The sequence below is a fragment of the Dermochelys coriacea genome, chromosome 24 (genome assembly GCF_009764565.3).
Source record: "Dermochelys coriacea isolate rDerCor1 chromosome 24, rDerCor1.pri.v4, whole genome shotgun sequence".
Lineage (NCBI taxonomy): Eukaryota > Metazoa > Chordata > Testudines > Dermochelyidae > Dermochelys > Dermochelys coriacea.
In genome coordinates this window covers 3,457,703-3,737,806 of record NC_050091.1, presented here as the reverse complement: position 1 = coordinate 3,737,806, position 280,104 = coordinate 3,457,703, and the positions used below count along the sequence as shown (strand labels likewise).

The 280,104-nt window shown below is 54.9% G+C and overlaps 6 protein-coding genes across 35 annotated transcripts in view; 5 read left to right on the top strand and 1 right to left on the bottom strand.

The window, feature by feature from the left end:
- LOC119848055 (death-associated protein kinase 2-like) overlaps window positions 1-1,374 on the top strand; it is a 30,619-nt gene extending 29,245 nt beyond the window's left edge. For all 13 annotated transcript variants that reach the window (XM_043501743.1, XM_043501742.1, XM_043501749.1 and 10 more), the window contains one exon: window positions 231-1,374. In XM_043501743.1, coding sequence (XP_043357678.1) covers window positions 231-311 — 81 coding nt within the window. In that variant the 3' untranslated portion in view covers window positions 312-1,374. The remainder of the gene's footprint in view (window positions 1-230) is intronic.
- Window positions 1,375-1,511: 137 nt separating this feature from the next.
- Window positions 1,512-40,055, top strand: INSRR (insulin receptor related receptor). The gene is given in 27 exon segments (XM_043502274.1): window positions 1,512-4,258; window positions 13,634-14,185; window positions 19,417-19,729; window positions 20,715-20,857; window positions 21,785-21,929; window positions 23,412-23,626; window positions 24,786-24,863; window positions 24,866-24,911; window positions 25,671-25,909; window positions 26,441-26,601; window positions 26,604-26,634; window positions 26,967-27,019; window positions 27,021-27,163; window positions 28,121-28,163; window positions 28,545-28,612; window positions 28,614-28,726; window positions 29,394-29,530; window positions 30,607-30,649; window positions 30,652-30,768; window positions 31,581-31,689; window positions 33,672-33,742; window positions 34,508-34,737; window positions 36,007-36,117; window positions 37,070-37,229; window positions 37,776-37,905; window positions 38,927-39,061; window positions 39,694-40,055. Coding segments are annotated over 27 exon segments (4,026 nt in total). The 5' UTR covers window positions 1,512-4,143; the 3' UTR covers window positions 40,019-40,055.
- A 10,525-nt stretch (window positions 40,056-50,580) lies between these two features.
- Window positions 50,581-79,851, top strand: NTRK1 (neurotrophic receptor tyrosine kinase 1). The gene is made up of 17 exons (XM_038382847.2): window positions 50,581-50,783; window positions 60,305-60,379; window positions 60,955-61,026; window positions 63,148-63,216; window positions 64,179-64,333; window positions 65,414-65,562; window positions 66,752-66,878; window positions 68,100-68,429; window positions 69,319-69,336; window positions 70,039-70,097; window positions 70,821-70,923; window positions 71,914-72,060; window positions 72,792-72,922; window positions 73,714-73,886; window positions 75,854-76,094; window positions 77,754-77,912; window positions 79,191-79,851. Exons 1-17 carry the CDS (start codon window positions 50,581-50,583, stop codon window positions 79,374-79,376), a joined length of 2,397 nt encoding a protein of 798 aa, XP_038238775.2. The 3' UTR covers window positions 79,377-79,851.
- A 37,733-nt stretch (window positions 79,852-117,584) lies between these two features.
- Window positions 117,585-174,305, top strand: PEAR1 (platelet endothelial aggregation receptor 1). Of its 3 annotated transcripts, XM_043502011.1 has the most exons (24): window positions 117,586-118,220; window positions 151,415-151,510; window positions 152,733-152,837; window positions 153,395-153,495; window positions 154,824-154,916; window positions 156,818-157,064; window positions 157,271-157,394; window positions 157,950-158,086; window positions 161,932-162,144; window positions 162,664-162,838; window positions 163,169-163,289; window positions 163,946-164,109; window positions 164,774-164,876; window positions 165,878-166,024; window positions 166,704-166,832; window positions 167,206-167,334; window positions 167,402-167,530; window positions 168,277-168,405; window positions 168,560-168,775; window positions 169,071-169,183; window positions 170,337-170,457; window positions 171,234-171,296; window positions 171,988-172,191; window positions 172,658-174,305. In XM_043502011.1, the coding sequence occupies exons 2-24, from the start codon at window positions 151,416-151,418 to the stop codon at window positions 172,816-172,818; spliced, it is 3,219 nt and encodes a 1,072-aa protein (XP_043357946.1). In that variant the 5' UTR covers window positions 117,586-118,220; window position 151,415; the 3' UTR covers window positions 172,819-174,305. The 3 variants fall into 3 exon arrangements, with proteins under 3 accessions (XP_038238980.1, XP_038238982.1, XP_043357946.1); XM_038383052.2 differs by lacking the exon at window positions 167,402-167,530 and having other exon boundaries at window positions 117,585-118,220; XM_038383054.2 differs by lacking the exons at window positions 167,402-167,530; window positions 168,277-168,405 and having other exon boundaries at window positions 117,585-118,220.
- A 1,582-nt stretch (window positions 174,306-175,887) lies between these two features.
- On the top strand, window positions 175,888-187,264 carry LRRC71 (leucine rich repeat containing 71). 6 transcript variants are annotated; one of them, XM_043501859.1, is made up of 16 exons: window positions 175,888-176,025; window positions 176,966-177,087; window positions 177,545-177,667; window positions 178,989-179,129; window positions 179,649-179,724; window positions 180,228-180,302; window positions 180,743-180,811; window positions 181,276-181,435; window positions 182,001-182,084; window positions 183,146-183,235; window positions 183,620-183,733; window positions 184,285-184,399; window positions 184,680-184,768; window positions 185,478-185,586; window positions 186,117-186,238; window positions 187,007-187,264. In XM_043501859.1, exons 2-16 carry the CDS (start codon window positions 176,985-176,987, stop codon window positions 187,247-187,249), a joined length of 1,713 nt encoding a protein of 570 aa, XP_043357794.1. In that variant the 5' UTR covers window positions 175,888-176,025; window positions 176,966-176,984; the 3' UTR covers window positions 187,250-187,264. The 6 variants fall into 6 exon arrangements, with proteins under 6 accessions (XP_043357794.1, XP_038238983.1, XP_043357795.1 ...); XM_038383055.2 differs by lacking the exon at window positions 187,007-187,264 and adding an exon at window positions 186,428-186,707; XM_043501860.1 differs by lacking the exon at window positions 178,989-179,129.
- Window positions 187,265-187,628: 364 nt separating this feature from the next.
- On the bottom strand, window positions 187,629-269,429 carry ARHGEF11 (Rho guanine nucleotide exchange factor 11). Of its 11 annotated transcripts, XM_038382857.2 has the most exons (42): window positions 267,687-269,429; window positions 229,935-229,967; window positions 228,222-228,313; window positions 224,448-224,546; window positions 222,657-222,706; window positions 222,491-222,548; window positions 220,646-220,824; window positions 220,383-220,454; window positions 219,699-219,818; window positions 219,091-219,145; window positions 217,613-217,689; window positions 216,251-216,388; window positions 215,583-215,657; window positions 214,697-214,798; window positions 213,903-214,001; window positions 213,226-213,268; window positions 212,001-212,097; window positions 211,737-211,859; window positions 211,063-211,086; window positions 209,134-209,278; window positions 207,724-207,823; window positions 206,265-206,294; window positions 203,861-203,987; window positions 203,524-203,703; window positions 202,600-202,647; window positions 201,959-202,146; window positions 201,570-201,716; window positions 200,442-200,521; window positions 199,866-199,991; window positions 199,609-199,726; window positions 199,002-199,180; window positions 198,805-198,880; window positions 198,071-198,238; window positions 197,768-197,855; window positions 197,268-197,375; window positions 196,579-196,661; window positions 195,964-196,227; window positions 195,083-195,457; window positions 194,292-194,384; window positions 192,481-192,746; window positions 191,867-192,052; window positions 187,629-188,898 (listed from the first exon to the last, which is right to left on the bottom strand). In XM_038382857.2, the coding sequence occupies exons 1-42, from the start codon at window positions 267,719-267,721 to the stop codon at window positions 188,743-188,745; spliced, it is 4,902 nt and encodes a 1,633-aa protein (XP_038238785.1). In that variant the 5' UTR covers window positions 267,722-269,429; the 3' UTR covers window positions 187,629-188,742. The 11 variants fall into 11 exon arrangements, with proteins under 11 accessions (XP_038238785.1, XP_038238790.1, XP_038238788.1 ...); XM_038382862.2 differs by lacking the exon at window positions 206,265-206,294 and having other exon boundaries at window positions 207,724-207,820; XM_038382860.2 differs by lacking the exon at window positions 229,935-229,967.
- Window positions 269,430-280,104: the final 10,675 nt, after the last annotated feature.

Here is a 280,104-nt window from a genome sequence, read left to right as displayed (position 1 = left end):
GGGGCAGCCAGGGCAGGGCCGTGTGTGTGTGTGTGTGTGTGTGTGTGTGCGCATGCGCACCAGGGGGCCCATGTGTGTGCGTATGCATGGGGGATCTGGGTGTGCACGGGGGGGGTCTGTGTGCATGGGAGCCTGGGTGTGCACCTGTATGTAGGGGTGTACACTTATATCATGTGCCCTCCATCCTATCCCCCTCTCTGACCCTCTCTGGTGCTCCCCCCATTTTCCAGCGTGGCTGCGAGAGTGACCAGGAGGGCGAGACCACCCACGCGGTGACACTGCTGCGCCGGCGGAGAAGCAGCTGCTCTTGAGACCTGGCCCCCCAACCACAGACTCCAGCATGCTCCCGCCCCCTCCCCACCCTCTGCATCAGCTGGGGAGGGGCAGTTGCATCCCCCAGAGGTGGGAAAGGGGGGATCCGTGCTCACGACCCTGTGAGATCAGACACCCCGGCAGCTGGGCTCCATCCACCGAGACCCGAACAGCGGGAAGGGGCATTGACTTTGGTCGGGGGAGTGGGAGGCGGCTGGAAATGGGATCCTGCCTCTTCACCCCTGCCCCATGCTCCTCTCTAGCCAGATGCCTGAGGACTGGGAGTGAGCTGTGGATGGAGCTGGTGAAAAGGGAACACGTGTCAGTGGGTGAAGCTCGGCCGCTGCCCGCAGCACCTTGGCACCTGGTTATCGTGTCTGTAGGGCGAGGTATTGGGGGATGAGAGAAGAGATCCCTGCTATTGACTCTTTCATTATCCCTCCCTTATTCAAACAGAGCCCTCCCACCTCCCCACCATTAGGGCCTTTCAGGGTGCATTTTCTGCACCCCTCTTATGCTTTCCAATAGGGAACCCCCCCATGTGGCTGTTCTGTCTGGCACTCGTGGGGTTAATTGGAACCTTTCCCCCACCCCCCCGCATTCTGCTCACTTTCAGATGGTGTGTTCTGGAACTCATGGGGTTAATCCAACTGTACCCCCCCCCCGCCCCGCACTTGCCCTAAAGCACTAGGGGCTCTGTTTATTCCAGCCCTCGTGGGGTTAATATGAGTCTCTTTCCCTCCCTTGCACCTCACTTCCCCTCCCCACTCCACTCCGCCTGCTGACCCCCAGCAATACGCTGGGCGGGGATGGATGGCGGCTCTGCATGTGCGAACGGCTGCCATGTGGTGCCGGATGTCTTTACCCAGCTGTTGAGGGGCAACAGGAAGCCAGGTGGGTGCCCCTTCCCCAGCACCCCACAAACCCTTGCATGCTGGCCTAAGGTGCATGGCAGGCCAGACCCCCTCCCTCCCTGCCAGCTATCCAGGGATGATCTGCCCAGGTCATTTTTCCCCCCTGCCTGGTTATTTTTAAAGAAATAAACATGCCAAGCGTCTCCCCTCTGGCTCCTGCCTGCTCTGGGGGCCTTTGCAATGCGGGTCTGACTCCCAAGGGGCAGCCGGCTCAGGAACCAGCCTGGCCTACCCACGCTCCACAGCCGTGGCTCGAATCATCCAAGCAGAACCGGCTCCGCTCCCTGGGTGGCGCTAGAGCTCAGCTCATGGCACTGGGCATCTCCCCAGCTGGATCTCTCAGGCAGGTTGGTAACTGGGCCCTCCAGGGTGCTGGCCCTGCACTTGGTGCTGTTGAGGACCGAGCCCCACCGCTCTCCCCGCCCTTGGGCGCTGGCGGGCTAATGGCCTGTCTGTCCCTGTCAGGGTAGGAAGGAGTAGCGGTCAGACAACACCTGGCCAGGGCGTGTCCCTTAAAGGGACGTAACAGGTGCTGACTAAGCACCCTGAAGGCAGGGACAGTCGATGCTTTCTGGTCAAGGTCCAGACTCCCGCGACCACGGGAACAATAGGGAGGATAAGAGGCAGACCGGCTTTGGCGCCTATAGCCTCCCCCTGCCTTACAGGGACAGCTGGGGGAGATGAAACCAAACTGTTGGCTGGGGAGCAGCGAACTGGTGCAGGTGAGCGCTCTGCCCTCACAGGAACATGTGCAGAACTAGAAGGGGGACGGGGATGCAGACAGGAGCTGGCTGTGAGCCGCTGACGAAGGTAGCGGCCACCGTTGCCAAGCCGTATTCAGGGTGGCCGCTCAGGTTTCTGATTGACTGCGCAGCCCCCAGCGCAATGGGCACTGCTCCTATAAGGCAAAATAATCTCAGAGGGGCCTTGGGAATTTAGAGCATATGAGTGCAGCACTTTGCTCATGCCAAGGGGTTTTAAACCCCCCCTCCCCTCCATCCCCACTTTCTTCATCACCCGTGGCAAATCTGCAACCTGCAGGACCGGAGCGCACAGGGGTGTGGATCTGCCTGGTCTCACCTGGGAGAAAGGTGACAGCTGGAAAAGCCCATTCCATGAAACCGCTGACTCAGAAAAGCAGTTGAGTTTGCCAGAAACCCCAGGTTACTACGCTCAAGGAGAAGGGCAGGCGTGGGAGCTGATTAGTGGTGGTTTGTTTCGTTAAGCTGAAAGCCAGAGTCCCTATCTGTGCGGATCAAATGTGCCCCCCGCAACGAAAATTTGCTGCCAGGTATTTACTGCCCATGCCATTAAAAGTGCCTTTAACAAAAGAGAGGTCAAAGCTGGGTCTGTGGTACAGTTCCCCTGCTTGATCCATCCTGGAGGGATTCTCCACCGCAGCCCTGATCCACCGTGAGGCTGCGGGAATATGTTACTCCACTGTGGCTAAATTCCACAGCTTGGGTGCAAAGAGTTCACCCCAAATGCAGCAGGCACCCACTAGGCCAGCTTTTCTACGACTCCACTGCCCTTCCAGAACCCCTGCCCCAGCCTGACATCTCACTGTACCCCCACACTGCATCCCAGAAAGAAGGGGATGGGGGTAAGTGCTGCATTGCAAAGGGCCTGTCACCTCTGCTGCTTAGGAAGGGGACAAGGAGGCAGGAAGGAGCCATTGCTCCTGATCAGGTGGCTGCTCTTCCAAGAGGTGAGGGGAGAGGGGCTAGTCTAGCTGGCTGGGGCAGGAGAAGATCTGGCCCTTACAGGCCCTGCTAGGGTCTAATACAACAGGAGTGGTTCAAAGGACCCCTGGTCCAGTTGCACCAAGCTGTTTGATGGTTGTGTGGGCTATTTAGCTGAGACTCTCTGCATGTACTTTCACCTAGGAGAGGGGGATTCTCTGCAAGAAGTTTGAAACGAGAGGCAGAAAAAAAATCCCATTTGGCTTGAAAGTTTCCCCTGAAATTTTGTGATTTTTGAAAAAACATCCAGTGGCCTCTCTGCAATTGTGCCCACCCCTCTGATGCCTGGGCGCTGATCCATAATGAAAGGTCACACCACGTTCCCCCCAGCAACAGCTCCCCAATCCTCCACCTACTATCATGAAGCTCATGTTACAGCTGGGGAAACTGAGGCCCAGAGACTTGCCGGGGGGTCGTGCAGTTGATGGGTAGCGGAACTGAGGCTGTTGATTCCCGGCTGCAACCCCCGCCTCGCAGTTAGCTGGAGCATTTGGGGGAATCTCTCTTGCCTGGTCAATCTCTGGCTCCTTATTTCCCAAACAAGCTCCCCCCTCCCCGTCCCTTGCTCAACCCCATCTCGGTTCAGTTTTCAGGCTAAATATTTTGAATGTAGCAATCGAAAACAAAAGTGAAGCTGGCCCAAGGCCCCTCCCGCCTGCTCGGAGCCTGGCAGCTCCCCCCATGCCATCACCCTGCCTGCAACCCAGCCAGAGCAGCGGTGGAAGGAGGCAGGGCCCCTAGGAGAAGGTGGGACTGCTTTGGCCCTGCCCCTGGGCTGGAGTTTCACCTGGCTGCACTTGGGGAGGGCAGGAGGCAGCTTCGCCTGACTGTCGGCGCCCAGGTGTGCTGCCAGGTGCACGCTCAGGGCCTGGCTCCTCGCCCAGTTCTATGCATGGAGCATGGACATTGGGGAGCCCGGAAGCCGGGGGCTTTCTCCTCGGAGCCTGGACTGAGGTGGATCGAGGCCGATTGCGGTGGAGGCCAAGGAGTGGCACTGTCCCTGCCGGTCCCCTGGGAATGAAGTGGGAGGCGCTGGGGTCCCTCTGTTCCCAAGCTCCGCAGTCTGTGTGGCGCCTGCTTCCCGCCTCATAAGAGGAGCTGCCGGGGGCGAAGGGCGTGAGGGCGCATTCTGCCTTGCTTTGGAGAACGGCCGGGGGATTTTCTGTTTATGGACCATGGGGGTGAAGAAGGAGACAGCAGCATCGTTGTCCCTCTGCCACCTGCTGCTCGGGATAGCTTTGCTGGTGCTCAGCCTCATCCCGCTTGTGCCCGCGCTGGCCACCACCGGCAGTAAGTTTCCCCAGCCTGACTAGCAGGCCTTGAAAGTCCGCTCCTGGGTTGCCGAGAGAGGCGAGACTGGCTGGCGGGGGGTGCGCAGCCTCAGCAGAGTCTCTCCCGGTGGAGGCTGTGCGGGATGGGATGGGTGGGTGACCCAGAGGTGAGGGTTAAGACAGCGGGCTGGGACTGCAGATGCGGGGGCTAGTGGATGCAGCACGAGGCTGGTGGCCAAGAGATTCTGGCTCCTGTTCTCGGATCTGCACCTAGCCTGCTCCATGACCTTGGGCAAGTCACATAAGAGTGGCTGTGCTGGGTCAGTCCAATGGTCCATCTAGCCACTAGCCTGTCTCAGGTGCTTCAGAGGGAATGAACAGAACAGGGCAATTAGCGAGTGATCCATCCCCTGTCGTCTGGTCCCAGCTTCTGGCGGTCTGAGGTTTAGGGACACCCAGAGCATGGGGCTGCGTCCCTGACTGTCTTGGCTAATAGCCATTGATGGACCTATCCTCCAGGTACTTATCTAATTCTTTTTTGAACCCAGTTATGCTCCAGACCTTCACATCATCCCCTGACAATGAGTTCCATAGGTTGTGTATGTTGGGTGAAGAAGTACTTCCTTCTGTTTGTTTTTAAAGCTGCTGCCTAGTAATTTCATCGGGTGACTCCAAGTTCTTGTGTTAGGAGAAGGGGTGACTGTTTTCCATCTGACGTGTGTCTTTTGAGGTTGTAAGCTTTCCTGGAGGAAGGATGGCCTCTTGCTATGTGTACGGGCCAGACCCAGCACAACAGGGCTCTAATTCTAGGTGTGACTGTAATACAAATAGCAAAATAATAATGGGACTCAGGAGAGTGGGGGCCAGTTCCCAGTTCTGCCCCTGACTCTGTGTGACCTTGGGTAAGTCACTCTGTTGCTCCGTGCCTCAGTTTCCCCATCTGTAAAGTGGGGACAACCATTGTCCACTTGCTGGTCTCTACTGGGATTGTGAACTCTCAGGGGCAGGGACCATCTCTAGCAATTGTGTCTGTACAACCTCTAATATAATGGGGCCTTCAGGTCAGCACAGTGATTTGGATCTGGGACTCAGGATCGAAAGATGTGTGACCTGCTACAGCCTGAGCTAAAAGAACCCCTGCTGCAGCCAGCTCATCACACTCCCTCTGTGGTCCAGCCACCACTAGGAGGGATCAAAGTGGCCCATTGACTGGGTGTGAGCTACATTATCCCAAAACCACAGGGCTTTCTGCACCTTCCTTTGAAGGAGCTTGTGCTGGGCACAATAGGAGACGGGATACCAGGGTAGATGGGCTCCCTGCTCTGAAACAGCTTAGTAATTTCCAGGGTCCTTTGTTGCTAAACACACTGGACTTTCCCTATCAATAAATGCTGATTCCCTCATTTTTCAGGGTAAGGCTGGAGAGGGCAATGGAACAAAGTGTCCCTGAGAAACTGGCCATTTGACTTCAAAACACAGAGACCTCCAGGCTCTGGAGAAAAAAGGAACAAGCAGGAGCTTTTTGGGCAGGGTTGGGGGCGGGTAGCTGCTTATTTGGTTTCTTGATGGGCTTTTGACTAGTGCTGAGAAGTTGACCCTGTGGGGTGGGGATAACAGGAGTTCAGGCAATAAATAATCCAGATTTGCAGAGAGTCATGGAAAGAGACGTGAAAGTGGAAAATTGTAGCTAAGGGGGCTGGAGGAATTAAAACAAATACATCAGCGGGGCTGTGATCAAAGGCAATCATTTAACCCCTGCTCTTCACGCTAAGCCCGAGGCAATGAAATGGCTTGTGAAGTGAGGCTGCTCAGAGAAAATCCAAAAATGTCCCATGGAGATGTGGGGAGCAAGCGGGTATGGGAATGGCTATTTCTGGGCATAGGGACTGGAAAGAGAAGCCAATGCAATCCGGGAAAGACCCCTGAGCTCTACTATAGTGTAGCCTGTGGGCTGAGATCAGGGGAGTGGGAATCTAGACACCTGGCTTCTAGGTCCGGCTTTTCTGTGCCCTCCCTGGCAAGTCCCGTCCCCTCCCAGTGCCTCAGTTTTCTGTGTAATGGGAATAATGATGATAATGGGGAATGATACTGACCCATCTTGCAGCGGGGGAGGTTGAACTAATAATGAGTGTGTGGGAAGCCCTTTGAGAGCCTCAGGGGGATAGGTGTGGAGCAGGAATAAGCAGTGTTATTGTGAAGGATGTGTGTGTGTGTCACTAGCCCAGAGAGGATGCTATGTCGGAGCAGTAGCCTAGGAACACGGAATGCAGTGCTGGGGGCTGCTGGGTAATAGGGAACGTGGCTTTTGGGGCTGGGGCTTTTTATAACCTACATATTTATTGGGAGCCCTTCTACCTAAAAGGCCAGTGCCCGAGTCGAGAGCACGGCTGGTGTGACTATTGGAAAGATGCCGGTGCCCCGCCCGGAGGAACGCCACTTCTCTTGCGACCCTGCACGGGAGCTGTGTTTTTTCCCAACTCCAGCCCCACGGGAAAGGTGCTGGGTTCTGAGCATCTCTCCCCAGGTCCTCTGCCCCCTGGGTGGGAGGTGAGGAGGCAGGATCGGGGCCTTAGAGGAGTGAATCAGGCATGGCTGCATGTGCTGCCTTTCCAGCTGGCTGTGGTTTGCGGCAGGGGGGAGCAAGGCGGGGATGGCTGGGGGGGCATCTGGCCTCACCGGTGCAGAGGGGTGTGGGAATTTCGGCCATTCACGTCAAGAGGCCCAGGATCTCACCTTTGGGGCTCGACCTGCTCTGAGCAGCTGGCTGGTGCTGGTGTGAACAGACCTGCTGCAGCGCAGTAAACAGGGAGAGCGTCTGATGGAATCGCTCCTGATTTATGTCAGTGTAAACAGGAGGAGACTTGGACCCTGTTGGGCCGTATGGATTAGTCAGTGGAGCTGGGGATCTGACCCATTGACTCCAGCTGGGGATCTGGCCATTTGATTTTGTGGCTTGATAAAGCACTGTGTGATCTGGGTGACCCTTAGGGGAAAAAAAAGATGGACCAAAATCCTGCATCTCAGCACTGGCTCCAGATCCAAACTTCTCTTGGCATGTGCCCTGCATTCATTACCCTGAGACGGACCACTGTAAAAGGCCCGATAGAAACCCTGGATGGGAAGTAGCCCCAGTTTGGGGGTTTGAAACCCCATCTTTCCCACAGTGTCTAGGCTACTATAAGAATGGCTTAAAGGTCGATCAAGCCCAGTATCCTGTCTTTTGACCGTGGCCAATCCCAGGTGCTTCAGATAGGATGAACAGAACAGGTAAACATTAAGTGAGCCATCCCCTGTTGCTCATATATAATAAAGATTATTATAATTGATATCCTGACAGCCCTAGCTGAGATCACTGCCCATTGCGCTTGGGGTTGTACGTTTCCACTGTCAGAGATATTCCCTGCCCTGAAGAGAGTATAGTCTAAAAGCCCAGACAGCCAAAGGAATGATTGTCCTCTGGAGTTACGTGTGGGGAAACTGAAGGTCTGATTCTCTATCGCTCTGCATTTTGTGGAGCCTGCTTTGCTAACTCTGTACACAGCTGTAGGATAACGGGCAGTTTTAGAGACTAGGCATACAGGGAGTTAGGAGCATAGTAAGGAATTGAATCTAGATCTCTTGACTCTTCAGCCAGCATTTTAACTGCTAGATTGCCCTGGCCCCTCTTTAGTGTCAAGCTATAACATTCCCTCTGGAGTTTCGGTTCAGGCTCCGTCTCTAATGTCCTTGGCGAGTTTCACAGCGATACGATAGAGACGTGGGTTACTCTGGGAGTTAGTTCGGTGACCCTGGAACATTTATATGCCATTCTACTAATGCGATTCCCTGTGGGATGGTGTTGGGTGGGAGTTCCTGGAACGGAGATGCAATCAGCGGCACTATTGCAGTCACCTGGCCCTAATTTACAGTATATAAAAATATCTGGTGCTCACAACCTTCGGGGACAATTCACCTGCTGCTTGGCACGTGCTGTCTGGATTTATAGTCCGGGAATAAAAGGACCTGAAACCCCTTTGTATTTACAAACAGAGAGGAATCAGATAGAAGCACCTGGCATCTCCTTTCAAAGCTGCGCAGGACACAACTTGTGTTGGTGGGTTAAAAAGCAAAGTGTCAATTAAAAGAAAAAAGGAAATTTAGTCAAAATACAATTTGCTGGCTGGCAAGTGGGGCGGAGGGGACAATTCGAGCATCTCACCTGCCCTGGCAGAGGGCAAGGGGGTTAATGAATGACCACAGTAATAACAGAGCTGCAATTGAAAAGCGTGTTTGCTCTAAACAGAGCTGGGAGGTGGGAAAACTACTGGCTGTGACATTCGCCACCGGTGATGCCCGCTGAAGTCGGCTGGCGGAGTGCCCGAAGTGCAAGGCAGAAATAGCCCGGCGCTGCAAAATGGGGCAAAGGTGAAAAGAAATGTGATCTCCGGCAGCTTTGCTCCATTGCTCCGCACCTCGGGTTGGCGCCTCCACCTGTGCAAACTGGGCTCAGCAATGCCACCCGACCAGCGCACGGGCTCAGCGCCTCCGCTGGCGTGAATGGCCAAAGCTCCATTGCGGCACTGCTTATTTCCACTGGAGCAGGCCTGGAAGGTTTTTGCACAGGTGCAAATAACATCCCGATATGCAAAGCGAGAGGGAGAAACAAAGAACCATCAGCCAGGAGGCGGCTCCCTTCCAGGAGCTGACAGAGCATGGGACTTGGGGCATGCACGGGAAATAAAGCCCTTCTTAAGTTGTTGCAAAATTCCCAACTCCCTGAGCCATCCTCTTCCCCGAACGGCTCCCTGGCGAAGCTTCGGCTGCTGCTACTTCCCCCTGGAAGAGTTCCTGTTTAGAGTTGAAGCCAAGTTCACTGTGTTTGATTTTTGGTGTTGACAGTAAATTTTGTGCTGGAAAGCAGGCTGCCCTAAAAACTGTTCTCTTGATCATAACTCGGCCTCAGGTTTCACTTGCGGTGTGAACGGGGAGCAGCTTAGGCTTCTGCGGCCAGAAGGGTGCTCGAGGAGTTTGACCTGAGTAACTCAGGAGGGACCGGTTGGCCATGGGGACGACGTAGCCCATCATGCAGTGCTGTCTCCTGACAGCCCCCCAGCCATTGCTACTGCCCCCACAGCTTGGGTCTTGATGGAGCATTGCATGCTGGGAGGTGTGGTCTTCATATGCCCCCGCGGCTCTGTCAAGCTGGCGACCCAGCACTGGGCAGCAGGTCACTTGCGCTGGGAGGCTGAGTGGCTCCATGCCAAGCTGCAGGGTGGGAAGACACGGTGGGTGGCATGCAGCTCCCTGCCCGCTGGCCTCTAATATCAGACCCTCGGAGAATTTCCTGGCCAGCCGTCGGACATGCTTAGGGGCCTGCAGAGTTGGACGTTGGCCTGTTCTGAGCAGGAGAGACTTCAGGCAGTTTCTTCCAGCAAAGGAACATTTACGGGAGACGCCAGTATTACAGTCAGGTAGGGCTTAGGGGGCCCCCAGCTCCGATCCCGGGGCCAGTCCTTGCTAGCAACTGGGTTCAGTCCTTTATGTCCACGGGCAACTGCCAGGCTGGTGTCTACAGGCATCTCAGCCAGGGGGAGGAGGGTAGGCTATTGTACAAGAACCAATGACCTCTGCTATTGGCACCTAGCGCCCTCAGTCATCTATTTTCCCCTCTGAGCAGACAGGGCGATGGTGCTGAAGACCCTGTTGAAAGACACAGTAAACAGAGTGGGCCTCCATGCAGGTCTCAGAAGGACACGGGGAAGTTGTCTGGAATAACTGTGGCGGGCTAGCTCCCTGGTGGACACTAGTTGGGAATAAATGTACTTCTGGTTTGTTTGGTTTTGTTGCTATTCAATCTTTTTAATGTACATAATTCTCATAATCCATAAATGTCCTAATGTGCTAACCTGACCTTAACATACTTCAAACATATGACTCTATATAATGTGAATGGTTAGACTCTAAATAAATCATTTGCACTGAACAGTTTGCAGACCAGCAAAACCTGTTCCTAAAAATCGTATTCTGTTTTACCCTTGTTTTATGTAAAAGGGCCCTGCTGGTTTATCAGTGGTGCTGGAGGCCAGCGTTTAAAGTTAATCCCAATTTGTGATTTTAATAGATTTTTTTTTTAAAGTCACAAGCACAGAGCAGGCTCCAAAATCAGAGCACTACAATAGGACATTGAGGCTCCAGCCGAGACCAGAGTCCTGTTGCGCTAGGGGCTGTACATAGCAAGACAAAACAGAAGTATTGTCCTAACAGGGAACTGAGGCACCAAGAACCTAACCCAGGTTTGTGCAGGGGGAGTTGAGGTAGAGCTGGGAGTTGAATTGAGGATTGCATGATGTCCTGCTCAGGGCTTTATCTCTAAGACCATCCTTCCTCTGATTGCTTGGGAAATGTGTATATAAAACCATCTGGCAACAAATCAGAAATACCTATGTGGGACAGAAAGTGCATGTTCTCTGGGCATGAGGTGTTTGTGTTTGTGTGTGTCCTGGTGTCACACACACCTATTTAGCAATGCTGGCTTGGAAGAGGAGGGTTAATGAGAATAACCTTTCAGGAGGTTACCTAACCCCCTCGGTAAATATCAGCCAGGGGAGAGAGATTAGAGGTGCTTGGGGATGAGACAGTCAGATGCCAGGGAGCTAGGATGGTTGCTACCAGCCAGATGAGGCAGTTTCCAGCCTGTACGGTTGGAGCAGCGTGCTAACTAAAGATGGAGCTGCGCTGTGAAAGACAGGTCATCGCGGGTGCTGGAACTAGGGGGGCTGCCACACCCCCTGGCTGGAAGTGGTTTCCATCATATGCAGGGTTTACAGTTTGGTTCAGTGGCTCTCAGCACCCCCACTGTACACATTGTTCCAACGCCCCTGCAGATTGGGTGGTTTGTATGTGGAGTAGAACCAACTGAAATGTTTCCACTACATTTTTTTCCTGATGGAAAAATCTCAGATTTTCTTTGGGTGGGTGGTGTGAAAACTGACTTTTTTCCATTGGGAAATGTCTTCTTTTTTTTTTTTCCAATGGAAGTTTTGATTATTCCCACGGGGAGATTTTGAAACGAAACAAAAGGAAAATGCTCATTTGGTTTAGATTCAAGATGACTCGTTTTTTGCCAATGCTGGAATGAAAGGACCATTTTAAAAAAAAAATATGACTCAAATTTTAATTGGAATCAAACTGAAAAGAAAAAGTTTTCTTTCAAAATTTCCTGGGGAAAAATTTCATTTTCATTTCAAAAATTTCCCTGGGGGCAGGGACAGGGTGGGGGAAATAAACCAAAGCACTTTTTCACTCTGATCCAACATGGAGCTTTGGTTCTGCCCATTGTACAGATATAGGCCACCACCATAAAATTCAGACCTTTATTTCAAACCACTCCCACCTATCTCCAAAATTCAGGTGGTTTTGGACCTGGGCCTTTGGTTCAGCATAGTGAATATCACCATATTGCTCTTTATCAGTAGATCGCAAAGTGTTTTGCAATAGAGGTCAGTACCATTATCCCCATTTGACAGGTGGGGAAACTGAGGCAGAGAGGGTGACTTGTCTAAAATCATCCAGCATTAGAGTTGGGAATAGAATCCAGGTCTCCAGTGTCCTAGCTGGGTGCTTTAACCACTGATCCACACTGTCTTATATGTTACCACCATGCTGTGCAGCCATATTTTACGACCATCTGCATCCATCAAGGTTTGGGTGGAGGGAAATGTGGGGCTGGATTATAGAGGTGTGCCAACAGCAGACTGTAGGGAGGAAGGTTGGTCTTTGGTTAGAGCACTGGTCTAAGGCCCAGGAGAGCTGAGTTCCGCTCCTTTTGCCACCGGCTGCTTGGCTGATCTTGGGCAAATCACTTAATATGGGTGTTCCCCCATTTGTAACCTAGAGATAATCACCCTTCCTTTGCCTGTCTTGTATCTTTAGACTGTAAACTCTCTGAGGACAGGAATGTCCCGTATGACACATATGCACAGCACCTTGCACAATGGGGCTCTGGTCTTGGTGGATCGGAACCCCATGGGGCTGGATCATCTACATGCTACCGCGATACAAAGAGGAGGGAGCTGGTGCACAAATCTCCCACTGTCCAGGGGGTTTGCGCTCATCTTGACTTGGCTGGAGCTCCCAACGCACCTCGGCCTGCAGAGGAAATGCATAGGGGTCATCTCTCTCCCTGGGAGTCTGTCCTTCTGGCTGATCCAGCTGCCATCACATGTGGACATGGTTCCCCTGGGCAGGAGTGTCCCAGTGTGTGCTAGGGTGGCCCAGTCCCTCTCTCCCTGCAGGCTTGTCTGCCTGAAGGAAAGTTACGAAGGGCACCTGCCTTTGGTCGCTGGGATTTTCCATCCCTCCCTCCCAGAGGTACCAACCCTTCCCCACTGTGTGGAGTGCTAGGTGAGGCAATCAGTGGAAGCCCAACAGAAGCTGGAAACTTCCATTGAGAGACTATGGGGAAGTAACTAACAGGCAACACATCTAATCTAGCAACCTATTAAGAATCAATGTAGATGTTCAACCCTGGGCTCTCTAATACGGGTCAGCTGCCTTGAGTCCCCCAAACCCTGGGCTTACATTGCAGTGTAGACATACCCTCTGCCACCTTGTGTATCTATCTGTCTCCTTTTCCGTTGCCATGCCTATCTATCTATCTAACTTTATCTGTCTCCATTTGTATGTATGTATCTATATACACATCTATCTATCCATCATTCTCATTGCGACTACATTCAGTTATTTGCTGGGTTGAACTAAATTGATTTTAAAATGGTCCCTGTTCTGCTTTCCTAGCACACATCAGAGTGCTGCATAGTGGAGAGAAAAACAGAATTTCCATCCCGTTATTTTGGGATTTTGACTGGTTTCTTTTCATGCTGAATCAGGACAAAAAGTCAAAATATCAAAACTTTGTAGAAAAGAGAGTTCTGTTCATTTGTAAATGTCTAAATGTTTTCTTTTGGGTCAACATGAATTGCTATGGCCACCAGAGCCACTGCAGTGCTTCATGGATGCTGTAGTTCTGCGCCCTTCATGCCCTTATGTTCCTTTATGGGTCCTGCTCCCTAGCCGTACTGCATCTCCCATGACACACTGTGGCAATTCAGCCACAGTTGGAAACTGTGGTACATCATGGGAGATGTAGTCCCATGGGACATCATGGGAGATGTATCAGGGAGCAGTGTCCCTTGGGGAGAATGGAAGCATGAGAGACCTAGAACTACATCTCCCATGTGGCACTGCAGTGGCTCAGAAGGACGTAGTAACTATCGTTGACCCAACCTGAAATGAAAGGGTGAGAAGCTGGGTCTAAGTGAGCAGGGAATTGAAGGCAGGTTCCCCAAAATCTAGGCCAAGGCCCTAACCACTGGGCTGGCTAGGAGGGCTCATGCCTTGTGTTACTCTCTTCCAGTCTGCGGCAGCATGGACATCCGCAATGATGTCTCCCAGCTGCAGAAGCTGGAGAACTGCACCATCATTGAGGGCAACCTGCAGATCCTCCTCATGTTCACCACTGCCGCCGAGGACTTCCGCGGCCTCAGTTTCCCCCGCCTCATCATGATCACCGAGTACCTGCTCCTCTTCCGAGTTTACGGGCTGGAGAGCCTGCGTGACCTCTTCCCCAACCTGTCCGTGATCCGGGGCACCAGCCTTTTCTTCAACTATGCCCTGGTCATCTTCGAGATGCCCCACCTTAGGGACATTGGCCTGCACAGCCTGACCGATATCCTGCGGGGCTTGGTGCGCATTGAGCGCAACCAGGAGCTCTGCCACATCTCCACCATCGACTGGGGGCTGCTCCTGCTTGACTCGGTGGAGAACAACTACATTGTGGGCAACAAGCAGGTGGAAGAGTGTGCCGATGTGTGCCCAGGCATCCTGGACGTGGAGAAGCCCTGTGTCCAAACCAGCGTCAGTGGGCAGCTGGAGTACCGCTGCTGGACATCCAGCTACTGCCAGAAAGGTAGGTATCCCCCCTGCTCTAGCTCTGAGATGCTTGTCAGGCTTTCATTCATAGTATAGGAGAGAAACTGAGCTTGTCTACACACAGTAGTTGTGCTGTTTTAACTACATCAGTGTAGTTAAAATGGTACAAACACCCCTTGGGCCATGTCCACCCTACAGAGCCTATGCCCCATGGGTAGATTCAGCGTTAGCTAACAGAATGGGTTTTTCTGCTAGTGTAGGAACATCACCTCCCCAGACAGTGTTAGCTACGCAGACCAAAAGGCTTGCCTGTCTGCAAAGCTGCATTTAGGGGGTTTTTCGACAGAGCTACATCACTGGGGTGGGCATGTTTTTTCACACCCCGATCGGTGTAAATTGTAAGTGTAGACCTGGCTGTCATGTGGATTATCCAGGTATGAAGGTGCTTACATGCAGTTTATAGCTATTCCTGTTGAGGAAGGGAAATAAACTACCCTAGTCACCTTTATCCTGGTATAACTGTGTTCATTCTAAGGGTTGTGCTGGTATAACTAGATCAGTAAAAAATCACACCTCTAACTGACACAGTGATACCAGGACAAAATCTGCGTGTAGAGGGTGAGGGTGTAGTGCAGCCTCAAGATTTTATTTGCAAGAATTCAGTATAGCCATTGAGTGCCAAAGTCAGACGTAGGCTGTGCCTGTCATCCCAGGGGCACTCAATGAAATTAAAAGGCAACAACTATAAAACTGATCCCAGGAAATGCTGCACAAAGTGTAATTAGCCTGTGGAACTCACTGCTACTAGATGTTATCAAGGCTGAGAGCTTAGCAGGATTCAGAAAAGGGACTGGACATTTGCACATGGTTAATGGATGTTTTCATGGTTATACGAGAGAGGATAAAAATGCACAAGGGATGTAAACCATCATGTTAGCCAATTGCTAACTGAGAGGGTTAAGAAGAAAAATTCCCATGTGAACAGGTTCTACCTATGTTGTCCATTATGGGGTTTCTTGGACCTTCAAGCATCTGGTGCTGGCCACTGGGAAAGACAGGATACAGGGTTAGATGGACCCTAGTCTTAAAATCTAGGAATTGCTAGACCACTATGAGCATCTAGTTTGACTTCTGCATAACATAGGCCATAGACCTTCACCCAGTGATTCCTGCATCAATGAGCCTCTTTACACATCCTGCACTGACCATACCTTCATGCATTCTGTTGATGTGACAGCTTTTAAAGGACATCTATTTTTAGAAAACGGTTAGTTTGTTTATTTAAATTTCACTGACACTATTGTTGATAATCCTTTCAGCATGTGTCATCTGCTGACCACCTGAGTTGACAGGTGGCAGGATCGGGGGAACAAATAAATAAGAGTCACTGAGATAAGTAGGGAAGATGGCATGCCAGCGTTTAGTGGATTAGCTTTGGGGAGCAGCTCACAGAAGTGCCCTGCTCTGACACAGTTTGCAGAAACAGAGAGGGAAAAGTATTAACTTTTAGCTTCAAATGACTGTTTTTAGATCAAGGGGCAAAACCAATGGCAAGAAAGAACAAAAGTAAAGTCTCTCTGGGGAGAGCATAGAGTGTGTGTGTCTCATTGGGTAACAAGCTGCAGCCACTTCCAGAACAGAATAGCTGCTGCTTAGAAATTTTAAAGGGGCGGTACACAGAAAACAAAAAGCATCGCAATTTCGTAGCTGCACTGTATACCTTAAACACGTATTTCCAGGTGGTCTAACCTGCCCATAATCACTCCACCATCTACCTTGCTCCTAACCCACCTCTCCCCTCTCTGGCCCCTTCCATTTGAATGAACCATCAGCATCTAATGACCTGGGCTGGGCCTAGAGGTGAGATTTTTCCCTTTCTCATAGCTAAGCTGCCCCCTCTCCCCCACTGAAGTGTTAAACTAGACAAGGACTCATGTCACAGAATTTGGGCCTGGACTTCGAACAATCCAAAATTTGAATCCAGGATTTGGGTTTTGGCACATTATAAATGTGTGTGTGTGTGTGTGTGTGTGTGTGTGTGGTGGTGGTGGTGGTGGTGGTGGTGCGGGGCGGAGTGAATCACTGGTAAAATGTGGATCCAGATTCAATTCCGGATCCCGGTTCTGAGGTTGAATACCTGTCGAAATTCTGATTAGGGTTTGAGGTACACGAGGATTCAGTTTTTCCATGGAGCCTAGGGTAGCTGAAAGTCAATGGGCATTAGAAACCTAAGGGAGTTAGGTGCCTATGAAAAACATCCCAACCTATAATGACCTAGCAGGTCCGGTTTAACCAGCTGGCTTGAGTCAGACAGAGCAGGGACGCTATCTGCCCTGATCCTTTTCTTGGGTGCTGCCTACACTGGAGGTCTCTATACACCAGTGGAGCTGCCCTGGTACATAGCGGCACTGATCCCCACTTGAGATCCCCTGCCTGGTGTTGCGGCTGTAGCTTGTCCCTCTTTGAAACCCAGTAGACAGACCCTGAGACTACCCGTGAAATCCCTGTGACAAGGGGCTGTCGGATGGCTGCTGCGGACTAGCAGACAAAGCGCCACATCTCCACGCAGCCGGGGCGCTTCTCGGCGGGCGCACAATGGGGAGTAATAGGATCTGCTTTGTATCATCCTGTTGAGAAGAGGTCAGCTCCCAGCTGCCGTGTTTCCCCAGCCGTGGGGTAAATATGGGACCCCCCCCCCGGGCTCGTTTGCTGTAAACAGGAGGCCTCGTAATGAAATATACACTGTACACACAGATCCTTATCAGCCCTGTAACCTCCTGCGGCTGCTGCATCCCGGGGACAGGGCTGCACCTCCAGCTGCCCCGTTCCCACTGCAGGCCTCACCAGGGAACTGCTGGGCTCAGCTCGGTGTAGGGATTGCCGTACCGGCTTGGAGTGATCAGTTTATCCATCCATCCGTCCATCCATCCATCGCCCCGCATACCCATCCATCTATTCTTCTCTCTCCCCTCCATCCATCCCCATACACACCCCTCCATTCATCCATTCCCCCACCCCACCATCCCTCCCTCAATCCATCCATCCCCACATGCCCCATCCAGCCATCCATCCCCCTCTCTCTTCCTTCAGTCCTTCCTATATGCAGCCCTCTATTCACCCCCCCACAAACCCATCCATCCCTTCCTTCTTTCCCTCCCATACACATCCCTCCATCCGTCCTCATACGAACCCCTCCATCTGTCCATCCCCATGCAAACCCTTCCTTCCTTCTCATGTGCATCCCTCCATCCATCCATCCCTCAATCCCCCCCACACCTCTCCATTCATCCATCCCCAGCGACAACTCTTTATTCATCTGTCCCCATGAACCCCCCCACCCCGCAACCCCATCACTCAAGTATCTGCTGCTTTAAAAATTGAGTCCCCTGTGATACCTTTGGCCAACCACACCCTGTAGCCATCCCTCCTTGTGCCCAGGTTGGGAAGCTTGGGTGTTTCATCCAAACCCAGCGACGCCTTGTTTTAGTGGCACAAAAGTAATGGCTTGAGCCAGGCGTGACTAGCCCTGTTTTCCAGATGGGGGAGACTGAGGCGGGGAGAGGGCAAAATGACTTGCCCAGGACCCACTCAGTGGGAGAGCAGAGACTAGAACCCAGGCCCCACCTGGCATCGATATGAGAGCGCTGCGCCCCTGCGGGGTTTGAACCCACATGCGTCCAGCAGCTCCAGCACTTGACCTCCCTAAGGGTATACAGCGTTCCAATGGCGACCTACTCCTACCTGACCATAGCAGCAAAGTCTCCCTCCGTCTGTCTCGTTCTCTTTTCCTGGCCCTCCCACCCCCGCCATATCCAGCACCAGCCGATTTGCATAACCGCCCAGCTGTGGCTTTTCCGACAGGCGAACGTCCCTTTTTCTTTTAGATCCAAATTTCCCCTTTGTCCCAGTTTGACCCCAGTGGTGCTTTTCCACTCTGGATTGCAGATAACTCGCTGGCCCTTCCGAGACACTGAGTAATCGTCTAAATGAGACGACAGAAAAGTTGGCCACTGGAGGAAGTTGTTCCCTTGGAAACAGAGCTTTAGAGCACACATGGCACCTTTCATGAAAGGCAAAGGCCCTTGTCCGATAGGCTCTTTGCCTCAGTTTCCCTATGTGATTTGCTTGTGAAGTTGGTGGCTAGGGCAGGTTGAAAATTTTGCATCAAAACTTTTTCAGTGAAAAATTGGGCTTTCAACTACAGTTTTTTGTTGTGGTCTGCTTCTGGTGGAAATTTTTAATTTTTAATTGACAAACCGAACACACAAAACCAGACATTTCAGTGGGAAATCGAAATATTTTGGCCAAGAATAAAATATTTTTGGCTGAAAATCTAAATATTTTGCTGCAGTGGCACCTCATGGGAGTTGTAGTTTGTGTGCCTTGTGCCCCAATTCTCCTCTATGGGCTGGGCACTCCAGGTGGACTTCATCTCCCATGATGCACTGCAGTCATGCTGCTACCATGATGCACTGCTTTGCCTCATTAAAAGGGAGCATCATGGGAGATGTAGTCTGCCCAGGAAGACTGGCCTAGGGAGGGAAATGGGAGCTACTGCCAGCCATCCTTAGGGGGCAGCCATGTAGCGAGAGGAATTCGTCCCCATGGAATGGATGCTGTGAGGCACCCAGTGGAAGGAAACTGGGGTTGGGGTGAGGACTGGATTGAGACATGTCATGGCCCCGCCCTGCGCTGTGGTTCTGCCCCCTTTGGAGTGGCAGGGGAATCTCCTGTCTTCTGCAGCAGGGCCCCCCCACTACTGACCCCAGCAGCTAGGTGAGAATGAGGGGAGGGGCAGGCCTGCTGCACTCCTCCTCTCCTGTCCCACACAGACCCCCTTGCTGAGGTGGGTTTGGCAGGGCCCGTCAGAGCAGAGGGGCTTGGAGCTAGTGCTCTATTGAAAGGAAAGGGGCAGCTCCACCCCCTCACAGTTACTGGCTCAGGCTCTCTGCAGACTCAGGCAAGCGTCTCAGTGTCAGTGGCACTCGAGCAACGGGTCTCAGGCTCTCTGCATAGTCAGGGCAGCGTCGTCACACTGGTTACACAACCTACACTCTGGTCCCATTTTTGAGCTGCCCTCGGAAGGACGAAGGCTACAAATTTGTTGTCTGTGAAGGCTGAGGTTGTGACGTGATCTCACGGCTCCAGGGGCCGGGCACAGACCCAGGGCACTGGGACCTTGATCCGGCTCTCGTGGGGAGGGGAGGCCCGCGGGGGCGGGGGGAGAAATGGACTAGCCTCTAGTCGCTCTCTGTCTCGTGACCCCAGTGTGCCCCTGTGGAGGCAGAGTCGCGTGCACCGCCGCCGGGGAATGCTGCCACCCCGAGTGCTTGGGAGGCTGCAATCGGCCGTGGGACAGCAGGGCCTGCGTGGCCTGCCGCCACTTCCACTTCAACGGGCACTGCCTGACCTCCTGCCCAGCCCGCACCTACCGGTACGAGGGCTGGCGCTGTGTGACAGCCGAGTACTGCGCCAGCCTGCGCAAGGTGTCCGAGAACCCCCGCGAGGCCTCTGAGTTCGTCATCCACCACGAGAGGTGCCTGTCCGAGTGCCCCTCGGGGTACACACGCAATGACAGCAGGTGAGCGGCTCTCCCTGGGGGCTGGGGCCGAGCTGTGCCCCCCCAACCCCTGCAGCCCTGCATCCTGCCTGCCCCTGCAGTGACCCCCCCACATCCCACCTGCAGTGATCCCCCCCTGCATCCCACCTGGCTCCACAGTGACCCCCCATACCCTGCAGTGACCCCTCCTGCATCCCGCCTGCTCCCGCACTGATCCCCCCTTGCATCCCACCTGGCTCCAAAGTAACCCCCCATCACCCACAATGACCCCCCTGCATCCCACCTGGCTCCAGTGACCCCCCCATCCCTCGCAGTGACCCCCATCACCCACAGTGACCCCCCTGCATCCCACCTGGCTCCACAGTGACCCCCCATACCTGCAGTGACCCTCCTGCATCCCGCCTGCCCCGCAGTGATCCCCCCTGCATCCCACCTGGCTCCACAGTGACCTCCCATACCCTGCAGTGACCCCTCCTGCATTCTGCCTGCCCCCGCAGTGACCCTCTATCCCCTGCAGTGACCCTCCCGCCTGCTCCGGCTGTGACCCCTGCATCCCACCTGCCACTGCAGCTTTCCCCTACCGCCGCAGTGACCCCCCCGCATCCCACCTGTCCCCGCAGTGACCCCCATCCTCCCCGGTGACCTCCCCGCATCCCGCCTGTCCCCGCAGTGCCCCTCCATCCTCCTCAGTGACCTGCATCCTGCATGCCCACGCAGTGATCCCCTTGCATCCTGCCTGCACCTGCACCTGCAGTGACCCCCATGCCCTGCAGTGACCCCACCTGCCTGCCCCCATAGTGACCCCTCATCCCCCACAGTGATCCCCCCACATCCCGCCTGCCCCCGCTGTGATCCCATATGCCCGGCAGTGACCCCCCCTGCATCCCACCTGTCCCCGCAGTGGCGTTCCCTACATGGAATTGCATGGGGGGTGCTCAGGGCAATGGGGCACTAACAAATCTGCCCCTGCCTCTCTCCCCCTCCTGTTCCTTCCTTTCCTCCCCAGCATCTTCTGCCACAAGTGCGAGGGGCTGTGCCCCAAAGAGTGCAAGGTGGGCACCAAGACCATCGATTCGACCCGCGCGGCGCAGGAGCTGGCCGGCTGCACCTACGTCGAGGGCAACCTGATCGTTAACATCCGCAGGGGCTGTGAGTGTTTGCCCCCCATCTCCCCACGCAAGATGTGCCAGCCTGCACGCAAACACCCCCACCCACCTCGAACCTCCTTCTCCTCCCCCATGTGTTAGTGCACGGCTGTGAGAAGCACCAGCCAGGTTTCCAAATCTATCCTAATGACAGGTTTCAGAGTAGCAGCCGTGTTAGTCTGTATTCGCAAAAAGAAAAGGAGTACTTGTGGCACCTTAGAGACTAACAAATTTATTTGAGCATAAGCTTTCGTGAGCTACAGCTCACTTCATGCATCCAGTGAAGTGAGCTGTAGCTCATGAAAGCTTATGCTCAAATAAATTTGTTAGTCTCTAAGGTGCCACAAGTACTCCTTTTCTTTTTGCAAATCTATCCTGCCATTCAGTATCCGACCCACCGCATCTCCAGTTGTGGGGTAGCCGGGTGGCTCGGGGGTGACTGGGCAGGCTCTGGGGACCCGTTCCCTACAGGACTCCTTTAGATCCAGCCTTCGACCACCAGCTGATGCCCGGGTCCCACCCCACTTCCCAGCACATCCATCCCACCAAGAAATGCCCCTCTGACCACTAGCTGTAGCCTCCGCAGGGGGGCCAAGGGGCAGGCGCTGGGTCGGTGGAGGAACTGGGAACAGAACTCAGGATGCTCGGCACACCAGCCCGTGCTCCCTCCTTTGCAGTCCTACGAACGGACCAGACCTGGTAATGGGGCTGGTTTGTGAATTGCCCGCCACGGCCCAAGTGCGGGGCTGGTATCGGGGTGGTTGACGCCTGCTGGTGGGGGCATAGATGTCTGTGATAGGCACCCCAGGTTTGTGTGCGTGTCCCATTCAGCCCCCTCTCCTCCCAGCCTCTCCATCTGGCCTTTGAGGTAGGGAATCTCCATTGGCCGCCGCCCGTTCCTTAGGGGCTCTTTCTCCCTGTGCCCTTCCAGATAACCTGGCCTCGGAGCTGCAGAGCAGTCTGGGACTCATTGAGACCATCACAGGCTTCTTGAAGATCAAGCACTCCTTCGCCCTCGTCTCCTTGTCCTTCTTCAAGAACCTCAAGCTCATCCGGGGGGACTCCATGGTGGACGGGTGAGAGGCCTGGGTGATGATGCCTCCAGCCAGGGTGTAGTCACTGGTCCTATCTCAACCCCTTCAGCCACTCACATGGTCAGGGTCAGGATCATGCCCCTCATTTTGCAGACAGGGGAAACTTAGGCAAAAAGAGGGTAGAGGCGACTTGCCTAGGGTTGCACAGCAAGTCAGTGGCAGAGCTAGGAAAAGACTCAGCAGTTCTGACACCCAGCCTTTGTCCTATCACATTGCCTCATGAAAAGAAATAATCAATAGTTGATGCTGAGATGTTCTCGCTTGCAAAGCCCAGCCAGACATCAATCTTTTACCAGATGCTCAACATAACTTTGCTTGTGGCTACTGGGCCAGGCCCCTGTAGAGAAACCTCGGCGAAGCAAAAAGTACTGGGGAAATAGATCTGCAGGCATCCCAGGCTGCAGAACCAACAGAGGCTGTCTTCATGTCATACCGCCTGGGTTTTTGGATACCTCCCTTGCAGCTGCCCTTCCAGTCATGGGCTGCTGTTGCCATGGGGACGGAGGGGAAAGCTGCCTGCATTCCTCCCCAGAGGTGGCCGCATTCCCATGCTGGGTGAGCGAGCGCTGTGCAGTGTCACGGTGCACGGTGTCAGCTGCTCTGCTCCACCCGAGAGTGACTTTATTGCAACAATATGTTCCTTGCAATCGGTTTCTCCACTTTGCTTTGGCCTGTTTGGCTACTAATAAATAACCCTTAGCACTTCTACAGAGCTTTTCATCCATTGGACTCACGTGCATGGTGGATTCCCGGTCCAGCTGGGCTTCCAATGCCTCCCACGTCTGGTGGTCTCCATCCCACCACTGGCGCCAGTCCCATTGCGTCTCCAGCTATGCGGTAGAAGCCCCTTCCTCTTGCATAGCAGAGGGCAGGACATGTAATGTTAGGGAAGCAGCTACAGAGCCTTGCCCAGGGCACTAGGAGATCCCTTGCTTGGACAACGTGGCTTGCATTCATGTCTAGCATGGAGGGGTGAGAAAGAGAGAGATCTTGGTTTGTGAGAGATGTGTGAGAGATCTCGGCAGATGTGTGTGTGTGTGGCTTTGTGTCATGTGTTCATGTGCTTCTATGCTAGGAGACCTCCACATGTGTGTGTGCACGGATGCACGTTTGTGTGAGCATGTGTGTCTGGTTTAGGGGTGCTGTGTGTGTGGGTGCTGAAGCTTGTCAGAGAGCTCTGTGTGTGTATGTGTGTGGGAGTGTGCGTCATCTGTCTGTATGTCCGTTCAATTCTGTGGGCTGTGAGTGCACCTTTGGGTGTGTGTGTTCACGTGTGAATCTGTCTCGTGTGGGTGTGAGAGAGCTGAGTGTGTGTTTGGGTGTGCGTGCACACTTCTGTGTGTGTGTATGCATCTGTCTCGTGGGTGTGATAGAGAGCTGTGTGCATCTGGGCATGTGTGCACACTTCTGGGTGTGTGTTTGAACCCACCCCATGGTTCCAGCTGCCTCTCCCTTCGCCATCAGGAATTACACCCTCTACGTCCTGGACAACCAGAACCTGCAGCAGCTCTGGGACTGGAGCCACCACGCGCTCTCCATCCCCGTGGGGAAGGTGTACTTCGCGTTCAACCCCAAGCTGTGCCTGTCCGAGATCTACCGCATGGAGGAGGTGACGGGCACCAAGGGCCGGCAGAACAAGGCCGAGATCAATCCCCGCACCAATGGGGACAGAGCTTCCTGTGAGTCACGGGGGGCCTGGCTGGGGCTCGTAACACCCCTGCAGCCCTGGGAGCAGGGAGGGAGCAGGCAAGTCCAACAGCGTCTGCTGGGGTGGCTGCTGAGAGCCCCGTGCTGCCATCTGGGGGGCCTGGAGCCACCGGGCAGCCAGGTACCTCCAGCCCCTGGCTGTTGCAGAGAGACTTTAAGGGATGGGCTCAGAGAAGAGCCACCCCTCCCCTTCAGTAAACCCTAATTGGAGGCTTCGGGGGCGATTGGGTGGATGCCTGTCTTAGAACCAGACCAGCACACCCATGGATGACATGAGTTGGGTGGGTCTCAGTGTCCCCCCAGCTCCTCTCTCCTTGGCAGCCTCAGCAGAGAGGCCTCTGCAGGCTCCCACCCCTCTGGGTACCCCCACCCCTGAGTCCCCCAAGCATTCTCCAGAAGTGACCAGCCCGTCCCCTGATCCACTGGACGTTCCCAAACCCTCTGCTCCCAAGGCACCGTACACACCAACTTCCCCGTTACGCCTCAGACCACAGCCCCGCTTAACGCCCAGCGCTACGCCGTGTTTCAAGTACAAACAAGAAGAAGTTGATTTAACAAAGGACCGTGCGTCAAGGGGTAGCAAGCTGCACTGCTGGGAACAAAGGGTTACATGGCAAACAAAATCATAACCTGCGTCCTAGAGCCCCGTCTTCGTTTACAAGACACTGCCTGGCCCCCCAAAGGGTAGCTCGCCCCAAAGCCTTTCCAGCGTCTCCCAGCCGGGGCCGTCGCAGTCAGTGGGAGCCTTTCCCACTGCTGCTCTGGGCTTTGGGGCAGACCCTAGCGGGGGCTGCGATCGCCCCTGTAAGCGGGCAGCACAGAACTGTTGGGAAACTCCCTGGGCCTCACGCCCCATAGCCTCTCCCCAGACTCCACGCACCACAGCCCCCCTTCCGGAGCTCTCCCTTCCGGCCCCATTCCCTGCAGCTCCCCACCCCCAAGTTCCCCTCAGGCCTCCTCCCCAACCCACTCCGCTCCCCGAGCTTCCCTCAGGCCCCGTTTCCCTCCCCCCCCCGCAGCTCCCCTCAGGCCCTGTTCCCTGCAGTCTCCCTGAGCGACCCGCAGCCCCCGCAAGCTTTTCTGAGGCCCTATTCCACACAGCCCCCCGCATGCTCTCTGCTTCCATCGCAGGCAAGACCCAGACTCTGCGCTTCGTTTCCAACATCACCGAGTCCGACCGCATCTTCCTGAAGTGGGAGCGCTACCGGCCCCCGAGTACGGTGATCTGCTCTGCTTCATCGTCTACTACAGGGAATCGTAAGTGTCCCCCCTCCCCCCGGCCACCCAGCTCCTGGCCATGCTGCGCCCCCTTAGCATGTGCCACACCGCCCCCTCATGTGGCTGGAAGCCAAGCGGGTAACAACCTACTACTGCCGCCGGTGAGTGACATGACTCCTTTAGCTCAAGTGCTGCAGTGCTGACGGTTCGGGTCCTGCCAAGGACCCGGGCCAGCAGCTGATGCATTGGCAGACTTGGCTCTTCCGTGATATCCCTTGGGATTTCGGGGAGGTTGGGAGGGGGTGGACAGTCTCAGGGGCAGCTCACTTAGGGCTAAGCTGCTGACTTTCTGGCTGCGCAAATTGGAGCCTTGCTTTGCATGTTCGGGGCTGGGAAACATGGCTCTGCTTTGGGCTAGCTCAGCTAGCTCAGGGGACAGAGTTCTAGTTTGGGTCAATCCAGTCCACCTCCTCCCCGCTTCTTTGTGTGTGGTTCCAGACTGCTGTGTAGCATTGCTGTGAGGCTGTAAACAGCTGCCGCACTCCACCCCAGAGGTGGCTGCATGCATTTCAGAGGCAGGGGAAGTAATTCCTGCAAGGGGCCACAATAGCTAGTGGCATAAGGAGGCAGGGTTCCACTCCACCCATCTGGTGTGTAACTGCACCCTGAGCTGCTTGGTGCTTCAGGAATGTCCCTAATCATTAGGAAACTCAGCGGGCGTGTGGGAGAGGAGAGGGGCTGGGTTCACAGAGGCGGCCTGTGCACTGACCCCTGGGGACGGCGTATCTTCCGGGCCAGGCCCTTTCAGAACGTGACCGAGTACATGGGGCAGGATGCCTGCGGGGCCAACAGCTGGAACGTCGTTGACGTGGAGCTGCCGCTGAACAACGACCAGGATCCGGGGGTGGCCCTGCTGAACCTCAAGCCCTGGACACAGTATGCCATCTTCATCCGCGCCATCACCCTGACCACGGCCGAGGAGGGGCGCAACTATGGGGCGCTGAGTGAGGTGGTGTACGTCCGCACCATGCCAGCAGGTAGGAGGGTGGCCATGGGGGGGCAGGGGGGTGGCATTGGAGTGGGCTGCCGCTTAGAAAACATGCACAGCTCTTCTAGGGGCTGGTGGATAGCGAGGGTAACAGCCTGCTACTGCTACCAGCTAACAGAGCTGCTCCTTTCGCTTAACAGGGAGAGGCCTGTGCTTTGGTGCTGATGATCCTGGATTTGAATCCCCTGTGAATAGCCCCATAGCCTGGAATAGCTACTAGAGCACTTTACAAACATGGCCTCCCCCACCTTAAAGGGGGCTTATTTCCCTGCCAGGGCCCGAGCAGGCTCCTCTGCCAGGAGTGGGGGTGCTGAGATGGACCCTGCCCAGCAGGATCCAGTCCCAGGGGTGCCACGGTGGTTGCGGGGAGGTCAGTGCAGGCGGCTCCATAACAGACGGGTGCAAAGTGTGTTGTGCGGTGTGTGTGTGTGGAACCGGGAGAGGGGAGCAGGGGGGCTCCACCATCCCTACCCCGCCACACACAGCCTGGATCCAGCCCGGATCTTGGGGCTTAATGCAGCTGTTTCTGCAATGCCGGTGTCCAGCCCCACGTGCCCAGGGACGTCCTACTCCATGTCTAACCTCCTCTCCCACATCATTGTGCGCTGGAAGCCGCCCAGCCAGCGCAACGGGAACATCACCTACTACCTGGTGCTGTGGCAGCACGTTGGCCGAGGACCCTGGAGCTCTACGTCAATGACTATTGCCACAAAGGTAAGGCCTGAGGCCGGGGAGAGGGGCTACTGCCAAGCCACAGGCTGAGAGCAGTGGCGGGGAGGTGCCCTGGAGGTAGATCAGAGCCGGGGAGCTCTGTCTTGGGGAGCTGGACCCTCGGTTAGCGCCCCATGGCGAGGGAGCTGAAAGGCTGGGATGTGGGCCATGCCGCATGGAACGGCCGCGCCCCCTGGGGCCTCGGCAGCTGTTTCCCTTTGGGCTCCCTGGGCTGGAGCTGACACCCCGCTGGGAGGGCGTCCGGGGCGGTGCAGGAGGGGCTGTGTCTCACCCCCTGCTCCTGGCCCCACTCTCTCTCTCTCTCTGCCCCCCAGGCCTCAAACTGCCCACCAGCAGTGCGGACACCCGCTTCAACATGGACGACAGCGGGGGGGCCCGAGCTGGAGCAGGACACGGAGGAGCGGTGCTGCCCGTGCCACCGGGATGGCGGGCAGCTGCAGATGGAGGGCGAGGCTGTCTCCTTCCAGAAGAAGTTTGAGAACTTCCTACACAATTCCATCATCATCCCCAGGTACCTGGGCGGGGCTTAGTGGAGGGGAGGTTCCAGGGGCGGGGCTTAGTGGGGGGAGGAGGTTCCAGGGGCGGGGCTTATTTGCAGGAGGGGATTCCAGAGGGCAGGGCCTAGCTGGGGGGAGAGGGGATTCACTCTCCATCCCTGCAGTGCCATATTCATAGCCACCTACCGGGGGATGACTCAGCCAGAGGTGGGGGATTCCCTGCCCAGCCTCTCCACTCCATCTCATCTCCACATGCTGCAGGGTAAGGCTTAGCCAGGTTTCAGGAACAAGGGGGACTGCTGACCCATAGCAGCAGCTCCATCATCATCCACATGGCCTGGGGGCGGGTGGCTTAGTTAGGGCATGGGGGATCCCTTCCCAATCTTGCCGGGAAAGACAGGGACAGGAAGGGAAGTGTGGGCTGGTGATTAGAGCAAGGGACTTCTGGGATCTACTCCTGTGTCTGTGGGAGGAGTGGTGTCTGGTGGTTCCAGCATTCAGGACTCCTGGGTTCTCTCCCTAGCTCTGGGAGGGAGTGCCATCCAGCGGCTGGAGCAGAGGGGCTGGGAGTCAGGACTCCTAGGTTCTATCCTTGCTATAGTCCTGGTACAAACTTGCATTGTGACCTGGGCCATTCCCTTTTGCCTCTCCGTGCCTCAGTTTCCCATGTGTAAATGTGGATGATGATGGACAGGGGCTCCTGGGATGAGGTTTGTTTAGCTGATGTTTGCAAAGGGCTTTGCTGATCTCCTGTGCTGACCCTGGGCCCCAGGGTGGGGTTTGCAGCGATATTCCCAACCAGGTAAATTTGACCCTGTTTGTTAAGAGTACTTTTCCTCCACTCTGATTTTTAGGTCTAGGGTTTTGGCCAGCCAGAGGGAGTCACTCCTTTGCCTCTGGGGTCCATGCCTTCCTGACTCGGGTTCGGCACTGTCCACTAACTAGTCCCCTTTTCATTTGTGTCTTGGCAGACCCCCTTGGAAGGTGACGTCTGTCAAAAAAAACATCTCAGAGGTAAGTGAGACTCAATACATCATTGACACATACAGGATAGGGTTAAGAACAGCTGTGAAGAGAACCCAGGAGTCCTGACTCCCAGCCCCCTGCTTTAACCAACTAGGACCCCTCTTCCCCTTCTAGAGCAGGGAATAGAGCCAGGAGTCCTGATTTCACAGACCCACTCTGCTCTAACTCACTGGTCGCCACTCCGCCCCAGAGCCATGGCTAGTCCTGCCTCCCTGCTCTAACCACTAGACCTTACTCCCCACTTCTCTTCGCAGGACTCGGAAGAGTGGCGCAGAGAGAACTCTTGGCCGTGACCACCTCTGCCACCCCCTCTCCAACGCCTTCTCTCTGGATGTCCCCCAGGGAAGCCGCCCCCGCTGAACCGCACAGGTGCTGCACCCCAAAGCCCAAACAGATTTCCGGATCTTTGAGGACAAAGTGGTGCGGGACTGACGGTCATCTCCAGTGGCGTCACTTCACCGAGTACCGCATCGACATCCACGCCTGCAACCATGCCGCCCACACGTAGCTGCGCGCGGCCACTTTGTCTTTGCCCGGAACTATGCCTGAGAGTATGTACTGGCCCGAGGGACGGGGGGACACAGGAACCCTCCATCTTGTGCTAGCGGGGACTGAGGCAGAGCAAGGCATGGCCACTCCCCTCTCTGGACACTTGCTTGAGATCCAGGCTTCCAGGATACCACAAGTTCAATGAGTTTCCTGGTCTTAACCCAGAACCCCTGGGGATCGCAGTTTGGATCCACCAGCCTGATCTCAAGTGTGGCCCAGGGATGGGGTGGCTGGGGGGCTGCGGGTCGGGATTGAGGGGCACTGACAGAGTTGTGGGTCTAGGTTTACTTGGTTCTGCCACAGGATCTGGTGCCCTTCTCAAGGCCCCTTCCAACCCAGGATTTCTGTGATTCTATGGGGGTCCCAGAGCTGAGGTAGCAGGGCGAGCAGTGGATCAGAGGGCAGGGCATGGAGCAGTGTGTTTGCTGGGTTAGCGCATTTCAGCCTGGCCCAGCCCCTCCACTCCCCACCTGCTGCGGGCCCCTGTTGGGGTGAACTGGGAGCTCTCTGCTTTTCTCTTCTTTGTTCTGGTGGGTTTGGTGGCGAGGCGGGGGGCCAGGGCTGAGCTGCACTGGGGACCCGCACACACTGCAGCGCTTAGATGCCCCCATCCCACACTGCTCCCTGTGCTGAGCGAACCTCTTGGCCTCTCCTGCTTTGCTCCTCTAGTGGAAGCGGATAACATCCCCGGCAACATCACCTGGGAGCCGGCCAGCAAGAACAGCGTCTTGCTGCGCTGGCAGGAACCCAAGAACCCCAACGGGCTCATCCTCAAATACGAGATCAAGTACAGCCGGGAAAACGAGGTGACAAGACCAGTTCCCCCTGTCCCCCCGAGCCTGCTTGGCCCATGGCACCTGCCTGCCCTGCCCCGGGATAGGAGCCCCCGCCCACACCAGCACTCATGGCATGTTCCTGTCCTCGCCACAGCCTGCTGTGGGTGCTGCTCCCGTAGCCCCAGCCACAGCGACATGTGCAAGGCAGCTCTGGGGGTGCCCGGTTTGAGCCCTGGGGCTGGCTAAGCTGGCAGCCGGTGTCTGGGCACAGCCCAGCCATGGCTCAGTTCCAGCCCATCCTCTGGCTAGCGGCTCTGTCACTGGCGTGTGCTGGGTGTCTCCAGAGCTGAGTAGAGAAGGGCAGTGTGGTGTGAAGTAGTGGACTAGGCCCTCAGCAAGGGCTCAGGACACCTGGGTTCCATTCAGGGCAACTGCACTTGCATGGCCCCACAGTGCTCCAGCAAGGGCTCCCACTTCAGGCTCCCAGCTGTGGCCTCTCTTGGCTGGAGACCCGCGTCTCTTTCCCTCCTGAGCATTTCTGGGCCGCAGAGTCCCCTGTCTATCTTGCGATATTGTCTGCAAGAGACAGACAGCCGGAGACAGCCTGCTCCATGTCTCTCCTCATGCACAGTGCCCGGCGTCCTCGCCGCCCGTCAGCTGCCACCCGGCCCTTTCTTAGCAAGCGCGTTTACCTGTAAGGGGAAAGCATTACAAAGCAAACATTTAAAGATCCTAGCCGCACGCTAACCAGCTCACCCCCACGCCTCTCCCTTCCGGTGGAGTTACAGACAGACCCACAGGAATACAGAAACATTTGCCTTTTTAATACAAGGCACCCATCAAACACTTAAACCCTGCGTGGGACTCAGGACACCTGGGTTCTTTCCTTTCTACCCTTGTGCAAGTCCCTCGCCCTCCCTGAACTTTCTCCCTCTCCTCCCAACGGTTTCTTTTCAGCCTGTGAGCTCTCGGAGGCAGGCCTGGGCCCTGCTCTAGGTGCTATTGTAATACACCTAAAAATAAACCCAGGGCTGTTCAGCACAGATGTCCTGGCGACTGGCCCCGAGTCCACAGGAACATCCATGTCTCTCTCCCCATCCCAGGAGGTCCCGACCGTGGTGTGTGTCTCTCGCCACCGCTACGCCAAATACGGGGTGTCCACCTTGCCCTCCTACAGCCGGGGAATTACTCTGCCAAGGTCCGGGCCACCTCGCTGGCCGGGAACGGGTCGTGGACTGGACTCATCAAATTTTACATCCTTGGCCCGGGTATGTATCTGGGGTGTTGCAGTTCCACTCTAACCAGCAGGGGGCTGGCTGGGGAGGGAGCTCCCAATGGGGAGCGGTGCAGTGCGGAGCTGGGGATGGGGGGAAATTGCTGGCTACTCCTCTCCCTAGACTCTGCTGCCCGAGGGGCAGGGGGTAGGCCTGCTGGCGTGGGAGAGCCACAGTCCGTATGGAAGCCCTGCCTGTGCAGGAGACCACAGTTCCTTCCCGTCACAGGTGGATTAAGAACATAAGAATGGCCAGACTGGGTCAGACCAAAGGACCATCTAGCCCAGTGTCCTGTCTTCTGACAGCAGCCAATGCCAGGTGCCCCAGGGAATGAACGGAACAAGTCATCATCAAGGGATCCATCCCCTGTTGCCCGTTCCCAGCTTCTGGCAACAGAGGCTAGGGACACTATCCCTGCCCATCCTGGCTAATAGCCATTGATGGATCTATCCTCCATGAACTTATCTAGTTCTTTTTTGAACCCTGTTCTAGTCTTGGCCTTCACAACATCCTCTGGCAAGGAGTTCCACAGGTTGACTGTGCTTTGGGTGAATAAATACTTCCTTTTGTTTGTTTTTAAACCTGCTGCCTATTCATTTCATTGGGTGACCCCTAGTCCTTGTGTGAGGAGAAGGAGTAAATAACACTTCCTGATTTACTTTCGCCACACCAGTCATGGCCCCTGGCGTAGGAGAGGGCCCACTGGGCCATGCTCTCTGTGCCCACGTCCCAGCAGGAGAGGGGTAGCTCTGATGCTAGCGTCTCAATGATGGGCATGTTTATTCCTCCCCTTCTTCCCCATGCAGCCGAGGAGGAGTCCGGCGGCTTCTACGTGCTGCTGACCGTCATGCCCATCGTTCTCATGGTGGTGATCAGCTGCCTGGTTGTCTTAGTCTTCTTCTACTATAAGAGAAGGTAGGTAATGCTGCTTGGTGTGGGGGAAGGCTGGGAGTGTGGGACCCCACTGGCTCTGGGCTTGGAGCCAGTCATCTCCAGGACCTGGCTATGGAATCTCATTGGCTGTTGCCACTTCTCTGGTTCTAAGTCCCAGGGAGGAGCAGCGCAAAGGAGCCGGGACCCAGCCAGGAGAGATTCCCCCACCCAGTGTCATCCCACCCCCGGGTGCAGGGGGGGACATGGCTGGAAGGGGCTGCGCCCCAGCTGTGGGATGCTCCTTTGTATTTAGGGCAGATCCTGAGTCCCTTAGGCTGGCTCAGGATTCAGGGGGCACAAAGCCACCTCTATTCCCATCTCCTGCCAGGCTGGGCCTCCAGACAGGGGATGCCCGGCAAGACCTGAGTCTCTGTTTCCAGCGTGTGGCGAATACTTGCCAGCATTTTGCACAGCGGCCTGCAGTGAGGTTTCTTGAGCTGTCCAGGGGAAGATGTTCCATTCCCAGGAATACAGGAAGAGCAAATGGAACCCCCCCCACCCCACACACACACCCCTTCATCCCCCTGCCCAAGTGCAGGACCGGAGGCACTGGGATTCCAGGGCCCCAGTGTTTGAAAACCTTATGGTCATGTCTAGGACTAGGGTAATATGCCTGGAAACAGGCTTTGTTCTGTGCTTCAAAAGCTGCCAGAACCTAACCAGACCAGCTGTGTATCCAGTAACTCAGCCTGGTGTGTTGTGTATATTCACTAAATAACAATGGCTCTTTACAGATGAGGTCAAATTTGCTTAAAAGACATGGGGTTTTTTGGGGGGGTGACGGGAATTGGGGGAGATGGCAGCAGACAGAGGACCAGAATTAGAGGACCCCGTTTGCAATCATTGGCTTTCACTCTTCCCCCGTTTCCCCACCTGCCTCAGCAGTGATTCCCCCCTCCAAATCTTTCATGCACCCAAGGCCCGGGAGTACGTGACAGCAACTCTCAGATCCCAGCCCAGATAGGGCGCCATCTCCCTCAAGTTTATTTGCTTGCCCGAGTCAGAACAGGAAAACACCAGCTGCTGAGCCTTAGATTGCATCAGTTTTCAGAAAATAACCACCCTGCAGATTCAGAGGAACCCTCAGCCATCCAGACACGGCTGGCATGGCCCCTGTCATGGCTGGTGGGAGTGGACAGCAGCCTGGCTTGAATAGGCCAGGCTGCTCCATGCTTGTGCTGCAAACCAGAGGCATCTCTGCCTGTGAATGGGAGAGCTGAGATCTGGGTATGTATTTTGATGGCCCTGGGTCTCTATGTAGCCCAAAGGGGCCAGATCCCTTCCTGTCTTTGGTCCTGATTCTTATCTACACAAAGGCCCCTGCAGTGTAAAAGGGGTATCAAGTATCACTGACTCCTGCTTCCAGAGCCCTGTGTGCTACTAAAACGGGGCATGCAGTGACCTTGGTGTCAATGAGAATTGGGATCTTCTGGCTGCATTTTGACTGGATTTGAATTTTCAGTGTTTGCATTTTCCCTGGTAGCTGCAACTTCCCCTTCTGAACTTGCAGGAGCGTTTTACAAACTGCTCCGAAATTCAGTCCTGTTGGAACACAGGCCTGGCACCTGCTGGGGTTCCTTGCATCTTGAACAGGGCCTTCTGGTGCCTGGAAGGACCAGATCCCCCTTGTGCAGTCACTTGCACCAGTGCATCACCTTCTGGATGTTGTAGCTCTGTATACCGTCGCTGCCCTGTGGTAAACGACCATGCCAGGCACAAAACAATGGATAATCGGCTCCTTCTGCACATCCGCTGAGAACAGTAGCTCCAGAATTGCCGGCCCTGGGCCATATCTTAAGAGGTGCAGAGCTGCCGGGGCTTGGGGTGTGGATGAGTTATGGCAGGCCCCCGTTGTGCTGGGGAATTCTCCAGGAGCTTGCTTGGCTTGGAATGACTTGCTGCCTTCGCTGGACATTGTTGGAGTGCGGCACTTATTTTTGTCCTGCTTTTTCCCCCCCTCATAGGAACAATGACGGATACCCCAGCGGCACGCTCTATGCTTCGGTCAATCCAGAATACTTCAGCACCTCGGACAGTACGTACGGTGCTCTCCAGAGAGGTGCTGGGATGTGGGCAGCTTCCAAGCAATAGCCATTACTGGTTTCAGCTTCGAGGGGCCACTAAATGATACAGCCACTTTATGGATGGGGGAAATTGAGGCACAGAAAGGAATAGGGTCGCAGGAATAGAAATAGGCAGTTTATGTCAGTGCTGCCCCTCCTGTGTTTGAACTACTGGACCCCGGGGCCTTGCTTAATCTCTCAGCACAAGATAGGAGTCTTATTGTCAAGGCCTCTGAGGCTGCGTCTTTGGCCCCAATCCTGCACTTGGATGCATTCTTGGAGTAGCTAGAGCCAGGCTGTAATGAGTCCGCTCCACAGAGGTGCTGAGCACCTGCTGCTCCTAGCCATTTTGGTGGCAGCTGTGGGTGGCCAGGATCAGGCTGTCAGTGAGTCACTCCCACCGCAGGACACATGGCTGGGTAGCTGTACATATAGGGTTCCCGTGGGCATGTGAATGTAGCCTTTTAAACCACCAGCCATTTTTCTTGTCTCAGAGTCACCTATAGGGTTAATCCCATCCCCATAACCATTAGCTTGGCCCGTGCAGAAAAACCCCACACTGGGGGGCCCAGCCAGGATAGAACCTGCAGCACTAACAGATCGAGCTAAAGGAGCAGCTCCCTCAGCTTGTAGCAGTAGTAGACTTTGATTTTCTTCTGTGGCTCAGCCACTAGAGGGAGCCATGAAGCTCCCTGTGGTAGCATTGGCATAATCCTGGCCTGTGTCTTCCTTGTCAGTGTACATCCCGGATGAGTGGGAGGTGTCGCGGGATAAGATCACTGTGATCCGGGAGCTCGGGCAGGGATCCTTTGGGATGGTCTATGAAGGGATTGCCCAGGGCATTGAGAAAGAGGACGAAGAGACGAAGGTGGCCTTGAAGACTGTCAACGAGCTGGCCACCATGAGGGAGCGGATTGAATTCCTGAATGAGGCCTCGGTCATGAAGGCGTTTAAGTGTCACCACGTGGTATGTGTGGATCCGGTGGGGAGGAGACAGGGGGATGGATTCTAACAAGGGCTGGTCGTGGTAGGGTCTCTATCTCAGACCAAGACTGGATGCCTTTCTACAGGACATGCGCTAGCTCAGTCATAAGCTATGGACTTGGTGTAGGAATCACTGGGTGAGGGTCTCTGACCTGTGCTAAGCAGGAGATCAGATGATCAGAATGGAACCTATTAATTAAAAATATTGTGGCCATTTTTGGACTCTTTCCCTGTTGGCTTTTGTTTTTCTTTCATCAAAATTTAACGTTTTGAAATCTTGAAAGGAATTTGACCAGCTCCTTGAAAAACGGGAGAATTCCCTGAAATGGTGTCTCACATCTTCCCCCTCAAAATTAAAATTTTCAAGCAAAATGTTTACATGAAATTTGAAAAATTTGGACCAGCTCCCATTTTAGCTTAATGTGAGAGTTGGGTGAGAAATATACTTTTCCACCTGTGAAAAATGTTAACTCAAATGAAACAGTTTCGGTTGAAGATTTTCTTGAATTTTCCCCCTTTCTTTTAGGTTTTCATCAAAAAGCCCAAAACTGAAAAGTTTCAGCTGAAAACAGGAAAATTTATGATTTTCAAGGTTTTTTTTTTAATGAAAACCTGAAAAATTTAGTTGAAAATAGACATTTTCCTGCAGAAATTTCTATTTAAACAAAAAAAAAGCCATTTTCTCTTGATTATGGAATATTTTCAACCAACTCCACTCTCCCATTTAGCTCCCATCCCAGACAGACCCCATCACTTTCCTTACGGGAGCTTTGGTGGAGCTAATGTTTGTTTGCCATGCCCAGCCAGATCACTGGGCCATCTCTTTGGCTGCCTTATCTGCTGATATATCCGGCCAGACCATTTAGCTTGATATCCTGACTCTTGTCCTTGTGGAACAAAGCAGTCGTCCATCCAATGGGGGTCCTGCCCCACAAGACAGCCCAATGGTCTATCCAATCAGGTATCCAGCCCCACAGAATAGCCCCAGGGTTTGTCCAGTCAGGGGTCTTGCTCCACAAGACAAACCAGGGGCCCATGTGCTCCACTATTGCACCAGCTGCTGTATGAGAACAGATTCTTGGCCCATCTAGTTCGGTAACAGGTCTGCTGCCGAACGGGACCAGAGCAGCGATCTGGCTAGCATCAGATCTTGCCTCCTGCCCAGACAGGATCAGACCAGTGGCCCCTCTAGTCTGGTTGCCCTTCCCTGCTTTGGAGCTGCTTTTCTTTTCCTGTCTGGCCTTGGCCGTAGGTCCGTCTCCTCGGTGTGGTGTCCCAGGGCCAGCCAGCCCTGGTCATTATGGAGCTGATGACCCGAGGGGACTTGAAGAGTTACCTCCGCTCTCTCAGACCGGACGCAGAGGTGGGTAGCTCGCTGGGGCCGGGCCATGTGCTGTTCGGCTGCCCGGGGCCTGGAAGGCAGGAGCCGGCCGGGGCGGGAGGAGATGAGACCCAAACTCAGGCTGACGCCCTGTCTCTCCTGGGAAGTGGCCAGTCAGTTTATTGATGGGTGGGGAGGGAATGTTAGGGCAGGAGGAAGGTGCTTATTCTCCGGGAACTGAGGGGGTTTGTCTGGGTGGAGCTGACATCCCTGGCTACAGATGTTCTGCATGCACAGAGCAGGGACTGCCTGCGTAGCCACAGGGGAAGGTTCCCCTCTTTGCCACTGGTCAGAGCCCCCCAGGCCTGATATGGAGGGGCCACGTCCAGATTCCATGGCCCACTGATTCTCTGTCATCATCCGTCCCTATACTGTCTGTCTGTACATCTGTCCATCCATCCCTATATACTCTATATCTATATCCGTCCATTCATCCCTATATACTCTATATCTATATGCCTCCATCCATCCCCATACTGTCCATTCGTCCATCCATCCCTACACATTCTGTATGTCTATCTATGTCCCTATCTGTCCCACTGCCAACCTCCTTAGCTATCCCGTAGGTGATTTAGAATTAGCTTGGAAGAAGATACGCCCCACATTTGGGAGAGGGGATTGGAAGCTCTCTGGGGCAGGGAACATCTCTTTGCGCTGTGTTTGTTCAGCATCTCGCACCACAGGGGCCTGTGCCATGACTGGCTGCTCACCACGCCCACAGTACAGATAATACAAAAATAATTTAGGTCCCAGCTAGGTTGGGTCTCCCGAGCCCATGAAATTCAGACATGGAACTGTCAGGACTCTGGTCCCACGGTTCCATCCACAGAAAGTGTCCACGGATGTTGATGGAGGGACTTGTGTACCTACCCCTGGGCCTGCCCCTCAGTAGCCACATGCCCTTCATCCCCCTCCATTTTGATGTGTCACTCAGAACAACCCTGGCCTGCCCCCCCCGTCACTCAAGGACATGATCCAGATGGCAGGGGAGATTGCCGACGGCATGGCCTACCTCAACGCCAAGAAATTTGTGCACCGGGACCTCGCTGCCCGCAACTGCATGGTGTCGGAGGACTTCACGGTGAAGATTGGAGGTGGGTGATGGACATCTCAGTCCCAGGCTGGCCTGGACTCTATCAGCCCCCGCTGACCTTGCAGGATCAGCCCCTCACTTTATAAACTCCTGTGCAGGTGGACATTGCATATAAATTTTTCTGGCCCAAAAGGCTTGGAGTCAGGCCATCACTGAGCAGTGTCCACCTCTGCTTCGGGCCACTTGGCACCTGGCTTGCAAAGGGGCTGTGTCCCACTGGAGATGTGGGTGAACGCTCAGCGTTTCTGAGCATCAGCCCCTGTGTTGTTGGTTTCTCCTCCATGCATAGAAGACAGAGCTTTTTCTGTGCTCAGCACACAGGACAAGGGGCTTGGACTCTTGGGTTCTTTTTCTAGCATGACTGCTGACTTGGGCAAGTTGCAAAATGGAGCAGGCTGTTGGGGTGTCAGTCCCCTGTCTCCTCATGCCACAGGGGTGGAAGGCACCATGTAGACACCAGTGTTACTAGCAGAGAGCTCAGCGCTAACCAGGATGGATGGTCCTGGTGAGTGACCTCTTTTCTCCTTGGCTCCTCCTTCCTTGAAAGATTTCGGCATGACCAGAGACATCTACGAGACGGATTATTACCGGAAAGGAGGCAAGGGGCTGCTTCCTGTCCGCTGGATGTCCCCAGAAGCCCTGAAGGACGGGATCTTCAACACCCACTCTGACGTCTGGTAGGTGTTCGAGGACCATCGGGACTGATTTGGCCTGTCCAGTATCCCGCTCCCAACAGCAGTGTCATGGAGTCCCCGGGCGATGCTCTGGAACTGCTCCACACGAAGCCAGGCAGGACTCTGGGGAAGTCTCCTTTCTGTGAGCAGCCTGTCTGCAGGACACACAGCTCACCCAGCTTCCACCTTCCTGGGTCTGACCTCAGAGCGTTCAGCATCCTTTGCCCCTCCATGCACTTCCCACAGCGAGTCCACCCAGGCGGGGCTCGGGGGAAGCCAGAGGATCCTGCACCCCAACTTCACAGTCAGACGTGACTCTCAGCCAGCCACTAAAACAGAAGGTTTATTAAATGACAGGAACACGGTCTAACACAGAGCTTGTAGGTATAGAGAACAGGACCCCTCAGCTGGGTCCATTTTGAGGGACAGTGAGCCAGACAACCACATCTGCACTTCACTCCATGTCCCCAGCCAGCCCCAAACTGAAACCCTCTCCAGCCCCTCCTCCTCTGGGCTTTGTCCCTTTCCCCGGGCCAGGAGTTCACCTGATTCCTTTGTTCTCCAACCCCTTGAGCTCTCACCTTGCAGGGGGGAAGGGCCCAGGCCATCAGTGGCCAGGAAACAGGGTGTCGGCCATTCTCTGTGTCCAGACTCCTGCATGCAGCTGCCCTCTAGGGCTCTGCAACAATCATACACCCTTCTCCCACCACCTAGAGACTTAAGAACTGCCTAGGGGAAACTGAGGCACCCCCACACTATTCAGAGGAAACATTAACAACGGTCCCGCTTCGTCACAAGCAGACAGTACCTGATGCATCGGAGGAAGATGAGATCCTCCCATAATGCACCTGGCTGACTGAGCAATGCTGGATGGGACATCATAATGATGTGACCAGCATATGAGGGCTCTGGTTTGGTGATTTCTGGTGAGGGTGCGGGGAACCCCGCCTCAATGGGTACGCTCTTGCTGCAGCTCTCGGGTGGAGGCGGGAGGCTGATCCGAGCTGTCCCTGTGTCCTGGCAGGTCGTTTGGGGTGGTGCTCTGGGAAATCGCCACGCTGGCCGAACAGCCCTACCAGGGCTTGTCCAACGAGCAGGTGCTGCGCTTTGTGATGGACAATGGCATCCTGGAGAGGCCTGAGAACTGCCCGGAGAAACTGTAAGTCACTCCCATGCCCCTGAACTCCCTGCCTAGGGAAGGAGGCCAGGGAAGAGCCCCCCTCCATGGATGCGTCTGTGTCTGGGGGGCCTTGGCTCAGTTTCCCCTGCCCGTCCTACCCTGGGCTTTAAGCGTAAGGATGGGGTCCAGACATCATTCCACTCCGTCTGGGTCTAACACCGGTGGCCAGCTCACGTGAATAGTGCCCATCACCATCACCACTAGCCTAGATGGTGACCTTCCCAGGAGTCTCTAGATAAGACCCAAAGCCGGGGGAGAGCACAGTACTGTGGGCCTCAATTGGCTTCGCCCTGCTCAGTGGAGAACATGAGCCAGGCCTGGCCATGCTTCCTAGCAGGACGGACGCCGCCAGCACAGGCTGGTCCCCCAGCCAGCAGCCTCAGCAGAGGGGCCAAGGGCTGAATGGGAGACCCAGCTCGCCCCTGGGGCACTCCTGCAGGGGACACAGGCAGGGCAGTGTGTGGGGACTATTCTGGGGGTGGATGTCCTTAGCCCCTAGGGCACTAAGTCGGGTTCCTGTCCCCGGCTTGAATGCCGGGCGAGGAAGGGCTGCTCCTCCAGCTGGCTGGATCCAACTGAAACCCATCTGCCTCCTTTCTCCCTCCCCACAGCCACGAGCTGATGAGCTGGTGCTGGCAGCAGAACCCCCGCCAGCGCCCCTGCTTCACCCAGCTACTGGAGAGCATCAAGGACGACATGAACCCCAGCTTCCGCAACCTCTCCTTCTTCTACAGCGCTGGGAACAAGCGCCGGGGCTCCTGCCAGCCCTCGGATGTGGAGATGGACAACCTGCTGGAGGAGGAGCCGCCCTCCACCCTGGCTGCCCTACACCTCCCTCTTGCCACCAACGACTGCCCCGGGCCTGCCCTCGCCCCACAGAAAGACCAGAGCTATCCCAGGAACTGCTGTCACTTGAATGGGGCGCCGTGCCTCTGAGAGCCGGGGAGCTCCAGGCCATGGCTACTTCCAAAGCCTTCATTGCAAACAAGACCCCGTAGCTATTATCTGTTCCATAAGGACCATGTAATGGACCGTCTGGTTCCACCACTGACCTCCCTGGAGGTCCAGGTTCCCAGGGATCCCCAGCACTGATACCCCTTCCATTCATCGCAGCACTGGGATTGGATCTGATCCGCATGAGCAGCTGGTTGTCATCCCTCCTAGCGGGGGAAAGGCCCCCAACTGCACCCTAGGAGTCCATTTGGGTCCCCTGCCTCCTGGATGCCAGGGCTTCTCGCAGGCTTTGAGAGGGATGGCAGAGCGAGAAGCTGATTAACGATTTGGGGGAGATGGTGACTGGGCCTTTGAATTGCAGCCGAGAGTGTCTGGGCAAAGGGGAAACCCGGGGCGCTCCACAAGCACAGAGCCTGCTCCGTCAGCAACGCTTTTGATGGATGCCTAAACCGGACACTCCTGTCGCTGACGGGCAAAGCCATTGGGGCGAGCAATGTACTGAGACAGCTCCTTGGCTAGAAAACAATGTCCCACTTCTTGGGGCCCAGACAGCAGAGTGCTGGGCTGTTCCCTGGACACGGGGGTCTTTTCCCCTTCGGTGGGAAATGCAGGCAAGCGGTTGCTCTTGTGGGGTGTGTGGGGCATGCGGAGCCTCACCTCTTGTCCTTTGTTTTTTTCTCTTGGTTCTCGTTCGAGTTGTTCGGGGGTGGGGGGTTGAAGGCACTTGGGGATGTTTTCTCCCCTTCCGGCCAAGGCACAGACAGATCCTTAGCTGGGTGAAATTGTCGCTGCCCCGCTGCACTCAACAATTCCAGCTGGGGAGGTAGGGCGGGGGGGGGGGGGGTGCTGGGCGCTCCAGGTCTCTACCAGCTCCATGGCTGCTGGCTGCTGGGAGCGGTGGCCTCTGGCTTGGAGCCGGCGATGGCTGGAGGTGGATCCCTGAGACTTGGGCAAGGCTGAGGGTGTGCGGCCTGGCATGCTCAGACACTAACGATGCTTCCAGTCCCCGGGACGCACACACCGAGCCAGGCCTCAGCCGGCGTAACCGGACACAGCTCCGTCACCTTCAGGGCAGCCACGGCATTTTCCACCGGCTGGGGGGGCTCCCAACGGTGACCTGTTTGCTGTCAAATCCCTCCTTCCTTTTTGCCAGGGGAGGAGAAGTTGCATCTTCTGGCTCCCAAGGATGCACGTTCGTTCTCCGGGCTGGTCCTAGATGGGGGTTGGAGGCACTCTCAGTCTTATCCCGAGGTGTCTTTCTGAAACCCACCTCGGGACGGTCTATGTTGCAGCCAAGCTCTAGCGAAGGTCAGTAGCTGCTGGCTCCCCCAGATAGAGATCTGCATGGGCAGCAGTGTCCTCTGGGCTGATGGGGGTCGGCAGGCAGATGGGCTGAAAGCCTCCAGATGTTGTTGTTCTTATTTATTATCTGTTGTGAGTGGCGCCTGGGAGCCCCAGTCACGGCCCAGGACCCCATGGTGCTAGGTGCTGTACAAACACACACCAAAAAGATGGTCCCTGCCCTCCGAAGCAGGAAATTTAGATGGCTAGAGGAAATTTTTCCTCTCCAGGCTGCTGATGAGGGGTAAGATTTTCCCAGTCCCACTGAGTCCATTCCCCTTGGAGGCCGGTAGTGCAGGGACTTTAAGGATGGGAAGGGAAAGGATCCTTGGACCACCCTAGTGCGAAGCAATTCCTCTCCCTCCTTGTCCAATCCTTGTGCTTGGTTGCTGGAAGTCACCCCTACTGCCACCCAGGTCCATGGGAGTTTTGCCTGTGGGATGGCTGGGAGGACTAGCCCCTGAGGTTCAGATGTTCAAGTCCTTCATTCCCCTAATCTCCCCCCCCCCCAATAACCTGTCTCACCAGTCCTAAGGTGTTTGTTGCTTTTCACCAACCTCCCTCCACGCTCCTTGACATCTTTTTTGTATCAAGGAGATGAAAACTCGGCCCCTTGTCCTGGCTGGCTACCTGCCAGTGCCAGCTAACTGGGGCTCTGTTCCCCTGGGGACATCAGCGAGGGCTTTGCACAGGATATGGGCAGTATCATTCCTGGTTTCAGCATGAGTCCCATGAGATTTGGTGTTTCTCCTAAAACTCCAGCTGCTGGAGTCATATGATGATGTGAGAATCTCAGGTTTAATTTTTTTTTAAAAAAGAAGTTTCTGTCTCTCATGGTTGTGAAGAAAATCTTGGAAACTTGACCCCTAAAGGCTCAGAAAGCAGATGGCAAAGGAAAAGAACCCAAGATTGATTTAAAAAAAATCTCATGATTCCCAAGCCAGCCTCAGTAATTTTTGGGGCCTCCCTCATGCTGTCTGAACTCCTGAAGTGGGGGTGTTGTGCCACAGGGCTGGGAAGTCGGACGCTCATTTTGCCATGAAAACTTCACTGCTGAGAGGTTTGAGGTTTCTCCAGCCATTGTATTTCATGCCATGAAAGTGTTTGTTAATGACAGAGCCTTCCTCCACAGCGGTCCCTGTTGCTGAATAATCTCCAGTCCCCCGATAGTGGTTCCACTACCCTCTTTCAGATCCCCGGTGGGAGATCTGCGAGGACAGAGGTTTACTGATCCTTTTTTTTTTTTAAACATACAAAGATGATTTTTCCCCCCCTCTTTTTGTTTCCTGGAGGGAAAGGAAAAAGAAGAAAATGGAAGGTTTTAAACCTGTGTTGGGGTAATGTGGCTGCGGGCGGAAAAGCCCCAGCCGAAGCTGGAGTGAAAGCAGGATTGGTCTGGTGAAGATTTGAAGCTGAGTGGTTATGGAACGCCGAACATCTCCCTAGCCCTTTTCATCAGTAGATCTCAAAGCTCTTTACAAAGGAGGGGGCAGCCCCATTAGCCCCATTGTACAGATGGGGAAACTGAGGCACGGGGAGGCCAAAGGTCACCCAGCAGAGCCAGGAATTGAGCCCTGATCTCCTGCCCCCTCCATCCGCTTGGCGGCACCGCTTAAAATCTTCAAGCGCTGGGCCAAGCCATGTTCTCAGTGACACACCTGCAAACTCAGTGACTTTGGTGGGCGTGGCCACAACACGTTTGGTGTGTTATTTGTTGGAGCTGGCTTCTACAAGGGACTTCGGAGAAGCCACTGCAGCAACTACACAGAGAAATCCAAATAAAGGAGATTGTAAAGCTCCATGGTTTCTTTTAGTCATTGCTCACGCGCATCTGGGCGCCATTGGTGGCAACTTGGTTCCTGCCATTTAGCCGGCCCCCAGCAGGGCTCGAGCGAGGGTCCATTGACAGTGTTCTGTTGAAAGTATGTGTGGAGCTCGTTTGCCAGGCGTTGTTTTAGCCAGCCTAGGACATAAAGCCAGGGACGCTCCAGGATTAAAAGCAGCCGGCTCTCCAGCTTGAGCTACTGGCTCTGTAGCTGGGGCTCTGACAGTCCCATATCTGTGGATGGGGCAGGAGTGTGTGTAACACATGCTGGCCAGTGGGTTACATAAGCGGTGGTAGTAGGTTGTTATCCTCTGTATGGACTAGCTGCTGAAGTTTGCAGTGACATACACCATTGTTTTGCTGATACAGACTAACTCGGCTACCATTCTGAAAGCTGTCAACGTTCAAGCAGGTTCCTTGGGTTTTATATTCAGAGCCTGGGGTCAAAGCCAGATTGGTTTGTTGACTGGACTGATGCTGTGACTGGCTCTGATGGGTGACAATCAAAACACACAACGGGTTGGGAACCGACACAAAGTGACAAGCCAGGGGCGTTGAGGCCTCGGTTATCAGCACCACAATCTTCACTGGGGTAACCTACAGTGTGTGTGTTGTGCTCTACCAGCTGGCCTGCTCGAGGAGGACAGTCTACTACTGCTGCCAGCGAGGTGCATCGCTCCTTTAGCTCAAGAGTTAGAGAACTGTGTGTGGGTACCACAGGTTGTCTGGAAACCCAGCCCTGCTGTTGGAAGAGGAGAGAGAGGGAGCGAGCCGAGCCGAACACCGTCCCTGAGCATTAATCCCTTGGGCCCAGTTCACCAGAGGGACAGGGAGGATAAGGGATCTACTATGGGTTGTGGCAGAGAGCTGTGGTGATGCTAGGCAGAAGCAGATGAAGCAATTGCTTAGGGTCCCAGGCAGCTCCAGGGGTGGGGTGGGGGGGCCGATTTAGTGTTACCCCCAAAACGCTGTTCATTTGATTTAACACAGCCTTTTTAACCGGTGGGGCAGCATGCGCTGTCTTGCTCTGGTTTGTGGAAATAGTGCAATTAGTATTTTTAGGGGATGAGTGAGACATAATATGGGGGGGCAAAATATTCCTGTTTAGGGCCCCCAGTGGGCTAGCACCGCCTCTGGCAGCACGTTGGGTTCGCAGAGCTGGGCAAGTCAGGGACTGCAACACTTGGATTCCTTCACTGCCCCCCCCCCAGCTTCCAGCCCTCGTCCACCACTCTCAGCCCATTGCCAGACCTCGCCTGAGTCCCCCCTGGTATGGGGGGGGCGTGTGATGGAAACCGAGATGGGACCACGGAGAAGAGAGATGGGAGTGCATGGCCTGCAAGCCGCAGAGTGCGTGAGACACAGACATGCAGTGACTGAGCACAGCCTGGGACCAGCACCGGATGCATCCCCAGGCCTCTGATCAGCTCTCTGGGTAGTAGCTTAGCTGGGGCTAAATTGGTTTCATGCTGGCTCTAGAGATCAGCTCCTGGACATGAGGCAACCAGCTCCCTCTTGGGGCTCCAGCCCCGCATGGCAAAGTCAGAGCCACAAGAGGCTGCAGTGTTGTCCATGGACCCTGCCTTGAACCTGGCATCAGGCTTCGTTTTCCAGGGAGGGAAGGACAAAGACAAATTGAACCAACTCTACTGGAAATATCCCTCGCTGCCTACGAAAAGCCTCCAGCCTCTGGCAGGGCTTGAACGGGGGAACTTCTGCACCAGAGCACAGACCTCTGGGCCATTGTGGAGCAACTCCGGCAGCTAGCAGCAGTAGTAGGCTGTTATCGCCTAGCCAGCAGGCCAGTCAGCAAAGGAGGCCATGATGCACTCAGCGAATGGGTTATGGTAGCAGAGCGTGAGATTTTTGCAGATGCTAATCTGGCCCTGAAATTGAACGTTGGGAGAAGGTCCAGCCACCTCCAGGCAGAGCGAGGATGGGAGCAAAGGATGTGGGTGGCACGGCGTTCGCTCTGGGATAGTCCGCCAAGCAGAAAACAGTGATCAGCGTCTCCCCCAGCAGCATGGTCCCCAGTAGCAGGCCGGGCGGATGTCCCCTGCCCCACTGCTGGGTTAAGGTTTGGGTGGCACTTGGGAGTTGCCAGGCTCTGCGGGCCAAACCCTGATCCCCACCCGCAGTCCACTGTAACCCCAGTGCCTCCAAAAGCTGGTGGATCTGCACAGCCATGGACCCGCCCCAGCCCTGACCTAGCTCCCCAACTCCCTGCAGCTGCTGTGCCCCATTGCCCCAGCAGTGACCTAGCTCCCAGCACAGAAAGGCAGCTGCCTCTGGGGTGGGGCATGGCAGCTGTTTACCAGCCGTGCAGTGGCGCTTTAGGACAGGAAGTGAAGAATGCTGTATCCGTTTGAAAAGGGAGCAATGGGATGCTTTTTGAGCTGCGGAGGAGTCAAGTCTGGGTTTGGCAAAGCCACGGGGAGGGTGTGAAACAGGAGGCCAGACCCATTGGCTGTTCAAAGCCTCCTTCATGGAGGGGCAGGGGCGGATGTGTCCCAGAGGGTCTCCAGGACGGAGTAGTACTTGTCTGGGCCCAGGTGATGGCAGAGAAGCAGTTAGCTGGACCCTGAGAGCTCAATTAGCTACCTCGGCACACCTGGGGAGTGGGTGGGGGGTGGCTGCTTCTTTGTCAAGAGAGGGGGAAGCCATGGAGGAGGGGGAAGCTTCTGCAGGCCCCTTCTGAGAGGGGAGAGGCAGCTGGATCAGGAAGGATGGAGCCGGAGGGCCTGAAACCAGCAGAAGTGAGAGAGGCCAGGGGGTTTGGTGGCTCTGTTAGCTTTGGGGGGCTGCCCCTTTGCGTTAATGCTGGGGGTGGGTATGGTGTCCAGGGACACAGTTAAAGCCAGCAGGTTGCATGTAGTAAGGTGTCTTCCCAGGGCATTGGTGCAGCAGGAGCAGGCTCTGACATGGGGCTGAGTATTTTCAGATGACCCCAGGCACTAGGGCAGGGCTGGGCAGCCCTGGGCGTGGTGCCCCCTATGGGGCAGTGGGAAAGTTTTGCCCTTAGGGCAGAGGCACATTGGCTGGGTGGCAGGGGTGGGCAGTGACCAGTGCAAAGCTCCTACTGGCCCCATGTGGCTGCAGGGATGTGGGCATGGAGGCAGAGTAAGGGGCCATGATGGGGCCCTGGTGGCCGGCAGGCACTGGGCCAGGCAGAGAGGGCTGGGTGGTTTGTTAACTCTGAAACTTAATGGGGTTTTTCATAAGTGTCAGCGCCGGAAGCTGTTTCAGGCCAATCATCTTGGCATAAACGTGGGGACAGGGTGACAGTGGGAGGAGCCTGGGATGGGTGGGTGGAGCATCTGACAGAGAGAGAAAATTACTAGGGCTGTTGAAGGGGGGGAGCGGGACACATACTGTTCACTGAAGGCCAGAACTCGGCCCTCTGATGGATCCAAGGGTCTGGGTGCAATGCCAGTAGCCAGCTAGGGCTCAAGGTCACACAGTCAGGCTTGGAACGGAACCCAGGTGTCCTTCCTCCCAGTCCCTTTCTCCAGCTACTAAGCCACTTTCCCCTCTCAGAGCTGTGAATGGAACCCAGGAGTCCTGACTAGCCCAGCTGGTCACCATGAGTGTCTGAAAAGCCTGCGCTCTTCCTCCGTAGCAGTGCCCAGGGCAGCACGAGGAGAGCCAAGCTGTCGCAGAGGGACCAGCCATGTCTGCAGGCCCCCGCCCAGGTTAGTGGCTGAGCTGGGGCTGGATGCCGGCTCGACTCCTCACCCTGCTGCCCTGGGGGTCACAGAGGTGCTCTGCACCTGCATGCCCCGGGGTGGGGGGGCAGAGCTGCCAGACTGGGCCCTTTTGGCACAGGGCAGCCCCAGGCCAGCCTCCCACCTCCCCCTGCACTGGCTGGCACGGCAGGCTGGGAGCGTGTGTGCAGGGATTGCCTGGCTTAAAGGCAGGGAGGAGCCTGCATCTCCCCAGCAGGACCCCCTCCTGGGATGCAGTGTAACTGATGCCCTGGCGCTGCCCCCTGGATGGAAGCTGCCATGCCTTGGAAGAGACATAAAACCCCTCCCCTGGCCCCCTGGGCATTGCATCCCAGCACTTTCTGCGGCACAGCGAGCCCGGTGTTTTGGGTAAATGCCAGTGTGAGGAGTTGACACTGTGATTCCCTTCAGTCCCCTCTACAGCACTGTCAGGATGCAGGGTCCTCCTCCACCTGCTGCCCTAAATGGCTGGGCAGCATTGCTGGGAGATGGTAATCAGCTGCCACCTTCCATGCCAGAGGGGGCTGCCCCTCAGTGGTGGATGGACTGATTTCTCTGTGCATTGCAAAGATGTCTAATCTCTGCCTCAACATGGGGCCTCCAGTAGACCCTGGTACCGAACCTGGTACCACAGTCCCTGGCGGCGCGCACCCAGGGCACCACGGCTCAGCGAGTGGAGAACTGCAGCAGAACTGCTGTCCGTGGATGGACCGAGCTGCCTGTCCCGTCCCATGAGGGGAAAGAACATGTGCCAGTAGCCAGGGTGCTGGAATGCCAGTTAGGAGACCCCCTCCTGCCTCAGTTTCCCAAGCTGTACAATGGGGGCAGTGATATGCAACCACTTCTGTGCAGGGCTGGGCTCTAGACCTGGCTTGCAGGGGGCCTTGAGCTCACCACTCAGAGATTTGACATTCCAAATGGCATGAGCGCAGGTGGGTGAAGGCAGCCGGTTCCCAAGCTTAGTAGCCGGTCGATAATTTGCAGAGGTGGGTTGGGGGTGCGACTGTGTGCTCAGCATGCTCAAGGCCCCTACTGTGTGGGCTGGGGAGGCCGGGACTCTCAGCGAAAGTCCCAGCTGGCTGCATTTCATCCCCTTAGAGATCAGTGACAGAGAAATTACCCATGAACCCGTATGGCCCTGCAGGAGCAGAGGGCTGGGATCTCATTGCCCTGGGGGAAAGGACAGGTAGGCCTACCCACTAGACTAGACCACCCTGCTTTCCCCAAGCTGGGCACAGAACCCAGGAGTCCTGATTCCTTCCTGTCTTTAGCCACCCACCGCTTACTCTTTGTAAGCACCGTCCCCTCTGCCGCAGGGGTGCCTCGCTTCCCCTTTCGGCTCGGTGTGGGGCTGCCCTGGGGTGGCTGGGAGCCTGGCTGGGAATCCTGGGCATTTCCATGACAGGGCAGGGGTGGGGGGAGTCAGCTCATGATCTTTGAACACTTGGGGGTGGCCACAGGGGGGGACCCTCAAATCCAGAGATGCTTTGAGGGAGGAAACGCCCAGTTTGGGTGACCTAACAGCCTTAACTCTGCCCCATGGCAGACCCTCTCCATCCCTTACTGGCATACCACGAATGAAGCCGCATGGGAATGACGCCTCTGGGGAGTACGAGGGGAGGCGGTGCTGCCTAGTGGCGACAGCAGTGGCCTGGTAGCGGGGAGACCTGCGTTCTATTCCCAGCTCTGGCCCGCTGGGTGACCTCCGTGCCTCAGTTTCCCCATCCGTAAAACGGCCTCCCTCCGTCGAGCACTTTGAGATCCACCAATGAGTCGTGCCAGGGCCGGTTATTAATGGGCGCGCTTTACTGGAATTCTCCCTCAGCGAGGGATTCATCTTTTTTTATCAGGCAATAACACGATCTGAGACGCAGGCGGGCCCTGCCCGCTTCCTCCCGCTCCCACTTCCAAGAAGGTGGGAAGGGCGGAGAGAGGCTCTCACAGGCTCCCGAAGGACGGGAGGGAGGAAGAGACGCACAGACCCGGGAGTCGCTTCTCTAAAATGCAGCCACTTCTGGTGCGCAGCCGGAAGACGCTGGGTGTGCGGGGCGGGGCGGGCTGCAAGGCCCCTCCTCAGCCCTGTTCCTTGAGTACCGGAGAAACCGCCCGCTGCCTGCGCCCCCGGCGGGCTGGGGATCAAGGGGAGGGATTTGCAGAAACCCCTTTTTCATCCAGGGGTCCCCAGGCTCGGCCATGCCTATGTGAAGTGAAGGGGGGAATCCAGAGTCTTTGTGTGGCGGTGTGATGGGGGGGAGCTGTAGGGAGGGGGTGTATGATTGTGCAGGGAGTGTGTGTGTGTGGGGGGGGCGTGTTCCAGGAGGGGCGTGTGTGTCATGTATGTGAAACTCGTGGATTGCATCTGTGTTGCGCAAGTTGTGGGTGGGGGGCTCGTGTTGTGAGTGGGGGGGGGATACAGGTGTGTGTTGGGGTGAGGGGACAGCCCCCCCCCGCCCCACGGGGGCCAGGGGGTTATGGGCCGTGTCGGGGTCACTGATCTCTAAGGCCGGAGGCGCTGCCAGCTGGGGCTTGTCTGTCAGCTGAGGAAAGGCTCCGGGGGGGGCCGTGACCCCCCTGAACCCCCTGGCTCTAGGGCAGGGCCAGGGCCTGGGGCTGAGCCCGACCCAGCACCAGGAGGGCAGGAGGGTCTCCGGGGTCGGGGCAGGCGCCCCACGCGTGTTAGCTGAGGACTTCCAGGGAACCTGACTCACGGGCCGCCTCCCGCGCCCACGGCGTGCCAGGTTCCTGGAAATCCCGCCCCACCCCGGCTGCAACGCAACGGGGGATCCTGGGGACCCAACCCGAGCCCCGGAGCCGCCTGCCCCACCACCGATGCCCCCTGCTATTCCAGGCCCAGGCTGCCACCCCCCTCTGCCATCACCCCTCAGCCCTGACCCGCTGCCCCTCCCCTGCTAGCCCAGCCCTGGGCTCCCCCCCAGCTCTGCCAGTGCCCCTCACTCCCGACCCGCAGCCTGCTGCTAGCCCAGCCCCGGGATCTCCCCTAGCTCAGCTGATACCCCTCAATACTGACCCTCAGCCCCCTCCCCCCCTGCTATCCCCTCCTGGGCTCCCCCTCTCTACAGCTCTGCCGGTGCCCCTCACTCCCGACCCGCAGCCTGCTGCTAGCCCAGCCCCGGGATCTCCCCTAGCTCAGCTGATACCCCTCAATACTGACCCTCAGCCCCCTCCCCCCCTGCTATCCCCTCCTGGGCTCCCCCTCTCTACAGCTCTGCCGGTGCCCCTCACTCCCGACCCGCAGCCCCTCCTAGCCCAGCCCTGGGATCCCCCCAGCTCTGCCGGTGCCCCTCACTCCCGACCCGCAGCCCCCCTTCCTCTCCCACCCTTGGCTGTCCGGCCGGGTTGCAGATCGGGCTGTTTGACGCTGGCTCCTGGCCGATCCCGTCTCTTCTGCGCCATCCCCCCTCTCCCCGGACCGGTGCCCCCCCCGGGGGGTTTGCAGGGCCAGCGCCGGGCTCCCTGGCCAGCCCTCAGCCTCCACCGCCCGGCGGCTCTCGGGGGGCGTGTTGGGGAGACGCAGGCTCCGCCCCGCCCAGCCCGGTCCTGCCTCGGCCTTTAAGCCGGGCGCCCCCCCCCCCGCACACACGCTCCCAGCCGCTGCCTGGCGAGGTGGGGAGCGAGAGGCGCTGGGCAGCGCGATGCCGGGTGCCCGCAGGATGCCCCCGGCTCCGGGCTGCTGCCCCGCCTGGCTGCTGCTGGCCTGGCTGCTCCTGGCCCTGGGCTGGGCGGCCCCCTGCCCCGGGGCGTGCAGGTGTTACGGGGCCACCTCGCTCCAGTGCCTGGAGCCCAGCCGCGTCCGCGGGCTGGGCGAGCTGGTGGGGACGGAGAACTTCACCGAAGTGTGAGTGGGGCGGGAGCGGGAGCTGGCAGCGCCCCCCCAGTGACCGCGGTGGGGAGGGGGCAGGAGCTGGCAGCGCCTCCCCCCCGAGTGGCAGGGTGGGGTGGTGGTGGTGGAAGATGCCAGCACCCCCCCGCCCCCGGTGACTGCGGTGGGGCCAGTGTGGGGGAGTCATAACTCGTGGGGGGCACCTTGGCAGGTGGATGTGGGGCATGCTGCTGTTGTGGAGGGGCGGGGAGGTGGTATCGGGGTCAGGGACCCAGGAGATCGGGGTGCGGGGAACAGGGATGTTTTTGGAGATGGGACATTAGGGGGGTGTTATGTGGGGGAGGCTCAGAGACGTAAAGGGTGGAGACCCCCAATCCAACCCCCAGGGCTCCCCCCAGCTGGCCATAAGTGGGTGCCCAGGGCTCTGAACTGTCTTGCTCCAGGCTGGGTGCTGGGGGGATGGATGGGCGACAGACCCCATGTGTAGCCTGTGCCAGCCCCAGCTAGGATCAGAGCAGACTGGGGAGACCCCACTCCCTGGGACCAGGTGGGAAACTGCTCTCCTTCTCAGGTACCCTAGCTGCACCCCTGTCCATCCCATGCAGGTTCAGGCCCCCCGTGCAGGGGTGCATTTAGAGCAGCCCCTGTGCTGAGGCATGGGGCAGCCAGCCCCACAGCCTGGCACAGCCCAGATGGGGGAGGGGAGCCAGGAGTGCTGTGGGTGGGTAGGACAATGCCCTGGCTGGCTCTGTGGGTGTGGCAATGGGGCTGTGATGCTGCCCCCTACACAGGCTGCCCCACAGAAGGGAGAAGCAGGGGCTGGGGAACAGGGGTCCAGCCCCGGCCCCAGGTGCTCTTTGCAGACCGTATGGGCATTACGGGGGGACAGGAGCCCAGCGTGGGCTTTGCATCGGGCTCTCCCTGCCCAGTTCGCTGGGGGTGGGGGGGGCAGGGGGAGCCCGATCCTCCCTCTGGTGCGGGATGCCACCGGCTCAGGCCAGCTGTGCTTTGTGCCCAATGATGCCTGGGGCCCTTGGCAAACAGAGTGTGGGGCAGAGGGCTGGGTAGGGGCAGGGTGAGCACCGGACACAGGTATTTCTGTGGGGAGCAGAGTGTTCTCAATTTTAGATCTGCCCCCGAAGTGCGGGATGGGGCTGGTTACTGCCCAGCTAGTCCGGCTGTTACAATATGGATCATCCCATGCCTACAGTCCCCCTTCTCCATGACACCACCTGGACCTTATTGGTTGCCCGCAAGCTACTTCCCCCCCACATTAGAGTCTCGCAAGACCCCTCCCCACCCCCATTTCCCTACAGGGGGGATCATGAGGAGAAGCTGCTCTCTGGGAGAAGTGTATTGGCTGTACTAGGTAGGGTGTAATGGGTTGGGTTTGTGTGTCTGTGTGTGTGTGGGGAGGGGGCTGGGAGCCAGGACTCCTGGGTCCTGTCCCTGGCTCTGGGAGGGGAGCAGGAACTAGTGGGTTGGGGGGGAGGGGCTGGAAGCCAGGACTCCTGGGTCCTGTCCCTGGCTCTGGAAGGGGAGCAGAGTCTGGTCACAGCAGGGCGCCGGGAGACCTGGGTTCCATTCCTGGCATGGGGAAGGAGTGGGGGCTGGGGGTTAGTGTAGACCACGGGGCAGCAGGACTCCTGGGTTCGGTTCCTGGCTCTGACCCTCCCTTGCTGTGTCATCTTGGGCTGCTCCCCTCCCCGCCCCACTGGTTCCTGCCTGTGAATGGGGCTGGCCCTGCCCTGCTGGGGCGATCCTTCCTGAGAGCGGCTGTGGCCTCCAGCTACTGACTGTCTCTGTGAGAAGCCCCTGCCACCCCTGGCTGATGCTGTAGCATGCATGGCCTGTCATCCTCTTTCCTCCCCCATGTCTGCTCCCCTCACCCCCATGGCAGGGTGGGGGCTGTGCTCCTGGGAGGGGCCCCCCGGCCCTGCATGAACAGGAGGCACTAGGCTTGATCCCCATCCGATGTAAATGGGTCTCGTTCCAGGGGAGTCAGCGGAGCCAGGGCCCCAGCCACAGTCAGTCCCTGCGACCTGCTGAGGATCAGGGCAGCTCTTGCTTTAGGCCTGTGCTGCTGTATCAGGCGGGATTCCCGGCTTTGGGGCCAATTGTTACTCGCCCCCAATCCCCTAGTGCACTGAGGAGCCAGGCGGTCAGACCCTCCCACGCTGGGCGTTTGCCGCAGGGCCCTGGAGGCAGCCCTGGGGCTCTGTCTACACTGGGCTCTGGCAGGCTTCAGTGGCTCTGCCGAGGCTGCTTCCAGTTTGTTCTGAGCAGCCTGGGATGAGGCGGGAGACAGAATTCCCTTGTGCTTAAAGCCCATGACTAGGCGCCAAAAGAGCCGGGTGGTGCTGGCAGTTCAACCACTGTGGGGCCTTGCAGAAGGTCCTGCCCTTCTCCTGCCTCAGTTTCCCAGTCTGTACAGTGGGAAGGATGCTGACCCTAGCTTGGGGGGCGGGCGCTGCTGGCGTGAATGGGTTAACCGTCTGCATTGGGTGCTGAAGGGCGGGTGTCAGAGGGTAGCTTTGTGGCAGGGAGTTGGACGGGGACCCGCCAAACTCACTGCGGCCCGGAGATGCTGGGACACAAGCTTTTTCCACAGTGCCGCATGGAGAACATGCGGGTTCATTTCCAGTTTGCTGGCCCAGCTGGAAATCAGGCCCTGGTATTCACCCTGCTTGTGCACATCCATGGGCGTTCGACCAATGCATCCATTTCCCCCGGGTGGCTCTGGCATCCTTCCCCACCCTAGCTGAGCTCCGTGCTCTACTGGACCTATCCAGCCCCCAGGAGAGCCGTGGACCCTGCGTTTATCTGCGCTTTGTCCAATCCTGCCACAGGGGGGCGTACATCAGCACAGCTTCTGGGGCAGACCCACGGGCGGCTGGTTGGGCCGTCCTGCTCCGAGTGCCAATGCCATGTGCCTGTGCATGGCTGGGGGTGGCTGGGGCAAGCCTGCATGGCTCCCGGGGGCTGTGGTGGGGGTTGAGAAACCTGGTTTGTGGAGCATCGTATAGTTTGCAGCCGCTGACCTCTGGGCTCAGTTCGTTGCATTTCCTTTGTGTTCCCCTTCACAAAGAGCCTGGCTGGAACCATGCAATGCAGCGGTCCTGGGGCCCTGTCGTGCCACTGGGGGTCAGTTTCAGGTGGGACTCCTGCCTGCAAATCCACACCCCGACATCCCCCCCCAGTTCTCGCTTGCCCTAGAAGGGTCCGGTCTCCCCCAGACGTTCCTGCTCCCAGCCCAGCTCCCACCCCCAGCGCTCCCAGGGTTCCGTCTGGCTCTGATCCTGGCCTGTGCTCCAGCCCTGCTCCTGCGTGGGGTGGAGGGCCCCAGCCCCCATCCTGCAAAGCACTTATGCGCCTGCTTCAATTTAAGCTCTTGGGAAGAAGCCCCATGGAAATCAAGTGGCCTGTCCCCATGCTGACAGCTAAGTGTGGCGCTGGACCTGAGCCAGAGCACTGGGCACTGCACGGAGGAGAGATTTACCCGCTGCTGGGGTGGGCAGCGGGTCCTGGCAGTGCCAGCGATGGGGCACTTTGGATGCCAGCTCAGTGAAGGTTTAGTGAGGAAAGGGCCAATCCGCTGTGGTGTGTGGTATGGGAGTGAGGCTAGAAAGGGGTGAGGGCGTGGAGTGGCATTTAAATTCTGATCACTGGGCCGTGGTCAGAATAGACCTTGATCCTTTTATGGGTCATTTATTGATCAGAAACAAATTCCCATCATAACAAACGCTAATTATTACGGCCATGCTAGGGGTACCTTAGCTAAGTGACTTAGGAACCTAAACCCCATTTTCAAAAGGCCTGGATCGTCAAAGCTATGTCTACACCTGTGGTTCTCAACCAGGGATATACGTACCCCTGGGGCTACACAGAGGTCTACCAGGGGGTACATCAACTCCTCTAGATCTTTGCCTAGTTTTACAACAGGCTACATAAAAAGCCCTAGCGAAGTCAGTACCAACGAACATTTCAGTCCATAGAGCAGTATAAACAAGTCACTGTCTGTATGAAATGTAAGTACAAGATTTATATTCCGATTGATTTATCTTACAATTACATGGTCAACATGAGAAAGTCAGCAATTTGTCAGTACCAATGAGATGTGACATTGTTGTGTTTTTATGTCTGATTTTGTAAGCAAGTCGCTTTTAAGTGAGGTGAGATCTGGGGGTACGCAGGACAAATCAGCCTCCTGAAAGGGGGACGGTTGTCTGAGGTTTTGAAAATGTTTCTCTGTTTCTTCACGAAAGATTTCCCCCCCCCCGGATCCCTGTACCAGGCTCCCTGGGTCATTAGTTTTCCGTCCCCCTCGGCTATACCAGGCCCTGGAGAGTGGAATGGGCCCAGCATGGGAGCTGGGCCCAGACCCCTTCCCCACAGGGCGATGCTTTTAGTTCAGCCCCCATCGGCTTGATTCGATCTCAGGGGCTGGAGTTAGCGGAGGAAAGAGGGGGCCTTTCTGAGGGCAGTGACCCGCAGCTGGGTCTCAGGGCTCATGTGAGACAGCCAGGAACCAGGCTGCAGCCCGCGGGGAGTGGCACTGCTTACTGGGCCGGCAGGACCATGAGATAGCTAGGGCAGCGATGACAGGATTTAGTGCAGCTTTTGCACCTGCTGGAGGGCGGGTCTCAGCCTCATTGATTGTTTAGATCAGAGCAAGGCCCAAAGGGCAAAAAACCCTCAGGTCTCCCGTTCTCTGGGTCTCCTCTTTCTTTCCCCTTCGCTGCTCCAGCCAGGGTTTGCAGCAGGGCCGTGTGTGGGGCTCGCCCGACGTTCAGCGACTCTGTGCAGGGAGCGGGGCGGGCAGCGATTTTTGTAACCATGCGACGTCACCTGACTCGGGGTGCAGGGGAAACACTTCGGTCGGGAAATGGAAATAACAAGCCAGTAACTAGAGTCACTCTTGAAGGTAAAGCTCCCCCGGGCGGGGAGTGGAATCCAGCCCCGGGAACAGCCTCCAGTGGCTTCCACCCATCAATCTCAAAGCACAGGAAAAGTTGTGACATGGCCCCCTATTTTACAGCTGGGGAAACTGAGGCACGGAGAGGTGAACACTCAGGAATAGGACCCAGGCATCCTGAGCCCCACACCAGCACCTCTGGCCCGCCCCGGTGGGAAGATGGCTGAGTGCCGAGGCCTGATAGCTCCGCGGCTGGGGACGGATGCCGGGAGCTTCGCGCAGGTCGCTGTGGAGATGGCAGTGCCGCAGGGCGATGACATAAAGCAGCAGGAGAGTGGGTGATAATGATGAAATAAGGCCCCTTGATGGCCAAAGGGAGCTGGGGCTGTAAATCAGGCCCAGCAGCTCTCAGCTCCTGCCGCTGTGGGGGAGGTGTGTGTGGGGCGGCGGGGGGGGAGGCCATTGCCCTGTGCTGATGACCCAGCAGCAGCCTGGCTGTAGGAGGCTGAATTTAGGGCTGGAGTGGCTGCGTGCTGGGGGCTCGGATGGGGGATGAGCTGAGGATGGGAGCTTAGTTCTCAGTGACACCCAGGCTCCCTAGGCTGCTCCGACAGCGTAAAGAGCCCTTAAAGGAAGGGGAAAACAGTCCCCTGGGAATCCGGCCCAGCACAAGTGGCCTCCCGGCCAGGGTGAACCTGGCATAAGGGCTCTGCATACCCCCCAGCCCCTGGCAGAGGGGGTGGATTGGGGCCATGGCTGCAGCGCACTGCACTCTGTGGGTATTCTCTGCCCCCCTGGGGCCATGAGGAGCAGAGTGAGAGTTAGAGCAGCCTAGAGGCTGCTCCGAGTGACTCCAGGGGCCTGGCAGGGCCCAGAATACGTGGTGCACAAAAGTGGGTCAAGCGCGAGTTTCCTGCTCTACCTGCTCCCTGAGGTTTGTAAATGTGAGTTGGAGGAGCCCAGGGCTGGGGTAGCAGGGGACTGCAGGTCGGGATCGAGAGGCACTGGCAGAGCTTGGCCCCTGCCCCATTACGCTGTGTCTAGCCGGTGCTCTCAGCCGCTCCCTGTGTTCCATGGATGTAGCATGTGTCAAGTAACACCAAGTGTCAGCCTGTGGGCCTGACCTGGAGCCCTGGAGTGGGGTTCATAAGGGGGACACAGCGCTGCCCCCTAGGCCAATCTGCCCATCCCCGAGACTGCCCTTCCTCTGGCACCTCTCTTAACAGGCACGCGTGTTTAGCCCCCACCCGCTCGGCGGGAACCTGTCGGTTCTCCCCTGTACCATCGGGAAGGGGTCCCGGCAGAGCGATGGGGGCTGAAGTCACCCCCCTGGGGGCAGTGGCGATTGCTGGTCTGTGCCCCTTCAATTTCCCGGGGGCTGGTGTGGGGCACAGATAGGCAGGAGGAATAATCTGTAGCCCTTGTGCTGATGTGGCAGTGCACTGGCTGGGGTCTGACTGTCTGTGCATGCGCCACTGCCCCCCTGCTGGCTAGAATCAGCACTGCTCCCCTGTGTGTCATTGTCTCTGTAATGCTAAGAGCTGAAGGGGATTCTCCTTCCGCTCAGACGTGGACTTCTGGGAGCCCAGCCCGCGCTGCAGGCATGATGTGCAGCTGGCTGGCTGGGATTTGCTGCAGTGTGCCAGCTACTGTTTGCCAGTGCTGCATGGCTGGCTGGTTGCTGGGCTCCCGTGCCCCCGGGTACAGTGCAGGGAAGCAGACTGCTGGAACAGGGGCTGACTGATCAAGGGGGATGGGATTGAAGGGGGTTCAGTGCCAGCGATAGGTGCTCTGGAGAGCGAACCCCTCTTTTCATCCTTGTAACACGGAGGCCCTGAACCCTGATCCAGGACATAGCTACGGCAATGGGCCCAGGGGATGGTGGGGGGCCCTGAGCCAACCTGACCTTGTTGCCGGTGCACATATGCTATGAGTTTGTGGAGGGGTCTCAGCTGCAATCAGATTCTCCAAACCAGGGAACATGACACGCCATGGAGTGGGGGATCCCTCCAGCATAGGGGATGAGCCCCATGGACAGAGGAAGAGGGAGGGGAGCTCTCCCTGCTTGTGGATACCCCGAGGCCTCTGGTACTGTTTTCCGTCCTCTTGACATGCTGAAGGGGGAGTTGTTTAGGGGACCCCAGGGATGGGGGGAACAGCTGGAAAAGCTGGGTTTGACCCCGAATCGCCCAAGATCATAAAGCACAGCAGGTGAGACATGTCTCACCATCCATCCCATGCCCCTACACCCATCCATCGCTGTCCTAGCTGGGGCCAGTGGGCTTAAAGGGACCCTGCCCCTAGGGATCCATTGCACTGTCCCATCTTCGTCACTCTCTGGGCGTCCCCCCTTCCCCTTCATCACTGGTGCAAGGGGCCCCGATCCTGCCAGGTGCTCCTGGGCCTGATTCGCCATCACCTATCAGGGTCACTGCAAGTGGGTGACGTGACCGTGTGAGGGGTGGGGCAGGGCCAGGTGCTGGGGGGATCTGGCAGGTTGGCCCAGGGGGACGGGGCTGGTTTTGATGGGGGTTTGTACCGGGGTCTCTACCTGCGGGCAGGATGCGGCTTGTGGGATCAGGGCTGGAGCTGGTGAAATGTGCTGTGGACTCTAACGGGGGGGGCGGGGTTCTGTATTGGGGCAGCCTGTGCTCTGAGCCCAATTGGACACTTGGCCATTAATTTCAACGGGGGAAGGATCGGGGCCTTAAGATGCATTGGAAACTCATCTCTTCCCCCCTCCTCCTGAATCAACCCTTTTTCCCCCCCTTCCCCCGATACCCCTAGAAATTGCTATGCCCCCCCTCCCGGGGTCACTAAGGTCAATGGTGTCTTTTAAGTTTGCCTCCTGCCTCAGTTGTCTCCAGCTGATTCCCACGGGGGCCGGGCCTTGCAGCTCCCATCTGGGTCACGGCTGCTGAGCCCCCTCTGAGGATCGGGCCCCATGGGGCTCCCCAGAAACAGCCACCCCCAAAATTCGGTCCTGAATACGAGTGGGAAGTGGGGAAGGGGCGGGGGAGGTCAAGGAGGTGCAGTAATAAAAGCAGCCTCCAGGGGGCTCCTGGAATTTGCTTAAGGGGATTGAGTGGAGGGGCCCAAGGCTGGAGCAGCTGGGGCGGGGGGCTGCAGATCGGGGTTGAGGGGCTATGGCAGAGCTGCAGGGGTCAGGGTTGAGGGGTGTCCTTAGCCCTGCGGGGGGGGGAAGGGAGGGGAGACCCAGGCTGGGCTAGCAGGGCGTTCTATGGACCAGGACTGCAGCATTGGCTAAGCTGAGCAGTGTCTGGCATCAGCCGGGACCCTCCGGCTCTGGCTTGCGTGAGCAGCCCGGGTCTGATCTCTGGCTGTCCCGCGGGAGCCGGTTTGGGGTTAATCAGAAGTGTGTCTGCTTCGGTCCAGCTGCCAGGCGCCATGGGTTGGCTGGTGCGTCCAGCCGCGCGTTGGACTCAGGAGACTGGGGCTCCAAGCCTGGTTCTGACCCTGCTCCCTGTGTGACCTGGGGCCGACTGTCCACAGAGCGCAGCATGAAAATCCTGCTGTACACCCCCAGCGGGGCAGGCTCCAAGCACTTCACCGTGTCTGAGCAGCATTGACCAGGGCAAGGGCCCTGATCTTGACTTGTATCATACAATCTGGCCTGAAGGGGAGCTGAGCCCTGGGAAATCAATCCCTGAGCATGGGCGCTGAGAGCACCTGTCTATCTGGCCTTTAATCGTGGCGTGCCTCAGTTTCCCCATCTATAAAGTGCAGCTAATGATCCTTCCCTGCCTGCAGATACATTCATTTCCCCCTTTTAATAACAATCCCTAGCTCTTTGCAAAGGAAGTCAGTGTCATTATCACCACTGTACAGGTGGGGAAACTGAGGCACAGAGGAGGGAAGTGACTTGCCCAAGGTCACCCGGGAGCAGAGCCGGAAACAGAACTGAAGTCTCTCGAGTCACAGTCCTGTGCACTATCCACTAGGCCATGCTGCCTCGAGGCCCTGGGGGCTGCAGTGAAAGCAGGGGGGCTGCGTAGGCCACTAGACAGGGTGCGCCCCAGAGTGAGGGCTCAGCGGCTCTTTGCAGCGGCGACTCCAGATGGGGCCGCCTGGCGCAGGAGTCCCTGAGATGTCGGCTTTCACTGTGCACCTACGGCTCCGTTGACAGCATCTCTTCCTGGCCCCCTCCCTTGGGCTCTCTGCCAACGCCACCCCACGGCCCTGGCAGCCCAGTGAGCCACAGCCCCATTGCCCTGGGGATAATGGCAAAGGGGGGATAGAGCTTTGGAGTGGGGTGGGATGGGGAAGAGGGATGAGACCCTCCAGCCGGCGCAACAGCCCCCTTGTTCTGAGCAGAAACTTGCTTTAAAAAGTCGTTTGCTTCCCTCGGAATTTGACAGCCTGCCCCACCTGAGCATCCCACGAACCCCCTGTCTCCCTTCCCATCGCCCCTTGCCTCCTAGACCAAGCACTAAAACCTCCCCCTTCCCCAATCTCTCAGCCCTGGCGCCCCCTCAGGACAGGGCAGGATTGGAGCCAGCTGATGCTCAACCCGGTGCGGGGAGAGATCCTGGCTTTGCGGGGCAGGGGGAAGGCCCTGGGGGACTGACGGGCCCCACGCCGGGTTGTGTCTCCCCTGCAGGGTTATCGAGAACCAGAAGGACATGACGAGCTTGACTCAGGCTGACACCAAGTCCCTGCGGGAGCTGAAGAACCTGTGAGTAGCCCCAGCCTTACACGTGCATGGGGGGGAGGTAGATGGGGGGCATGCAAAGGGTGTATAATGGGGGGCAAAAGCCCACTTCAACTGAGGGAACCCCTGGGATGGGGCTTAAGGTAGCTTTAACTCTCCCCTTTGCACTCCCCAGACTTTGGTGTCACATAGAGCAGCCTTCAGGTTGCTCTAACCTGTGCTGGGCTGCCTGGGGGAATCAGAGAACCTGGCAGGGGATGCCCGGCGGGGGTGGGGGGGCATATTCACACCCACACAGGGACAGTGCAGGCAAGGCATTGCGGGGAGTGGGAGTTGGGCTGCAGCTCAGAAGAAAAGCTACTGAGCCCTGTTCCCTTGAAGCTGGGTGCGTGGGCGCGCGCGCACGGACCCGAAACCCCGCGCACACAACAATTTGCACAGAAGCAATTTTTTGCACACTCAACCTGTCAAAAATTAGAGGGAACATTGCTGCTGGGCCAAGTTCAGCCCTGGCGTAACCATGCGGGCGCGAGGGTTGCTGTTGGCGTCGGCCCTCAGCACCTGGAAATTCGCGGTGTCTCTTTGCTCTTCCCTTCCAGCACCATCGCTGCCTCCGGGCTGCGGTACATCGCCACAGACGCTTTCCGCGCCAACCCCAAGCTGACCCATTTGTGAGTAGCGCCCCCTGCAGGGCCCTTGTTGCGTCGCTCCGTGCCACCCCATGGGGCCTGCTTTTTCCCCATTGAAGCGGGACTTTGTCTTTTCAGTGCAATGGGCAACCTATAGCTGTATTGAGATGAGGCCCTGATGCGCCCGGCGCTGTACATAGGTGTCCTGAAAGACAGTCCTCACACTGAAGTGCTTGCGGTTGAAAGAGATAAAAGGTGGGAGGAGAAACTGAGGCACAAAGAGAAGATCTGACTTGCCCAAGGTCACCCCAGCAGGCTAGTGGCAGAGCTGGGACTAGAACCCAGGTCTCAGAAATCTTGGATTGTGCCCTCCCGAATGGGCCAGGTCACCATGTTAGCCAGCCCCTGGCTTCACCAGCTGATACACATCTATCTATCTATCTATCCGTCCATCAGTTTCAGGCACCGGCTAACTCCTACCCCTGCTGGGTGGCTTTGTTTCCCCCTGCCTAGAGGCCAGGGGGATTGATTGGGCACAGCTGTCTCTCCGACTGAAATCGAAGTGAGCAGCAGAACTCGATCCCTCGGCAGCTGGGGCACGGGATGTGGGGAGCGGAGCCTTGGTGGAGGGGTGGGGGTGTGACATGGGCCGCAGGGCCTTGCTGCTGAGTGAGAAATCATCGATCTGAGCAGGAGGGAGGCCTGTTCCCAGCGCACCCCGTGGGAAAGCCGCACTGCCCCCAAGCGACTGCGTTGGGGCGGGAGTCCCTGTCCCCCGCCCATGTGCATGCAGCAACCCCCTGGCCTGCCCCCATTCCCAGGACAGGTGTCTCTCTTGCCTGCTCTCCAGGGATCGGCATCACTCCTCATCCCTCCATCCCTTCCCACCTCCCCCGGGAAGGCGTCCCCTCCCTCCGGGTGTTTATAGCTATTTTGATCCTGCCCTTGGATTGAAGGGGGTAGATCAATAACACGAGGCTGAGGCAGGGCGGGGGGTAGAATGGGGGTGTCGGCCGCAGTGCGGGGGGCTCCCCCCTGATCCCAAGGGGGTTAACTTGACGGGGAGGACGGACACGTTCTCTCCCCCAACACATGATGGAGGGGCCCTGATTCACCCTTCTCCACCCACCAGGCCCAGTTTTGGGGGACAGCAAATGCTTTGATCCTATAAGCACCTCTCAGGTGCCCCCAGATCCGAAAGGCAGCGCTTTCCATTCCCCAGTCAAAGTGACTGTGCCCAGTATAGGGGCCTGGGTTGACCAAAGTATTTAGGTGCTTAGGAATGCAGAGGGGCAACTTGGGGGGATTTACAAACAAGCCTAAGTGAGTTAGACACCTGAGTACCTTCTTCAAACATCTTTTTGGCCTGATAGCCACAAAATGCACCACAACGGGTAGGCAGCCGGTGAGCTGGGGCCGCTCACGGCCCGTCATGGTGCCCTGCCTTGTCTGCTGGTTTCCTTGTGCTCTGTCTCTCCCCACCACCCTCTCTCGTTTCTTATCAACTCTTTGAATCAGGCACCCTGTCTTCACTGTGTGTCTGTACAGCGCCTTGCGCCACGGGGCCCTGCTCCATGACTGGGGCTCTCCGGCGCTTCTACAGGCCCTGCCCTGAAGAGCTGACGATCTGGGCAGGGTGGCACCAGGGATGATCATTTGGACCAGTTGGGCTCAAAGGTAACCCAGGCAAATTAGGGCAGAGAGAAAGGGTGGGGACCTGCATTCAGCCTCTAACTCCCCGGGTGACCTTGGCCAAGGTCACTTAGTGTCTCTGGGCCTCAGTTTCCCTCCTGCCCTTGGGGGGGATAAATATCACCTCAATTGTGCGAAGCATAGCCACTGTGGTTATAGGGCCCTGTTGTAGGTGGGTAGGGCTGAGCCCCTGCCTGAGAGCCCGGAGGTTGTGGAATTGTCTCCGCCGAGGGCAGGGTGGGGGATATTTCTCACCAGGCTGGGGGAAGGGAATGGCCCAGTCAGGGTGGACGGGGTCTTTCCAACCTCCCATGAGCTGTCGTGCGCTCCGTGGGAGCTGGAGGGCGCTTTCCACTGGGCAGGCTTGGGCCAGTTCATCGCAGCCCGGGGAGGAGCGTGGCTTTCTCCACTTCACAGTGGGAGGGGGGCCCAGGACCACAGCTCAGTGGGGGTCTCTCTTCCTGCCGGCAGGAACCTCTCCTCCAACTACCTGCAGTCGCTCTCCTGGCGGACGTTCCACCCCCTGGCCCTGCAGGAACTGTAAGTAAACCCAGACGGGGCCTTTCCCCAAACTGTCGCCTGCCAGGGCAACACTCAGAGCCTGGTGCCCCAGGGTTGCTGCACCGGAATCACTCCGGATTGACACCAGCTGGAGGATCGAGCCCCTCCCCAAAGGTGGGGCCATTGTCATGGGTGGGCCAACCCCAGAAATGGTGTATGCAGGTACCACCTGCTAACAACTGCTCTGGATCTGTCCTTCCTTCCCCAAGCATAGGGACAGGGAGATCTGGGGGTGTCGGTGAGTTAGTGAATGCGCCGGGACTCTGTTCAACCCTCTGAATCCACAGACCTGTTTCTGTTTAAATGCCGGGGTGCTGCGCTCTTCTAAATCTGCTCCAGAACTCTGATAGAAACCTCTTTCCAGTTCAGTTCTAGACTCGTGTTCTAGGAGCAGGTTTCCATGTCTGGTCAAGAGCTCAACTAGAAACCCTTTCCTAATTCAGTCCTAGCCTGCTGTTCCAAGAGCCCATTTCCAGCTCGGTTCTAGACCTCTTCTAGGAACCTCTTTCCAGTTCAGTTCTGGACTCGTGTTCTAGGGGCCAGGTTCTAGATCTGCTCTAGAAGACCATGACCGAGCGGGTTCTATGTTAGGTGAAGGGAACGCTCTTGCCCCTTGAACCGTTCCACTCGTTCTAGACCAGGGAGTCTCTTCCTGGGTTTGACAGCCCTGTGTTGGCCCATTGGCTGAATGTTTTGAGGGTCCCTGCCTCTGCCGGCTCTGCCTGTTCTGGAGCCTAATGAGCTCAGTTCCCATTGTACCCTCTCGATCCCAGATTGCCTGGGACCAGTAGTCCAGGGATGGGGTCGGCTCAGGGGTGAGAGCTTTGTTGCCCCGCCAAAGTCCAGCAGGACCCAAATTTCCCCCAGCTCTGACACAGAGCCCTTAGCACCCCACTCCCTCATTCCACCTGACCAACCTCCTGTCCTTCTCCCCCGCCCAGGGTCCTCGTGGGGAACCCCTTCCTGTGCTCGTGTGGGATCCGCTGGCTGCAGCTGTGGCAGGGGAGCAGCCGGGCCGACTTGGGGAACCAGTCCCTGAGCTGCTGGCTGGAGAGAGAGGAAATCCCCCTGGAGGACCTACACATCAAGGGCTGCGGTAGGTCTCCTCCGGGAGAAATGGAGCAGGGTGGGGCTGGGTGTGTGAGCGGGGCAGGCTGCTGTGCAGGGGAACACGCAGCCTCTTGTGCCCTGGCTGTGCCCCATGCGCACCCCACTTGGGGTCTGCTGTGCCTCATGCTGATTCTGTACCATGTTTGCAGTAGGGTAAATCTGGAGACAATGGGGTGATACTGGGGCACAGGTGTGTGTGGGGGGCTGCAGGGTGTTTCCGTGGGGTGGTATTGGGAGGCAGCAGGACCTTCTCATGGGGTGGTACTGGGGGGGCAGCAGGGCGTTCCCATCGGGCAGTGCCGGGGGGCAGCAGGGCATTCCCCTGGGGCAGTACTGGGGGAGGCAGCAGGCAGAATCCACGTGGGTTCAGCATTGGCTTGGATGGGTGAACAGGGAGAGCAGAGAAAAAGGAAGCTGAAGGACAGTGGGGGAGGGCCTGGCTTAGGATCCGCCCCCCCACCAGACTCCTGGCATGGCTGAGACACCTGTGGGTGCTGTCTCCCCATGATGCCCAGTGATCAGAGGCACGGGCATCACAGCCAGGAGGTGTCTCAGCCCGTGTGGTGCCAGCTGACTCCGGCCGAGGATCCAACCTGCTCTCCCTTCTTGCCTGTCTAACTGCCTGCTGATGGTGCTTCTCCTCCCCACCCAGGGCCCTGATCTCGTCAGGGGTCCCAGAAGCGAGGGGAAATCAAACGACCTCCTGGGGTCATGGAGAGTGAGTCGAGTTTCCACAGAGACCAGGCCCCAGGGTTCCCTCTGGAGCCCACTGTGGTGCTTTGGGGTTTGTTAATTCAAGGCACCCCATGAAGCCCCTGAGCTTCGGCGCCCATGTGAGCACTGCATGGGCACCCCCACAGTGCGGGCTGAACCCACAGGGTTCTGTCCCAGCGGGTACCAGACTCAGTGACACCCGGGCTGGATTCTCCAAAGGTCTGGCTGGGATCGGTTCCTGGGTCCTTCCAGTCTCTGGCCGTTGGCTTTCCCTGGCCCCTCTCCCCCGCAAGGCAGCGCCTGGGGGTCAGAGCAGAGCCAATGTTTCGTTCTCCTCCCCTCTCTTTGGCAGACCCGCCAGAGATCTGGATTGAGTACCAGGGCGTGCCAGTGCAGCAGGGCGAGAGCGTGAACCTAACATGCCACTTCACGGGCGAGCCGCAGGCACACGGGCGCTGGATCGTCCCCGATGTGGGACCCGAGCCCCCCGTCATCACCAAGGCAAAGACAATACAGTCGCTATGGTTTGGAGCTCAGAGGGACAACGGCTGGCCCCAGGTCCCCACTGAGGCTGGTTGAAAACTTTCTGTCAAAACTGTCCATGGCCCAGGGAAAATTGTGATTTCCCCCCCCCCCATCTAAAATTTCCAATTCTAGGGAGAAAATTTAAAAAAGGAAAAAAAACCCCACATTTTTCAAGGAAGAAAGTTGCACTTAAAAAATGTCCACCACTCGTGGCCCCAGAGACCTGGGGCACCCTACGGAGACTCTTTGGGAGGCTTGAAGTTGAGCCCCATTTAAATTTAGCTCCCTGCTCGCCAGCTCTCTGTGTGTTGTCGGACAGAACTGCTCCTTCACTGCAGCAGCACGATCCAGTGGCTAGAAGCCACGTCCCCAGCAAACCAGTGCGGTGTAGTGGCAGGTACCTGGGCTGCAGAGCCTTGCACTGATTGACTTCTAATCTTGGCCCTGCCAGTGGACTATATGACTGCTCTGTGCCTCAGTTTCCCTCATGGGGGATTGTTATCCTTTGTTAATGAAGGATTCCTTAGCTGGGTGGTGCCTGCTAAGTACTGTAGGGCCTCAGTATTTTGAATGCCAACCACCCCCACCCTCAAACTGCCTCTCCGCAAATATTGAACAGCAGGGATCATGTGAGGTGAGCTCCTATGGTACATTTCTGCTTAGAAGGGTGCCAAGCACTTAAGACACTGGGGTCTGACTCCGTGCCTTTGGGAGCTAGCACACCACAAATAACAGTTATAGGGCCAGTATAACAGTAGCACACAGTGACCCAGATCAGGGCCCTCTTGCGCCAGGTGCTGTCCTGAGCCCCAGGCCAATTCTCCAACCACTAGACCCTGCTGCCTTGTCCTTTTTATGAGTGAGGACAGGCCATGGGGTGTTTAGTACAAGCGACTGGCCTAAATCCTGCAGAAAGAGGGATATTTGCACCCAGTTCACTTGTGCTGCCCTTGCCCTCTGCAGGCTGGTGTCAGAATAACACGGCAGCATGTCCAAGTCCCTACACTGGTGGCAGCAAGTGGAGATTCTCCCATAGTTCAGGCTTTTCCCTGTCAGGCATGAGCTTTTGAATGGCCCTTCCATGCAGGGGGCTGCAGATCAGAGTGCGTCATGGCGCTGGTGTCATAGCAGGCTGAGTGCGCGCTCTCTCTCTCTGTCCCCGCAGAAGTCTGACTCAGAAATCACCCTGCAGATCTTCAACGTCTCCTCCGGCTTTAACCGAAAAGACATCACCTGCTGGGCTGAGAACGAGGCAGGCCCCAGCGAGGAAGCTGTGCAGCTGAATGTCACTTGTAAGCGGCATGCAGATCTGACTGGGCAGCTGGAGGCAGGGTTTACAAGAGCGAGGACTGCCCAGTGGCTAGGGAGACCTGGGTTCAAGTCTGTACTCTGCCACAGACTCCCGGAGTGACCTTGGGCGAGTCACTTAGGGTCTGTCAGCACTGCAGCCTGTGGAGACGTACCTGAGGTCGTTTGGATCTAGCTAGCTCCAGGAACGTTGGCTATGAAGCTGTCATGGCCTCTCAGCCATTGTTGTTCGATATGGTTAAATCAAAGCTTCGTCCTTCGTCGCTCTGTGCCTCAGTTTCCCATGTTTGATATGGAGCTGATAGCTCTGCCTTGCAGGGGTGCTGTCTGGATAAGTACAACCCAGATCAGGGAGGGGCTCAGATGCGACAATGGTGGTTGAGCCTAAGAGCGAGACATTTGCCCTGTTCTCTGCTGAGAAGCCAGTTTTCCCAGCAGCCAGGTCAGTTTCTGGGGCTCTGTCCCGAGAGCAACGGGGCCAAGGGGGCTCGGACTCAGCAGCTTTTTCCTTCCAAGCCTCCATGCCACTGCACGAGGTGCACATAGATTGCAAGGCAGAAGCTGTAAACTCCGGCTGAGGCTTTTAGCATTGCCTACGGCATCGGGATGTGTCTAAATCCCTTAGGCGGCTTTGAAAATCTCCAAGAGTGTGTGTGTGTGTGTCTGTCTACACACGCGCCACACTTTTGTGGCTACCTACAGTGGATGTAAGAGATCAGGGGGCAGGAGAGGGCTCCTTTAGCTTAAGTGCTAGTGGTTTGTGCTTTGGAGCTGTAGGTCACAGGTTCTAATCCTTGGCGGTAGGGGGGCCATCTGGTTGCTTCCTGCAGAGACTCTGCATCTGCATTGCAGCTGCAAGCGAGCCTCACAGCCTAGGCAGGTGGTCTTGTGCTAGCAAGGCTCAGGCTAGTGCACTAAAATTAGCCAGCTGGATGTTCTAGCCCCAGCTCAAGAGGGCTTGGGCACCCAAGCTGGAATATCTATGCTGCTACTTTTAGCATGCGAGCTCGAGCCCCCTCTAGCACCAGACTGGGAGGGTCATTCCCAGCGGCAGTGTAGACGATCTCTAAGGGGAGCTCCCCTTTAGGAATCTGTAACCCCGGCTGCCCAGCGGGTGTGTGGTTGGGTTAGTGACTGTGCCCACTGCCTTTGGGCCCTGGGCCAAAGTGCCGGTCTGAGGCCCTGTTTATCGTCTCTCCTCGCAGTCCCCGCCGTGATCCTGGACCTGCAGGAAGCCATTCCCCAGCACTACTGGTGCATCCCTTTCTCGGTGGACGGCAACCCGCCCCCAGCCCTCCGGTGGCTGTTCAACGGCTCCGCCCTGGTGGAAGGGCAGTACATCCACACCAAGATTGTGGAGTACGAGCACAACTCCACCGTGGCGCATGGCTGCCTGCAGCTAAACCGGCCCACGCACGTCAACAATGGGAACTACACCCTGCTGGCCCGCAACCTGCTGGGCGCCGACGCCCGCACCGTCCCGGGACGCTTCATGGACAACCCCTTCAGCTTCAACCCCGAGGAGCCGATTGTTGGTACAGCTCCCCTTCTCCACCCCGGGTCCTAATAACCCTGCTGGGCTGGGAACAGAGCCTTCCCCCACCACCATGGGGCCCACCCTAGGGTGAGCACTAAGGATGGGGAGGAATTGCTTAGGGCGGATAGCTAGCAGGAACAGATTTCTGGCTCCGTCGCTGCCCTGCCCTGCCCTGTGACCTCAGGCAAGTCTCTGCTCTGTGCCACAGTTTCCCCTCCTACCCATTTCAGACCATGTCTGTGTCGTGCCCGGCACGACGGGGCCCTGATCTCCTCCATGCTCTAGCAATGCCCCTAATAATAATACTCGATTACGGGATTGCTCTTGCCCTCCACAAGGCTCCATAAAAGATCTTGTAGGTTATTCATCGAGATGGGTCAAGACTGAAGATAGAGGGGCCAAATCTGGCACCTCTCTGGAGCAGCCAATAGCACTGGAGTCATGTGGATGTGAAATGCCACTGCTGCCCCCCAGTACTCACTTCGCACCAATGAGTCCATGAGGGGCAGGGCAGCCTTGGGATTGGAGCGCTATGTCCGACTCCCCCCCCCCACTCTGCTTCCGGGCTGGGGCATGATTCAGCTGGGGTCTGGGTGTGTCTGAGTCTTCTCCTGCTCACACTGGTTTTACACCAGAGTCGCTCCATTGGGCGTCACTCCAGATTTACACCAGAGTGGAAGGACATTCAGGCCCTGGGTTTGGGCTGAACAAAAAGTCAGCAGAGGGTTACTCTGATGCAGATTGGATTCTGGCTGAGGGGCTGCTGGTGCTGGGTTTGGTTGCTTAGGGCAGAGGGTGGGGTGGCCAAGGCAGGGGTCCTGGGAACTGGTGCTGATGCTGTACAGAGAGTAACAATACTTTTCCTCCCCGTTTGCCTGCTGCCGCAGTGTCCCTGCCTCCGGTGGGTGAGTATTTCCTAGGGGGCAGCTGCTTCTCTTTGTCCAAGGCGCCTGAGCAGCTCCATCCACCCTGGGCATTGGGAGCCCCAGAACCCGACACACCCCAGAAGGGCTGCATCCCGCCTACCTGCTCTAGACCCTTCCCTTTGCCCCATTACCAACCCCTCTTTCAGTAGGAGAAGCCGGAGGATCTGTGGTGTGAGAGGCTGAATTAATTCAACCAGGACCTTGGGTAGCTTGTCCTCCATGCCAGGGCTGCCTTCCAGTGAAACTGACAGGATCTTTAGGGCATAACCTGTTGGGGGGGGGGGTTTACCTGGATGCACCTGGGAGGTTCTGCAGCAGCCAGGTGCATGGAGGGGTGTGTGGCTAGTGCCATCTCCCGTCCTGGCACTGGCTGGCCCTGTGATCTGGCTCCGTGGTTCAAGTGGAAGCAGGCATCTTGCAGATCATCCTCCAGCACTGCACAGGAGAGAGGATGGGCCTTTGGGGTGTTCTGTGGGGCCCATACCCCGTATCCCTGCCCCCTGAAAGGGGTGCTTGACATCTGAACCCCCAGATTTTGCAACTAGCCCCACTCCAAACCCCAGACTCATCACTGCTACCCCAAAATAAAACCCTGGAAGCTTTGAGATCCAGCCCTGAATTCTGCAGTTTGCTTCTGTCTCTCAGACTGAGCTAACACTGCTGCCTTTCTCCCTGCTGCAGGCAAGGGGAACAGCACGCTGGACGGGCCGGTGGAAACGTCAGAGGAGCATACGTTTGGGGTGAGCCTTGGGAAAGCGGATTTGGGGGACGGGGGCAGGACAGGGGTCACCAAGAATATTCCTGCCTTTGTTGCAGCGTGAGGACGGGGCACACATCACCGTATGGTCTGTTCCACCTTTCTGGAAGAAGCTCACTGCCCTTGGCAAACATGAACCAATAAAGCCCCCTATGAGGTGGGTCAGTATCATTACCCCCACTTCACAGGTGGGGAAACTGAGGCACAGAGAGACAAGACCCAGGACTCCTGGGTTCTCTTCTGACCTCCGCTATCAATACCTTGGATGATCTTGAGCAAGTCACTTCCCCTCTCCATGCCTCAGTTTCCCATCTGAGAAATGGGGGCTGTGACATTGACTCACCTTCCAGGTGGCTTGTGGGGCTTAGTTAATAACGATCAAGGGCTCTGAGGCCCTCAGGTGGCAGCTGCAGAGGCAGGGCAGGGCAGAGGACTTCAGTGGCTTATGCCATGTGGCATGTTCTCCGCCCTGCTGGTGGCCATAATGATTTTGCATCAGAGAAGAGCCTCGACCAAAGCCCTGGATCCAACCTCCCCTGAGGTGGATGCGGGGGGCCCATAAATGGCAGCTGGGCCTTTACCTCTGCGATGGGCCAGTTTGTGCCCCAGGATCCCAGCCCTTGGGCACCAGGAGTCTGGGTCCAAAGCCAAGCCCGGATTGCTCTCTGGCCCCGTGGACTGAGCTGTGTCTCCTCCCTCTCTCCAGGTCTCTGTGGCAGTGGCGCTGGCTGTCTTCGCCTGCCTCTTCCTCTCCATCATGCTGATAGTGCTCAACAAATGCGGACGGCATTCCAAGTTCGGCATTAACCGTAAGTCCGCGTGGCCGCTGCAACCCCCTCCTCCTGGCCCAGCGAACATCAGGGCTGGAGGTACAGGCCTCTGCTGCTTGAGCTGAAGGAGTAACTCCGCGAAGTGGTAGCAGCAGTAGGCTGTTATCCCCTAAGTGGGTCGGCCACAGGGCCCTTACTGAGCTTGTTACCACACCAAGCACCGGGCTGTGTGGTGCGTGTACCATGTCCCTGTAAGTGAGGGTGTTGGATTCTCAGACCAAATCCGGGTTCTTGCTAGGCGAGCCGAGATCCCTTCCCGTGGGCCCCTCTATGCAGCTCAGGCCCCACAGCACAGATTTGGTCCCGCTCGTCTTAGTGTGAGTCGGGCCAGGTCCTCAACTAGGGTAATCAAGAGCAAACCCAGGGGAGCCCCGTCTACACTAGGTGTTGCAACAGCCGAGGCTGCTTTAACCCATGCCCGGAACAGCGCTGGGAGCATGGCCTTCCCCTGTTACTCCTTGCACTGGGGCCAGGATAAATTCCTCTGCAGGGGCTAAAATGGGGTCAGAGGCTGCCACGGAGTGACCCTCACTCACTTTGCAGAGGGCTCCCCAAAGATAGGCTCGGGGGACCCAAGGAGAGACCGGCTGGGAGGGTTTTCACCTTCCCCTGGGCTGGAGCCAGGCAGGCACCCCCACCTGCAACCCCAGGGCACCCGGGCATTGATGGGCAACTGCTTTCAGCAGCTCAGGAGGAGCGGGATTTTAGCACCCCAGTGCCTGGCCCTCCCCACCCCTGTCTGTGCCCCGTTGTCCTTGGAGCCATCAGATCTCTCGGCCCTGCTGCTGGATCTTTGATGAAGATGCCTGCGGGGGTGGGGAGAGCAGGGACAGCCCCCTTGGTAATTACTGCAAAGCTACCTGCTCTGCTCACTGCTCCCCGCTGTCAGCCCCGCAGCGCTGGCAGGGGGTGAGGGCAGATAGACCAGGGGGCTGCTGGAGCCTGACATCTCTCCCCTATCCCACGCAGGGGCGGCCGTGCTGGCCCAGGACGACGACCTGGCCATGTCCTTGCACTTCATGAACCTGAGCAGCAGCCCCCAGTCCTCAGCTGAGAGCAAGCTGGAGGGGCTGAAAACCAACGTCATTGAGAACCCGCAGTACTTCTGCGACACTTGTAAGGGCCAAGGGTAGGGTGGGGGGGGTAGGGTGGGTCCGGAGGGGCAGGGTGGGTTCCAGGGAGGATTAAGGGAGGACTGGGGGGCTACCAGAGGGTTTAGGAGGGGCAGGGTGGGTCCCAGGGGTAGAGGGGCTGGAAAGGATGTGGGTACCCAGGGGTGTAAATGGGTGCAGTGACGCGGGATCACTGGCACTCCCTGCCCCGTGCGTGGGGCCCCTCTGGGTTCTTAACAGGGGAAAGGTGCACACACGCCCACGCACGCACGTCCAGCCTCTGGTTGGCCATGGGTCGGGGTGTTGACAGGGAGTCCTGGACTGGCTGTGTGGAGAAAAAGCAAAGGAAGGGGGCAGGGGAATCTAGGGGTTCAGAGCTGCTCCCTCCCACCTGGATCCCTTGGCCCCTCCCACCTGGACCTCCTTCTTGGCCCCTCCAATTCTCCTAACCAGATCCTCACTACTCTCCCTGGAAGAGCCTCAGACCCCACCCCACCTCTCATGCAGCCAGATCCCTCTGACTTCTCTCCTCCTTCTCCTGACTGGAGCCTCCAGCTCCCCCTTTTTCCAAATTCAACCCTCCCCCAGCCTGCCCTGCCTCCCTGGCCCTCTTTCCCTTCCGGATCCCTGCCCCTGAGAGACAGCCGCTCCCCGCCCAGCTCCGCACCTCCCCTATGTGGGGTGTGTGGGTGCTGGGGTGGGGGGGACGCTTAGCTCAGCCCTTGCTCTTTGCAGGCGTCCATCACATCAAGCGGAGGGACATCGTGCTGAAGTGGGAGCTGGGGGAAGGGGCCTTCGGGAAGGTCTTCCTGGCTGAGTGCTACAACCTCATCCCCGGGCAGGAGAAGATGCTTGTGGCCGTCAAGGTAAACCCGTCCCCTCCTCCAAGGGAAACCTTCACTGGGGTGGGGGGGATCCCAGGACCCGCCTGGCGGCTTCACGGATGTCAACGTGCTGCAGGCGCCAGCCACTCACGACAGGCAGGGTGGGGCTAGAACCCAGATCCGCCTGAGCTACGGGAGAATCCCCATTCACGGTCAGCAGTATAGGCCATATGACACACTTTTGAGGAGTTCTGATTCCATCCAGTGGGGGCACTGGTAAGTGTATAGCCGCATGCCAATATATTGAATGGGGGCCCAGTCTAGACCCCTTCGGAGATCAGATCCAAACTCGCCCTGGTGGTTCTAGCTCTGGGTGAGACCCAAATGGGCCCGGGTTCTTTCCTAGCTGTGATGGAGACACAGTCTCACATGAACGGTGACTGGCCCACTCAAGCCTCCTGGCAGTTAGAAGGGATGGAGTCAGAGGCAGCTCTCTGAGTGCTGCAGTACCGCAGCACATGAAATCAGGGCCCCGTTGAGCCAGGCGCTGCACGGACACAGAGTAAGAGACAGTCCCTGCCCCACTGAGATCAGGGCCCCGTTGTGCCAGGTGCTGCCCGGACTCCAGGGGAGAGAAAGTCCCTGCCCTGCAGTGTTTACAGTCTAACTAGGCAGGTTTATTCCCCATGTCGCACCTGGGGACTGGGGCCCAGAGAGATGAAATGACTTGCCCAGGGTCAGCAGCAGCAGGAAGCCCCGTCACCTCCATGCCCCTGGGGACCCCAGCCCCGGTGCTCACCCTGCCCTCTCTGAGCCCGTCTCCCTGCCTGCAGGCCCTGAAGGAAGCGACGGAGAGCGCCCGGCTGGATTTCCAGCGGGAAGCAGAGCTGCTGACGGTGCTGCAGCATGAGCACATTGTCCGGTTCTATGGGGTGTGCACAGACGGCGAACCCCTCATCATGGTCTTCGAATACATGAAACACGGAGACCTCAACCGCTTCCTCAGGTGGGGCCCGGCCGGCAGCCAGCACGGGGCAGCGGACGGGGTGGCTTTGGGCTGCTTCCTCCCCCGGCGTAGATTAGAGCAGCCAGTGGGGCTGCTCTAACTTCCCTCCAGTCTGAGGTACCATCCAGCAGCCCAGAATAGCCAGAGCACGGTGTCCTTCAGCTGCTCCCCCAGCACACCCCTCCCCATCCTTGGCCCTCTCTGGCATGGCCCCTGCATGCAGGGTGGCGCCCCAAAAGTCTGTTGTGCCAGCCCCACATGCAGTGAACAAGATGCCCCGCCGTGCTCCAACACCACAGGGTGGCCGAGGAGTGAAGGGTCAGTTGTGAGAGGTGGTTTTCACCCAGGATTCAGGAATTGCTCGGGTGGGGCGACCCAGGTTGCAAGGGGGAAGGATCTTGCACCCAGTGTGGGGAGAGAAGCTGGGGCAAGAGCGCGGAGAGACATGGCCCATTGGTTCAGCTGAGATGCAGATGGGGGGATATATGGAGCCTGAAATGAGTTGGGGGCTGGAGGTTTGGGAGGGTGGATGTGGGGGGAGCCAGGATGCGGAGCAGCCGTGGAGAATGGGAGTGGCAAGGTGACAGGAGGCAGAAGCCAGGGAGGGGCGGGGAGGCCAAAGTGGGGGGACAGCCCTGACAGTCCGCCATGGGGTGGGGAACACACGTCCCATCCGCCCTTTAAATAATATACTGTCACCCCCCCTCCACACACACACACACACACACACACACACACACACACACACACACACACACCTTGATCCTCACAAGGGCTCTTCGTTGTCTCCCCTTGAAGCCCAGCTCCCCTTCCCCTGAAGCGTTAGGGGGCTGATTGGTGACCCCCAGGGGCCGGGGTGCCAAGTACAGCATCACAACACACGCAAGTCGGCCTGTACCACACACGCACTCCACACTCGGAGACACGCCGAGCGACACACCGACACAGCCCACACTTCTCCAGGCTCCCACCGAGCCCTGCCTGGCCCGTGACTCGGGATTTATTCGCCCCATTATGGCGGTCCCTGCCTTGGATTCCCCCCGCCCCCCTGCTCCATTACCGCGGCAGCTCAGACAGCGGGCCCTGCTAATGCGGCCTCCTTGCAATATTGATTAGATTAGCTGTCTGAGAGGCTGAAATAGAGGGAGATTGGCCATCAGCTGGAATAAGCAGAGACTTTTCGATTGGCCCCCGAGGTATTGGCACTAGATGGGGCACTGCCAGCGGCATCGCTTAGCGTCCGCGGGATGAGCTCTGAGACCTGCCTTTGATGATTATTGTTATGGGACTTGGCATTAATGGTTCTGCTTCCCCGGAGCCACGCGGGCCTGTCCCCGACCTCCTTGCCCAGGCTGTCAGCAGCACTTGGCATCAAACGAGCCCCGTTAGTGCGGGTACCTGGCTGGGAGAGGGAGAAAGTATCCCCCATGCCCCGCCCTCCCCCACCCCGCTGGCTGGGTCTGCACCTCAGACCCCAGCCCCGCAGGCTTGGAGGGGCAGGGAGCTGGGCTAGCCCCACATCCTCACACACCCAAACACCCCCCCCACCCAAACACACACCCCATAACCCCCTCACCCATACACACCCTCACATGGATACATTCATAGACACACCAATACACACATCAACACACAGACACGCCCTCAAGCTTACACACGCTCCACACCTGCCCTCGGGAAGGAATTTCCCCCCCAGGTCATATTGGCAGGATTCTTGGGGGGGGTCCCCTTTCTCTGCCGTGTAGTGCGTGGATCACCTGCTGGGATCACCTGGGCATGTCCCTTCTCGTCAGCTCCCTGCTGGTGCCCGGGCCTCGGGAATTGGTGGCACCTCGGTCTGGCCGCACCCAGGCCCGCTTGCACTTCCGCCGTGGCCTAGGGTGATCCAGAGTCAGACTCTGAAGAGTCGGGTCGGTTCCGGTCCACTTGAGCCTGGCCTCACTGCAGCCCGCCCTTGTCCTGCCCAGGTCCCATGGGCCAGATGCCAAGATCCTGGATAATGGGAATGGCCAGTCTTTCGGGCAGCTGACCCTGAGCCAGATGTTGCAGATCGCCACCCAGATCGCCTCGGGTATGGTCTACCTGGCCTCGCTCCACTTCGTCCACCGCGACTTGGCCACGCGCAACTGTCTGGTGGGCCGCAGCCTGGTGGTGAAGATCGGGGACTTCGGCATGTCCCGGGACATCTACAGCACGGACTACTACCGGGTGAGCTCCCGGGGCGGGGCAAGGGCATGATTCTGCTGTCACGCCTGCCCAGGGCCCAATCCACAGCCTCGCGGAGTCAATCAGGGCCTTTCCGTTGGCGCTAGTGGGCTCAGCAGGAGTGGATGCTACCGGCCTGGGCTGGCACAGTGCTCTCAGAGAGCTTGGCTCATGCTGTGTCTGTCCCTCCCTTGACTAGGGTGGCCATGTCCCTGGTCTCCAAACTCCTACCCCTGTCGCAGCCTCCCAGTGTCTCCTCTGCCCCCCCACCCCGGCGCCTGTCAGGTTTGGGGGTCAAGGCTCAGGCCTCAACACTTGGGAGAAAACGCAAGTTGCCTCGTAACTCACTGTCAATGTCTGTGTCTCATCCCCCCACTGACACTTAGGGGATAACAGCCTACTGCTGCTGCCAGCTAGTGGAGCTCAGGGGCTGGTCCATATAGAGGATAACAACCTACAATTACTGCCAGCTAATGGAGTTCAGTGGCTGGTCTGTATAGATGACAGCCTAATGCTGCCAGCTAATGGAATTCAGTGGCTGGGCCATATAAAGGATAACAGCCTACTACTGCTGCCAGCTATCAGAGTTACTCTGATAGAAATCTGTGTTTTGTAGGTCCTGTGTTTGAACCCCGTTAGGGATCCCATCAGCCAATTCTTTGCCCACCATTTCCCAAGCACCCCTCTGCCCAGGTCCGTGAGGCTGCGTTCAGTGCTAGTGGAGGGCTAACTCCTCCTATGCTTCGTTAACTAGAGACAGCGCTTCCCTCGAAGACCCCAGCCCACTCTCCCCCGTTGCTCGAAAGCGCAGTGTCAGTCGCTGGCTGCCCCGGGGTAACCAATGCACGGGAAGAGTGAGGCTTCTTGGAGCAAACGCATCGCAAGCCATGTGCCCGGCCGGCTGGAGGAGAGACCCATCCATCTCCATCTCCTCGAGAGCTCTGCTCGGATCGGCCTCTGGGGCAGGCAGGCGGCTCCGAAGGGCCTCTTCCAATTTTCCCTTTTAGCTCCTGCCCCACCTCAGTCCCCTATGCATATTTAATAGGGCCTGCGATGGAAAAGGGAGCACAGAGCACTTAGCGATTGGAAAGGCGGCGCTGCCAGGCGGGGGGGAGGGGCCCCCGATGGGCTGCTGTGAAAGGATTAATAAAAGGAGAGAGAGAGAGAGATGGTACAAAAGGAGCCCCTTTCTGGGCCCTATTCTGTTCTGCTGGTGTAAATCAGGAGTGACTCTGGTCTCACACTGGTGTGAGCAAATGGAGAATCCAGCCCCGCCCCTTTCATCTCTTTCCTCTCTCTTTTTTTCTTTCCGTCCTGCTCCTTCCCTCTTCTTGATTGGTTTTTTCTTTTCTTTCTTTTCCCACTTTTTCCTTCTTTTACATTCTTCCTTCTCCTTCTTTCCTCTTTTTCATTCTTTCTCTCAACTTTTCTCTTTAATTTTCTGTCTCTCAAACCTTTTTCTTTCTCATCTCGTTCTCTCTCATCTTTCTTTGGCTTTTTCAAATGACTTCCTTCCATCTCTTTCTTTTCTCTCTCTCTCTCTTTTTTTTTTCTTTTTCTCTCTCTTTCTTTCTTTCTGTTTTGCTGCCTGCTGCAATATCCTGGCTCCGCCCGTCTCCCCACCCCTCTGGCTAACCCATCCTCCCCTGGTCTCTCTGGCAGGTGGGCGGACGCACCATGCTGCCCATCCGCTGGATGCCCCCGGAGAGCATCCTCTACAGGAAGTTCACCGCTGAAAGCGACATCTGGAGCTTTGGGGTGGTTCTCTGGGAGATCTTCACCTATGGGAAGCAGCCCTGGTACCAGCTGTCCAACACTGAGGTGAAGGGTGGCTCAGTGAGCGTGGGGTGGGTGGCAGCACCCTGGCTGGGGTCAGGGAGAATGGCTGGGTTAGTTCCAGGGAGCAGGGTCTTTGAGCTGCTGGTTCTCTGATGGCCAAGAAGTCAGCTAGGGGGAAAGGAGATGGGCTAAGAAATAAGGGGGGACCCCATCGAGGACCCCATCCCCCATGGCTTAAAGCAGGAAGCCCATAGCCTGCTGTCCCTCGTGTGGTAGTGCAGTCTAGAGGTTACAGCCGGGAACTGGGAATTGTGACTCTTGGGCTCTGTCGACAGCTCTGGGAGGAGGCGGAACGGGAGTCAGGATGCCTGGGTTCTGTTGTGCAGTCTGGGGGCCTGAGGAAGGGACTGGGGATCAGGACTCCAGGGTCCTATCCCCAGCTCTTCCACTGGCTTGTGTGTCCTCAGCTTCTGTCCCCTGCGTCCATCGGGGCTAAGAACCCTTGCCAAGTGGGGATCAGTTTGCAGGATCTTCACACGACAAGATACCAGGGAATATGGGCAAACTATTCCACCTCTAACATGGCCCTGCCGGTCTGGCTCTCCGGGATGGCTCAGACTGAGCGGAGAGGGGCCAGCCTGGCTCTGGGGCTTACGGGAGTGGGGATTCGAGGGGGGCAATATTTCAGTTCCCTGAAGCATGAAAGATCTGATTCAATTTGCCGGCCCGGGGTGAAACCTGACCTGCCCCTAACGAACTCACTGCGTGGCCTAAGAGCTTCCTTGCCCATCCCTTGGTCTAATGTTCCCCAGAGCAGATGGGGAGTCCCTGGGAGCGGACTGATGGTTCTTTCTCTCCCTTCTGCTGAGCCCAGGAGGATTCTGGGGGCGGGAGCCCGGTGTGCAAGGGAGATTGTCACAATGTCTCTTGGTTTCGTGTTGATGACACCGATCACCTCAGGACGGCAAAGCACTCCAGTCTGTTGGCCTCAGTGGATAGATCCCTTGGCCCACAGATCAGAACAGCTAAGGGCCGGTTGTAATTGGACAGGGAGTGGGTCATCGCCAATTTATAGATGGGGAAACCAAGGCACAGAGCGGCGAAGTGACAAGGGACTCTGCAGCAGAGCTGAGAAAGGACCTGGGAGTCCTGACTCCTTCCTGTGCCTTGCCCCCAGCACCGTCCTGTGCCCCCAGTGGGAATGGTATAGCTAAGCTCAGTTCTGGGCAGAGAGAGCACGTTGGCCCTGTCCTTCGCTCAGGGCAAGTCGTTGCGGGGTTGAAACCCAGACACTTCATCTCCTCTTCCGCTTCTCCGCAGGCCATCGAGTGCATCACGCAGGGTCGGGAGCTGGAGCGGCCCCGAACCTGCCCCTCGGAGGTGTACGACATAATGCAGGGCTGCTGGCAGCGGGAACCCCAGCAGCGGCAGAACATTAAGGAGATTCACAGCCGGCTCCAGGCCCTGGTCAAGGCCCCTCCAGTCTACCTGGACGTCCTGGGCTAAGGACAGGGATAGAGAGGGGGAAGGAAACCGGCTCTTCCTTCGGGACGACCCCACTGGGATCCTCCTCCCACCTCCTCGCCTGCCCCTCGCCCCATCGACGCCATGGCCAGCGTCCCACCCCCATCCTGGGGACAGAGGTGGTGGGACCACAGAGAGGTTCCCTGCCTCTGGCCTTGGCGGTGCTGTTCCCTCGGGCAAGGGCGTCAGGATGGGACTGGGTTCCCAAAGACCCTGTCAACGTCACACGAAAATTGCTCCCTTCGGCCTCCCTCCAGCTCCGGCTGGTGCCTCAGGCCGCTGCCTGTTGCCCCCCGAGAGCGGTTGTGGGAGGGCACGCAGGGCCCTCAATTCAGCCTCAGCCTCCCCAGAAGCCTCCTCACCCGCCAAAGACAGACGGACAGATGGATGCTAAAGGGCCTGATGGAGGACACCCTCCACCTCAGCGGGTGGGGGGCCCCTGCCCCGTGTCTCTTCCTACAGCAGACTCCACCCGGGCACTGCGACGCTCCTTCCGCTCCCTGCTAGGTGACGCGGACGCATCAGTTATTAGTTACCCGCTGGCCAAAGGACTGATGCCAGCTATGTCTATTTCAGGGGGAGGATGCTTCATGGGCCCAGACCCCCCCAGGTTTGGGGGAAGGCCAGCGGGAGGGATGGGGAAGTGCTGTTGAATGGTACGAACGTGTTTAACGCTATTTATCACTATACATGCTAGCTCTTCACTGTACTGGCTTATCTGGGGTGGGGTGGGGGGAGTGGGGCCAAGTCCTGGGGCTAATTGATTGTAAGTAACGGGACGTTTGTCCGCCGCAGGGCTGGCTGTGAAATCCCTTCGCAGCTTTTGGGCCTGGAACTCGTTTGCTGAGGCTGCGTTAACGACACCCACCTCTGAGCATCCAGACGTCCACACCGCAATCCTGGGCTGTGATTGCGGCTCACCATGATCTAGCCGGCTCCGGGACAGAGAGCAGCGAAGCCCAAGCAGCACCGGCTTGAGCGTGAGCTGTACCGGCCTGCCCGGGACCCTGGGGGATTACTCGAGTGGGGCAGACACTTGCCCATGCTGGGGCTGTCCTGACTTCACAGCTCTGGTACCCGCACTAGCTAGATTATGTCGCATCCCATGATTGCAGTGTGTAGCCACACCCTGAGTGTCAGACCCACTGTTGCCTGGCCCGTGGGAGCAGATCCTCCCCTGGTGTAAATCTGCATCGCTCCAGGCCATGCCGATTTGTACCAGCTGAGGATCTGGCACCGGGAATCTTGAGGCCTCAGGTCCTGCTTGGTGATTGTGGGCCGGGGCTAGGAAGTTCATCTGGCCAGCTGCTAATGGGAGGAGTTGGAAAGGTGAGGCAGGGAGCTAGCATGTGGCTGTCCAGGCAGCCAGTCACTCCCTCCCGACCTAGGCTCTTTGTTCGCTGAGGGCTGAACAGGCCTTGGAGACAGAGCTCCTTCCTCCCAATGTGGCTGGGGAGAGACGCAGTGCCGGGGGTGTCAGAGTAGCAGCCGTGTTAGTCTGTATCCACAAAAAGAAAAAGAGGACTTGTGGCACCTTAGAGACTAACAAATTTATTTGAGCATAAGCTTTCGTGAGCTAATGCATCCGATGAAGTGAGCTGTAGCTCACGAAAGCTTATGCTTAAATAAATTTGTTAGTCTCTAAGGTGCTACGAGTCCTCCTTTTCTTTTAGTGCGAGGGGTGGTAACTAAGGACTCCGGTCTCTAGGGCTCTGCAGGGTCGAGCTGCAGAGGCTCTGAGTTAAATGCTCTGCTGGCAGGAGTTCAGGGGTGTTACCGCAAGGAAGGTCCCGGGCAAAGGGGATTTGTGGGGCAGGGAAAGATGGGGCAGGTCCCAAGAGCAAGCGGAGGACTAACGTCAATCGATGCACCGTGCAGATGTGGTCAGCTGGGCTGTGTCTCTAAAGTCACGCTCTAGCTTAGCCCCAGTTTAGCTCCACACAGGAGCCACTGGGCAGTCCGCCCCAACTTGAGCCCAGACGGGGGTCACCATGGTTCTCTGAAACTGATGGGGCCTGATTATGTTCCCTCACCCCCATGGAATCTGGAGTGACTCGACTGAAGTTGCTGGGCCTGATTCTATTTACACTGAGGCCCCTTTTTGCTGCTCTGGCAGTGTAAAGGGGCTTTAGCTGTGGCATAAGTTGGGCATAAATTATTATTCTGTGTTTGTATTCTGATAATACCTAGAACCCCAGTCATGGGTTAGGACCCCGCTGTGCTTGACCACTGCTGTGAGGGCTTGTCTACACTTGAAAGTTAATTCAGATTAAAGCAGGGTGTGAATGTAAAGTGCTGTCGCAATTCCGGAATAACTCTGGGTGTAGACAAGCCCATCACAGTTCCATCCGCTTTATGGTCCCTTTACATTGCCAAAGCAGTGTCTGCCCCTGCCTCCCTCCTCCTCCTGACACCGGTTAATTAAACTGGTTTAGTTAAAAGTGGTGCAAAGTGCTGTGTGGATGCTTATTCAGGTGTGAAGGCACCTTGTATCGCTTTAGTTTAAGCCTGTTGCCAAATGACTAACTAAAGTGCAATAAACCTGATTTATATCAAAATGGAGGGAGGGGGAAAGAGAGTTGCACCAGTTTAACTAAATCAATTTAAATTCAAACCTTAAGGGCTTATCTTCCTGGGGACACTCAGGAAAATTAATCCATATTAACATTTAACGTGGGTTAGTTAAGCCACATTCATTTCCTTATTCGGAATAAAAATTTCACCTTAATTCATGGTTTCTCCTAAATTAAACCAAATTAAGGCCACTTTCATTCTGAATGAGTGTGTCCACACAGGGGCTTAATGCAGTTTAACTAATCCACTTTAAAGTCACACCTGTAGTCAATTCCAATTAACTTGCCCATGTGTCCCAGAGAGGCAAACCCTTAGGTTAAACAGGTGGAACTTTGCCCTGGAGCCAAAACCTTTGTCACAAGGGAATTTTATGCTGCTGTAAGTGAGAACAGGATCCTACGAATCTAGAAACTGCCTTCTGGATCTCTGGCTTTCTCGGTGTTCCTATCTCTTTAGCGCTGTTTCTGCCCTTGGCAGGGCTCTGGATAGCAGACATGTCTTTCTGAGCACTAAGTCAACTCTGTGAAGGAAAATAATAAGGAATAAAATCTCCTGTCCATTTCACTCAAACTCCAGGCAATGGATGGAGCGGGAGTTATTGCGTCTGCTGTTCCTTTACCGCGGGGGCTAGTCCAGCGCCGGGCTTCATTGGAAAATGATTCTCTTTCCTCCCTAACAGGATTATCCCGCTGCCTCCCTCCTTCTCCGCTCTCTCCTTCACCCTCTGCCACGGCTTTTCAGTCAGCCAGCACAGGGATGCGTACCCCGCCCCAGCACCCGGCGCAGATCTGCCAGGGGTGGGTCACGTTGGGCCATGTTGCCAAACGCACCCGGGCCCTGTCTGCTATGCAGTGCCTTCACGAGGAGAGATGGGTTTAAGGAGAAATCAGAGCATCTTGGGACACAGGAAGAAGGGAAAACACCCGTGTGCTAAGAGAGGAAGGAGTGCCTAGTGGGTAGAGTGCGGCTCAATTCCTGACTCTGCCGCAGGCTCTTGGTGTGACCGTGGGTTTGTCTATGTGGAGAGCTGTTCTGGAGCAGCTAGTCCTGATTAACCCCGTGGGGGCTGGGGATGACATCCTCTTATTCCAGTATGCAAGTGCCTTGTTCCGAATTGGCTTAATCCTTCTTAGAAGTGAATTAAGAGCATTCAGAATAAGGACATCCACGCACTGTTAACTAGGAGAGTTAATCTGTTTTAAATTCACGCCCTATCTTACCCCCCACTAACTTTCGTGCATAGTCAAACTCCGTGTCTATGCCAAAAACAGGGTTGTTGGGTTTTTTTTATCTTGCTATACAATTTTAGTGGAGACAAGTCTAGCAGTTTTTACTGCAACCGTAGCAATGCGATACCTCCCTGGCCTGGCTGTGATCTCGCCTTGCTACACCGCCATAAAATCCGTAGAGCCATGTCACCACTAGGAGTTTGCAGAGAGAGAGCGAACGCCCTCGGAAAACACGGCCTGGGTCTCTCTGTGCATCAGTTTCACGCAGCGGGGGTGAGCAGACAAACGACACTTAAGATTGTGAGGTGCGCTGCTGCTCCAGGCATGGGGTGGGGAGGTAGATAGACAGGAGCTTTGCTCTCTTGCAGGGGAATTTAAGCACTTCTGGATCTGTGATTGCTGTTCTGGCAGGGCGTAAAGGCTCTGTTCACGGCTTGGGGCAGCGGCCCGCTGAGCGTCATAGCCGCAGAAAGCACAGACATTGGGCTTGCCCCAGAGAGCTGAGATCTCCGGCTGCTTTCCTGTAGCTCAAACGTTGCCATTTGGAAGGAGGAACCTTAGCTGCTGGCTGCCAACAGCCAAATAAAGGGAAAGGGATCCTTCCAGTGGGGTGCTAGCTGCAGGAATGGGGGCTCCCGGGTTCCCAGCTCCTGCCACTCACCATGGGTAAGTCACTTCCCTGCTCCGTGCCTCAGTTTCCCCATCTGCAAAGCAGGATAATGACACGTTCCTTTATAATGTGCTGAACATAATGGGGGACAGGGGGAGAAGGGTCAGGATGGGATCCGCCCCTTGAACAGGCTGCCAGCTGCACGTACGATCTCCCCAGCCCTCCTTCTGCCTGGACGTTGCCCCACCACAGGGTGTTACCATGGCCTTGGCTGTATCTGGTACGTGGGCCACCCCGTGCCACCAGAGCAGCAAGAACTGTTGAGAGCTGGGGGGAAACCATCTGAGACATTAATCTCAAGACAACTGCTGAGCTAGCCCTTGGGCTCAGAGGTTTCTTCTACCCCTTGGGGGCCCAGCCCCCAGAAGGTTCCAGTGACCGGGGTCACTGCCCCAGCGTCCCTCTGGGCTGGTTCTCCGAGGCTGCAGAAAAGCTGATCCGTGATCAGCCATGGCCTGCTCTGCCCTGGGACAGGCGGGGGTAACCCCTGGGGAGTGTGTGTGGGACAGGCCCCATTGTGAGCCCGAGCCGCGGAGGATGGACAGCTCCAGCGGGTTGGGTGTTCAGTGCATGCTGTTCGCTCCAGCGGACCCTGGTGTGTTGGCCAAGGGGGTGGCCATCACATAGGCACCAGTCCACCGGTGCCATGAATGTGTCTCCTTTGACAACTGCCCATTGGATGTAACTGCAGGGCTCTTAGCAGTGGGTGTTTGCAATGTAACAGCACCTCGCGTGCCCCCCCCCCCTCCCAGGCCGGACGCAGCAAGAGACAGTCCCTGCCCTGAAGAGTTCACAGGCGAATAGGCAGCTCTGCCACTGACTTCTTGGATGACCATAGGCAAGTCATTTATTTCTCTGGACCTAGGTTCCCCATTTCCTCTGTCTTGTCTGTTGAGTCTGAATTCTCCAGCCCAGGAAATCTCTTTCACTAGGTGTTTATACAGTGCCTGGCACAATGGGCCCCAGATTGCAGCTGTGTGGCAAAGGCTAATAACCGTCCACTCCCCACCCCCCTGGGGTGACTCAGAAGCACCTGCAGTGCGTGTGATCATAAAGGCTTGGGATGTGTTCCCTTGGCTTCCAGCCCCTCTCCCCTCCCTTCGTTTCCAATAAAAACACCTTCACTTCACAAGGCTGCTAATGTCGTTACTTGCAATTGATGCGCGTCATGCTGGTTTGCAGGCTTGCTTTGTTGCGCCGGCCCCAGTCATCTCGCAGAGCCCTCTTGCAGAGGGGCACGCGGCCAGGGCCAGCTGTCAGCGGCATTCGGTTTTACTTTACTCTGCAACCTGAAAGGAGGCCCAGCCAGCAAGAACACATGTGTACCTTCATCGAATCAAACGCCTTATCGTATCCCCGGCAGCATCCCCATAATCACATCTGCGGGGTAATGCTGGCGCTAGCCTGCTGCCTTGCTAATGTTCGGGCCCTGGATGTGACTGTAATGGAGGTGAATTGATTTCATCTGGGCAATTAGTGACTGCAGCCTTGGTCACTGCAGGTACTTTGTTACCCACTGTGACCTAAGATAAGAAATGGGGACTGCAGCCTTGGCACGGTCAGGACAGTGGCTTCAGGCACTGAACCATGGCTTGAACTTTTCCAGATCTGGGGGTTTACGGGTGGGGAAACTGAGGCACAGAGCCAGAAGCAGGGGTTTGGCCACACTCACCCAGCAAAGTGAGCGGCAAAGCCAAGAATTGGACCTAGGGCTGGTGGTACGCACCCCTTTTGATGCTACCATGAGCCAGCAGTAAATGTAAACGGCAAAGCTTATACTAAGGCAGGACTAAATTCCTGGTCTCCTGACCCCAAAACCGGTGCCTGGCCCACTCAGCCACCCCATTCGAGCCTTGTCCTGGGGCACAAGAACAAGGGGCCCTGCTATGCAATTAAAAGTGGCCAATTCAAAGCTGCTAAAAGGAAATACCTTTTTCACACAAAGCGTGCTTAGCCTGTGGAACTCCCAGCCACCTGAAGTTGTTGAAGCTTAGCAAGACCCAAAGAGTGGCTTGGCCATTTCTGTGGATCACAAGCATAGCCAGTGCTGTACAGTGGGTGCTAACAAAAAAATCAGCTGGGCTATTAAACCTCCTACTTCAATGTTTACCTGCTCCCTGACTATTAGAAACCAGAATGGGACCTCGTGGTGTGGGTGGATTACTCCACAGATGCTATGCAGGGTTCTTATGCCATCACAGGAGCAGCTGGTGCTGGCTACTGTCAAAGCTGGGATCTTTGGCTAGCTGGGGCTGGGGCCTGAGCCACTCTGGCAAGCCCTATGAGCCCCTTTGGCATGCAAACAGGGCAACACGTATCTGACACCTCCCCGCCCAGTGTGGGAACAGGGCATTTCAGCTCGCTGGGGCGGTTAGCGTGCGCTGCGCAGTAAGGAAAGAGTTAATCTGCTTGCGCTGAACTTTCTCACAGGAGGAGTGCCTGCGTTTAATTACTCCCTTGGCTGCAGCTGAGCCATAAAACTCAGCTCAGGCCTGGCCACTTCTGGTCAATAAAGGGGGGGTGGGCAGGGGCTTAAAGCCAGCAGGCTGCCCAAATTCCAGTTGTGGCTAATTCCCTTCTGCCTGTCTTTATAAATGCCCCCCCTCTGCAGTTTGGACTGGCTCAACTGCATGTCCCACCTGGATTGTTGCTGCCTGGCTGTGAAATAGCTGCTGCACTCCACCCCCGAGCTTGCTGCATTTCCGTGCCGGGTGAGCGATCCCTGTGCAGTGTTGCTGTGTGCTGTCAAACAGCAGCCACGTTCCGCCTCAGGGGAAGCTGCATTTCAGTTGCCAGGGTGAGATCTTCAGCTGCTATAAATCAGCTCCATTCCACTGGCACCAAGTGAGCAGGGCCAGTTTACAGCAGGCCTGGGCTCCAAGCCTGAGCATTTCAGTTCCAGTTCCCAGACCTACAAGTGTCCCCAACCAGTGAGCTGGAAACAGTCTTGATTTATTGCGGCTCAGTGCCCTGCTCTGCTGGAGGAGCCAGGTCTGCCCTATGTCTCACGGGTCATTGGTGGTGTAACACCCTGAAATCCAGGCGACCTGACCCCGCGTAACCTGACAGATAATGCTTAACGGCATTGGATTGGAACCAGTGCCCCTTTGAGGGGAAGGGCCTTCTACAGCCCCTCTGAACCAGCTAGGCTAACCAAATAGCAAGTGTCAAAAATTGACACAGGAGGTGGTGGGTAATAGGTGGCTATGTGAGAAAAAGACTCAAAAATCGGGACTGTCCCTATAAAATCAGGACAGCTGGTCACCCTAGAACCAGCCAGCCCCCTCGTGTCCCTGTGCTCTGTGTGTCCACACACGTGGGGGTGGTGCTGGTGCTGAATCCAGTTCGCTCCCTTAGCCCCAGCCGTCTGTACCTAGTTTGCGGCACAAACGTAGCGCAGCCGGGTGCTGTTTACTGCCTGGAGAGAACATCCTGGAAACTAGACCTGTCCCCAGTGCCCTTCGCCATGTCAGCTGCTCTCAGCTGGTCTCCCCCAGGCTCGTGGCGCTGAAATCAATCTTTAATCCATTAGCCCCCACTGCCTGCTCTGCTTGGCAAATAGTCACCGGGAAGCCGTGTGGAAAAGATGCCCCAGCCAGGCCTCCTTCGGAGTCGGAGCACCCATGGAAGGACAGCTGACGTGGAATGCGGGGAGACAAAAAGGATCGGGGGGCTGTGGTGGGCAATGAAGAGGAGTTAAGTGGGAAATAAAAAACTACAGCAGCCCCCTCGGGAAGTGGGAGCTGACGCGTCGTGGGAGGCGGGTGCGGGGGACAAGATAGTGCAGGGATCTGCCTGGGGAGACAGAGAGCTGGGAGATGAAATGGACGCCGAGGCAGTGGCCCGGCAGGCTGAGATTCAGGCCCAGAGCGAAAGCAGAGAGGTGAGGCAGAAATGGCTGGGGTAGCCCAGGCGGGAGGAGCTGCCTTGTGAGCACAGAGGGAAAGAGCGACGTCTGCCCGGCTGGGCGATGCTATGACGCGCTGGCTGGTGGGGTGGGGGGCCCACATGCATCACAGACATTAAGGAGGGAGATGGACCCATGGCAGTGCTACAAGGGTTAGTAACATGGCAACATAGCCTGAGATGGTGGTTTCTGTTCTGGAGATGCCTGGAAACCTGAGATCGGGGCCCTGTGGTGCTGGACGCTGCATGGGCAAGGGCAGTCCCTGCCTTGAGCCACTTACTATACAAATTGACAAAGCCTGGGAAGGGAAACTGAGGCACGGAGAGGGGCAGCGACTTGCCCAAAGTCACCCAGCAGGTCAAAGGCAGAGCTGGGGATAGGTCTCCCGAGTCCTGACCCAGCGCGCAATGTGCTACGTGTTTATTAATCAATCAGGTTGTGGGCGTGTCCTAGGAGGCCCAGTCCCGGCCCCCCGGTGCTAGGCACTGTACAGACACAGACCGAAGAGCAGGGCCCTGCCCCAAAGAGCTGACAGTCTGTCCCATGCTGCTTGCCCCTCCCCCCCCGAGAATAAGCCAAAGGAAAAGAACAGGAGGACTTGTGGCACCTTAGAGACTAACACATTTATTTGAGCATAAGCTTTCGTGAGCTACAGCTCACTTCATCGGATGCACTCAGTGGAAAATACAGTGGGGAGGTTTATATACATAGAGAACATGAAACAATGGGTGTTACCATACACACTGTAACCAGAGTGATCACTTAAGGTGAAAAGAAAAGGAGTACTTATAGCTCACTTCGTCGGATGCATCCGATGAAGTGAGCTGTAGCTCACGAAAGCTTATGCTCAAATAAATTTGTTAGTCTCTAAGGTGCCACGAGTCCTCCTTTTCTTTTTGCGGATACAGACTAACACGGCTGCTACTCTGAAACCTGTCATTTAAGGTGAGCTATTACCAGCGGAGGGGGGTGGGGGCTTTTGTAGTGATAATCAAGGTGGGCCATTTCCAGAAGTTGACAAGAACGTCTGAGGAACCGGGGGGGATAAACATGGGGAAATAGTTTTACTTTGTGTAATGACCTATCCATTCCCAGTATCTATTCAAGCCTAAGTTAATTGTATCCAGTTTGCAAATTAATTCCAATTCAGCAGTCTCTTGTTGGAGTCTGTTTTTGAAGTTTTTTTGTTGAAGAATTGCTACTTTTAGGTCTGTAATCGAGTGACCAGAGAGATTGAAGTGTGCTCCGACTGGTTTTTGAATGTTATAATTCTTGATGTCTGATTTGTGTCCATTTATTCTTTTAAGTAGAGACTGTCCAGTTTGACCAATGTACATGGCAGAGGGGCATTGCTGGAAAAGGAGGCAGGACGTATCTGGCGGGGGTGGATTGGGAGCCCCATTGCTGAGTGAATCCGAATGAAACTGCAACAGCCTCTTCTCTGGCCCTGGCAAACGTGATCTGGCCCGACTGGTCTCCGTTCCGAATGTTGCTGAAAAGAGCGTGGTCCTAGCCCGGCACTTTGCCCACAACACCCCCTCTCTCTGCAGCCCTCCGCCAGCTGCCTCTTCTCCAGCGCAGCCAGCATCAGCTACTCGTCTTCACTCTCAAGGCCCTTCAAGGTTTATCCCCACCCAGCCTAGCATCTCGCAGACACTACCGAGGTGTGGGCTCCCACTTCCCGTCGGTCCAGGATCCCAGTCTCCCTTCAGCATTTTCAAACAACTTTGGTGCTTTTTCCCTGGCTGCTCCTGTGTGGCTCCCCAGAACCAGCCACAAAGCTGCCTCCTTCAGATCCCTCCCACAACCTCTCCTTTTCCAGGACGCCGACAAAAACTTGCCCCTCTGCGCACCAGCCTGCCTGCGATTGTCTCCTTGTTTCCTTGTGCTCTGTCCACTGGGTTTCATCGTCCCTTTGCTAATTTACGGGACTCTCTTTATTTAACTTTATTTATTTATTTATTTATTTAGAACAAGATTAAAATGTTGAGTTTCCCCAGCTCTGCGCCATCCTGTTTGTCAGGAAATTGCTTGTTTGGCCAATATAGGAGCTTCTGGGTTCGTGCTGTTTCTGGCCATTGTGCACAGGGGAGAGAGGACAGGGCATGGCCTTCCGCAGCACTTGGCTATTCATTTTGCTGCAAACTTTCCCCCGTGCTGCGCCATTCCCCCTCAATCCCAAACCACAGCCCCTGCTGCCCCTCCCTGGCTACTCCATTCCTGGGCTAACCCCGCACAGCTCTGCCGCTAGCCCTCCATCCTGACCCACCTCCCTGCCAACATCAGTGCTGGACCAGAACTGCTGGACGGGATCAGAGCCGTCCGAGCCTCTATCCTGCCTTTGCCGCCCTTGTCTGCCCTGAGAAGGACATTGCTGATTTGCAGCCATACCAGTGACTGCAGAAGCCCCTCTGTGTGCCAGACACCGGCCCTTTTGCCCTGGCGCGCTCCCCCCCCACCCCGGGCATACAGGGGAAGGGCAGGCAGGTGGGTACAGAGGACTATTTTGCCCGGTGCACTGAGAAGCAGGCCCCATAAAGCTTATTCCAAGCTGTTTGCTGGATCTTCTCTCACTCCAGCAGGAATGACCCCACCATGGCGCAGGCTGGGTGCTTCCTTCCATGGTGTGAAATGCAAGGTTTTGCCCCCGCACCGCGCCTGCCCTGGGATCCGTATGCTGCTTGTGGTTTTTTGCTTAAATAACACATTCTCCCGCTAATGCGCGGCCGGGCCAGGAGCCACAAGCTCTGGAGGCAGAGATGCCATAATCACTGCCTGGCTTCACAGGACCCCCATCGGCCTCCCCCTGCCACACACCATCATGTGATGGCTGCCGGAGATTTGATCCAGTGCCATGCTGGGGGCAGCGTGGAGGGCTGAATGCAGAGGCGCGGCCTCTCCAGTGAAGGGAAGAATCAGCCCCGCTGAGTCTGCAGCACCTCGGGTTTTATGGCATGCAGGAGAGCAAATGCTCCCCCATCGGTGCGGCTACCTCTGGGGTGGGCCACAGCAGCCTGTTGAACAGCACATATTAACACCACGCCAGCAGTTTGGTTACCCCAGAGCTCATGGGAGAAATGTTTCTAGGATCAAACTGGTTGTGTAATTTTTAATTAGGGGAAGTCTCTTGCCTAAGTGAGCTATTGCTTTTGGGAACGTGTATAGGGTGCTGGGGATTCTGGGTAACGGCAGCACCCCATGGGTATTCTCCCCTGATTTCCTCTCCTTCAGGCACAAAGCAGAAACAGCAACATTATAATAGGTAAAAGGAAATGCCATTTTTTTTGTTTTGCCTGTGGAACTCCTTGCCACCAGGTGCCACTGGGGCTGAGAACATAGTGAGCTTTAAACGCAGGCCTGGGCATTGAGCTGGATAATGAGAACAACCAGATCTGTGACAGGGAGGATTTAAAGACTAGCCAAGAGTCTTGAAAGGGATAGAAACTCCCAGGCTTCAGGGCATCAGCCTAGCTCTAATTACTGGGGTCAGGAAGGAACCTCCCCTGTGGGCGCTGTGGTGAGGCAGATGACCCCACCACCCACCACCAGTCAAGAAGGGGTTAAAGAACTCCCCGTGGCCCCAATAAGCCCCACACCATCCACACCTGTGAGGCTGATCAGTGCTGGGGGTGATAAGGGCCCAGCCCAGTTGGGGAGACACTCAGAAAGATGCAGAGCTAGAACTGGGGAATCCGTGCTGGAAAGCAGGCTGACAGGTCTGCCAGGCTGAGCCCTCTGAGGACAGGTGATGGGCTGGTGTGTTTCTTTTGTTCACACCCACACCCCTGGCTAGCTCCTGGCCATGAAGGATGGCAGGAACTGAGACTTCCAGTGAGCTCCGAACCTTGCTTCTCCTCGAGGTCCTGGAACCATTGGACTAGGTTGTACCCCTGGAAGGGGGTGGACTTGCTAAGAGGCATGGCTGGAGGGCTACACCCCAGGACTGGACCTTAGGACTGCCATCAGCCAGGGAATGATGCATGAGGTAAGTGAGGTGCCTGCCTGCACCCCCAGGGGGGTGACTTTGAGACATAACCTTTGAGTGTGGGTGACCCCAGAGCTGCCTTCTGGGGAGTTTTTTGTACCTTCCTCTGATGCTGGCCACTGCTGGAGCCGGGATACTGGGCTAGACACAGAATTTTCCACCTGGCTCTAAAAATGGGCTGCAGATTCCCAGCTCCTCGTGCCTGGATCCTGGCTTCCCAGGCTGCGAAGCATGCTGCCCCCTGAAGGGTTAAGAGCGCAGGAGTGCCCTGTTCCCTGAAGTGTTTAGAACAGATTGATTGATTGATTTATTCCTCCCCGCCCCAAACAGTTTCTCCATTTCATCTCCTCCTCCAGAGCCTCAGAGCTAGGGGCTCTGGGGGGAGCAGTAATGGACTCTGACAATGAGGTAATTAACGGCTCTGCTCCCTGGAAAACTGCTGCCAGCCAAAGGCCTGGGCTCAGTGTGCCTGTGTGGGAAGAGCGGGGTGAGGAGAGCTGAGCTGGGAAGAGGAGAAGGGACAAGGGAGGTGTCTGGAGTCAGAGGGAGATGAAGTTTTAGCACAGTGGGGTTATGAGCCTCTAATGACCCTCCCCCTGCCCCCCAATTCTCTGGGCCAGCCTCTCTGCCCCTCATACAGTTGTTCCAGGGAAGTGTGTGATGCTGCCTGAACAGAATGGCAGCAGTTCACACCCATTTTGCACTTGTGCAAATGAGATCAAATCGGGAACAAAAAGTGGTCTTGCAAAACCAAAAAATACTGTCAAATCTGTGGCCCCTTGGGACTTCATGACAGGAGTGGCGATAGAACTCAAAGCCTCCTGCCATGCCCCTGAGCTAGAGGAGACTCCTCACTCCCTGTTAGCAGTACAGGCCCTATGACACATGCCATTGAGCTGCTCTTATTCCATCTATCTGAGGGCAATGCTGCACGTAGCCAGCGTGTTCCAACACAGTGCAGCTGGGCAGTCTGAAGTCTGACAACTTCCATTATTCCATCAAAACCAAAACACGTTCCACTCAGATAACAAACCTGGTGCAACGCATTAAGCCTGAGCTGACATCAGTGGAAATATATATTTTTTTAACCCCCCGTGCCAGCAATTTCCTACCAGAGGTCACAAGCCATTGCAGGACTAAATGCAACCCAGCTGATTGGCACAGCAGAGATGCAATGCTAATGACTGCATCTCTCAGCGCAGGAGGGCAATGGAAAAGCCTCAGGCTTTTGGGATTTTTTTCCCCCCCTTATACAGGGAGCAGTCATAAGCTAGGTCTCCTGCCTTGGTGAGCTGGATGGACTAGGTGACCTTTGAGGTCCCTTCCAGTCCTGCAGTTCTATGGGTCTAGAATGGGAGTGACTCTGATGTTCGCTGCATGGGCAGGGTTTCAAAGCAAGGCATAACAATTTTGTCACCCCAAAAGGAGAGCGCAGTGTGTGTGACTCACCCTGCTGCACCGCCAGGTAATAATCCGCTCTAGCTCTTATCTAGCACTAGCTCTCTGTAGAGCTCAACATGTCTGAACCAAGGAGCTCTGCATCGTTCTCCCCCCAGGACCGACGGGGATGCTACCGCTCTGCAGCGGTCTCCTGAATCCCAGTCCAGTGCTCTAACCACAAGTACATGCTGCTTCCCTAGATGAAAAGCAGAACGAGTGAACGGTGTGGCTGACAGAGGGTCTGTTGCTCATTGATGCTGGGGTGGCTGTCAGCATTCTGGCAGCTGTTTAAAGGGACATGACTCTCATTTAAAGATGAATAGGCAGCAGGTTTAAAACAAACAGAAGGAAGTATTTCTTCACGCAATGCACAGTCAACCTGTGGAACTCCTTGCAAGAGGATGCTGTGAAGGCCAAGACTATAACAGGGTTCAAAAAAGAACTAGATCCGTTCATGGAGGATAGGGCCATCAATGGCTATTAGCCAGGATGGGCAGAGATGGTGTCCTTGCCTCTGTTTGCCAGAAGCTGGGAATGGGCAACAGGGGATGGATCACTTGATGATTCCCTGTTCTGTTCATTCCCTCTGGGGCACCTGGCACTGGCCACTGTCGGCATCCAGGACACTGTGCTAGATGGACCCTTGGTCTGACCCAGTGTGGCTGTTCTTGTGTAACCCTAGAGCAGTGTACAGAGCTGAAAATCTGCCCCTAAGTAACTTGGGGCGTTTCTCCTACCTCCAACCCAGTTATACAGCCCAGCCCCTGTTGTCTGTCTCCATGTCCTGCTCTATCTGCCCCGGTTCCCCTCCTCACCCCCAACTCAGCTGCCCCCTTCCCTGTTTAGTTTTTAAATGTGTTGACATTCTGGCTGAAGCGATTAGGCTGCCCCAGAGAGACAGCTCTTGTCACTGTCTCTGCCATGGAGCCAGATTTACAGCCCCCCCACCCCCGACGAATACGGATCAATGCTGATTAAAGCAGAGACCTCTGGAGAGAGTGAGCAAGCGAGGGTGGCCGGCGTGCAGAGATCAGCTGTGAAATACCTGGCGGCATTTCTCGGGACACGCCTGGGGCTCATCAGAGGGGATCAGAACCGGGGTATGCCTAGCCCACTACTGAGCACAGTGCACTATGGGGTCTTGCTCTGTGAGGGGCTTCTCTATTCCAAGAATAAACAAGAACAGTTGGTCTCCACCAGCTGCTTCAGAGAATGGTGCTATAACCCCTGCCGTAGGTGGCAACGGGATCACCTGACCCCAGGGAATGTTCCCTCCTTACCCCCAGTGGCGATTGGTTCATGCCCGAAAGCAACAGACTTCTAGGCCTTTTAAAACCCCCCTGGAAGGGTATCAGTAGCCAGCTAAATAGTCCTTTTTTAAATTAACTTTGTGAAACGCTTGGCCTCAGTGATATCTGGTGGCAAGGAGTTCCACAGGCTGATGACCCCAGGCATGGGGGAGGGGGATCAGTCCCTTAGATCAGTGCTTCCTTTCTGATCTCTCTCTCTCTCTCTCTCTCTCTCTGCTCTGCCGTCACCTGCCCCTAAGCTCCTTAATTCTCTGCTCCTCACCCCACCCCACCCCACCTTGCTAGCCCCCTCCTCCTATCCTGTGACAGGGTATAAACCCCACCCGGGTGAATCCAGGGGACACAGGAGTCAGAGAGCCCAATCAGCCCACCCTGCTGCACCCAGAGGGTGGGTTGGGCTTGATTTGTTATAAGGTCCAGCAGGGGAGAAGCTGGGGCCACCTTGGTGAGGGGAAGAAGTGAAGGCAACAGGGGGGCCCAGGAATGGAGTGGGTGGGGGCTCCCTCTCTAGAGCAAGGGCCTGATTGGAGGAGAGCTGGGGAAAGATGGGGGGGGGGGTGGGCTTCTGTGGTGGGTTTTGAAATAGGGGCAGCCCTGGGAAACCCCAGGGTGAAGGGTTCATGTTCGGGGAGGGCAGGGGCTGCTGCTGGGATTTGGGTTTTTTGGGGGAGGCTCTGGGGGAATGTTGTGAGCCCTGGCCCTGAAAGAAGGGTGACCCCAGAGAGGGAGGAAGACGGGGCACAGTGGGCCGAAGAAGGGGGCTGTGCAGACAGGCGGGGTAGGAAGCAGCCCAGAGAGGAAGCATGGGGATGGCCCAGACAGATGTTGCCCCTCTCCTCACTAAAGAGTCCCTGGGTTGGATCCCAGAGGCGTGGGAGGGCTGGGTTCCCTCCTTCCCTCCCCCAGCCCCTGAGGAAGGTGGCCAAAGACCCTGGAGAACAGGGGTGGCAGGACCAGTGAAGCTGGCCTGGATCAAGGACTCGCTGTTAGAGCGGCTGTCAGCAGGGGGCGCTAGGGGCCATGGGGCAAGCGGGGGTGAGTCCATACCTCAGGGTAGGGGACTTAGGGAGCAAAGCTGCCCCCCATTTAAAGCCTGGTTTCAAGGGAGCTGGAGCCAGCTGTTCCAATGACCGAGCAGGTGCAGCCGCAGAGCCCCTCCTGCTCTCCCCACACGGTCCAGCCTAGAGAAAGGAGCAGTGGGGTCAACAGGGGTCAATTGGCTCCTTTCTCCCCGCACCCCCCAGAGGTGATTCCTTCCTTCGGCACCAGGCGTTCCCCATAGCCCTGGACTCTCCCCGGCGATCCGTAGCCTCTCGCTGCTTAGGAAGAGCCCGGCGCTGCCGGGAATCATCCCCAGCGGCCCCTTGGGCTCACTCCTGGTGGAGGTTCTGCTCATAAATAAAGGTCTGGCTGTAATTCATGTAATATTCATAGGAGCAGTAACCGTGTCTGTTGCAGCTGCTCCGTAATGTGCGTAGCGAGCGGCCTGTCTGTCCCCATTAAACTGGCCTCGCTTACTTTTAACAGCTGCATTGCTTGGACAGGCGCCATTCTTGACGTGAATGGCAGCCCCCCCGGTCAAACCGAGGCTGCGGGCTGGGTGAGGGGCTCTGGCCTGCACTGCCTGGGTCAGACTGGATTGTAACAGCCCTTCTGGCTTTACACGCCCTGAGCTTGGGAGGTGGTTGGCAGGGCGAATGGGCAAGGGTGGGGAGCCCCCAGCCTTCCGGCCTGGCTTTCTTGGGAGGAGCTCTTCCTTTGTCAGGCATTTTTTCCTCTCCAGTGAGGTTGGCCAATATAGGATGCCATTTGCGTTGCCTACTTCCACGCTTTGCCATGGTGGGGAAACTGAGGCAAGGGGCAGGGGTTGTATAGTGAGTCAGTGGCAGAGCTGAGAAGAGAACCAAGGAGTCCTGGTGCCTGGTTCTGCGCCCCCCCCCCCGCTCTAGCCACTAGTCCCCACTTCCTTCCCAGAGCTGGGCCACAAACCCTCTTCAGAGTCCATAACCTGGTGGGCAGTTCATTTGCCTCTCCCTAGCCAGCATGCTCTGCTCAGAGCTGGGCTGAGCACCAGCGCCAAAGCCAGGGGAGCCCGTGGCTGTAGATGGTCTGAGCGGTTTTCTGTGGGGCTGATAAACCAGAATCGCAGGAAGCTTCCCCTTCCCTCCCCTCCTGGGGGTTTGTCGGACTCCCTGCCTTGCAGGTCAAAGCCCTGTTTCCTCTTCTGTGCTGGATGAGGTCTGTGTCTTTCCCATTACGGCCTGACTTCCACAGCCCCCATTGAGTGCTTCCACCGGGCAGCCCAGCGGATATAGGCAGGGGCTTTCAAACCCAGCGGACACCATTATTGCGTCTCTGAGCCCCTCCTGGGGGAGGTATGGGCGGGGGGCAGAGATTTCCTTTTCCCCAGGTTTGCTACCCATTGCATTGCAGAGGACAGGACAGAAGGGGTGAGGCAGCTGGAGTACGGGGCGAGAGTTGAGGAAATCCCTCTGTATTGATAAGCATTGGAAGGAGACTGGCCGCCCTTAGAGGATGAGGTTACACAGATGGTCACATCATTAGACCCGGGGTTCAAATCCCAGCAGGCTGGCTTAGTTTACCTGCTTTGGAAGGCTAAACCTGAGCTGCAGTTTGCTTGGCAGGGGAGACTGGCCCTTCGGGGGAGGCAGCAAGATCTAAGAATGGTTGTCAGGGAAAGACTCTTTCTACTTTGCGAACAACGTTGCAAGGTCTTGGTTTTGTTCCGCACCAGAGAAGCAAAATTCAGAAACCACAAAATCTGTCCTGAACTGGAAACTTCCTTTTCCAGCCAGGCCACCTCAGAGCTTGGAGCCTCCCCCGATGGACCTAAGAGTGACAAACTGGAGTCTCCGGGATTTCTCGAGACAGACCCGGAGCCCAGCATGGCCTGGCTGGTTAGGGTACTCACCCAGCTGGTGGGAAAGCCAGGCTCCAGAGCTGACTCTGACTCAGGCCGGGTGCCTTTCCCACCAAGCTATCCTGGTGTTGAGGGGAGGGGGATCTCCCTTTCTCCCACCTGGACCTGATTTGTCACAACCACTAACCTGTTTTGAGGAATCAGCATTTTTCTGACCGCCCCCAACCACCAAAAAGAAAGTTTCACTGGAAAAATTCCCAGCCGGCTGTAGCTGGAGGTCCCTGAATGAACAGTAAAGATCTTGGGGCACTTCCAATAAAAGTTTGGTCATTGTCATTGGTCAAAACTCCCACCATTGCTGGGAAATATAATGGGTGCTGGTCTCCACCCCAGAGGGGGCTGCATTTCAGAAGCACAGCACAGGACCCCTCTCTAGCATGAGCAGGTCTAAGGCATCAGATAAGGCACTTAAGGGACCTAAGTTCTTATCCCTGCATTGCCACTGCATGTTGGCCCAGTCCCTGCCCAGCTCTGTGCCTCAGTTTCCCCATCTGTGATGCAGGGGTTAGTGCTATTGATCTATGGCTGCTGAGTGCTAATGGGCAGCTTGTGGGATCCTTCTGGATTGAGAGGAAGATTTATTACTACACCCGGCCCATTTGCTCTGAGACTATTTATCCCCCAGCAACTACTGCTTTGTGCTCCCAGAGTTTCCAAGCACTTTACAAGCATTAATTAATGAAACATCACAAAGCCCTGCTGGGGGATAGTCTCCTCCCTCCATGTCACAGAGGGGAAACTGAGGCACAGGGGAGGGGAGGCTTGATTTTTTTTGAAGCTCACCAAACACACAAGCGACAGATCCGGGAATAGAACCCAGGACCTGGCTCCTGCTCCTATGCTTCAAGCACAAAGTCATCCTTTGTCTATTCAGCAAGGGCTATGTTTCCCTGGGGAAAGCCTACACAACGCTTAACCTTTGGGCCAGCCTGACTCCTGTGTTTCCCTCCCGCTATGTTCAGAGTATTTACACAGCAGGTGCTGGCCTGGATGGTTCCAGCAACCACAGCTTCAGGCCAGTCAATGCTCCTCTGCTTAGCGGCTGCAATCTCTGGTGAGCCGCTAAAGAACGGAAGCTGTCAGGAGCCCGGCAGCCTGTTTATCTTCACACCTCTCTGGGCCATGGCTTGCCACACAACCAGGGATGGAGAGGGCACCCCAATGGCTTACTGGCCCTTCTGCTGTAATGTAAGGGAAGAGGAATAACTTTTTCCAGGGAGCTGGAAGCACCATGATAATGAGTTGGGCTTCCTCAAATTGCTGTGAGCAAGTATTATAACTGTTTTGCAGATGGGGAAACTGAGGCACGGACAGGCAGGGTCTTGTCCAAAGCAGACCCATGAGTGTATCTGGACTACAGACAGAACCCAGGAGTCCAGATTCCCAGCCCCTGCCTGCTCTAACCACTGTACCTAACTCCCTTCCCAGAGCTGGGGACAGAACCCAGGAGTCCTGACTCCCAGCCCCTACCTGCTCCAACCACTAGATTGCAGCAGTTGAAAACCAAATGTTTTGAGGTTTCCAGAGGAAGCCAATATTATCGCAAACACTTTAATTTAGTGAAAATCCAATTTTTTCCACCGAAAAAAGTTTGGAGGGAGGATTTTCAACCAGCCCTTATTTAACTAAATACTTTGGATGAACAGATTAAAAATGAAAAACGTTTCCTTTTGGTTTTTAAAAACAGGGGGTGGGGGGAATTATTTTCAGATATTTGAAACCTATCCCCTACCTTATCTTGTCTCCACTGGAAGGGGCATAAAAAGGGGACAAAATAGTCCCCTCCCACCCCTTTTTTTACCTTCCCCTTTCCTACCTTTCCCAGTGTGGAAAGTAGTGGAGAAAAGATATTTTTTTTTGTTGTTTTTTAAAAAGAGCAAGAAATGGAGAAAATCCCCAAACAAACCAATCTCTAAATTAATTTTTTTTTCAAAATAAAACAAACTTGAATTCGAAAAGGGAGGCAAATTCTTATTGCATTTCAAATGTCTTCAGTAAAAAAAAAAAGATTTGAAACATATATTGCAATCCAACTGTTTGCAAGGGTGGGGAGAGGAAATGCTTGTTTCCACTGAAAAATAGATGGAAAAAGTTTTTTGGATGAAGATTTCCCCTGCCCCCCTGCTCTGATTTCATCCGAGCCAAAGGATTTTGATTGTATCCGAACCAGTTCTCCTTTCCCCTGCGAGCTGGGCCCGGGCGCAAGGGTTTAATTCCCTCTGCCTACCCGGCTGGTTCCACATGCCCATGTGTGTCCACATCGCATCGATACTCTCCATGTGGCTCTTTGCAGCCATGTGCCCTGTGGTCTGGGCTAATGCACTTGGCGTGGAGGCCAAGAGAGGTATAAAATTATTAATGTCTCTGAATTTGAGGGGGGAATATTGATTGGCACGTCAAAGAATTCAATATAGTTCACAGAGCGATGGGGCCGGTTATTAACACGCCTGCTCCTCCCCTTTCTTGTCAATTGCTGTTTCCATAGCAGCCACTATTCCAGGACCCACCCAAAAAAAAAAAAGAAGATACAACGGGATAATTGAGAACCCAAAGCAAACAGATGGGCTGCACCGAGAGGAGAGGTTAAATCTGAGTTTAAAGGACACTGCTCTAAACAATCCTCTGCTGTGTCCACGGCGAGTTGCTCCTGACGGGTTCTCTGTGGGAATTGAACCTTCTGCTCTGCCTCTGAAAAGCAGGCACCTATGCTAGGGGAGTTAAAGGACTAGCTCCACTAATATGGACGCAGTCAAACCTCTGTACAACCACTGGAGGGGAAAACGCTACCCTGAATTCGCATCTGCTACTCCAGGGGGGACAGAACAGACAGCGTCCCTGCTGGAATTGAGGCTGGGATGGGTAGCAGGCTGGAGGAGTGTGTTCATAGCACCTCCAACTGCCTGTTACACAGAGCAGCTAGAGGGCTTGTTGTAACGCATCGGCACAGTGCGTCTATTGGCTTCACCCATCCCCAAGCATCCGAAAAAACAGGATTTAAAAAATAGTTGCAGGGGAGGGTTTGCCTGCTGAGTTTTGAGCCATTAGAATCATGATTTTAAGATTTTTCTCCACAACCATGAGTGCTACAAACCAATCTATTTAAACAGCTGACACGTCACCACATGACTCCAGGAGATGGGGATTTATGAGAGACTCATCAAGTTGCAAGAGTGCTGATTTTTGTCCCTTCTACTGGCCAGACCCTTTCAAAATCTAGTGGTGCTTCCTAGCTAATGCTCTTTACCTTCAGTCACAGAGACTTGTGTCTTTAGATCCAGAGGGCCTGGGCTCTGTCTCCACAGATGACCCATCCAGGGATGTCCAGCCAGAGCTGGACATGTGCCCTGAAATAGCAGTCACCAATGTTCTCAAAAACTAATCCCAATGATTTGCTTCTATCTGCAGACATTGGGGAGAATGGTTTTTAATTCTGTTTAAGTCGCAAGCTCGTTGGCAGAATCTCCATCCCGGAGTGTGAAAGGAACGGGTGCATGAAATTGCAAGCCCAATTTTGAGGATTTTTAATGAATTTGTAAATGTGGGGGCTGTGCCCTATGATGGGAGAATTGCAAAAATAGCACCTATATTTAGGAAGCAAAAAAAGTCACCCAGGAAGCTACAAACGCATTGGTTTGACCTCAGTTGTATGCAAGGTCTTAGATCAAATTTTGAAAGAGCAAGTAATTAAAGACATAGAGGTAACGGGTAATTGGGATAAAGTCCAACATGGTTCCACTAACCCGATCTCTCTCTCTCTCTCTCTCTCTCTCTTTGAGAAGATAACTGATGTCCTAGACAAAGGAAATGCAGTAGATCTAATCTACCTGGATTTCAGTAAAGCATTTGATACGCTTGCACATGGGGAATTAGTTGTTAAACTGGAGAACATGAGAGAATGAATATGAGAATCAAAAGATGGGTAAGGAACTGATTAAAGAGAGACAACCGCAGGCCATGCTGAATGGTGAACTGTCAGGCTGGAGGTAGGTTACTGGTGGAATTGCTTAGGGATTGGTCTTATTCATGTTTTCATTAATGACCTTGGCTCAGAAAGTGGGAGTGTGCTAATAAAATCTGTTCATGACACAAGTTGGGAGCTATGATCAATATCGAGGAGGACTGGAATATCCTACAACCTTTGGATGACCTTGAAAACAGGAGTAATAGAAATGGGATGAAATTTAATAGGGCAAAGTCATACATGTAGGGACTAACACCATGAAGTTTTGCTATAAACTGGGGAGGAATCAGCTGGAAATGACAGAGGAGCAGAAAGACCTGGGTGTTGGTTGGTCACAGGATAACTATGAGCGACCAAGGTGATGCAGCCGTGAAAAAGACTAATACAGTCTTAGGATGCATCTACTTTGTTTCCAGTAGCGAGAGGGAAGTGTTACTACCATTGTACGAGGCATGGGTGAGAGCTCATCTGGAAGACTGTGTGCAGTTCTGGTCTCCCATGTTTAAGAAGGATGAATTCAAACTGGAGCAGGTACAGAGAAGGGAGACTAGGACAATCCAAGGAATGGAAAACCTGCCTCATTTGGGGAGACTCAAAGAGCTTGGCTTGTTTAGCCTGACCAAAAAAAGGCAGAGGGGAGATAAACAGCAGGGAGGGAGAGGAGTTATCTAAGTTATGGGCCAATGTTGGCACAAGAACAAATGGATATAAGCTGGCCATCAACAAGTTCAGGATTGAAATTAGACCAAGGTTTCTAACCATCAGAGGAGTGAGATTCTGGAATAGCCTCCCAAGGGCCAAAAAATCCAACTGGCTTCAAGCCTGCGTTTGCTACGTTTATGGAGGGAATGGGATGATGGGACGACCTGCAATGGCATGTAGCTGATCTGAGACTGCTAGGGGCAAATTTTTACTCCAACGGCTGGAGAGGGGACACTAGATGGGACAGGCTCTGACTTACTACAGAGAATTCTCATGCTCAGGGTCTCACTGATCAACATATTTGGGATCGGGGAGGTTCCCAGCCCCGGTCAGACTGGCAGAGACCCTGCAGGGTTTTCCCCTTCCTCTGCAGCATGGGGCACGGGTCACTTGTAGGTTTAAATTAGTGTAAATGGTGGATTCTCTGTAACTTGAAGTCTTTAAACCACGATTTGAGAACTTCAGTGACCCAGCCAGAGATTGGGGTCTGTTACAGGAGTGGGTAGGTGAGGTTCTTGGCCTCCAATGTGCAGGAGGTCAGACTAGACGATCACAATGATCCTTCTGGCCTTAAAGTCTGCGTCTCACATGCTGTCGTGTCATCAGTATTACGGTAATAGCCAGCAGCCCCACTGTGCACAAACTGGGCCTGATCTTTGAGCCCTCTGCACCCAGGCCGACACCTAAATGAAGTGGGTTTAAGGAGGGACGAGCTGCTAGTGGTGTACACTGCTGGCCCACCTGACTTCAAATGCACAGCAGACAGGAGGAGCTCCCAGTCCAGAATGGCCCTCCTGTGCCCCTAACCCATGTACCATCCCCCGTTTACCCCAACCCCTGCACCTGCCCCCTGCTGTACCCCTCAACCTTGTACCATGCCCCCTTCACCCCGACCCCTGCTCTGTGCATGCCCTCTTCACCCCAAGCCCTTCCCTCTCCTGTACTGCTAACCCCTGCATTTTCCCCCTTCTACCGCAAGTTTAGACTTGAAATTAGACAAAGGTTTCTACCCATCAGAGGAGTGAAGTTCTGAAACAGCCTTTCAAGGGAAGCAGAGGGGGAAAAAGACCTATCTGGCTTCAAGATTAAACTCGATAAGTTTATGGAGGAGATGGTATGATGGGATAACATGATTTTGGCAATTAATTGATCTTTAACTATTCATGGTAAATAGGCCCAGTGGCCTATGATGGGATGTTAGATGGGGTGGGATCAGAGTTACTACAGAGAATTCTTTCCTGGGTATCTGGCTGGTGAATCTTGCCCACATGTTCAGGGTTCAGCTGATCGCCATATTTGGGGTCAGGAAGGAATTTTCCTCCAGGGCAGATTGAAAGAGGCCCTGGGAGGTTTTCGTCTTCCTCTGCAGCATGGGGCACGGGTCACTTGCTGGAGGATTCTCTGCACCTTGAAGTCTTTAAACCATGATTTGAGGACTTCAATAGCTCAGACATAGGTGAGAGGTTTATTGCAGGAGTGGGTGGTTGAGATTCTGTGGCCTGCAATGTGCAGGAGGTCAGACTAGATGATCATAATGGTCCCTTCTGACCTTAATATCTATGAGTCTATGTTCATTAACTGTCCCAGGATCAGGCTCCTAGTCAGTTCTACTGTCCCTGAGCCAAGGCACAAAGAGGAAAAAAAAGTTAAATCGGGGGATTTCAATAATTGAGGGCAAGGGTTTAAATTGGGTAAAATTTTAAGTATTTTTTTAAAATTAGTGCTTTGACAAGGATTGGTCACAAACTCTTGTTTCTAACCTCCCACCACCCCTCTCCGCCCCCTGCAGAAAGTTGGGTTTCCAGCTGAATGAGCATTGGAGGAAAGTTTGAATTCTTTGGGTCAGAAACCCGAAGGTTTTCAGCCAAACACTTCAAAAAAGTTTTTCGGTTTGGGGCCCCCAAATTGTTTGGTTTCTAATGGCCTTTTTTCCAATGAAACCCCACCCCAAATTTTCCACTGGGGTGAGGAAAAAAGAACCTCAAACCTGGCCCCACCTTTTCTAACCAGCTCTGAGAACAGAGCCCTGGCTGTAAATGCTGCCGTGCGGCTGGAAGCTCAGAGCCGGGCTGATGCTACAAATGCACTTGACCAATTATCTCCCTCCCTGCTTCCCCACCCGGTTCTCATTGCACTAAGTAGCTCAGTGGGGCTGGAGAGGCCTCTCTACTCTAATGAGACGCAACTTAAGTGGTGCTTAACTGTCCCTGAACAATATTTCACTCCTGGCTTTGGGGGATGGGGAGGGAAAGAGCTTGATTTCTCTAAGGCCTCTCAGCTGGGCTCTCGTACAAACCACATGGTCCTTATTTAAGGTTTCCACTGGGCTTTTTCTTGCAGCTCTGGCCCCCAGCAGAGGAGAGCAAAGGGGTACCAATGTCTGAAGGCAGGATGCTCCCTGCTGGCTGCCGTTGGCTGCAGGGGGAGTTCCCATTGCACAAGGAGGGTGGATGCAGTCGGCCTTGGGAGCAGGGCTGCCCTCGGCTATGAAACCGTCGGCTGCCACTGCATGCAGGCGGGAGGCCATCTGTCCCTTTCCTTGAGGCCTAGATGGAAGGGTGGCCTTCTGGCATCGTGGATGGGCTGGAACTCAGGAGATCTGGGGTCCAGGCTCTGCCCCAGCCTCCCTGTGTCGCTTTGGACAAGTCTTTTCGTCCCTCTGAGCCTCAGTTTCTCCATCACGTAACATGGAGATGATTTGTCTGCTTGCACTGGGAGCTCTTTGGGGCAGGGTCTCTGTGTCTGGGCAGGGCCCGGATCTCAGTCGTGGCCTCTCGGCGCAACCATAAGACCAGTCCCTGGAATATGTCTGGGGCCGGCACCCTGAACATATCTTCCCTGAGCATTCATACAGCATCTGGATGCAGCCGTGCCGTCTCTCCCCTCTGCCACCTCGTTCTGAGCCCCCTGCACATTCACCTCCCGCTGGGAGTAGCATTTCCCGTTACCAAGAGCCCTCTTCGCTGGCTGAAGCGGTTTCTTGGGGGTCTTTCTGCTGCCAGAGGGGCCACACACAACCCCTTTGATGGCAAGGGAGCTGGATACCGTGGGTCAAAGGTCTGCAAAGCTCATGCCAGGGCCCCGCTGGTCGTCCAGGCATGGAGCAGGGCCCTTTGCTACAAGGGAGCGCCAGGGGCAGCACGTTTCTGAGGCAAGAGCCGCCCGCAGCCTCCCTCCCCTGGGATTCTGGATGAATCCCGCTTGGTGGCTCTCAGCCATTGCCCGCTGGAGGCAGGAAGCTGAGGGCTCCTCTGCCTGACATCATCTCCTGCCACTCTGAGGCTGTGGATAGCACCAGCTGGAGAAACCCAACCGCACCGGCCCCAGATCAATAGATTTGCTCGTTCTTGCTGGGTTTCTCCAAATCATCTCCCCCGGGGGGGCGGGGGAGGAGAGAGAAGCAGGTATGAGATGAATAAATGAACTTCAGCAAAGGACTGGTGACGAATCCTGCCTGCCTTGGGGCAAATGGTGCCCAGCCAGGACCTCTTATCCCCCTGTAGAACAGGCCAGGCGCTCCAGAGGGCAGAATCCAAGCCGGGGACCTCCACCGCTCTGCAGCGGCTAAAGGCGATCCCGGCTAGAAAGGCAGCAATCCCCTCCACCAGGGGCACCCACCACGTGGCCATCTCCCTCTCTCCTTGGCGCAGCTGTACCAGACCCTGCATTCCCCACAGGAGCTGGTGGGCCCCAGGGAGCTGCGGGGGATGGATGGGTGCCCCACAGCTGGGCCATAGCAGCTGCTCGGGAAGGCTCTGAGGATGTGCGCCCCTAGCCGAAGACGCTGCCCTGGCAGGCGATCTATGGGCTTTGTACAGCTGGGTCGGTACCTCCTGCTGTGACCCTGAGTGGGGTGTGGGGGAGAAGAGGCTGGGAAGTGGGCTTTGGAGGCTGCTTGGTAACAGGTTCCCGTTTAGGGTGACCCGATGTCCAGATTTTATAGGGACAGTCCTGATATTTGGGGCTTTTTCTTATATAGGTGCCTATTACCCCCCACCCCTGTCCTGATTTTTCACACTTGCTATCTGGTCATCCTAGTCCCACTGCCCCTGACCGGCAAAGCCCCCGTGTCGTGGTCTACCCTGAAGGGGGAAGGGGCTTGGAGAAAGACAGTGCCACGGAGACCACAGCCCCCATGAGATAGGCCCCGGCACCTGTACACGTGCAATCTTCCCTGCCACGCCAGGGGCAGCCGAGACCGAAGGTGGAGTCCAGAGCGGAGCTTCCCTGGCGTCCAGAGGTGCTGCTGCTGGGGGTGTTCCCAGAAAGAGGCAAAGTTTAGATTTGGACCCTCCCTGGAGCCCACGGGACCCTTCAGCTCTCAGGTCCATCCTCCGGGCTGTCTACATCCTGAGGAGCCATCTGCAAAACCCTGGGATCCTTCGGCCTGGCTGCGGCAGGTTTGGGCTAAACTTGCTCACTGCTGGCCTGGGGGTGGATTTGAACGGCCGGCCTGAAGGGGTTGCATGGGACGTGTCCTTCCCAGGAGAAGCGGCTCCATGCGTAGCTGCTTTCCCGCAGTCCCTCAAGCTCCTCGTGCTCAGCAAGGAGCGTGGCAAAGCAATTGCCGCCTCCCCCCCCGAGCCGGAGCCGGCCAGCATTTGGCTAATGCGGTTATTGGCAAGTGTGCAGGAAACACAGGGCTGGAACAACACGGCATCTTCTGCGGCAGCTTGTTTACTCCACTGGGTCCTCTGGCTGCTGCTGGAAAAGTCCAGGGAAGCTAGACCTGGGCCCCAACCCAGGGCCTGATCTTCAGCCACACCCAGGGCTTGGAAGGCAGCATAAATGGGCCTTCAGGTGGGTGGAAACGGCCCCTGAGAATTCCCCCCGCCCCCCATGCAGGGTGTCAGCGGGCGTGGAACTGGCATAAGTCCCAGCCTCTGGTGCAGGAGGCAGATCAGGGGTGAGGGGTGGCATGACTGAAGCGCACAGCATTATGGGTATTCTGTTCATCTCAGGGAGCGTCAGTTAGAGAGTGTCAGTTAGAGCAGCCCAGAGGCTGATGCAGCCCAGCCCTAATGCTGGCCCTGCCCATGTCTGGATGCACCCATGCCGAGCCAGGGAGGCGCTGGAGCATGCGTCTCTGCCTGGGACAACCCGCAGGCACCCTCAGCAGTGCAGCTGGGGCAGGCTGCGGACCCCTTCTCTCATCAGTCGCACCAGGGTGAGCTGACTTCCTCCCACTTGACAGAGCAGCCTTTGGCCACGGGAGGAAACGGTGTGGAAATGGACAGCCAGGAGCTGACTGGGCGGAGGAGGGCGGGGGCGGGGGGTGTCTCTTTAAACAGCTCCCCAAAGACTCCAAGACTCCACTCCCCCAGTTAATTTCCATCATTTAATAAAGGCCAAAGGATGATGAGCCAAAGTGATCTAACCAAACCTTTGCTGCCCCAGCACCCCTGGGAGCTTAGCCGGAACCCTCTCCCCACCAGGCCAGGGCCTGGGCCAGGAAGCCCCCCACATGAGTCCATTCATCACAGGGCTCTCCGAAGAGCTATTTAGCTGGGCTCCTGGATAATTGGCACTGATTTAAGGCATGCTGGGGACTGGGGGCAGTGGATGCTTTTCTAATGGAGCTCAGGCCGGGGAGGGGGGATGGTGCGCCCTGCTGGAATGTGAAAATCATTATGAGTGATTAGAGTTATTAGTGTAAAGAGGAGAGGCAATTAACGGTGGCTTGACATCAATTGAGGCTGGCTAATGTACTTACTAGCTATGAATAGCTGAGAGCTTAGCAGGGGCCTGCTCTTGCCTCCATCACACCAGGGAGTAACTCCAGTCAACTGGTGTAAATGGAGTGATGCCCGTTTCTACCAGCTGGGGCTCCGGGCCAGTACGGTTCCTGGTGGTGGGTGCAGGAGGAGAACCAGGGCTTGGGGCAGGTGATGATTCTCATGGGTGACTTTAATTTTCCTGATATCTGCTGGGAGAGCAATACAGCGGTGCATAGACAATCCAGGAAGTTTTTGGAAAGCGTAGGGGACAATTTCCTGGTGCAAGTGCTAGGGGAGCCAACTAGGGGGAGCGCTTTTCTTGACCTGCTGCTCACAAACCGGGTAGAATTAGTGGGGGAAGCAAAAGTGGATGGGAATCTGGGAGGCAGTGACCATGAGTTGGTTGAGTTCAGGATCCTGACGCAGGGAAGAAAGGTAAGCAGCAGGATACGGACCCTGGACTTCAGGAAAGCAGACTTTGACTCCCTCAGGGAACAGATGGCCAGGATCCCCTGGGGGACTAACATGAAAGGGAAGGGAGTCCAGGAGAGCTGGCTGTATTTCAAGGAATCCCTGTTGAGGTTACAGGGACAAACCATCCCGATGAGTCGAAAGAATAGTAAATATGGCAGGCGACCAGCTTGGCTTAATGGTGAAATCCTAGCGGATCTTAAACATAAAAAAGAAGCTTACAAGAAGTGGAAGGTTGGACATATGACCAGGGAAGAGTATAAAAATATTGCTCGGGCATGTAGGAAAGATATCAGGAGGGCCAAATCGCACCTGGAGCTGCAGCTAGCAAGAGATGTCAAGAGTAACAAGAAGGGTTTCTTCAGGTATGTTGGCAACAAGAAGAAAGCCAAGGAAAGTGTGGGCCCCTTACTGAATGAGGGAGGCAAGCTAGTGACAGAGGATGTGGAAAAAGCTAATGTACTCAATGCTTTTTTTGCCTCTGTTTTCACTAACAAGGTCAGCTCCCAGACTGCTGTGCTGGGCATCACAAAATGGGGAAGAGATGGCCAGCCCTCTGTAGAGATAGAGGTGGTTAGGGACTATTTAGAAAAGCTGGACGTGCACAAGTCCATGGGGCCGGACGAATTGCATCCGAGAGTGCTGAGGGAATTGGCGGCTGTGATTGCAGAGCCCTTGGCCATTATCTTTGAAAACTCGTGGCGAACGGGGGAAGTCCCGGATGACTGGAAAAAGGCTAATGTAGTGCCCATCTTTAAAAAAGGGAAGAAGGAGGATCCTGGGAACTACAGGCCGGTCAGCCTCACCTCAGTCCCTGGAAAAATCATGGAGCAGGTCCTCAAAGAATCAATCCTGAAGCACTTAGAGGAGAGGAAAGTGATCAGGAACAGTCAGCATGGATTCACCAAGGGAAGGTCATGCCTGACTAATCTAATCGCCTTTTATGATGAGATTACTGGTTCTGTGGATGAAGGGAAAGCAGTGGATGTATTGTTTCTTGACTTTAGCAAAGCTTTTGACACGGTCTCCCACAGCATTCTTGTCAGCAAGTTAAGGAAGTATGGGCTGGATGAATGCACTATAAGGTGGGTAGAAAGCTGGCTAGATTGTCGGGCTCAACGGGTAGTGATCAATGGCTCCATGTCTAGTTGGCAGCCGGTGTCAAGTGGAGTGCCCCAGGGGTCGGTCCTGGGGCCCGTTTTGTTCAATATCTTCATAAATGATCTGGAGGATGGTGTGGATTGCACTCTCAGCAAATTTGCGGATGATACTAAACTGGGAGGAGTGGTAGATACGCTGGAGGGGAGGGATAGGATACAGAAGGACCTAGACAAATTGGAAGATTGGGCCAAAAGAAATCTAATGAGGTTCAATAAGGATAAGTGCAGGGTCCTGCACTTAGGATGGAAGAATCCAATGCACCGCTACAGACTAGGGACCGAATGGCTCGGCAGCAGTTCTGCGGAAAAGGACCTAGGGGTGACAGTGGACGAGAAGCTGGATATGAGTCAGCAGTGTGCCCTTGTTGCCAAGAAGGCCAATGGCATTTTGGGATGTATAAGTAGGGGCATAGCGAGCAGATCGAGGGACGTGATCGTTCCCCTCTATTCGACACTGGTGAGGCCTCATCTGGAGTACTGTGTCCAGTTTTGGGCCCCACACTACAAGAAGGATGTGGATAAATTGGAAAGAGTACAGCGAAGGGCAACAAAAATGATTAGGGGTCTAGAGCACATGACTTATGAGGAGAGGCTGAGGGAGCTGGGATTGTTTAGTCTGCAGAAGAGAAGAATGAGGGGGGATTTGATAGCTGCTTTCAACTACCTGAAAGGGGGTTTCAAAGAGGATGGCTCTAGACTGTTCTCAATGGTAGCAGATGACAGAACGAGGAGTAATGGTCTCAAGTTGCAATGGGGGAGGTTTAGATTGGATATTAGGAAAAACTTTTTCACTAAGAGGGTGGTGAAACACTGGAATGCGTTACCTAGGGAGGTGGTAGAATCTCCTTCCTTAGAGGTTTTTAAGGTCAGGCTTGACAAAGCCCTGGCTAGGATGATTTAACTGGGACTTGGTCCTGCTTTGAGCAGGGGGTTGGACTAGATGACCTTCTGGGGTCCCTTCCAACCCTGATATTCTATGATTCTATGATTCCCCTTTCTTTGCACCTTGGGTGCCAGGCCTTGTCGGAAAGGTGGCACAACCACAAGGCCCCCTGCACCGCGGGGCACCATCAAAGCAAGATCTGTCGGCTTCGCTCCATCAATGCGGACCCATGGGTGGTCGGAATTCAGCTCCCGCACGTCCTTCAGAGCTCAAGAGTTTGGAGGAGAGGGTTGCATTTGGGCTCAGCGGGGCTAGAATCCAAGAGATTCTGACCCTTCGCTCCAGAACGCTGTCAGAAATGGGCCAAAGCACAACCTGGATCCAACCCCCCCGACGTCTCGCTGCTGGGAATCCGTTTCTGCCCGTTGGGAGAGATTCTATCCAGCTCCTGCTCTTGAGAAATAAACCCCGATGGGGGATCGGTGGGGAAGCTGGCAGAGACGCAGAGCCCGGTCCTCCCAGTTCGCATTGGACACAGCAACTCGCCTCCCGCTCATCCCAGGGACAGTGTGTGGCATCCGCTTTGCACAGGGGGAAGTGACTGCAACGGCTGCAAGGCTGCGGTGAACCAGGGAGCAGCCGCGGATCTGAGACCAAACCCTGAGCTGGTGGGAGACACCAGAGCAGCACTGAATTCAACAGAGCGGGGTTGGTTTGCAATGAACATACCCCCCTTCTACACACATCCCTTGTTCTCCACCAGACAAACCAGTTTGCAGAGCGGGAGACAGGCGGATGGATGCAGCTCACAAGCCCTCTCTTGCAGACCCGTCAGCAAACACCAGATTTACATCATCCGTAGCAACATTGCTTCCAAAGAACACATTCCCTGCGCGGCTGGGTTGGAATCCGGCAGGAGCATCGCCTGGGCCGGCCCACAATCCAGCCACACACTGGATCACAAACCTGCCCCAGCCTGGCAAAGACTCTTCTTGTCCCAGTAAAGCCTATAGGGTACCCGATGTGCAGTGGGAGCAAAGGAATTCTAGGGATCCCCAGTGGGGCCTGCCTATTATAGAGGGAGATGGTGGAGCCAGGGGCGTACTCTGCCCACCCGGTTGTGGTGTTCCAGAGGCAGGGTAGGAGGGTCATGAGAAGTGAATTGTCGGTGCCTGTGCTGCGGCGTGTCATTGCTAGGCTTTGGTTTTGTCTGCCCTGTGTCTTGAAATCGCCCCAGTTCTACCTGGCTGTAAAATGTGTCCCCTCCAATCGGAATTTTCTGCTCTCAGCCTCGTGTTTCACGCTCGCTTTGCACCACGCATGTGGCACAGAAGGGGAGGAGCAGCCCATGTGAATTTCTGGGCCGGTCTGAGCTCGGTTGCACAACTAGAGTGAATCCAGGGTGACGCCACTCATTGCAATGGAGACACGTTGGTCCTGATTGTCACTTATACTGGTGTGGCTCTGACCACGTGAAAGGTGCCTTAGAGTGGGTGGGTGGAGCAGTTGCATCCACTTTTAAGGCCCCTTTGTGCAGCCAGAGCGGTGTAAAGGAGCCTTAGGGTATGTGAGAATCAGGCCCTCTGGATTGCACTAGTGCAGCTGGGATCAGCATCTGGCCCTCCCTCTATTTACCTAGTAGTTGCCTCTAGGAAAGTTGACTGCTGCTGTTCCGTACTTGGGCTAATCCCAGCTGTGCGGCCTCTCCTGTCTGTACACGTGCAATCTTCCCGAGGCACAAGATCTAGGTGGGACATCAGGCAGGAGATCACAGGAGCAGCCTCACAGCTGGATGCTTTCCTCAGCCACTTGCCCCTGCAGAATGGGGTAGTTGCATGGGACTCATCTCGCAGTGTGTCCTAGTGGGTAGAGCAGCAGAGTGGGGCTTGGGTTCTGTTTCCAGCTCTGCCACTAGCCAGCTGGGTGACCATGAGCAACTCACTTGGCCGGGCCGGGCCTCAGTTTCCCCATCTGTAAAACGGGGATAATGACCCTGAGCGCCTTTGTAAAGTGCTTGGAGATCCAGGGCTGAAAAGGGCTGGGCGAGAGCTAATTGTTGTTATTCCGTTCGGCAAACGGCTTCAATAAAGCTCTGAGAGAAGTGGCTCTTCTCACCAGCCGCCACGCCGCTCTGTGCATCGCCGACCCTGACTGCCCCCTGGTGGGGCACTTTATACTTTCACAGAGAACTGAGCCCTCTAGGCCAGTGGCTCTCAAACTTTCCAGATGACTGCCCCCCTTTCAGGAGTCTGATTTGTCTTGTGTGCCCCCAAGTTTCACCTCATTTAAAAACGACTTGTTTACAAAATCAGACATAAAACCACAAAAGTGTTGCAGGACACCGATAGTATAAAGTTGCTTACTTTCTGGTTTTTACCATATAATTATTAAATAAATCAATTGGGATATAAATATTGTACTTACATTTCAGTGTATCGTATATAGAGCCGTCCAAACAAGTCATTGTATGAAATTTTAGCTTGTACTGACTTCACTAAGGCTTTTTATGTAGCTTGTTGTAAAACTAGGCAAACGCAGAACAAAAAGATGGTCCCTGCCCCAAAGAGCTTGCTGTCCGATGGCTGGATCATTCTTATTATGAATATGGTCACACCCAGAGGCCCTAGCCAAGCTCTATGGCTTTGACTGGGTGTCTACCTGTCATAGGTTCTTATATGGCTCCTGTTGCTGTAGTATGTGAATGCCTCTCAATCTTTAATGTATCCATCGACTTTCGAATTCCCAGCCAGTTGGGGAGCTTGGAGCCAATGGATCTGTCCCAAAATGGGTTTCTTTAGAGTCTTCCGAGAGTTTTTGTCTCGTTGAGACTTTCTATACTAATCACCTTCAATGTGAATAGACTGTCCTCCCTCTATGAGCTCAGCATCATCACCGCAGCTTGACAGGTGGGGAAACTGAGGCACACAGCGTGTGTGTGGGGGAGTAACTTGCCTTGGAGCATGCATTGAGTCAGCATTCGATCCCACGAGTCCTGACTCCCAGGCCTATGCTCGGACCATCCCTCTGTTTGCATGGAAGTCCTGACTACCCCTGCATCCCTCTCACTGCTTTGCAGTTTGCTGTCTGGGCCACCAGATGTTGCTGTTCAGCAGAGAGACATATCTGCTGGGAACGCTGCCCCTTGCAAGCCGCCCTGCATTGCTCCAAGCAAACCCGGATCATCACGCTCCCCCTGCTCTCGCTGACACCGTTCCAGCAGAGCTGCTTCCGATTTACACCAGTGTAAGGGGAGACTCAGAACCCAGAAGTCACCTACTACAGGACAGGCCCAACAAAGAAAATAACAGAACGCCACTAGCCATCACCTTCAGCCCCCAATTAAAACCTCTCCAACGCATCATCAAGGATCTACAACCTATCCTGAAGGACGACCCATCGCTCTCACAGATCTTGGGAGACAGGCCAGTCCTTGCTTACAGACAGCCCCCCAACCTGAAGCAAATACTCACCAGCAACCACACACCACACAACAGAACCACTAACCCAGGAACCTATCCTTGCAACAAAGCCTGTTGCCAACTGTATCCACATATCTATTCAGGGGACACCATCATAGGGCCTAATCACATCAGCCACACTATCAACCACACATCAGCCACACTACTCATTCACCTGCGCATCTACCAATGTGATATGTGCCATCATGTGCCAGCAATGCCCCTCTGCCATGTACATTGGACAAACTGGACAGTCTCTACGTAAAAGAATAAATGGACACAAATCAGACGTCAAGAATTATAACATTCAAAAACCAGTCGGAGAACACTTCAATCTCTCTGGTCACTCGATTACAGACCTGAGAATGACTATTCTTCAACAAAAAAGCTTCAAAAACAGACTCCAACGAGAGACTGCTGAATTGGAATTAATTTGCAAACTGGATACAATTAACTTAGGCTTGAATAGAGACTGGGAGTGGATGAGTCATTACACAAAGTAAAACTATTTCCCCATGTTTATTCCCGCCCACCCCACCCCCCACTGTTCCTCAGACATCGGAATGCATCCGATGAAGTGAGCTGTAGCTCACGAAAGCTTATGCTCAAATAAATTTGTTAGTCTCTAAGGTGCCACAAGTCCTCCTTTTCTTTTTTCAGACATTCTTGTTAACTGCTGGAAATGGCCCACCTTGCTTGTCACCATGAAAGGTTCCCCCCCCTCCTGCTGGTGATGGCTCATCTTAAGTGATCACTCTCCTTACAGTGTGTATGATAAAACCCATTGCTTCATGTTCTCTGTGTGTGTATATAAATCTCCCCACTGTATTTTCCACCGAATGCATCCGATAAAGTGAGCTGTAGCTCACAAAAGCTTATGCTCAAATAAATTTGTTAGTCTCTAAGGTGCCACAAGTACTCCTTTTCTTTTTTCAGAATCCAGAGTATCCTCAGCCCAGAGCCTCATTGGTATTTAGGTGCTTGTCTTCCATTGACAGAAACCTCTGAGGATGTGAACCCCCAACCCTCGCAGGCTGGAAGAAAAGCCCCTGGCTTGCTCCCCGGTCACCCACCACCTTGCACAGACATTTTACTTTCATGCAAAGTGGGGAGGGGGAGCACACAGCTCCACCCGTCTGGCTTGGGAGCATTTACCACCCACAGCACGAGGGCCCGAGCCTCACTGTCACCTGTTTTGTGCCCCTTTGATGCTGCCACTGGGGTGAAAAGGTGCCTCAGTACAAACTCAAATCAGGTGCAGGGCAATGAAGAATCAGGCCCACTTTATCCTGGCGTGCAGATTTTACAAGGTGCATGGGGCCGTATATGTTTTTTTGGCCTGTCTTTGACCTGGAGCGGCAGCAGTTCCGCTGGGTTTGAGAACAAGGGGATCTGAATGCTTCTGCCCCAGTGTAAAAAAGCCATTTCTTTGGGCAACAGGTCCAGCGCGGAAACGGACGGGGAAGCCAGGCAGGGAGCGGAGGGCTTAAGAGCCAGCGGGGAATCCCTGAGGAGTTCCACCAGGATCCAGACTGGACCTGACGCTGTTCTGCACATTCCTCAGCGATCTGGAGGTAAGCCAAAGTCGCTGCTGCTGACACGTGCAGATGACGCGTTGGCAGAGTGGTTATTAACAATGGAGCCGGGGCCGTCATCTGTATCGCTCGGTAAGACAGGCCCCTTCCAACGCAGTGTGTTTTAATGCAGCTAAATGCAGCGTCCTGCGGTCTTTGCTCCTAGAGGTACAGACCGGGGGACTGGGTCCTGGAAAGCAGAGACTCAGAAAGGGAGTTTCTGAGATTCAGTTGGGCGTTAGGCAGCTAAATACCTTTGTGCTGAGTTTTCCAAGACTGTGCTTGGGTAATGGGGCCAGCAGCCTCAAGGGCTACGTCTTAAAAAAAAAAAAATCTGGCCCTTCATTACCATAAAGCACCTGAAACCCCATTCCCCTTCCAGGCCGGTGTGTCTGGATGATGGGCTTAGAGAGTAGCCAAGGTGGGTGGGCATAGGTCTTAGCCCCTGGACTACCGCAGGCCTTGCATTCACTTCTGTGTTCTTAACCCAAGGCAAAAGCCCAGTGAAGCCAAGAGAGACAAAGCGGGGCCCGCAATATCTTTTAGTGGACCAACTTCTGTTGGGGAGAGAGACAAATTTATGCTCACAGGCTTGGCTTTTGAAGGTGTTGTGCAGGTTTTCTTTGAGGCTGAGGACTGAGAGGTCAGACGTGGAGTGATCACTCCATGAAAAATGTTCACTGTAGGGACAGGGTGTGTTTGTCTTTTATCCCTTTCCCACATGAGTTCATTTGAGAGCCTAGTGATTGCATGGTTTCACCCATATAGTTGTTATCGGGGCATTTTGTGAGCTGCCTGAGGTACCCCACATGTTGTGAGAGGCATGGGTAGGATCCATGGATCTTGAAGAGGGTGTTTTGGGGGGTGTTTGTTATGGGTTGGATCACAGAAACCCCCTGGGGGCTGCCACCTGATGTGCCAAGACAACTTCTGCTCTTGCTTTCCTGCCCTGGCAGCTTAGGATTTCAGTGCCCTGCCTGGTTTGAGCCAGACCCGCTAGCCTGCTGCAAACCCAGACCCAGTCTGAACCATGTCCTCTAACAGCTGTAGGCTTAATTGAAAGCAGCTTGGGAAGTGTGCCTGTCTTTAACACTCAGATGCCCAACTCCCAATGGGGTCCAAACCCTAAATAAATCCGTTTTACCCTGTATAAAGCTTATATGGGATAAACTCATAAATTGTTTGCCCTCTATAACACTGATAGAGAGATATGCACAGCTGTTTTTCTCCCCTTCCCCCAAAGTATTAATACATACTCTGGGTTAATTAATAAGTAAAAAGTGATTTTATTAAATACAGAAAGTAAGATTTAAGTGGCTCCAAGTAGTAACAGACAGAACAAAGTGAATTACCAAGCAAAATAAAATAAAACCCACAAGTCTATGTCTAGTACGGTAATAAAACTGAACACAGATAAAAACCTCACCAGTTCCAGCAAGCTTCCTTTTACAGACTAGTCTCCTTTTAGTCTGGATCCAGCAATTGCTCACACTTCCTGTAGTTACTGTCCTTTGTTCCAGTTTCTTTCAGATATCTTTGGGGGTGGAGAGGCTCTCTCTTTAGCCAGCTGAAGACAAAAAGGAGGGAGTCTCCCAGGGGTTTAAATAGACTTTCTCTTGTGGGTGGAGACCCCCTCCTCTCTCCTATGCAAAGTCCAGCTCCGAGATAGATTTTTGGAGTCACATGTCCATGCATGACTCGGATTTTTACAGGTAGCAGCCATGGGTCACATGCTACCTTGAACATCCTCAAGTAGACTCCTGATGTGGATTGGAGCCTTCCAAGATTCATTGTCCTTTAAGTGTTTCTTGATTGGGCACCTAATTTTCACATTCCTTTCTCCTGAAGCTGACCAAATGCTCGACTAAGGCTGCTTAAAAATCAAGCCAGTATTCATAACTACGAATACAAAAATGGTACATGCATACAAACAGGATTAATATATTCAGTAGATCATAATCTCTACAGAGAGATGTTACATGGCATATGTAGCATAAAACATATTATAGTTATGTCATATGTACATTCATAAGCATATTTCCATAAAGCATTATGGGAGGCACCGTCACAGTGTTGATCATTGTATCTGTTGTTCTGGCTGGGAAGGTATGACTTCACCCACCCTGTCTCTTTAATATCCTGGGACCCATATGGCTACAACCGCACTGCCTAGTGAAGATAAGGCAGTAGTGGTCGTAACTTTAACATGAGTGAGGTCGAAGGAAGCCCGAGGCTGCTCCCGAGTCTTTAGCTCGTGTGAATACTACGAACTGCCTCGTCTTCATTCGGGCTTCACCACGTGGAAGCCGACCCACCCTGTTCCCTAGTGAGGACACAACCCCGGGGGGCTGGATCCTGGCCACAGAGCTCTGTGTGATGGGTTATGGTTTAACGTTTGTTTTGCAGCTTCTATTTCACATACGCTGGTTTCTTGCCAAGGAAAAAGTGGTGTGTGTGCGTGTTTTTTTTTTTTTCTTCTTTCTTCCTCCAAGCCCAGCGCCCTTACTAGTTTCCTTGTCAAAACTTCCTGAGTTGGTTCCCAGCCCCCTTCCTGCTCCCTCCCCCTCACACTGAATGGCCCCTCCCCGCCACAGCCTCCTCTGACCCACAGACTCAGTGCCCACCCTGCCCTGAGCAGGAGACCAGACCCAGACCAAAACCCAAAAGAGGGCTTGTTGCTTCTTTTTTTCCTGGAGAGGGAAATAAATTCTCCCTTGCCAATTGTTTTATTCCCCCGCCCCCCCCCCAATTCTTTCAGCTGCTTCCCACGGCCCGTCTGCTCCCTGCTAGAGGATTTCTTGGGAGGCTGCCGGTGCGAGATACCTTGCCCAGGACAGAAGAAAGGTGAGTACTGTGCGGTTTGCCCACCGCGGTTTGTTGGATGGCTACAGATCGGGGACTGTCAGGGCGCTGATCACTGGAATCCGAGCACCAAAAGCCAAGCCAGGTGTCCGAGTTACAGAGGTTGTTTACGAGAGATTTCAAGGGGCATCCTGGAGCAGCCTGCTTTGTACAGAGGGGCTTGGTCTCTAATGTTCTAACCCAGTTATCAGTTATTGGTGGGGGGCTCCTCGGAGCATCCAGGGCCCAGCGTCTAGGTAGCTCTGTCTTCCCAAGGGGTCTGAAGCTTGATTCTGGTCTCCATGATGCCGGTGCAAATCTGTGGGGGGTGTCAAGAGTTGGGCCCAGATTCTGCTCTCAGTTAAATTGGTGCAAACCTGGAGTAATTCTACGGGAAACAATGGACATCGGTTCAGATTCCGTTCTCCGTTACAGTGATGTGAATCCAAAGTAACAGGAGCGGGGCAGTAGAGGGCAAAGGAGTTCAGCCCATGTTCTGCGGTCGGTGATCCCGGTGTAAATGCAGAGTCACTCTGCTGGAGTCTGAATTGACACCACACCAGGGAGGGCAGGATTGGCCCCGTGGTGCTGGAGCTGAGACCCGGCTGACAAGGGCTTGGCAGAGCCTGGTTTCCGTTTAGATGGACCCGGTGAGGAGGCCTGGAACTGGGGCAGGTGGCTGGCCTCTGTGTGGGGAAGGGGGGTCAGGCAAGTCCAGCATGGGGTTCAAAGAGAGGGACGCCCCCATCCCACCCTGCACCAGCCAGCAGCAGGAAGATTTCCTCCTCTCCTGACCCAAGACCTGGAAACAGCTGGGCAAGCCCCCAACCCGGCCATGGTACCTGTTCCTGCGAGCGGCCCATCTGGGGAGAGAGGGGTGGCGGGAGCGAGAGGGGGGAGTTGGAGCAGAGTGGGATGGGGGGTCGGGGCGGAGTGGAAGTTGAATGGGGCATGGCAGGACAGGATGGGATGGGGGAATAAGGCATAGAATGGGGTGGGGACAGTGGGCTGGGCTGATCTGGAGTACGGCATGGGAGCTGGGCTGGATAGGTGTGGGGGGGATCTGAGGTAAAGACTAGGGGCTGGAGTAGGGTATGGGGGCTGGGCAGGCTGGCTGGGGTCTGTCTGGGACAGATCTGGGATCTGGGGAAGGGCCTGGGGGCTGGAGTGGATGTGGGGCAGGTGCTGCATGGATCTGGGGCCTGGGTGGATGTGGTAAAGGGTCTGGGGTGGATCTGAGGGTCTAGAGCGGATCTGGGGGCTGAGTGGATCTGGGGTAGGGCCTGGGGGCTGGGTGGACGTGAGGACTAAGTGGATCTGGAGCAGGGGCTGGGCTGGGATCAGGGCAGGGCAGGGATGGGGCAGGCCAGGTATGATCCTATCTAACCCCATCACAACACAGGCTCGCCTTGTCCCACCCTGAACAGCTTGGGTCCCAACTTGGCTAGCTCCCAAGAGGGCTCTGGCTGGGGCTGTAGGGCCGGGTGTAGCCTCCCAGGGCCTGGCTGGGCCAGCAGTCTCCGGGCCAGCTTGCCATCCACTCAGCCCCGGGAGGAAGCACGTCAGTGCCGGTGACACTGCAGCGGAAACTGGAGGGACAGAGATAGTGGCTCCTCTCCTTCCCGGGACAGATCGCCCTTAAAGGGACATCACGAAGGGCTGGAGAGAGACACTGGGTCTCGGGACAACCCCCTTCCCACCAAACCAGAAGGGACTTACACAAGGTCATACAGAGAGTCAGCATGAGAAATGGGAACAGAACCCAGGAATCCTGGCTCCCAGCCCTCCCTGCTCTAACCACTAGATGCCATTCCCCTTCCAGGACTGGGCTAAAACCCCAGAGTCTGGACTCCCAGGTCCCTTCACTAACCACATCCCCCTCCTTCGCAAACGGTGACATTTAACTTTGCGGGCGAGGGGACAGCCTGGTCCTTGTGGCATTTCACCCTGACCAAGGCAGTGCGATACCCGAGCGAAGGTGCCCTTGATGTGGTAAGGGGTGACATCCATGGCCCACGCTGTATGCGGAGGGAAAGGTCACCATGGCTGTCATCCCGCCTCCCTCTGGAGCCCGCAGAAGAGAACGTGTTGTGTCCCGGACACTCAGCGGATATGTCACCCCAGCGGGCTCCAGACACTCAACGTCCACCCCGTGCGCTGGGAATAGGTCGGGCTGGGGGTCCTGGCATAGCGCCTCCCCTCCTGGGATCTCAAAGCATTTTATTTATGAGCTAATCCTCCAAACCTACTTGGGAGGTGCAGGTGTCACCATTACCCCCATTTTAGAATGGGGAAACTGAGGCACAGTGCAGGGAGGTGATTTTGCCCAGAGGGTCAGTGGCAGAACAGAACTCGGGAGTCCTGGCTCTCAGCCCTCTGCTCTCATCGCTCAATTAAACTCCTTCCCAGAACCAGGAATGGAATCTAGGAGCCCTGCTGTCCAGTCGCCTGCTCTCACCATTAGACCACACTTCTTCCAATAGCTGGGAGCAGAATCCAGGAGCAGTGGCTCCCAGTTTCCTGCTCTATGCTCGGAGATAGGCTGGTGGTTAGAGTGGATGACCGAGATGCGCACTCTGGGTTCTACATGACTTTGGGAAGGGAGTGTGGTCTAGTGGTTAGAGCAGGGGACTTGCGAGTCAGGACTCCTGGGTTCTATTCCCAGCTCTGCTCTTTGACCTTGAGCCAGTCACTTCCCTGTCTCTGTGCCTCAGTTTCCCCATCAGAGCAGAACTGACCCCCTTCCCCACCAGGGGGCTCATGTTGAGGCTTTAATCATCATTCCCCACCCAGAACTGGAAATAAAACCCAGGAGTCCTGATACCCTCCCTCCCCCTGCTGAGACCATTAGACACCTCCCCTTCCCAAAGCCATGTATAGAACCCAGGCGTCCTGACTCCCAGGCCCCTGTGCTCAGCCCACCTTTGGGGAAGCTGAGATGCAGCAGGGATGCGAGCTAACCTCCCCCTGCCGCACCAGTGGGCCGGAGCCGTGATGCCACCTGGAGCGTCCATCTCCCAACCCCTTGCTCTAACCACTAGGCACCGCTCTGCCCTGTGACTTGGCCTGCCCGGATGTCAGCGGGAGGGGTGGCAGCACAGGAGCTGGGGGGGGGGTGCAGACCCCGCCGGGCAGGCGTGTGACTGTTCTGCTGACTGGAGGGTGGCTTAAAATAGCTGCAGAAGCTTTGAACCCCTCTGTGGCCCGGCCCGGCCCCACATTGCCTCCAGGGCTGGAGCTGCCTCCTTCTCCCAGCTCTGGGAGGGGAGTCGGGTCCAGTGGCTAGAGCAGGGAGGGGCTGGGAGGCAGGACACCTGGGTTCCGTGCCCAGCTCTGGAAGGGGAGTCACGTCCAGTGGCTAGAGCAGGAAGGGGCTGGGAGGCAGGACACCTGGGTTCCATGCCCAGCTCTGGAAGGGGAGTGGGGCCCAATGGCTAGAGCAGAAGGGGCCCGGGAATCCGGACTGAAGGAATGTGGTGCTAGGGCAGTGGACTCTGAGCAGGACGCCTGGGTTCTACACCCGGCTCTGTGGTGCAAAGTGAGCTGTGGACTTGGAGTGAGGCCCTGGGTGGGGAGGGGGGAATGCGGTATAGGGCCAGAGAGGGATGTGGCCATCCACACTCCTGCAATCTGCTCCTTGCCCTGCGGCTGATGCGTGCAACCTCGGCCACCTCGCTTCCCCACATGTGCTGGCCCCTATAGTGGCCACCTTGTGGTAGCACCCACCTCCCCTGGGGCAGGTTCCCTGTGGAGCGGCTGAGCCCCTCCTAGAGACCTTGGGGGTTGGTCTCGCCTCCGGGCTCGGCTGCACGCTCTGCCTGCAATGGAGGAAGCAAGGTCAAGCGACGGGTGCCGACGCCCCGTGATGGGGGAAATGAGCGAGGGGAGGGGCTGGGTGACTCACCGCAGCCTTCCCCGTGTGTGCGGAGAGGTGCTGACATCACCCTGGACTCACCCCGGAGGATTGCGGAGCATTGTTCACCCCTCTAGGGAGACGAAGTGCAGCTAATGCTTATTCCGGTGCCTGTGACCCACACGGTCCATCCCCTCGGCCAGGGCTTTTCCTTCATCACACATTGTTATTACTGGCCCATAGTGTCTCTTCCATGACCAGATGCCTTGGGAGTTTGGGCAGGCAAGAACCTGATTAGGGAGATAGCTTCTATCCCCCTGTCCCTATCTGTGGAAAATCTTGACTTTAGAAAGGCTTTCGATACTGTCTCTCTCATGACCTTATAAACAAAGTAGGGAAATACAACCTACATGGAGCTACTATAAGGTGGATGCATACCTGGTTTGAAAATCGTTCCCAGAGAGTAGTTATCAGTGGTTCACAGTCAGGCTGGAAGGGCATAATGAGTGGGGTCCCGCAGGGATCAGTTCTGGGTCCGGTTCTGTTCAATATCTTCATCAACGATTTAGATAACAGCATAGAGACCTCGCTTACAAACTTTGCGGATGATACCAAGCTTGGAGGGGTTGCAAGTGCTTTGGAGGATAGGATTAAAATTCAAAATGATCTGGAGAAATGGTCTGAAGTAAATAGGATGAAATTCAATAAAGACAAATGCAAAATACTCCACTTATTTTGCACACATACAATCGGTTGCACACATACAAAATGGAAAATGACGGCCTCAGAAGGAGTACTGCGGAAAGGGATCTGGGGGTCATAGTGGATCACAAGCTAAATATGAGTCAACAGTGTAACACTGTTGGAAAAGAAGCAAACATCATTCTGGGCTGTATTAGCAGGAATGTTGTAAGCAAGACACAAGACGTAATTCTTCTGCTCTACTCCATGCTGATTAGGCCTCAACTGGAGTATTGTGTCCAGTTCTGGGTGTCACATTTCAGGAAAGATGTGGACAAATTGGAGAAAGTCCAGAGAAAAGTAACAGAAATGATCAAAGGTCTAGAAAACCTGACCTGTGAGGGAAGATTGGAAAAAACTGGGTTTGTTTAGTCTGGAGAAGAGAAGACTGAGGGGGACATGAGAACAGTTTTCAAGTACATAAAAGGTTGTTACAAGGAGGAGGGAGGAAAATTGTTCTTCTCAACCTCTGAGGATTGGACCAGAAGCAATGGGTTTAAGTTGCAGCAAGGGAGGTTTAGGTTGGACATTAGGAAAAACTCCCTAACTGTCAGGGGGGTGAAGCACGGGAATAAATTGCCTAGGGAGGTTGTGGAATCTCCGTCATTGGAGATTTTTAAGAACAGGTTGGACAAACCCCTGTCAGGGATGGTCTAGATAATACTTAGCCCTGCCATGAGTGCTGGGGACTGGACTAGATGACCTCTCGAGGTCCCTTCCAGTCCTACAATTCTATCATTCTATTGACCTGGGGCAAATCTATTGCTTCAGTACTGTTCCCCGTCTGGACAACGGAGATAGCACAGTGATCCTGCTTCCTCCCACCCTTGTCTGTTTACACTGTGAGCTCTTTGGGTAAGGGCTGTCTTGCTCTGTGGCTGTGCAGCGCCGGGCACAAAGGGCCCCTGATCTCAACTGGGGCAGGGACTGTGTCTCATTGTGCATCTGTGCAGGGTCTGATACATGATGGGGTCCTGGTCTCAACAGGGACCGTCCGTCTCCACATGTCTGTGCAGCCCCGGGCACAAAGGGGCCCCGATCTCAGCTGGGGCAGGGACTGTCTCTCGCTGTGTGGCTGCAGTGCGCGTCATGACGGGGCACCATTGCAGTTGGCTTTCTTAGCTGCTGCTCTGCCCCAAACAGGAATGACAAAGGATTCAGAGACTTTCCTTCTTAGGTCCCGTCAATACTAATGAAATATGTTCTAGTGATGCTCTTTATAATGGGGAATAGAAACCTATTCATCACGCCAGTAAACACAGTGGAGATAACATTCGTCTAGTGCTCTGGGAACACACTAGACAATCAATAGACGCTTTTTTTTTTGGTAAGTGAATTTAGTGCTGGATTTGACAGATGCATATTGCGGCGCCCACGCTATAGGGAAACAGGCACTAGGCAGGTTCCCCAACTCCCCCCACGGCTCTGGGAATGGAACTCCTTCTTGAATGGCAGCACCCCTTATTCATGTCCTGAGCACCCCCTGCCCAGTTCCAATCTACAGCCCCACGGCTACTCATACCCTGAGTACTCTGCTATTGCCCTCCAGTGCCACCCCACAGACCCCCCCTGTTAATCAACCCCTGAGTTCCTCTTCCCATGCAGCGCTGCCGGTGTCCTTCAGTCCCATGCCGTGGCCCCCCTGCCATTCCAGTGCTGGGCTCCCCACACACCCAGCTGTACCAATAGTTCTCAGCCCTGACCCCCAGCCTCTGCTATTCTAGACCTGGCAATAGCTGCCTGCAACCCCGGGCGCATCCCTGTCAGCTGCAAACAGTGCGGGAGCCTCGGTGCAGAATCGGCTGGGTCTGGGTGTCAATTTCCACCAGTTTTTTAATGTTCTGTTTTTCACACAATTGGATTTTGAATGCAGTGCTCTGGCTCTGGGGCGAGACAGGCCTCTCTCCAGTTACTCGTCTGGGGCCCGGGGAGTGGATTTCCCAGGAGGGGGGTCGTGCCTGGTGGTTTCAAAGTGTCACCATGCATGGGGAGTGAAGCCAGACGGGCCTGGTTCAGGAATCTCTCTTGTGGTTCCCATTTGCCTTTAATGACTTTCCCGGCTCCTCTTGGTTGCCAGCCTGCCTGCCGGTCTTTCTTGCTTTTTTCCAGTGTTGTTGTGGTCATGTCGGTCCCAGAATATTAGAGAGACCAGGTGCGGGAGGTCGTATCTTTTCTTGGACAACTTCTGTGGGTGGAAGAAGGGACACGCTTTCGAGTTTCACAGAGCTCTTCTTCAGTCCTGGAGCAAGTATCCGGAGGGTGTCAGCTAAATACAAGGTGGGGCAGATTGTTAAGCATAAAGGTTTCACACATGTGGTAAGAGGCCACTTAAAATGCAGTTGGCCAATTAAGGATTAGCCAGTAATAGGGTATGTTGCAAATTGATGTGATGACCTAGGAAACCACCCTGGGTTTTAGTCTCCAGTAGTTATGAATTTAAGCTCCCGGGCACCTTTTGTGCAGGTTTCCTTTGAGGACCAGGACTGAGGGTACATCTACACTGCAAAAACGCCCCTGCAGCAAAGAGTGTCAGAGCCTGGTCATGCAAATAGCAGTGTAGACATTCCCGCTGAGGCTGGGCGCCGAGACCCTCCCCCCTCGCCAGCGGTCAGAGCCCAAGCAGGACGTCTACACTGCTAGTTTTAGCCCCATGGTGCGGACCTGAGTCATTTGACCCAGGTTCTGAGACTCATGGCTGCACGGTTTTGTTTTATCTTTTTTTGCAGTGTAGCAGTACCCTGAGAGGTCAGATATGGAGTGATTGCTTTGTCGTCTAATCGATCTATCTTGCATTTATCCTACGCTCATCATTGTTTCTGGGCACCTCGCGTGTCCTCTCCAATATACCGATAAGGCCCATTGATCCCTGTCCCTGTTGGAGTTTAGCTGCCTTTGCCATGGGGAAGCGTAAGTGACCATGTGATTTTTACGTCTCACCTGAAGGTGCTGAGTGAGGCCCATGGTGGTTCTTTTTCCTTAGGCAGTGAGTTCCACAAGTGCTGGCCCGCTGCTAGGAGAGATCTGGTTTCCATGTGCTTCGAGGCGGGGTTGCAGAGTCCATCATTTTGGGAATGCTGATTTAGTGGAGGTCAGGACCAGTACCTGCCTGCTCCCCTTAGCCCCCTGAGATGGTGTGTTTGGTGTGTGCATGTCAGAGTGATGTACTTGGTGGTGTGTGTCCGTGTCAGGAGGGTTATGGGATATGTTTGGTGTATGTGTGATGTGCTTGTGTTTGGTTTTGGTGTGACTGATGTTTTGGGATGTGTGTGTGGTGTCTCTGATGGGTGTGTGACATGTGTAAGGGTGTTGTGTAATATTGGTTTTGCGTGATGCGTGTTGTGGTTGTGTGATGTCTCTGATGAGTGTATGATGTCAGCGTGCTGTGTGATGTTTCTGGTGGGTATGTGACGTGTATAAGGGTGTTGTGTGATGTCATGTGTGTGGTGGTTGTGTGATGTCTCTGGTGGGTGTGTGACATGTGTAAGGGGATTGTGTAATGGGATGTGTTGTGATGTGTCTGGTGTGTGCATCTGCTTCCTCCTGGCTCTTCCCCGGCCATGCGCCCCCCTCTCTGCTCAACCAAGGCCGACTCTTCCTGTCTTTCTTTGGCCAAGAGCCCTCCAGATCGGTCCCCAGTGCAGAAAACATGCCCCTCGCTTCACCAGTGGTTGGGAGCATGTGCCTGTTGGCAGGGAGCCTGGCTGGCCTCTTTGTCCGTAGGGTGTTTGTTGGGTGTGTGTCTGACGGGTGAGTGTGTTGGGTCTGAGGCTTGTTCTGGTGTGACTCTGTTTGCACGGTGAGGTCCATCCCGTGTGGGGCGGTGTGTCTGTAAGGGGGGCACGCATCTGCTTATTGGCCAGGGGACTGCCTGGGTTGTCTTGTGCATCCGCTACGGGGATGTGGGCTGTTGTGTGTATTATGGTGTACCTAGTGCATCTGCAAAGTGTTGGGGGGGGGGGGAGCCCCTGCCCCCTGGCCGCAAGGAGGAGTGTGTTTCCCTGCTTGCTCTGGCCCTTTTCCTGTCCCTCACCCAGAGGAAGCTCGCTTCTAGCTTCCGAACTCCCTCCCTGTCTGCGCGATAAACAGCAGCTCTGCTGGCCCCTGGCCGGCTTGTTTCTGGAGAGATGGAGCCCCGCGAGATGCTGAGAGTGCCAGGGAAAGCCTGTAGCACGGGGCATTACACGCTGACCGCCAGCTGGCTGGCATCACTCATTTCTAAGGCTCTGGGCCGGGCACCTCAGACCCCCCTCAGAAAACAAAGCTCCTTCTCTTGATTAGGAGTAGTCTATGGCAGCAGCTAGAGGGCACCGACTGAGATCGGGCGCCGGGAGCTAGACATACACAGAGCAAGAGACAGCCCCTGTCCCAAATTGCTCACCGTCTGGATAGGCCAGCTAGACAAAGGAGGGTTTATTACCTCCATAAACCCATAAAGTGGGGATAAGAGCCACTTGGAGGCTATGTGCCTCAGTTTCCCCACCTGTACAATGGGGATAATGGCACTGCCTGCTTCACAGGGGTGTTGTGAGAATAAATCCATTAAAGATTGAGACACCCAGACACTACGATAATAGGGGCCACGCATACACACACACAAACAGACACAGACAGACAGACAGACACACACACACAATAAGATGTCATTATAGTGGCATGCATGATTTCACTTCTGATATGAATCTCTATCCTTTTCAAGGTCCCCACCTGCCCCCCCAAGAACTAAAAAAGAAATGGGAAGTTCCTGCAATAAAATCTGTCTCGTATTTATTATTGCTAAAGTCGATCAGGCTAGATAAGAAAAGAGACAGATTGCAAGCGCTTTTGGGGTGTGGCCCATCTCTTTATTCTGTGTTGGTGCAGCCCCTCGCACCACGGTCTTGGTCCGTGACCGGGGCTCCTACATGCTACTTTCCTTCTGGGCCTGGCTAGCAGAGTTGTTATTATTAACATATGGATCCATCGCCTGACACATTTTGATGACTCTTCAGATTTCCCTGCCAGCAGCTCCAGATAATACGTTGTTTCTTACTATTCCATTTGGCTCCAAAAATTCTACATTCTCCCATTAATTCCGACTGTGTTTTTCAGAGTGGGTGGAATTTGGCAAGAACTTGGTTTCTTTTCTCCCCCGTGTTATAAGAAAAGGAAAGAAAGAGTGTGCTGTTTCTCATGCAGTTGTTTTTGGATGGAGGGTGTGATGCCTGATCTTCTGAAAGAAGAATGCAATAAAGGAAGATCAAATATAATGAACATAGATTTGTAGGCAGGGCCTTTCAGCGTGAATGAGGCCAACAGTTTATAGGCGACAGGCTGCATTTACGACTGATGTGAGCAGGTGCAACGCATCTTTCTGTCCTGGTGTTGATACTCAGGGCTGTTACACAACAGGGGGCTGCGGTATTAGACTAGAGAATCATTTCCAATTCTGGGGGAATTTAGGAAGGTAGAAAGAAATTAGCCGCACTGGAAAGGGGTGTATGTAGAACTGGTCAAAAAATTTCGGACAAAAGATATTTCCCATCGGCAAATACCATTTTGTTGAAAATCAAAACATGTCCATTGAGGTTTGGGGGGAAAAAATGAAATGAAGCGAACTTGTTGGAATGGAGCATTGCAAAATTTATTTTATTTGATATTATAAAATAAAAGCTGTCAAAATTGGGACAAACATTGCAACTGAATCAAAAGGGGATATTTCAACTGACTTCCCCCACCCCGCCCCAATAATATTGTTTTGCTGGAAATGTCAAAACATTTTGTTTTCATTCTGATTGGCAAAGTGTTCTCAGGGCTTTGGTTTCACAGCCTGGCTGAGAAAGATTCTCTTAAAAAGAAAAGGAGGACTTGTGGCACCTTAGAGACTAACAAATTTATTTGAGCATAAGCTTTTGTGAGCTAAAGCTTTTGCTCAAATAAATTTGTTAGTCTCTAAGGTGCCACAAGTCCTCCTTTTCTTTTTGCTAATACAGCCTAACACGGCTGCTACTCTGAAAAACGAATCTCTTGTGGTATTAGAGAGGAGAACTCGCCACTAGGCAGGGGACAGCGGGATGGGAATGGAACTGTGAATGTAGGCAGGAGGAAGCGACTGTAAATCCAGCTGCATGGGTCAGGAAATCTCTGTTTCCTCCTACCTAACACGTGTTTGTCTGAGGGCCATAAAACACACAACCCTGTAAACACGAGGCTGCGGTTAACTTAAAGCATTAGGCAAAGAACATCAGCACAACCACCCTGTATGGTCCACATTAAGATTACAACAGGGATGAGTTGGACCCAGCAGCCCAGATTCCCAAGTGGTGTAAATCCGCATAGCTCCGTTGACTGAGAGCTGAGAATAGAACCCAAGAGACTCTCCATTGTTCTATCCACTAGCTCACACTCCTGCTAAGAGCTGGGGATAGAATCTACATCTCCTGACCTCCTCTTCTCTCCCTTCTCATCTAATCTCTAAGCCATATCCTTCCCAAATCCAGGGACAGAACCCAGGAGTCCTGATTCCCAGACCTTCTGTGTGTGAGTATGAAACACCCTCAGTAGGCATCAGATCCCTTTTACTATCCCGCGCTTTGGTAGCCCTTTTAAAAATCATCTCACTGCGAGAAACAGGTTGTGCATCTCTAAACTAAACAGAAAAATGGCAGCTCCAAGACACCAAACTGCAGTTCATTTTAAAACTGTTGAAACTTGGTCCCATGAAGAGTCTGCCAGACACTTCAGAAAAAACTGGGGTCTTTTTTGCTTAACTCCTTCTCTCCTGGTTCTTCTTCGGCAGCGCACGGTAACGTATTTTCAAAGCCATATTAGGATGTGCCTGTGACACCCAGCAGAATAGCAGGTGTGTTCTCCTTGGTATCTGCAGTGTTCAATATCCCCATAGGCATGTTCAACCTGGACACACCTGACATTTTCAGAAGCTCAACAGGTGTCTTCTACTGGATATACCTAGAACATCCAGCTCCACAAGTGTCTCCTACCTAGATGTATCTAGAACATCCAGCTCCACAGGTGTCTTCCACCGGATGTACCTAGAACATCCAGCTCCACAGGTGTCTTCCACTGGATGTACCTAGAACATCCAGCTCTGCAGGTGTCTCCTACCTAGATGTGTCTAGCACAGTCCATTCCAACAAGTATATTTGACAAACTTGTTGATCTCTGTCTCACACATAGTCGCTTCCTGGCTGTCTCTTCAGTTATGGACTATCCTGAAAGGGACGTTTTCCTGCAATTAAACCATAGTGACAAATATATGAGTGAGCTCATGCTGGAAAGCAAACCACACACCAATTTAATGTAGCTGGGGAGTGGCTTTGTTTGAGACACAACAGCAGTTCTGATCAGGAACAATATGTGTTCTATTCTCTCTCTCCCTATCTTTTGTTCTGGGAACCAGCATCACAAGGCATGGAAAACACATCACTTTAAATAAATGCAAGGAACAGCATGCAGTCTAATGGCTAGGGAGCCAGGACGCCTGGGTTCTGCAGGGCTGCTGCTGACTCAGTTTGCCTCTCTGTGGAACTGGGCTGATAATACAAGTGAGTCACAAGGCTCAGCCAATTGACACGGAGCTGCTTGAGTGGAAGGTGCTAGATTTGCAAAATACTAGACAGCAGAAGAAATGAATTGCTCTATTTAGAAGAATTCTCAGTGTGTGCCAGTTAATATCCGTAGGGTTTGTGCTTTTTGAATATACAGTAAAGGCCAGCTTCTGCGCTCAGTTACACCAGTGTAATTCCAGACTAACTGAATGTTTTTACATGGGTGGAGTCCAGAATCCGGCCCTGATAGTCTGTAAATGTCTAATTGGCTTTCTCATAACCCAAAGCTTTGGCTGAGCGGAGATGGCGGGGGTGGGGGAGTGGGAGCTAATGAAAACCATCTTCACGTGCAGACTTAAGTCCCGTGCTTATTCCTGTGGTTTGAAGCTTGTCGCTTGACGCTGAATTAATCAAGGCTGGTGCGGGATGCAGAGTGCAGACATTGCTGTAGTGAGGCATGGCGGCCCGGCATGGCCTATGACCTACGCTCCAGTTTGGGAAACCATTCAAGCTCTTGGGGGTCGGAGCCTTTATATTTGCTCTGCATTTGTACAGCACCTAGCGCCTTGGGATCCATGCACATTGTCACCATACCACAGGCATTTAACAATAAGATTGTGCTTCAGACCCACTGAAGTCAATGGACCTGATTCACCTCTAGACTGCTTCTTTACACCCCTCTGGCAGTGTAGAGGGGTCATAAAGTGGGTGCAGGGGTAATTTATTTTATTTCATTAGTGTAAATGACCCAATGGGACTTAAGCATGTGCCTAAAGTTAGCCACATGCTTAAATGCATTATTATTATTACTTATTTATATTGAGGTGTTGCCCAGCAGCCTTTGTCCTGGACCAGATGCTGTACAAACCCAAGACAAAAAGTCAGGCCCTGCCCCGAAGAGCTTACAAATTCAGGTTTCCTCTGTATAAATGGAACATTTGTTACCTCTCCCCTGATTTTAGCACCAGTCCTTCTTTGTGACTAGGGCCCTACCAAATTCACAGCCATTAAGCCACAGCCTTGTAAAACGTATCACAGACCGTGAAATCTGGTCTTTTGTGCGCTTTGACGCTATAATATACAGATTGCACTGGGGAGACCAGCTTTTCTTAAATTGGGGGTCCTGACCCCAAAGGGAGTTGCAGGGGGGTCGCAAGGTTATTTTAAGGGGGCTGTGGTATTGCTACCCTTACTTCTGCCCTGCCTTCAGAGCTGGGCGGCCGAAGAGCGGCGGCTGTTGGCTGGGCACCCGGCTCTGAAGGCAGCAGCAGCACTGAAAGAAGGGGGGCAATACCCTACCGTGCCATCCTTACTTCTGCACTGCTGTTGGTGGCGGCTCTGCCTTCAGAGCCGGGATCCCAGCCAGCAGCCACCGCTCTCCAGCCTCCCAGCTCTGAACGCAGCGCCACCGCCAGCAGCAGCGCAGAAGTAAGGGTAGCAGTACTGCAACGCCCCCATACAATAACTTTGCGACCCTGCCCCCCATTCCCTTTGGGGTCAAGACCCCTACAATTACAACACCGTGAAATTTCGGATTTAAATATGAAATTTACGATTTTTAAAATCCTAGGACTGTGAAATTGACCAAAATGGACTGTGAATTTGGTAGGGCCCTATTCATGAATTTCCATTTGCCACTTTTCCACCTGTTTCAGAGTAGCAGCCGTGTTAGTCTGTATTCGCAAAAAAGAAAAGGAGTACTTGTGGCACCTTAGAGACTAACAAATTTATTAGAGCATAAGCTTTCGTGAGCTACAGCTCACTTCATCGGATGCAAAACCGATGAAGTGAGCTGTAGCTCACGAAAGCTTATGCTCTAATAAATTTGTTAGTCTCTAAGGTGCCACAAGTACTCCTTTTCTTTTTTCCACCTGTGAAATTGGTGCCTCAAGGAAGCCAGCAGCTCACAGATGCGCTGGGTTCAATTTTTGGTTGTCAGGTTTCAGCAGAAGTTTCTGAAGACAAAGCCACCGGGTCAGATGCATAAGGGCCTCTGTCTTGCAGCTCAGCCATCAGTTGGGGGACCAGTCCGTGATAAGCAGTGGGACTCAGTGAATTTCATCTTAGAATTCTGGATCACAATTCTCTCAAGTTTATTTTTATGTAAATTAGTTGCCAAATTATTCCCAGTGTCGCTAACCCCCCCAGGGTTCAGAAAATCATGAGTCCGGCACCTCGCAATCATGAGATTTTAAATTCAGGGGGCTTGGGGATTATATTTTTTTCCTTCTGGTTTCTGAGCCTTTAAGGGTGCACTTGAACCATGTTTTCTGAGTGGTAGTGTTAGCCCAGTGGTTAGAGCAGAGTACTTGGGTTCTGTCCCCAGCTCTGAAAGGGGAGTGTGGTGTAGTGGTTACAGCGGGAACTGGGCCTCTGGACGCCAGGGTTCTGTCCCTAGCTCTGAGAGGGGAATGTGGTTTAGGGTGTGTCTTTACTGCAGAGTTAGCCTGGGTGATTAGCACCTGGGTTGCAGCTGCCCTGCAAAAGTGAGCTGTAGCTCACGAAAGCTTATGCTCTAATAAATTTGTTAGTCTCTAAGGTGCCACAAGTACTCCTTTTCTTTTTTGAGCTACCTTGTCCTCACTGATTCTGCGTTTCCCCTGACTATGTTGCTAGCACTTCTAGGGGCACATCCTGTGGTTCTTTGTGCTGCTGAGCTGGACTCTGATTTTATTTCCCTTGTGGGAGAACTTGTCTGTCTTTCTGGGAATATGGAGAGGGGTCAGGGGATTGTGGGAAGGTGCTGGAAGGCTAGGAGTGAGGTAGCCTGCATTGGGTGACCAGCCTGAGTGAAAGCAGCATCAGACCTGTAGACCCAGCTAGCCTGGGCTGAGTGCTGCACAGATGCAGGTGAGAGGGTTTGTGTGGACAGTATGGGGGGTTAGGGGAACACCCCTGCAAGAGCCTGGGTTAACGCTGAAGAGAAGACCTACACAAAGCTTTTTAAAGCGGGGAACTGGGCGTCAGGACTCCTAGGTTCTATTCCCAGATCTGGCGGGCCGGGCAGTTTGATTAAGTGGTTGGAGCAGGGCTTTTGGGGCCAGGATGCCTGGGTTCTACCCTGGATCTGCCACTAGCCCAATCTCCCTCGTGGAGAAAGGGCTTCCCTTGTCCCGAGAGCTCCCTATGCCAGATTCTGATCCCTTCTAGCTTTCCTCCCAGGCCAGGGGTTAAGCGGCAGCCTGAGTCCTTCTGGATCCCTTAGCTAGGCCAATTATCCAAACTCCAAACACCAGCTGAGCCTCCCGCAGCTCGTCAGCCCTGCAGGTGTTCGGGTGCATTCAGAAAAACCCAAACAGGCCGCCCCCCGCCACCCCCGAGAAGCCAGGCTCTGGCCCTGGGAGCTGCCTTCCCTGCAGCAGTGGCTGGGGGCTCTGGCCCAGGGCCCGGCTCCTGATTAGAACCAGGGCCTTTGTTCTTCCCAAGTGAGTGCAGCAGCGGGGTCAAGGCGGTGGATGGATGCCCCAGCCGTGGAGACTTCGTCACCGCTTTTAGGGCATCGGAAGCTGGGCGCCACAAAATCATGAGGAGCTTTTGCACATCGTGGGGAACAGCGGTAGCAGTAACACGTATAAAGCAGCTGTTCAGTCCTACGTCTCCAAGAACTTAACAGAGGTGGGTCAATATTGTGGCACTCCGTCCTCCCCTCGCCGCTCCACATGTATGGGTAGGGAAACCGAGACACGAGGCATGGAGAGGGGCTGAGACTTGCCCGCGGTCGCCTACGGAGTCGGTGCAGCGCTGGGAGCAGAACCCAGGCGTCCTGAGCCGCGGCACTGAGCTCTGATCCATGTTGCCTGGGGCGATCCTGGCTCCCGTCTCAACCCAACGGGATTTGCTGTCCCAGGATGGCTGAGCCCTTGATTGCTGAGATACTCCTGTTTCTGCACGGGGCCAGGCGTTTAGCATCTCGTCCTGTCAAGCGCTGGGATGAAAACGGATGCTGCAGAAACCCATCCCCAGTGCCGCGCTGAGGAGAGACGCTGCCCGGGGCCAGGGGCGTCGGGGGGGGTAAGCAGTAGCTGCTCGGCCGTCGCTCTATGCTGGAGCCAGCCGGAATTATGGTGCGGTTTTAACTTGTGGCACGAGGTTTTGGCACAGCGAGGTCGGGAAGCCTGGGAAAATGCACTCGGGTTCCCGATAGGCCCCAGAGATTCACATCAGCTCAAATTCCCTCTCGCGTCTTAAGCAGAGAGGTAGGGAGGGAGAGAGGGTAGATAGAGGGATGGATGGATAGATGACTATCTATGGAGATACATACATAGATCGATAGGTGTGCGGTGTGCACGAAGATGGATGGATGACTGTGTCTGGCAATAGCTAGACAGAAAGATAAGAAGGATATTTTCTGATCCATCCACTAATTCATATTCGTTCTTTCTTCTTTAACTAGAAATCAAGGAAGCGGGCCTGAAGAAAGGTTAGATGGATAAATAGATACATAGGAAGACACTGATGGATAGGTGAAGGAGGAAGGTTCTTCTCTGCTGTACATACAAATTCGCTCTCTTTTTTGTCAGCTAGCACACAGCACAGGGAGAGGAAAGGAAAATAGATAAACAGGCAGATGGAGAAGGGGTGAATAGATGAGACCAGAGGAAGCGTTTTCTGCTCTCTTAGGAGAGTTCGGATGGTGAGGCCATGTCCTAGGGGTGATGCGCACCGTTCTGCGGGCCCTGACTTCTCCAGGATAGAGCAACGGCAGGTGGATTACTAAACCCGCTGTCCGGATGCTGCCTGGTGCCGCCTGTCCCCGGCGAGGGTCTCCCAGACCTGGTGTTGATGATCTCAGTCCACTGGGAACATAATAGACTGGCGTGGGGGTGGGTGGGAAAGACCCAGGGGAAGGGGACGTTTGCCAGACAACTGACGGCCTCCAGCCATCCCAGTAAAAGCCTCCTGCAGATTATAAATGCTCCTGGCCCAGGCAACTCTCTTCGGAGGAACAACGCCTGTGGAAATACCTAGGAGCTCGTTAAGACCATTGGGAAAGCGCTCGCTTCTTTCACTGCTGCCAGGGTCGGTTTCACAGCCCATGCTGCGGCGGGAAGGTGTCATTCCCGGGTCGTGTGGACGTACCCACACGAGCTTGATCAGACGCGCCCAGAGCCTGCAAGCCCTGCTTGAGGTCAGTGAGGGGAGGGCTTGGCTTAAGTGGAAGTGGATAAAGCAGCATCCTCAGGGGATGGAGTGAATTGTGGGCAAGGCCCCACTTACGTGGCAGTTTTTGTCTTGGCTGATGCAGTGGGGACTGAACCAGGGCCCTGCAGAGCTAAACACCTGAGCGATTTCAGCTTGAACTGGAGGAGAGCCAAGGCCGTAGGGGGCTGTTACAGCCAAATTCTCTGTGGATCGGGCCAAGCAGGGACTGGGACCTGGACACACACTCAGCAGTGGGTTATGCTAACAAAAGAGGGAAGCTGGTCCTGTTGTTAAGGTCCCAGGCCCAGACTTGGGAGATTTCAATTCAAGTCCCATCTCTGCTACATACTCCACCTGTGGCCCTGGGCCAGTCACTCCTGCGCGCGCCTGTGTGTAAGAATCCTGCCTGGACTGGAAAAGTCTTCGGAGTCAGAGACCCTCTCTCACTATGTGTATGTACCATGCCTAGGGCAGCGATCCCGGGGGTGGGGACCTCCAGGTGCTCCTCTGGTGTCGAGTCAAACCCAAGACAACCCAAGGTGGGGTTAGGGAAGCATATTCCCCAGGAGTGGGGGTTGCCTGCTATGGGGCACATGCTCAGAAGATTGGCCCTAAATCGGGCTGAGTTAGCATTCCACCCCCATGCGGGGTCAGGCCTGTTGGGGTCCACCCCCTATGAGCCTCATCCGACAACCCATTGAAATCGTAGGTCGGGTGGGTTTTGAATCAGGCCCTCTATAAGCTAGACCACTGGGAATGGCCAAGCAGCTCAGCGCATAGGGTTGACTGGCTGCTTGTGATGCAGTGAATGGGCGTGGGAGAAATCCCAGTAAATGGTGATTCCCTGGAAGCAGGGAGTAGGGTGTTTCGGCTGGAGAGAGCAGGGGCACGGCATGGCCATGCTTCCGCTTTGTGAGTCCGTCAGCTGGCTTATGGCGAGTGTGACAGGCTGCATGGATGTGTCTGTTCATACACGCTGGGTGTGCATGTGATGGGTATCTGGCTGGGGGGGCAGTGTTGTGTGCACATGGGTGCGTCTGAGGGGTGGCGGGTGTGGGAGCAGGTGTGTGTGGTGAATGCATGGTTTGTTGGTATGTCTATGTGAGTGTCGTGCGAGCGTCTACAAGTATTGTTGGACCTGTGGTGTGTGTGGGGGTGTCTGTCTGATATGTCGTGTGTGCACGTGTTACATGCGTATGCATCTGTAGTGTGGTGAATGTGGCTACATGGTCTGGATGGATCTGAGCAGTATATGGAGGGGCGGAGGTGTTGTCCAGATAACATGTCCATGTGCAGTGGATAACGCACAGATGGCGAGTACAACGTGTGTGGTCAGTGTGTGATGTTACAGGTGTGTGTGCTGTGAGTGTGTGTGTGTTACGGATGGAGTGTCTGTACAGGACGTTTATGGATGTTTGTGTGTCTGCGTGCACACAGGGTGCTTCAGCGTGTTTGTACACTTTGTTTGTGTACAGCCTGTGTGCGTTCACGAGGAGGTGTGTAGGATTGATTGGGGGGAGGTGAATGTGTGGATATTAGTGTGTGCGTATGAGTGAGTCATAGGGTGCCCTGGGTGAGAAAAACTCACTTCCACACCGGAAATGAATCAATACACAGATAAAAGGACTGCAACTGACCCAAAACCATAAAGCGCAGAACACAAGCCCCTGGCAGGACCCCCTCTGCCCTCCCCTGCAGCGAGCAAGGCCAGGATCTGATGGAGAGTCCTTGGTGGCAAAGGTTTCTTTGAACTGGGCCACTGTCCCGTCGCCAGACAGCTGGGCCGTGTGCCCGGCCCGCTCAGAAAGGCCCTGTGGTCGGGAGCCCATTTCAAGAGTACCTTTGCAGCTGCTCTGCTGAAATGCCCCTCGCTTTACGACTCTTTGTGTTGCCTGGATGGCGGATGGTCTTCATGCCTTTATTTATTAGGGGTATAACGGTAGCACCTCGCAGCCCCAGTCATGCACCGGTACCCCGTGGTGCTAGGCCCTGTACGGACACAGGGCAAGAAGACAGGCTCCACCGCAAGGGCCGTGTGAAGGGGCTTTCCATGTAAATGAGAACAAGGCTACTGGGCTCTATTCCCAGCTCTGCCATGTGGCTTTGGGGAAGTCACTTTCTCGCTCTGTGCCTCTGTTTCCCCTCCCACCCATTGTCGATTCAGGCTGCGAGCTCTTTGGAGCAGGGACTGGGCCTCGCTCTGTCCGGGCAGCATCTGGCACAAGGAGGGGCTGAGCCTGGGGGGAGCTACTGCAACACCAAATGATCCCACTGCTGAGAAGGGGGCCAGCGGCAGGGGTTTTTGCGGGGCGGGTTTTGGAAATGGACTGAGACCCCTTGCCTCATCTCACACAGGCTGCTGAACAGATCCTCAAAGGCCTAACTCCCAGGCTCCCTAAATACCTCGGAGGGACAAAATGCTCATGTCTTTTGGGCCCTACCCACCTGACCCCAACTTGAACTGGTACCCCATATAGCTGATTTTACCCCAGCTGGGGATCTGTGCCAGCCGTCCCTTTGTCCTTCCACCCGCGGTGCCGATGGCCGTGGCCGAGACAGGGAGAGGCAGGGGAGTGACATACTTGTCCCCACCACCTCAGTTCGCTGGGACCCAAGTGCATGTCCAGGGACCCAGATTCCCTTAATCGGTTTTCCCCATTCTAGGTTGGCAGCTGGCGGGCTCAACAGGCAATGGCCAGTGGGGTGGGGGAAGGAGATCTTTCAAAAAGAATCAGGGTGTTCCTGGCCCTGGGGGACGGTTTTGTGGTGTCGAGATGTGGTTTGTTTGAAGCAAAGAGCATTAGAGGGCTGAAGGGAGACGGGCCGGCCAGCCGTGCAGCTCGTGGCCTCCCTGCTGGAGTTGGGGACTGGAAATCACCCTCGTAGTTAGTAAATAACAGATCCTTGACCCCGTCCGTTCCCACGCTTCGCTCACGTACTTGTGGCCTCAGATGGTTCCCATTTGCTCTCCAGCTTGGATCCTTCCCCTTGTCCATTCCCATCCCTAGCAGGAAAGATTTCCCCCAGGCTAAAGAATGAGCAGTGGCAGAGTTGTAGGAATTATCCGGCTGAATCAGACCTAAGGTCTGCCTAGCATCCCGTCTCTGCCAGTAGCCGGCACCAGATAGCTCAGAAGAAGGAGCAGGGTTTCCAGTTCATGGCTAGAGAGGAAGGATGGTTCAGTGGTTAGGGTCCCTGATGAGGCAGGTGGGTCTCAGAATCCGAGGGGGAACGTCTGCAGGGCCATTTCTAGCCCCATCACACAAGTCTGAGTCAGCTGACCTGGGCGCTGAGACTCGCTGCTGCATGATTTCATCCAGTAACAAGCAATGCACAGGGATGCTCTTATCCCAAGAACCGCTGCAAACCCTCTTAGGCCAGCTTAGCAATGAACAGGGCCAGGAAGATCTCTTTTTGAAAAGATCTCCTTCCCGCACCCCACTGGCCATTGCCTGTTGAGCCCGCCAGCTGCCAGCCTAGAATGGGTACAACCGATTAAGGGAATCTACAGCCTAGCAGTCAGATTGAACCAGAGCTGAGCTTTGAACCAAGCATCCTGGGGGTTCTGGAGTCAGTTAGAGCTATTGCAGGTACCGGAAAGGAGACGTGCTTCCCATGCTCTTTGGGTAGAGAGAGTGGAGCGCATCTCAGGTGGACACCAGACCATGCAGCGTGCAAAGGAATACAAGGCAACAGCTGAGAAGAGTGGGGTTTGGTCGCGGTGAAAGTAAGATCTCATCATGCAAAGTGCTGAGGGCCCTCAAACCCTATAGACTTCAGTAGGACTGGGCCCTGGCAGTGGAATCTAATCATATCTATCTATCTATCTATCTATCTATCCCCATACACCCCCTCTATCTATCTATCTATCTATCTATCTATCTATCCCTGCATACCCCCCTCTATCTTTCTATCCCCATCCCCATCGCTATCTCTCTATCTATGGTGTTATAGTGACCTTGGCTATGGGAATTGCTCGTCCCACCCACGCCAGCTCTGCTGAGATCCACATAATTAGCATCGCGATCCCGAACGATTTCCCATCCCTTGCAAAGAACTGACAAAGAAATGAACAAGCTAACAAACGCCAGTCTTCCTCCCAGATCTTGGCTCCAACCCGATGTGCCGGCCGGCGGAATCTGTGTCTGACGTTACTCGCTCTCCCCGGGGATGTCTCTGCTCATGCTTGGCGACCTATCTTTTTAAGTAGGCTCTTGGTTATTTCTGATGACTTTTTTTTTTTCAAAGCTGGAGACTGGGTTCCATGGAGTTCCAGAGACTTTCCCAGGGTCCTACAGTAATGCCGTTCAAATGCAGCATCCCCCTAGATCCCAGTGGATCCTTTGCTGGAATCACCGGATCCCACGGGCTTGTACCGAAATCCATGTAGTAACCAGGGTTTCTTTGGAGTGAATTAAGCTCTTCGGGGGCAGGGACTGTCATTGTTCTGTGCTTGTGCAGCACCGAGCACCAAGGGGTCCTGGTCCAAGGGGTGCCGGGAGCTCCTCTAGCAGGGGAAGTGTTGCATGCTACTGTAATATAGACAATAGATGGAGATGATGAAGGGTTTCTAACAGCCCGGAGGGAATTATCCCGCACTGAAATCCAGCTGGGGCACTGAGTCCAGCGGTCACTGACACCCGCTGTCAGGCCCCTTTACGCCACCAGAGTGCTATAAAGGGGCCTTAGTGTCAATGAGAATCAGGCCCCTAGAAGAGAGTTTTCCAATCAGCTCAAAAGAGACGTAGCGTCCGGCTGCCAGTGAATGGGATCTGGGCCTGGCGCACCCTCTGGACCCTTTAGAAATACCAGCCGTAGATAAGGTATGCAGCTGTGGGGGGGTCTCTAGCAGGGAGATTGGGGTGAGCTGGGGGGTCTCGGGTGGGGGAGCATGGGATTGAGGGGAACTTGGGGGGTCTCTACGGGCTGTACCACAGAGATTGGTGGGAAGCTGAGGGATGTCTCTGAGGGTTCCCTGGGGATTGGTGGGAGCTGGGGGGGATCGAGGGCAGTTGGGGGTCTCTAGTTGGGAAAGCATAGGGCTCCTTTGAGGACAGGTCTGATTGAAAATGCTGATCGCCCGGAAGAAGGAATACAGACCTTTGGAGAAGGCACTGCAAACAGCACGTAAGACAGGTGGATGGTACCAAGGGGATCTGGAAACATGGCCAGGAAATGACTAAATGAGATTCAGTTGCGGGCTGGGGTGATACAGCTAATCCAGCTTGGGGAAAACTGACTTTGAGGGCCAGATCCTCTCTTGGCCAATGTCAATCAGTGCAGCTGCACTGAAGTCAATGGACATGTGCCAGTTTACACCAGACTCCTCTAGCATACTTCCTTCCCAGGATTCGAGCCAGACTGCCGGCTTGATTGTCATCCCACTGGGCCGGAGTCACTATATTGCCACTGACGGGCTATAACCTCTAGGGGCCCTAGTGAGTGAGAATGTTCTTGGGGCTGCCGGGAAACCCCGAGTAACCTTAGGACAAACTGGCCCCTGGGGGCTAACACATCAGCTGGTTTGACGCCACATTCCCGCTATTGGCAACTCAAGGGGACACGATTTCCGCGTCAAAGCTGGGCACTTCAGCGCTTCTTTGGCGTGAATCTCAGAACCCTCTGGGCCTGATTTGCAGTGATGTTAAGGGCCTTCTAGGCCACGCTGGTAGTGTGTAGTGGCCTTAAAGTGGGTGGAAACAGCCACCTAGCAATCCCACCCCCATGCAGGGACCTGGGGTCAGCATGCAGCTAGCTTAAGAGCCCTGAGCCCCGCCTAGGGTGACCAGGCAGCAAGTGTGAAAAATCGGGATGGGGATGGGGGGTAATAGGAGCCTATATAAGAAAAAGACCCAAAAATCAGGACTGTCCCTATAAAATCAGGACATCTGGTCACCCTAGCCCCGCCCTGCTCCCAGCCACCAGTGCAGGGGAAAGTTCAGGCCCGAGGCTGGAGGAGCACACCACACTGCAGCCACTTAGTGCATCCCAGAATGTAAGTTAGAGCAGCCCTGAGGCTGCTCTAACTGACTTTGGGGCCCTCCCAGCCCCAGAATACAGGGAGCTCAATGGTGGCTTAAAGCAATACCCGATCCCAAGCGCAGGGAGACAGTAACTGGGAATCAGGCTGTTGGCGAATCTCAGCGAGGGGGGATCAGCTCCTTTTCCGCCCTGACCCCCTTAGCACCTCCAGGATGGGGAAAGCCAGGGCACTAGGGCTGAGCTGCGTGTGTGTGTGTGTGTGTGTGTGCGCGAGGGCATCACTTTCCCACACTACCTCCAGCTGGTAACAGGGAAGTTCCAGGGGTCACTTCCTGTTTCCAGCTGGTTTAAATAAAACCCCACAGCAATGTGGAGGCCTTGCCGAGCCGAGATTAATGGGGAGGCTCGTACTGTTCAGTTATACTGCCTGATGCAGTCCAGATGCATGCTTTGTGCTGCACGCTCCCGCCCTTAAAGGGCCAGCCAGCTATTCTGCCGCTGGGCCTGAGACTGCTCCCTCCGCATGCCGGGTGAACTGGGACCAGCGTCCACGTGCGTTACCGAGCCTTCAGAATGCTTGGGGTGCCCCATCAGAGCCTTGATCGGTGGCACCCTGTCTTCTGTCACACTGGTTTAGAGCCCGTTGGTCCACCTGCTACCTGCCACAGCAGATCAATGCTCTGGCTGGAACGCACAGTATCCCCGCTTGCCGCCCCAGATTAGAGCCCTGTGCTCAGCCCCACCCTGTGCCACGGTGAATCAAGACGGTGTAACTGGCTCAAGGAGCCATAGAAATAAATGCTGCAATAACAACAGTGCCCAGCTGCCACAGTGAGGCATTCAGAGTAAACTACCTAGGCAGAATGGCAGAGGGTGGATCTGGTTGATGGAGGGAGAAGTGGATGGATAGACACTGCGGATGGAAGAGGTGAGTTTATGGATAGGTAGATACTTGGATAGACACGTGCTGGAAATGGAAGGCTAAATAGATTAGATACATGATAGAAGGTACATGGGGGAAGAATAGATTGATAGAGGAGGCATATGGGGATAGATTGACTGAGGGGATGTATGGGGCTAGATAGGTAGGTAGGTACGTAGATGTGTACGTATGGAGCTAGGTAGGTAGATAGAAGTGAAAGTATGGGGATAGGTAGCAAATTGTTTCCATAGGTGCATTTTTGGGCAGATGAGAGCGGAAAGGACTGGACCTGACCTACACAAGCACATAGTAACTCCAGAAATGTCCTTTATTCTGTTCATTATCAGCAGGTCTTGCAAACAACACAGTGAGAGGAGTAGACCAGGATCAGAGAGCAGTGGGAGAGTGGACCAGGGGAGATATATAAGACTTAGACTAATTAAAGGCGTGGTTCCCTGTAGACTTGGGAAGGTTACTACAGGTTAATTGGAGCACCTGTAGTCAATTAAGTCCCTGTCAGGAACCTAATAAAACCCCTCTGCTCCTTAGGAGACCAGGGGAGAGGACTGATTGGAATTGGAGACTCCCTCCCCCTGCCTCAAGGACTGAGGGTAACCCTACTCAAGGGGGAAGAGGGTAAGAAACCTGCAGGGGCTGACGCTCAGAGTGAGGCGCAAACCCAGACCCCTTCCCCTGCTTCTCTCCTCTACCACCTTACTGGGCCAATACTGGGGCCCTCAGTGCCCCAAGAGCAGGGGCAAGGGGTGGTATCCTAGCCCCCAAGAAAAGCACAGGCTCCACCCTACCAACATTGGCCATTCTGCCACAGTGGTAATGTCACATACAGCTGCACATGGACCAACATGCATCCTGGTTGGCTGGGCTCCAACATCCCCTTTAGAAGCCCCCCAGTGGGCTAGCTACATGAGCTTCTCCTTTGCCCCTGTCCCTCCTGGGTAAGGACCCTGCGGCTAGGGTGCTGTGACTTCTGTGTGTTCTAGCACATGGTCCATCTGGTGTGGTATCCCCACCTCTGGAGATCTGCCTCATCTCCAGCTCCCTCCGCAGGCTGGCTGGTTCCAAGGGATACAGAGAGCCAGGGTGTTGCAAGTTCTCGAGCAGGGATAGCGAATTCCCCAGTGCATGAAATTGCAGGCTCCTGCCCCAGGATGCAATGGAAGCGGGGGAGGGTTGGGTCCAAGCCCCCGCCCTCTCTCTCCAAGATCAGTTGCCTTTTAACAGTCACAGCCTCACCAAGAATCCTGGAGGCAGCTCCCAGGCCATGGGCGGACCACAGTGCCTGCAGTGGGCTGGTTCCCAGTCTTTGCTCTGTTCCAGAAGGCTGGGGCCTTTCCATTAACAGCCATTATGCTCCCACCTTGGCCCCATCCCCTAGCTCGTTGAAGCAATAGCTGATCATGTGCTAATTGCACCGGGGACTCCGTCTCTGGGGCGGAGGAGCTGTGGGCCAGTTGGTTTCCTAACCTGAAGCTGTCAGCTGAATAAAACGGCGTCCCTGGGGCAAAGCAAGGGGAGTGCCCCCATCTGAGCTTTGCACATGGCAAGCGGACAATAAGGGCCTGGAGAGGATTTAAATCTCTGCTATGAGCCATGCTGGCCTTGTGTCCCCTCTTGGGTTAACCTATTCAGCCCTTGTGGGTGGCGGGGTATCTAAGGAGACCCCTGGGTAGTACAGGAATTGGGGCTCTTCCTCCACAGTTGAGATTGACCCTGAGTTTTGGGTAGTGGCTGGGGTGCTGTTTTGGGGATGAGACGTAGAACCGTAGAGAATCCCAATTCTCTTTTTATAAGCAGGGGTGGCAGACCTGATGTCCTGGCCAAATTCCAGTTGCTGTTGCACTTTCAGTTAGATCCTGGGTTTTTCTTCATTTCCTGCCCTACACTGTTGTGCAGCGTTGCTGTGCGCTGTTAAGCAGCAGGTGTGTTCCACCCCAGTGGTGGCTGCATTTCAGTGCTGGGTGAGTGATTCCGTCCAGCGTCACAGTGTGACCGATAAACAGCAGCCACGTTCCGTACTTTGGTGCTGGGTGGTCGCTGTAGGTATATCAATAGCAAAATCCTTTGGGATGTAGGGTGCCAGACGTGATGTATTTACGGTGTTCCACGGGGAATCTGTCACATTGATTGGGAAGGGAGGGGTACTGACCAGCCATCAGCGTGGTTGGAGCTGGTACTGCCAGTACTATTACGCAAGCCTCTTCTCTCTGATGAATTAAAACATTCCATCCATGCCAAGAAAGGGCGGGGGGAAGGAGTCTTAAACTGCACAAATCTGGTTGTGATTATTAAGACACCAAGGGCGCTGTGGCCCTAGATGCTGCATGCTCACCAGTCCAACCCAACCCCTGGGAAGCCAGCAGTGGGTTCTGATCCAAGCCATCCTGTCAGCAATCCAGCCCCAGGGGTCAGCGCTCAGACAGGGGTGGTTCATCCCCACTTCTAGGGCTGCCGCTCCCCCTTTCCCCCCCCCCCCGCCTCGACGTGTCCAGGAGGGAGGGAACTGGCTCATTCCAAGCTTTTATTCTTATGGAGGAGTCCCACGACAGGGGTGGTCTGCAGAGATGGGGAGTGTGTGTGTGCGGATCATGAGTCATGTGCAGAGGGGAGCAAGCAGGAAGCAGCATCCTCTGGCCCCAATCAATCGCAGGTGCCTCTGGGGGCTGTGTCTTCAGTGGTTGGGAACATTTTAAAGGCACCAAGCAGTGACTAGCTCTGCAAGTAGACCTATGGAAGGCAGCACAGCCTAGTGGCTAGGCTATTCCGCTGGCCACTGGGAGACCTGGGTTCTATTCCTCGCTCTGTCGCTGACCTGCTGGGTGACCTTGGGCAAATAATGTCATCGCTCTGTTCCTCAGTTTCCGTTCCCACCCTTTATCCGTCTGGTGTCTCGTGCAAGCCCTTTGGGGCAGGTACAGTGTCTGTGCAGCACCTGGCACAAGGGGGCCTTGATTTCAAGGTGCTGCTGTAATGCAGATAGTAATGAGGGGCCTAAGGCTGGAGGAATCTGGTCTGGTGGATTTCCTTTGTCATGCTTTGAGAAGGGCTATTGCCTGACCCAGAACCCCTGGATCCAAACACCCATCACACTTCGAGAGAGCTCGGATCTGGATCCGCTCCCATCCCCTCCAGATACCAGGAGCATTTGCAATCTGGATCTGAATTTTGCCGCTGGCCCCTGCTATCTCCAGTCAGAGCCACAGATTCAGCCCTACTCCCACCTAGCTTTGAGGCAGTTTGCGTCTAGACCCCTCCCCACACAATCTAGACCCCTCTTCATTTTTTGTGGTGTCTGAAAGCTGAACCCAGGCTGGATCTCAGTTTTGCAGCTGTCTCCGATCAGAGCTCTGGATCCAACCCCCTCAAACACCAGATCAAGAGCATTTTGCTGCTTGGGGCCCATCAGGTCTCCTTGATCCCGGGGGTAAAAATAAAACACACTGGAGCTGTCCCACTTTTCCTGTCTCATCCTCCTCTCCCCTAACTCCAAACAGGACAGATTTCCCCCCGCTCCACACTCCCTTTTCTCCCCCCCCCTCCCCCCGGGATGATCTAGGGACAAAATCTGAACACCCCTGTCGTCGAGTGAGCTGGTGGCGAGGCCAAGGGGGGCAGGATGGGGGATGCTGGTTGGCGCTGGCGGTTCCCTGGGGCAGGGTCCCGCCCTGACTCCCTGCGTCATCCGGGAACGGTTCAGGCAAGCCAGCGGCTCCGGCATGGGCCGGGGGTTGTGGCCAAGCAAAGAGATCGGCCCAGGAGGTGGGGACGGACGAACAAGGAGGGCTCAGAGGAAGCGCTGCTGGAGGTCCGTGCGCAGGACAGGGCCCTGGGGGGACAGTGGAAGGAGGGGAGAGGCCAGGAGGCCCCCAAAAGCGCCTGCCTCAGCAAAGTGCCGAACCCTCAGGGTGGCTGAGCTTCCTGCTCCGGCCAAAGGGAAAGGCTGGGAAGCCTGGCACAGGAGCCAGGGGTGTGGGTGGGCTGGGAGGCCATGTGCCCATGGTGGATCCCGCTCCCAATCTTCTAACCCACCCTCCCCTTTGCGGGAGGGAGTGTGTGGGGCTGCTGTCAGTGAGGCAGTCCCATCCCCTCCCATCATGCGATAGGAAATGCAGAGTGTGGTCTTTCTGCTTTCCCACTGCTACAAGCGGAGGAGGAGATGGGGGCTTTTCTTTAAAGGGAAATGCACAGCTCGTTAGAGTGCCTGGGATCCACCATCGTTAATTGACTGTGATTTCATGGGTATGTTGAGCCGAGGAGCAGGGCGCCTCTGTGAGGACGCTGTCCCCACACCTAGACCTGGCTTTGCACCCGGGTTATCCCAGCCGAGTCAACGGGGGACAGCCCCATGGTGTGGGGGCAGCAGTACTGATAGAAAGATGTTTATACTGGGATAGTAGTAATTTCTGCACAGGAAAGGGAGTCGGCTATGCTCAGCTACCTATGCTGGTCCAAGGCTGCTTTATATTTGTTTAACTGCGTCCACATTAGAGGTTGTGCTGGTCTACATCGGGAAGCGCAGGAGATGGTCAGCCGCCAGCTCACCAGCAGGGGAGCACTGTCTGGCTCGGAGTCATTGTCGGTCCCAATACCAGTCACTAAAAGGCATCCCCACCTGAGGGCTGCCTACATGCAATGAGTTTGGAGGGCCTCAGCCCGATTCCTAGCAGACAGGTGCCCACAGCACAAAACCATTATCCTGGCGGGCACCGACTGGGCTTTGTTATGCACACAGGGGCACAATGTCTGCAGCACATAGTCCTGTCTACTGAGCTCAGTGTGGCAGTATAATGAGGCCACTTGAGTACAGTAAGAAACCAGAGAAAGGTGGGAACATACCCAGGGTTTGTCGGAGGAGCTTCTGTGGGGCCCCCCCTTCATCACCGTATTATCTGGGCACCTTGGACCCTTTAATAATTTATCCTCACAATATCCCTGGGAGGCAGGGCAGTACTGTTAGCCCCATTGTCCTGATGGGGAAACTGAGGCACAGAGTGGCTAAGTGACTCACCCAGGGTCACACAGGGAGTCTGTATCAGTGTAGGGAATTGAACCCATGGCTCCTAAATCCTAGGATGGCACCCTAACCACTGCTCTGAGCTATCTAGTCCAGGATTCTGTCTCTGATGTTGGCCAGCACCAGCTGCTTCAGAGGAAACCTTGCAGGAGGCAGCTATGGAAGAACTTACTTCCTGACCCCTATCAGAGAGACGTCGCCTCGGGCCCTGAAGCAGGAAGGTTTATAGAGCCCTTCCTGTCTAACTCGGCCTCAGTTAAAGAAGTAACCTTTCCAAGCTCATCTGAGGCCTGGCCTGAGGAAAAGATGGCTCAGAGAAGAAAGGCAAGACCAGCTCCGAGAGGAAGGGGCTGAGTGTCTATTGGATCTTGCGACTTAAAATCTGAGCTCGGCCTGTCAGAGCCAGATGGCTTCTTGATTTAAAATCTAAGCAAATCATTTTCTAATTATAGATTCCAGCCAGGGGCGGGTCTGCCCCTGGGGGCTCCGGATGGGCCCAGAGTTGTGTGGTGGTTGCATGGCGTAGCCAAACGCTCATCAGGGGATTTGGGAGCCCGCCCCCACTCCAGCTTTTTTTTTTTCTTTTTTTTTCTTTTTAGAAAGCGTATGTTTTTATTCTAGTCTCACACCCTCCAGCTGGCCAAAGAATATCTCTGCCTATGCAGGAACATCGCCCGGCCTTACACAATCCGAGACAACTTTGCTATGGAGAGGCAGCCATCCTGGTGGTAAAAGGAAGGCACCGGGAGACCAAACGCCTGGGTTCTCCCGCATCACCAAATCACTTGTAAAAATATGGATAATGACATCTAGTGTGGCTCAAGTGGTTAAGGTTTACAAAACCCATTGAACTCCTAGTGTGAACAGGGCTGATGATTATTCTAATACTATATATATATATATATATATATATATATATATATATATATATATAATCATAATGCATGATTCTTTCACTCTCTTGGAACCCTATGAGTCTGTCTGTCCCGCTGCAGCAAACTCATTTTCCCTTGCCATTGAACCTGGGATTCTCAGCCCAGCCCCCAACTCTCCCCCTGACCCCACTGCCCCAAAGCCTGGAGCTGGATTTCTTCACTGTGTCGCCATCCATTGGGACCGCTTTGCTAGCCAAGCATTACCACCATTGTGCAGGTGGGGAAACTGAGGCACGGAGGGCCGTGACTTGCTGGTGTGACAGAGCCAGGAATAGAACCCAGGAGTCCTGACTCCCAGATCACCACATGCCCCGCGGGGTCTCTGCTTCACTGCAGAGCTGGTGCTTTGAATGTTCTCCGCCCAGCTCCTACAAGGCTTCGTGTGACCTGCCACTGTTCCAAGTCCAACCTGATGCACAGGCGTATATAACACATCCAGGCCCAGCGCAACTATGAGGTAGCCTCACAATTGCATAAAAAGAATGAAACCAAGTGGGGCCAAAACGCAGACTGTCCAGCTGAGATGCATGTCTTATCCTCCTGTGCTGGGAGGTAGGAGCGGTTCTACAGTCGTGCTTGGAGGTTTCCGTCAGAAATCAGGACTAGAGCTAGGCAACATTTTTCAACTTCACCTTTTTTTCCCGTGACAAGCTCAGATTTGTCGACACCAAAACATTCTGTGAATTCGCGTCTGTTTCATCGAATCGTTTCGTCAGGGAAAAGGAGACGTTCTGGAAAAATCCAAACCTTTCGTTTTGAATATTTTTGCAAGGCAACATTTTGATTTTTTTCGATTCAAAGCAGCTTGTCATTTAGAAAATGCCTTTCATTTTATTTTTTAAAAAATAAAGGAAAAAACCAGGAGAAAATGCTCCAAATTGAAACAAAACTTTTTGTAAAAGCGGCAATGAGTCCTGTGGCACCTTATAGAGTCACAGACGTATTGGAGCATAAGCTTTCATCCGACGAAGTGGGTATTCACCCACAAAAGCTTATGCTCCAATACGTCTGTGACTCTATAAGGTGCCACAGGACTCTTTTTGCTGCTTTTACAGATCCAGATTAACACAGCTACCCCTCTGATACAAAACTTTTTGTGTGACCTAAAGTGAATTTTTTTCCCCCTGGCTTTTTGATTAGCTGAAAATGTCAAACCAATTTCGGCTCCACCTGAAACAAATTTTTAAAAACTTGTTCAGAATAGCCAGTGAGCCAAAAGCTCCATGACTTGCCCAGCTTTAACCAGGACCCCGTTACCCCTGGGTGCTGCACATGCATAGAATGAAACAACAACTCCTGCCCCAAAGAGTTTGGCGTCTACACACAAGGTTGTATCTATACAGCAGCTTGAGCTATAATTTCAGATCAGGTAGATGCACACCTGCTAGCTTTGATCGAGCTTGCTTGCTAAAAATAGACCCACCCGAGGCACATACTTGGGTGGCCAGCCCACACTGCCAAGCCTACAGGGTTGTGTTTCATGAGCTAGCGTGGACGGAGCAAGCGCACGCATGTCTGCCCAACTGCACCTGCAGCTGCAGTGTAGACAGACCCTAAGACAAGAGGCAACAAGTGGCGTCCGACTGAGCGGGGTGGGATGTAACAGCGAGCTCAGGCCTGATGACACGGACCAAGTAGTCTGCTTTGTTTCCAGCCAGGACGTGGTGTTCTTAAAAGTCTCGGGCTGACGCGGCGCTTTGCTGTCCGCCCATGTGGAGGTGCCATTGGCCAGGGTGGGAGGGAAGCATCCTCGACACAATCTGCTTCCTGTTTTCACACCGCGCTTCCTGCTCCGAGCTCCCAGCTGCCTGGCGGGGAAGGGGCTGGCGTCGTGCATGAAAAGCCAGCTAAGAAAAGCGCCCGTCATGCTGGGGAGATGGGCTTGGCCTTGCACTTTCATCAGCCCCGGCAGCTTTCCCCTCCCAGTTTGGGGACTGTCAGTCTGGCTAGAATGGAAGGATGGGGCTTAGAGACCAGGGGATACGAGGATTGTGAGAACCTACCTGGTGTGAACGCAATGCATTGGAACAAGGATGGCCCAATGAGCAGGGGACTGCAGCGGGGCTGAGGTTCTGGGATCTGTTCCCGGATCAGCCATGGATTCCCTGGGTGACATCTTGGACCAGTCACTTAGGGCAGATGTGTCAAGGTTGGTAGGTATCCAACATCCCATTGCAGTAAGGAGGGAGGGGTCAGTAAGTACTCTGGAGGGGCTGATGTGATGGGGACTATGCGTGCAGGTCAGTTAAGTATTCGGCGACGCTCGGATTTGATTTTTACCCTCAGCACAGACACGGGCTGACCACAAAAGTCACATCCAGATCTGAACTCCTCAAAGCTGGAGGAGGGGATGGGTGGCATTGTATGTCAATATCTGCAATCCGATTGATGTTGTAGTTAACGAGGTTCTAACTAGTGGCCAGCCCCATTGAAGTTAATGGGCTGCTACTGACTCACCATGGGGGGATTTTCCGCTTTAGCCCAAGTGGTAGGAGCTTGTGCTTTTGGTGCCTTAGATCTGAGTTTGAGCCTTGCTATCGGCCAGGCTGTCCAGGTGGACTTGGTTACAGCTTGTTCTGTTTGGACCAGCAGCATTGGTTTAGGTCCTTCTCTGGCTCGGTTTCGGGCCTGAATAAAACAAGATGTGCCCCCTTTCCAGGGGTGCAGAGCAACCTTGCATGATTCCCAAAGCTTCTGGCAACCTCTGCGGGGCTAACACAAAGTGGATAACAACCTACTACTGCTACCAGCTAACAAAGTTCGTCCTTTAGCTCAAGGAGCAGAGCTTTGTGCTTTGGCCTCACTACAAATCCCATAGCATGGGCAGCCACCTCTGTGACCCTCTTGATGGTTAGCAGCTACGAGATGCTGGCTGCGGCAACAACCTTCACCTGCTTGTAAACCCCAAAGCTGTGGGGCTCAGGCCATGTGGCCGACTGACCCCATCCATGCTACAGCTTGGTCCGCACTGGCCGCAGCACCGGCTAGCCCTGTGCATCCTTCCTTCCTCGCTGTCAACTCCTTTGTTTCTCTCTCCTCCCACCAGGATGAAGCTGCACACGGTCCTTCTGCTGGGGCTGCAGATGCACCTGGCAACCTCTCTCAACCCCAGCGACCCCAATGTTTGCAGCTATTGGGAAAGGTAAGGAGTGGGGGAGCCAGGGCGGGGAGCCCCGGGGTGAAATGGGTGTGTGGTTCTGGGCCTTCCGCTCTGCTCCTCTGAGACCTCTTGGTGGGGGTTCATCACTGATCCTTGCAATGGAGCCTTTCTTCCTCGCTTGCTTTCTCTGTTGCTTTACCTTGCTCACCCTTTTTTCTTTTCATCTCCATCTCTTTCTCTCACCCTTTTTCTTCTTCTTCTTATGTATTATTTGTATTGTGGTCGCACTTGGGAGCCCCAGTCGCGGATCGGGGACCCCTCCCCGGTGCTAGGCGCTGTATAGACACAGAACAAAAAGACTGTCCCTCTCCCAAGGAGTGTAATAGAAGACATGAGACAATAGATAGAGAAAGACAGACGGTCAGATAAGGAGTACAAGGAACCAATTAACATGTTAACCCCTTTTGCTTGTGATCCCGTCAGCTTTGGTTACAGCTGTCAGGGTGTCTGGCCACCGGACCCTGTTTAGGGCTGGGTCCGTGTCTGTAAAGAACTCTGTAGCAACAATACATGGTAATATCTGGAACACGGCAGGGTTGGCCTGACTGGCATTTACACTGTCGGTCCCAGAGCTGTGATTATTAACCTGAGGCTGTCTCTGTATCTACTTGGAAAATAGCCCTTTACCAGGGACTGAGAAGCTCCAGGCTGTAATGATCCCTTTGTGCCTCTCAAGGTGCTGGTACCAGTGTTGCCAACCCCCAATCATGAGTCAGGAACCCCCCCCCCCAAAAAAAAAAACATGAGTGGCGTAAATATCATGAGATTTTTTTTTTTAAATAATAATAATTTGTCTCCTGGTGTCTCAGCCTTTAGGGGTCGCAATTTCAAGTTTTCTCCACAACCATGATGGCTAGAAATAGCCTTTTTTTAAAAATAAAAATAAAAATGAAAGCTGTGTTTCCCCCATAATCTCATGACTCCGGGAGCTAGGGCTTTATGAAAAGCACCAGGAGTTGGCAGACCTTGCTTCATTCCAGTCTGTCCCCAGGAAGAGGGCAGGTACCTTGTCTCCACTCCAAAGGCACCGGCTGCTGCCATGAGGATGCTGGGAGAGGGACTGGACCCAGGTGTCCTGCATGGGAGGTGCAGAGCCCCTGTCACTGAGCCACGGCCCTGCCACAATGGGGAGCGTTGAATCAGTCATTTCCCTTGGCCATCCTTGGGCTGCCACCGAAGCGGCTCTGTTTTTCCCCCCCGGCAGCTTCACCACGGCGATGAAGGAGTCCTACGCTCACCCCTTTGCTCAGGCCTCCAAGGACTCGTGTGATGGAACCTGGAGTTTTCTCAAGCCATGCACCCAGCACAAGTAAGGAGTGCCCCTCTGCCTAGGGGACGTGGCAAACATCCTCTGACCCATCACTCTCTGTCCCCAAGAGTTCTCTGAGAATCCCACAGTCTTACCCTAGCACAGCCCCCCAACAGCAGGGTCCCACAAGCTGACCCCATTCCTAACAAGCAGCAGTGAGTTCCAGAGGTTAATGTTAGTCTGTTCTGATTTCGGTGAGCTCACCTGGAACCAGTCTGAAGCAGGGAGTCTCACAGCTTAACTCCAATATTATCTCATTGCTGTTAGCTCTGCTGGTTAGGAACATGTGGCAGTGAGTTCCAAAGGTTAACACCAGTATTATTGGATACCAATGAACCCCTGTTCTACCCTGGTAGCTGGGTAACCAAACTCTGTCCATATCAGTCAGTGCCATATATAGCACGGTGGCAGTAACCCTGATATGACCTCACCGCAGTAAGTTCTCTGGATGAGTCCTAGCACACCCCTGGGGCGGTGAGTTCCCCAGGTGTGGTTTGTTCTCTATAAATGTTTTGCATGTGGGGGAGTCACTCTGCTTTTTACTCTGTGTTGCACAGGATTGTGTACAAGACAGCATACCGGCAGGCAGTGAAAATTGACTACCGGAAGAGGTACCGCTGTTGCCAGGGCTACTACGAGAGCGCAGATGTTTGTGTCCGTAAGTCTGTCCCTGACAGTCACTAATGGGCCCCGGGGGCAATGCCTGTTGCATTTGTGTCCCTCAGTCCAGTGCGAGACTATGCTCCTGCAGAAATCGAAGGGGTGTGGTGGTGTTGTTCTGCCTGGTGGCCTGTGGTCAGACCAGGGCTCAGGACTCCTGGGTTCCACTTCCAACTCTGCGACTGATTTGCTGTGTGATGTTCCCCGCCCCCCAGCTCTGTGCCTTAGTTTCTCCATCTCTAAAATGGGGGTCATGGTTCATTTTCCTATCTGCTTAGCCCAGTTCTCGTAGCCCCCTCGCTCCCCTCTGTGTGCCCTGAAACACATCCCGGCTCCTCTGTGCTCTGAGAAATCACACCTCTGTAATGGATTCGAGAGACTCGGCAGCCCCCGGCTCATCCAGCGAGCGTGGCCTCTGCCAGGACCCACCCCAGAGGGGACGCACATTCTTTACAGCTCATTGCTGTTTGTCCTGTCTTGCACTCCTTGATCCTCCCCCATCCTTCCGGCCCTCTCAGATTTCTCTCCAGGCCGCTGGGGTCTCTAGCCCCTCATGTGCAGACTTAGTTGCCAGCTCTCCTGCAGACACATGGCTCCAGGCCACCTGGCTACCATGGGATCCTTCTTGGCCACTTCCAGCTGGCTCCGTGCTGGGAAGCCAGCATGCTCTGGGGCTGATTGAGGCCAGGCTCCCTGTCCTCTGGCAACTTTCCCTTGATCCCCACAGACGGCCCCCTCATCCCACCCCCTCACCCCAGCAGACTCAGACCAGACCATAAATCGCTGCTGTGTTTCATCATCTTTGCATCCCTTCGGCCAAACCGGGGGCGGGGGGGGGTGATTGACTCTGGGAGGAAGCAGTGGAAGGCTCCTCTATGGACTGGTCACTAGAGGGGGGCGCCCACACTTTCCTGCAGTGGGTTGCGCTGTGGTTCAACTCACTGGTGTGGTCCCTTGCTCCCGCTCAGGGATTAAGGAGACTCGGGTGAGTGATCCTGGATGCTGAGTGGCTATTAAACAGCTTCCAGGTTATCTCCCATCCAGGGGGAGTTGCACCTCAGTTCTGGGGGAGCGATAGCTGTGCAGTATTGCCGAGCACCCTGCAAGGGGCTGCATTACCTGAGTGATCTCTGGGCAACGTTGCTGAGTGCTGTTTTTTTAGCTGCCATATTCCACCCCAGAGGTGGCTGCATTTCAATGCTGGGTGATACCAGTCTATAGCATTTTGGGGGTGAAATGTGCCTTGGAAATGCCAGGTTAGACATTGTTAAAACAAGATCTTGGAGCAGCCTGACTGAATCCTTCTGCCTGGTGCCCTCCCTGCAGCCAGTTGTACCAAGGAGTGCGTCCACGGGAGGTGTGTGGCTCCCGACCAGTGCCAGTGCGAACAGGGATGGAGGGGCACAGACTGCTCCAGCGGTGAGTACTACAGGCCTGGGCCCTCTATGGCAGTCTGGGTTTGGTGCACCGGAGCCATTGTCTTATGGCCGAAGGGGGTGGCTCTGCCCCCAGGAGCCTGGCTGGTGATTTGAGGGTGGGGAAGTTGTCACTTGCAGACACCGTTAGTGAGTGTGAGTGGGCTGGCCGGAAGCTGCAGGCGCTGGGGTGACCGCTAGTCAATGTGGGGTTCTGGGGGTGGGCCCTGGCTTTGGACTGACAATGCGGAAAGTGGCAGAGGAGAGCTATGGTGTGAGGCAGAAGGGCAGAGTGGTGAGGGGTGGGTATGGAGTGAGGAATTGGGGTGTTATGGAATGAGGGAGGAGGGGTTATGGGGGAGAGGCTGAGGGGGAAAGGCTACGGAGGGACGGGGAGGGGACCAGCGGGTTTTGAGGGGGGAGGTGGTGGGTGGGCAGGCTAAGATTTAGGGGACACCCATGAGGGGGAAGGCCAGCCATCAGCACGCCACGTGCTGGCGTGAGCCAGGCACTGTAGGTATTCGTGCTAAGGCAGGTTCCCGCCTGGCCAGCCCTGGCCCCTCCTCAGCCCCGGGGCCCAGACCGGGATGCCAGGGGTGTGTGGGGCCTCCGCTCCCCCCTCCACCTGCAGCCAAATTAAACCCAGACTCCGGCTGCTGAGCCGCCCTGTCCTTCCCCTGGGCCCAGGGGTGTGAGGCAATGGGTTCCCACGCACTGGGGGGAGGGGTGGCTCCCGGGAGCTGGGGGTCACTGGCTGCATAGGGAATGCTTGGGAGTGGACGGCAGCCCATGGCCCAGACGGGAGAGGAGGGGGTCACTTAGGGTACCCTCAGCGAGGGGCATCCAGCTGTGGGCAAAACCCCCACTGAGTCACTGCATCCCTTTCTCTGTCTGCCATGGCTTTCTTTCTTTCTTTTCATCTATTCATGCCACTCTTCCCAAACAGCAGCCCCCGAGCCCCTGCCTCAGGGGCAGTTGGGGGGGCGCAGGACCGGGGGCCTTTTGCTAACAGCTGATGCCCAAGAGTTTAGAAAGCACCTAGCTTTTTTGGGGGGGGAGACTCAACTTGCAGTGCCTTTAAAAGCGGCTGGATCTGGGGAAAGGGCCCCACGCCCTCTGGCTGTCAGGTAGCTTTAAGGGGTCTTGTGTTGGGTGCCCCCTGAAATCACCAGGAGTCTGAAATGATCCCAAGGGCTTGTCCAGTTAGACTTGGTGGCAGTCTTGAAATCTGAGGCATGGGGGTCTCACCCCACCCCTTGGCAAGACTGTTCTGATCTGTCTTCCTTAGGAAGATTTCCCCGGATTCAGAGTAAACCATCCCTGTTTAAATTCCCACCCCTTAACCCGAGTGACCGCCCCTTGTCTTCCGCTGAATAATGCCACCACTTAAAACAATCAAGCAAACTTTTCCATGTGGCAGCTTCCGGACAAATAACTAGGAGATGGTTTGAAAGACGCAATAATGATTAAGCCCTCATTAACTGAGCAATATGCTTAATGGAAAGCTGCAGGGTCTAATGGGTGAGAGTGGGCGGGACTGGGAGTCAGGACGCCTGGATTCTGTTCCCAGCTGTGGTAGGGGAGGCTAGTGGTTAGAATAGCAGGGCCTGGGAATCAGGACTCCTGGGTTCTATTCCCAGCTCTGATGGCGGGGGGTGGGGGTGTAGAGTGCTTAGAGCAGGCGACAGGGAGCCAGGACTCCTGGGCTCTATTTCTGGCTCTTGGGATGGCATGTCCCATCTCCGTGTCTCAGTTTCCCTACCTATAAAATGGAGCTGAAACTCTGACCTTTCTTCCCAGGGCTATTGCAGGGCTTTGTTCACCAGGGTCTAGGATGTGCTTAGAGATCGTCTGCAGAAGGGCAAAGGGGTTGTCAATGCTACAACAGTCCTTTCCTCCTTCCAGTGTGTGATGCCCGGTCCTGGGGACCCCGCTGCGAGAACCCTTGCCAGTGCGGCGATGGGGGAGCTTGTGATCCCCTCACTGGAGCTTGTGTCTGCTCGCCCGGGTACAAGGATCCCGTATGCAAAGACCCCTGCGACCCACGCACCTACAGGGAGGGCTGCCAGCTGGATTGCCCCTGCAAGAACGCGGCCAAGTGCCATCGAGAGACCGGGGCATGTCTGTGCCAGCCGGGATTCACAGGCGCCTAGTGAGTGTGGGGAATGGTTGGCTGGCCTGGGCAGTGGTAGGGTGGGAATGGGATCAGGGGGGCCTTTCCCCTCTGGGGGGCACCAGTTCCGACCCAGCCACAGGGTGGGATTTCTTTAGCCTCTGGAGAGAGAGAGAGAGAGAGAGCGAGAGAAGACCCTGCAGCCTGAGTCCGTCTCCCTCACCCCTTTCTCCTTGTCCTTCCAGCTGCGAGCTCCGGTGCCTCAACGGCTCGGACGGGCTGCATTGCCCGGGTCACTGCCCCTGCCAGAACGGGGGCATCTGCCACCCCCCAAACACCACCCACTGCGTCTGTCCTCCAGGATGGATGGTACGTATGGGTGGGGAAATGAGGGGGGATTCAAACCCAGGCCCATCCGGCCTCTGGAGAGCAAAGGGTCAGGCTGGGACAAATTGGGGGCAGAGGGGTCCTGCCCCCTTTGGTTTGGACTCCTCCCTTGATCGCTGCACCACCTGTGCCCCAGCCTTCACACCCATGGGACCCAGCCGGCCTTGAGTGAGCCTTGAGCTGGCTCTGTGCACCGGCGTGGGGTGGTGATGCCTCTGCCACCGTCATGTTGCCGTGGGGTCTCCAGATGATCCGGCCCTGGCAGCGTGAGCCTCGCTCTCCATTCAGCCTCCTCGGGGATGCAAGATGGCCCCAGAAGGGCGAGAAATGGGCAGTGAGCCTTTCCCACTCCCACATGCACTGCTGACCCATGGCCGCATTCAGGCTTGGGGTGGCCTGGGGGGCACTGAACAGGGACCATCCCTTCAAATTGTGGGGGCAGGGGGAGATCAGGCTCCGTGGTGCGAGCATCCCCCCCCGTCCCCTGGCTTTCCCAGAGAGGGCATTTCCCTGACACTGCTGTTCCATTGTCTGCAGGGCGCCATCTGCTCCATCCCGTGCCCCCAAGGGTGGTACGGCTCAGGCTGTCTGGGGGAGTGCCAGTGCCACAACAATGGGCTGTGCGACCCAGTCACCGGACGTTGCCAGTGTGCTCCGGGCTACACCGGAGAGCGGTGAGTGGGGTCTGGCAGAGCAACTCCCTGCAGCGGTGGGGTGGGGGCCGTGCCATGGAAAGAACCACATCCGTGTCGGGGCTAGCAACTGGCATGGCTTAGAGGGAGATTCCTCAATCAGTGAGGCCTAGCTAGAAACCTCAGTCACATGGTCTATACACACACATTCACACACATTTTCAGGGTTTGTCTACACAGGGGAGTTAATCTGGATTAAGTTAGGGCAGGAATTTAAAGTGTTATCTGTAGCTATTCTGGAGTAATTCCCTGTGTGGACACTTTTTTTCTGGATTAAGAGTAGAGCTGTTTGGCAAACTGATTTTTCATCCTGTAAAAACATGTCAAGATTGTAACAAAAAAGCACCCGAAATTGGGATAAGAAGCCAATATTTCAACATTTTTTGCAAAACGGAAATCAATGCGAACATTTTGACCATTTTTTATTTTGTGCATAAAATAATTCATATCAAATAAAGCACCTTTGGAAAGGAAAGGTCATTTCAGAATGAAAAATCAAAACTTTCCATCCCGGAAATGTCAAAATGGGACATTTCCGCATTTTCAAAATCATTTTTCCAGTTTTTTTTTCCAAAATGTTGTTGACATTGACACAATTTCGTGAAGAGGGTTTTGTCAAAAGGGCGTTTTCTGACAGAAAGCTGCTTAGATGCAAAATTTTCGACCGCCTCTAAGTGAGGCCACATGTCCACTCGGGGCTCTCAGCAACAGAGCTACGCTGTTCAGCGCCCTAGTGTAGACACTTCCTGCAGCAATGGAAGGGTTTTTCCATCCCTGTAGTTGGTCCACCTCTCCAAGCGGCGGTAGCTGGGTCATTGGATGAGTCTTCCATTGATCTAGCTGTGTCTACACCCGGAGTGAGGTCAGTTTAACTACAGCAGTCAGGGGGGTGAATTTTGCACACCCCTGAGTGGTGTAGCTATGTTGACCTAACTCTTAAGTGTAGACCAGGTGTAAGAATGATTTTTCCAGTTGAGCTTAATCCGTTTCCAAAGTGGATCAAGCCAACTCGGGCCTGGTCTACGCTACGGGGTTAGGTTGAATTTAGCCGCATTAGGTCAATTTTAAAAGGTGCTCTTATTCTGGAACAGAGCGTCCACACAGAGAGCTATTGCAGAATTTCCCTGTGTAGACAAACCCTTGCGCACACGTCTGCTACACTTCACATTTTTACTGGTATAATTTACCAAGGGCTGTGTGGGGATTCTCCATCCCGGGCGGCTGTTAAATCTAAATTGGCTGGAGTTCACACAGGAGTTCATTCAGGGCTGTTCTCTGGCTTGTGCTACGCAGGGTGTTGGACTGGAGGATCACAGGGGTCCCTTTTGCATAGTCTCTGAAGTCAATTAGCAAGGTGGGTTGTGGGTTTTTGCCAAAATAGTGCTACCACTATGGACTCAGTTATACCAGTATAAAGATGTCTTACCCCAGAATAACTTATTTTAATTCCCAAACCAGAATAAGCGTTATCAGTATAAACACCTTGATGCTGATGTAATTGCATCCATATTGGGAGTGTTGTACCCAGTTAACTATACTGATTTAGTTAAAGCAGCGAAGTTTTTAAGTGTAGACAAGGCCTCACTCTCTCAAATGCTCTATGCTCGAATTACAGGCGAGCTAGGAGTGGGGCGGACCCCTCTCTATTTTGCTCCTGTCTGACGACCTCCGGACTTCTCACTGCGGCCACTTGACATTCAGCCCTTACTTTTCCCCCATAGCTGTGAATGCGCACTCCCCCTCTGTCCCTGTCCCACGCAGCCTCCCTCAGGGGCTTTCAAACACACGTGTGTGCCAACACCCTGTCCCTCACACCCTTCCATGTCAACCCACCCATGCACCGGCTCCTGGACTCACACACTCTTGTGTTAATGTGTGTGCGTGGGGAGGGGTTACGAGCTGGAGTGCGTGCAATCCTAGCACTTTGCAGTCTACTAAAAGCAGTGTGGATTGATGGATCGAGCACTGGATTGGGACTTAGGAGACCTGGACCCTCCTTCTCAGTTACGCTAGGACCCCTTTATGTGGCTCTGCCCATGTAAAGGGGCCTTAAAATGCGTGTCACTGAATTTTCCCCTGCTTTAAGGCTGTTTTGTGTTGCCAGAGTGGTGTAAAGGGCCTTACTGAGAATGAGGCTTCTGATTTTATCCCCAGCTCTGCCATATGACTTTGGCATGTCCTCACCCCTCTCTGTGCCTCAGTTTCCCCTGCCACCCTTTGTCCTGTCTATTGAGATGGAAGCTGTTTGGGACAGGGACTGTCTCTTGTTGTGTATATACAGTGCTTACTGCTACCATAATGCTCATAATGTAATGCACCGTATGAACAGCCACTGTTACCGTAATGCCTGCATATAATACTCCAACCAATATGTTGACAGCTTGGCTGTGCCGATTTTTGGTTGGCTTATGGCATAAGAGGTGCCCTGCCAGCTGGGGGAGTGCCAGTTCAACGCTGGAGTGAGGGATGATCTCCCCAGCTGTGCTGTGGGGAAGTAAATAGCAGCTGGGCCAGGGTGAGGAGGGAAATCAGCCAGAGTTTTCCACATGGAAGGGAGAAGGAAATGAGGGTTTTTTCCAGCTTTTGAGCTGGTCTCGCAAACAATGGAGAGGAAAAAATTAACCCAGAATCAAACAGGAGCGACAAGCACTGCATGGATCCCTAGGAAAGTGTTTTGTTGGTGTTTTAACTGAAAGAAATCATGTGGTCTAGAGGTTAGATTAAGGGAGTGGGAATCCAGGATCCTGGGTTCTTTTCCTAGTACTGGGAGGGGATGTGGTCTATTAGAGCAAGGAGGACTAGGAATCAGAACTCCTGGGTTCTATTTCCTGCTCAGGAAAGGAATGGGGTCTAGTGGTCAGAGCCAGGACTCTCCCATAGACTTAATGTATGACCCTGGGCAAAGCACTTCTGTGCCTCAGTTTCCCCATTTTTAAAATGATGATCCTTTGGCAAAGGCTTTGAGCCCCTCCGCTGAGTGGCACTTTAGGACAGTCGTGTTATTGCCTAAATAAACAGCCAGGCCTGGCTGGTAGAACCCCATCCCTGCCCTGCTCTGGGCTTGCACTGAAGGTTTCATTCACAGTCTTAGGCCTGGGGATTTTTGCATCAGTGCAAGTCCCTCGCGTGGACACACAGCCCACATGTGAGCCAGGGTTTACCCTGGTGCAGCTGGCCCGCACGAGGAATGTGCGCCGATGCAGTGACCGTGGTGCACCCACCCCTGGTGCAGACATGGCCCCTGTAGGTTAAATCCAACCGCTGAGCAATGAGACACAACCGTCCCTGACTACTCCGTGACCTCTGCAGCTCTCGCACCAGTTGCAGCCCCGCTGGCCCTGCCTGTCTTGCTCAGGGACCCTGGAGGTTCACTGACCCCTTCCCAAGTTCCTTTTGCTTCCCTGCTCCTTGGGCCATTCTGTGCCATTGAGATCCCCGCAAGTTCCTGCAGGGACTGTGGCTAAGATGGCCAGCTGCCGCCTGAAAGGCTGTGCAGGGTGTCCTCCCCAGGCACCCCCAAGAGGCAGATAGGGGAATAGCCTCCTTGTGCAGCAGGCCCCATGCTCGGAGCGCCCTGCTGAGCAGCTGGTGGGAGGGTCCTCAACATTTCCCAGGGTCTTGCATGGAATGAGTTTAGCGGCCTCAGCCTACAGGGGACACCCAGATTGAGCAGGTGAGAGATACCAACCTGCACAGGGACAGCAACCCCTGTCCGCTCACCCCAGCACCGACAGGCTCTCCTCTCCTTGGCGTTGGGCTTACCCTGGGTCTGACCATGGGGGCACGTCCTTCTCTCTTCCCCCCCCCCCCCGTCCGTTCCCGAACAGGTGCCGGGAGGAGTGCCCCATCGGCAAATACGGTCAGGACTGCGGCCAGCCATGCGACTGCACCAACGGGGGCCGCTGCTTCCATATCAACGGGGCTTGCCTGTGCGAGGCCGGCTTCCTCGGGACGCACTGCGAGGAGCGCAAGTGCCTGGATGGCCTCTACGGCTTGGCCTGCCACCTGCCCTGCCTCTGCAGCCCCCAGCACAGCCAAAGGTAGGGGCGGGGAGGGACTCCACCGGCAGCCACTGAGCAGGCCCTCGCCCCAGCCGATCATGCATGTGGGAGCCTGGAACATGCCAGCACCTTAGGGGTTAATAGTGTACAGGGGAGGGGGAATATGGTCCCTATTTCCAGTCCTGTGGGTTTGCTGCCCTCTGCGGGGCATAAGGGGAATAACATGGCACCATCCTTCCAATGCCCCCCAGTGCTGGAATGCAGGATTCCCATTTGCAGGAGCAGCAGGCAGGGGAATCGCCCCCGGGATCCAGGTTCTGGGGGTGCAAAGGGCCCGGATCCAGAACATGCAAGCTCTACCCAGGAGCTACCGAGTGGGCACGTGCATGGGGTGTCCGGCTTGGGACACTCGCAACCCCTTGAGGCAGTGGCAATGGCAATGCAGCCCCTGCAGCTCTCGGGGAAAGGGCCAGCCCTGCAGGAGTGGCACAAACCCGCCCCAGCTGCTTCACGGGGGCGTTCTGATGGGCATGTGTTTCTCTCCCCCCTGGGGCCCAGCTGCCACCCCATGAGCGGAGAATGCACCTGCAAACCGGGCTGGGCGGGCCTGCACTGCAACGAGACCTGCCCCCATGGATACTACGGGGCCAACTGCCAGGAGCCCTGCCTCTGTCTGAATGGAGGGACGTGTGATGGCACCACGGGGCTCTGCCACTGTGCCCCGGGGTTCACGGTGAGTCAGGGGTCCGGTCTGCGGAGACAACAGGAAACAAGGCGGTTAATGTCTTGGTAATTATGGGGATTGAGAGAGGGAGAGTTGTCTAGTGGTTAGAGCAGAGGACTGGGTGTCAGGACTCCCGCTGGGTTCTATTCCTGACCCTGGGAGGGGAGGGGGATCTAGTGATGAGAGCAGGGATAACTTTGTGATGCTTAGGCGGTTGTCTTTGTAGCAACACAAAGTATTACGGCTTCCCGCCTCTGGGTGGGAGATTTGGACCCACCCCAGGTCAGCGGATGGTGAGTAGCTGCCCCCCACCCCCTCATTGTCTCCTTGTGTTTGCAGGGGGAGCATTGCTCCAGCCACTGCCCTGCCGACACCTACGGGGTAAACTGCTCCCTGCAGTGCACCTGCAAGAACGCCTTTGCCTGCTCCCCCATTGATGGCACCTGCATCTGCAAAGAAGGTAGGGTGCAGCAGGAGCCCTTGGGATTGCTCACGACAGGCCCTGGCTCCCCTCCCCCCACCCCCGGGGGGCTCTAGCTGTGCCCCCAGACAGGGCTGGGAGGTGGGAGACAGTCCCTGCAAGAGCTGTGGGAGCCCTCTTAAGTTCACTCGGGAAAAGCCTTGCAAATATCCTTCTCCGCCCCAGCTCCCTGGCTCTGGATGTAGGCAGGGGCCGGCTGGAACCAGCCTGGGTTACCCCTCCCCTGGCTTAGCTCCCGGCATGAACCCTCTGCCAGGCTCGGGGTCTGGTGGAACAACCCAGGCCACTTCTTCCACGGGCAACCTCTCCCAGCGGGTGTGGTCCCCACAACCTGGAGACCCCACCGGAGCCTCAGCACCTAGCCGTGAGGTGGGGCGCCCAGATGTGAGTGGTGCTGGGCACCCTCGGGCTGGAGCCATGGCTGAGAGCAGGTTCCTTCGCTTCCCTCTAATACCTGGACACATCTGGCTGTGGGACAATATAGCCCCCATAGGGGCTATTGACTGGGCACGGCATTGCCCCCATGCTGCCCTACTTCTCCACCCATTGAGCTGCCTGGATTTCCCAAGTGCTCCGATTCCAAGTTCCCATCGATCCGCCCGCCAACCTCTCCGCCCTTCTCCTCCCCTCTGCAGGTTGGCACGGAGGGGATTGTTCCAGCCCCTGCCCCGCTGGCACCTGGGGCCTTGGGTGCAACGAGACCTGCCGGTGCGCCAACGGTGCCACCTGCAGCCCTGTCAGTGGGGTGTGCTCTTGCGCTGCTGGCTGGCACGGCAGCAGGTGCCAGGAGCCGTGCGCGGTATGTTCCTACCCCCCTTGGACCAGCCGCTTCCCGCTCCAGGGAGCCTCTGCGCCCTTTATGGCCGTCCCAGCTGTCATTGAAGGACCTGATCCTACGTTCATTGATGCTCATTTCCATGGTCTTTGCATCAAGCCCTGGGCCACCCCCCTGCCATGCACCCCATGCAGAGCAAGGTCCAGGCAGCTGCTGGCAAGATGGGATGCCGGGTGCCTCTAACGGTGCCCGCTACCCACTCAGTGCCCGCGCGTGGGCCGGGATCTCGGCTGTCTGTGATTGTCTCACTGGACAAAATAATTGCAACAATGGGCTAACAAATTGATTGGGAAAGTCACTCGCTGGCCCAGCCTGGGAAAGGGGCTGGGTGATTTAATGGCGATGGAGAGGGGGCTGGTTTAGGAGTGGGGTTATGGATTAGACCAGGCGCTTCTGTGGAGCAGAGTAGGCGTGGGTTAGACTGTGGGCACCGGCGGGGCGGAGTGGGAATAGATTAGATTGTATGCACCAGCAGGGTGGGGGGTGTGGGTCAGACTGGGGAGGCTTGCGGTGGGGTTAGACTCATGCACCAGTGGGATGGGACCAGGAAGGGTTCTGGGTTAAAATCACCCACCCCAATCCCATCCCAGTGCCACTGACTCTGGTTGCATCCCCCTCTCGCTAACAGAAAGGTGCCTACGGACCCGGCTGCAGCAGTCACTGTGACTGCAGCCACGCGGACGGCTGCTCCCCCGTCACGGGACAGTGCCACTGCCTGCCGGGATGGACAGGTGAGGGGGCCAGGTGGGAGGCAGGGATCTGGGGAGGGGATGGGAGGACTCTGTCTCTGTCCATGATGGCATCCAGGGAGTCCCTTGGCATCCCTGCCAGCTCAACACACAGCTCTTATGGGCCTGGCTAGTTCAGGGAAGGAAAGGGGCGGTACTCTTCCAGGCTCCACCCACAACATAAGCTCCTCCCACCGGACTTGACATGCCTGAAGGAGGCACAGCTCACAGTGAATTGTGCAGAGGTCCAGGATACATCAGCGTGAGGCCCGTTCCCCCTTAGTGGGGCGTGGCTGGACTCAGTGGGGTACCTCCTGGACCAAGGGCGAAATAAAGTGATGGTGCTTGCCCAAACGCCACCCCCACAGGGCACCAAAGAGAGCCAGACTGGCTCCTGCTCCGGTCTTGGCAAACTGCCCGGCAATAGCTTCTCCCCGAGGGGAAGGAGGGCGGCTCGCACCTCTCCGAGCCGTCATCCCTGCAGGTTACACTTGGCTCAAGTTCGCGAGGTTTCCTTTGCAGCCAGATGGCAGGGGCATGTGGCCCAGTGGGTATTCCGGCAGGCTTTGGGGGAATAGCAGCACTCGAGCCGTGCCAGCTGGTGCCTGCTGACGGGCCGGCCAGTTCGAGTTAAGAACCTCCCCTCACTGGAGCGAAGGGTTCGTGTGTGTGTGAGTGTGGACGAGACTCGAGTCGGGGCTGCGCCGGAGTTATAAGGAGCTAACTGGCGTCTGAGTGATGGGAGCGCAGCTTCGAAGAGGGCTGTTTCTGGGTCGGCGCTGGGCTGGGAGACCGTAGGGCCGGCAGGGAGCTGTGTGGTGACTCACTCGACTGATAGGGGGACAGTGTCACTGGCATCCCTGACAACCTGGGATGTGAGAAGTTTTATTTCTCCATGCAGGTGACTGGGTTGGCGCTGGGACCCGGCTAGGCCCCCCCCCAGCTGCCTGGTGAGGAGGGGTCCTCACTAAGAGAGCACCCTGTTCCTTTCCTTGCCACCCCAGGGGCCCGCTGCAATCTGGTCTGTGACGACGGCTTCTGGGGGCGTAACTGCAGCCAGCCTTGCATCTGCAAGAACGGAGCTGCCTGCTCCTCGGAGGACGGGAGCTGCAGCTGCACGCCCGGGTACCGTGGCCCCACCTGCCAGCGCCGTAAGTGCCATGCAACTGAGGATGACGCTCTGAGCCAGCAGGCTGGGGTGTGTGTGTGTGTGGGGGGGGTGGCAAGGGGGTCCTGCTCCTGCATTGCCCAGCCCTGGGGGAGCTGTCCTGTACCGGCGGGGCAAGTGCCTGGCTCTGTCCAGTGCCAGAGCAGAGCAAAGTCCATTGCACAAAGCCCAGAAGGGACCGGCCCGTGAGCTGGCACTGGCATCCTCCTTTCGAGCCTGCTCCCCCACCCCCACCCCAAGGGCTGGTTCGGGTGCAGCGGGCAGGGTCAGAGGCCACTGCACGGGTATCCCAGGCCCTCAGTGGAGCTGGCCAGGATTTGGGGAGATGGATACGTGTAGGGGGCAAACCCCCACCCCTGCTCCCCTGAGGGAATGAGAAATCCATATGGGAACACACCAGCCTGTGTCCCCGTGACCCATCCCCTCTAGGGGCAGCAAGGAGTTCTGTCTCCGTGGGCCCGTTTGGGCCCCTCTGCTGAGGCTGTGCACGAACAGGGTCAGTCGGCACTGATTGGTGGCGGTGGCTTTGCCTGGTCCCCATCAGGATCTGGGCTAAGACCCGGCAAACTCCTTTCACACGAGCAGCTGTCTGATGGGGCCGGGTTAGGGCTGGTACGTGACTCGCCTCCACACCCCTTCCATTTCTTCTTCCCTTGCCGCAGCCTGCCAGCCTGGGCGTTACGGCAAGAAGTGCGCAATGTCCTGCCGATGCTCCAACCACTCCACCTGCCACCTCGTGGATGGCTCCTGCGACTGCTTCCCCGGGTGGACAGGCAGCGACTGCTCACAGCGTGAGTCACATCCGCGGCCGGGGGGCGCCCCCAACTCACGGGCAGCACAGGTCAACGGGGAATAAGTTGCGGGGGTAAGGCACTTGTAGGGGTTATAAGGAATCTGGACACAATAGGGTCCCCAGGACTATGATCTGGAGAGCCTGGAGGCTCTGTCAGCCCCCAAAATTTAGGCCTCTGCATTTGAGCTAACGGAGATCTCCTTCAGCCGGTAGCAGAAGTAGGACTCTTATCCTTTCTGTGAGCAGCCACCAGGGGGCAATGGGATCTCACACACATACACTCAGTAGCTCATCAGGGAAGAGGTCTGGGGAGAGCAGCTTCCAGAGCCGGGTGCGTAATGGGACTGACGGACGTCTCCTCTCCTCCGCAGCCTGCCCACCTGGCACGTGGGGAGAGGCCTGCAGCCACACCTGCCGGTGCCCAAACAGAGGCCGGTGCAACACCGTGGATGGGAGCTGCTCTTGTCCAGCCGGCTTGACTGGCAGACATTGCTCGGAAGGTACGGGCTGTTCATCACACTTCTCCTTCCCCATACAGACCTCACCCGCTTGGTTTCTTCTCTATAGGCTGCCCCCTGGGGCGCTATGGGGAGAACTGTGCCCAGGCATGCCAGTGCCAGAACGAGGCTCAGTGTGACCCGGCGACCGGGAGGTGTCTGTGCCCCTCCGGGTACACCGGCACCAACTGTGAAACCAGTAAGCTGCAGAGCCCGCCCTGGCCGAGCCAGAAGAGCACCCCGGGGAATGCACAGGGCTGCATGACGGCCCCGAGACTGCATTGGGGAGCCACCTGCAGCACCCACTGCTGGCAGAGGGGAGCACTGCACCCACACAGGACTTCTGGGCGGGTCTTGAGGGAAGCAGATTGACAAGTTTTTGACACAAAAAACCCCCAGATTTTTGGGTTAAAACAAATTTCCCCAGGGAAAGTCCAATTTTTGGTTAAATTTTCCGGGCTTTCGTTGAAAAAACAGAAATCTGGAAAATTCGTTTTTTTAGCAACTGAACTCGCGCTAAAATGTTGGCCAAAAACCCAAATATTTTCCACTTTGTTTCTGACCATTGACGCTCAAAAAAAATATAACTTTTCAGCCACAGCCTCTTGGGGTTTTCAGGTTTTGGATGAAAACCCAGAAACTTGGAAGAAAAATGTTGACCAAAACATTTTGTTTTGTTTTTTTTTTTTTTGGTCGTTCATCAAAAGTTGATCAAGTTTTGCTGGAACACAGATTATTTCCCAGCCAGCTCTAATATTGGGTTATACGGACCATTGGTCTCCTCCAGCAGTTAGGAGGAGGGATGCGGAGCTGTATGGCTTAAGCCGCTCCCCGGGACTGGCCTGTCCCTTCCTCTCACCCAGAACCATCCTGTGTAAATGCTCCTGCCTCCCAGCCCCCTTCCCCCCATGAATTCTAACCTTGGCCCTTGTGCGCCCCTGGCAGAGTGTCCCCGTGGCACCTTTGGACCCAGGTGCCTCCAGCTCTGCGAGTGCCTCCACAACTCCACCTGCCACCATGTGACGGGGAGCTGCCAGTGCGAGCCGGGCAGGAGCGGGGCCCAGTGTGAGAAATGTGAGTGAGACCAGGCAGGGGGCTAGGAGCCCAGGATGCCTGGGTTCTTTCCCCGGCTCCGGGAGGGGAGTAGGAGAGGGGCTGGGAGCTAGGACTCCTGGGTTCTGTCCCCAGCTCTGGGCAGAAGATCTAATTTATTCCTCCGGGTGTGCAGGGAGCCCCGAGCACCCCTTCACCATGGTGCCAGCTGTGCCGGTGGGGTACAGCTCCCTGGGGGCGATCATTGGCATCATCGTCCTGGTGATCCTGCTTGTGGCGATGCTGGTGTTTTTCCTGTGCTACCGGCACTGGCAGAAGGGCAAAGAGAACAGACACCTGGCCGTGGCCTACACCACGGGGCGGACAGACAGCTCGGAGTACGCGGTGCCAGGTGAGGGCGCGGCGCGCTCAATAGCGGGGGCTCTGCTCTCTAAGTCACCCCCCTGCTCCCGTTAGCGCGGCACCTCCTAGGACACTGAGCTCAGTCACCCACTCCACTCTCGGGAAAGTCTCCCACCGAAGTACTGATCCCAGCTGCCCTAGGCTTTGCGAGGGGAATCCAGCCGGAGCCCAGCACAGGGTGGGGACAGGCACCCGGCGCTGCGCAGTCCCCTGGGGACAGCTAGTGGACAGGACTCCCAGAGACTTTGGCCTAACTCTGTCTGTCCCTTTCTGTGTCTGACCAGACGTCCCACCCAGCTACACCCACTACTACTCCAATCCAAGCTACCACACCCTGTCGCGGTGCGTGCCGACCTCCCCCGCCCCCAACAGCCAGGACAGGGCGAGCTCCCTCAAGGTAAGCCCCAGCCCTCGGGGTGACACTGCTCCGGGGAAGTTCCCAGCCTTTTGTTCTCTGGAGCCTCGAGGCACGGAGCCCCCTTGGGGACGGGCAGAGAGGAGGCAGCTTGTCTGTAGCGTCTCTCCAGGGCTGGGCTGGGCTGAGTATTTGCTGCAAAAATAGTTGCACCTCTGACCCCCTCCCATGCCCCAACCCCCTTCCCCAGCCCTGATCCCCCTCCTGCCCTCCGAACCCCTTGGTCCCAGCCTGGAGCAACCCCAGCCAGAATCTGAACCCCTTTCTGCACCCCAACCTCCTGCCCCAGCCCAGAGCCCCCTCCCACACCCTGAACTCCCCATTTCTGGCCTCACCCCAGAGCCCACACCCATAGGCGGAGCCCTCACCCCCTCTGATGTCCCAACCCCCAATTTTGTGAGCATTCCTGGCCCACCATACAATTTCCATACCCAGATGTGGCCCTTGGGCCAAAAAGTTTGCCCACCCCTGCGCTAAGCCATCAGGTTGGTTGTCCCCCGGCAGCGCCCCGGCTGCTGGGCGCCCCAAGTCTGTGCAAATCACTTTTTCTGGCCTGTTTTTCCCAGCCTGTGCTGGTTCAGAGAGCCAGACAGACCCTCTAGTAACTGCTCAACTGTCTCTTCCCCAGCCCAGAGCTGGGTGCTGGGCCCGAGCTGAGGGCCCATCCGATCAGATAAGCACAGTTGGGTGCAGACCAGTCCTGTAGTCTGAACCCCAGGGGTGTCCAAACAACTAAGGGATGAGAACAGGCAAAATATAGAGACCAACCCTTTTTTACTGGGTGCTGTATCTCTGGAACCCATGGGTCAAATGACCCCAAATTTGCCCCACTCGCCCCACCCCAGGGCGCCATGGGGCACAGCAGATTTCGAGGCAATCTGAGTATGTGTAGGGATTTTAGAGCGCTTCGAAACATCTGCTCTTAATGCGAGCGCTTGTCTCAACCTGAACTCTAGTTTGGCAAGGGCCACTCCAGAACGAAGGGGTTCTTCATGGACACACACACACACACCCTGTGGTTCCCGAAATCCTGGCCTGGCAAAGGGGCAGCTGGCTGCCCATCTCTGCCGAGCTGGGCCCCATGGGCAGGGGGCGGTAGGACACTGCTGATTTCCGCCCCTTATTTCGGCCACAGGTGCCCTGCAACCAGCACTTCTCCAACATAAAGACCATGGCCTATGGACCGGACTGTAACGCCTCGCTGCCTGCCGACTGGAAGCACCACGGGGCGCCAGCGCTGAAGCATCACGAGCGGGGTAAGGTGGGAGGCGAAGGCTCACCAACTCTGAGCCGAGCTGGGCTTTAGGAGATGGTGTGGGGAGAGGAAGTGGGGTCTAGGGATCAGAACAGGGTGGGGCCATGGCTTCTACTCCCAGTGCTGGAAGGTGAGTGGGGTTAGGAGTTGGAGATGGGGAGCTCAGGACTCCTGGGTTCTTTCCCATCTCTAGGAAGGGAGTGATGCCTAGTAGTTAGAGAAGGAGACTGGGAAGGGCGGGTGGGGCTCAGTACTCCTGGGTTCTAGTCTTGGCTCAGGAAGAGGAGTGGGCATAGTAGTTAGGGAAGGAGATGGGGGGGGGCCTTCAGGACTCCTGGGTTCTATTGGCTCTGGGAGTGGAGCAAGCTCTCTGGATTAGAGCAGGAGAAGGGGAGCTGGCACTCCTGGGTCCATTTCAGCTCAAACTGCCGGTCTTGGTTGGAGCCCTATACATTTCATCCCCAAACAAGGGCACAACTGCCCACCCCAAAGCTGGTGAGGAGAAAAGCAGCCAGGGCCCTTGGGTGGGGGGGGCCTTCCCTGGATGCTGTGTGGGGAGACCCTTCCTTGGCTGGGAGCTGCCTTCATCTAGTTTCTAGTCAGTGTCCCCATTTCTCACGACCTCCCCGCATCTCTGCTGCGGGGGCGGACACAGACTCCAGCCTCGTGAAGGGAGCCCCCTTGTAGCTAAAGGATGGCAGTACAGGCTGGGGAGCTAGAGGGACCCCCTGGGGTCTGACTGTGTCCAGCAGCCTCACGGTCTCCTTCCATGTGCAGGGGGCGGCCCCATGGATCGCAGCTACAGCTACAGCAACAGCCTGGGGAAGTACTACAGCAATGGTGAGCACAGCAGCTCCCTTGGGGGGGGGTGGCTTCCAGGGGCCCTGGTGCATGGGAGAGGGGTGATTGGGTCCCACGGGCGTCTCCCCCAGATGCTCTTGGCTCAGGCCGATGGCCTCATTTTCCTGGGGTGGGGTCTGGGAGGAGCGGGAGTGGGAGGAGTCGTGCTTACTGCAGCACTTACCCCCATGTTGCAGTGCGGCGCTAGGGGGTGCTGTGGGGCGGGTGCCTCAGGACAGGGCGCTCTCCCCTTGCACTCAGCGCTGACCCTATATCCCAGTGCGGCGCTAGGGGGTGCTGTGGGAGTGGGGCGGGGGGCTCAACAGGGTGCGAGGAAGCTGGGCTGGCTCTGGAGAAGCCCTGTGTATCCCCAGAGCAGCTCCAGCCTGGACAAGCTCCCTCCCCTGCACATGCTGCCCGTGGGGCCCTGACCTGCCCAGGTGGGACGCCCTGGGGGCAAGAAGGGAGCTCGGTGCATAGGGCCCCATTCAGCCGTAGGCCTCTTTGCTGAGGCTGCCGACGAGGGGCCCAGTTAGCGCTGATTGCGGCCCATAGCATTGTCTAGCGCTGGAGCTAGACAGGCCCAGCAAACTCGTCTCCTCCAGGCTAAACTGGCATCCCAGCCCGCCGGCTGCTCCCACTTCCTGTATTCACCTACCCTCCCTTTGCCATCCTTCCACCCACCCTCCAGACTACATCAAGGAGGAGGCCCTACGCGCCAGCAACAGCTCGCTGAACAGTGAGAACCCCTATGCCACCATCAAGGACCTGCCCGAGCTCATGGCCAAGCCCTTGGAGGGCAGCTACATGGAGATGAAGTCCCCCGTGAAGCGAGAAATGTCCTATGCTGAGATCGGGCTCTTCGAGGAGCCAGCCGCCGGCTCCAGGGCAGAAGGTAGAGGTCGGCACCGCGATGGGCTATGGGACCCCTCCAGTCCTGTTCACTTTGCAGTGATGCCAGAGACTGAATGGCACCTGGGAGAGGGCGTGACATGCCACTTGGGGGTGCTTGTCCACTGCCAGGCTTTTGCATTTCAGTGGCCACCCCATCAAGATTGGGGCCCCATCATGCTGGGTGCTGCACAGACACGCACAGTGAGAGGCAGTTCCTGCCCCAAAGAGCTCATGGTTGAAAATAGATGCAGCATGGGAGAAAGGAAGTGTCCTTATCCCCATTTTAGAGATGGGGAGCCAAGGCCCAGACCAATAAAGTGACTGGCCCGGGGTCACTTGGGGAGTCTGTGGCAGAGTTTTTAGAATCGATCCCTGATCTCCCAAGTCCTTAACCACAAGCCCATAATGAGACGCTTTCACAGGGGCCTTTGGTAATGCCCTTGTCTTTCCTCTTCTCCTCCCTCTAGAGAGTTGCCCCGCGGGGGCAGAAGGTTTGTCTCCAGCAGCCCCCAGCGTCCCTCCCAACCACTACGACTCCCCCAAGAACAGTCACATCCCCAGTCACTACGACATGCCACCGGTCCGGCACTACCCCCCATCCCCGCCACTCCGGAGGCAGGACCGGTGAGGAACCACGGGGCACTGTCTCTCTCTTCGTCCATCCTCCCCGTCCTCTCTGTCCACCCTTCCCAGGGAAAGCTGGAGGACTAGCTCCGAATCCCAGCAGGTGGAGAGCCATGGCAGGACCGTGGATGGCCATTTACCAGCACCCCCCTGGATTCACCCAGAGCCTCTTTGCCTTTGCTTGTACAATGCAACAGCTGCTAAGGACTAGAGAAGGGGGGAGTTGGACCCCTTGCCCCAGCCACTTGGGGTTGAAGATAGCTCATCGCCTTCCCCCAGGTGAGGATTCAGAGTCCGTGACGTTCACATAGAATCATAGACTTTAAGGTCAGAAGGGACCATTTTGATCATCTAGTCTGACCTCTGCACAACGCAGGCCACAGAATCTCACCCACCCACATCTGGATCCTGAGCCTCCCCCATGCAGCAGGGATGTGGATCTTGATGGGGTGGTGTTGGAATGGGGACACATTGCAAAATCCTGTTGCTCCAGCCTCAGCTGCAGCTTCCCACTTGCCCCACCATGTTCGCCCCACCCCCCCATTGGTGTTTGTCTTCAGGGTGGGGTCCCCAGTCAAGCCATTGGCAGGCATGTTCTGCCCCAAGGGCACGGCTTTGCACTAGGGGGAGGACTGATCCGGAGGAGAAGCCTGCCTTGGTGGAGCTGATGTGAACGGGACACCACAGTGCTGGGGTGCAGAATAGCAGGTGTTCCTGTGAGCCCCCACAAAGGGACTGATAACCCAGCAGGGCAGCTGCAGATGCTGGACCGCTGCGCCCTGCTGACATGGACTAAACACCCCAAGACCGGCCCCGCTGCAGCCCCAGGAGAGACATGGCTGGGAAGTGAGATGCCACCGAATTCGGCTCCCAATCCAGATTCCAGCCTGTGGAGAGGGACTGGATCTGGGCTTTTGGCTCGGCCTCGATTTGCCTCTAGACTCAGCTTCCGAACACCTGCCTCATTTCATCCCGCCCCCAGCCCCCCGGAGATGGGCCGTAGAGGATGTTTGCGCTGTTAGGGGAAGTTGGTAGCTCTGAATCCAAGCTTCCCCACCATTCAACCCCCCTGCGGTGGTCCCACTGCTGTGAAGCTGCTGAGGGTTCAGCGCATCCCTTCCCATCACGGCATATCGCCCCCCACCTTGTGCAATATACCGGCCTAAAGGGTGTGAGCGTGTCTTACCCTAGCGGCTGGCCCCAGCAACTGTAACAGCCTGCTACTTAACTTCCCTGCAGCAATGGGAGCTCCTCCTCGGCTCAGATGAGAGAGGCCAGGGCTGAGCTCTAGGGCTGGAGTCTCTCTGCACATGGTCTTGGCTTATGACACCTCCAGGTAGAGCAGACTAGCCTAGCAGGCAGAACTTGGCCTAAGGGACATAGCTGGGTTTCCTTCCCTTTCTGCTCCAGGGGAGAGCTGGGATCTGTAGCCCGATCGATACAGCTCCAATGTGCATGTAAATAAAGATGTTTGTGTTTGTTTTTTAACTATGCACCTGTCTAGTTTTTGGCTCAGCTGCTAACATCACCCCACAGGTTTATAGTCAGGGTACGGCTATGAGATTAAACAGGACCTAGGATGAGCAAAAACACTAGACTCCCAAATGTTACCCTTCAGCGAGGAGGGGATGCTTTTGCATGGGCTGCAGGGGGGCGTGAGAGAGATTATTTCAGTTCTAGTAACAACTAGAGGCCCCAACCAAAAGTGGAGACCCGTTTTGCTAGGCGCTATACATACACACTGAGAGATAGTCCCTACCTCGAAGAGCTGACACTCCAAATAGACAAAGAAAAGATCATCTCCATTGTACAAATAGGGAAACTGAGGCAGTGCGTGGTGAAATGGTTTACCACAGGTCACACACTCCAGGAACAGAGCTCAGATCACCTGAGGCCACATACGGCACCTTAACCACAAGCCTATCCTGTGAACGTAGGGAAACCACCGTGATGAGCAAGGGTCGTAGGACATATGTTTTTTTTTTTATTGTGGTGACATCACTGTCTCTAAATCCTGCATTAAGCCTACCCCTGACCTTTAAAGTGGTAAAACGGAGATAGTCTTGCCCAGCAGGTAGAGCACAGAAAGAGGACTCCTGGGGTCTACTTGTGCCTTTGGCTGGCTCTCCTCAGGTCTGTGTGCCTCAATTCCTCCATCTGTAAAATGGGGCTAATGGTGCTGCTGACGGAGAGATATGAAGGGAATGGTGCCAGATCACCCGGGCAGTTGCAATCCCCGCTGTAAGCCTCTCTGGACGTCTTACTCGCTGGGTGGGGGGGCAGTTAAACCTGAGTGGAAAATGGGATGAAATTTACCCTTTTCTCTTGCCACAGGAGGACAGAACAGCTCTGCCCTATGGCCCCCCCGCGCCCCCACCCAATGCGCACACCTAGCACTGGTTGTTACACACGGATCCTGTCCGCACCCAGGCGGGAGCGTTGCACAAAGAGGAAATCGCTGGCGCCAACAGCGCCAGGGGGGGCACGAGAGCAAGGGGGGGGCACCTCTTTAAACCCCGCTGGCCTGCGCAGCGGGGCCGGGGCTGCAGGGACTCCGAGGGTGACCAGAGAGCCGATGTGAACAATGGGGGACGGGGGGCTGGGGGGGGGGTAATAGGAGCCTATAGAGGAAAGAGACCCAAAAATTGGGACTGTTCCTGTAACATCAGGGCATCCCCCACCCCCGCTTTCCACCGCGCCCCCCCACCTCTATCGCCACGGTGGGGGGGGATCCCGTTTCTAGGGGGCTGGGATAAGCCGGGGTGGGCACGCAGCGCCGAGACCCCCCCCAACCCCTCCCGCGGCCGGACGTCACCTACACACGGGGGTTTCCATGGTGATGCTGACCCCAGTTTTAAGGGTGAAAGGACCCCCCCCGTTTCCATGGGAACAGGGTGCCCCCCCCCATGGTCCCGGGGCTGGCCGTGCCCAGGGTCGGGGGATGGGGGGGGGGTCATGGGGCTGCCCCTGCTCCATCAGTCACACAGGGGTTTCCATGGTGACCTGGACCCCCCCATTGTCATGGCAACGGTGACCCCCCCTTCATATGATGGGGGTTCCCGGGGGGGGGGGGCCGCAGCAGCGTCCTGTAACCCCCCCCCCCGCCGCTCCGGGCCCCGCCCCCTCGCCGGCCGGCCCCGCGTTGCCATGGGGACACGCGCGGGGCCCGGCCCTGGAGGCCCCAAGCGGAGCCGCCGCCGCCCCGGCTCAGGTGGGGCGATGCGGACCCCGCCCCCCGCCCGCAGTGCAGGGACCCCCCCCCCCGGCCAGGCCCCCCCCCCCGGGACTCCCCACCCCTCCGGCCAGGCCCCCCCCCACACCCCGGGACCCCCCCCTCCGGCCAGGGACACCCTCCCCACCCCCACACACTCCCCGGGACCCCCCCCTCCGGCCAGGCCCCCGCAGCCAAGGAAACTTCCGGCCAGGGCCCCCCCCCCCCACTCCCCGCAGCCAGGGACACCCCCCCCCTCCGGCCAGGCCCTCCCACCCCCACACCCCTGGACACCCCGCAGCCAGGGACACCCGCCCCGGGTCAGGCCCCCACCCCCGCCAGGGACACCTCCCCTCTGGCGAGGCCCCCCCCCCCCCACACACACACTCCCCGCAGCCAGGGGACCCCCCCCCCCCTCCAGCTAGGCCCCCTCCCCCTGCCCCCAACCTAGCGAGTCCCCCTGCTAGGCCTTTGACTCCCCCCCCCCCCACACACACACATACTGCAGCCACAGGACCCCCCCTAGAGAGGGGGACCCAACCAGGCCACTGCCCCCCTAGAGAGTCCCCCTGCTAGGTCCCTGACCCCCCCCACACACACTTCCCGTAGCCCAGGGATCGTCCACCACCTGCAGCAGCATATCGCGCCCTGTATCTCTGTATGCAGGTGCCAATGCCATGCCCCCGCCCCGACGTGCCACGGATCCTCCCTTTGCCCACCCGGCCCCTCCGAGCCACATCCCTTCCCAGTGCAGCGTGACCACAGCCGCGTGCTGGCGTAACCCCTAGACATGGGGTGGGGTTTCTTGCCCCTGGGAGCCAAGGAATGAAGGAGTAAAAATATAAATTGTGGGGCGACACAAAAGCCCATTGGGGCAAAAGGGCAGCGCTCTTGGCTCTGACCATGTGTTACCAGCCGAGCCCGTCTTGTTTTCCTCCAGTGTCCTGAAGAGTACAACTATGGGGAAGAAAGGGGACCGGGGGGCCAAGGATAAAGTGGCTGGCGTGAGCCCTGAGGAGGAAGGAAAGAATACGGCTAAAAGGACTGACCAACATGGTGAAGGTGATGACCCCCGATTGCTCTGTTCCCTGGCAAGGACACCACCCCGGCGGTTCAATCTAACTGGCTGAGTCGGGCAGTGGGTCCTGCTCCTATAATGCCAGGGCCAGGAAATCTGGCCCTTATTCAGGTGTCTACCTGGGAGCTGGGTTCTTTTGGAAAATCTGGCCCTAGCAGGCTTTGGCCTTGACCCCATAACGACCTAGGCGATGCTTAAACTGTAGGCACGTGGGTCCTCCCATTGAAGCTAACTGAATTCCCCGTGCCCTGTTCTTCACTTCTTGGCCTGAACAGTTGTGGTGTTGCTGTTAAAACCCAGCCACTTCAGTGCTCAGTGAAGAGTCTCTACGACTAGCTTGTGTGGCTGAAGTAAGATGCTTTGAGATGCTGTTAGCGCAAAAGGTGCTCTAGGAGTGTCTGTGGTGTGGATGGAGTGACTCCTGCCCTGCTCTTTCCCCAGAGGAATACCAGTGCACTGGCCTCCTGGAGCAGGATTTCAATGAACTGTGCTCCCGCGCTGGACTCACCAAAATCCCCAAGGTCACAGTTAGGCTGCAATCTACCTGTAACCTCTTCCTGCCAGGTGAGTGGAGCCGCCGGGGATTCCCGGTGAGGCAAAGGGTGGGCGTATTGTTCACCCCAGCTGTGAATTCATCCCACGTGAGTTGCAGAGAAGAGACAGCACTTAGGAGGGCAATGGAAGGGGTTCTGTACCAGCAAGGGGCCCCACCCCACATCACCCTGTGGCTCCCTTGACCCTGCACTGAAGTCTTTACAAGATTTGTAAAGGTGTCCCCAGCTGGCTTAGTGCAGGCAGGCCTGCTTTATGCCAGCCCCCATCATGGCAGTTTAGCCAATAGCCAGAGCACAATGTGTTCTAGCCACCCTATGGGCATGGCTCAGGGCTAGGACACGCTGTGCTCTGGCTATTCTCTGATAGGTTGCTAAGGGGCAAATGCCTGAGTCAGATGAGAGCAGCCACCCTTGTAACCTCCTTTCTGCGCTTGGTGCATCTTCACCAGCCTTCAGACTAGGCCCCGTGCCCTCCCTGCTTGCAAGCAGCCTTGAACAATGAAGTGTGATGTCCAGACGAGGGTGTTTCCCCAGGAGCCTTTCCTAGATGATTCTCCAAGGCAGCAAGACTATTTGCTGAGAACAGGGCTCAAGACTTGCAGGATTCAGTGTTTTCTTAATGGCCCAGCTCCCAGAGTTCTCTGCTTTCTGGAGAAGCTCCGCTTTCACTGAAAGAACAAGGCCTTTCCAACCCTTGGTGTTGCAGAGAAAAGCTGGGAAACTTAACTTCTAGAAGTTCAGATGCCGGAAGGCAAAGAAATAAAAGGCCCAGCTTATCAGTGGGTCGCGCACTTCATTGTTCATGCAAGCTGAGCTCTGTGTTCTCCAGCTTGCTAACTACAAGTGGACTCCAGGTCTGGGTTGGGGGGACCTGGCTACAGTTGGGGTGAGTGGCCTGGTTGAGGGAGCTGGCCAAGTTGGGGGCAAGGCACTGGGGAAATCGGAGCTTTCACCTAGGGGATGCTGGCCGTTTCTGCTGGTGGGGGATGCATCTGGGATGTGAGCTGCAGAGGACTGTCACAGGGAGATTGTGCGTGTCAGTTTCAATCCCACCCATTTCAGGGGCAGGAAGCTCTAGTTAAATAGGTTGGGAAGACAATGTAGCCTCAGATGGGTTTAACGTGTCTCCCAGCATCCCCAGCCCTAGCAAAGGCAGAGCGTAGCGAAGAGAGGCCCATGCAGCTAGAAGGGGATGGTCTCTCCACGGTGGGGCAGCGTGGAGTGATTGACACGGGGCAGCGGCCTGCATGAGCCTTCACCTGGCACTGCAGAAGTCTCCCTTGGGCTTGGTGTCCCTGCCCCCGAGTGAAGCGTTGGCCCCTGCCTGGCAGAGGAAAGCGACACACTGGCCGAGGAGGTCGTCCCAGCCAGCCTCACCCAGATCCAGAGCAAGTACGCCTACTTCCAGCCCCGCATCCAGACCGAGCTGGAGCATGACGACCCCAAGAGCACCCGTGAGATCTTCCTGCGAGGTGAGGAGCTCAGCTCACTCCGAATAGCCCCGCTCAGCACTGTAAAACAGGAAGGGAGAGTTGGGGGAGACTGATTCAAACCGGGCGCTGGCTGTATTTCGGGGGCACTGCCCCCGTCTCCTCTCTTGTCAAAGGCTTTCTGAAAGTCCAAGTAAACTCTATCCACTGGATCCCCCTTGTCCACATGCTCGTTGACCCCCTCAAAGACTTCTACTAGATTGGTGAGGCATGATTGCCCTTCACAAGAGTCATTTGTCTCTGTGTTTGTTAGTTCTGTTTCCGTAATTGTAACCAATTTGCCTGGTACTGAAGTTAGGCCTGTAATTGCCACAATCACCTCTGGAGCCTTTTAAAAAAAAACATAGGCCATACCAGAACCCAGCCAGCTAGCCGTGCCATGTCAAACTGGCATCCACGCTGGCCGGGGAGCTAAGGGGCAGTTGAGGGCAGGGGCGAGGGATCGCATTCTGGCTGTATTCTCTTTTGCATAACAAACTCCATCTGCTTTCTCTCTGACAGGCTGGAAAATCGAAGAGAGAATGCTGGCTGTTTTCAGCAAGTGTCTGCCCGCCCTTGCCAACCTGCAGGCTGTTCAGTGAGTGAGGGGCCGGGCAGGGCCAGGAGCTGTTTGACTGAAAGGACCCAGAGACGGGCAAGGAAATACAGCAGGATTTCAGTTCTCTGAACCCTCAGTATCCAATCCTCCCTCTGACATGTTTTGCTGCCTCCCAGTGCATTGGCTCTTGCCTCTCTGAGATCCTGATCTTGGTGTCCTCCAAGTTGACTGGATAATTGGGATGCTGGAACTAGAATCAATCTGGGGCCCTGCTAGCTCTTTAAAACCAATAGCTAGTTTGGGGGCTCTGGAATGCCGGGACATGCCTGCATTCGCTTTTGAAGAACAGATATTGGTGAAGGGATTTGAGCATAGGCCTGGGAGCCAGGGGGCCTGGCTTTGAGGCCTGGCTCTGCACTTTGTGACCTTGGGCAACTCCTCTGCCCTCCCCGTGCCTCAGTTTCCCCAGCTGGGGATGAGAATGCTTTACGATCTCTCTTATTGAGTTAATGCTGCTGCTAACCGAATCTCTCTTCTTTCAGCCTCTGGAAGGTCGGCCTGACAGACCTCTCGCTCCTCTCTCTGATCGCTATCCTACCAAACTGCCCCAATCTCAAGTAAGCGAGAACTAAGCTGCGAGGATGGGGGCACTCAGACAGTGCTGGAGGCAGCTGCTTCCCTCTTGGCTCCCATCTCAGAAAGGGGACCCCATTCCTTTTTCAATTTGATCGTAACGATCCTTGAAGGAGCCAGTGAGATGGGACCTGAAGGCAATGCTTTGTCAAGCTCATTGACGATCCCATGGCACTCCGTACCAGAGCAGAACCGCCAACTCCTCTGTCCTGCCCAAAGCCCTAGTGGGGTGGCTGCTGCCTACCTCAGATTTCCCCTGCCTTTTCAATGATGTACAGTATTCTTCACTTTCCCTTCCAGGCTGTTACGTAGCGTTTCTTTGTCGCTGTGAAGCAGCTACCATGTTCCACTCCAGAGGTGGCTGCATGTCTGCAGGCCAAGTGACTTCTCTAGCACCTTGGTTAGTTTCTGCTTTTCCCTACAGGACACTAACACTGGAGGGGAACCCGTTAGCCGAGGGGTCCTTCTACAGGCTGATCGGAGAGGAGAGCACGTGAGTTCCTTCTGAATCGGAGACCCAGGTGTCCTAGGGAGTGCACACTAGTTAACCATGCTTGGGGCAGATACAGCATTGGGGGAGGGAAGGGAAATTTCAGACCACTGCATCTGCTCTGGGTGGGATGGGTAGGATCCTGGGGGATACTCCTGGGAGGGAGGTCCCAGTGGGGACAAGGGCTGAGGATCACTGGGTGGGATGGGCTGCTTTGTCTCGGACTCTCAAACAAAACCCTCAGCCCGTCGGCAAGGTGCCCACACAGAGTCCAGCGCATGGTGTGTGGATTCCTTGCCTCCTACCCTTCCACGCCGCAGGCAGAGCGGGGCTGGGATTGCTCCCGCCTACTTCAAGGCTCTGTCCTGGAGAGCCCCCTCCCCACTCCCAGGGCGTCTCTTTCCCTTCCCAGAGAGCAGGACAGTCCAACCAGACCTGATCAGAAACTCTTACCAACGCCCCCGCAGGCTGGCTCACGTGTCACTGAGAAACAATAACATCGGCAATGCTGACGCCAAGCTGATTGGCCAAGCCCTCTCCACGCTGAAGTCCTCCAACAAGAGCTTGGTCTCGCTGACCCTCAGCTTCAATCACATCTCAGACTTGGGAGCAGGATACATCGCAGAGGTGAGGGGTGAGAGAGCAAGCGACTGGCTGTTTTGGGGCATGAGCATCTGTAGAGCATCTGAAGGGGGAGTCTCTCCTAGGATCTTGTGCCAAGGGAGATCTGGGTACGTAGGGAGGGACAGAGACCTTGTGGTTAAGGCACTTCCCTGGAGGCCTGGCTTCAAATCCTAGCCTTGTCACTAGGTTATTTTTTAAACCAGTTTAAGTCCAATTGTCTCATGTAGACGGTAACAGGCAGCTGGGGGAGCCTTAAGAGCTGAGGCTGTGAAGGGAAGCCGAAGAGATGGAACTTTAGAGGCTGGAGTTCTGCGTGTTCTCCTGCCAATCCAGTACTCAAAGTTCACCTGCTGCGTAGCCCTGGTGATCTCTCAGCAGGATGGGTTGGGTCATAGAGAGACTGAACTCCCCTGTGGCACAGGAACTGGGCCATCGGCAGGAGGAGTTGGTGACGGGAAGCCAGTCCAGCCGGATGGAGGGTTCAGGGCTGTCACTGCTCACGGCTGACGGTTTTTTTTCCTTTCCTTGCATGTCTGCGTCCCGCTGCCGCCCCCCGGGGTCTGTCCAGGGCTTGCGGTTGAATCGCTCTCTGCTGTGCTTGTCTCTGGCACACAATCAGATCGGAGACCAGGGAACACTCAAGCTTGCAGAGGTGCGTCCAGGGAAAGGCCTTTGCTCTTCAGTGCAGGGGATGGATTTACCCTTTAAAAAATTCTTCGTCAGGCCCAGTGTCCACTGCTCCTTCCCTTTGCAGCTATTAGCCTGGATGGGCAGGGATGGTGTCCCTAGCCTCTGTTTGCCAGAAGCTGGGAATGGGCGACAGGGGATGGATCACTTGATGAGTCCCTGTTCTGTTCATTCCCTCTGGGGCACCTGGCACTGGCCACTGTCGGAAGACAGGGCACTGGCCTAGATGGGCCTTTGGTCTGACCTAATCTGGCCATTCTTATCAGGAACATCTAGTGGGGATGGAGGGCTCTGTGGAGGAGTCTGAGTTGTGGATCCAAAGCTCTCTCGCCCAAGGAGTAAGGGTGGCGGCTCTTTAGTTAAAGAGTTTTTCTCCCAGCCATTAAAAGGCCTTTGAGTTGAATGCATGTTAACAAAGAGAGTTTCAATCAGTCTGAATCAAAATCCCACCCTCTCTCAGCTAACCAGGCTTCCCTGGCACCACACCTCCCGTCTCCTGCACTCCCAGCTCTTCATAGCGGCTGCAAGGGAGAGAAACGAGCTGAATTTCTAACATGTAAAACATCTTCATCCGTCACAAAAGAGCAGACACGCAGCTCTCCTCCCCATCTCCAGCTTTCCTCTAACGCAGGCCAGGCCTGACCTGCACCAGGCCTTGACCTGGCAGTGGGACGTTCCAGAGCTAATCCCTGCTGCCCTGCCCCGTTCCCGTTTGGTCATCCTTCCCAGCCCCCTCCCCCCGGTATGAACGACCGAAAAGGGATATATTAGCACATTCCTTTGAGGGAGCAGGACCTGAGCTCGGAAATTCGGGACCCCATCCCGAGGGACTCAGTGGGCACCCAGCACCTCCCTGGCTCAGGCCGTTGTAACGTCTGCAAGCTTGGTTGTGGTCAGAGAACTGACGGGGATTGAAGTGGTGCCGAGGCCCCGGGCTGCCCCCTCTGTGGGGTGGAGGAGGGGGAGTTAAGCTATTGTGACCAAGAGAGACTGAGCAACACTGACTCCACCATTGCTTTGGGGTAGGTTCTCGGACCTTTCGCTTTAACTCACACCGAAGTCGTGGAGAGGAGGCGACTTTTACTGGAGAAGGAATCCCAGGAGCGGTCCCGATCGGTAAGGTTACAGATCAATTCACTTTGGGGGCGGGAGGTGTTAGCGACTGACCTCTTTCCCACAGCGGCCGGCCAAACATTGCGATAAACTCAGAGCTCCATGAACCAGGTCGCTGAGGGTAACAAGATTTACCCTGGAGCGTGCTGTATTCCCCTCTACTTTCTGAGCCACCTAGAGGATAACAGCCTACTACTGCTGCCACCTAGTGGCATCACTCCTTTCGCTCACATTATAGAGATCTGAGAGCCCCTGGTTCTAAGCCAGTTGACACCCCATGCTGGGAATTGCTACAGTTAGCGCTGCCTAGAGTCCTAAAGGTAGCAAATGTAGAGCAGCCTGTGGTGTCCGAATCTCTCTTAAAATCCCTCTGGGTCTGGGTTTCAGCCTCTGAGACATGCAGATGCCAAAAGCAGCGAGCGTCCCTCCAGCCTCTTCAGCAACAGCACCATTGACAAGCTGCAGTCAGCCAAACAGAGCAAGAGCGGGTTCAAGAAAAAGGTGAGGGGTGTGGGCTGAACTGAGTAGGACAGTTTCCACGCAGCCCTTCCCAGGGACTCCAGGCGTGTCCAACCTGCCTGGGAGCAAGGGGTTAACTCCACAGCGAGCAGCTCCCAAAGATCCGCTTCTTCTTAAGAATCAGGGGATCACAGGCGTCAGGACTTGTGCGTGGCAATGCTAAGGAAAAGGAGGGGGCTCATGGAGCCAGGGAGTGACCCTCAGGACTCCTGGGTTTTCATTTCATTTCTGAAGCGGGATTGTGAGCTTGTGGCTAGAGCAGAAACTAGGGATCAGGACTCCAGGGTTCTTTTCCCAGCTCTGCCGCTGGGTTCATTTGGTGACCTTGAGCTTTCCTGTGCCTCCATCCTTCAAACAGGGTTCATGTGGGACTGGGGGTGTGCAAGGCTGGTGGTTTACATGCTTGGGCCAGAGAAGGGCTAAAAGCGAAGTGGGGTCAAGCCTGGTGTGGACTTTGCAAACAACGACAGATATTAAAGAGCTGCCAAGCCTGCCTGTCAGTGCCCCCTTCAGGCCTGTGCTTCTCCTTACAGGAGCCTTCAAAGAAAGAGGAGAAAGCTCAGGCCAACACTGCAGGTGGTGGGGGGGTCGTGGGCGGCCCAGCCTTTGTGCCTGCAAAGAAGGAGGATGCTAAACAAGCCAAGAAAAGTGAGTCAAAATTCTAACCCTCCCCCCCCGTCCCTTATTCTAACCCCTTGTCCCTTGTGCAAGGGACCCCCAGAGATGGGTTAAGGAACTAGATGATGAACTGTGTCAGAGTGGGGGGTGGCCGGAGGCGATGCCCCTCTCTGAGCCGGGCGCCTGGCCAGTGGGTTCCAAGGCAGGGCCCATGGGAGGGCCCCCCGTGGCTCAGCTCGCAGCTCTCTGCGTGGCAGAGGCTCCGTCAGGTTTGTGTTTCACCCAGCTGTGGGTGTGTCCCTCCCTCTAGTGGTTTCCACCCCGGAGCAAAAAGTTGTTCGAGGCAAAGGAACCAAATCGGGCACCAAGGAGAAGCGCAGCCTGCTGCCAGAGTTGGAGGTGAGGGAGCCCCGGCCAGCCACGGGGTACAATGCTTGGCATCTCTTTCAGGGACTGTTATATACAGTGCTCCCTGCTGCCCGTAGGCCAGGCTGTCAGGGCACTGGGTTAGTGGGGCAGGAGCCTGGCTCTGGGCTAAGATCCAGAGTTGAGTTCCTGGTCACCTCCGGGGCTAGTGTCTCAGTTACAGCCCGAGCTGCGTTACGGGCCTTGGTGGCCTGGGAACTCGGGCCGGGTCACTGACCCTTCAGCTGGAGCTGCGTGATAGCTCTTGGTTCAGTTCCAGCACAGGTCGTTCCATTCTTCCCCTGGGGGGGATACCCTGGGCTTCACTCCCACTCCTACCCGGCTGGGCATGGTGCAAACAACTGTCCTGTTCCGCCCCAGAGGTGGCTGACTTGCGTTGGGATAAAAAGATGTGGGACCATTGGCTCAGCATGAAAGCTGGGGATTTTCAAAGGGGCTTGGAGGAGTAAGGAGCCCACTGCCCAGGGAAAATCAAGGAGATCTGTGCTCCCAACTCCCTTAGGCGCCTAAGAAGATTCCAGCCAAAACGTCCCATCTCCTGTCCCACATCAGACCCAGCAATGGGCTGATCCCTGCCCCCCATCATCTCCTGGGCAGTGCCAATGCAGTGGGGGCCCCTGCCGAGCTGCTCCCAGAGGCAGGTCTGGGACCTGCCTGAAGGTGAAACTTTCTCTGTGCCCAGGTGGTGGAGCCCACCGAGGTCGTGAATCCACTGCTGGAACAGGCTGAACACCGCGACGGGAAGGTCTTCTTGCCTGGCAACCGTGTGCTCATCAACTTAAACCTCACCTGTAGGTCGGCCCGGGGCCCGGGGCTGGCTGGAAACCCGCCATCTCGCCTGGCAGGGCAAGCGTCCCCCGTGCGGCACTGGGTCCCCTGGGCTGTCCAGCCCTTGGCCAACAAGCTGGGCTGGGAGCTGTGGCAATGGGCGGGAGATGCAGCAGCCACTGCCAGGCTTGCGTGCGCCCTTCCTTCTGAGTGGGGCCTGCAGCCCCTGGTGCTGGGCCAGGCCCTGCCCACAGAGCTCCTTCAGTACCACCCGCCCTTCTCCACTTCCGTCCATGCGGCCCAGCCTGGTCACTCACCTTAATGCCGTGTGGCTTCTGGGCTCCCTCTGGTGGCCTGATCCCCAGCAGAGGCAGGAGACGCTCATGCTTCTAGAGCCAGGTGCCGATCCTCTGCCCCACGGCAGCTGTGCCAGTGTCTTCAATGGGCGCAGGCCCTGGCTGAGGTCCCAGGGAGTGGCCCAGGCAAACCCCTTCCTGGGCCCAGAGGAGATGGGGTTTAAACTAGCCACTGATCCGTATCTTCCCTCCCCAAGGGAACCAGATCACAGAGCAGGGTCTGAAAGCGTTCCTGGCAGCCATGGAGAGCCAGCAGCAGGCCAGCAAGTCCACGGCTAGGGTCAAGTCGCAGATGGGCCTGCTGCGGCTGTCTCTGGGGGTGAGTACCACGCTCCTGCAAGGGGGTGGGAGGGAGCTGGATCCAGCCCCAGGGCCCTTGTTCATTCATGACCGTGCCCCCGGGCTTACAGCTGCAGGCAGAGCATTCCCCATGAGCGGGGGCGGCTGGAGTGGGAGCAGAAGCGAGTCCCCCCCCTTTACTCACCCACCCCCCTTTCCGCCCTTTCAGAAAAACCGCTTCCCTCCCGACAGCAAGACCTTTGCCAAGCTCCAGGAGCTGATGCTGCCGCGCGACCCCACCTACAGGCAGCTGTCCAAGGCGCCGGATGAGGAGCTGGCTGTGCCCAGCTAGGGGTGGAAGGAGCAAAAGCCTCCACTTGCTCGAGAGCAGAAGAGTCCCACGGACCTGGAGAGCGCCGGGGCAGCCTTGTGTGGGATTTCTGATCCCCTCCGCCTCTGACCCAGCCCAGCCTGTAACCGTTCCCGCCTCCCATTAAACAGCTTTGACAGCCTGCTCTGGGGTGGAGCATTAACTTCAAGGCGCGGGGGGCTGGGGCCCTCTACACCCACTGGAATTCAGGCTCTTTTTCCACAGCCAGGGTCCCTTCCTCACGCAGGAGGGCTCCATCCATCCACGCAGGGGCTGTGGCAACGGGGAGGAAGCTCTGAGGGAAGGCCTACCTGGGTCCCCAGGGTCAGAGGCAGTGACCCCATATTTGAATGGTCCCAAGAGTGCTGTGCTGGCTGGAGCGCTGAGCCCTCCTCCCCCCCAGGACACTCGCTAACCTCTCCTCTCCCGCTTTCCCAGCCCGAGGCCCTGCAGCCTGGGGAGACGGATGAGGGCACGTTGCAGTGCCCACACCAGGGGAGCTGGTGCTGGGAGCAGAAGGGAGCACGGGCAGGCTCCCAGGGCCTGTCCCCACTTGCACGGCTACTGCTCAGTGTAGACACTGTCCAGCGAATCCACCTCCCAGAGACGCGCTGGCTGCACAGGCCTGAGTGCAGCTGCCCCAAGTCACTCTGGGCTGTGGATTTTTCACCCCTGAAGTGATGGAGCCGGGGCAATCGAGTCATGTCAACTCGCCCTGAGACAGCCCCGCCGGGGGACTGGGAGAGCTGAGGGTTAAGGACCCATCAGCCATTTTGCTGATTTAACGCAGGGGCCTGATTCTGCTCCCAGCAGCAGCACTGGGCAGGGCAGGGCCCACAACCCACCGCACCCTGTTCTCTGCTCCAGCCATGACACTCGTACCCCCGGCAGCATCGCCGTGTGGCATCGCCGTGGAGAACAGCTGCCAGGGCTACGGACGGAACAGGCCGGTGAAGAGGAGGGCTGGGAAGAGATGACCCAGTCTCCCATGCTGCAGTGGGTGAAAGCAGACCCTGCTGTGCAGCGAGACCCCCCCGGGGAAGGATCACACGCATGCCAGTGAGGGAAGAATATTTCACTTTTCTTTAAAAAAAAAATCTTTACCAGTAAAGGGAAGAAAATAAAACCGATTATACATCATGGAACAGCAAACAGTCAGTCCTCTAGCTTGAGGGGTCAGGCCCGGGGCCTGGCCTCTGACAATGCAGCAGCAGCCTGCAAGTAGACAAAAGCCGATTGCGCAGTGGGTGGGGTCTTACCCTGGGCCCTCCCAGCTCCTCCCTCCAGCCACAGCAGCTGATCAGTGCTGGGCTGTGCTCACCATTGGGGGCGATCGTATCCAATGGGCTGGGCTCATCCAGCCCCAAGGAGCACAGCAGAGCCGATCCCGCCGCAGCCGCCGACCCCTCCAACCGGCTGATTGTCTCCAAGCAGTGCAGGGATTTTGCCACGGCAGACACGGCTGTGGGGTGTCCCGTTTTCCCAGCCCGCTGCCCGCCCTGGGGACCCAGCCATTCCAGCGGAGCCATGTGCGTTTTCCAGACAGCCCCTACAGAAAAGCCTGCCTGAAGCAGGGGGCAGCGCATCTGCTGGAGAAAGGCCAGCTAATGCCAACAATGCCAGCAGCACGTGCTGTGGCGTCACGAGGCCGGGGGGGACACAGTGAGAGGCCCAGAGGGGACACCTAGTGGTAAGAGGACTGGCCCGCTTGGAATCTCATTTCTCCAGGCTGGGCTGGGCAGGGCAGGGCAGCAGGATAGTGGTAATGGCCGTTGCATTGCAGGGTCACGGGATACAGTCCAGTTATTTACAAGAACCCAATGCACATACATACATATTTATATCTGATCAGCAGAGAGGGCGGCCCGGGACCCACCGCGTGGGCTCCTCAGCACGGAGAGAAACAAAAAGTGCATTTCAACAGACTATATTCCAGCTCTCGTGTACAGGGACGATGCTTGTCCGTGGGGGTCACAGAGGTGGAGGCAGCGGTGGGGGCCCGGCCTGCCAGCGGCAGGCAGCATGCAGGGTGACGGGCACTCGCTCTCCAGGCAAAGGGCCACCCAGCCCCATGGCTGGGACGAGACACCGAGATCAGCCAGAACTAACATGCGCTTCCCCACGGGATTCCAGTTCTGCTCCGAGCTTCCAGTCGCAGCCCCCATGGGCCTGTTTCAACATTCAGGCTGCCCCGCCTCCCAGGGGGCTTTCCCCAGTTTGGGTGGGTCCAGGGGGTGCCCTGCTGCTCCAGCTTCCCAGCCATCTTTGGGGAGATCTCCTTCCTTGCAGGGCATTGGTGCAGAGGGGTTCCTTTGAGGGGGCTCGGCAGCCTGGAAGAGATGCAGAGAAGCAGCATTGAGAGGGATGGTCGGCAAAGCTCCAGGCTGCCAACCCGTCCCCTGGTGCCTGCTGGGTCGGCAATAGCTTTCCTGGGCTACAGCTGGGGAAACTGAGGTACAGGGGGGATGGGAAGGGATTTGGTAAGTAGGAAGGCATGGGATCAGGTCATCATAAGAATGGCCATACTGGGTCAGACCAAAGGTCCATCTAGCCCAGTATCCTGTCTTCTGACAGTGGCCCATGCAGGTGCCCCAGAGAGAATGAACAGAACAGGGAATCATAGAATATCAGGGTTGGAAGGGACCTCAGGAGGTCATTTAGTCCAACCCCCTGCTCAAAGCAGGGCCAATCCCCAGATTTCTGCCCCAGATCCCTAAATGGCCCCCTCAAGGATCGAACTCAGAACCCTGGGTTTAGCAGGCCAATGCTCAAACCACTGAGCTATCCCTCCCCCCCAATCATCAAGTGATCCATCCTGTCGCCCATTCCCAGCTTCTGGCAAACAGAGGCTAGGGACACCATCCCTGCCCATCCTGGCTAATAGGCATTGATGGACCTAGCCTCCATGAACCTATCTAGTTCTTTTTTGAACCCTGTTATAGTCTTGGCCTTCACAACATGTTCTGGCAAGGAGTTCCACAGATTGACTGTGTGTTGGATGAAGAAATACTTCCTTTCTTTGTTTTAAACCTGCTGCCTATTCATTTAATTGGGTACCCCTACTTCTTGTGTTAGGAGAAGGAGTAAATAACTCTTCTTGATTTACTTTCTCCACCCCAGGCATGATTTTATAGACCTCTGTCATTTCCCCCCTTAGTCGTCTCCTTTCCAAGCTGAAAAGTCCCAGTCTTGCCAATCTCTCCTCATACGGAAGCTGTTCCATCCCCCTCATCATTTTTGTCGCTCTTTTCTGAACCTTTTCTAATTCCAATAGATCTTTTCTGAGGTGGGGAATCCACATCTACACAGAGTATTCAAGGTGTGGGCATACCATGGATTAATATAGACGCAATATGATATTTTCTGTCTTATTATCTATCCCTTTCTTAATGATTCTCAGAATTCTGTTTGCTTTTTTGACTGCCGCTGCACAATGGATGTTTTCAGAGAACTATCCATAATGACTCTTTCTTGAGTGGTAACAGGTAATTTAGACCCCATCATTTTGTATGTATATTGGGATGATGTTTTCCAATGGGCATTACTTTGCATTTATCAACACTGAATTTCATCTGCCATTGTGTTGCCCAGTCACCCACTTTTGAGAGACCCCTTTGTAGCTCTTCACAGTCTGCCTGGGTCTTAACTATCTTGAGTAGTTTTGTATCATCTGCAAATTTTGCCACCCCACTGTTTACCCCTTTTTCCAGACCGTTTATGAATATGTTAAATAGGACTGGGCCCAGTACAGACCCCTGGGGGACACCACTATTTACCTCTCTCCATTCTGAAAACTGACCATTTATTCCTGCCCTTTGTTTCTATCTTTTAACCAGTTAATAATCCAGGAGAGGACCTTCCCTCTTCTCCCATGACTGCTTACTTTGCTTAAGAGCCTTTGGTGAAGGACCTTGTCAAAGGCTTTCTGAAAATCTAAGTACACTCTATCCACTGGATCTCCCTTGTCCCCATGCTTGTTGACCCCCTCAAAGAATTATAGTAGATTGGTGAGGCATGATTTCCCTTTACAAAAACCATGACGACTCCTCCCCAACAAATTATGATTATCTATGTGTCTGACAATTCTGTTCTTTACTATAGTTTCAACCAGTTTGCCTGGTACTGAAGTCAGGCTAACTATTCCTCAAATTCTTTTTTGGCCTTCCTAATTGTATTTTTACACTTCACTTGCCAGAGTTTATGCTCCTTTCTATTTTTCTCATTATGATTTAACTTCCACTTTTTAAAGGATGCCTTTTTGTCTCTAACTTTTTCTTTTACTTTGTTGTTTAGCCATGGTGGCACTTTTTTGGTTCTTACTATGTTTTTTAATTTGGGGTATGCATTTAAGTTGAGCCTCTATTATGGTGTCTTTAAAAAGTTTCCATCCAGCTTGCAGGGATTTCACTTTTGACACTATACCTTTAATTTCTGTTTAACTAACTTCCTCATTTTTGTGTTGTCCCCCTTTCTGAAATTAAATGCTACAGTGTTGGGCTGCTGTGGTGTTTTCCCCGCCACAGGGATGTAAAATTTAATTATATTATAGTCACAATTACCAAGGGGTCCAGCTAGATTCACCTCTTGGACCAGATCCTGTGCTCCACTTAGGACTAAATCAAGAATTGCCTCTCCTCTTGTGCGTTCCAGGACCATTCCTCCAAGAAGCAGTCAATTAAGATGTCAAGAAACTTTATTTCTGCATCCCGTTCTGAGGTCACATGTACCCAGGCAGTATGCGGATAGTTGAAATCCCCCTTTATTGTTGAGTTTTTTATTTTAATAGCCTCTCTAATCTCCCTGTTAATTTCACAGGCACCATCACCATCCTGGTCAGGTGGTTGGTAACAGATCCCTACTGCCAGAGCACAGAATTACTGTCCATAGAGATTCTGCGGTACAGTTTGGTTCATTGAAGATTTTTACATCATTTGATTCTACGCTTTCTTTCACATACAGTGCCGCTCCCTCACCAGCACGACCTGTTCTGTCCTTCTCATGTTTTGTACCCTGGTATTACTGTGTCCCATCAATTATCCTCATTCCACCAGGTTTCTGATGCCTGTTATATCAATATCCTCATTTAATATGAGGCATTCTAGTTCATCCATCTTATTATTTAGACCTCTAGCACTTGCTGGGTCCTTGTCCTGCAGCTGGCCCCAAGGAAAGTGAGTGGCCCAGAACCGAGCAAGGGGAAGCATGACTATGGGAACCAGGCGCAGTGGGGGCGGCTCCAAGTCCGGGCAAGGGTTTCGGGGCACGTCCAACAGGGCTTGCGAGGTCCCTTCCACTTACCGGGCTTGCTGGCTGCCGGGGCCCGCAGCCTCGCCGGGCAGGAGAGGGGCAGCAATTGCTGGCAGGGCTGGGCGGGCATTCCAGCCACCGGCCCATCTCCAGCGTGGTGACCCCGACTGGGGTGGTCTCGGCTGACGAACCTCTTCCCAGAGACCGCAGCAACTCGCGATGGGCCATCTCCACGTCCTGAAGGAACCAAGCGGGGGAGAAACAAACTGGTGGGAATGGGGGGGGGGCCCTGCCTGACTTGGTGTCAGACCTCTGCACATCCCAGGTGCGCACCAGCCCTGTCTCACCTGGCCCCCCCACCTGCTAGGATGACACCTGCAGGCTCCTCGCTTGGCCATGGCCCCTCACACTGCCTGGCACAGGCAGCGGCTCCAAGTCTCACCCACAGGCAGAGCCCTAGGTGCTCTCAGAGCTGCGTAACGGCCTTGGTGCCCTCACCCAGGCTGGGCTCCAGTGGGGTGTTACCCTGCCTGGGTCTCGCTCCCTACCCTGTAGCACTGGCTGCAGCTTTTCTTCCCTGTTCCCGTCACCTGCCAGAGCCAGTGCCGGCCCTCAATGGAAAAGACCCTTAGTCCCCCAGTCCCGACAGCTTCCCCCCCCCCCACCTTTAGCCTGGTGAGTTTCAGCGTGAGCTGTTCTATCGTCCGGAAGATCATGTCGACGTCCTGGATCACCAGGCTGGGGGTGGGGGGCGGGGCCCCATCCAGGCTGCCGGGGCCTGGCGTGCCGTCCTGGTCGTGCTGCCGGGAGCCGAGGGCGGGGCGGGGCAGGCTGGGGGGCTGCTCTGCGAGGCTTGCTGGCGGCGTGGGGGCGCGGGGCTCAGTGGAGGACTCTGCGGGGCCAGAGGGCATGCTGACGTAGAAGTAATTCCCTGCGTTACAGGAGAGGGGGTAGAAAAGCTGTTTACCCTGTGAGCCCAGTGCCCAGGGCACTCTGAGCTCCCTGTAGAAACCTACAGGGCTGAAATGTGCAAAATCAGGGCCTGGTTCAAAGCCCACTGACATCACTGAGGCCTCCTCATTAGCCCTGTAGGAATAGCCCTTTCAGTTCTTAAAGTCCCAAGCCCTGGTTTCAAAACAGGTGCCTAAACTGGGAGGCAGCGTGGCCTAGTATATAGAGCCCTGAATCAGAACTTGGGACTTCTAACCCCAGCTCTGCCATGGGCCTGCTTGGTGACCTCATGGCTGCGTGTCACCTCACGACCGTGTGCCTCAGTTTCCCCATCAGTGGGACTGAGGCCCTAAGTCGGGCACTTCTGAAAATTCCACCCTTTGACGAGTGCCCTGATGAGCCAGAGGGGGAATACACCCCGCCCTCGCCCAGCAGCGCAGGAAAATCAGCCCCCTGATCTGTTACTACCTCGATGTTGATTTAGGCGTGTCACTTTCCACACCCAGGTTTGAAAAATTCAGCCAGGATTCAGGTAGCGAATCCAGCTCCCTCTCCCATAGCTGCATCCAGACAGATTCCCGGAGTCCCAGGCCAGAGGGGACCATTGTGACCACTTCCTCCGACCTCCAGCATAGCCCAGGCCAGAGACCTGCCCCCAGATAATTCCCAGAGCAGAGCTTTTAGAAGAACCTCCCATCCTGATTCAAAACCGGTCAGTAACGGAGACTCCACAACCCTCGGTCAATTGCTCCAGCTGTTAAAAATTGATGCCTTATTTCCAACCTGAATGTGTCTCACTTCAACTTCCGGCCATGGCTCACGTCAGACCCCTCTCTGCGAGACTGCAGAGCCCATTATTAAATATTTGTTCCCTGTAGACTGCCATCAAGTCTCCCCTTAGCCTTCTCTTTGTTCAGCCAAACAGAGCCACGTCCTGGATTAAATAGCGTAGGGCTAAGAACTGATTCCCGTGGGACCCGACTAGAAACAGAGCCGCTCCGTGACACTTCTCCAGTTACATTTGGAGACTTATCAATGAGCCAGTTTTTAATCCGTTTAATGAACATCGTCCTAGCTTTTCAATCCAAACATCAAGCGGCACCAAATCAAATGGCGACCCGGAGTCGAAGTCTATCACTTCGAGCAGGGACTCATCTGAGACAGGGAAGCTGGTGGTCCTCCTCTGGGTACGTGCAGGGAGCCATTTTCATACAGGTGGGCAGCATTCGGCCTTGACCTGCCACTTACGAGCCAGTTACTACAGTCGCCTCTCAGGCAAACAACTCCTGATGAAACCAGGACGGGACCAGGCCATAAAGGACCGGCCCAGTTGCACAGCAGGAGCCCTGCCTGATACTCTAATCCACAAAACACACTGGGGATGGAACCCAGGAGTCCTGCCTCCCAGCAGCCCCTGCTCTGGCCAGCAGCCTCTCCCCTGCCTCCTCTCTTAGTCAATCTGCGATTCCCTTTCCTAGCCTTTCTTGGGGCCCAAGAGGGAAAAGGGTTTGGTTTTTTTCTTTACCATCTACATTAGCTGCGCCTCCTTCATGCAACTCAGTTTCTGATTGGCTGCTGTCTGCCAAGGGCATGGCATCCTTAGTGCCCTCCACCTCAGCTGTGCAGAGACACCAGGGAAAAGAGCAGGGAGGGAAGAAGAGAAAATGTCGAGGGGGGGAGAGAGGGAGAGAGAGAAATTGATTGATTGAAGGACTCAGAACCCAATCACCGGCTGTGCTCAGCGAAGCGGCTAGTGCAGGATGCCCAGACAGAGAGAGAAGAGGGTTTGCAGCAGCCCGAGGGTGGCAGATCTCATGCAAATCACTGGGCTCGCCAGGCTGGCAGGGATTTAGTGACAGGAGGAGAGCGGACGCCCTAGGAGCCAGTCACTGACACGACTGATTTCACAGCCCCCGGGCCCCAGGAGACAGGGCCAGACGGCACCCCTGGGATCGCAGCTGATACACAAGGGTAACAAGGGACTGATGGATGTTTTAATCAATGGTGCAAGGATCGTTAGAGTCCAAGCAGTCAGGAGCTGGCACGTACCCCCCCAGGGCTCGCTCACTTACCAGCCCTTCGCCGAACACCGCCACTGCCACCCCCCGCTGGACAGAGAGGAGGTGAACGACTGCCCTCGGTTGCAGGAGAGGAGCCCACTGGATTCCAGGAGGCTCTGCCCCAGCGGATGGCCATGCAAAGCAGCTGCTGTCCTGGTAGCCAAACACCGCGGACCAGGGTCTGGGGGGAACAGCAGGGAACAGCCCTAGAAGCCTGGAGAGGAGCCACTGCCCCGAGGCCCCGCCTTCCCCCTACCTTTCCGAACCACTTTGTAGCCGACCTGCCCCTCCGCAGCGGGGGGCCTCGCCACTTCCTGGGACGCCTCCCGACCACCATCCGAACTCCAGCCCGTCTCCTCCACACCACCCAAGCTCGGCCGGCTTTCCGGCTCCAGCTCTGTCCTGCTGCTGGGCGAGTAGCCTGTGAGACCAGCCCTGTCCGTGGTGGGGCCGCCCCGCCCCGCATGCTCCATTGACTGCTCCTGGCCGCCTGAGTCCTGGCTGGACAGCACTGAGTCCCAGGACTGCCCGGCTCCTCCAGCCACCGAGGGCGTGGGGGTCAGGTCGTCCTCAGGCTCCGGGTCCCGGCAGGGCAGCAGGCTGCACAGGATCAGATGCCGCAGGTTCTCCACTAGGAGGGGGAGAGAAGACGAGCACGTTGGGCCGGGCCCTGGCAGGGAATCCCCCACCCGGAGGGCTGGATGCAGGCCGGCTTCGGCACCTACGCGTGCACCTCCTCGCTCAGCCGAAGGGGGTGCTGCAGAGCAATGCCGGGCACTCCCCCAGCGAGAACCAAGTGCCTGGTCTAATTCTAGGTCTCCCGGGGCACCCGTGGAAGGGGCGTGTCTGGAAACAGCTGGCCCGATGGGGTACAAGAGCACCACAGGGCAGAGAAACCCTCCTCCCTTCATTTGGGAGAGTGAAGGGGCTGGTAGCACTAGCTAGAGCCGGGCACAGGACAAACCCCACCTCCAGCTCAGGTGTGTGTGTCTGCGTGTGTGGGTGTGGGTGTGTCTGTGTGTGTAATAAGAGACGGGGGCAGCTCAAATCCAGGTTCTGGTTCAGAGAAGCAGCTGCCCTCTTCTCTCCCCAGGGATGGGACCCCATAGGCAGCATCACGACACAGCCTTCACTCACCATCCTCCAGGGCCGATTCAGCCAGCCCCTCTGTCAACACAAGCCCTGGGAGGGACAGGTGCATGCTGGATCCTGGTCCCTCGGATGCCCCAGCTTCATCCAACTCCGCAGAGCTCTGTGCCGGCACGGGGGATGCCGGTGCCGGCACGGGGGATGCCGGTGCCGCCTCCCCTTCTTTCTCCTCCTCACTGCCTTCGGCCTCCGGCTCCTCCGGCAGCACCGGATGCTTTCCCTTGCCCAGGAAGTCAGTGGGATTGTCATCCGCTGGGCCAGGGCAAGAGATCACAGAGGGGCATTTGGATTAGGCAGTGGCGGAGAGACAGGCCCAGAAAGGGCTGGGGGTGGGGAGAGTGGCTGGGGGCTGGACCCCTGCACGTCACCAGGAGATGAGAGCGGGCCGAGCGTGCAGCGGGAACAGGGGTCCTGGAGCGGGGCCATTCTGACACCTAGATCCTCGCACAGGAGGTTCCCATTATCACCCCACATGCTGCATCAACACCAGAAACCGCAGGGACGCACCTACCCATGTGCCCCTACGTATGGGCTGCTGCTCTGGGCTGTCAGAATCCCCCGGCAGAGGGAGTGGGGGGCGCCCTGGCTGGGAGGGGAGCTCACCTGAAGAGACGTCTTCCACTTCCGCCCCGGAGCTTTCGGCTTGGGAGAGGATTGGGGAGACGTCGGGGTCTTGCAGGACCAGGCTGATGGGAACAAGAGCCGAGTTAGACAGGCAGTGGCAGGGTACGCCAAGTGGCTGGGAGCCAAAGGGAGGGCCTAGGCAGGACTGTGGAGCAAGGCTCACTTGGTTGGAGGGTTCACTTCACCCACAGGATCGGGCCCTTAATTACCAATGGCTCCGAGCCACCAGCCGCTCTAGCAGCAGGGAGGGACTCAGCGCTGTAGAGGCCAGTGCCTCCAGTCGTGTGGCCCCTGGGCTGATCTCCCAGGGCAGCCAGCCAGCCTCAGTGGGAATCAAACCCGGGTCCCTCGAGATCTAAAAGGCAGCATGAGATTCACAGAGCTCTATTCATGGCCTGGCCACTGGAGGGGGATAGTGAGCCAGCCCGGGGCTGGGGTTGAGTCTGATCTGTGCCCGGGTCAGCCAGGGCAGGCCCTAGAGAGAAATCTCCAACTGCTCCAAGCAGGAACGGAGAGCGAGAGCTGGCCCTGCCCCCACCCCCAGCCCCTTCCCTGCTGCCCCCGAGCCTGAGCTTCCAGACCAGACCCCAGGACACAGCCATGGGTCCTGCTGTGGCTGCTTAAAGGCCCTGTGGCCAGGATGTCCCCATTTACCTCCCACTGCTCACCTGGACGGGGCCGGCCTGTGGATGGGCAGCTCCCGGGTACTGTGTTTGGGGGGGGAGGTGGCGTTCCTCATGGCGCTCTGCACCGCCTCCTCCAGCAGCTCCATCCACCTGCCAGGCCGAGGAGAGGGGGCATTACGGCCCCGCCACCCACCGGCTGCTGCCTGCTCCGAGACCAGACACCAGGGCTTTGGCCCCACCCCTCACACAGAAGGGACAAGGGGAGGGCACCCTAACCCCCAGCTCTGCTGGCGCCTCTCACTCCCAACCTGCAGCCCCCTACTATCCCAGCCCCGGGTTCCCCCACACCTCTGCCGACACCCCTCACTCCCAACCTACTACCCCAGCCCCGGGCTCCCCGCAAGCTCTGCCGGTGCCCCTCACTCCCGACCTGCAACCCCAGGACATGATAGTTATCTTGGCGCATGGACTCCTCTCATTCCCCCAATGCCCCCAGGAACATCACGCAGCCCCTCCCTCCCCACCCGTCGTTACACCCTTACGTGTTTTTCTCCGAGGGCGTCAGTGCCACAAGCTCGTAGATCTGGGGCCCCAGCTCCGAGGTGCAGATGATGAAGAGGGCTCGTTTGTCTGCACACAGAGGAGAGACGGGACGCTACAGGAAACGTTCGGGCACCAAAGGCGACCGGCGCATGGAACTGAAATCCCCCCCACGGGGCTCTGCTTCCGAGCTGTTCCCATGACCACACCCCCACCGGGGGGAAGATGAGATTTTCCCTCCCTATCAATGCCCGTGCCAGCCGCCCACCTGGGCAGAGCACCCCCGGGCCTCTCCCACTCCCCACCTGTGGCCACGGAGCGGATGAGCATGGAGTTGAGCTTCAGGACAGGGCTGAAGGTCTGCTTCGTGTCCGAGGAGCCCAGCGCTGTCTTGCTGTGAAATTTCAGCACCAGCTTCTCGTCCTGCTTCTGCAGCAGCACCAGGAGGTCCTCGAGCAGCAACACGTTCAGATCTGCACAGGCCAGACGCAGCCCCCGGGGAGTGGGGGGGTCAAGCTCCACCATGTCTCAAAGGCCTCGGTTCTCTCCCATCACATCCCCAGCCACCCATCTCCTCGGTTTCCCCCTCTACAGTGAATCGGGAGCCAGGCTGCTCCATGGTGACCTGTCTGGTGTGAGCACTAAGGGACAGGCCAGATCCGCCCCTAGGCAGGGATTTGCAAACCTCCTTTGGCCCCAGGCTCTCATTGGAAGTCAAAAGAACTCGGGCACCTAACTCCCATGGTCTCCTTTCCCCAGCCCACCTCAGAGAACAGGGACTAATTGGCTCATTAGTGCCCTCTGCAGGGCTGATGGGGAGGAAGCAACACACAGGCCTGAAGACAAGTCACCCCCACTTTAGATCCTCGGGCTCTGTCCTGCCCTGCTGCGTCACCCCATCCCCACCCCCCAACTCTCTAATAGAGTTGCCCCCTGCAGCTCCTTGGAGACCAGGGTCCTGGGGGGCTCTCGGGGGTGGGGGTTTTGGACTGAAGGCAGAGGGACGTGTCAGCCATGGGCCCTGCTGGGAGGTACGTACCCAAAGTCTTCTCCTTGCTGATGCGCCAGCTCAAAGCCCCCTCGTGGATCATGCGCCGGGAGGTGAGGTCGAGGTTCTGGGGGTGGGGAAGGCACGGTTAGTTGCTGGCTCTCCCTGGATGGGGATGGGGGGAAATCAGGACAGAGTCCCCCTCCGCACCAGCACCACCACCACCACCATGCCCAGCCAGGCGGTACCTTGAACTCAGCTGCCAGCGGGTTGCTGGTCCGCTCCAGAGACGTGGCATCCAGGCGCTTCTGGTAGGCCTCCAGCCGGTGCCGGTTCTCTGCCCGCTTCACCGCCTCGTTCACGTACCTGAGGATCTCCCGGCACTGGTCACGGGCACGGCATAGCTTCTCGTGCTCCGGGGTCCCGCCTGCGGGCGGAGAGAGGCCGTCAGGAGCGGGAGGTGGTGCTGGTGGTTCAGGTCTCTCTCTCTCTCTCACCAGGGCGAAACACCCGTGGATTTTGAGGGCAGCGGCGCCCCACCTAATGGAGCGGGAGCGGGCCAGTCGGGCTCGCCATTCTGGGGGAGACAGGGCTATGGGAACTACCGTGTCGGCTCCCAGACCCCAGCTAGTCCCACCCTGGGCCAAAGCCCACCTGGGCCATGAGCAAGGGCTGCCGCTGAGTTCAGTGGGCTAAAGCTCCCTGCCTGCCTGCAGAATAGGTGCATGGCAAGCATCAGCAAGGCAAGCTCCCCCCACTGCCCTGCCCCATGGGGCCCAGCCACAGCCCAGCCCATGCATGGCTCCTCTGCTGGGCGTGGAGGGGACGTGGCCACGCCGTCAGGGCCCCCTGTACCGTCCGTGTGCTTGAGGATGTTCTCCAGCAGCAGTGGGTACTTGGTCAGGCGCTGCATCTCGGAGATGATCAGGTCCTTGAGCTGCAGGCGTCGGCACTGCGGGTTGCTCTCAGCTTCCTGGGACGGAGGGAGAGATACCGCTGCAGCCACCACATGTCGGGGGGACACGCGGCTGGGGAGAACCACGCCATGGGCAGAAGCCCAGAGTTCCAGCCGGGGGGGCTGGGGGAGAAGAGGTCAGTGGAGCTCACGCTACCTGCATGAAGATCTGGAAGCGGGTCTCCTTGCGCTGCTTGGTTTTGATCAGCTCCAGGGCGATGGACTGGTACGAGCAGAAATCAGCCGCCACCTGCTGGATTTCTTCCCGCGCCGGACCGTCGAACTGGGGGTGGGAAAAGACAAAGGACCAGAGCTGAGCTGTCAGCCCCTCTGAAGAGAATTGCTCAGCGGTATGGCCCCTCAGCACCACCCGGGACCCCCTCGCCCCAAAGACCCAGGGGCCGAACTAGCCCAGGATCTTGTCTCTGACTGTGGCCAGCACTAGCTGCTTCAGAGGAAGGCATAAGTTGTTCGCATGAGCTGTAGTAACTCTGGATATTCTTGTTATCCCTAGAAATGTCCAGTCCCTCTCTGAACCCTGCTAAGTTCTTGGCCTCAACGCCATCCAGTGGAAGGAAGTTCCACAGGTTAATTACATAGCAAATGAAAAAGTCTTTCCTTTTATCGGTTTTGAATGTGCATTGTTCATTTCATTGCACAGCCCCTTGGTCTGCTGCATCAGGAGACAGGGAGACCCCCAATCCCACCATCCCGGTAGTTCTCCCGGCCCTACCCGAGAAAGCATGAGATCCCCAATCTCTTTGATGATTGGTCCTTCTTCTCGGAGCTTCTTCATGGATTCAGACAGAGAATCTGAACAAGGACGGGAAGGGGGAACGGGGACAAGTAAAGGGGGAGTGAGGGAAAGGAGAAAGAAATTAAATACGTCCTCTTCTAATGAGTGGCAGCATCCCCCTTCCCCAGGAGATCTGCTGACCTACATTCCACATAGAAGGTTCATACATTTTAGATGTAACCAACCGCCATACACCCGACTCCGTACAGCCAGCATCTCTCGTCCCGTCCCTGTGAGCTCCTCACCCCTAAATCCTTTCCAACAGCCCTTCTGGTGCATGTCTCCTATGCTCAGCCGCCAGTGGATACCCCTGGGAGCAGTGGCCATTCCTGGGATGAGCTGCCTCCATTCTCAGCAGCAGGTGCACAATTACGGAGAGGCATGGACAGGCCCATCTCAGTCATTTACTACCGAGAGGCTATAGCTACCTTGGCTTGTACATTTAATGTGTCTGCCCCAGATAGCCACACGCAGCCCTCCTACTGTCTGGTACTGGAGCCAGCCTGGACAGCTGACTGTAGAGACAACAGGGAGCATCTACACAGCCAGCAGCAGAGAGTCCGAGTGGCCAGGTCGACAGACTCGGGATCGTGGTCTGGTGCTAAAACTGGCGGCATTGACGTCAGGCTCTGAAGACCGTGGGGTGAGCCGGAGCCACAGCGTGGCTATTTTTTGCCCCACGAGCCCGAGTCTGCAGAGCCTTGTAGATGCCCCTCTAGAGTCCCAGAGTTCAAGGCCAGAAGAGACGAGCAGAGCCGTTAGTCTGACCGCCTGTAGATCACCGCACACCAGGCCAGCAAACAGACGGAGATCAAAGCGTTACAGCCCCCGAGGGGAGACCACGCTCAATCCCCTTCAGGACCGGCCGCTGGCAGCGGAAATGACGCAGCAACAGAAGTGTTAACGTGGGACACTTGGGATTCAAATCGCTGTTCTCTCCGCAAACCCCAGGGGGTGGCAGCAGGCTGCACCAAGTAGGCCCATGGGCCAGGCCTTAAGGAGACAGGCACTGGGGATTCCTAGCCCTAGGGCGTGAAGGAGACCCCAGGGAATTCAGTCTCTTACTGTGGATGTCGATCAGGTCCGGGAGGTTGGGGAAGAGCAGCCCCAGCTCCTCCCGTGACAGCAAGCTCTCCCTCTTCAGCCGCTGGTAGAAGAGGACGTCCAGAACTCGGAGGATCCGCAGGTGAGACGCCTCCGTGGCAAAAAGCTCTGCCCCCAGGTGGGAGAGAGGGAGGGGTTCAGAGACAGGCCAGCTCTCAGCTCCAGCAACCCGCCAAGGTAGTATGGGCCCCACACTTTAAGCAAAGCCACCATATGTACCAGCTCTGTCCTTCCCCAGATCTACCCCAGCACCCGTGCACAGGGCCTGCCATTCCCACCAGGGATCAGTCCCTCCTGCGGGGGTGCTGTCACCACAGCCCCTAGGGAAGAGGAGAAGCAGGATTCCTCACCGTTGATCACCTCCTGGCGGTCTATCTCCCTGTGGCTCAGATAAGCCATAACGTCCCGGCCGACTGTGTGCTGCCAGTTCTGAGAGTCCGGTTCCGGCTCCAGGTCCGACAGCTGGCCCAGGTCATCCTCCAGCAGGTGGGGGAGGAAGGAGTCGGTGCCGAAGCCCAGATTGGGAGACTCGATGCTCCTGGGAGGATATTGGATGGACGGGGGGGAGGGGGAGAAGGTTACTGCCTGCAGCTGTGCAAGGACCCCATGCGGTCCCCCTACCCCACTCCCAACCCAGCCGACATGCAGCCAGCTTCTGCTTGCAGCTCGATCCTGGGACCTTCATCCCGAAGAGCAGAAACCGCTAAGGCTTGGGCTAAAGGGCTAGAGCCCCCTAGCAGGCAGCGACAGCAGGCTCATTAATCTCTTATGTGACCCAGCCACTGGGGACAGGGGGAGAGAGGGGTCCACAGACTCTCCTTCACCCCCAACCCCATTGTCCTAACCTGTACAGTCCTTTGGAAGTCAGACACAGGCGGGAGAACTGGCTCAAACTGGGGTGTTTCAGGGGATTCCAGGTAGCTTGGCCATACCACGAAACCCAACTCCCTCCACCCCGCCCCTGGAGCATGCAGAGCTCGGGGTCACTCACCTGCGCCCCATCTTGGGCGTGTAGGGAGGAGTGGGGTTTTCCAGGGACCTGGGGATGCAATTGAAAATTGCAGTCAATCCCCAAGCAATGGTATCCCGGTGAGCTTTGCCCTCCCTCCCTGCTGCGTCACAGCTTACTGCAAGCCAGCTGCCATTGCGGATCAGCCCCCGAGGCTGCCAAGAGGGGCCGGCTGGGATTTCCGGGGGTGGGGGGCTGCACAATTCCCTAGGCTCCTCTGAAAATCACAGGCACAAAGACAACCTGGGTAGCAAACTTCTGCAGGATTGGGGCCTTCAAGTGAGAATCACTGGAGGTGGAACCTGGCCTCTATCAATCAGGTAAAAAACTTTCCGAGGGGGGTGGGGGTGGGTGGCGGTTTCCTTAGGACCAGCTGACAGTGCTGGGGGGTGCAGCATGGGGGGGTTCAGCCACTTTTTAAAATGGGATCTAGACCCCTAAATCTCTCCGGCCATTTCCGGAGTTTCCCCCTCTCCATTACTGGATAAACTCTGCGATGCAACCCCAGCTGGCTCACCTGCCCGCCCGCCCACCCACCCACCGGGCTTTCAGCACTTCCCCGGATGGCTGGGCTTTCTCGTTCCACCGTCATCAGACCATAAGAACGGCCCTACTGGGTCAGACCAAAGCTCCATCTAGGCCAGTCTCCTGTCTTCCGACAGCGGCCAGTGCCAGGTGACCCAGAGGGAGCGACCCGAACAGGGCCATGATCAAGTGACCTCTCTCGATTAAAACAGCAGCTTTGTTTTCAAACCCCGAGCGGCGACACTTTTGGCTGGGAGCTCATGAGAGTCCAGCTCCCAAATCCCACTGGAAATTGGGCCCCTTTGAAATGGCCAATAGAAACAGATGAGAGGCACCGTGCGGAGGCCTTTGCCCCCCCGCCCACGGGCTCGGGGCTCTGACCTCGTGGACAGGCTGGAAGCCGAAGACGATGCCGACTGGTGAAGCCGCGCGGCCTCCGCTGCAGCGTCCATGTCCACGTCGCTCCGAGACCGTGGCACGTTCTCCGCCTTGCGCGATTTCTTCATCTCCTCCCGCCCTTTCAGGCTCTCCGACCGGCCCAGCTTGACCTCCGGCCTGGAACTGCACAGGGGAGCGGGGTTGGCGAGACGCGAGAGCCCGCTGGATTTCACGCAGGCCGGAAGAGCTGAGAACGCACGCGTGTGTGGGGGGGGGAAGCAAGCTAGAACCCGGCTCGTTAATCTAGAGCCCCCCACCCCACCCCACCCGGCAGCCCTACCTGTCCGAGTCCAGCAGCTCTTCAGGGAAGCTGCCGGTGGAGAGGCGCTGCGTGCCAGGCTCCTGGGACTCGCAATGCTGGTTGTTTTCAAAGTGCTGGATGATGTTCCTCACATTGCCGGGTTTGACTGGTGGGACGGGGGAGTCGGGGACAGGAGGACAGACAGACAGACATGAGACATAGGTACTGACGGCTGATGGCTAAATCGTTAATCCATAGCCCATTGCGTAGCCCCCTAGGGGCTAAATATACCCTAGCAGTGGTGAGCCCGGCCCCAGCAGTTTGACCGTCTTGGGTCTGGTGAATCTCCTAGGGTCTGGAGATGGCTGGTGTGGGGTGGGCACTTTTGGGATTCTGGGCGGCAGGGCAGCTCCCCTGTCTCTACCTTGAGCCCCCAACTACCACCCCGTGCCTCTGCACAGACCGTGTATGAAAAACCGCCAGCTGGAGGCGCTCAGCAGCAGGGTCCGAAATCAGTGCGGCCCCGTGGTGCGTGGTGGCTGCAAAGCTGAAATACACCTGGGGGGCTTGGCACTAAACCAGTGACCTGATTATGGGGAGTTTTCAGGACACCCCTGGTTTGGGAGGGTCCCCCCAAAAACTCATCCATCTCCCAGTGTTCGACTGGGTTTCCCTGCAGAACCAGCTCACTCAGTGGACAGGCTGCAGAGTAAATCACATAGCAGGAGGAAGTCGAGCAGGTCATCTACACAGGAAACCTGCACCGATTTAGTCCACCTGGTGCAGATCCATGTGTGGACGCTCTGATTTTGGTTTAGCTTCAACTCGTTCCCATCCGAATTAAGAGCATCCACTCAGCCTCTCACACCGGGGCATCTCCTCCAGGCCAGGTTGTTGCCTGGGAATCCTAGCATTACTGGTGGCTATTCCTGCAGGGGCTTACAAAGGAGAACAAATCTACAACCTAGAGCACTACAACCTAGTGGCAGGTCGCGGCATATGAAATCAGGGCAGGAGGGAGCATGGAGTGGGCTCCCCCGAAAGCCTGGAGGTGTCAGACACCCACTCCTCTCCACATCGCTCCTGATGTTATCCATTGCAGACTCTGTTCCCCCCCTCCCCGGCTTAAAAGGTTCTCCAGAGTCCAGTCCTGAGAAGGTGCAAACGTTAACAGCCTTGTTATCTAATAGAGAGAGAGAGAGAAAGAGCTTCTTCCCAGAGCCAATCTGCTGCCTCCCTCTACTAATGCAGGTGACATTTATACGGCACTCATGTCCTAGGGCATCCGGGCACTTAGCTAGACAGGTGTCTTCCATCCCAAAACGTCCCATCCCACTATACAAGCATTGGCCTGAACCTTCCCTGCAGCACAGCCCGTTTGCATGGCCGTGGCAGTGAAAAGGGGCCTTGAAGTGGAGACAAGTAAGTTACACCCACTGCTTGGGCAGCAAAGAAATGGCTTATATGGGCCACGTGGGACTGAGATTTCAGGCCCTAAGATGAAACTGACCCCTACACAGTGGCCTGTTTTGAGTGGGACCTTCCGCCCAGGGAGCGTTCCAGGCTACGTTTCTCTCGCAGTTTGTAACAGCTGCGGGGCAGAAGGAGAACGACCCGTCTACTGGAAACCGCAGGGAGAGTTTAAGATCTAACTGTCCCAACCGGAATTTGGCCCCGGCACGGTGTGAAGAAACCTCACTCTGCAAATGCTCACGTCTGGCAGGCAGCTGGGCCTTTTCCACAGGCACAGAGCACCCTAGTGCCAGGACAGGGTCCGGAGGTCGGTGCTAAGGCAGGAAGTGCGCCCCCTACTGGATCAGCCACCCCGCTTCCCGCAGCACAGCGCCCCCTAGCATGAGCCTGGGGCACAGGGAGCAGCACTGCCTCTGGAAGGAGAGTGCCGACTAGGTACCACTGTCCATTAAATTCCTGAATGGACAAGAGGAAAAGGAGAAGAGGGCAGAAAACCAGACAGCCTTGAAGGCACAGGAAAACAAATCACCCAGGAGCGAAGGAAACAAAGGCCTTGGGCCTTAGAGCAGAAGGATTTTGACGTACGAACGAACCAGCTCCCAGTGAAGTCAAGGGAAAGACTCCCATCACCACCTTTCTATCAGTAGATCTCAAAGAACTTTAGAAAACAGGCCAGGACATGAACACCCCATTTGCCTAATGGGAAACTGAGGCACAAAGTAGGGCCATGACTTGCCCCAGGTCCCCCAACATGCCAGTGGCAAAACTGGAACTAGAAACCAGGTATTTTGAGTCCCGGTACAATGCTCTGTCCATTAAGCCTCCCCTCCCCAGCCCCGCCCAAATGCCAGCGATGCCTGCCTGCCCCTGATGCCGCAGTGCAATGAGGTGGGAGACCTTTTGGGAAAGTCCCGCGTTAAAAAATTAAACAAACAAAGCTGAACACAAAAGAAAAGAAAAGGCCTTTTACCTTCCACAGGGGACAAAGGGACATGAAATGCTGAAAGGAAAAAACAATGAGATGTCAAATCAATCCTGCATTTCAACAACGAAGGAGGTCAGAAGGGTGTGTGAGCTGCACAAATGAGAACTCAAAGGAGGAAATGGAAAGCGAAGGCAGTGAAGAGACACACAAACACTTCTCCTGTGCTCCCCTAAAGGGAACACACACACACACACACGGCTCTGACTGTATGGACAGTGCTGTATCTGTGCACGGTGCTTGTAACCTGCATGCTCAGAACTGCACATGCAACCTGTGGAAGAAGATTTTAGAACAGTCTCAGCGCAGCTCCTTTTTCGCAGGAGCAATTTTGCACCCCCCACAAACCACATCAGCTTTCTGTACAACCCACTCCCCTGCTGCACCCCCCCTTCCCATATAACTATCGGCCAAAATCAAACCATGTCTGGTGGGATTTTCAAACGCACCCAGCGCCAGGTGATTTCTGCTCCCCTGAAAGCCCCCACTGATTCCACCGGGAGTAGTTCCCTTTTGAAAAACCCCGCCCGTGGGCGCTCAGCAGTTTGAAGAGATGGGTTTTCAGTGGCAGACACACATGGGTGAGCATGCGATTTCTGTAGGGGCTGCTTTGACGAGCGGAAACCGCACCCACAAGCACGGGCAGGTGTGTGTGAGATTTAATTAGAGAGTTGTGGGTTGTCTACCTCAGGAGCTATCCCTAACTCCACACGGTCAGTCTGGAACAGCTGTTACTAAATAGCTCTGTTGTGGATAAGCCCTTAGGCCTTATCCGCGCTTCAAAGCTTTGCCGCAAGAGCTACACCGACAAACTCTCCTAGTGCAGACACAGTTTATACAGGCACGAGCATGGCTTGTGCCAGAACAGCTTAGATTGGTTCTTCAAGCAAAATAAGCTATGGGGGCAAAAGCACTGGTATGCTCACATAACCACATCTACAATATTTAAAAGCGTTTACCGGGCCTGAGAGTAAAAAGAAGAGAGAGCTCACGTGAGAGTCCCTGCTGGGATACAGTGGAGAGGGGGAGAAGGGTTGAAGGCACATGGAGAGACTCCTCAGGCATCACCTACATCGGGATTTGACGCAAAGTCCGAGCGGAAGAAAGATTTACACTAGTGAAGCGCAGCCTAGCTGGACAGCAGCGTAAGTTGCCCTGGTGCATGTCACATCTAGGCCAGAGGTTGACACTCGTGCGGCCGTGCCTTTGGCTCAAGTCCCGGCATGGACAACGCCTTACACTTCCCAAAACGTTGAGTCTCACGCAGCCAGCCAGATGAGATGACTGCCTCCGGGACGGGGAACTGGCTACTCCATTGTATCTAGGACTGGCGCCTCCCTACTGGCTCTGGCACTTCGCCCAAGAGTCTCAAAGAACCCAGCTCCCCATTGGGCATCTCCTGTAGTACTTGTGACCCACAGCGCCCCCAGCATGACCCAATACTCACTACTCTGGGAGGAGCTTTTGGGCTTCCCGATGTACTTCAGGATGGGATTGCGTTTCTTATCCTCCATCGCGTCTTTGTCCTTCTTCGTGCTGCTGCTCTGCTGAGACACACATGGTGAGAGTTGGGGAAATGTCTTTGCAAAGGATGTGAGTTAACTCCCAGGGCAACACGAGCTAAAGCAGCAGCTGCACTGCATTTGCAAGGAAGGAAACTGAGGCACAGCAGGTCGGTGTTAGGGGCCAGGGCTGGGAGACGGGTTCTAATCCCCATTGACTCGCCCCAGAGTCCTGAACAAGTCACTCTGTGCTACAGTTCTCCCCACATCTGTGCAATGGGGGTCAATTACACTGGCCCACTTTTGTCAAGGGTACAGTACTTGATGCCTTTCTGCTACGTCTACCAGGATGCTGCACCCTGCAGCTACTTCAAACTTCCCAGGACAGCATAGACAGAACTCTGATCCGCCTGCTCTGAAAGTCCAAGCCTCTATTACTGGAGCGAATGGAGAATCTCCATTCGTTGTTAGAAGTATAGAGCCTATGACACAGTGGTACAGTTCCGATTCAAACCAGGAGGGGTCAGCAGTATGTAAACAAACCAGCCAGTTTATTACAGTACAACACAAGTTACAATTCACTTTGTTTATACCGATGGGTACACATTCCTGCATGTCTAAATTCACCAGCAATACCTCACTCGGCCTTGTCTTCACCCTCCAGTTAGAGAGAGCAAGCAGCTGCCAGTCACATTTAGCTTGTGTGAGGCGCTTTTGTTAGTTCCCACACAAACAGAGGCAAGGCTCTGGCGTCAGCCTGACTTTGCACAAGGTCTGCTACACAAACCACCCCCCACTCCCATCCCAGAGTGAAACACCAGGCACCAGGATCAAACGGCGGGAGGGAGAGAGACCGTGGAAAAGGGGGTGGGAGAAGGAATATGGAGGTGAAGAGATACTGGGAGGCTGCTCCGGGCTGCAGAGGAGGTGGCTCTTGCACCAACAGATTGTGCAAAGGGACAGAGCGGAAGGTATGGCAAGAGGAGGCCAGGAGACACAAGGGGCCCGATTCTCCCCCACCCTGGGGCTCTGTGTGGTCGTGTACACCAGTTCAAAGTGCCGTCAAATCAGAAAAGGCCACGTTTTGTGCCCACCTTGCCCAGGTGCAAGCGACAGGGCATCCTGCCCAAGGGCTGTGGCTGGAAGGTAATTCTGAGCTGGCTCCTCAATGAACAGGGAGCCTCTGGAGTTCACATCCCCAGGGATGGGGACTAGATGCTCACACACATTTCTGCAGGGGACCTGGGGCTCGGGGAGGCCGTGGAGAAAAGAACTGCACTAGGCCAGGCATGAGGAGCTGACAGCACTGGGAAGAATCCGGTCAGAAAAGGGAATGTGGCCAATGCCCCACTCACCTTCTTGGCCTTGGGGAAAAAGGGCAGCCACTTGTCCTTGTCTGGGAAGCCCTGGGACTTCTCGCTGGTGCTGGCTGGCCGTGCCTCCCGCATCCGGATTCCTGTGTGGCTCATGTAGGTGCTGAGGGCAAAGGCCATGGGGGAGCTGGAAGAGAGGAAAACACAGACATGCTGCAGATCATCCAGGACACAACGCCAGCACCGGCGCATCCAGTGACTGGCCTCGTTTGGCCACCGCAGGGATAACTGGCTGGAAAAGAGATGGCGAGAGGTTCAAAGCCTCTGCAAGGCGTGGACAGGAGTATCCACCCGCAGCACTCCAGAGCGGTGCGGGGAGCCCTGGAATTCCCATTGTCCAATGCTACCAAAGCGCCGGGGCCTTCCCAAGGAGAGCGCCTGCAGCACTGTGAGGGCGGCTGGCGCTTAGCAGACGGACGTTAGAACCCCTGGGCCCTCACCTGGCAATCCTGGCTCACCTGGGCAATCCTTATTCCGACGAGCAGGTGCAATCAACAGGATGAGCCGGGGGGAAGTCGAGATTGCAGGGTCAGGCCCTGAGTGGTTTCACGTGCTTTACAAACATGGACTGATCCTCATGACAGCCCCTGCCTGCACTGTCCTTGTTTTATTGCTGGGGAAACTGAGGCACGGGGCAGGGCAATGACTTGCCCACTGTCACACCCCGTACCAGTGGCAGCCCAAAGGGAACTGTCTGTCCAGGCGCAAAGGACACAGACACCCCAAAGGGTGCCACAATGGTCTCACAGGACACTCAGCATCTTGCTGGTCAGCCCCCAAGTCTCCTTAGTCGGGGGGAAAGGGGCAAGTCAGGTTATAGCTTGACTCCTGCATGACTCGCCAACTCAGGAGAAAGGCTCTTTGCTGCCACGCAAGCACACTCAGGACAGCTAGATCGTGGAGGGTTCTCACTGCACCAAAGGCCCCTTCAGATGGGCAGCTAGAGCCGAAGCCTGTTGCCACGCTCCAGCTTCTCCTGCCGTAGCTCTGGGTGAGAGATCCAGACACCAGCAAACTGCTCTGAGCAGCAAGTGAAGAAGCCCTCCCGCCTCCTAGTCACTTCAGCTCACAGATTGGACAGACGGGCTTGCGGCTAAAGCACCGGCCCCCCAGTTCTATCCCTGGCTCTTCCAGGGACACCCTGCATGACCCTGAGCAAGTCCTTAGCCATGCCTCAGTTTCCCCATTTATAAACTGGGGGATAGTGGCACTGCCCTACCTTCTCCCTGCCCCAACCCAGGAGGGTTTCATTAAGGTTTGCAAAGCACCCCAAGATCCACCCTGTGTCCAGCACTGAAGGAGCTGGGCCTGGGGACCTTTTCTCCTGGAATTGCTTTCCAGGATATGGCGCTGCGGAATGGCTTTATTAACCAGAGAGCAGGTGCCCACCCAGCTCCAAGGCCAATTCACTTATGGGGCACAGAAGGACCCCAAGATGAAACCCTCACTGTCGGTGTGATATCAGCAATGTCTCCCTAGCTCTGCGGAGCTCCCTGGGGGCTGTTTTTCCACAGAGCGGGGACAGTGGGGGGCGACGCAGAGGAGGCCTCAGTGTGGATTTGGGGTGGGAAACCAGTTCTAGGGACAAGTTTCTTCTTCCTGTTGCGACGCCAATGGCCAGTCCATGCCTTCTGCGATAGCAGGGGGCCGTCCTGCGGGACACTAGGACCCAGACAGACGCTACCCAGCTGCTTCCACATGGGCCACTCATCCAGCCGACGACAAGTTTGTGCCGCCGTTGCCTTGGCGTTGGGAAGGGAAACGGTGATCTAGCAATGAGAGGACCCCCTCCCCAAGCAATTCCCTGCGTCCCCTCTCTCCGCTCTCCAGAACCCCACCCCCACAGCCACATCTGTATGGCACCATCACATCTGGATGCAAACGACTGCTGGGCGCCAAGCAGACACTCACCTCCTGTCCTCTTCGTATTTCGACCTAGAGCAGGGAAAGAGGGAAGGGGTGAGAGAAACCAGGCCACCTCCATACACCACCATTTAATCTGCCTGATCCGAGCCCAGGAGCACAAGGGACGATGTCTCAGATCTAGCCCTTCACGGCCACGACTCAAAGCAGCCGCATTAAAGGCACGGGGCCAGATCCTTTGGCGGTGTAAATCAGCAGAGCTCCTTTGACTGCAATGGGGATACAGCAATTTACACCTGAGAACCTCCCTACCCCCCACCACCATATAGGGTCAATACTGCTCCAACCAGCACTGGCAAGAGGGGACAGGACAGGGTGTAACAGAGCAAGCCCCTGCAGCCCCACGCCCGCTCCTTCCACCTGTCCCCACACACCAGGAGCCCATTCCTTCCACCCCCACCCCACTCACTCAGAGCCTGCTCCTTTCAGCTGTTCCCCCACCACTACAGAGTCCTAACTGGACTTCAATGGTAAAGCCATAGTGCCTGGAAGCTCGCAGGAGCGGCCCTGGGATCAATGCGCCAGGCGGAGCTGGGTTCCGCTCCCGCTCCCACAGTCGCACCCCGCTGCCGGAGCCGCTCCCGATCCCTGCTGGTGTCAGCGGGCCCAGATCCAGGCTCGGTCTGGATCACACGCCAGACGGGGACCCGCTTGGCACTCACAGTATGTCACCCAGCTGAGCAAGCTGCTTCTCAGCCACCTGGCGCTCCTTCTGGGGATCTCCGTCCAGATCCAGCAGGTCATTTTCTCCATACAGGCTTCCCAGCCCCATGGTCCGCTTCGTCCTGTGGACAGACAGAGGGCCAAAGGTCAGCTCCACGAGCCTCTGTGGGACAGGCAATCACCCCATCGAAGAGCTGCCCAAGACGAAGGTAGGCGAGATGCGTGGGCCTGGCCATGGAGCAGAGGCAGTGCGAGGGCCTTACCTGTAGTCCTGGATCTGCTCCTGGATCTCGGGCATCGCCGCGCCCTGAGCCTCGGAAAAGGCGCTTCGGACGTCCTCCCCGTTCCGCAGTCGAGACTCTGGAGCCGCGGACGGGAGACAAGAGGAAAGCGCGCTCGTTACCAGCCGCGCTCGGCGGGGGGTGCACGGATGGCCCGGGGCACCCGCAGCATCAGGCGCTAACTTGATGTGTTCCAGCCGAGGATCTCGCCAGGCCTGCCAGTCAGGCAGCTGATTTCAGGGGTGCATGCCCCAGCAGCAACAGCAGGTGCTCAGCACCCCCACTAGCAGCCTCCAAGTTAAGGCCTCGTCTACCCTGGGACTCTCCCACCTGGATTCCTACCTGCAGGGGAGCTGCACCATTGCAAACCCGAATGCTCCCAGGGCAGCCCCTTTGTACCCCTCGATTAGCAACAGCACAGCTGACCAGGGTTCCAAGCAGGAGAAAGCCACCCTGGTGCAAAAAGCAACTCTGTCTGTTTGCATTGGGGCAGCTACACCTGGGTGCTGGAGTTGGGGGAAAATCCAGGCCTGAGCCACCCAACCCTGCCTGCAAGACAGGTATGGTAAGACAGACAGGCAGCATAGCCCGGTGGAAAGGGACTTGGGTACCCTGGCTTCTCTTGCCAGCTCTGCCATTGGCCTGCTAGGTCACCTTGGGCAAGTCACTGCCTGGCTCTGTGCCTCAGTTTCCCCTCCCGCCCTCTATCTAGTTCAAATTTAAGCTCTTCAGGCAGGGACTCTCTCCCTTTGGTCATGCACAGTGGGGCCCCGATCTCAGCTGGGGCCATTAGGTACAGCCATAAGTCTAATTAATAGTAATGTCCTCAGCCTTGGTTTACAGATGCTGTAACTGAGGCTCATACAAGGGAAGCGACTTCCCCAAGTGAGCCAGGAAAAGAACCCAGGAGTCCTGACTCCAACTCGAACCACATGACGATGTTTCCTCCCTAACACACTGCAATATGAAGGGGGGAGCAAGGTCTCTTCCACGCAGACAGTCCTTCCCCGGGGAAGTTCAGAGCATGTAAAGAGTTCTCCACTCTAATAAAAAGGAATCTTTGATTTAAAGCAACCACTAGTGGGACCAGCAACAGCCAGTGGTCCCTGATGCTGAGATCTAGTCTTGCTGCAGACACTGTACTGCTTCGGCGACTACCCCTAACAGCATCGGCATTGCCTCAGAGTTCACACACACACGCACTTACCTATTTCAGCTAGTAACTGCTCAGACACCTTTATTCTCAGAGGCTAGGAGGGAAAAAAAATGCAATTACCTGTCCAGTAATTATTATTATAGGTGTGCCAGGTTGGAGGACAAACACTGGGGGAGTGCTAATAAAGCCTGCATGCGCTTTGCTCAGCAGCTTCTGTATTTAAAAGACAAGAGCTCAGAATTTCACACCAACTGAAACACCGGATTAAATCTTCACCTCTTGGCACGCAACTAACGAGTCCCTATCAAGCAGTATATTTGCTACCACCATGCCTATTAAGCAACAAGGGGAAAAAATCGCTTCTCTCAGAAAAGGCAACAGCTAAAACCACCCATCCCAATTAAAGCAGGCTGCCGGGCCTTGTCTATATTGGCTTTTCCTCCTGCAGCATAGCTACACGGGTGGCAAACATCGGCGCAGACACTGTTTACAACAATGCAACACAGTTTTCACCAGCGTAATGCAAAGCACATCTTCTCTGGAGTTTGCCTCAGTGCAGCTATGCTGGTGGCAAAAAACCCAGGGGGCACAAGGCCTTGGTTAAAAGTTTTCCACACTGGGAGGCTGAATACATGGAAAGTTAGATCACGAAGCCACACTTTAACGGTCTTCTCCTGTGGGAGGAAAGCCCCATACTCGCTGGCAATACAGCCAAGTTCCCCACTCACTGCGGTCTTCTCCAAGAAAATGTTCCAGATCTCCTTCCCCAACGCCCGGGAATCCTTGGAGTTCATTTGCTGGCAAACTTCTGCGCACAAATAGAAGAGCTGGAAGGATGTGGGAGAGAGAAGAAAAAGAACCAGAGATGAAGAAGGAAGGAGAAACACTTAATAAAGCAGCAGCGAATCCCACCAACAAACAGGACAGACCGTAGGAGACCTCTACAAGGGTAGATTGTGCCCTGTGCTGGGGGAGAAATCGGAGTCCTGGGACGGCATTTCCACCTCTCACGCCTGCATAAGTCCATTGACTTCAACGGTACACACCAGCATGACAGCAGGGGTCGGACCCTGCACTGCCTTAGCCCCACCAGTGTATGTATGCATAGGGCCTTTGGGGTTCCTGGGCAGGACTAAGCACAAGTAGCTACAGTCAGGACTTTTTGGGCAGTCAGCAAACAACACGGACCCCAGAAAATGGAGCGGGCGTGATAAGAAATGCAGCGCCCTACGTGGGAGTGCTGCCCTCTTGGATCCAGGGAAGAGGGAATGGATAGGACCTGGTCTGAAGCCGGTTGCCATCAGTGCGTGATTTCAGTGGGCTTTGGATATGGGTTAGACAGAGGGTGGGAAATGCCCTAAATCCCCCCCCACTCCACTATATCCACACTCCCGAGATCAAGTCAGTAGCCACCCCCAGTGCTGCAGGATGCTTCTGCTCCTGCGGCGAAGCCAGGGTCTCTGCACCCCCACCCCACAGACAGGCAGTTGCAGTAGCTGATGAGGGCGTGTCTCACTCTTACCAGGGGGCTTGGATCTGCCTGGGAGAAGATGTAGCGCAGGAAGACGCCCAGGTGAGCCGGTCGGGATTTGAGCTTCCCCAGGTCCTGGAAGAGGGTGTCACACTGCGGGGGGAGGGCAGGGAAACAAGCCATTCAAGCTGGGAAGAGCAAAGGGCAAGGAACGGGTTCCCCCTTCTGCTAAGGCCTGGGTGAAACTGGCGTTTGCCTCCTTCCAGCCACTGGGGTCGCTGCAGCAGCTACACCCCAGGGCAGGCAGTGGAGCGGCTATTAGCCAGCACAGCCAATCCAGCCCCGGAGTCGGACTCCACCCTCGCGGCTCTGCCTGTTTGCACCAGTGCAGCTACCCTGCACTGGGGCAAACCCTCAGACTAGGCAAGGCCTAAGAAGCCAGACCCGGCCAGCAGAACAAGGGTTCCCTGAACGCTGCCTTCTACCCACCGGCCCTTGTCATCAGCTCCACAAGACGTGCGCAAAGTGAATACGACACAGCATGGAGTGGGGCAAAGGTTTGGTGGGCGCAGAGGCTGGGAAGCACCCTAGCAAACAATGCGCTTGGCCCCGAGCACATGCCAATATCATCTTTGCACCATCCCAGCTCCGGAGAGGACGTCGGTAGCCGCGCTGCCCTACCCAGGGCTTCCGGCAGCTGGAGCGTGCTCCTGCTGGTAAAGCCAGGAGGTAAGATCTGGGGACACACTCAACTGCACTCCCACTGAGAGCTCCCACTCCCAGCCCCTCCTGCTCTGACCACTTACCCCACTCCCCTCCTAGAGCTGGGGACAGATCCCAGGAGTCGCAACCCCTACTCCCCAGCACAGCTGCCGCGGTTGCTGGTGACACCAACAGGGTAAACACAGAGACGGAGGGATGCCTTGGGAGCTGTTACCTCGTTGTTGAAATACCCCGGATCGTAATCTTCCTCTGGCCCGATGATGAGAGGCCTCAGCGTCCGGTCCAAACCCTGAGGAGACAGGGCAGGGCTGGGACAGTGCCACCCCAAGAGCAGCCACAGCTAACAGCCCCGGTTCGGCCTTCAGTAACTCTAGGCTCCCCCTTCAATGTGGGGCTTCACTGGGGCCCCCTTCGCTCTCAGCCACTACGTGGCTGGCACCTCATGACACGAGCAGTCAGGACCTCAGTTTGTCTCTCATCCCACAGACATGGCCAGCTGTAGCACTCTGGGGTCAGCACTGACCCCAGCAGAGAGCGCCCCCACGGAGCACCGCACCCCACTCCCTGCAGCACACTGTCTCATGGGGTCAGCACTGACCCCAGGGGGAGAGCGCCCCCACGGAGCCCCGCACCCCGCTCCCTGCAGCACACTGTGTCATGGGGTCAGCACTGACCCCAGGGGGAGAGCACCCCCCATTAAGTTACTCACCCCACTCCCTGCAGCAGTTTGGGTGCTGATCAGACCCACCCCGATGAGATCACAGCCCAAGGCAGAACCGGCTACAGCCTGTCGCTGTCAATCAGACTCAACTCCACAGAGCTGGACAAGGGAGTGGGCCCGGGCCTAGCCCCTCCGTCCGTGGCAGCTCCCCCCAGCCTCACCTGCTCCGCGACGGGCAGAAAGGGCGTGTCCGAGCCTTGGCGGCGATGGTGCTGGAACATCTTGGAGGTGATGACCGGGGAGGTGCGCGGGCTGTCGAGGCCGGGGTCGGAGAGAACGGAGTTCCGATTCAGAGAGATCTGCTCAGGACAGCAATCATCTTACGACATTAGCAACCGAGAAGGGGGCAGCCGGGGAAACCCCCAGGGACAAAAGCAGCGCCAGGCCAGCTCAGGCTGAGAGCACCAGACTTTGATGATTCACACGCTTCCCAGGTCCAAGGGACCAGTGGCCACATCAAAGACCAAGGCCAACATCTAAACCGATCCAACAGCGTGCCCAAATGCGGGGGAGGGTTGAACCAAATTAACAAATCAATTTCTAAACCAGTTTAATTAGATCGGTGTGCACACCTGACACCCGTTCCCAGGCTCAACTTCCAGCCTTCCCCCACGCTGCCCCCTGACGACCCCACTCTTCTCAGTAGTAATCTGCAGACACCTCCCTCCGCTTCGTCTGGCTGGTCTTATTGACACTGCAAATTCCTGGGACCAGATTGGGTACTCTTACCCATGCTCTGGGAAGCACCACGTCAATCTGTGGCTCTATATAAAGTCCCAGACCAAAAAAGACTAAGGGGGGAAATTTCCTACTTAGGACAAGATTCTTAAAGGCGTTTCGACACTTATGGGGATTTTCAAAAGCGTCTAAGCCTGCAACACCCACTGAGAGTCCCTCTGCACCTAAATAGCTTTAAAACTCTGGCCCTGGGACATTCTGGACAGCGGTACCCTCTGTATTGAGGGAGGAGAAGGCTGAGAGGATGGATCAATAACTGAACGGGAAGTTATTTTCCACTGAATGCATCCGATGAAGTGAGCTGTAGCTCACGAAAGCTTATGCTCACATAAATTTGTTAGTCTCTTAGGTGCCACAAGTACTGCTTTTCTTTGAACGGGAAGAGACTTCACAGGGATGTTGCAATGATCCTAAACCCTGCCCTTAGAAACCCCAAGACATTAGACTGACGGCTGTATTTACAAGATATCCAACATGCTAAGGTACGAAACACAGAGTTAAGGCACCCAAGCAACCTTCACTCTGCCTGCAGGGACCCCACCCGCAATAACACCAGGATCTTGATTTGGGGTCTGGGATTCCCAGAGTCGATTAGACTGATTTTAAATGATGTCTGATTTTTCCAACCCCCTGCACTTAGCGAGTGCTGGAGGTTTGGGGGACAGAAGCTACTTTTCTAACAAAGCACAGAGGTCAACTCTCTGCTCTACATGCAAAGTAGACCTGGCCCTTAGCCTGGGAGCCATGAACAGCACCTCCCTGATGCCCTTCTGTGCAGCCCTCACCTCGCTCACCGAAGGGAACCGCTCGGTGCCCGAATCCAAACCGCTGTCGCCGTCCTGAGAGTCCAGAGAGAGGCGGCCTGGGAATGGAGGAGACGTGCAGATGGAGGCCAAATAAAACCCCACAAGAGGACCAATGGCAAAGGAGACACCAAGCGATGGGAGAGGGGGCAGAGCAGCCCTCAGTCTAGACCTGTGGACCCACCTCCCCACATTCCCTTTGCCATCTCCTCTCCTCTGATGACAGGAGGGGTAGATCTGCGGGCTGGCTGAGACCACGCAAGAGAATCAGACTGAGAATGCGTAAGGCGGGTTCATGCAACCTCAATTTTGGCCTCGGATGAGGGAACAGAAGCTCTGGTTTTACCGGGGGCTACAGCTCGTTAGAATCCCAGGAAAGGGGCAAGGGGCAAAGGAAACCAGAAAGCCTACAGGCTTCAAGACCAGAGCTCTGCTGGGCACAAGATGGGAAAGCAACGCTGGACAGCAAAGGAGGAGAATGAGGGGGAGCCGCACGGGATGTGTAGAGTGTGAAAAGGCAAAGAGCAGCAGACTAGAGCGAGGCAGGAGATGGTTTTTCTATCCCACAAAAATTTGCAATTAAAAAAAAAATTTCCCATTCCCAATCGGGCCCAAAAGTTGAAATCTCTAACATTTCTGCAAAACAAAAATAAAATAAAATTCAGCTCAGGTCAGTCGACACCTTTTCTTCCAATAATTCTGAAACGTCTCATTTCGATTTCAACCTTTTAAAAAAATTATTTCACGACAAATTAACTGAAATTTCAAAACAAAACGTTGTTTCGAAGTAGAAAATGGAACCTTTCGTTTTTAATGCCATCCCCCCACCCCCCAAAAACAGGAAATTGGTTGAAACCAACCCTTTCCCACAAACTGTTACGGTTTCAACAAATTTACATTTTCCGGTGAAAACACGTTTTGTCGAAAACTTCCCACCCAGCTCTCCAATGGACACTAGCGGAGGGATAACCCTGGGGTGGAGGAGAACAGAGATATGTGCAGTGTTATCTACACCGAGCCAGGTGGCCGTCACAGGGATGCTGGCTGCAAACACTCGCGTCTCTTTACAACATATCCCATACAGCAATGCGGTTGGGCAGAACTAAAGTGGCCCTGCACCGGTGCATTCTGGGAGTCCGGGAGTCCCTATCCTGTAGCATGCAGCAGAACAAAGACTTCTGGATAATTTTCCAATGCGAGGAACTCCTGAATGGGGACAGTTACAATGTTCGTAGCTTCCCATCTGCACCAGAGAGACGTTATCACAGCCGAGCCAAAGCCCTCATTGCACCCAGTGCAAGCAAAGCTTGTCAAATGCCTGGGACGGCTACAGCGTCTGGAGACAAGGAGCTGCACAGGCACTGCAAGCTGAAGTCGCCCAGACCAACTATCCGTTGCGAGGGCGGACGGATGGTAGCAGCGGTTGTGCACAGCTGCATGTGAGCAACAGCACAACTCACCTTCTGTCCCCTGGAGACTGGCTGAGCCGGTGTTGCAGCATGGCCGCCCCAAATCCTGCAATTGAAGGATACACAGGGGTCAGTGTAGTTAGCCCTGCTTTACAGGTGGGGAAACTGAGGCACGGAAAGGGACAAGAGCCTGATCTATAACGGGAGCGAACCAGCTGCCTTTGATTTCAAGAGGGGTTCTCAGCACCTCTGGGGCTATGAAGCTGTCACATAGAGTCTGTGGCAGAGCTGGGAAGGGTACCCCAGAATAGGTCACACGGGGGGGTACAGGGGTGTTCAACCAGTTCCTGCACACACAGGGCCTAATGTCCTCACTAGCCCTGCTGAACTGGTTTCAAGCCTTCACCTAACCCATTTCACCCTCAATGCCCTCTAGGTACCTACCCCCACAGTTCATGGCTCAGCCCCCAGAGGCAGTGCATTCTGGGAGATTTCACACTGCAGGAGGGCATGCCTCAGCTTGTCCATCTCCACAACGGGACTAAACCCAGTTCAGGCTTCCCCTGGCACCAACTTCTGAGGAGGGTGGAGTGTCAGGGAGGAGAGGGGGGGAGTCACATGACATTTAGAACCAGGAAGTAAGGATTCTTCTTGCATACCACCGAGCTGCTCGTTTCCTGTCGGATCTTGAGCTGCAACTGGCTGACCCTTCTGCGCGCCCCCTCGATCTGTTCCTCCAGCGTAGTGGCGGGATTCCGGCTGTACACCTCGCAGAACCGCTGAGCGGGGAGACAAGAAGGGGAATGAGGTTACAGCCAGCCACGCTGAGGGGAACAGGCACGGGTTGCAGAGCACAGAGTGGGGGCTACAAAACAAAATAAGGCGGGGGAGGGATGGATGGCTCTGATCAATACCCTGGTGTAGCTTCGGTGTGACCGCACCTGCTGCTACAGGGCCTCAGCTGGTGGCCAGGGGGATGAGGAAGGAAATACACCTCTCGTCCCGCAAAGATTGTACAATCGGCCTCATGCTTTACTGTGGGGCGGGGAAAGTTCCTCTTCCTTGGAAACACCAGTCATGCCATGGACAGAGGCAGGAGCCTGGATTACACGGAGGTCTGAGCCGCATGGCAGGAAGGAGAACCATGAGATTAGTTGGAACAATTGTCTTCTCTGCTACAGGCAAGATACCAGAGGAGACGGCCCACTGGTCTGATCCGACATGAAAGATTGGACTAGAAGGAGCAATAGTCTGCTCCAGGATAAGCAAAGAGCATACTAGACAGGGCAAAGGTCTGCTCCAGTGTGGCTCCCCATAGGAAGGAGACAGCCGACGCACCCTACCTGTAACTCTGCCTCCTCCTGTCTCAGCATGTTGCGGAGGATCTGAGTCGCATGCTTTTGAACTTCTGGGTCCTGCGATTTGGAACAGACATGGGCAGAGTGAGGGGACGGACAGAGCTTTGCTTTCATCTCCCCATCTTTCCCCCCCGCCCCGTCAAGGGGAGCAGAGCTGGAGAGATGCAGCAGGCTGACGACCCCGCTTTCCCATCCCCGTGGGAGATCCAGGACAAATCACCCATGGGAGCGCCGCGCCGCCCGGTTACCTGCAACGGTTTGGGCCCTGTGATACGCTGTGGTGGAGGCAGCGGTGGCGGGGAAGGCGGCGGGGGGCACAGGGGCGCAATCCCAGGTGCCCCCGGTACGCTCACGTCTTGCTGAGGACTGGAGAGCACCACTGAGGGAGGAGGAGACCCCAGGAGGGTCAGCGCAACGTAGGCACCGGCTGGAGAAGAAAAGGAGCACAGGTGGAGAGAGAGACCCACTTTATAACTAGCCAGTGGATGAGGATTTAAAACTTAGGAACCTTTGTAAAGCGTACCCAGCAGACACCAAGGCACATACTAATCCCTAGTTTTTATCTCGTACTCTTCATCCATATACCTCAAAGAGCTGTACAAAGGAGGTCAGTATCATTATCACCATTTCACACATGAGGAAACTGAGGTACAGAGCCCAAGGCTGTCCAGGTGTACAGGCCCCCATCAGCAAGGTGGTGTGAAGACTCAGGGTCCTGGTTTGAGTCCTCACCAAGCCCAGAGAGTACCAGGATCTAAAACACCTTCCACCTCCTCCAGCTTGCTAGGAATCTCCTCCCACCCTCCCAGGCAAGGAGCCAGCCCCAGTGGCCCATGCATCCATCACCTCCAGGGTGGAGTACTGTTATCTGTATCTGAAGACAATGGTCAGGCTCCAGCTGGTGCAGAATGCAGCTGCCCACCTTCCCCCAGGCTTAGGCCACCGTGAACACATCAGACCCAAGACCCAATCCCTCCACTGGCTCTCAGTCGGCTCCCGATGCCAGTTTAAGGCTTCGGTCCTAATTGTCAGAAGCAACTGGTCAAGCCCCAGCGACGTTAGAAGACTGAACTTCAATCTGTGATCCATGGCGACAACAGTGCTCCCCTGAGACGATGCAGATCACAAAACGCAAGACAATGGGCACGAGACCAAGGGTCAAAGCATTCCCCGGGGAGGAGACTTTGCTATGAAATGGATGTCCAGAGGAGATGGGGCAAATCCAGAGTCGGACCGCCTTTAGGGGACACCGAAAAACCTTCCTCTTCACCATAGCGAGGATGACACCACCATGCCCCCCCGCCCCGTACCTACAAACCCTGAAACAAACCAGCCAACACAACCAAAACCCCACCCTAGGCAAAGTGTTTACCTCTCCACAGGAGAAGAGCTAGACACCCCATGAAGTCCACTGGAGACTTCACTACTGGCTATTTGCCCAGACACTATGGTGATGGGCAGCCATATAAAACCCTGATGCAGATAGATGGATAAATAGAGAGCATTGTAACGCAGGGTGGGGATGATCAAATCAGCAAGGGAAGGGTTAAGCTGTTCTTGGAAGTCCCTTTAGGAAAGGGATGGGAAGTGACGTTCTCCAGAACAGCTCCTCCTGCAACAACCATAACGGGAAGCCACAGAGATCTGGCTGCGCCGGCTGGGCACAACCGCTCTATTGACTGTTCCAGCTTGCAAATGACTCCCCTTCCCAACGCGGTCGGTCAATGAGGCTCGCCAAGCAGCACATTTTACATCAACCACTTTTTAAACATGGGATTGTTGGTGTTTTCGACCCAGGGGACCAGACGCCCCAGTTTGTGCATGGAGCAGGCACAGCGGTGACAGCAAGCTTTCCCACACCAGAGTGCCTCAGCCCCATCCTGGAGAATCCCCCTGCCTCTCCGGGGGAGAAGAGAGCTCAGTGTGCCTGGCTCATTTGGTCTCTGCCCTCTCCGCTCTGCTCTTAGTCTCAGGGCCCCCTAACCCTTTCCACAATACGCCATCCCAAAACTCTCTGCCACTAGAGACCGGGGCTGGCCTATAACCAGCAACCTAGCGGTAAAAGGCCCCATTCACCCCTTCTACCTACTCACATTTGATGAGCTTCACCACTTCAAGATGGGAGCTGTTTGTCACCATTGTGCCATTCACCTGCAAGAGGAGACAGACAGCCTCAGACACTCAGCCCTAGCGCTGGCCCATAGAGCGAAGCACTAGGGAACACCCCCGGGAAGCCTCGGCTCGGGGTTTGCTGCTCACCTTGACGATCCGGTCACCCTCTTGCACCCCGGCCTTCATGGCCGCTCCTCCTGTAATGCAATAGGCAGAGGAAGGGAGTTACAGTAAATAACAATGTGCAGCCCCAGCAACATGAAAACATCCACGGCGCTCGCACCATAAGGCACCAGGGGATTTGACAATCACTGCAACAGCATAAGTATATGTTAGGGTCCAAAATCTAGGTTTTCCCTCCTCCTATGTGGAGCTCTGTTTTATTCTATTCCATGTAGGTTCTTATATCGACCTCATCACTAATATCCAAGTGCCTTCCAGTAGTGCATTAAGCAACGTGACTACCATCTGCCATGTGTTTGTTCTGCTTTAGGGCTTCTGTCTAGGCAAGGGGGTCTGTCCACACAAATCCAATTGCAGGATTGGGGCCTAAGCATCGGTAAAAGTAGCTTTATTATTTAAGCTCTTCCCCTGCCAATCCTTCTTTAATACAACTGTTAAAAGTTTAAATACACTGAAAAATGTGTATATAAATCTCCCCACTGTATTTTCCACCAAATGCATCCGATGAAGTGAGCTGTAGCCAACGAAAGCTTATGCTCAAATAAATTTGTTAGTCTCTAAGGTGCCACAAGTACTCCTTTTCTTTTTGTGAATACAGACTAACACGGCTGCTACTCTGAAACCTGAAAAATTCTCTGTTGCTAAAGCGAAGAGGAAATGTTTCCATGAGGTTCAATTCCAAACGGCGAGACTAGCAAATAAAGAAAAGGCAAAGAAGGAAAGTAAATTAAAGATTCTTTCAGCTTTAATGATCTCTCATTAAAGGCAACGCAAGTTAGAACGGAGGGGCATGTCTCCCTGCAGCACTGCACCCAGGATGGTCTTTTACCCCAGCACAAAGCGGGCGTGACTGCCCGGGACAGGGCACTAGAGAATCCGACTCACTTTGCACTAGTGTAAGTGACTGCACAAGGAACAGGGCAGTGGGGAATCAGGCACATTGGCTGTCCTTTATTAAAATATTTGGGATTTGTCATAGGATTCATGCAAATGGAATCTATGCCCATCCACAGTCCTGTTGAAGTCACTGGGGTCAATGCAGATCCCATTGCAGGATAAGGGGTTTGATTTTTATCTGTATCCCTTTAAATCTGTAGGACTTTTCCTCCTTTATCTATCTGAATTTTTCCTGGCCTGAGTGTTAGTCTTTTTTTTAGGGGAGGGGGGAGGCGTCAGTTTGTAATAAGAGCAGCTTGCTGTCTATTGAAATCATTGCTTCAAGCCCTACCTCCCCTCAGAACCATCAGACAGCAAAAAGCTAAAGCACCTCCACACCACAAAGCCCAGAGTGAAAGTTGCTGAATGTGTGTTTGCTGAGGGCTACAAGGGGAATTCCCTGCGCCCATAGTCAGCAACCAGCTGCGATTATGTAACAACCGGTAGAGCACGGTGGTTAACCTGGCACTGCCCGGAAAGCAGAGATGGCACAGCATGGGAACTTGGCTGTTGCTCTCGGGAGCCGCTTTTGGGTTAATTCCCACCTCTGGGTGCCCAAGCTGGTCAGAATCAAGACTCCCATCTAGGCACATACATACCCCAATCCCCCTACCACCATCCCAACCATGCCCTCACACAGCTTAACTCCTCTTCATCCTCCAGAACTGCTCTCTCTCTTGATCCAACAGGCTTTGCAAAGAAGGATCCCCCTTTTTTCTGGGGCCAGAGAGGAGCTGGGGGCCAAGTGAACTAGGGGAGTCCCATTCATACACAAATATCCGCGGGCCCCCAAGACAGGGGCACAGGGTAGCTGCTCACCTGGCCGGACAGACTGCACCAGGACGATCCGGTCCCCGCTGACAGTGAAGCCAAAGCCATGCTGATCCTGCTGGATGATGACACAGCGTTGGACCAAACCTTCAGCGGGGCGGGGGGGAAAAAAACAAATGAGGCATGAGAGGCTGGAGTTTAAATCCAGGCTCTAGGCTAGTTGTGGCTCCAAATTCCAGATTGCCCATAGCTACTGTTTGTTCCCTGAGGCCAGGGGAAGACTAAGGCCCAGAAAACAGAATGCAAACAAACAAAACCCCACACCCCTGAAATTAAATTATTTGTTAACAAAATCCCATGACTTTTAATGTCAAACTCATGATTTGGGCGGGGCTTGAGAACAGATTTTTGAACGCAATGCTGGAAATCACAAGCAGAGATGTTCCTACCACACAGAGAACCCAGGAGAGGGGAGCAGGATGGGTAATAAAGCAAAGCACTATGCACCAGGACTCCTGGGTTCTAGATTTCAGCGGCTCCATTCCCTTTTAAGGCTGCAGTGTCCCCGGGGATGTTTGTTCAAATCCCATACCCTGGTACCAGCTGCTTTCAGTCCCTAGATACCATGCTGGCTGCTGCTATATACAACACCTGGATAGATAGCCTAGACAGGACCTAGTGGATCTTTTCTATCTCTAGCTTCTATGGTTCCTTTCCACCACCCTGAAAGCCAGAGATGCAATTATACTCATTGTCACTGTTAGGAATGCAGATGTTATTAGTGACCATCAAGTGACACAGCTTCTGTTGTTCATTGCAGTGCATGTAATGCTGACATCATTCTTGAGTGTCTGAGGTCTGGTTCAGAAACATGAACAGAGCCTGAGTCTCCTTTCCATCATGTTTTCACCTGCGCCATGCGAGTGTACAAAAGACTCCAGATTCTCCACTCACATTACACCAGTGACCGTGTTAGACACTCACTTTGCACAGGTATAAATGACAACATGAGGTCGGGGCAGGGGAAAAATCAGGCCCGATTTTGCACAAATGCAACTAATGACACAAAGGTGTGGGGAGGGAGTAAGAAATTGGACCCAATTTTGCACAAGTGACAGAGATGCCACAAAGTCAGGGGCATGTGTGTGTGCGCGTGGGCGTGTGTGCAAATAAAATCATCATCTGTACTCACAGTGTGGGCAGAAGAAGGAAGTAACTTACAAACATGCAGTCTCAAAGTGGCAAACACACCAACGTGAGGCATGTGAATAAACTCACTTTCTGCGGTTCTACGGGCTCCATCCCACACCCACGGGGTTCAACATGGAAGCAATATTGGACCCTATTTACCTAATCTCATAGGGCAGATAAATACTGTTGTAACTGAGCCCACAAACAGGAATTTCTGTCTGCCATATTCATCATCCCCCCACGGCCACAGCTGTGAGACTGTCTGGGCCCCTATTCTCATTCTCGCTTTTAGTGCTCTGGCAGCGTAAAGGAAACTTAAAGTGGGCGTAACTCATCTGCACTCACTTTAAGGTCCTTTATACTGCCAGCATGGTGTATAGGGACCTTAGGATAACAGATTCAGACAACAGGTCTCCCACGAACAGAATGGTCAGTGCATCTGGCTACACTTTCTTTTGGTTCCTGTATTAAACAATCCGCTGTTCCCAAATTCTTCCCCCTTTACCACACTCCTTTTTGTTCCCTTCAATTAATCCAGCCTTTTGAGGCCTCGCTCATCAATGGTAGATTATTATATCCCCTCCCCGAAACTGCCATAGGATCCGAATGCCTCCCGAGCTTTTAGCCTCCAAATACCCCATTAGAGAGGAATGCATCAGAGCCATTTTATAGATCAGGGAAACTGAGGCCACTTGAGTGACTCGCCTGGAGTCGCACTGAAAGAGAATGCCGATTGAAAAGTCCCACATCCCAGCCCAGTGCCTTAGCCACCAAGTGATCCTTCCTCTAGGCCAGCAGCTCTCAACCCTTCCAGACGACTGTCCCCCTTTCAAGAGTCCGATTTGTCCTGAGTACCCCCAAGTTTCACCTCACTTTAAAATGACTTGCTTAAAAAAACAGACATAAAAAAACAGAAGTGTCACTGCTCACTAGTTCTGACAAATTGCTGACTTTCTCCTTTTTTACCATCTAATTATAAAATAAATCAATTGGAATATAAATATTGTGCTTACATTTCAGCGCATAGCACATAGAGCAGTCTAAACAAGTCATTGTCTGTATGAAATTTTAGTTGGCACTGACTTCGCTAGGGCTTTTTATGTAGCCTGTTGTAAAACTAGGCAAATATCTAGATGAGTTGATGTACCCCTGGAAGACCTCTGCGTACCCCCAGGGGTATGTGTACCGCTGGTTGAGAACCACTTCTCTAGGCAGACACCCATTCCCTTTCCAAGATCAGCAACTGGTGTCGGCGCCAGGCAGCCCTGCAACACCTCGCGCCTTTGCGTTGGCCTATTGTTGCTCACTGTGCATTTTCTGCAGTTATACCCCAAGCTCTGTGGCCCAGGGGCTAATCGTGGATCACGGCCTGCAAGCTTTGCTCCAGCGCTGCAGAAGCATTTCAGGGCAAGGGCCTGGCCCCATGTCACCGCTGTTCTCGTACACACGGCTCTGTTCTAAGGATTTTCCTCTCCCCTTTTTAGGATACAGGGACCAACCTGATGCAGCAGGAGCGAGGGCTAAACTGCAACTCACAGTGCAGGAGGGGGACTGGGGTGGCACATGCCAAAACAGGGAGGGTGCTGCAACTCCCTTTCCATGTCCACACCTAACCACAAGGTCACTCTTCCGTTTTCACTGGTTGGGCAACTGGAATCGTAAACAGAACCATTGTCATCATCCCCACTAGCTCTAACCTCGCACTTTCCATCCACAGATCTTGAAGTGCTTCACAAGGGAGGGGAGTGTCATTATCCCCATTTTACAGACGGGGAAACTGAGACACAGGGAGGGCAGCAACTTGACAGGCAATGAGTGGCAGAGATATTAATAGATTCCTGGGGTCCCAACTCTCATTTCCCAATTCTACCCTAGACGAAAGGTGTAAGTAGCCCCATATGAAGGCCTAGATGGGAAGAGTAATTATCACAGGCCTGGAAAACATCATTTTATCCCCCATGTCTCCCCACCACTGCAGTAAAGGGCAGGTCAGCCATTCAAACCCAAAAAGACCAGAACAGCTGATGGGTCATGAGGACACCCCTACCCCCAATGTCATTCCCAGCCTGTCCTGCCCCAACTCCAGAGCTTACTCAGGATCCAATGTCTCTTTCTAGAAAATGATGCCCTCTGGCTCAATCAGCCGTTACGGGTCCAGTCCAGAAATCACCAGCTGAAACTGTCCAGCCTGGGTGCTGCAAGAGGCCCGACTAGATGTTCCTTCTGGCCTTACAATCTCTGAGTGTGATAACAGGAGCTTCACGCTGCACAGAGACACGCATGCCAAAGCCTCTGGCCACCTGCATCATGACCTTCCAGACAGCTTTATCTGTGTGCCTGACGGTCCCGTGGTCAGCGCGCCCGCCTGGGACGTGGGTGACCTGGCTTCTGTTCTCTGCTCTGCTGCCGCGACCTTGGGCAAGTGACTTCCCATCTGTGGGCCTCAGAGTTCCTCGTGCGCCCAGTGGGCAGACAAGCCCTGCCCACCTCCTGGGGGGATCAAGACCATCACAACTGGGAGGTGTTGAGAGGCGATGGGGGGGCAGAGACGTAGCCAAGACAGCCAGATGGTTCAGCCCCGAGCCTGCTGTCAGAGCAACACAGAGTGGGGAGGAAAGAAGAAAAAGCTACCTGTTGTTTCAGTGCAGTCAGACGGCTGGCGGCGGTGCCCGGGAGACCTGCGTCCTGGAGCTGAATCGCCCAGTGAAGACAGGCTGCTTAACCTGAAAGGAATGAGACAGACACAGTAGTGAAGGAACAAGACTTATCCTTCCGCTTACAAGAAGCCTCCCTCTAAGGACACAGCAAGCCCCAGCAGTAGCCAGAGCAGCTCTTAGGGCAAGTGATCGCTGTTTCCCGCAGGGTGCAGGGCCAGAACTGGAGCTGAAGAATGCTTCTCCCCACTGTCAAAAGCGGCCACCAGCAGAGAGAGCCAGAGTCCCAGGGAGGGCGCTACAACGTGTAACCCACGTGTCTGCTAACCCCGGAGGGATGGGCAGGGAGAGGGGATGGTTTTGTTTCCACAGAACGTGACGAACAACAGAGAGATGCGCTCATGCAAACCACACGCACAGCGTCAGAGCTTACCAGGCTGCAATGGGGCTGATGGAAGAAGAGAACATGAAGCAGCGAGAAACGAATGGGAGAGACAATGGACAGTTACTTTCTTTTTTTTTTTGGTGCTCTTGCTATTCCAGGCAGTTCTGTGATGGGGGAGAGGGCTGGACTGAGAACCCTGCAGGCCAAAGCTGCTTTCTGCACATGGAAGAAGTACAACAATAGCATTGGCTTTGCAAGCTTCCCAGAGCTCTCCTACCCAGGAGGGACCGGCTGACCGTGGGGTGAGAAGGGAGCTCCGACTCCACGGCCCATTCGGTCCTGGCCAGCTCTCTCTGCCTAATGCCTATTGCTGTGGTGGGTCGGCATGCTGCGGACACACCTATCCAGCAGGAACTGGACTGAGTCCCAACAAACTCTTCACGCAAGCTGCTAGGCAGCCAGCACAGGGGGGCGACCTGCAGCCGTGACTCACAGCGAAGGGTAGAGTTCACTCGAGTTACCTACCCTTGCGCAGACGGCTCTCTAGCTAGCCAGGCTTGAGGGAGAGCAGCCACACGGGAGAACACGCAGGTTGCAGGGAGCAGCGCTATCTCCAGCTGTAGCCTGCCCCCTCCCCCCGCAGCCAATTTGAGTTAATAGCACTACGGTACTCGAGTGAGGGGGCTGTGCACGTGGACAGGATTCGAGATTGGCGCAACACCTGAATTAACTGCAGCGAAAGCAAGACCTTAGTACCTATTGCCCCCAGCATGGGACCAGACTGGAGCCAGGATCCTATAAGGGAAAGGCCGCTTATCCCATTCTTGCCACCCCACACCTCCAAAGACAGCCAGTTCCCCCAAATCTGGTGCCATATTGGAACCAGGGCCCTATAGGGGAAAGGCCCCATATCTGATTTCCCGATCTTTTAGAGCCAGCCACTCCCTCCATCCTGGTGGCATACTGGAGACAGCACCCTACAGGATCCTATGGGGGAAGGCCCCATATTCCATTCCCCAATATCCCCGGGCCAGCCAGTTCTCCTGATCTGATGCCACAGTAGTACCAGGACACAAGAGGTGAAAGACCCTGTTTTTCCTTCCCTGGCCCCCTTGAGCCAGCCAGGTTGGGGGGTTGTTGGGTTTTTTTGTGGACATATAAAATGGCAGAAGAAAGGCCACAAGGACATTTACATGAGAGCTGAGTGACACCATATCCACCTTCACTTTGAACACAGGGGCTTCAACAAAGCGAGTGCATCGCAAAGTATGCGATTCTGTCCGCCCGCCCCCAGCCCCATCTTACCTGGGCAGGTGAGAGTGCTTTTTACTGGCTGGCCTGTTGCCCAGGAGGGAAGACAGAAATTGACACCAAAGACAAGGACGGTGGTAAAGATGGCGCATGGTCCAGAGGACAGCATTGGGAGTGCGGGGGGAGAGGGGGGCGGAGAAGAGGAGACAAATAGAGAAAAGAGACAGAGGTGTAATGGATGACGCAGCTGTAAACATACTCAACACTTAAGAGAGGGGACGGACAGACAGCAAGAGGCAGATGCGCTGCTAACCCTAGGCTTCAGAGCCAGAACTGCCGCTTCAAAGTGCTTTTTACCCACCAGCCAGAGTCTGCCGACCTGGGCTGGGAGGGGCTGCAGACATACCCTCAGTGACCCACCTCTGCATTCAAGCTGACAGTGGCAAGGGGGATGCAAACAGGTGTCCACTAGGAACCAAGTCCCACCAAAATCGTTTTCCGCAGGGCATTCAACAGCCAGAAGGTACAGCTGCCTTCAGAGCCTCACACAGGCCCCGGTCCCGCAAAGACTCACGCAAGTGCTTAAATTTTATGCATTAAGAGTCACTTGTAGAAAGCGAAGTAGGTGCTTGTGTCTTTGCAGGATCGGGCGAAATTCCCTCTGACTCCCTTCCCCACGCATCTGCATACTGATCACCTTCCCAGCAGCTGATCCTTCCTTCCCAAACCCCAAGAGCGACACCCCTTCCCGTCTCCCACCCCTTGCCCAACACATCTAGTCTGCTCCAGGGCAGGACAATTTAAAAAGGAGCAAGACTGTTATGGCGGACTCAGGCAGCGGCAGCTCCAGCAAAGGACGCTGAGTGGTCTCCGTTACGACCCCGCTTTCGGGCTGGAGTTTTCCAGCCTCGGGGTCTGGCTCAGAGTGAACATAACCAGAAAGTTTGGACCCGATTTCTTCGACTGCTTTGTGCAGGGAGGAGGACAAGGAAATGCAAGCTGTACTCACTGGGACAAAATATCTTCACCTTTGGGTACGATACGCGACTGGACTGTATGAGAACACGTGTGACCCTGGAACGAGACACTGCATCGGGAGCACACCTTATAATGGGGTGCGGTGCGGGGTGTAGTGGTGATGGTGCAGGAGAGGACACCATGAGTCCCATGAGCACACATGAGCAGGGGGGAGAGGTGGGGCCGGTGACAGGTTCCACAAGTGCCCACCTGCACAGCGGGGTAGGGAGCAAACTACAGGTTCAGTCTGAACTTTGGTGGCTTCCCCAAGCACTTATCTATGCAGCCTCAGGCCTTGATCTCGCTACCAAGCCCCTGCATGTCTGGCAGAGAGGGGCGCTGTCCGTGAGTGCGAGCAAGAACAGAGACGCAAGCTGCAGCACTAAGTAGATCCCTCCTCTCCGAGTGCCGCTGAGCCACCTGCGTGCCTGCTCGCTTGGGGCCTGATCCAAAGCCCACTGAGAGGATCCTACCGATGTCAGTCTGCTCTGGACCAGAAAGACGGGATGGGAGAGCTGCGTCTGAGAGAGGCAGGCATGGCATGTCTACCAGGTCGGCACCTGAAGGGCACCTGCAGGTGGCACAGTGCTAGGTGCTGTACGGACATCCAATAAGCATCAGAGATCCCCAAAGAGCTTACAGTCTAAAACCCCACATACAGAAGGGCCTAACCTTGCCAATCAAGCTGCCCACCTGCCGCTTAGCAGGAGTAACAGAATGGCTGTAGCGCTCCCATCAGGACACGCCCTGGGTTTTCCCCTGCACCCACTAACCGTTTTAGATGCTTTTGAGACTCTCCTCCCTAAGCTCCTACATCCTTTGGGTGCCCTTCTGAAAATCCGCACCGCTTCCGTGAGTTCCACGACACACTAACGGACACACACCCACCCACACGCACACCCTCCATGAGGCAGGATCAAGACCCTTCTCCCACACGCATACCTCTATTGAAAAAGCAACACCACTACTATCAACAAACACGCATGAGTCAGACTGCAACCATCTCACTGAGGCAGACAGCAAATTCCTTCCTTTCTCGCCAGGCTAAGTCCACACTTAAAAATGAAAGCCAGAAAAGAGGGAAGGGCTGGGGAAGAACTAATGAAACTCGGTAGGTCTGGACGCTGCTGCAGAGTTCTCAGCTCCTCCCTAGAAAAAACACAGTCTAGGTAAATCCAACAGGGCCCGATGCTCAGCCGCTCAATTCTTGTGCATGGGCAGTGGCAGAGAGGTCAGGGCGGGGCGTGAAACGCCTGTAAGCCACCTTTGCTCTCCCTGGATCCCAGAACCATGCAGGGGTCTGCCTGGCTTGTGCTGTGAAAAGCAGCCACAGGGCCACGCGAACTTGCTCTTTGCTTCTACTGCAATCGCTGGGAAGCTGAAAAGAGCGGCAGTGCAGCGCGCTCTGGCCACATCCCCGATCGGCCCCCCCAGGGGACTGGGCCCAAGTCCGGAGCAGAGCTCGCACGCCAGCTCCACACGAGCTGTGCAGGGGGGCCGGCACGTGCTGGACTCTCAGGGAGCCAGTTCTGCCCACTTGAAAGCCCCTGTACATTGCTAGGGCAGCCTGCAGGGACCAAAGCGTAACTAAAAGTCAGGCACATCATATATATATATATATTTTAATACACGCACACAGAGATTTGACTCCTGGGCTCTGTACTCTGCAAGTCCAAAGCAAGGACTGGCATCAGCTCTTCAGGATGTGTGCACATACACACGAAACGAGAAGCCACTGCCAAGTTTTGTGCCGGATTGGTGGAGTAAATCCCCAGGATCCCATCCCCCTGCAGCCTGCTCGCACCGCGCCTCAAGTCGACACAACTGGTAAACTCCATTTCCAATTTGGCACAGTCTTGTACATTTTTTTTTTGGCCCAGACAAAACACAGAGGCCCAACCTTTAAACTTTTGCTCATGATCAGCAGCAGATGGAATCCGGCTGCCGTCCGCAGACTGTGCTAACTGCATGCAGAAGGCACCAAGCATGCACGGGAAAAACTATTTCTGCTTCGGCAGCAGTTGTAAGGCAGTAAAACGTTCCATTGGGGAAAAAAGGGAGGAGAACTACAGAGAGGTTCATACCAGGAAGAGGAGGAGAATGTGACCTACTGCTATGGAATAGGTGGGAAGAAGGATGCCCTGCTTACAAATGAAGGGACGGAAACCAATCTACGATATTTCCATGGCGTCTGTTCCCACAGCATGTAATGCTGGGGTAAATCTAAACTGTACGTGCTTGTACCTCCCAAATATAGAGTTACACCTGGCATCGCCTCGGAGTCACTGCCGTGATAACAAAGCAAAGCCACCCAGCAACATTCCTGCATGAGTAGATGGCACACTCCCAGGAATGTCAAGGTGAAGGGCCCACTGATCTGTTTCAGAGTAGCAGCCGTGTTAGTCTGTATTCGCAAAAAGAAAAGGAGTACTTGTGGCATCTTAGAAACTAACAAATTTATTTGAGCATAAGCTTTCGTGAGCTACATCCGATGAAGTGAGCTGTAGCTCACGAAAGCTTATGCTCAAATAAATTTATTAGTCTCTAAGGTGCCACAAGTACTCCTTTTCTTTTTGTAATAAAGCTGTTTGATCTGGCTAAACTGGTGCAAACCCCTACTGCAGATGAACTTGAGTCAGTTTAACCCTGGCTTAAAAAAAGAATCAGTTCAGCTTGCATCAGTTAAACCATCGCAATGCATTTAGCGTAGACAAAGCCACACCACTCTGCTCTGGAGAAAGCGTCCAAGACTTCATGGCGCACTCTGTGCTGGGTCTCTCTGCCAACCAGGGAGCCCAGATAGTGCCCAATGAGAAGCAGACACTGGAGTGAGATTCACCCAATGAAACCACCATCTGATGAGAATGGTTTCACATCCAGTAGAGAGAGTACCAGACTAGAGTCAGGGCTCCTAGGAGCTACTTCTGCTTTTCTTCATTTCAGTTTATTCAACTAGTTCAGTTCAATTCTTACAGGTGGATAACAATGGATTTTTTTTTAAAACAAATTTTTAAAAAATTTTAATTGAATTTTTGATGTTATTTAAATGATAAGAAGTTTTTTCTTTTTAAAAATAAACCTGTTTAAAATAAAAATCTGAATGTAATACCATATATGTTAAGGCCTTAACTTTTCAGAATCTCTTAAAACATTTAAGTAAAAATACAAATATGCTGGATCCCTGAGTCTCTATCCAAAACTTTTAAGTTAAAGGCTGCTTTTCTAAATAAAGAATTAAGGTGGGGGGGGAGTAACATCGAACTTTTGAGGTCAAGCTTTATGGCACAATGCATCAAGTACTGTAACAAGGGCTTGTTTGCTATAATAAAAATAAATGTTATATGCTGTTCTGTGTGTATATAAGTAAATTCAGGTTACCATCCTAATGAAGGCTTGACACAAACCATGAACAAAACATTAATTATACTAAAAATATACAATTAAATTAATAAGAACCTAAACCATTAAGCCATATAATTGCTTTAATAAATGCCTAGTTATAATGTGCTCCCTTAGGGAGCAAAAAGTTGTATCAAATCTAGTGTAAAAGCTCTATTTCTTCGTAAATCAACATGTTTTAATGGTTATATCAACCAGTGAGAATGCACCATTCTTTAGAAAATAACTGAAGTACAAAATGGAAAAGTTGATTAAAATCAATTATTTAAACCAAGGCTTTCCACTTAGTGATTTAAATCAATCCACCCTGAATGACTAGTTCATTCAAAGTTAAGAAACCAGTTGGGAGTTGAAAAGACAGGAAAGCTTGTTTTCCCCTTCCAATCTACGAATAAAAACTAGGTGTGAGAGGATGAGATCTATGAGCTCTAAAATCTTGAAGGACATGGTGACCAAAAACAATCAGTTCAATTCATTAACTTGCAGATAGTTTAGCTACATAGACAGATAAACAGTCTAATAAATCAATTAGATTTAAATGCAAAACATGTTTTGATAAACCTTTTTTCCTTCGTGTATCCAGCACATTTAAGGTAGTTTTATTTAACACAAAAAATTTAAAATGCTATTTTTGTGCACTTTAAATCAATTTCCACCCAAACAGAGCTTGATATAAATCACAAGCAAAAAATTAATATAGTAAAATCAGAAATGCATCATTCACCATTTTCGAATGTAAGAAAAAAGGTACATATAAGAATCTGAATAAATGTAAGTTAAGCTATATATTTGTTTAAGTAAGAGTGTCTAGAAAGACCATAAACTCCCGGTTAGCAAAAAGTACCACCGGGTTTAGTGTAGAGTCTTTATTTAGTTGCCAATCAATGTTTTAATGGTTACCAACCAATGAGAATCATCTTTTCTTTAAGACAATAACTAAAGTACAAAGACAAAACCCGATTGAAATCAATTATTTAAACCAAGGTTTCCTATTTGTTGATTTGAATCATGATTAAAATTGGTGTTTTAAATCACTGTTGATTTAACTCAATTAATCCTGGTGTTGTTTTACAGAATTTGCTGAACTGAGAGTGGTGGTTGGGGGGAGAAAAAAATGGCAAAATTTGCTAAATGATCCAAAATTATTTAGGTCAGTCAAGACCAGAGTAGACGATTGCTAGGAACTTCAGAGGGATTGAACCAAACTGGGCAAACAGGATGGCAGATGAAATTCAATGGGAACAAACCGCTAAGTAATTTGTAATGGTAATCAGCAGTGAAGTTGGAAACAGAACCAGGACCCAAACTCAGCCCCCTGCTCTAGCTGCTACTGAGAGTTCTGGGTCAGCTTTTCACTTCCCTATTTCTTATGAATTGTTCAGCTAGTAGCTTAACCCTGAAAATCCACTTGGGGCTTTCCTGCAAGCCAAAAGCAACCCCCGCGATACCGACGCCTTTGCCAAAAGCCTCTCCCTCTTTGCCAAAAGTGCTATCATTTGCATCTGAGAAAAGCAAGATCTGCATAGGTCCAGGAGGGACAACTTCCCCCTCCTCCTTGCATCCAGCATCAGACCGCGCACTCTCTCAAGCTCTCTGGAGAGGTGGTAGAGGCTAGGGAGAGAATGGAAACAGGGAAGAAGCTAAGTGACTGGAGCAGCAATAGGAAGCAGAAGAGACACTTGTGTTTTCCAAGAAAAGTTAGCTACGTCAAGCAGCTCCTGGGCCACCATGTGCAAGGGCAGGTGGAATAAAGGTGCAAAGCTGTACGCGGTTTTCATTTCCTACTTAAATGCCCAAGTTTGATTTTAAGAGAGAACAAGGGGAGAGCCAGGCACAGTTACAGAGAGCCTCATGTAAGTGTCACTTCTGAAGCTTCTTCTTCCAATTCATCTGGAGTAGCTCCTGCGCCCAATACTAGCTCCCCCTGCGCTTCTCCCTCCAACCTTGGGAATCTCGTCACCAGCTCCCCATGGGACCCTCCCTTCAGGCCTGACCCCCTCCTGAACAAAGAATGCCAGTGGTATTGCCTGCCACTGTCCTGCCATTGGGCCTTGGGCAAGCTGCTTCACCGTCGTGCCTCAGTTTCTCCATCTGTAAAGTGGGGATAATGATACTGACCTCCTTTATAAAGCACATTGAAAGCTATGCATGAAAAGCTGCATAAGACCCATGAAACCGTGTAAGCCAACTAGCGAGGCTCTTTCATTGGCCCAGGCCGCTGCAGTATCCTGAACAGCCCAGAGACTCCTCGGATGTGTTTGTGAATATGGATTTAACAGACCCAATGACACACAGATCCAGATCTAAGCAAAGGCCTCCTGACTTCTAGGACACTGAAGTTCGAATTTACCATTTCACTGCTGCACCTGCCTCGTCCAGTTCTACTCCGTAGACTGTCCAAACACTGACTGAGAATAAAGACAATCAAATAATTCATGGCAAATAATTTGATCCATTTCATTTTTGGCTGTCCAAGAGGTGGCAATATTATCCAGTTTATTGGTTATTGGAAACTGATTAGTTACTTCCTGAAACATCTCTGAGATTGCAGGTCAAGGATTAGGCATTTGACCTATCCAAAAATAACTGGTCAACTGACTGGCCAAAATATGTCAAAAATGGTCACATATTTTAAAGCACTATTAGAACAGCAACAACAGTTTTTAAAAAAGGAGTAAGTTTTTATGGTCTCCACCAGAATGACCCTTAGATAGCTATGTCTAATTAAAAAAAAAAAGTTGTTGAAATGAGTTATTTCAACTCAGATAAATGCAAAATTTTGAAATGAAGTTCAAAAAACCCCCGATCATTATTACCATTATCTATTTAGCAATATTCAGTCAGCATTTAACGGTGAACGTTATCCATATTACAAAAGAAAAGCAAAATGATACAAACACAGAGCAACTAGAAAAGCAAAGTCATTTTTAAATGCACTTATGTGAGGCAGGCAGCAGGCCAGATCTCCAAGCAGCTTAAGGGTTGCGCATCTCTTCTCATTTTGTTGGGGGAGGAGGTTTAATGACTGTGAACCCTCCTCCACCTCCCCACTCCCTTCCGTTAGTCGGTTAGACAGTAAGCTCTTTGCGGAAGGGACCTTGTCCTTAAGTTGTTTAATGTGCTTTGTAAACCACCATGTGGTTTGATGGCCAGGTATACAAATAAAGATATAGAGACAGATAGATATACATATACACCCACGTTTCTTGTTGAAGATTCCAGCCACTGTTCAACGTTCAATTAGTTCACCTTTTTTCCCCCATCAGGTGGCATTAGCCTGTAGCAGCGTGATCAAGACATTTAAGAAGGCTTGATGACAGATGGCACCATGATGCAATCAAAAACGTAAGCTGCCGCCTACATCAGGACATTCTTGCTGGAATATTTGACATTGGTCAAATAATAGGTGTCAAATTGACCCATCATCTGAGATTATTGGACCAGTCAATTGACCGGCTTGCCAAGCCTATCCAGCTTTGAGTTTGCTGAGAGTATTTAAAATCCCCACGATGCTGATTAGTTTTCCAAGTCATAGGGTATTGTGCCTATTGCCCGACCGGATGATTTATGCAACCAATCACCAAGGCAACCCTCACATTTTAAAAAAATCTAATACAAGGTTCAAAATTCATTTTCAGCAAAAACCAGAGCTAAAAGTTCAACTTGTGAGAGCATCCCTGCTAGGGAAGCTTGAGCACTCAAATGCATGCAGAAAAAGAACACACAGGACCCGATCAAAAAACTAGTAAGTCAATCGGAGCCTTTCCAGTGATTTCAATGGGCACTGGGCCTAGTCTACAGCTAAAACTTAGATCAACCTAACTAAAAATTTTCACACCCTGAGCACCACAGTTAGGTCGCCCTAACTCCACACAAAAAATGTTGTATGGGTTTAACTACAGCAATACGACCCTCTTTATGGGGATGCAGTTATATTTGTACAAAGATCCTTATACCAGTACAGCTTATTCCTATGTGGGAAAGAGAATAAATTATGCCAGTATGAGGCATCTTTATACCAATATAACTGTATTCATACTAAGAATTGTACTATTCTATCAATACAAAAAAAGTCACATCACCAAACAGCACAGTTACACTGGTACAAAAACTGTGCATAGCCCAGGCCTAATTTGATGGAGGTTTGAAAGACATTTTGGGGCAGTTATTACACGACTGTCCACCTTCCTCCAAAGAAGCAGGTACTGGCCACTGTCAGAGATACTATCCTGGCAAAATGGACCATGGGTCCCATCCAGTCTGGCAATTCTTGCATTCCTAAATGGTCCAACAAAGAGGGCTGAATCTAAATTCACATGAGTAGTTATGGATCTCTCCCTGCAACAAACTATTTCACCATCAAGTGCCACTTGAGACGGAGGCAGGATCACTAAATAGGCCCCATAATAAACCACGTTGCCATCAGCCTTTGCCACCAATCATACCTAATGGGATTAAGCAAGTGTGATGGGTTGAATCACAGAAACCCCCTGGGGCTGCCACCTGATGTGCCAAGACTACTTCTGCTCCTGCTTTCCTGCCCTGCCAGCTTAGGACTCCAGCACCCTGCCTGGTTTGAGCCAGACCCGTTAGCCTGTTGCAAACCCAGACCCAGGTCTGAACCACATCCCCTAACAGCTGTAGGCTTAACTGAAAGCATCTTACAGAAGTGTGCCTGTCTTTAACACTCAGATGCCAAACTCCCAATGGGGTCCAAACCCTAAATAAATCTGGTTTACCCTGTATAAAGTTTATACAGGGTAAACTCATAAATTGTTCACCCTCTATAACACTAATAGAGAGATATGCACAGCTGTTTGCCCCGCCCCCAAATAATAATACATACTCTAGGTTAATTAATAAGTAAAAAGTGATTTTATTAAATATAAGAAAGTAGGATTTAAGTGGTTCCAAGTAGCAACAGACAGAACAAAGTGAATTACCAAGCAAAATAAAATAAAACATGCCAGTCTAAGTCTAGTACAGTAATAAAAACTGAATACAGATAAAATCTCACCCTTAAAGATGTTACAATAAGTTTCTTTCACAGACTGGAGCTGGACACCTTCCTAGTCTGGGCACAATCCTTTCCCCGGTACAGCCCTTGTTCCAGCTCAGGTGGTAGCTTGGGGATTCCCCATGATGGCTGCCCCCCTTGTTCTGTTCCACCCACTTATATATCTTTTGCATAAGGCGGGAATCCTTTGTCCCTCTGGGTTCCCACCCTTCCGTCTCAGTGGAAAAGCACCAGGTTAAAGATGGATTCCAGTTCAGGTGACATGATCACCTGTCCTGTGAGACTCCAAGCCTTCATTCCTCAGAGCCTGACTCACAGGAAGGCCTGCCTGCAAACAGAGCCATCCACAGTCAATTGTCCTGGTTGATGGGAGCCATCAAGATTCCAAAAAGAAAAGGAATCCTTGTGGCACCTTGGAGTCTAAGAAATTTATTTGAGCATAAGCTTTCATGAGCTACAGCTCACTTCATCCGATGAAGTGAGCTGTAGCTCATGAAAGCTTATGCTCAAATAAATTTGTTAGTCTCTAAGGCGCAACAAGTCCTCCTTTTCTTTTTGCGAATACAGACTAACACGGCTGCTACTCTGAAACCTGTCATCAAGATTCCAAACCACCATTAATGGCCCACACTTTGCATAACTACAATAGGCCCTCTGAGTTATATTTCATATTTCTAGTTTCAGATACAAGAGTGATACATTTATACAAATAGGATGACCACACTCAGTAGATTATAAGCTTTATAATGATACCTTACAAAAGACCTTTTGCATGAAGCATATTTTAGTTACATTATATTCACACTCTATATAGAGAGTAAAAAGAAAAGGAGTACTTGTGGCACCTTAGAGACTAACAAATTTATTAGAGCATAAGCTTTCGTGAGCTACAGCTTACTTCATCGGAAGCTGTAGCTCACGAAAGCTTATGCTCTAATAAATTTGTTAGTCTCTAAGGTGCCACAAGTACTCCTTTTCTTTTTGCGAATACAGACTAACACGGCTGCTACTCTGAAACCTATATAGAGAGTGTGTCACACCCTCCTCCTGAACTTACTGCCAGAGACTTGGACTCTGACCATGGCAGAGGCAGTATACCTAAAATTCCTCTTTGGGCTCCCCTCTGGGGAAGACACTCCTGTGTTCCCCAAAAGGGAAAGAGACCCTGATCCAGCTGCAGGCTCACAGCTACCAGCAATGACAGATCTTTCACTGGCCAGCAAAATCCACCCCCCATTCACTCAGGTTGGGCTTGCTTCCAGCTACAGAGTCCTTGGGGTTTGTTCCCACTGCAGCAGTCGCCAGGACCCCAACTTCCAGCTCCAGGATACATGTCTCTGTGCACCTCTTCCACTCCATTACAGCCAGTTCATGCTTCTGGGTCTCAATTTGCTTTGTCTTTTAAGTCCAGGGTTTGCTGGTAAGCAGCCTTTTCTTTTTCAAGGGCAGCCTTTTCCCGGGCAAATTGCACATTAATTTCCATTTGTCTTCCCGTTAGACCATCACTCGATGAGTTTATCACAGAGAACCCCCTCCTGTCAGAACAGGCACCCCTCCACTCCTGTCTTGCTAAGTTAAGACACTCCAGTCAGCTTCAGCACAGACACAGAGGTTGGGCCACATCCATCTGCAGTTTACTGAAATTGAGATGCACTCAGCTCAGGGGCTTCTTAGTTAACAGAGACTTTCCCAGTGCCCAGTGTTCAGCCTTTGTGGGCAATTTGCAACCTGTGCAGTTTTAGCTTCTTCTGATCTTCCCTCTAACTTAGTTTGCTTCCTTTTCTGTCCCTACTTCCCTTACCCGAAATAAGCAAACAGAAAATAAGAAACTAGTAACCACTTTGTCTATTCTCTAGCCAACACACTTAAGACTCACTTAAAATCACTACCAGTATCTCAAAGCAATCAGCTGTGCACAGATCCTGCCGACTATGCCACTGTGACGGGTTGGATCACAGAAACCCCCTGGGAGCTGCCACCTGATGTGCCAAGACTACTTCTACTTCTGCTTTCCTGCCCTGCCAGCTTAGGACTCCAGCACTCTTATCTGTATTCAGTTTTTATTACTGTATTAGACTTAGACTGGGGTGTTTTATTTTATTTTTCTAGTTTCAGATACAAGAGTGATGCATTTATACAAATAGGATGACCACACTCAGTAGATTATAAGCTTTGTAATGATACCTTACAAGAGACCTTTTGCATGAAGAATATTTTAGTTACATTATATTCATACTCTATATAGAGTGCGCGTCACAGCAAGGTCACACTTGCATACCAGAGCCCCAAGCATCACAGAGCAAGTCGAACAGCAACTGGGAGACAAACGACAGAACCAAAACTATCATAATACGTGCAGAGCTGAGAAACTCTGGCTCTGGTTGGAGTGGCAGGGCTTGCTGGAGGTGAGAAAACTAGTGCAAGCCCCAGAGCATTGGAAGACAGCATGATGCCTGGAGTAGGATCTCCAACCAGAACCATGCCAAGCATGGACTGGTATGGCAGGAGAACTACAAAGGCACACAAGCGGGACTGGGTCGAAGTGTACTGAAGACATGCTCCATCAATGGAAACGCTCCTATGTTACTGTAGCGTAGATGTGTCCTCGGTTCCTAAGTGGGCTCTGACAGACTAGCTATTTGGGCAAGACGCTTTTCCTCTGAGCCTCAGTCCCATCCCCCACACTTTCCACCCCTTGTATACTAGGAGGAGGATAGTAAGACATCCCCCTTTCCCACAGTGATCGTGAGGATCAATTAACATTGGGGCAGCAGTCCCAGGATGCCCTGGGGCCGAATGTCCTTATTAAACATAAAGTAACGGGAAAATTGGGGTTTTATTCCAAATTAAAAAAAGAAAAAAAAGAAAACATTAAGTCCAGAGGGAAGCCAAATTGGGCATACTATCAGGACGGGGGGGAAGGGGGATAGAAGAACCACAACGTTGGCTTAGGAAGCAGCCACAAGCTAAATACAAAACCACAGGAACAGCCGGTTCTCACCTCTTTGTGCCTTTGTGCATTGTCAGTCACAAAAAAAAACCAAAAAAAAAACCCATAGCTAATCAAGAAACTTCCCAATCCCCCTCAATCCCAGCACTAGGAGTACACGTAGAATCCAGCAGGTACATTAGCGATAATCTCCAAACAATAGGGGTTTTTCAAAGCAATTCCACCCCCTCCTTACCCCTACCCCATCCTGAGGGATGGAAAGTCATAGTCCATTGAAGCATAAACTATGCTGCTGAAGCAGATTTCCAAGACGACATGGCTCCTTGAAACCATAATTATAGGCGAGTTCGACGCAGGGAGGGTAATTCCATCCCCGTTCCATTGGATCAGCATTCCCCTGCCCCTCTCTATGCCCTCCTCCCGCACCCCCGGTGGCCAAGTCAGAGCGCAGTGGATACTCCTAATTGAAACTTCCATCCGCTGCCTAGCGCACGCAGCTGGCTAGCAGCCTCCCCTCCCCTTACAGCGCTGGCCATTCTAGCAGTGAAGAGAGCCTGCCCTGCCCCAGGCCCTGGGGCGTATGGAGTCAGAGGGAAGAAGGCGAGAGGTGCCCACTGACAGGGGGGTATTGATGGTCAAGGCGTCAGCTGTGCCAAGCTGCCCAACTCGTTCAGAGCAATTTGATCCTGTGAGGCACTCTGGACGAGTCTGTGCCATTCTGACAATGCCGGGGGGGGGGGGGGAGGGAAATCCTAGGGCCTTCTCTCAGGCCTCATGGCCACGCTGCAAAAGGTGCATGCTTTGCAGAGAAGAGATTGGGGGGGGGGGGGGGAATGCAGCAGCAGAGATGTCACTTGATCCAAAAAGCAAATGACCCATAGGCAGGGATCCTCAGTCACACAGCAGCACTGTTACGCTACTCTGGCTGTGCATGGCACCCCGGTGTAATTGCCAATCATACACATCTATTGCAAGCTCCTTGGGGTGGGGACTGGGTTTTTTTCCTGTGTTTGTACAACGCTTGGCACCAGGGGGGTCCTGGCCCCCAAACTATCCCTATTACTTTATGCTTAACAAGGTGCTACCACGATGCAAATAAATAATAATGTTCTTCTAAGACACCTGGGTTCTGTTCCCAGCGCTGGCTCTAGTCTAGACGATGGGCAACTCACTTCACCTCTCAGCTCCTCACTACAATCTCTGATGTGAGCACCATTCATCTCTTGCCAGGAAAGAGGCAAGAACCCTGTGGAAGTAGTAGTATATGGGCTCACGTAACTAAAGACTGTATCATTAGGTATACATTCAAGAGGGCCAAATTAAAGGTGCACAGGTAGAAGGCATGCTCCTGATCCCAGGATGACCCTCTTGCCAAAATTCAGGTCCCCGTTACAAAGCTCGGAGGGACAGCGAAACGGCTGTCAGAATTTAATAGAGGGAGTAATACGCTGTTTTGGCCAACCTCCTTCTTGGAAAAAGCTGGAAGATTTTTGCTTCACCTTTTCAGAAAAGCTGATGCCCCCCCAAGGAAAACTGCAGCCTGAATGGTTAACATTTGGCAAAGTTAAAAAGCAACTGAAATCAGGGATGTATGAAGAGTATCAGGTGACTTTAACTGCAGGCAGCATTACCACAGCTGGCCAAAACACTGCTCCAGGCTGGAGAAGAGAAGCAATTCCTCCCTCTATGGTCTTACCCTCCCTTGCTAGCCAGAGGTACAATGGCAGAATTTTAAGAGACGGCAGCCTGGTACCCAAAGTGTAAGCACCTGTTAGAATGAGGCTCAAGGAGGATGTCTTTAGTGCGGCCCGGACCTTTAAAGCTATTCTGCCACCTTAAGGGCAGAACTATGAGCCTGCCAGATGCAGCAGATAAGCAGTCGCTCAGATACCACAATATAAGAATCTAAAAAGAATCCGAAAGGCCCCTGGGTTCTACCCCCAGCACTGGGAAAGGCAGGGGTAACAGGGAGCTGGCAGCCTGGGGGCTTCTATTCTCAGCGATAATGATACTGACCCACCTTTGTGAAGCGCTTTGAGATCTTGGGATAAAAAGCCCCAATGCAAGTATCACGTATTATATTTTTTTAGGCAGCCAATGTAAAGAGCACAGGGTTCACTACTGACCTACAGCAGCAGCTACAAATTGAGCTAACAAAGAAACAGGCAGAATCTCATTAAAGTCAAGGTGGGATTGTTAATATAGTTCATGTCATACACTCAACTTGGTTTTAAAAAAAGAAAACTTACACAGACTTTTCTATCCTATTACTCAGGCCCAGAGTCTGGGGCCGATCCTGCATGGTCACCAGAAGTTGAGGGTCTGGCTTATTGTAACTCATGGACACAGGCCTTTTAAAAAAAGGCACAGTCAGATTTTCAAGCGTGCAGCACTCTGATCACTTAGTCTGGTGCAGATGGGAGCAGAGCTCTCAAAGATCTGTTCCTTAGAGCTCATTCTCAGGGAGCAGCCAGGAAACATGCACTGGTCCACAGAGGAAACAAGATGCATCCCCCCAGACTGTACTTGGGTTCAGTACTACAGTAAGTTGCAGGGGGGTCAAAACCTCTCCTAGAAGCTGATGCATCCCTGAATGATTTGCAAATGGCTGAACCAGAGAGCTGCCTGTGCAAGTGTCAGTAAAAATTGGGAAAGACAGGAGCTAGGCTGCCTAAAAGGAGTAACGCTGCAGCCCCTTTGTTACCATTCCAACTCCTGTCTTACCTCTTAGCATGCAGCCCGTTATGACTGCCACAGAACAAAGGCCGCGTCAAACACAAGGAGTAAAGAGCTCCAAAAGCATCCAGTGCTGGCCTTGCGCTGCTCTCGTTAACTCAACAGGAGTTTCGCCAAAGGGAGCAGAGGTAGGCCAATGCTAAGTGCCCCATGAGTGGAACTTTCAAAGGCACAAGGCAGCGCTGTTGGACCTTTGCATGGCCTGGCTTTGAGGGACGTCAGCTCATTAGTATTTGTATCGTGGTAGCAGCGAGAGGCCGCAGCCAGGGTCATGGCCCCATCGTGCTAGGTGCTGTACGTATGTATAGCAAGAGACAGGCTTTGCCCCCAAAAAGCTTACAATCTAAATTAGACAAGACAAAGAAAACAGTATTATCCCCACATGCACAGTGGGGATCTGTGGCAGAGAGAGGCGAAGTGACGTGTTCAAAGTTACACAGGGAGCCTGTGGCTGGACTGGAATAGAAGCCAGGACTCCCAAATGCAAGGCCAAGGCTTCAGCCACAAGGCTACATCAACTCCAAGCAGCCTGACCCACTTCCCCATGCTGCCTCGCCCCTCTCCTTTCCAAGGGCTCATTCACTGGTTTTCTGTTGCACTCCAACGTTAGAAGGTGAATGTCCTGGGACAGGTATCCCGCTGGTATCTCGCACCTGTACTGCATAGCACATCTCAACAATAATACAGTCTCAGCTCAGCTGTTGGATGATGCTTTCCTGCGTTACCCCAGGGTGGCAGAGAATGGATCTCCCTCTGGGGGATGCACATGATGTTTCACTGTAAAGCGCAAGGGGCCAGGGTTTATTGCTTGCCCCATTGGATACCCTCAGACACGCACGCCCCTAAAGAAGAAAATAATTGCTGCTTCTTACAGACACAGCCTAGATACTTGAGAGTCATGTGTCTCATCTGTGTCAGATTCCCCACCCTCAAACGCAAACACACCAGCCCTAAAGATGTGGCATCGTTCGCCCACATACGCACAAGGGCGCCTATGGGGTGGGGCTACCCTCTTGTCAGGAAAGTCTCTACCAATAGAAATCAGCAGCCTGGATGAACAGTTGCTGATGGTCAATCACAGGCATGACATGATTATAGAGCTAATACTACTATGGAGAAGCTGAGCAAGGCGAGATTATTCCACAGACCTGGCCCAGGTTACTCCTGGACAATCAGATGATGCTGTTGTAACTGGGATAGGGCGGGACGGGTTGCTCTTGTTATAGTGGCCCTGATGCATGTCTTAGGCTATGACATTGGGGAACAAGGTGGGAGGGAAGCATATTTTAAGTCTCTTCTGCTCTAGGATAGTTATCTCTTGCTTTCAACAGGTGCCGCAATGGGTGCGGCTGAAAACAGGGCACAGCCAAGGACAAACCACACTTAGCAGAAGGCAACACAAAAGCCACATCTAAATGAGAAAGTTGCACCAGCTTAACCAAAAGGTGAGGTTTTTAAACCGGGCAAACCCTTGTGTGGCCATGCTTACTCCATTTTAAAATTAGCCAATTTGTGATTAGCTTAAACCGGCTCCTAACTGACAAAGTCAATCAAAATAAGCCTGTTTTAAACCAAATCAGTGCGTCCAAATAGCCTTTTGCACCACTGTGATGAACACCTGGTCTATACACAGATTTTATGCCAGGATAACTATTTTGGTTAGGGCTGATGATTTTTTTTTTTAAACCAATAAAGACATGGTCGTTCAAGCCCTGCTGTGGACGCAGTTTACCAGCACAAAAGGAACTTAAACCAGTATGGCTTATTCCTCTTCCTGTATAGGATTAGTATACCAGTATAAACACCTTTAAACCGGTATGACTGCAGCCACAGTAAGGGATATGGGTGTACAGCTTTATACAGGTGTCATCAAAGCAGAGCAAAATGTAGTGTGCTCTACACTTAACACTCATACCGGCATCACGACATCGGTTAGGGGAGTGATTATTCCTTTTCTCAGCACCAGCACTGGCCAGGCCTTAGAATGTTATGTGCGGCCTTGTCTACACTAGACGAGATTGCTGGTATAGCTATCTGGCAAACCCTCCTAGTGTAGATGCGGCTGATACCTGCATAAAAATGCTGCATAGCTTACACAGTTGTTGTTGTCTTGTCCTGATAATCAGATTGGGCCGTGAAGTTCAAAAATGGGCTTGGCAACTCTTACGGAGTCCTCTGAAAGGGCTCGATCCAAAGTATCGCAACCAAAGAGCATCACTTTCCTTCCATTATTACATTCAAAAGCATGGGCGAAAGTTACAAACAGCCCGCTCCCGACACAGCTTGCAGCGTTGCTATATTTCAGTCCTGTCGCTATTGATTTTCGTTCCTGCAGTGTGACCTGTCCTCAGTCTCATGGATAAGGGATGTTATTTTCCCAAGATGCTTTGATATCGACCAGTGGATCTTATCTTTCAACCATTTATTTCAGTTAAGATACTCCTTGACAGGGCATCAGCATCCTCAACCATTCTCACTCTTTCTTGTGTTTCTGACCTGCCAACTTTTCAGCTACCTGACCCGTTTATAAACCAACGTGTGATGGAATCCACTGAAAAGTCAATTTATTGCCTTGCTCTCAGATCCTCCTTATAAATTGCATTGTTGAACTCAGTAAAGACTATCCCCACATCAGTGAGGTACTGGGGTATTTCCAGCAGAAATCTCTGGCCAACGGGGCTCTGGCAACCACATTCCCACCATGAAATTGCTTAGACCATTTCCCTGAAAGACATTAGCTGTTGTGGGAAAAATCTTTTTTATGATGGGATAAGTGCATCTACATTAGGGCTTATTCTGGCATAGCTGCATCAGTTTAAAAGAAAAGTACATACCTACACCAGTGTAAGCCCTCGCACACGCACACTCATACGGACCTAAAAGTGCTTTTGCCACTACAGCTTATGTTTCTTGGGGAAGTGGCATAAACTATGACAAGTGAAGCATTTTTATGCCGGCATAAACTGCACCTACACCAGGATGGCTTGCTAGTAGACTTATGCCAGTGTAACTATGCCAGCAAAACTTTTCTAGCGCAGGCAAGGCACAAAAATGAAACCCTGGCGCACAAAGAGGCTTTGAGATTCCTTCAAGATCGACTAGATCAGGCAAGTATGAGGCCATAGTTTCCAGAGGGGAACTTACTACCTAACGCAAACTGGCATCCTCTGAAGTCACTTATGAACACACCCACACCATCTCTGTGTTATACTTGCATCTGGGCATCATACGATCTTCCCTTATTAGTTGTATAATTAAGGCTTCTTGTTTGAGGCTTTTTATTTTTCCTGGTTTTAGAGAGAGTTATTTTTAGGCAAATTACAGTTCAGTTTTTCAGAAATGAAGATGTTTTTCATCAATGATTCTTAAGAAAGAAAACGATTTGCTTTGAATGAAATGAGAGTGTTTGGAGTCCTCTGACGTCCTGCCCTCCAAAGAATCTGGTGCTAGAATAGGGAACTGAGAGCCAGGACTCCTGGGTTCCATTTCTGCCACTGACTCACAGTGTGACTTTGGGCTAGTCATGTTCTCTCTCTGAGCCACAGTTTCCATATCTGTGAAATAGGGATAATTAACCTACTTAATTAAAACAAGTTATAAAGGTTCAGAATTATAAATACATTATATATTGCCTACTCTGCCCATAGAGCAAGATGGAGCTACAGGTTTCTAACATCTTTCACCAACAGCCTATCACCCAGATTATAAATTACTACACATGTTTAACTGATTTGCCCATCACCATGATATCTGGGCATGTTACAAGGCTTTAAGGAGTGACATTCAAGATTCCCTTAAAAAAGGCCAAACCACATGTGCCTTCAAATTTAATAGGCAGCTGGGAAACAAAGATTTTATCAGTTGGGAAAGGGCTTGGCAAAGAAACCCCTACTGCAGCTTCCTGGAGATGCCCAAGAGAGCTCTGCCTATAGCACCCACAAGCTTCCCTCTTGGAAGGAAGAAAATGTGTGGGTGTGCATGAGTTTGTCCACCCACTGATGTCAGTGGCTTGCCCCAAGGTGAGTGAGTGTGGAATCAGGCCAGGGTCAAGCCCCGGCACCTCTGGGCTTGGTGGTTCATAGCCCTAGCAGCTTTGGGCTTGCTGCATCAATTATGAAAGTAAATCTTTGCTTGAGCCCCGGCACCACTTTAATTACAAATTAAGCACTGAGCCATGGGTCAGAGATGGCAAGGTGATCCTTAATACAGCCCATTTCTAGACCCCTCCAGGCCTTATGTACAGTAGACAATCCCTTGAATTTGCACCAGCCAGTGCAGCAACGCAAACATAAATTCAACTCACGTCGGCATCCCACCACTCACAACTGGATCAGCCAGAGCTTCCAGGCCACTTCTGCTGATACCCCCAGGTAGAGCCTGTTGCAATAACCCAGGGGTCACAGCAAATGATATCTGACTTCTTCCAGCTTTTCTCCAGCAGTCTAGACTCCAGATTATGAATGAGTGTTGCTAATACCAGGGCATGATTCTGCAAGGTAGAGGTCATCAGGATTTGACGACAGTAGGAAAGGAGGGCCTACAGCACCTTGAAAGGTATTGGCCAAAGCAAGAACAGAGACAGATTTCTCATTGGTACCACAAATCCTTAACCCCACCCTCTTTCCTTATTTCCCCTTTGGCCCATCCAAGCCGTGGGACTCAGAATGGCTCCCTACCTCTCCACATTAGAGGAGGATAGCCTCTTCTGATCACAGCCGACTGCAAAGCCAGAACATGCCCAGAACCTTGTGTTAGAGCAGACTTTAAAAAACGAGAGGGGGGAAAAAAAAAAAAAAAAAACACCTAAGGCAAAGAAAACGCGTCCGTCTCAGGAGCCAGAGCGGAACAAATGCTGCAATTAAAAGATTAAGAGAGAAACAGGATCAAATCCTCAAAGTGGGTCAGTCTCCAGCCGGGGCTTGGCAAACACCCAGTTTGAGAAGCTGGGATTTTTAAGTCTCCAGATGGTCCCTGGCCCCCAGAACCACCTCCTAGGAAGAGAAAGCATTTTATAAATGGGCCAAAATAAGCCTGTTTTAAACCAAATCACAGTGTCCACATGCCCTTTTGCAAACCTTTGACTAAGCCCTGGTCTACACACGGATTTATGCCAGGATAAGTATTTCTGCTAGGGCTGCAATTTTTTTTTTTTTTAAACCAACGTAATCCCTGGTGTGGACACAGGAGCAAGTCAGCCTTAAAATGTTTTCGTCTGTAAGTTACGGGAAGGTTGATCAGGACCGATCACAGGAACAAAAATGAAAGCTACCGTTTAGGAAGAAATAGCTGTCATTTTGGGATCGGGCCTTATAACAGACTCACTGCTCCCATCATGTATTGTCCCAACCCAGATCAGAGACTGGGCAATGATATTATAGTTGTTGGCACCAGCCCCACCTATTGACAAGGCAGATGACTCCCTTTATAAGATCCTGTTTTCTGTTGCTTATAACTTTGTCAAACTTCAACCACTCAGGCTGTGCGTCAGCCTCAGGCTGACTTTTCGGGGGGGATTTTCAGCAAGAATGGTTAACCTGTTTCCAAGAACGAGGCTCAGGAAAAATACCCCTTCTTTCGCCAGTGCTAAAAATTCTGGCAACTTTTTCTTTGAATAGTTCGAGTACCCCAATGCTTTGAAGCAATGGCTGGACCTTTGTGTCAAGGATGTGTCTTTTCAGTCCCCTTGAAAATCCTCCCCATTTGGCCAAGTTATAAATCTTCATAAAAACTGCAATTTTCACACGCTCAGTAGAACTTTGGAGATTTTCACAGCTACAATATCTGGATATTCTGTCTTCACTGAGCATGCGCCATCCAATCTTGGCTCCCAAACCTGACTGGACATTTTTAATTATATAATCACATATTATTTTTTCCACAACACCCCAGTTCATTCATTGCACAGACTGGCCCAGCTCTGGGGGTTAATCAGGGTTGGGTAGTGAAGGAGGCTGTTGTCTGTAAGACCCCTGCCTCAAATGTTGCAGAAGTTGGAAGTGAACGAGGCAGGGCATTCCAGCAAGAGAAAAGTTAGTCTCATGGCTAAGGGAGTTGACTTTCAATGGGGCTTACACGCATCATGGTTGGAGGACGTCAGTAACTCAGGCAGACGTTAGGGGTCTATTGCAGGAGAGGGTGGGTGAGATTCTGTGGCCTGCACCTTGCAGGTAGTCAAACTAGATGATCATGACGATCCTTTCTGGCCTTAACATCCATGAGTTTATGTCATTTAGGTGCTTTTGTAAATTGCAGGAGAGGGTGGGTGAGATTCTGTGGCCTGCACCTTGCAGGTAGTCAAACTAGATGATCATGACGATCCTTTCTGGCCTTAACATCCATGAGTCTATGTCATTTAGGTGCTTTTGTAAATTTTCCCCCCATCTTCTACAGTGCATTTGTACAGCAACCAAGGCTACAAGGCCCCAATCTCAGCTGTGGTCTGTAGGCGCTCCCAGACTGCATAGCCCACCTTTCTGCCAGGCCATTTGGAAAAACCAAGAATGGAGAAAATGATGGGTTTGGATGTGGAGTTTTATCTAATGGGCTTGTTTCATGGCCTCTCTGTAAACCGTTAAGGGATGATGCACAGGGAGTTTTGTAATTATCTATCTGGTTCTTAGTTTCAGTACAAAGAGAGGTAGGTTTACATTTTGGTAAAGCAAGGCCGTAAATTTAAAGGGTGTGGGGGAATAAAATTGCATTTGGGAGCTTTTTTTTTTTACTTACAATAGTTACACCACATATTTAGGGGTGCTTATAACTAGATGCGGAAGGATTAGATTTTTACTCATAAAGGTCGATTTTGCCCATATACACACAAATCAGTGCAAAAATATTTTCATTGATAATCATCCAAATTTAAAGACTGGCAACATAAGAAAACTGCTGCTTGAGAACTTATTAGAGTTTGATTTAAGGAAAATACTTTGTACCTTCTGACAGGTGATGTTGACAGTTTGTCTTTTAATGGTCATAAAGCTTTTGCTTTTCGAATCTCAATGTCTAGTGTCATTATATAATTGCCTGACCCTTCCATTGTCTAACCCCCCTCCCCACCCCGACATCTCCCCCCGACTTAGCTACCACCTCTCACGGAGGTAGATTTATTATGCCAATGGAGAGCTCTCTATGGTCGGCACAGAGCATCTTCACCAGATGTGCTACAATGGCACAGCGCATCAGTGTGGTTGCACCCATATAGTACTTCCCATGTAGACTAGCCCTAAATTTATTTTAGGGCATTCAATGGTATTTTGGCTCTAGTCCATCAAGGCACTTAAGCACGTTCTTAACCGTAAGCTTGTGATTAGTCCCATTGAATTTAGTAGGACTGTAGTATTAGGGTCCTTTATATCTATATAAGAATGAGCTATTTCGGTACAAGGCACCTTTATAATTGATAAAACTGTCCACACTAGGGCTGGTTTAACAATACCCTTATCATGAAAACCGCACTGGTGTTTCAACAAGGCCTAAAATCAGTGCTATAAATATCTCTGTTTATTAACTTTAAGTATCCAAAAAAAATTAAAAAACCACCTTCTACGGCTGAAGTTCACAAAGCCACCAAGGGATCATGGAGGCTCGATTCCTAGTCTTTTTAAATAATCCCATCAGCCATTTGGAAAATGTGTCGAGCACGTGGCAGGAGAATGCAATGAACTTTAAAGCGATGTGTTGCTGGGCGCAACTAGTTCATATACCTTCCCTAGAGTTCAGAATTATTTCGTCTGAAATTTAACAATTACACACCTTCTTCCCCTCCCCTCCCCCCACCAGTCTGAGGGCTTGTTTACACACAGACATTGCACCAGTTCAACTAAAAACTGATTTAGTTCAGACACTGCAAGCCACTAGGTGGACAGACAGATTGGTTAAAAACTGGTTAGAAAGTTTGGGGTGTTCCCTGTGAATTCGACAAGCGAAACCAATGTAAATGAGGCTTACAATCCATTTAAGAGCATCCTTGCACAAAGTTGCCTCTTGAAGCCAACTGAGTTATGTTATGTGCAGTACCTAGCACACTGAGACCCTGATCAGAGCCTCTGTTATCACCCACCATGCCTGCAACATATGTTGCATCCACATATAGAAGAGTGCTCCAGGTTCTAGTCCGGTAAGTTTCTCAAAAGGTTGCTGCAGCCTAAGACTGGAGGAGCAGATTGAAAGCCATAGGTGAGGTTCTGAATGGAGGCTTTCTGGATCAAGAGCTGCATAGCCTCTGCCTTCCAGAGGTCATGAAAGATTACAGAGCAGGCGCCCAGGAGGTATAAATAAGTGATAAAGGCATAAATAAGTATTTATGCCATAATTAGATAAGGTTTGCAAAGCACTTTGAACTTGAAAGGTCCCACGTAAATGCTAAATATCATTATTACAGCAAAGGAAGCCAAGTAAGATTAACAGTAACACTGAGCGCTTTCCATCCGCAAAGCTCAGCACACATTACAAAAAAATGGGTAAATGTCATTATCCCCATCCCCACCCCTCCCCAAGCTTACACAGATAGGGCACAGAAATGGAGCATGACTTGGTCGAACTGCGTCAGCGGGGACCACACGGATAGCTCGTCCGCAGCAGGCTCGTGCGGGGTGGATTCACACTCCAGCTTGTCGCAAACTAAACATTCATGCAGACGAGCCCTAAGCGCATCCATGCACTAGTTTCACTAAATCCGTTTAAAACACCTCTCGAGGTATTGTTACACACCGTTTTTATACTGACAAAACCATACACTGAAGGGGGTGATTTTTCTACTGATACAGTGTTACTGGCACAAGCCCTAGTACGGATGAAGTTACACTGGTGGTACAATGTGTGTGTGTAGACATGGGCTTACGTTAAGCTAGAGCAATTTGGCATGTAGATGAGCTCCAGAGGAGAAATCAAGCCCCAGAGCAATGCAGAGGGGCTTAGGAAATGAAAGAAAGAGGTCCCAGCCCCAGAGAGCTTACAATCATCTTTACACTGTTTATTACTTCAATTTGTTTAACCCCTTGCTTAGTTATTTGTTCAATACCAAGGGCATATCCACACTCGGGAGATGATCCAAGCACAGCGATGCCGACACCATCCTGAAATGCAGATGTAGCCTAGACCAACTAAGGGGATTTTCCATCGGTGCAGGAGCACCACCTCCCCAAACACAGCTCGCTATGTTGATGGAAGCACAATTCTGTTGACATAACTGCATCTACACTGGGGGTTAGGTCAGCACTGCTACATCGGTCAAGGGTGTGGTTTTTCATATCCTGACCAATAAAGCTATTTCAGCCCAGCTTTTAAGTGTAGGCCAAGCCTCCGGCCGTATCTACAATGATCATCATTTACTCCACACCCAACTCTCCCCCGGCTCTCCCACTAATGATGTATTTACTCAGCCAGCTTCTGTCCTGGGGCTGGATCAAGGATTTCAGCCTCCACAGATTTTGACTTAGCATCTTCTCCATCATGGCAGTCACACAACATACATACTTCAAGAAGCATTACAGCTGGGGTTAGATGTTCGGCTGTGTGTGTTCTCCCTATGTGCTGCCCCAGCTCTGTGCAGATAGTCAGACCTCGAGCGAACCGCCCAATGACCACAAGATCTGTTAAGGGACGAAGGCACCACACCAGGTTTATTGTTGACAAAGGACTATACTAGCACCTAGCAGACTCTACGAGGATACTAAGACATGTATGCCCATGACAATGGATGCAGCTCAGCAAATGGTGGGACTTTTCATTCCTACTGCAACCATCACCTAGCTCCAGCCAATTTTGTAATGGATACGCACAAGGGGACACAGTTAAGGTTGAGCAACAACAGCTGTCAACTCTGCAGTTACACCCCTCCACGCTCGCTTCTAGAACCCGACCCATGAGGGCAGAACTGAAGTCAAGGGGGATCCGGGTGGGCAGAGGGTGTCTGCTCACGCAAACCCTGCATTCATTTAAGTTACTTGCACGGCCCTGTATTTCAGCATGAAGCATCCATACCAGACGAGCGCGCTATGAAGTCTGAAGGAATCTAAACCTTCCAGTCCAATTGCTGATACTTCACTGTTTGAAAACTAAAAATGGAACTAGAGAGAGAGAGAGAGGGAGGGATGCCTTAATTTATTTATGTTTAAGAGAGACTATGTCTAGGCACAGGAAAGAGACGAACAAACTTACAGCAATATTTATCCCCACCATGTTAACACCTTTCAGCAGGATTTCAGAGCATTTTACAAAAAGCGGGTGAAGAATTAGGATCTTTATGGTGCCATAAGCATGCATGAGGCTTTTACAGGCCAATCAGAACAATAAGGCCTTTACCCCAAAGAAATTCACAGTCTAAATTACACTGGAAAATGAAACAGTGACACAGCAGCCTATGGCAAGGAAGCAGAGGTGCTGGAACCAAACTGTAAACCCTGTATATAATGGAAACCACTTCAAGCCAGGGGGTGCGGCAGCACTCCCCGCATCCTTAGTTCCAGCACTTATGCAAGGAGGTGACAATACCACTCTAAGGGGATGTTGTTATTCCACACAGAGTGACTTGTTTCATATATTTCCTTGTTGGTACTAAGGAATTTTTCATCTCTAGGTGTGGGAAACTGAGGCACGGATATTTGACATGACTTGCCCCAAGTCACACAATGAAGCAGTAGCAGAGATGGGAGTAGTTTCATATTCATAGACCAGAAGGGACCCTTTCGGTGTTTCTCAAATGTGGCCACAAGGGTTTTTTCTTGCGGCCACAACTTCCTGGGCTGTGATGGGGGCAGGGGGATGCAAAGCAGTGGCCCTTCCCCCAGCAGCGGTTGGGCCCTGCTCCCCTCTGGGGACACAAACACTGGAGGTGCAGGCAGCTGGTGAATTCCCCACTTTCCCGGGCATAGGGGAGGCAGGCTTCAGTCATGGGGTTTTGGGCTCCGTTCACGCGGTGGCAGGCTCTAGTTCAGGCTCCAGCTTCAGGCTCACAACCCCCTCCCCCCCACCCCATCATCCCTGAGCCCCACTGCCTCCCTGCCCAACTCCCCATCCATTGCTTAATTTGTCCCAGGGCTTGCCAGGGCTGAATAAGTCTTCTGTGAAAAGTGGTATCAACAAACATACAAATATGACTTTTCACAGCAGAAGAGTTACCAGCTAGCAAGGCGTGGTGGGTGGGGGGGGGGAAGTGCAATCAAAAAAGCAAAAGAAACAACAATAAAAAGACAAGAACAAGTAAAGCACCTTATTTGTGCATCTATTCTGTTTATGTCCAGTAAAGAATAGAGACAACTGCAAATTATTTTTATTCCCGAGTCTGAAAAAACCCTACATAAATAAATTACAATGATTTGGACTTGTATATGTGCATATGTATTTGTTTTTCCTAAAGTTAATTAAATAATTTAGGAAAAATTGTCAGCACAACCACCAGCCAGAATTGGTGGCTGCACTCTGAGGCCACCAAAAATTTGTTGTGAGAACGCTTGCCTTAGATCATCTAGCCTATCCTCCCATATTCCAGGCATGGCAGAATTCGGTTGTTTTTTTTTAAATGATTTCAATAGATAATATAGATGGTTATTTTAAAGCATTTTTTATCAATTTTAAATTTTCACAGTTGCAGGAAATTGGGGGGGGGGGGGTCAGAGAACTATTTAATGACAGTAGATGCTGAGCTTTATAACCATTAAAATACAAACTGTCAAGATCATGTCAAAAGACACAAAGCAAATATCCTTAAACTCTAATTGTGTCTCAAGCAGCATTTTCCTTACTGTGCCTCGCTGTAAATTTCAATTATGGACAGAAATATCTTTTCATCAGCCTGTGTTTGCGCGCGTGCGCGGTAAAATCGACTTTTACCGATAAAATCGAATCCTTCCAAGCTGATATATCACAGGCCCTTAAACTCTACCCAGTTACTCGTGTCTTGAGCCCAACAGCTGTGTTGGCTAAAGCATCTCTTCCAGAAAGGCATCCAGTCTTGATATGAAGACATCAAGAGACTAAGAATCCACCACCTCCCTTGGCAGTTTGTTCCAATGGTCACTCACCCTCCATGTTCAAAATGTGTGCCTTATTTCTAACTGGAATTTGTCTGGCCTCAGCTTCCAACTGTTGGTTTTTGTTCTGCCTTTCTCCGCTGGACTAAAGAACCCTTTAGTACCCAGGACTTTCTCCCTGAGGAGTTACTTTTCCAGTCTTCTGGAATTTCCCTGGCATTCCACAATTGATTAAGAATTAACATCAGGGGTGCAGAGATCTTCGCAACCAGCTCTTTAAGGACTCTTGGGTGCAAGTGATCCCAGCCTGCTGATTTGAAAGTGTTTATCCCTAGTAGTTGTTCAACATCCCCTTGGTTACTAATGGACCGGAGAGAGCTTAGTCATCCCTCATGCGATACAAGTTCATCATCCTGCATCTTTCCAATTATGAAACAGGAATATTTCCTGAATGTTTCTGCATCATCATCAAACAGTTTTACCATCTCCACCTGGTAATGGGCCTACACTACTGCTAGGATTTCTTTTGTTCCTAATATACTTTAAAAACTCCTTTGTATTGTCCCTAGCTCTAACAGCCCGGAGCCCGGGCTCACAGCCTCTTTTCTAACCACTAGACAGTCTGCTCGAAATTGGAAACATAAGCCTTTGACAAAAATGGAGTGGAAAGTTTACTTAGTTTCACCCCAGCTTCTGTATCTGATGGTGAAATAATAAGACCAGGGTTTATAGTAAGAGTGAGTTAATCAACACCAATTCCATCACACTACCTCTAATGGTAGGGTCCAACTTTCCATCACCCTGCATTGTGTGGGGTCAATTACAGAGTTGTAGCATTTCACACCTACTTTGCTCTGGTGGAAAAGACTGCACATAGTGCAGGGCAGCGGCAAAACAGGTCTTGGGGGGGGGAGAGTGAGTGAGTGAGTGTGTATTATTCCCCCTCAGAAACACATGAAATTCAATAAAGACAAGTGTAAAGTACTACATTTAAGAAGGAAAAAATCAAATGCACAACTACAAAAGGGGGAATATCTGGCCAGATAGTAGTCGTGCTTTAAAAAAAAAAAAAAAAGAATCCAGAGTTACAGCAGATCACAAACTGAATATGAATCAACAGTGTGATGCAGTTGCAAAAAGCCTAATTAACAGGAGTGCTGTATGTAAGACCCAGGAGGTAACTGTCCTGTTCTAGCAGGTGCTGATGAGACCTCAGCCGGAGTATTGCATCCAGTTCTGTCACACTTTAGGAAAGATGTGGACAAACTGGAGACAGTCTGGACAGACAGCAAAATGATAGGTCACGTTTTCTAAACCTTTGATATGGAAAGGTTAAAAAAACCGGGCATGTTTACTCTTGAGAAAAGAAAACTGAAGGGGGACCTGAAAGTCTTCAAATATGTTAAGGGCTGTGATAGAGAGGACAGTGATCAATGGCTCTCCATGGCCACTGGAGGTAGGACAAGAAGTAGAGGGCTTAATGTGCAGCAAGGGCGATGTTGGTTAGACATTAAGAAAATTTTTCTAGCCCTAAGGGTGGTTAAGCTCTGAAGCAGGCTTCCAAGGCAGGTTGTGGAATCTCCATCATTGGAGTTTTTAAGAGAAGGAAACCCCTTTTAGGGCTGGCCGAGGTTTACTTGGTCCTTTCTCAGAGCAGGTGGCTGGACTAGATGACATCTTGAGGGAATCATCACAATGTAGGGCTGGAAGGGACCTCAGCAGATGTAGGCCACTGCTATTAAAAAGCAGTGTTGATTCAGTTCAGCCAGCCCCTCTCTCGCTGGTTACCGACGTGCTCTGCATTTAAAACAGGGAAGGCCTATTCAAAAATAGGATGCCATGACTCAAAACTGACGCCACGACCCCAAACCAATGCTCCTCCTTTTATCATGAGCATAATCGCATATTACACTTCATGGCCCAGGAATATTAATTCTATAAGGAAGCAACTCCCTTTAGAGGAACAGCACACCTCCAGGTCAAACCCTAAAGGAGGGGTACGATCCTGTAACTTTCCAGAAACAACACAGAAGAGCCATCAACCCCCACCCCCATTCACTCTCCACCTCAAAGATGCTGGTGCAATTATTTGCTGGATCCTCCACTGCACAAAGACACAGTTGGGTATCAGTTTCCACAGGACAGTGTGGTAATGGGAGCAGGTTCACACCACACTGCTACAATGCCCATGTTTATAGAGAGCAGCTGAGACCGAGTTGCAGATGCACTGACACAGATACTATGATGACTGGTGTCTCAAGCCTTGTCTACACAGGGAAATAAACCATCATAATTCCAGTATAACTTAGCTATTCTGGAGCCACTCTCTGTGTGGACACACTTATTCTGGAATAAAAATCACTTTCACTCTGGAACAGTGTGTCCACACAGACAGTTGTTCTGGAATAGAGAGGCCAGTCAGTCTCCACCATGTAGACAAGACAAGGGCTTAGATAAAAGCAGCAGAGGACAATCTGGCTATTAAAAACCAAAAAGAGCTAGAAAATGTTAAGCCCAGTATTTGCACTTATACAGCGCGAGTTAAGAGTAACCACGTCTCATGCTTCAGGGCATGAGCTGACTGCAATGGAGGGGGAAATCAGGAAGCAACCCTCGCCTCAAGGCCGGATCGGACAGGTGCTGTAACCAACAACCTCACACTCCTAAGAATTAGACAGGCCAAAGCCTAGATTCCCAAGCTATGGTTAGGTCTATGCTTGAAATTTATACTGGCGTAGTTACATCAGTAAGGGGTGTGAAAAAACACTCCTGACCAATGCAGCCATCCTGCCCAAACCCCCAGCGTGGACACACTATGTTGAAGGAACAGGACTTCAGTCCGTGTCGCTAAGGACATTTGGGGAGGGGATGTTCCTACACCATCAGGAAACCAACTTCTGTCAGCGTAAGCTGTATCTGCAAGACGGGGCTATCGTCTCCGCGGTGTAGACATACCCTATTTCTTTTTAGTCGTCCAGATGGTTTTTCCAGTTTATTAGAAATTTACATGAAGAAAGTGGTTTTTCCCAGCAAATACCTGCCCTCCATCCCCAGTCCATCCCCACCACCACCCACACACTCTCTCTCAGCAGGAAACAAGAACCTTGCAGCAGAACGCAACCAGCATGTGTCTGGTTTGTTTATTTTGAAGAGCGAGAATTTAGGGCGGATGAAAGTGGCCAGAACGACAGATCTGGAGGCAGAAATGTGCTCTCTCTCTTTATCCGCAAACTAGTCCTATCCTCCCTCCCCGTGTGCCTCAACCCCAACCTGGAAAGACTCCTGAGACTGGACTCCCTCCAGCATGTAGTTCACTCACCCTTGGGGAGGTTTTCAACAAGGATGCCCAGTTACTGCCAGCGTAGCGATGGGCTTGTGTGGCTACTGGGAAGGAGGCAGAGACCCAGCAAACATTCCGCAAAGGGGGCTGCTAATCAGCCATCAGATCACCACAGCTTTTGTTCACCACTCACCTGGGCTACAGTCAAATCAGCCACCCAGAGGTTAAAGTCCCCATAGCCCAGTAACCACCAACAGGAAACCTGGATAGAACTCAGGACTCCTGGGTTCCATTCCCACCTCTGACAGGGCATGTGGCCCAGGGGTTAAAGAGGTGTGCAATTTTTACAGGAGATCTCCAGTGGACTGCTGGATTGGGGTCACTGGGATGTATGTTCCCCAGTATCAACTGTACACGTGCTGTGAAAAATGCCACATTCCAACAGCAGAATAATCAACAGCTGCCCTGTTGGTACATTTCTACTTGCATCTTCTAGGCTATGAAGGCAAGGCTTTCCAACCAAAGCCAAGCGTGGATGCAGTGGCATGTGTTGACATACTCAGAGTTGATGGTGCCTAAATTCCACTGTGATGGGCACATTCGAAGTGTCCAGATCAGGTCCTTAGGCAGGCCTGGATGGAAGTTCAGGCCTGCAAGAGATCTTCCCAGATCACAGAATCCAGCCACTTCAACAAACAGAGCTGAGGAGCTGTTCAAGTGAGTGTCAGTCTTCTAAGGCCACATTTACAATGCCCCATCCCAGCTTCTTCCACAGGAAAGGGGAAAGGAAAGCTTGTTCTCTGCAGAAAGCACGCCGAGGGAACGCTTCCATGCTAGAGCTTGCTAGTATGAATGAAGCAGGCTCATTCTTACAAGACAATGCTGTGCCAATGTCACATCCATGTGGCTGTCGCCCAGAAGCGGGACTGTAACACAGACGATAAGAGCCGGCTAACTAGGGATTCCAGCGGGTGATGCGAGGCCAGCGCCAACAGGAAACTACTCACTGCAATTTGATATCCCAAGCATCTCTCCAGGCCATGCCATGAACAATCTGCCTCTGTCCCTCATTACTCACAGAAGTTATTTCATTTTCGGGCACAATGTGCTGAGACAGAAGGCTCATTCTAACGGGCTGCCAATACGGGTCCCCCTACTGTGCATGCCAGGGTACGGAAGCTGGCACTCCAATCAGCTGCAGCAGGAACAAACTCTGGTCTATTATGACCCAATGCATTAAAGCCAACAGGGGTAAAATAAAAAACAGACCACCAAGATTTAGGGCCCATGTCTCTGCCATTAGACCCAAAGGACAAGAATATACATGTAATGCATAGCTTCAACCTCGGAGGCACTAAATATGGCTGCAGAGCCGGATTTATTTAGTACCCTGGCTGAAGCCTCATGGCTATTGTAGGAAGTTGGTATTGAAACCATGACAGGCAAGAAATTCCCAGACTCAGGGCATCAAACTCTGCCACTTTCCATCCAAGGACCTTTACCAACTGGTCCCCATGACCCTGCTGCGAGGCATCGATATCCCCAAAACCAAGGAATGGAGAGGCACATGTGCCCAAGGCCACCACATTAGAGATGGGATTTGATCCAAGCAGCACTCAGATCACTAGGCCACACCAGGAGAGAGAAATAAGATGCTCTGTAGGGGAGAAATACAACTTTGCTGATGGAGCGGCAGTGTGGCTTAGGGGACTGAGCCCTGGCCCAGGATCCAGGAGACCTGGGTCTGTTCCGGACTCTGCCAGTGGCCTACTGGGTGACCTTGGGCAAGTCACATCCTCGCTCCGTGCCTCAGTTTCCCCAGCTGTTAAATGGGATGGCGATACTGACCTTTGTAAAGTGCTTTGAGATCTGCTGATGAACTGCACTATATAAGTGCTAGGGTAATATCATCAACCCAGTACTAACTGTGGCCTGGAGAAGAAACAGAAACTTACACGTTACACGTATTTAAAGGTAAAGGTTCTGGAGTAAAGAATAGAGGGCCCAAATCAAAGGCCAAACAAAGGAACTACCTGCCACCAGAAAGGTTATTTAGCAAGCAAAGCCCATAATAAGGCCTTTGTCTTCCACTGAGCAGGCCTCTCTGGTCCCGATAAAGCCCCACTGACCTGTCCAAATCTGAATACCATTCCATTCCAATAGCCCTGCTGCTGGGATTCCTGATCAAATTCACCACATGCAATATTCTTTCCTGGTCTTTATGAGATTCTGAGTAGGGCTTTGCCAGCTCAGCACAGCACCAACCTGTATGTACCAAAATCTAGCACCAAAATGCAGCCACCTCTGGGTGGAGGACAGCAATTCACTGGTACAGAGCACGACAGCGCAGTGGGCAGGACCAATCCCATTCTCCTACAAAAGAATCACCTTTGTATCCCTCTGTCACCCACTCTAACACCTGGGCGTGTGGGGGAAAGAGTCCATATCTTGTTTTATTAACGTCTCCTACGCTGTAGCCAGCGGGGAGCTGAATTCCTCGACCTTGTAAGGATGAAGAGCTGAGAGGACCCAGGCACGGATTTGAACCCGTGATTCCATGGAGATGGATGCGTAGCTTGCTGAGCCACCCCCTCCAACACTTGTCTGGTACAGACAGTTAATCTGATTTGCTGCGCTGGAGCAGAAGTGGGCCACTTCCTGTGGAGATTTAACTAGTAAAATTGCAGAGCGCTTTGCAGACATTGCAGCCGCTTATTTTGCTTTCATTAGCTTGTGAGGAACTGAAACCTGCAAAGGATAAAAGGGCAGAAATCCTTCCCTCCTCCCACTGACAGCCCATCGCCATGGCCACACAGTACAGCTGCATTTCAGCCCTATCCCTCCCCAACTGAGATGCGGAGAAATTGCAAACTCATCGGGGCATAAAGGTTCTTGACAAGCTCCAGTTACGTGACAAGCAAAAGGTATTTGAACAGTAAAGGAACAAACCTTGTTATTTCTCCTTTCTATTTTTGGGTGCACTTTCCCTTCCCTGTAATGAAGGAGCCATCCCTGTTTAGGGTAGTATATTTTGTAACTCTACAACACGAACTCCAGTCTCAAGGCAGCATTACCTAGCGGTTTGCACAGGACTCCTGGGTTCTAGTCCCAGCTCAAGACTCCTGGGTTCTACTTCCAGTTTCAAGAAGGAATGTGACCTAGTGGCTAAGGCTCAAGGTTTCTGTTTCTAGCTGGGTTCTGTTTGTGAGCCTCACTATATGGCGTGGAGCCAAGGGGTTTCCTCATTTCTCTGATCACCACCGCCCAAGGATCGTTAACCCAAACCGACCTTTGAAAAGTGCTTTGAAATCCCTGGATGAGAAACTCTGTGCAAGGGCTCAGAATCATCATGCGATATGGCCACCCCTGGCTCCGAGGGAGAAGGCTTACCCCAGACACCCGCACTTCCAATGCCTCGCTTGCCACCTGCATGGCACAGAAGGCATCCGCCCCCCTTGCCACCAGTGCCTTACTGGCACCGAGAAGGATGGGCCTATTAGCCAAGATGGGCAGGGATGCCACACTGTCCTCTGAGTGTCCCTAGCCTCTGTTTGCTGGGAGTTGTTGACAGGGGATGAATCACTCAATGATTGCGGGTTCTGTTCACTCCGTCTGAAGCACCTGGCATTGGCCGCTGTTGGAAGACAGGCTACTAGGCTAGATGAACCATTGGTCTGATCCAGTATGAGAAACAGGCAGCCACTTTGTAATCGCTCTCCTTTAAGTTCCTAGGCACAGTGTGCCCCTGTGCTCCCCAGCTAGGCACAACACACACCTGTCAATGTTCTGTTTGTACAGCGCCTAGCACACTGGGGTCCTGGTCCACGCCTAGGGCTCCGAAGCACTACATTAGTACAAACAACAACCAGCAAGGCACTTGCTATCCCGGCGCAGGCAGGAGATGCCGGAGGACTAGAAAACGGCTTCTCAGGCAGGTGGCCATCCAGCGAGCTAAAGGGGTATCTCCACTAGCTCACTTCGTAGCGCGCCACCCTTGGGTGCTACACTGATGTTGCGTTTTTCACGCCAGCTGCGCAGAACTGGAACTGGAGCCATCTGCGGAGCAGAGGGTGGAAGGAAGCCTAGCAGCATCCAGGCTGCCACGCAACTGGAAGAGGAGACATTAACAAGGTCTGCAACATCCCCTACAAAGCAGACAGCACAGAGGTTTTTATGGTCCTGGATAGAGAGTCCTACAGAGCAAACTATGGTGCTCCCAGGTAGCTAAACAAGTTGTCTCCACCCTGCAACCCTGTGCCTGATCCACGGGACAAGAGTCTGTTACAGCCCCTCCTAGAGAGCCTTCACTCTTTGGCTCAAGCTGTAGCAGCTCTGGAGGCTCCGGGTTCAATCCCTGGTGTGTCGGCTATCACATAAGTAGGGTCTCTTCCAGGATTCGAACCGCTGCGGGCCTCGGAGGCTTGGGATGAGCTTCTTTTGATCAGAGGAAGAATGTAACCCGTGTTACATCAGCAGGGACAAATCAAACAAACGAACCTTCCCAGAGGCCGATACAAATGCAGGAATGTCTGATAGCCTCCTGTGTCCTGGAGTGAAATCCTCAGACCACCTGCTACCCACAGCTACTGGAAAGGGTTCTGGGATTCCCACCAGGGTGCTGTCTGTGCTCCTCTCTCAGAAGCCTCTGGCCATTGGGTCCTCTGCTGTTGGGGAAAAAGGGAACCCCGACGCATGCCCTGATGTGAGAGCTTGCTGACTGGGGAGCAAAGGGCCGCAGCTGAAACTGGAATATGGGTGCAGAAGCCATCAGGGAGAAGTAAAAACGACTGGAATGGCGTCTGCTAAGTATCCACTATTTTCTCCTACCATCCCCCACTCCCCCAGCATCTTGGCTCCAGTGGGGCCTGAGGGAGAGGGAGGCTCCCACTATTCTACTCCATTTTGGGGTCCTTTGTCTTCTCCCCCATAAACAGCTGTAGGGTGTTTTCCTGCAGCCCACTGCCTTCCACACACCCCTCAGCAGCAGAACGAAGCCAGCAGGACTTTTGGGGGTGTGGCCGCTGCCCACTGGGTCCCAATCCCAGCTGTGAATCCTACCGCTTTCCTGACAATCACACAGCTCCTTCGGAAAGCTCCCAGCATCAGCAGAGGCCCGGGGGTGACCTGCGTGCAGACTCAGACAGCCCTGCCTGGGGCCGTGGCTGCAAGGCTATATCGTCATAACCGAGGGCTAGAAGCTTTAACGACAGCTGAAATCCTGCACACACAGAGTTCAGGGCGCACCATGGCCAAGAAAGAGTTCAATTTCCAGGTGGTTTAGGTGCTTCAAACTTTCAGCTTAGCACTCCCAGCCAGCCCCCTGGCTTGCCCACAGTATTACCTGACCCTGGGGGTGGGGCCTCACCTCTAGCAGCGATTTCATTTGCCTGCAGAAACTTGACAACTGTGGCAATGAGAGCAAGAGAAATATCTTTAAGTCAAGAATCACCAGGCCCTAACTTATCAGGGTTTAATAACCCTAATCAAATCTGTATTTGTTCTAATACATGGAGTAGCTGAGATTGAACGGACAGAGAAAGACCATTGCTGTTTGCACAGCCAACACTCCTCAGGGAAAACTGAAGCTACCAGCCCTAAGCCAGTTGCTACCAGAGGCAGGTGTCAGAGACACCAGGAGCACAGGGTGCCTAAATACAAGCCACTTCAAATCCTAGCAGGGACGGCGCTGCAGGCACCGCAAGATCCTGTGGAACTTCATAATAAGGGGTTCGTTTCTCACCTCTCACCATTGGCTGTTGACATCCTCCACCCTAGAGGTGGATGCATTTCAGAGTGAAGCTGTCTCCCAACACTCCAAACCCTGGGGTCTGGTCTTCGCTTAGAAGTTAGGTCGACCTAGCTACGGCCATCACAGGTTCGAAAAGTTCACATTCCTGACCGCCCCAGTTAAGCAGATCTAACCCCCAGTGTGGATGCGGCTACATTGACAGAAGAATTCTTCTGTCGACCTAGCTACCACCGACTGGGGGTGGGTGGGGTGGATTACCTACATTGACCGAAAACCCCTTCTGGCCCTGTAGGAAGCATCTACACTACAGCAGTTTAGCTGTAGCACCTAGAGTGTAGGCGTGACTTTAACTAGCTGGAGTAGTGCTTGCTACTGAGTGAGACTACTTGCAGTAGTAAACACTACACCTGCTAGGAAGAGCATGCAGGCCTAGCCTGTAACTTCTAAAGCACAGTGGGGTTCCTCAGAGGATGATAAGTGTTAGTTTTAAAATGCACCATATTATTCGTTATTATTAACTTATAGAAAGACGTGAGAGATTAAACTCCATGGATCAGCTCCTGCTTGGGTGGCATTTAGAAATCTGAGAGTGTGTGGATGATAAAATCCTCTGCAGCACAAAAGGGATAGGACCAAAAATAATAAATAAAAATAGAACCCAAGCATGCAGATGCACTAAAATACCGGCTTTATCTCACGTCTTTCCACATGGGAGGATATTAAACCAATGACAGCAGTGAAAGGAGATACTGCATTCCAGGAAAGAATCGGTGCACTTTTCTGCATGGACTTTTGTTTTGGGAAGAGGTGGGGAGTAACCCCCCAAACACTTCTCTCCCCTCTGTTTCAATCCATTGGCCTTCCCCAGCCCCCAGCAAGCATGGCACTGTCCCAATCCATTACCATCACCCCACTGCAGCAACTAGCCCCTGCCTACACCCCACTTGCCGCCTGGCTTATCCACACCCCCAACATCACTTGGCAGATTGCAACAACCTTACTCCAGGCACCAGAGACCACGCTAAAGGTCTGCAGTCAAGACTCCCATAACTTCCAGTGGGGGCCTTGCCTGTGAGGACTGCAGGATCAGGTACTGACATGGTGCATGAGGGGGAGGGAATTTCCTCTTCCAGGGGAGCTTATCTAGGTAATTTACCAAGCAGCCACACAGTCTGAGAGGAACCTGGGTACCATACATGAATAACGCCCATCCTAAACTAGGCCCAGCCACAGCCCACTGCAGTCTGCATAGGGATGGAAACAGAGGAAGCTGAGGATCGTGGGGGAGGGGGGTGACCCAGACAGGGAGCAACTTGCATACTGAGAATAAAATTATTTAAAAGCATTTTTATGTAAAAACCACACACACAATTCCCCCTGTGGACAAACAACAGGGCATTTCCCTAGCCTGCAAATCCTCACAACCCACATACCAATTCTCTCTCTCTCCCACCCACACACCACACACCACAAAACACCCCATACACAATTTGTGTAGCACCACTAGTAGCCCCCAACAACTCCCCCCATTTGCATCACACTCAAACTAGCAAAGTAGCCAGTTTCCTCAATTCAAAACAAGCCCTGCCCAGAAAAATGAACCAAAATCCCGAAGTAGCATCACTAAATTTGATATTCAATCACCAGCATTAAGAGGACAAAAAAATAAATAACCCAACAAACACAAACCTGTCTAGTGCAGTCTGCGGAAGCCTCACACTCATGATTCTTCTTGTCTCCTTGCTGATCCAAAATCCAGGGTCCTCTGCTTTCTTTGCTGCTTTATAATTTTAAAATCGCACCCTCCCGGAAAAAAAAATTCCAGAAGAGAAAACAGACCAGATCCTGGAAGCTGCAGGTCCATCTTGAGCTGGAGTCGGAACATGGTCTTTTTTTTTTCCTTTTCTTTTTTTTAATTTTTCCTCTCTTGTTTTCTTCTAAAAAACCTAAAAAACACACTTGCCTTTATATTACGCCCCAAAATAGTCTTTTCAAGGTTACAGATGCTGTCGAAGAAAATTAAAGGAAACAAAGCAGTTTTTCTTCAAATATTAAAGTCTTAACTGCAAACACAGATAAAAAACTCCTTATAATCCAGTTTTAACAGCTGTTCTTCTGTTTGCAGGGCAGCGACCAAAAAAAAAAAAATTAAAATAAAATCCCTAGCCTAATACTTGAAAAATTGTAGCAGAAAAAAAATACCAGAAGCTCAAATTCTCCCACAAATTGGCACTTCTTTTAGGGTAACAGCTTGGTCTTTCCTTACTATCATTGAAAAATAAATAATCAATAAAATCATATTATAATAGTACACTATTTCTGAGTCCAGTTCAACCCTTTAAAAAAATTAAATAAACAAGATTTCCTAATTTTTTAAACCCCCAACTGCATTTCAAGGTTCTTAAAACTTGACACAAATCGGTTTCTTCCTTAAAAAAAAAACCAACAACAAACCCAGAAATAAGATACCAGCTCATACAAACCCAGCTTCCGAAGCAAAAAATCCATAAGCTCCCTGAAAATAATAGCAATTCTTTTTGGTTCCTCAAAAGACTCCCCAATTTCCCCCTTTCCAGGCCTAATGACCCCTTTCTTGAACTCTGCCTCTGAGCCCCAATATCCTTTTCCTTGCAGCCTAAATGAATCAGTCCCTGCAAAATCCCCCTCTCCACGAAATGGAGATTCTTCCCTTCTTTATTTCTCTTCCTCCCTTTTCCCCATCCGCTTCTCTGCCTCCCTCTCTTCCTCTGTCTGAGTCTTTCAGTGGGAAGAAGAGAGAAAGAAAAAAGAAAGAAAGAAACACTGCACCAATTCTTGCTATGAGCTTGCTGGCAAATCTGGTTTGAAAGGTCCGTGTCTATCTCTCCCTCCCTCCTGCCGCCTGTTTTCTTCCTTCTCTCACTGCATTAAGTGGCAGGGGGGGGAACCCAAGAAAAAGCCAGTCCCTTTCTGGTTGAATTATGATTGCTGGTCTCTGTGCATCCCAGCTGGGGAAGGGGGGTTCTCCACCTCCTTTCTCCTCTTTCCCCTTCTCTCTCTCTGGCTCTTCGCTGCCGGCTCCTGCGCTCTTCCGCCCCTGGAAATGGCGGGGGGGGGCAAATCTGAGCCCCTGGGTGCCAAAGCCCCTTCGCCCTGGACTGCGGGGTGGGAACCTGCCCAGGGAGCGGCCTAGCTGCAGCTCTCATCCCCAGCCTTTCCCAGCCCTGCCTCCCCTCCTCTCTGGAGCCCTGCCTCCCCCCAGCTCCAGTGGCTCCCTCCCTCTCCCAGAGGAAAAGGAAGGGGGGGAGGCCACCCCAGAGGGGAGGGGAGGAAGGGGGAAGGTGACAGAGGGCAGGGAGGGGGGCCAGCAGCCTTTTCCCCGGCCCTGCTGGGGCCAGCGCGGCTGCTGCGGGAGGAGGGAGAGGAGCTGCTGGTATCCCTGCCCCCCCCCGCTAATCCCTCCTCCTGCTGCTGCTGAGCACCCCCCCTTCCCCGGTCCCCTCCCCGCCTGCCCGAGGGATCCCCCACTTCACAGCCCCCCTTCCCCCGGCCCCTCCCCCCTGCCCGAGGGATCCCCCACTCACAGCCCCCCCTTCCCCCGGGCCCCTCCCCGCCTGCCCCTGGGTGCCCGAGGGATCCCCCACTTCACAGCCCCCCCTTCCCCGGTCCCCTCCCCGCCTGCCCGAGGGATCCCCCACTTCACAGCCCGCCTTCCCCCGGCCCCTCCCCGCCTGCCCGAGGGATCCCCCACTTCACAGCCCCCCCTTCCCCGGGTCCCCTCCCCGCCTGCCCGCGGGATCCCCCACTTCACCGCCCCCCCTTCCCCCGGGTCCCCTCCCCGCCTGCCCGAGGGATCCCCCCCCTTCACAGCCCCCCCTTCCCCCGGGCCCCTCCCCGCCTGCCCGAGGGATCCCCCACTCACAGCCCGCCCTTCCCTCGGGTCCCCTCCCCGCCTGCCCGAGGGTCCCCCCTTCACAGCCCCCCCTTCCCCGGGCCCCTCCCCGCCTGCCCGAGGGATCCCCCCCGTCACAGCCCCCCCTTCCCCGGGTCCCCTCCCCGCCTGCCCCGGGATCCCCACTTCACAGCCCCCCCTTCCCCCGGCCCCTCCCGCCTGCCCGAGGGATCCCCCACTTCACGCCCCCCCTTCCCGGGATCCCCACTCACAGCCCCCCCCTTCCCCGGGTCCCCTCCCCGCCTGCCCGAGGGATCCCCCACTTCACCGCCCCCCCTCCCCCGGGCCCCTCCCCGCCTGCCCGAGGGATCCCCCACTTCACGCCCCCCTTCCCAGGGATCCCCCACTTCACGCCCGCCCTTCCCTCGGGTCCCTCCCCGCCTGCCGAGGGATCCCCATCCACAGCCCCCCTTCCCCGGGTCCCCTCCCCGCCTGCCCGAGGGATCCCCCACTTCACAGCCCCCCTTCCCCCGCTCCCCTCCCCGCCTGCCCGGGATCCCCCACTTCACAGCCCGCCCTCCCTCGGGTCCCCTCCCCGCCTGCCCGAGGGATCCCCCACTTCACAGCCCCCCCTTCCCGGATCCCCCACTTCACGCCCCCCCTTCCCCCGGGCCCCTCCCCGCCTGCCCGAGTATCCCCCACTTCCAGCCCCCTCCCCCGGGCCCCTCCCGCCTGCCCGGGGATCCCCCACTTCCAGCCCCCCCTTCCCCGGGTCCCCTCCCCGCCTGCCCCGGGATCCCCCACTCCAGCCCCCCCTTCCCGGGCCCCCACTTCCGCCCCCCTTCCCGGGTCCCCTCCCCGCCTGCCCGAGGGATCCCCACTTCCACCCCCCTTCCCCCGGGCCCCTCCCCGCCTGCCCGAGGGATCCCCCCACTTCCCCGCCCCCCTTCCCGAGGGATCCCCCCACTTCACAGCCCGCCCTTCCCTCGGGTCCCCTCCCCGCCTGCCCGCGGGATCCCCCACTTCACAGCCCCCCTTCCCGGGTCCCCTCCCCGCCTGCCCGAGGGATCCCCCACTTCACAGCCCCCCTTCCCCCGGTCCCCTCCCCGCCTGCCCGGGATCCCCCCTTCACAGCCCGCCCTTCCCTCGGGTCCCCTCCCCGCCTGCCCCAGGGATCCCCCACTTCACGCCCCCCTTCCCGAGGGATCCCCCACGCCACCCCCCCTTCCCCCGGGCCCCTCCCCGCCTGCCCGGGATCCCCCACTTCACAGCCCCCCTTCCCGAGGGATCCCCCACTTCACAGCCCCCCCTTCCCCCGGGCCCCCCCCCGCCAGCCCGGGATCCCCCACTTCACAGCCCGCCCTTCCCTCGGGTCCCCTCCCCGCCTGCCCGAGGGATCCCCCACTTCAGCCCCCCCCCTTTCCCCGTCCCCTCCCCGCTGCCCAGGGATCCCCCACTTCGCGCCCCCCCTTCCCCGGGTCCCCTCCCCGCCTGCCCGCGGATCCCCCACTTCACAGCCCCCCCTTTCCCCGGGTCCCCTCCCCGCCTGCCCGAGGATCCCCCACTTCACAGCCCGCCCTTCCCTCGGTCCCCTCCCCGCCTGCCCGGGATCCCCCACTCACAGCCCCCCCTTCCCCCGGGTCCCCTCCCCGCCTGCCCGAGGGATCCCCCACTTCATAGCCCCCCCTTCCCCCGGGCCCCTCCCCGCCGGCCCCTGGGGTGCCCGAGGATCCCCCACTTCACAGCCCCCCCTTCCCGGGTCCCCTCCCCGCCTGCCCGAGGGATCCCCCACTTCACAGCCCCCCCCTTCCCCCGGTCCCCTCCCCGCCTGCCCGAGGGATCCCCCACTTAACAGCCCCCCTTCCCCGGGTCCCCTCCCCGCCTGCCCGAGGGATCCCCCACTTCACAGCCCCCCCTTCCCCGGGTCCCCTCCCCGCCTGCCCGAGGGATCCCCCACTTCACAGCCCCCCCCTTCCCGCGGGTCCCCTCCCCGCCTGCCCGAGGGTCCCCCACTTCACAGCCCCCCCTTCCCCCGGGCCCCTCCCCGCCTGCCCGAGGGATCCCCCACTTCACAGCCCCCCCTTCCCCCGGGCCCCTCCCCGCCTGCCCCTGGGGTGCCCGAGGGATCCCCCACTTCACAGCCCCCCCTTCCCCGGGTCCCTCCCCGCCTGCCCGAGGGATCCCCCACTTCACAGCCCGCCCTTCCCCCGGGCCCCTCCCCGCCTGCCCGAGGATCCCCCACTTCACAGCCCCCCCTTCCCCGGGTCCCCTCCCCTCCCGCCCGAGGGATCCCCCACTTCACAGCCCCCCCTTCCCCGGGCCCCTCCCCGCCTGCCCGAGGGATCCCCCACTTCACAGCCCCCCCTTCCCCCGGGCCCCTCCCCGCCTGCCCGAGGGATCCCCCACTTCACAGCCCGCCCTTCCCTCGGGTCCCCTCCCCGCCTGCCCGAGGGATCCCCCCCTTCACAGCCCCCCCTTCCCCCGGGCCCCGCCCCCCCGGCCCGAGGGATCCCCCACTTCACAGCCCCCCCCCTTCCCCCGGGTCCCCTCCCCGCCTGCCCGAGGGATCCCCCACTTCACAGCCCCCCCTTCCCCCGGGCCCCTCCCCGCCTGCCCGAGGGATCCCCCACTTCACAGCCCCCCCCTTCCCGAGGGATCCCCCACTTCACAGCCCCCCCTTCCCCGGGTCCCCTCCCCGCCTGCCCGAGGGATCCCCCACTTCACAGCCCCCCCTTCCCCCGGGCCCCTCCCCGCCTGCCCGAGGGATCCCCCACTTCACAGCCCCCCCTTCCCGAGGGATCCCCCCACTTCACAGCCCGCCCTTCCCTCGGGTCCCCTCCCCGCCTGCCCGAGGGATCCCCCACTTCACAGCCCCCCTTCCCCGGTCCCCTCCCCGCCTGCCCGAGGGATCCCCCACTTCACAGCCCCCCCCTTCCCCCGCTCCCCCCCCCCGCCTGCCCGAGGGATCCCCCACTTCACAGCCCGCCCTTCCCTCGGGTCCCCTCCCCCGCCTGCCCGAGGGATCCCCCACTTCACAGCCCCCCCTTCCCGAGGGATCCCCCACTTCACAGCCCCCCCTTCCCCCGGGCCCTCCCCGCCTGCCCGAGGGATCCCCCACTTCACAGCCCGCCCTTCCCCCGGGCCCCACCCCCGCCTGCCCGAGGGATCCCCCACTTCACAGCCCCCCCTCCCCGGGTCCCCTCCCCGCCTGCCCGAGGGATCCCCCACTTCACAGCCCCCCCTTCCCGAGGGATCCCCCACTTCACAGCCCCCCCTTCCCCGGGTCCCCTCCCCGCCTGCCCGAGGGATCCCCCACTTCACAGCCCCCCCTTCCCCCGGGCCCCTCCCCGCCTGCCCGAGGGATCCCCCACTTCACAGCCCCCCCTTCCCGAGGGATCCCCCACTTCACAGCCCGCCCTTCCCTCGGGTCCCCTCCCCGCCTGCCCGAGGGATCCCCCACTTCACAGCCCCCCTTCCCCGGGTCCCCTCCCCGCCTGCCCGAGGGATCCCCCACTTCACAGCCCCCCCTTCCCCCGCTCCCCTCCCCGCCTGCCCGAGGGATCCCCCACTTCACAGCCCGCCCTTCCCTCGGGTCCCCTCCCCGCCTGCCCGAGGGATCCCCCCACTTCACAGCCCCCCCTTCCCGAGGGATCCCCCACTTCACAGCCCCCCCCTCCCCCGGGCCCCTCCCCGCCTGCCCGAGGGATCCCCCACTTCACAGCCCGCCCTTCCCGAGGGATCCCCCACTTCACAGCCCCCCCTTCCCCCGGGCCCCTCCCCGCCTGCCCGAGGGATCCCCCACTTCACAGCCCGCCCTTCCCTCGGGTCCCCTCCCCGCCTGCCCGAGGGATCCCCCACTTCACAGCCCCCCCTTCCCCGGGTCCCCTCCCCGCCTGCCCGAGGGATCCCCCACTTCGCAGCCCCCCCTTCCCCGGGTCCCCTCCCCGCCTGCCCGAGGGATCCCCCACTTCACAGCCCCCCCTTTCCCCCGGTCCCCTCCCCGCCTGCCCGAGGGATCCCCCACTTCACAGCCCGCCCTTCCCTCGGGTCCCCTCCCCGCCTGCCCGAGGGATCCCCCACTTCACAGCCCCCCCTTCCCCCGGGTCCCCTCCCCGCCTGCCCGAGGGATCCCCCACTTCATAGCCCCCCCTTCCCCCGGGCCCCTCCCCGCCTGCCCCTGGGGTGCCCGAGGATCCCCCACTTCACAGCCCCCCCTTCCCCGGGTCCCCTCCCCGCCTGCCCGAGGGATCCCCCACTTCACAGCCCCCCCTTCCCCCGGTCCCCTCCCCGCCTGCCCGAGGGATCCCCCACTTAACAGCCCCCCCTTCCCCGGGTCCCCTCCCCGCCTGCCCGAGGGATCCCCCACTTCACAGCCCCCCCCTTCCCCGGGTCCCCTCCCCGCCTGCCCGAGGGATCCCCCACTTCACAGCCCCCCCTTCCCGCGGGTCCCCTCCCCGCCTGCCCCTGGGGTGCCCGAGGATCCCCCACTTCACAGCCCCCCCTTCCCCCGGGTCCCCTCCCCGCCTGCCCGAGGGATCCCCCACTTCACAGCCCCCCCTTCCCCCGGGTCCCCTCCCCGCCTGCCCGAGGGATCCCCCACTTCACAGCCCCCCCTTCCCCCGGGCCCCTCCCCGCCTGCCCCTGGTTGCCCGAGGATCCCCCACTTCACAGCCCCCCTTCCCCCGTCCCCTCCCCGCCTGCCCGAGGATCCCCCACTCCACAGCCCCCCTTCCCCCGGGTCCCCTCCCCGCCTGCCCCTGGGGTGCCCGAGGATCCCCACTATCACAGCCCCCCCTTCCCTCGGGTCCCCTCCCCGCCTGCCCAGGGATCCCCCACTTCACACACCCCCCCTTCCCCCGGTCCCCCCCCGCCTGCCCGAGGGATCCCCCACTTCACAGCCCCCCCGTCCCCCGGGGCCCCCTCCCCGCCTGCTCCGAGGGATCCCCCACTTCACAGCCCCCCCTTCCCCCGGGTCCCCTCCCCGCCTGCCCGAGGGATCCCCCACTTCACAGGCCCCCCCTTCCCCCGGGTCCCCTCCCCGCCTGCCGGAGGGATCCCCCACTTCACAGCCCCCCCTTCCCCCGGGTCCCCTCCCCGCCTGCCCGAGGGATCCCCCACTTCACAGCCCCCCCTTCCCCGGGTCCCCTCCCCGCCTGCCCGAGGGATCCCCCACTTCACCGCCCCCCCTTCCCCCGGTCCCCCTCCCCGCCTGCCCGAGGAATCCCCACTTCACAGCCCCCCCTTCCCGGGTCCCTCCCCGCCTGCCCGAGGATCCCCCACTTCACAGCCCCCCCCTTCCCCCTCCCCTCCCGCCTGCCCGATGATCCCCACTTCACAGCCCCCCCTTCCCCGTCCCTCCCCGCCCGCCTGCCCGAGGATCCCCCATTCACAGCCCCCCCTTCCCCCGGGGTCCCTCCCCCGCCGAGGGATCCCCCACTTCACAGCCCCCCCTTCCCCCGGGTCCCCTCCCCGCCTGCCCGAGGGATCCCCCACTTCACAGCCCCCCCGTCCCCGGGTCCCCTCCCCGCCTGCCCGAGGGATCCCCCACTTCACAGCCCCCCCTTCCCCCGGGCCCCCCCCGCCTGCCCCTGGGGTGCCCGAGGGATCCCCCACCTTCACAGCCCCCCCCTTCCCCCGGGTCCCCTCCCCGCCTGCCCGAGGGATCCCCCACTTCACAGCCCCCCGCTTCCCCCGGGTCCCCTCCCCGCCTGCCCGAGGGATCCCCCACTTCACAGCCCCCCCTTATCCGGGGTCCCTCCCCGCCTGCCCGAGGGATCCCCCACTTCACAGCCCCCTCTTCCCTCGGGTCCCCTCCCCCCCTTCCCGAGGGATCCCCCACTTCACAGCCCCCCCTCCCGAGGGATCCCCCACTTCACAGCCCCCCCTTTCCCCGGGGTCCCTCCCCGCCTGCCCGAGGGATCCCCCACTTCACAGCCCCCCCTTGCCCCGGGTCCCCTCCCCGAGGGATCCCCCACTTCACAGCCCCCCCTTCCCCCGGGTCCCCTCCCCGCCTGCCCGAGGGATCCCCCACTTCACAGCCCCCCCTTGCCCCGGGTCCCCTCCCCGCCTGCCCGAGGGATCCCCCACTTCACAGCCCCCCCTTCCCCCGGGTCCCCTCCCCGCCTGCCCGAGGGATCCCCCACTTCACAGCCCCCCCTTCCCCCGGGGTCCCTCCCCGCCTGCCAGAGGATCCCCCACCTTCACAACCCCCCTTCCCCCGGGGTCCCCTCCCCGCCTGCCCGAGGGATCCCCCACTTCACAGCCCCCCCTTCCCTCGGGTCCCCTCCCCGCCTGCCCGAGGGATCCCCCACTTCACAGCTCCCCCTTCCCCCGGGTCCCCTCCCCGCCTGCCCGAGGGATCCCCCACTTCACAGCCCCCCCTTCCCTCGGGTCCCCTCCCCGCCTGCCCGAGGGATCCCCCACTTCACAGGCCCCCCTTCCCCCGGGTCCCCTCCCCGCCTGCCCGAGGGATCCCCCACTTCACAGCCCCCCCCTTCCCCCGGGTCCCCTCCCCGCCTGCCCGAGGGATCCCCCACTTCACAGCCCCCCCTTCCCCCGGGCCCCTCCCCGCCTGCCCCTGGGGTGCCCGAGGATCCCCCACTTCACAGCCCCCCCTTCCCCCGGGTCCCCTCCCCGCCTGCCCGAGGGATCCCCCACTTCACAGCCCCCCCTTCCCCGAGGGATCCCCCACTTCACAGCCCGCCCTTCCCTCGGGTCCCCTCCCCGCCTGCCCGAGGGATCCCCCACTTCACAGCCCCCCCCTTCCCGAGGGATCCCCCACTTCACAGCCCCCCCTTCCCTGGGTCCCCTCCCCGCCTGCCCGAGGGATCCCCCACTTCACAGCCCCCCCTTCTCCCGGGTCCCCTCCCCGCCTGCCCGAGGGTACCCCACTTCACAGCCCCCCCCTTCCCCCGGGGTCCCTCCCCGCCTGCCCGAGGGATCCCCCACTTCACAGCCCCCCCTTCCCCCGGGTCCCCTCCCCGCCTGCCCGAGGGATCCCCCACTTCACAGCCCCCCCTTCCCCCGGGCCCCTCCCCGCCTGCCCCTGGGGTGCCCGAGGGATCCCCCACCTTCACAGCCCCCCCTTCCCCCGGGTCCCCTCCCCGCCTGCCCGAGGGATCCCCCACTTCACAGCCCCCCGCTTCCCCCGGGTCCCCTCCCCGCCTGCCCGAGGGATCCCCCACTTCACAGCCCCCCCTTCCCGAGGGATCCCCCACTTCACAGCCCCCTCTTCCCCCGGGGTCCCTCCCCGCCTGCCCGAGGGATCCCCCACTTCACAGCCCCCTCTTCCCTCGGGTCCCCTCCCCCCCTTCCCGAGGGATCCCCCACTTCACAGCCCCCCCTTTCCCCGGGGTCCCTCCCCGCCTGCCCGAGGGATCCCCCACTTCACAGCCCCCCCTTGCCCCGGGTCCCCTCCCCGAGGGATCCCCCACTTCACAGCCCCCCCTTCCCCCGGGTCCCCTCCCCGCCTGCCCGAGGGATCCCCCACTTCACAGCCCCCCTTCCCCCGGGGTCCCTCCCCGCCTGCCCGAGGGATCCCCCACTTCACAGCCCCCTCTTCTCTCGGGTCCCCTCCCCCCCCTCCCGAGGGATCCCCCACTTCACAGCCCCCCCTTCCCGAGGGATCCCCCACTTCACAGCCCCCTCTTCCCCCGGGGTCCCTCCCCGCCTGCCCGAGGGATCCCCCACTTCACAGCCCCCCCTTCCCCCGGGGTCCCTCCCCGCCTGCCCGAGGGATCCCCCACTTCACAGCCCCCCCTTCCCTCGGGTCCCCTCCCCGCCTGCCCGAGGGATCCCCCACTTCACAGCCCCCCCTTGCCCCGGGTCCCCTCCCCGCCTGCCCGAGGGATCCCCCACTTCACAGCCCCCCCTTCCCCCGGGTCCCCTCCCCGCCTGCCCGAGGGATCCCCCACTTCACAGCCCCCCCTTCCCCCGGGGTCCCTCCCCGCCTGCCAGAGGATCCCCCACCTTCACAACCCCCCTTCCCCCGGGGTCCCTCCCCGCCTGCCCGAGGGATCCCCCACTTCACAGCCCCCCCTTCCCTCGGGTCCCCTCCCCGCCTGCCCGAGGGATCCCCCACTTCACAGCCCCCCCTTGCCCCGGGTCCCCTCCCCGAGGGATCCCCCACTTCACAGCCCCCCGTCCCCCGGGTCCCCTCCCCGCCTGCCCGAGGGATCCCCCACTTCACAGCCCCCCCTTCCTCCGGGGTCCCTCCCCGCCTGCCAGAGGATCCCCCACCTTCACAGCCCCCCCTTCCCCCGGGGTTCCTCCCCGCCTGCCCGAGGATCCCCCACTTCACAGCCCCCCTTCCCCCGGGTCCCCTCCCCGCCTGCCCCTGGGGTGCCCGAGGATCCCCCACCTTCACAGCCCCCACTTCCCTCGGGTCCCCTCCCCGCCTGCCTGAGGGATCCCCCACCTTCACAGGCCCCCCTTCCCTGGGGTGCCCGAAGATCCCCCACCTTCACAGCCCCCCCTTCCCCCGGGTCCCCTCCCCGCCTGCCCCTGGGGTGCCCGAGGATCCCCCACTTTCACAGTCCCCCTTTCCCCCGGGTCCCTTCCCCGCCTGGCCTTGGGGTGCCAGAGGATCCCCCACCTTCACAGTCCCCCTTTCCCCCGGGGTCCCCTTCCCCGCCTGCCAGAGGATCCCCCACCTTCACAGCCCCCCCTTCCCCCGGGTCCCCTCCCCGCCTGCCTGAGGGATCCCCCACCTTCACAGCCCCCCCTTCCCCTAGGTCCCCTCCCCATCTGTCCCTGGGGTGCCAGAGGATCCCCAAGCTTCCCAGCCCCCCCTTTCCCCAGGGTCCCTTCCCCGCCTGCCCCTGGGGTACCAGAGGGATCCCCCACCTTCACAGCCCCCCCTTCCCCCGGGTCCCCTCCCCACCTGCCCGAGGGATCCCCCACCTTCTCAGCCCCCCCTTCCTCCGGGGTTCATTCCCCGCCTGCCCCTGGGGTGCCAGAGGATCCCCCCACCTTCTCAGCCCCCCCTTCCCCCGGGTCCCCTCCCCGCCTGCCTGAGGGATCCCCCACATTCACAGCCCCCCCTTCCCCTAGGTCCCCTCCCCATCTGTCCCTGGGGTGCCAGAGGATCATCCAGCTTCACAGCCCCCCCTTCCCCTGGGTCCCCTCCCCGTCTGCCCCTGGGGTGCCAGAGGATCCCCCACCTTCACAGCCCCCCCGTCCCCTGGGGTCCCGTCCCCGCCTGCCCCTGGGGTGCCAGAGGATCCCCCACCTTCACAGCCCCCCCTTCCCCTCGCTCCCTCCCCGTCTGCCCCTGGGGTGCCCGAGGATCCCCCACCTTCACAGTCCCCCTTTCCCCCGGGGTCCCCTTCCCCGCCTGCCAGAGGATCCCCCACCTTCACAGCCCCCCCTTCCCCTGGGGTCCCTTCCCTGCCTGCCCCTGGGGTGCCAGAGGATCCCCCCCCACCTTCACAGCCCCCCTTACCCCGGTTTCCCTCCCCGCCTGCCTGAGGGATCCCCCACCTTCACAGCCCCCCCTTCCCCTAGGTCCCCTCCCCATCTGTCCCTGGGGTGCCAGAGGATCCCCCAGCTTCCCAGCCCCCCTTTTCCCAGGATCCCTTCCCCGCCTGCCCCTGAGGTACCAGAGGGATCCCCCACCTTCACAGCCCCCCTCCACCCAGGGTCTCTTCCATGCCTGCCCCTGGGGGTGCCAGAGGATCCCCCACCTTCACAGCTCCCCTTTCCCCAGGGGTCCCCTTCTCCAACTGCCCCTGTGGTGCCATAGGGATCCCCCACTTTCACAGCCCTCCCTTCCTCCGGGACCCCTTCCCCGCCTGCCCCCGCCTGCCAGAGGGATCCCGCACCTTCACAGCCCCCCCTTCCCCCGGGTCCCTTCCCCGCCTGGCCTTGGGGTGCCAGAGGATCCCCCACTTTCACAGCCCCCCCTTCCCCAGTGGTCCCTTCCCTGCTTGCCCCTGGGGTGCCAGAGGATCCCCCACTTTCACAGGCCCCCTACCCCCAGGGTCCCCTTCCCCGCCTGCTCCTGGGGTGCCAGAGGGAACCCCACCTTCACAGCCCCCCTTCCTCTGGTGTCCCCTTCCCCCCCTGCCCCTGGGGTGCCGGAGGGATCCCCCACCTTCACAGCCCCCCTTCCCCTGGGGTCCCCTTCCCCGCCTGCCCCTGGGGTGCCAGAGGGAACCCCACCTTTACAGCCCACCTTCCTCTGGGGTCCCCTTCCCTGCCTGCCCCTGGGGTGCCAGAGGGAAGCCCACCTTCCTC

What these genes read in the sequence shown, in the direction of transcription:
- NTRK1 (XM_038382847.2), top strand. Translation starts at nt 50,581, where the DNA reads ATGCCGGGTGCCCGCAGGATGCCCCCGGCTCCGGGCTGCTGCCCCGCC. An exon ending in AACCCCAAGCTGACCCATTT is followed by an intron (nt 61,027 to 63,147) that starts GTGAGTAGCGCC and finishes TCCTGCCGGCAG; the next exon opens with GAACCTCTCCTCCAACTACC. An exon ending in GCAGTACTTCTGCGACACTT is followed by an intron (nt 72,061 to 72,791) that starts GTAAGGGCCAAG and finishes TGCTCTTTGCAG; the next exon opens with GCGTCCATCACATCAAGCGG.
- PEAR1 (XM_043502011.1), top strand. Translation starts at nt 151,416, where the DNA reads ATGAAGCTGCACACGGTCCTTCTGCTGGGGCTGCAGATGCACCTGGCA. An exon ending in CGGCACCAACTGTGAAACCA is followed by an intron (nt 167,531 to 168,276) that starts GTAAGCTGCAGA and finishes CGCCCCTGGCAG; the next exon opens with AGTGTCCCCGTGGCACCTTT. An exon ending in CTCGGAGTACGCGGTGCCAG is followed by an intron (nt 168,776 to 169,070) that starts GTGAGGGCGCGG and finishes GTGTCTGACCAG; the next exon opens with ACGTCCCACCCAGCTACACC.
- LRRC71 (XM_043501859.1), top strand. Translation starts at nt 176,985, where the DNA reads ATGGGGAAGAAAGGGGACCGGGGGGCCAAGGATAAAGTGGCTGGCGTG. An exon ending in CCGTGAGATCTTCCTGCGAG is followed by an intron (nt 179,130 to 179,648) that starts GTGAGGAGCTCA and finishes TCTCTCTGACAG; the next exon opens with GCTGGAAAATCGAAGAGAGA. An exon ending in CTGATCGGAGAGGAGAGCAC is followed by an intron (nt 180,812 to 181,275) that starts GTGAGTTCCTTC and finishes ACGCCCCCGCAG; the next exon opens with GCTGGCTCACGTGTCACTGA.
- ARHGEF11 (XM_043501850.1), bottom strand. Translation starts at nt 230,032, where the DNA reads ATGCGCCATCTTTACCACCGTCCTTGTCTTTGGTGTCAATTTCTGTCT. An exon ending in CCCTTTGTCCCCTGTGGAAG is followed by an intron (nt 203,988 to 206,264) that starts GTAAAAGGCCTT and finishes CCGTCCCACCAG; the next exon opens with TCAAACCCGGCAATGTGAGG. An exon ending in AGTGGAAGACGTCTCTTCAG is followed by an intron (nt 196,228 to 196,578) that starts GTGAGCTCCCCT and finishes GCCCTGGCCCAG; the next exon opens with CGGATGACAATCCCACTGAC.